The following is a 211,559-nucleotide window of genomic DNA, read 5'->3' on the forward strand; positions in this document are numbered from 1 at the left end:
AAGTAAAAAAGGGAAAAAAAGGTGTTCCAGCTAAAAAGAAAATTTCATTCTGCCCGGAGAGATGTGGGTAATTTCTAGTGTGGGTCAAAAGAATCAAAAAGGTAAGCTACATAGTAAAATACTCAGACCTGCACTGTTCATAGCAACAGCCACTTGGCTATTTATATTTAAGTTCACTAAAATTATGTAAAATTCCATTCTCCTGTCACCTGGATCCATTTCAAGTGCTTGGTAGCCATGTGTGGCTGGTGGCCATCACACTGGATGGCAGATACAGCAATTCCATCATTGCAGTAAGTTTCAGGGGCCAATGCTAGTGAAGACTTTGGTCATACCTTCTTTTACCTAGCATCGTGTGTTCCATAAATTGACCACTGCTCAGTAAGAAGCCAGAGTTAAATACAAACTGGAAAGTCATTCACTTTCGTATTGAATTCTGACAAGAATATTTGCTGAAAAGGAAGGAGAGAGCAGGACACAGGCTGTGCCCTGCATTCCGTGCCAAAGGCTGTCAGCAGGGAAGTGACTGGAAAAGGAAAGGTCTCCAGCGTGCAGTTGCCATAGTGGTCCTGCTGAGAAGATAAACACAAGTAATGAACCCGAGTGTCTTGTGAGAAAAGCTGTTGAGGTAGATGATACAAGATGTGTCTGTTGAGTGTGTGCGTTGACACACGTGTACGTAGGACAGAATGAGGGCATATAACCTACTTGGTCATCCATTTATTTCATGTGTTTATTGAGAGCTTACTATATGCTGAAGACCGATGAACAAGATAGTGGACTGAAAACTGTTAGGAATACTAGCACCTTATGTTTAGAGCCAATGTTTAGAAAAATTCTAAGGATGATAAAAGAGGCATTTTTTCCAATTAGCTCGGAGAAATTAGACCAAAGGAATGACTGGCCCAATATTAGGGAAGAAAGCCATGTCTTCCTGTTCACTTCTCTTCACCCAGAGACATCATCTAAACAGAAGGCTTAGAACAGATCTGGTTAGGAGGGAATTGAATCCCAAGATAGGCGAGGAGATAGTGGCAAGCACATCAATACTTTACTGACTGGTCTGCAGAGCCAGGGGCGGGAGATTGTCTGCCTCTTTCTGTTGGCAGAAGGTGGGTACTGCTCCTGCTGTACATCTTGGCAAGGTGGTGTTGGCGCTCCAGGTGACACCCCCCCCCCAAATGGATGGCAGCAGTCTGTGGCCAGGACTGTGGGTTAAGTACTGCACTAGGGCATAGCACAGGTGCCACGACCCATGTGCGTGCCTCGATTAGCCTCACAGAGCTTCAGCTCTTGGCCATCAGGGCTGAGGTGAAGGGAGGGACTAGGGCTGCCTAGTTGGCGAACGCGCCAGGCCAGTCTCTGATGAATCCTAGGCTCATTTGTACATATATATGGGTATGCATTGAGGGGTATGATTTTTTTCGTTTAAATCTTCATTTCCTAAATTAATCTCCCTTTTAAGAATAAGCCTTGCCACCGCTGAGGTGGCACAGAAAAGGCACAGACAGACCTGGACTAGAATCTCTTCTGCCTCCGACCTTAGGCCAGCACATTTTTCTTGCCAGTAAAATGGGGGCCTTGATACCTTGCCACAAGGTGCTGGGATGAGGATGACAGGAATATTTAAACATGAAGGTAGATTCAGTAAAAGTGCTTCTTTTGCATGAAGTATTTCCCATCTCTAGACCTACACAGAAAGTGGAATGGAGCACTTCTGGGCCCCACAGACGGTGCTGGCTGTGGCAATCTAGGCTGGAATCTTGGCTGAGGATTGGTGGAGCCCATGACACCGTCTGGAGAGGGAGGCCGAGGCCAAGGCCAGCTGAAGTCGCTGAGAAGTTTCTTGCTGAAGTTACACAGTACTGGAGAACTTACAAATTCGATCACAAAATCGTACGTATTTATTTTGTGGAGTCCTAGAGAACAAAAAAGGAGCCAGAGATGGGAGATATAAAAAAATAGATTTCAGAAACTACAAAGAGCTGTGGAAAATTGTAGCTAGGGTTAGTCAACAAGTGATGTGAATGTTTTATGAGGATAAAACTAGAAACCACTTGAATTCATTAAGTGATTTAAAAAGCCACATTGTTGAAGAGGCTTGTAGAGTAAATGATCTGTGTGAATGTCGAAGTTAGAGTATCTTAATCTCTTTGAAGAGTTAAAAAAAACTCTCCAGCATATGGTCTGGTGGGTAAAAGAGAGAAAAGGGACGGAAAACAATACAGCTGGAGAATGACAAGGGGTCAGACACGGAGCCAGAGCCCTGAATAATGGAGTCATGTCCAGGAAAAGTCTCGAGCGCCTCCTCGGTGCTCGACTCCTCAAGCTGTAAGCAGCGGAGGAGGATGAAACACGTCAGCGTGATCTGGAGCAAGAACTCAAACCCCTGAGAGGCTAGAAGGCTAGAAGCTGATACTGGGCTTCCCTGCGCGGGGTGCGCTGCGGCTCAGCGGGGGCCCAGACGCAGGCGGCAGCGTCTCCCACTGGCCGCCTACCACTGCCTGCAGGGGACATCTGGGTCTGGCCACAGGGAGGACGCACTTGCAGGCAGAGCCGGCGGGAAGTGGGCGCTGTCAGATACCGGCGGCGGCGTTGTGCGCTCCCGAGAAGCTGGGGGGCAAGGACGCCGAGACGCGCAGTGGGGTGGGAGGGGCGGGAAGTCCAGAAAAGCACCGGAAGGTTGGGAGCGCTCTTCCCCTCGACCACAGTCCTTCCATGACCTCTACTTGGTGCAAAATGGACCATGCTCTAGGGAGCTATCTCCACCCTGCATGTCCCCTCTGCACTGCCGGGGAAGCGGCTCCCGACGCGCGTCCGCGACCCTGGGGGCAGCCTGGCCTCGGCCACCAGCTCAGCAGCGCCCCAGGTACCGAGACACGCCCGCCGGACGCGCGGGCGTTGCCCGGCAACGGGCCGCGATGGGATTGGCCCCGCCCGCTACCGTGACCGCCCCGGAAGTGGCGTAGGCGCCGGGGCCCGCCCCCAGCCCTGCCCCGGCCGAGGCGGAAGTGGAGCTGCCCCGAGCCGCCCGCGTCCAGCCAGAGTCTCAGCCCAGCCGCGCCTCGGCCCATGGCCGCCTACCCGTACCGCCCGGGCCCCGGGGCCGGCCCTGCCGCGGGCGCCGCGCTGCCGGACCAGAGCTTCCTGTGGAACGTCTTCCAGAGGTGCGGCCGGCCGCGCGGGCGCGTGCGGGCCTCCGCTCGGCTCTCCTCGGCCCCAGCCGCGGGCCTCCTGTCCGGCCTCTTCCTGGACTCCGCCGGCCCTGTCCCGGCCCTCCACCCCCATCCTTGGGCCCCACCGCCTCCGCCTTCTCCTGCCGCCCCGGGGCCCCTCCCGAGCTGCAGAGCGGCCGCCTCCCGGGGATCGCAGTCCGCTGGCCCCTGGGCTGGGCCTCCACCGCGTCCCCTAACCGCGCTGCCCGCTGTTGCCCCCGGGGGGAGGGTCTCCCGGGGATGCTTGTTTAGGGGAGCAGAAATGCCAGCAGCCAGGAAGGAAGCTGGGCCGCGCGGCTGCTGGGCAGGTGACCGCCACCGTGGCGCCTTCTGTCCCTGGTCGTCCTTCCAGCAGATGAATGGCCGAAACTGGAGTAACTCATGGTCAAGGAATGGCTTAATTGTCAGAGAATCTTCTGTTTGTGAAAAAGAGAAAAGCTGATGCGGGTGGAATTCAGACAGGCCGTGGGAGAAAGGTTTGACAAAATGGAGAAGGAGCTCGGACTTTGGCAGGGAGATGGCCTAAGACAGTGAAGGAGGCCGGCTTCCGTGTTCCCCGGTGGGCCAACGTGGGAGTGAGCGGCCAGGGAAGGGACAGCCAGAAAGAGTGCGGGGTGGGTGGAAGAGTTAAACCTTGGTGCTTGCTCTGCTTTGCGTTTCCTGCGAGTTCAGTCTCCAGCTTAACTGCTCTTTAATTCTGTAGGGTTGACAAAGACAGGAGCGGCGTGATATCGGACAACGAGCTTCAACAAGCGCTGTCGAACGGTAGGTGGCACCTGGCTCTCAGGACGTGTAAGCTGCAGGCCTGACCACCCATAGTAAATAACTTCTTTCTCTAATTTATTTTCCAAGTCATTATGACTTAATTATTATTGCTGGCCTGTGGTGGAGGTGCTCCTGGTTGTCCCTGCTGCTCTGAGTGGGTCCTTGCCGAGCTAGTGGGGCAGCGGCGTGGACGAGCACAGGGAAAGCTTGAGAGGCGGCTGGGGTGTGGGTGTCAGGGAGCAGCAGGGAGCCTAGCTCTGTGCAGCAGACGTTCTTCACCTGTATGAAGACCATCGACGTTCTCAGGTAATTGCAACTTGGGCCTCCTCTGGAGAGGAGCATCAAGGTCTCAGAGGCACTGATTGAGAAACGGCTGGGGATACTGGAGGCGCTGGCGGCCAGAGTCCAGGGAGGTGGGCTTGTCAGAGGGGAGATGCTCGTCATTCCCTTGAGGGTGCTGGGGGCTCGCCGTGGAGTTACCTTGGTGCCGGTTTCACTGTGATTAATCTATGGAGGTGCTCACTTCATTAACTACCTGGCTGCGTTACCCTTTTTCAGTCCCTCACACACCACCATCTTTTCTGACTTGTGTCTGTGGTGCCTTTGCAGAGGTGTGCTATCCAAGCTGGAAGAGGGATTGATCTAAGAAGTAACGAAGTTGTTGAAAGGCTCATCTTTACTAAAGGGGAGCAAGCTGGTGGTGCAGGAGGCAGAGGCTGCCTCCCAGCCTGGGGTGTGGGTTAGAGGGGAAGCGTGCCCCCACTGTCACACACACCATGGATACTCTGTTGTTACTGCTGGTGGATTTGTATTTACAGGTTGCTACAGGGTCATGTGTTCACTAGAGGGTGTCAGTACTGCCCCGAGTTCAGCTGGTTGTTAAAACATACGGCTCTTCAGTCTTCACAAGCACATAGTCTTGAACCAGGAGCCTGCTGGAGAGAGATAATTTTAACAGAAGTGCCCACGGGATGTTTAGTCCACCATTCCTAAGATCTTTGAAATCAGTACCTGATTGAACCCAACCAATAAGCGTGAATCGGGACCATCTCACAGTGGCCCTTGTGAGTCACTTTTCTTGATTTGCCCTGTGGGATTCCCTCAGCGTCTGTTGAGGACAGGTGAGCACTTGCCCCCTGAAGCCGATAATCGCTTAGCCCCGAGGGTGGCTAACGTTTGGCCGCCACGCCTTCTGTGGGGCGGCCCCCTAGGGAAATGACGGTCTCACTCCTCCCTGGGGTTATGGTGCTGCTTGTGTGGAAGCAACGTTGGTAGCTGTTCTGTATTACTTCATTTGTATCTTACAAATCCTAAATCTTTTAACCAGTTGCATTTTCTTCACATTAACTGCTAAAATTTTAAAGTTAAATTTCTTACTTGTCGGTAGCGAGAATTTAAATTTTTAAGAGGTGAGTTTTACTGATAGTCTTAGACCTCTTTCTTTCTTATCCTTTTCTCCTCCAGTCCCACATAACTAGGATTTATTTTGCTCTGTGGTAAATATCTTCATAAATTCTGTTAGGTCCTTTCTGCGGTGAGGTGGGTTATTAATGAATACGGATCTCTGGTTCTGTCACAGCCTCATAGCACTTGGCCCAGCTGCCTGTCCTGCTCTGCAGGTGAGAGCCAGGACTGGAATCCAGCTGTGTGCCTCACAGTTAGGTGCTTACCTGAACCCTGTTCTGTCTCAGCTGCCTCTTCACGTTGGCACCCACTCAGTGCGCAGCTGCAGGGAGCTCTGCTCCTTCCGCCCAGAACACTGGCCTTTCCTGGGGGCGGTGCATGGGTCCTGCCTCCCAACCCTGCAGCACCTTCCTTCTCCTCGTTCCGCTGAAGTCGTTTTTGTAGCCACCTCTGGCTACTGGACGCCGGCTTCCTGGAGGGAGGTGAGGCTCTTGTTCATGGTGGTGTCGTTTGTCCTGGCTTCAGTCACCAGAAGGATGCGAGTCAGTTCTCTTCCATCTCCTCTTTGAATTCCCACAGCTGGTGACTTTCGGTTTTTCCCGCAAGAATGGACTTCTGTTTTCATATTAGGACTAGAAGATGAGGCTATTTCAGGACGTTAGTTTAATTAGTTTGTTACTGGTGAGAAAACTGACGCTACAGAATAGCATGGGTCCCTCCTCAGTTAGGTCTGTGCTCTGTGGCTGTTAGAACCCAAGCAGCCCTGCCCTGGAGAAACACTTGTGGGTCCTGGACACTGAGTCCTTTATGTGGCTTGCTTCCCTAGGAGAGCTTCTAAAGCAGCTGCTCTCAGGGAGGGTGCAGTTAAGAGGTATGAAGAAGGAGGACTGTGCTGTTCCTTTCTGTTTGAAATAACATGTCACAAACTATCTTCACTTAGGTCCTTTTTTAAAAAAAAAATTTATGCTTTCATATTGTTCCTTGGAACTATGGAAGTTAATTTTGCTTGAGCCCCTTTTTTGCATTTCTGTAGGTTTGGGTTAACGTAACATGTTGATATTGATGTATTTTGAGGAGGCATTTTTTAGCTGGACTTTAAACAATAAGTCATGTATTCTTTTTGAGGTTTTTTTTTCTTTATCAGAATAGACATCACCTTTTCTGGGGATCCCACATTGAGAAGAAGTGAGAGAAACCAGACCACACAAGCCAACAGTTCCATGCAGACTGTTTATCAGGTCCCCTCACTGCACCCCTCACAGGCCCAGCTTGGTGAGGCTGCAGAGGGCCTGATGTTTACCTTCCTGACCTTCCACCTGCCTGCTCAGAGCCCGCGTGTCCCCCAGGTGGGCCTGTGTGACAACAGGCTGCCCCAAGAACATTCGCCCCTTTGCCTGGATAGCTCACACTGACCATGAGACTGTGGCAACCCTGCTCCACCACCCCACTCTCCCCGGGCACCTGGAGCCTCCCTGGCTGACGACATGTGCGAGGTGTGGTCACAGCTCTTGATGGAAGGTGAGGGGTGCCCCCCTGCCACGCCCTGTGCCACACCTGGGAGGCAGCGCCTGGTCTCCCTGCTCCTTTTCCCTCTGCTGATTCAACTCTGTGCCTTTTGCCACAAACTGTACCAGTGAGTTTTGTGAGTCTTAGCGATTCATCACGCCAGGGGTGGTCTCAGGGTCCCCTGACATGGCCTGTTGTGTCTTCTCTTCCCAGAAACTTGCACAGTGGAGTTTCAGGTGGAAGCAGAGGAAGGTGGGGTTGCTTTACTCCATGACCATGACCGTGGCAGGTCCCACTCTGGGATGGCTGGAGGGTTAGCCCTCCCCTCCAGCCAAGCCTGTGACCACCAGGTCCGCATTGCCTGGTGCAGAACCGGAGACGCTACTGTATCTGTCAACTGAGTGCACAGTTTTACTATTAGACTCTTAGATTGTTTCTGATCTTCAGGAATGTGCTGTCATAGAACAAGTTTCTAGAAGTGGTGTTTATCAGACCAAAGAGATAGGTGTTGCTAAGGCGGTCGGTAAGTGTTCACGCTGCCTCTAGAAAGGCCGTGTTTCCAGTCATGACTCTTTGAGGCCGTGGTTGAAGGTGCCTGCTGGGTATGGAACTCGGGAACCTGAGAGGCACCAGTGTCCTGGCAGATTCCACATGGGCCTGCAGGACTGTTCACACACCTTCCTATGTGAACTCTCTGGCAGAAACGCCCAGAGGGCTGGGAGTCCCAGGTCTGATGCAGTAAAGTGGAAGGAGATCACCAGTGATGCTGCGAAAAGTCTGATTCTCCCCCCCCAGAGATTCCAGGTGGTCAGGTATTTCCATGTGGGTGTGCTGGGTGCTGTGACGACTCAGCCCTTTGTCTCTTCCTGAAGTCTGAGTTAGTGGTCAGGAGGATACAGTTTCAAGAAGGAAAACCCACTGGAGAATGGAAAGAAAGAATATATTCTCTCAGAGCAGGGTTTCCCCCGTTGAGGAGGGTCGGATGTAAAGTCCTCAGGTCACCTGTGTGCTGAGGGTTAAAGAGGAACATGCTGAGCATCCTGATGTGACTGCTTCCCCCCATGGAACTGTGGCCTATTCGTCCCCAAATTATGGGTGAAAATAGTTCTGTGTACTCCATTTACGTGGAAAATACTGTGTATGTGTCTGTTTTCCTTGGTTCTTGCAGGTGAAATTGAGGCAAGATTTACAGAAGTAACCATGTATTTCCAGGTGGAAGTCTGTCAGGAGATCTTTTGTGAGCTGTAGTTGTGACATTCCCAGGTGTGTTGGTTACTGGGAAAGGCGGGTGAGAATGTGTGACATTGGGGCTGGCCCAGAAAATCTGGGGCAAAGGTCATGGGTGGTGCAGGCTCGTGAAAGCAGTCTTCCTGCTGCCCATCCTGTGAGCCCATGGGCTCCAGCTTCTCTGCAGTGTGGTGCGTGTTCTCACAGACAACGGAAGATTTTCAGGCAGACACTCCAGTGTGTTTAACCCTTGGTATAACTGGACATTAAATGCCTGCCTCATTAGGGGCTGTTAAGCTTTGGTGTTCAGTCTGAGAACCAGGCAGCAGGACTTGGCACTCGATAAACAGTCAGCCAGCTGTTGGCTGTTGTTACTACCATGGTTTCTGTGCAGAGCTGGGCCCCGTTCGGGTGACAAGAAGGACCAGTGGGTGTACCAGGAGCCTGCCTCCACCTCCTGTAGTTTGCCAGCCTGCAGGTCACCTGCCAGACAGGCCACCTCCCTCTGTCCTTGACTCAGCCCAAGACAACCTGTTGGTCTCCTGAGCCTGGGACCCCTGCTGTCCCCAGGGCCACTGGTGCCTCCAGACCACACCTCTCAGCAGGCACCATCTCTACACTCCAGGGGGGCTTGGTGCTTACATGAAAAGTACCTGTGTTTGTGGCATCCTTTAACTGTTTCACTTGTATTGCTTCTATTTAAAACTCGTTTGGCCAAGTCGTTAGCTGATGCGGCCAGTGATGCCCCTGCTCACAGTTGGGAGGGACGGTGCGTGCAGCCTCTGCGTCCAGGGTCGCTGAAGTCGCTCCAGCTCTGCACAGGCAGCTCTGTTCTGTGAACATTCAGGATTCCTCTCCATGTGGCCCCAGCCTATATCAGAGGTGGAGGGAGATGGGAAAGAGTCTCGTGGCTGCATTTGGTTCCTCGGGCTTCTGCTCAGTGGTGGGTTATGTTCTGTGGAAACACCAGTCAGCGTGGGAGGAGCTGGAAAGTGAGAGGTGGGTGAAGAAGCCATTTTCTCCTTGCAGAATGCTCCTCTTCCTGCTGGGTTCTCTGCAGCACGGTTTTCTTTGTGCGCTGGCGTCAGTTATGCTGACCTGTGATGCTGCTGTGCACGACCTCCTGCCTGCTCTCCCCCAGCGTCTGTGAAAACTGTGTGGAGATGCTGGCCCACTGCCCGGGTGCCCTTGAAGGGAGGGCAGCCCCACTTACTAATCAGGGGTCCGCAGGGGAGGGGGAGGGCGCTGGCGGGGCAGATGGAGTGACTTGGGGGCCAGTGTTCGGGGCGCTCAGGAAGGCTCCCCTGAGGAAGCCTGTTACAAACTGAGGCTTAAGGAGAGGCAGAGGTTGGGGTGAAGGTGTGCATGGGTTTGGGGGCCACGCTGGGCGTGGAGAGGAGTGTGTGTAGGGGCCGTGTCTGGTGGGCATGTCGGTGGTACCTTTAGTAGCAGCTGCGGCCAGGTAGGAAGGGGTGTTGCTTTGTGTGGGGTCCGGGGATGGGTCTGTGTGTCACCGAGAGCTGAAACAATTTGTATAGAGAAGAAAAAAGGGGTGTTTTTGCACAAATAGGTGATGGGGTGAGGCACTGCTTTCCCTCCACATAAAAAATGTTTTTACATTCTTTTTCTCACTATTAAAATTGATAAAGGTGTAAGTCACTGTGAAAACAGGTTCCCGGGTATAAAGGTATCTGGTGAACACTCCATCATCACAGCTGATAAATGGTTCTAAATTATCAAGTCTGTCAGATTCAACAGTTCCTTTGTAACAAATATCTGGCAACGTCCCCATTACTATTCTGAAGGGAATCATGGAATAATCTATCCTAACCTTTCACAATTTCAGAGAAAATAGTATGATGCCCAGACTAAGTTTAGGAGAACTTGAAGCATGGTTTTATGGTGTGCTTTTCAGCGTGTTCTGGCAGGACTGCCCGCTCCATATGCAGAGCTGCTGTGAACGCAGTAGCTGCAGGGCGCAGGGTGGGGACTCTGGTTGTGGGAGCAGTAGTGCCCTGGGGGTGGGATTTTGTGAGACGGTAGTTGGCGACATTCCTAACAAAGCTAGGTGCCGCCTTCTGGGCTGCCTGGTGGCTGTATCCTGGAGAGTTTAGTGACTGTTAAAATGGTCGTCTCTGGGTTATACAGGGAAAAGGTGCACTTCCCGGTGCAGGTCTTCAGGAACAGCCCTGAGCTTCTGGCTTGACCTGAGGGACTTGACTGTCTGGGTGGACAGGACCCTGGCTGACCTGTGGCCCAGGGTCTTCATGCTGAAAGCCCGTCACTTACCGTTTCTGGCTCCTGGGTGACTGACTGGGGGCCGGTTCCTTGTCCTCCTTTAACTGCTGCTGTTTGTTTCTCAGGCACGTGGACTCCATTTAACCCAGTGACTGTCCGGTCGATCATATGTGAGTACGGGTACCACTGTCCTGCCTGTGCCCCACCCTGCCCCCAGGACTCTGGCTGCAGGGGCGTGGCCCTTTCATCCCGCCTCCCCGGCCCTCGCTGACCTTTCCTTTCAGTTTCTTGACTCTAAAGATGTCACGTACTTCCGGGACCAGTGCGTTCCACACATGGTCCGTGTCTTGCGTGGCTCATGTGACATTTCATTGACCTTTGATGTACCTCTGACCCAACCAGGAACACTCAGACTACCTAAAAAGAGGTCAAATGATTTATTATTTTCTCTGTAGCAGGGATTGAGACTGAGTTTTTATATATACATCTTAAGCCATTTTGTATGCAATTATTTATAAATGGAGTTACAAGTTCTTTCCTAGTTGAACTTGGAATTAGGCTGTTTTGTTTTTTGGTTTTTTTTAAAGAAAGGCAGGTCTTACTAAAAAAAAGTATAAAGCCAATAGCCTTTTTCTCAGTGGAGTGGCCTCCCTTGACAGCGGACTCCTCTGAGCCCCAACTTGGGGCCAGGGGTCCTCTGGGGAAGGGAGGGGGCGGCTCCAGGAATCAGGCGGTGTTCCAGGCCTAGAACCGGGAGTGGGAAGGGCCGTGGGAGGGTCGGGACCAGCCCTTCAACCCTTCTGGCCAGGTCTCTTCCTTAAAGTGGCTGTGCTGCAGAGAACCTGCTCGGGTACCGTGTTTTCCTCGTGGCTCTGCCGGGTGTTCGGCCTGCACCTTGCTTCCCTGGGACTGACTGTCTGGGCCTCAGGCCAGGGACGGAAACGGGGCTGCCAGGGAGGGACTGATGCCACCCTCTCTCTCAGCCATGTTTGACCGGGAGAACAAGGCCGGCGTGAACTTCAGCGAGTTCACAGGCGTCTGGAAGTACATCACGGACTGGCAGCACGTCTTCCGCACCTACGACAGGGACAACTCGGGCATGATCGACAGGAACGAGCTCAAGCAAGCCCTCTCAGGTTTTGGTAAAGCGCGGGTCTCCACTGCATAGCTGTTTCACTTTGGAACCTGGGGCCGTGAAGTGGGTCTCTTACTTTGTGCAACTTAATGATTTTTAACACAGTCTATGTGAAAATTTTGTTTGATTGCACAGATTTATATTTTGATATTGTTTATATCATGAAGGCTTATATTTGATTTAGTCTTTGATGCGGTTTTTCATCCAAAATGAGACAAGGGCTATGCAGTAGTTTGTCTTTTGTGAAGTGGAGTGATGTCACAAGCACACTGAGAATGTGACTTCTGAAACAATTCAAAGTGAAGAGGTGACTGTGAAGCGGCGGGGGCAGCTTATGTCTCCTGACAAGTGGAAACCCACAGTAAGAGTGCAAAATGCCCCCCAGAGACGGGCCTGTGAGCTGCTCGGAGGCTCCCATTCTCAAGTGCGCGTCGGCACGTGTGCACGTGCCACATGCGAGGCAGGCCTGCCTGTGTGCCCTGCTTGACGTGAGCAGTGTCCACGTGGTGCCTTCCAGAGCGGGTCAGCGGGCCTCCCGGTCCCAGTGCCCTCATGGGCCTGAGGGGCAGTTGGGGTTTCTTATTTGTGGAGGAAGGACTGAAATGGTCAAGACTTGCAGTCATCACCCCAGGATTCTGATTTGTTTGAGAGGATTTCTGTCAGCCGTCTGTTGGCTGGCCCTTCTATTAGATCACAGTGTAGTTTAGGTGTTTCAGATTTTAATAACATACGGGAATTACATTTTAGTTCCTGTGTGTGCCCCCTCCCCTGCTTTCTCTGGGCGTGTACTTTGTGGCTGTCTTCTGTTTCTCTCCTTTCTCGTCTTCGAGGCCCTGGGCCCCAGGAAGTCTGTGTTGTGAGCTCACCAGGTGTGGGTCAGGATTTGGGCAGGACGTTGACCTCAGGTCCTGGAATTAGACCTGGGAGTGCAGCTGGCCTTGCTGCATTGTTGAGGGTTGGGTCGGCCGAGTTGGGGTCCCAGCAGATCCGCAGCAGCCTCTCCCCTTTCTTGAGCCATTGGCTGCATGTAGACACGGGTGGTGCCCCAGTTCCTGACTGGCCTCCGCCTTTTCTCCCCGGCTTGGGTGATGGCGAAGCCATTGCGGCGCCTCGCTAGTTCTTAGGAATCTTTCCTAAGGGCTCACTCTGTCCACCAGGGACGTCTGTTCCCCGGGCTGGCAGGGTTTCCACCCGCCTCGCCCTGATCCTCACACTGCTGCTGAGGCGGGGCCCCGCCATCGGTGTTGAGGGGGCAGGCCTGGACCTAGAGCCTCAGTGTCCAGCAGAGCCTCGTCTGGTTCTGGACCTCAGCCTTCCCTGCTGTCATGTCTCGTCTGTCCTTTCCTAGTCTGGACAGGAATCTGTCGCATGGCGATGGCTGGACAGGCACTGCCCCAGTCCTCCTGTCCACATGCTGGATGGACACTGCCCTGTTCCTGTGCCCCAGCCTGGGCCACTGTCTTACTGCCCACAGGTGCAGGTGCTGGGTGTGAGGAGGGGTCCCGTCCAGCACCTGCTGTCTCTCTTTTCTAAGTCAGAGTCCTGTCTCCTACTCAGCTGCAGGGAAGGGGGGTCCTGGATTCAAGGCACAGGATGCATAGAGCACGCTGACCACTTTGGAAAGTACAGTCAGGTGTTTGCATGTTTGACTCTTTTTCAGTAAAGTGATGAAGTGCTCACACAGGTAATTAACTGTGGCATTCACTCAGACAATAGGTGTACATATCCTTGCAAAGATTCCAGCAAGACTGAAAACCAGTAGAAACATTTTGGCACCTGGATCTTGTCTCCTGGATAAGTGAGGATACGGCAGTCACACAGGTGGTGGGATTAGGAGGGAAGGGAGGGGGAGAGTGGTGTCCTCACTTAGAGTGGCCCTGGGCCTCCCGCGTTGCAGCCATCCCCTGCTGGAGGCCTTCTGAGACACTCTGTAAGTTGAATGTGGAGGTGGTGACTCTGCCTGACCTGGGTGACCCTCCAGGGGCTTTGATGTGTGTGAGGCGGCCTTGCTCCTTCCTCGTGCCTTCGATGTCCTGATGTCAGTGTGCTGATGGGTGGGGGTGTCCATCAGCTAAGCTCCTGTTTCCTTTAGTTGACATTGTGTTTAATTGGGAACCTTCGTGAGGGCTTATCTTGTGAGGCGTTCTCTAGTAATGAGTAACCCAGGGCAGCTAAGTTACTCAGAACTTCACATCTCGGTTAGTAACCTGGTAAAACTCATCAGTGAAGGCTTTTAAGAAGGTCAACTCTACTGCATCCCAGAAGACCCTGTAGGGTGACTTGTGGTTGGTGGTGTAGCCCTCAGAGCTGGAGTGAGCTTAGTGGGTTCACGTGGTCGCCCTCCAGCTCCCAGCACAGCCTTGGCCTCCGTTTACTCTCGTCCCTCCCAGAAGGGGCTGCTGGTCGCGGTGTGAGACAGATGTCACTGCACAATGACCGTGTGGTTCTCAGTGGAGGAAGAGGCTGGGGTCTGTGGGCAAGGGTGTGGGTGTTGACTCTGCTCTCCCCCTCAAGGGTACCGGCTCTCCGACCAGTTTCACGACATCCTCATTCGCAAGTTCGACAGACAAGGACGAGGTCAGATTGCCTTTGATGACTTCATCCAGGGCTGCATCGTCTTGCAGGTGCGTGACTGCCGGAAGCGGGGCGGGGGGGTCCCGCTCTGGACGTGCGACTTCGCAGAGTCAGATGGTGAGACTAGTTCCGGAGCTGGTAGGAGGGAGCGTGCTTTCTGGAGAAGTAACTGTTTCTTCTGTTAAATGGAGACGTAGACAGGGGTGCCCTTTTTCCCCGGAGACGCCCGAGGGACGTCCATTTGAGGGGGCTCCAGTGGGCTGACTGCATGAGCACCGTGGCATTTATTATTTTACCCTGGGAATTGGGTCAGTTTCTGTCGTGATCCTCACGGTGTGCTGCCTTCGAGTGTGAGGCCAGCCCCGAAGCTGGGGGCACTGGAGGCTCTGTCTCAGTGTTGGGAACAGCGTCTGGTGGGGCTGGTGGTCTCAGTGGCTGCTGCTTCACACTTTCTGCAGTGCTTCCGTGGTTTCCTTCTGTGGCCTCACGACTTTACCAGACGGGAACTAGTGCAGGGCTGGAATAGGCACCCAGAGGCGCCTCCAGGATGGAGGGCAGGGTACTCACACCCTCCCTGGCTGTTTCCACACGGACCCTGCTCCTGTTTGTAGGTAGGATCCAAGTTCAGCCCCTGGGTAGCAGGATCTGAGTCCTGTGAGGAGCTCGCTCGGCACCTTTGCAGGCCTGTGGGCTGCTCTCAGACTGGCGCCTGGTCCTGCCACCCCTGGAGAAGGAGCCTACAAGCTGGACAGAGCTGGGGAACTGGAGAGGAAAAGCAAAGCCTCAGACCACACGCAAAAATTCTCAAAAGCGTTTTCCTTCATTTGCCTCTTTCCAAAAAGAAGGCTTTTTGAAAACTATTTTTTACACAGCAGTGTGAAAACTTTTAGAAATCTTGGGAAAATACAATGAAGTATAAAGAAAGGAAGGCCACCCTTGTTCTCCCAGCGGGAGTCCACTGCTGCCGGTGGCTCTGTGGTTTGTTTCACACCCATGTTTCTCACACTAACACCTGCGTGGACCACCACCTGTGTCGGCCCCGTTTATCAACCTGCCCAGCACAGGAAGGGTGGGACCAGGGGCCTGGCGACACAGGGGTGCAGGTGGCACGGCTCCCAGGCCAGGCTCCAGCCTTGCCCTTGGCCCCTTGGCAGTCAGCTGGCCACCAAGGTCGCCATGAGCCTGAGGTGTTGTCTCCTCCTGTGTCGGGACTCTTCAGGGTCTGTTATGGTTGCCCCACATCTGCATTTCCGTGGCACTTACCTGACCGTCCCTGCTGGCAGGTGGCCAGGCTTGTGAACAGACTGAAGTGGAGCCCCTTGGGTGGAGGTGGGAGTCAGGCAGGAGGAGATGGGGCAGGCGGGTTTTGAGCTGTAGGGGGTCGGACGGGGAGGTGGGGCAGGCAGGTCCTGAGCTGGCTCAGAAAGACCCACCCTTCTGGCTCTGGGCTTCCCCTGCTGGGGGGGAAGAGGGGGCAAGTTCTTAAGGAGGAGCCCCAGAGGGGACTGGTTCCCCTTTGTCCTGAGCAGCATGTGTCCAGAGCAGAGTTGAGTGGTCAGGGAAGCCCTCCAGGAGATGGTCTTAGAGTGGGAAGGGAAGGCCCAGGCTCGCCACTGGGGAAACGGCCAGGACCCAGGGCTGGGGTGTGTAGCTGATCTGGGCCTGCAGCCCACACGTGGCCTCTGACCCCTGTCATCCTACCCGACCCCCACATCTTCCTGGTAGAGCGGCCTGGGTTGGGGGTGGTCAGGGGCACTCCCCCCACCCCCTCCAATGCCTTCCTGCGCTGGTCTCAGGATTAGGGGTTGTGAAGATGTGAATGCTTCTGAATTTGGGTTCCTAAATGTCTTTTTACCAAACACATTTTGTTCCTTCTGTTTAATAAGTATCAGGTCTAAATATCTGTTGTCTTTTCCTCAGAGGTTGACAGATGTATTCAGACGCTACGACACGGACCAGGATGGTTGGATTCAGGTGTCGTATGAACAGTACCTCTCCATGGTCTTCAGCATCGTATGACATGGGCCTTCTGCAAGTAACCAACATGGTTTACGGATAAAAGAGACTGAAAATGCCAAATCTCTTAGTTTAACAAAACGAACACGGATGCAGTTAGATACTGTTCCTGTTTTAGGTTTTGTATAATGAATATTTGGGGACCCAACTGTACATACGTGGATAAGCTGGTTAATGTTTCACAACTGTAACAATAGTCGTGTCAGATGTAGACATTTGATTTGAGACTTCACCTGTGCCATGAGGTGAGATGTAATGATGTTTCAGGTCTTCTGCATGCACAGAACTCATCATGTGCTTTTCTAGATAGCTCCCATTCTAGAGTGAAGATACCTTATTAACCAATAGGAATTTTAAATAATATGGAACTTGCACAGAAGGCTGGTCACGTGCCTTACTTTTTAAAGAGGTTTACTGTATTCACTTGCATTTGCAGCACAAGCAATAAAGCACACAGACCCTTGTCCCCAGCTGGCTCCTTCTGGTCGGCTGGGCTCCAAGGGTTCCGGCATCTTCCGGGGTAACCCCTGGCTCTGCTTCTGGAAATCCAGAGATTTGCCCGTCCTCCGTGATAGGAGTTGGTCTGTATTTGTACAGCGTTGGGCGCACAGATCCAGATTTGGGTTAGAAGGGGGTGGGATTTCTTTCACTTGCTAACAACGCCCCTGTGCGCCAGTGGCGGTCTGTGAGTTGCGAGCGAGAGGTGCAGCCAGTGCTGTGCCTGCCCCGTGGAATCGCTTCAGGCTCTCCTGTCTCCCTCCCTTCGTGTGCTTCCGCAAACCAGGATTCGGGGCAGAGGCTGTGAGGGACTTGGGGTTCTGGGTGGGTGCCAGGGATCTGTAAATGGGGCTGGGGCACCAAAAACTGGGTGTCTGTGGGGGTTCGTTTTGGGGACCTGTGCTGGGTGGGGAACTGGGGGCTGTGGCTTCCTGTCTGTGGTGTCTGTGATTGGAGGGAACGTCACTGACCACAGTATACTGGGTCGGGGTGAAGAGTCTGTGGCTCAGAGACCGGCCTTCTGAGCTAGGGGGTCGGGGGATTTCCACCCATTTCCATTTGGGGGCCTCTCTGGATTTCAACACACTCGTGAGGGCACCAGCACGTGATCCCAAGTTCTACTCCAGTGAGGTCAGTCACAAAGTTTTTAACTTTGAGAGTCCTTCAGAACCCCAGGCCCCAGACTCCCTGAGGCCTTCATGAATCCAGAACCCAAGTTCCTGACTCCCTGAGACCTGGGACGTCTGGGTGCTCAGGTGGACTCAACATCTTCCAGCTGGTACTCCACCACCTCCATCTCCTCACCCCCAAGGCACCGGTAGCCTGCCTCCCTGTCCCCTGTACACAGCGGTGTCCTTCCTCCCCTGGGGGGCCCTGTGCTTAGCTGTCCCTTGACCTGCGCTGCAAGGTCCCCAAGCTTAGAGTGAGGGCGGTGGGAATCCACCTCGCTGATCTCTGACCCCACAGGCTGCCCTCTCCCCCACCACCACTCCGCAGGCTGGCCCTGCCTTCGTCCTGGATTCCTGGGACCTGGAACCCCTCCAGCTGCTCTCAAGCAATGGTGATTCATGGCCTCGGAGCGGAACCTGCCCAGTGCACAGTCGGCGTTTGATCTCTGCAGGTCATTGGAGGCCAGCTCGCACCTGCGAGTGGCCATGCTCAGGCGCATCCCCTGATTCAGGGGCATGAAGGAAGAAGGGGAGACGATTTTGAGAGAAGGTCTGATTGTGGGTGGGTTTTGGTCTCTCAGGGAGTGGCCATGGCACCAGTGAAAATAGTGTGGGCCTGTCAGCACCTCACAGGTGGATGGTTCAGAAGTACTCAGGTGTGAGGGACAGACACAGGTGTGTGGTAGAGATACAGGTGTGCCATGCAGATTCGCTCAGGTGTGCGGTGCAGACGCTGCACACTGTCAGTGGAGTCCAGGGTTTTGGCCAGTGAAGGTACGTTGAGAGGCAGGTGGGGGTGTGGGGGGTGGGGACGTGGCTGCCCCCCTGGAAGGCACGAGAGGCAGGTGGCCTTAAGGGTTGGGGGTCCGTCCTGAGCCCCGTTGCTCAGCAGGCTGCAGGAAGGTAAGGACTCCCCTGGATGGGCCATGGCTGCTTGGTCTCGGAGGCCAGTCGGCCACATGGGGGCAGTGCAGTCCCACCCGGAGGGACGCACCTCCCCCAGAACTGGAGCCCTGACCTCAGTGACCAGCCGGCGGGGAATGTACGGAAGCAGCAGTGCCACCAGAGGGCCCCCGGGCTGAGCTGTGAGGACAGCAGCAACTGCCCTAGAAAGTGGCCGTGAAGCACGCAGGATGCTGTGTGGCCAAGATAGTCCCCACAGAATCCCCGCTGGGTCCTCCTCCTGTCGCCCGAATCCCTCTAACCGAGGCCCCCCCACCCACAGGACCAGCCTGCTGCCCTGGGAGGCGGGGACTGGACAGGGGGCTGGGCAGGGTGTGCCCCCCTCACCTCACGCCAGCTGGCAGAGTGGGGCACTGTACTGCTCCATGGCGTTTACGAGCACCTGTGAGTGTGAGTGTACATGATTATTTGATCACTGTCTAGAGGCTCCAGGAAGCCAGCCCACGACCACGTCTGCCTCTGAGAGTCGGCACATGTGCACCCCATGGAAAGATAGTTAAAGGTGGAGATTCTTACCTGCTGTGTGTGTCTTAAACTGTGCATAACATAAAATTGCCCATTTTAACCGGTTTTAAGTGTGCTGTTATGCAGTATTAAGTACACTCAGGTGTGCCACCACCATCGCCTCTGTGACTCTTCATCCTGTAAAACTGAGCCTCTGTCCCCCTGAAAAATGCTGCCCACCCCCTCCCCCAGCCCCTGGCCCCCGCCACCCTGCTTACTGTCTCTCTGCACCTGACTCCTCTGGGTCCCTTGCACGAGTGGAATCCTACAGGGTTTGTCCCTTGCGACTGGCTTATCTCACTGAGCGTAGCGTCCTCGAGGTTCACATGTTGCAGCAGGCGTCGCAGTGCCCTTCCTCGGTAAGGCTGGAGAGTCCATTGTGTGAATGGACCACACTGTTTATTCGCTCATCTGCTGATGGACACTTGAGTTGCTTCCACGTTTTGGCTACTGTGAATATGCTGCTGTGGATGTTGGTGTACAGATACCTCAAGACCCTGGTTTTATAGTAACTGTGTTTACTCTCGGGAGGAACTTGCATACTGTTTTCCACAGTGGTTGCACCCCTTTACATTCCTACCAATAGTGCGTAGCAATCCCAGTGTCCCCACATCCTCGCCACCTCTTGCTATGTTTTGGTAGTAGCCATCCCAACAGGTGTGAGGTGGCATCTCATTCGTGGTTTTGATCTGCATTTCCCTAATGATCGGTGATGTTGAGCATCTTTTCATGTGCTTGCTGGCCATTCATTAGTCTTTGGAGAAATGTCTGTTCAAGACCTTTGCCCATTTTAACATTGGTTGTCTCTGATTGTTGAGTTGTAGGGTTTCTTCATATACTCTGGATATGAATTCCTTGTCAGATGAATGATCTGCAACATTTTCTCCCATTCTGTAAGTCGCCTTTTCACTCTATTGATAATGAAAACTGATTCACGAAAGTTCTAAACTTTTAAACATGGTCCTACTGTATAGCACAAGAACTATATTCAGTAACTTGTAATAACCTCTAATGGAAAAGAATACAAAAGAGCGTATACATACGTATGTGTATAACTGAATCACGATGCTGCACACCAGAAACTAACACAACGTTGTATGTCAGTGGTACTTCATTTAAAGAAAGTTCCACATTTTGACCTAGTCTAACTTACCTTACTTTCTTTTGTTGCTTGTGCTTTCGGTGTCATATGCGTGAAATCATCACCAGACCCAGTCACGAAGCTTTCCCCCTGTGTTATCTTCTAAGGGCTGTATTTCTACATAGGTCTTCATCCACTTTGAGGTGATTGTTGCACGTGGTGGTAGGTGAGGGTCCAGCTTCAATCTTTTCCATGTGGATGTCCATCTCCCCACCACCATTTGTTGGAAAGAAAGTCCTTTCCCTCCTGAATGATCTCAGCACCCTTGTCAAACATCATTGACCATATGTGTGAGGGTATTTCTAAGCTCTCTTTTCTGTTCCATTGGTCTGTACTTACTTGTTTTATACACAAGAAAGTGAAGGCCCAGGGAGGGCCCATAGCTGGCAGAAGTCCCATGATGAGTGGTGGTTAGGCTGGGATGTGGATGTAAGGTGCCCTGGAACTTGCCCTCTTCACGCTGGGAGGTGGGGAGCACGGGGCACCTCTGGCCCGCCCATTCTTCCCACCAGACAGCACCCAGGACAGCTGCGCAGGGCCTCCTCTTGTTATGTAGGTTCAAACCAGCTGCCAGCAATTCAGAGAAGCTTTAAGATGGCAAAGTTCCCATTGAAATTGCCTTCAAACAATGCAAAGAGCCATAGAGGGAAACACCTGTCCGCAAGCCCCCAAAGGGCAAATTCCAGGGAGGCCGGGAAGATTCAGGACAGCAGTGGCAGCCAAAGGGGTTGAGGGAGGCCTGGGGGCTCCCTGTGGGGCGAGCCCTCCGCCCCTAGGCAGCTCACAGAAACCCACCACCAAGACTGTGCCTGAAGACACCCACTGCCCAAGCCCACCACTCCGTCCGTCCAGGGCAGTGCCTCCCTGTCGTGTGAAGCACAGGAAGGTCCACCCGACATTTGTACAAGGGGCGAGTCAGGGACTAGAAGAAACACCTTAGAGCCCCTGCAACCTGCAGCTGCTTATCTCAGAGACGGCTGAAGACGCTGCATGCATTAAAAAGGAATCAGTTCTAGGAGAGGGAAGTAGTACAGAATGAGAAATCACTCTTAGAAGTTAAAAATAGAGTATTTGGAAATATCTAGAAGGGAAAAAGTTAAGGACTAGAGAAAACTGTAGGGAGGAAAAATTCAAAACAACAAAGGGGCATTTTCCAGGGCTAAGGCTGGTGAGGTGAATTTGATGGACAGGCTGCAGGGAGGACCACAAAACCCCGGCACAAGGAGGGAGGACACAGGTGCAGGGCATGGGCAAGGGGCCGGAGCTCAGACACGTGGAGGGAAGCGGTTTCCAAGCTGAACGTCCTGGGTGAATCAGGAGATAGTTTCCGATAAATGTTCCTCCCACATTCCATTCCTTTAACTGGGCGGTTGCTGGAGGGTGTGCTCCAGCACAACGGAGTGAGTGGACCTCGAGGAGGCTGGCTGAGCGGGCAGTGGCCTGGAGGGACCTTCTGTGTGGGGTGTGGGGGCTGAGATGGGCTGACTCATGGAGCTGCCGAAGGATGTGGAGGGCAGGCAGTTTCAAAGAAAACCAGGCAAGTGAGTCATTGTTCACTGGGGGCTGGGGTTGTGCAAGAAAGGAAATAACTCTGGGGAGCTGGCCTCTCCCCACTCCTTCCGCCCCCCCCCCCCCACTGCCCCCACAGTGGCTGATTCTGGGCTGGGAGGCTGCAGCAGGTACAAGGTGGATGCAAGTTCCTGCACTGCCCTCTCCCCATAGACCCCAAAGTCAGGAAGTGACGGACGTCGGGTGGCTCTGCTTTAAGCTGAAGGAAATGGGAAATGACAGGCCAGATATTCCGGGAAGACTGTTCCAGTCAGAGGCAACAGCACCTGTGAAACCCCTGGGGAGGCCCGGCTGCTTCTGGAGCAGGCAGAAGAGAGGGCAGAGCCTGGAGGGTCTTTGCTGCCCACTCTTCGCAGGCATGGGCTCCCTGCAAACCCTGACCCCGCACATGAGTGCCCCGGACAAAGCCAGCCTCTGCCTTCCTGGCCACAGCCCCCAGGACCAGCCAGTTCCAGGGAAGGGGGCACCATCCCTCCCCTGCTCCATGCCCCAGGGGCAGTGAATATCCAGGCTCATGGTTTCCCACTGGACCCTCAAGTTGGGTGAGACCCCCAAGGGTCTGCTGAGGGTGGGGACGTGCCCACCACTCCCAGCTCCTGCTGACAGGAGCCTCAGAGGAGCAGATGCCTGCGCAGGGCCAGCCACCTGGTGGGCCTGGGGTCTGCAGGGGCCTCAGGGTGACTGGCGCAGGGCTGCTGGCAGCAGGGTGGGGGTGCTGAGAGGTGGAGGTGAGGGCTGCAGTTAGACCCGGACAGGACCGGCTCTGCCCACCCCCTGAGGGTCTCTTACCTTCTGACACCTCATCTACTCCCGTGCCCATCCACCACAGCCAACACCTCTGGTGTTCAGCAGCAACCCTGGAATCATGTTTTATTGACTCTAATGTCCCGCTGAGCCAGTGGAGTGCCTGGTTCATTTCTGCTTCACTGCCTTGCCAGATACCACGTGGCTTTAATGCAGTCCTGCACCCTCCGCCACACCAGGCCCTTCCCAGATGGACACCCACTAGGGGCCCCCCCCCTTCCTGGGGCCTCTGTCCCGGGGCCTCCTGGGGGTGGAGGGTTTGGGGAGGTGCCTGGGGCCCCCACTACTGGGCCCTTCTCCACCTGCAGATGGGGACCCTGAGCCCTGCAAGGAGGCTCCTGCAGATGCGAGGGTGCAGGTGCGTGTCGACCACCCTCCCCCGGGGCCTGTCCTGCCCCTTCCTGCCCCAACCCGGCCGCAGGCCAGGCTGCCCCAAGCTGACAAATCTTGCAGGATCCAAGCTTTCGCCAAGAGTGGGAAGCTCTGCCTGGCTGTCCACCTCCTGCACGGAGGTGACTTCTGATGCAATTGAGGCTGGACAGGGAGGGGGACTCGAGAGCTACCCACAGAGATAACAGCAGGGAGCCACCCAGCGGCTCTGGACAGAATGCTCCACGTCCTCCTCCGGCCTCCAGGGGAAGTGAGGTGGGAGAGAGAAAGCACAGACCTGCACAAGGGCTGCTCAAGTGACAGGCACTAGCTATCCCCGACCAGGAGTGCGGTCTGGCACCTGTGCTGGGCACTGCAGGGTGACAGCACACCTCTGTCTGCCTCTGAGGACGGCCGTGGCTGTCTGGGGAGGGAGGAGGACACTGAACCACTGGGAGAGGGCAGGCGGGCAGGGCCAGGCTGGCAGATCATGCTTATGTGGCTGTCACATCACTGAGCTCCCAGAACGGCCACATCTGGGACACAGACTTGGGGACACAGAAGTGGGCAGTGGGGGCTGGGTGGCACCTGGGGGATTTTCTCTTTTCCCAGCTCTTCCCTGATGGGTGTGGGTCACCCTCCCACCCTGGGAGGACAAATGATCCAGGAAAGAGGAATTGGTCCCCCGCTGGTTGAAATTGTGGGTGGAGCGGGAGGACTCAGCAACTTGGAGCCTGTTTAAAGTGGGGGGTCCTGAGCTGGGAGGGGTCTCTGAGGAGAAGGCTGCCTGAACTGTGGCCACAGAGGGGAGACACTGCGGGTTGGGGGGTGTGTCCAGCTGTATTTGGATCCATGTGATGGGAGTGGGGGCAGAGTGGTCACCACGGTGAAGACGAAGGGGCATCCAGACATTTGCTGCAGCCTGCTGTGTGTCTGCACGACCTGTATGAGCAGAAAGCCCTGAGTCACGACGCTCCAGTGGGAACGCTGCCCAGGGCTCCCACCAAGGGGGCTCGCCCTGGAATCCTGGGACATCACAGGTGACACCTCCCTGAGAAGGGTTATCCTGTTTGTGTCCAGTCCCGCCAACCCACAGGGTCTGCAGAGCCCACAGGCTTTGGGGACACAGCCGAGGTGGGTGGTTTGAGGGCAGGAAGGGGAAGTGGACACTTTGGTTTTCTCCTGCATGTTGGCTGCATAGCTTGACCTGCCCCCAGGAAGCGGCAGCAAGAAGCAATGAGGAATCTCACTCAGGCTGCTTCCCGATGGGACAGCGTGGGTAACTGGGACTGGTGCCTGGACAGCAACCTAGAAAGGGTGCTCTGAGATATGTAGGTGCTGTCTTTCCATGCAGGGGACATGCTGGCTCTTACAAATCCCCAGATCCTCAGGGTACCCACTCAGGTGTCCTCACCCACCTTCTTGGGTCCGAGGGTCCCCCACAGGCCTTGGATATGACAGGACAGACCCACCTTACCTCTGCCACGCCAAGATGTGGCCCCTGAATGTCACACACATGCTTACTTATTCTCATTAATAAAAAGACAACCTACAGTAAGATACAAAAGCACTCCATGCTCCTTGCAAAATGTTCAGGAGTTGTAGAAATTTTAAAAAGTAAAAAGAAATTAAAGTTCACTTGTAACCTAAGTTATTTGCCCAGAATTTTTCTGTGCATAACGCACTTTACAAAACTTGGATCAAGATTTAACTGTTGATTTTAACAACTTAAAAAATACAGCAAAACAAAAAGACAACCTATGGAACAGGAGAAAATATTTGTAAAAAATGAGACTGACAAGGGCTTAATTTCCAAAATATATTAACAGCTCATACAACTTATTAAAAAAAAAAACACCCAATCCAAAAATGGGCAGAAGACCTAAACAAGCAATTCTCCAATGAAGACATACAAATGGCCAATAGGCACATGGAAAAATGCTCAATATCACTAATTATCAGAGAAATGAAAATCAAAACTACAATGAGGTATCACCTCACACCAGTCAGAATGGCCATCATTCAAAAGTCCACAAACAATAAATGCTGGAGAAAAGGGAACCCTCCTACACTGCTGGTGGGAATGTAGTTTGGTGCAGCCATTATGGAAAACAGTATGGAGATACCTCAAAAGACTAAAAATTGATTTACCATATGATCCAGTGATCCCACTCCTGGGCATATATCCAGAGAGAACCTTAATTCAAAGAGAAATATGTACCCCAATGTTCATAGCAGAACTATTTACGATAGCCAAGACATGGAAACAACCTAAATGTCCACTGACAGATGACTGGATAAAGAAGATGTGTTATATTTATACAATGGAATACTACTCAGCCATGAAAAATAATAAAATAATGCTACTTGCAGCAACATGGATGAACCTGAAGATTGTCATTCTAAGTGAAGTAAGCCAGAAAGAAAAAGAAAATACCATATGATGTCACTCATATGTGGAATCTAAAAAAAAAAGACAGATGAATTTATTTACAAAACAGAAACAGACTCAGACATAGAAAGTGAACTTATGGTTACCAGGGAGGAAGTGGGTGGGAAGGGATAAATTGGGAGTTTGAAATTTGCAGATATTAATGACTATATATAAAATAGATAAACAACGAGTTTCTACTTTAGAGCACAGGAAACTATATTCAATATCTTGTAGTAACCTGTTATGAAAAGGAATATGAAAATGAATATATGTGTACATATGTATACCTGAAACATTATGCTATACACCAGAAATTGACACAACATTGTAAACTGACTATACTTCAATAAAAAATATATAAAAATTTTAAAAATAACAGCAATATAGCTGCATGCTGTTTCATATCAAAAAATAATATAAGACTATTTACTCAGCTGACACTTTGAGCCCCGGCTCTGCTGTGTCCTTCCTTGGATAAAGGTGAACAGAACAGACTTGGTGGGTTTACCTGTTAGCAGGAGCAAAGAAACACCTGCTGTCATTTCAGGCAGGAATATGCACTATGAAAGCAGAGCAGGGAAAGGAGATGGACAGCGTGGACTTGGATCTGGGGTGGACGTTCTCTCTGAGGACACAAGATCAGGGAGCTGGTCCCGCTGGTGTTTGGAGACGAGCTTTCCATGAGGGCAGCAAGGGGAAAGGTCCTGAGGCACACGTGCTGTCTGTGAGGGTCTGTGAGGTGTGGAGGGAAGCTGGGGCTTTGGGTGGAGGCAGGATTTTGCTCGTAGCCTGGTAGGTGCGGGAGTGACACCCTGGGCTGCTAGTGACTGAGGAGGGGTCGGGGGTGGGCGCTGGAGCGCGGTCGGTAGGGCTTGGATAAGGACAGCAGTTGGTGCTGAGGGAACGCAGGGAACCACGGAGGGGGTAACCGAAGCAGGACCCCGAGCGAGGACAGAGGCGGCAGATCGGTCTGAGATCTCCAGGGGCCCCACAGACATTGGGCGGAGACCCCGGGATGTGAGGCCAGGCTCACAGGGTGTCCCGGGGGCTCCGGTGTCGTCATGCGATGGGAGCCCAGTGAGGGAAGGGAGTGCTTTCAAAGTCAGGATGTGTCCGCCAGACGGTCAGCATGGAAGAGGGGGAAGGAGCAGCCCAGGGATGGGATGGGCCCCGCTGGAGGCCTCGGGAGAAGGGATGGGGGGTTCGGGAGCCCACAGCGCGGGAGGGTGTAGCAGGCGTCCACCGCCGCTCACCCGCCTGGTGCGAACCAGATACGCCGAGACTGAGATTTCGCACATACTGCCCTGTGGCTCCGGGGAAGTTCAGGGTCAAAAGTATTATATTAATGTTTTTAATTGTAAAAATCTTTAGTCCTTTTGATTCTAGTAACAACCCAGTTGGAGCAGGCGGGGCAGGACACGCTACATAATCGAATCCGGGCGCCGGGACCCCGAGGCTAGTGGAGCCTGAGCCTGGCACCTCCGCACTCAGAGGTGCGCGCTCCGCCTCGGCGGGTGCAGGTGGAAGGGGCGGGTGACTAGGGGCGAAGAACAGAGGGCCTGGGGCTCTCGCGGGGATCACGGGGACCTCGAGGGGCGCAGGGCACCCCAGAGCCGACAGACCCTTGGGGAGACCACGAGGACGCGAGAGACGCAGGGCGGGACCCCACCGTGGCGCCCACGGACCATGGACCACCGACCTGGGCGGGGATGCGCGCGCGCGCCCCCTACCGCCTCCCCGGCTCGGTTGGCTCCGGGGCGGGGCGGCTCGCGTGCCGGGGTGGGGCCGTCCTTCCGCGGCTGCAGCCGCCGCCTGGTCCCCGAGATGCGAGTGCCGGCAGTCGAGCCGCCACAGCGCCTGGTCTGGGCCGTCTCCTCCCGCGGGCGCGCCTGAGCCTCCGCGCCCCGCTGGCCGGGTAAGTGTCCTCCGCCGGCCCCGCTCCACGATGGAGACCCCTGCGCAGAGCCCTCTTCCCAAGAATCCCCCTCCCTCCGGCTCCCGTTCTCAAGTCGCCAGGCCAGGGGTCCAAGGGGCAGCAGTCACCTAAGAATAAAAACTGGACTTCTGAGGGAAGCCGGTCCGCTTCCACTGTTCGTGGTCCCCCAGTTTCCCTGCCCGGGAGCGTCAGATCCCACCCGTGTCGGGGGAGATGGGCTCCTGGCCCTTTGCTCTTGGCCCAGTTTCTTTCGGAAACGTTTTGGGCACTTCGAACTGGCCCGCAGAGCTGCCCCAGGGCAGCTGGTGGGGAAGGGCCCCTAGCTGGTGTCCCAGAAATGAGGGTGCGCAGCTCGGCCTCCTTCAGGGCAGGGAGCACCAGGCTTGGTTCTCACACTCGGAAAGGGCAGACGGAAGGCGCCTGTTCCAGGAATTCGCTGGGTTTCAGTTAGTGGTACCAATAAAGTTTTTTTCCCTAATGTCTTACTTTGAGTGGTGGAAAATCCCAAATCATGGATACTTTGTGAGAGGTACAGGCCCTCAGGGACCTGCCCTGAGGTTGTTGCTGCTCTGACTCCCACTGGGGAGGGGGCTGCCCAGAGGGCAGGTGACCAGCCCATCAGAGGTCAGAGGCCTTGGGCAATTTGCCCTTGGGTTTCTCCCTCTTTCCTGGTTGGTTTGAAGGACTGGGGCTGGAGGCATCTCCCCACCTTGGAAGGGTCCAGTGGGTCTCCAGCTGTGGCCGCCCCATGACTCATGCAGGGCCTCTGTCCTCCAGGGGCCAGGCGCAGAAGCGGGTGCGTGACTGCGTGCCCTGAGGCATCTGCCCCGAGCTCTGGGTACGAGACAGCTGTGAGCTGGCCCTCTCCCTGCCTGGTCCGCAGCCCAACCCCCCAGGGGCACTCTGCAGGCGGCCTCTGGCGGAGGCGGGCTCCTGAGCCTGGCCAGCCTCCGCCCAGTGTCCGCCATCAAGGCCTCAAGCCTGGCTTCTGGGCCGGAGCCCCATGGTGGTGGCGGAGGTCTCAGGACCCACTCAGTGCGGCCCTGACGGGTCTGTGCCGATGGCCTTAGCCATCCAGCAGCTGTGGCTGGCAGGCTCCCTGTTTCCGGATGAGGACTTCCAGGTGGGCACCGATGGAGTTTCCCTCTTGGTCCCTGTGGAACGGGGACTGGGGAGCACACACCGGGGCGGAACCCGGGCACCGCTGCGGGGCATGGGGCTTCTTTTATTTTTGGTTTTTGCTTATGTGTGTTTTCTAAAATGGAAAACCACAAAAGGTTCTTATAAAAGTTCAGATTTCTCAAGAAACACAGCCTGCTCAGAGCGTCTGTGGAGGCTGGCGCCCATCCTGCCTCAGGGGCACATTTCTGTGGGGAGTTTGGTCCAATCCAATAGGGGCTTCATCTTTTTGAGGGGCGTGCACAAGTATTTGTTAAATGGAGCCTACATTTAGGATTCCTAGGGCAGGACTCGGCCAGAATCGGACCCCAAGCTGTGGCTTTTCCAGGGGACTCTGCTGCCCCTTTGACTTCTCCCCGACCCCAGCAGGGCACCTGGAGAATGTGATCTGCCCAGCTGCTCTTTGCCACAACCAGTGTTGTAGGGCCATTCTGAATGCTGAGCTGGAGACATGAAGGGGACGTGGCTGTGTAGGCCCCTGGGCAGGCGGAGTGTGAGGCTGGGGAGGGGCTGTGCTCTGGAACCTGGGTCCCATCTCAGCTCCTGCCATGGGGAGGGGATTTTGGATGAAGGAAAGCGAGGAGTTGGCACTGCCTCCCCTTCAAGTGTCCCCCCACCCCTCCTCATCTTCTGCGTTGACCCCCACGGCACAGCACCCCTGCTCTGCACCTGGATGGTCTCCTGGGGCTGGTGAGGTCAGCTGCCACCTTTCCCTTTGACCGTGAGGGCTGCCCAGTGGGTTGCTGAGTGCCCAGCTCCTCTCAGGGTGCGGGGAGGCATCCCTGGCCTTCGGCCTGGCCTGGTGCGGCTATGGCCTCTCCTGTGTGAGTTGAGGAGCCCTGTGGTGCAGGCGGGACGGCCTTGCAGGCGGCTCCATCCACCGAGGGAAGTGCAGGCCGCTTCCGTGGTGGCTGCGGCTCAGGACGAGACCGAGAAAGCTGGACCCTCCCGAAGCATCGGTTCACTCCTTCCTGCTCCAGCCTGCGGCCACCGGGACCGGTCTGGCTTACTTGCCCCAACTCATCTCTCCAGACCTCTCCTGTTTCCTCTGCCACATCCTCCTCAGCAGCTTGAAAACCTGCTTTTGGTCCCCCGGCCCTGCCGCTGCCGCCTATCCCTGCCTGGTGTGCACAGCCCCCCGGAATGCGCACCCCGCCTGGCTGGATGCTCTCTCCTGCCAGCCCCTCCTCCTCACCCCCCAGAAACTTCATTTATATTCATACACACACTTGTGTTCTTTGTCTTTGTTGAGGTAAAATTCACCAAACGCGAAGCTCACCATTTAAGTTTACAGCTCAGTGGTGTTTATTTAGTTTATTGCTGCTGCCCACTTCATCTAATTCCCAAATGTGTTCTTCATCCTGGATGGAAACTCTGTACACATTAGGCAGGCACTCCCCACTCCCTTCTCCTCTGGCCTCAGGCAACCATTCATCCACTTTCTGTCTCCATGGATTTGCCTGTTCTGGACCTTTCACGTAAGTGGAATTAATCTGTGTCCCTTTGTGTCTGCCTTCTCTCATGTGCCATCATGATTTCAAGCTTTATCCGTGTTGTCAGGTGCATCAGAGCTTCATTCCTTTTTGTGGCTGAATAGTATTCCACTGGATGGATAGACCACATTTTGTTTCTCCATCAGCAGTTGACGGGCATTTGGGTTGTTTCTACTTTTGGACCCTTGTGGATAATGATGCTGTGAGCACCTGTGGGCCAGGCTTTATTTGAATACGTTTCAGTTCTTTTGGGCACACACCTGTGAGTTGAATTGCTGGGTCATATAGTGACTCTATGTTTGACTTTTTGAGGGAATACTGAATTGCTTTCCACAGCAGCTGCACCATTTTCCATCCCCACTAGCAAAGCATAGGGGTCCCATTTTCTCCACATCTTCACCAACACTTACTGTTTTCCATTTAAAAAATGTTTTCCATTTTAGCCATCCTCGTGGGTGTGCAGTGGTGTCTCACTGCAGGTTTCACTTGCATTTCCAGTGGCTAAGGATGTTGAGCACCTTTTCATTCACTCACAATCCATTTGTATACTTTTTTTGGGGAGAAATGTCTGTTCAAATATTTTGCCCGTTTTTGATCGGATTGTTTGTCTCTTGCTGAGTTTTGAGCATCCTTTACGCGGTGTGGACACTACAGCCTTCTTAGATGCACGATTTGCAAGTATCTTCTCTTCACTTTCTTGATGGTGTGCTTTGAAGCCCAAGTTTTAAATTCTGATGAAGTTCAACTTACCTAGTTTTTCTTTGCTTTGCTTTGCTTTTGGTGACATATGTAAGAATCCATCACCATCTTTAAGATCATGAAGATAGAGCCCTGTGTTTTGTCCAAGAGTTTTATAGCTTTGGCTCTTACACTTAGGTCTTTAGCTAGTTTTGGTTAATTTTTATAACCAGTGTGAGGTCGAAGTCCAACTTCACTCCTTCCAGGTGGACGTCCAGTTGTCTCGCACCTTTTGATGAAGAGCTCAATTCTCTTTCTGCATTGAATGATCTGTTGTTGAAAATGAATTGACCACTGCGTGTTTCTTCCTATACCACATTTCTCTTTTCAATACTTTAAAAAACTTTATTTTGGAAAATTTCAAATTTTTTACAAGAGTGGAGAGAATTCATACTGAGCGTATTCATCAAGCAGCAGGGATGGCCTGCTACCAACAGCGGCTGAGCCGGTGTCACTCACACCCCAGCTGCTCCCTGGATTAGGATCAAGCGAACCGCGGGCAAGTCATTCCCTCCCATGGGTGAGCCTGTGTCCCTAAAATGTGTGGACTTAAAAAAAAAAACAGCTTTTTATGGTTTTTACTTAATTTTTGGGTTGGACTGAGGGACTTTAATTAATGTAAAGAAGTATTAACTACAACAGTGAAAGGAGGATCTCGGGATTGAGGAAGCACCCCCAGGGGGCACCCCAGATATTGGGTGTTCAGGCCTCGTTGAGAAGGTGTGTTCAGCCCCTGGGATGTGAAGATGGTCACTGAGTTTCCCAGCCTCTGGCCGAGCTGAGCAGGAACAAAGGGACACATTGGAACCTAGGAACCAGAAGCCCTCACTCTGGCAGGTGCCCCGTGCTGGCTGGGAAGGAGAGGAGCTGGAAGGGTCCAGCCTGCCGAGTGGAGCAGGCCTGGACAAGCTGCCTAGACAAGCTGCCTAGACCCTGGCCCGGCCTCCAGTACCGAGCACCAAGTACCGAGCACCAAGTGGCGGGTAATGCTTCGGCCGGAGCTACCGCATCTCCCGCCGAGACTCCTGGACGTCTGGGTGTGTGATGAGCCCCAGACACGTTGTGATCACTGTTGTCTGAACAGTCAATTCTCTTTTAAAGCTATTTCAAGAGTAAGACGAGCCCTGCGTTTCTGCCTCGCAGTAGCCACTTCCTGTGCTTTCTGTTCCGTCGCGTGGACCCATGTGACCATCTGGTATCGTTTTCCTCTGGCCTGAAAGACACTTTTCCACATTTGTTACAGTGGGGTCAGCTGGCAATGAATTCCCTCAGCTTGTGTGTGTCTGCGAAAGTCTCTACTAACTTTCATTTCTAAAAGGTTGTTTCGCAGGATTTGGAATTTCACGTTGAGGTCTTCTCTGCCGGTGCTTTGAGGATGCGACCCGCCGTCCCCTCCTCCGTGTTCCTGGCGTGGCGTCTGCCCTCACACAGGCCTCTGCTCTTTGTGCCCAGTGCTCTTTTCTCTGCGGCTTTTAAGATGATTTTGCTTCTTGCCAGTTGTGGGCAATTTCATTATGATGTGTCTTAGGGTAATTTTCTTCCTGTTTCTGATGCTTGGGGTTCATTGACTTCTTTTTTTTTCTGGATGTAAGTCTATGTTGTTTTATTTTTATTTTTTTTTAATTGAAGTATAGTCAGTTTACAATGTTGTGTCAATTTCTGGCGCACAGCTTAATGTTTCAGTCATAGATGTACATGCATATATTTTCATATTGTTTTTCATTATAGGTTACTACAAGACAGTGAATACAGTTCCCTGTGCTATAGAGTAGGATCTTATTGTTTATCTATTTTATATGTATTAGTTAATATCTGCAAATCGCAAACTCCCAATTTATCCCTTCCCACCCCTTTCCCCTCAAGTAACCAAAAGTTTATTTTCTGTGTCTGCGAGTCTGTTTCTGTTTTGTAAATAACTTCACTGGTGTCTTTTTTTTTTTTTTTTTTAGATTCCACATATGAGTGATATTATATGGCATTTTTCTTTCTCTTTCTGGCTTCCTTCACTTAAAATGACAACCTCCAGGTCCATCCATGTTGCTGCAAATGACATTATTTTATTTTTTATGGCTGAGTAGTATTCTCTTATATAAATATAACACAACTTCTTTATCCAGTCATCTACTGATGGACATTTGGGTTGTTTCTATGTCTTGGCTATTGTAAACAGAGCTGCTGTGAACATTGTGGTGCATGTATCTTCATTGACTACTTGAATCTGTAGATTTACAGTTTTCATTAAGTTTGGACATATTTCTGCTATTATTTCTTACATTTTTTTTCTGTGTCACCTCCTTTACCCTCCTATTCTTTAAGTTCCCAGTTACACATGTTAAACCTCTTGAAATACCTAAATATTTAATTTTTATTTTGGTACTATTGTAAATGGTACTGGTTTTTAAAAATCTGTGTTCCAATTTTTCATTGCTAGTGTTTAGAAACACAGTTGACTTTTTCATGTTGTCCTTTTTCCTGTGACCTTGCTGAACTCAATTATTGTAAGTTATAAGAGATTTGTCTTAGCAAAAGTTTGGAATTTTCTGTGTGACCATCACGTTGTCTGTGAACACTAATGGGAAAGGGGACAGAGAACATCTTTGTCTTGTCTGTGATCTCAGGGTTATGTCCGGTCTTTGTCTGGATCACATTAAGTTCACACTAGGTGTGATGTCAGCTGTAGGTTAGGTGTAGATGCCCTTTATCAGGTTGAGTTCCCTTCTATTCTTAGTTTGATAAGATTTTTTTCATTATTATGCATGGATTTGGATTTTGTCAAATGCATTTTTATGTGTTGAGATGACCATATGTATTTTTCTTTAGTTTATTAATAAAGTGAATTATAATGATCGATTTCTGGCTGTTGGAGCAGCCTTGAATTCCTTGGGTAAACCCCGCTTGTGATGTATCGTCCTCTTCATGTGTTGCTGGGTTGCATTTCCTAGCATCTAATTGAGGATTTTTATGCCCATGTTCATGAGGGATTTTTGGCTATAGTTTTCTCAAAATGTCTTTGGTTTTGGTATCAGGGTAATGCTGAACCTATAAATGAGTTGGCAATTTTAATTTTTAATTTTAATTTTAATTTTTTCGGTAGAGAGTCGATATTATTATTTCTTCTTTGAGTCGGAAGAATTTACCAGCGAGGCCATCTGGGCCTGGGGCTGTTGTTGTCGTGGAGCAGATATAGGACTAAAGATGTCGTCTGTTTTTTCTTGAGTGAGTTTTGGTAGTTCATGTCATTCGAGGAATTGGTCCATTTCATCTAAATTGTTGACTTTGTGGGGATAGTATTTGTGTTACTTTGTTTGGGCTGCCATAACAAAATCCCATGGACCGGGTGGCTGAAACAATAGAAATTTATTTCTCACAGTCTGGAGGCTGGAAGTCCGAGGTCAAGGTGCCTGCTGGTGCGGCTTCTGGTGAGAGCTGTCCTCTTGGCTTGCACATGGCAGAGAGAGAGCTCTCCTGTCTCTTCCTCTTCTTGTCAGGACAACAGTTCCAGCAGGTCAGGGCCTCTCTGACCATAGCCAGCGCCTTAAAGGCCCTGTCTCCAGTACAGTCAAGTGGGGGATTGGCGCTTCATCGTATGACTTTTGTGGGGACACAGCTAAGTTCATGGCGGTGTCTCTCATTGTCCTTCTAACATCTGTGGGATCTGTAGTGATGTCCCTCCTTTTGCTCCTAATATTGGTCATTTGTGTTTCCTCACTCTTGATCAGTCTGGCTAGAGGCCTATTCATTTTGTTAGTCTTCTCAAAGAACCAACTTTCAGTTTCATCAGTTTTTCTTTTTCTATTCCAAGTTTCACTGATTTTTCCTCCTTATTGTTTTCATCTTTCTGGCTGATGTGGATTTATTTTCTCTTCTTCTAGTTACTTAAAGTGGAAGCTTAGATTACCCATTTGAAACCTTTATTTTTTTCTAATGTAAACATTTAATGCTGCCAGTGTCCATCAGACCACGCAGTTGTAGCCCATGAAGTTTGATATGTTATATTTTCATTCAGCTCAAAACATTTTTAAGTTTCTCTGAGACTTTCTCTTTGACCCATGGTTACTTAGAAGCAGATTGCTTACCAAATAGTTGGAAGTTTTCCATGTATCTTTCTAGTTTAATTCCATCTTATTAGAGAACATACTTTGTATGGTTATTATTGTCTCAACTTTGTTAAGGGTTGTTTTCGATCCTAGAATGCGGTCTACTTGATGGTTGGGCCATGCACAGAGACCGCGTGCTCTGCTGTTGCTGGACGCTGTGGTCTATACATTTCACTCAGTCTGTGTCTGCTGTTTGAAGAGTCTACATCCTTTGTGACTGGCTGTCTACAAAGTGTGTTTCTTATATTTCAGGTGGGTCCATAACATGTTTCTGACGTTTTCACTGCACTTTCTGAACAGAGTGGAAATTTCGTGTTTGAGTAATGTGCTTCCTTGTCCAGGCTGCACGTGCTTGAGACCAGGAGAGGGGTCCTAACCTCCTCTCCCTGTCTGTTGGCCCAGAGCCTGGCACTGAGTAGTTGCGACTGGTCTGCAGGACATTTGTGAGGGAGCAGACATCCTCACTGCACGGGAAAAACCAAGATTCTGATGGCCTCCTTGAGGTGATGGGTGCGCTGACCAGCTTGGGGCACAGACACTGGATTGCTCCTCGGGGTCAGCTGTCTGCGTCCAGCACTGCTGGTGGAGGCCAGCAGGGGTGGTCAGCAGGGCTCGTGCAGCTGGGAGTTAGTGGCATAAGTGGAAACATTGTGGAGTTAGGAGAGATTTTACGAAGAGAAGAGGAAGTACCGGGCCATAAAGGGGGGCCTCGGAAGGGGCGTGGATGGGGCACAAGCACTGAGAGGATGCACGCGGCCCCACACGCCTGCGCAGACCCTGCCCCAGCACTCAGTCCTCGCTCTGTGGCCGCGTGTCCTGCTCCGGATGCCTGTGGAGTTCCTCTGTCTTCTGGTGGCTCCGGGAGCTTATCTGCCATCAGCTCTGGGACCACAGGGCTGTTTCTCTATAGGAGGGGGTGGTGTGGGTCCTGGGGCCAGGCTGGGGGCCGTGCTGCTGCCCAGTGAAGGGCTGTGTCCTCGCCAGGCCCTTGGGCATCTTCCTGCCGAGTGGGGGAGGTGTGAGGCTCATGCTGGCCACGCCCTCGGTCATCGCTGCAGGGGACAGAGTCATGCCTTGCCTGGGGCTGGGGCACCTCCACTGACCTTGGCTGCCGTCTGGGTGGTTTGAGAGTGGTGTGGACACGGGGAGCTCTTCAATGGGACCAACTTGATGCTCCCTTCCTTTTTTAGGGCCCAAGACGATGATTCCGCCGGGGGAGTGCTTGTATGCGGGGAGGAAGAGGAGGAAGCCCGTTCAGAAACAGTAAAGTATCATGTCTTCTGTCTCTGCTGCTACTGATGAAAGGGAGGCATTTGTGTTTTCATTGAAGAAAAGTGAATTCTAGGGACAAAGCGAGTGAGGGTGAGCCTCCCTGCGGCAGGGAGGGACCCGGCGACAGCAGGAGTGGGCCTGGGCGGGTGTGCATGGCTCCCAACAGCTGGAGCCCGCCTGGCCTTTCTTCCTGGGTTGGTGGTGACGAGGGCTCCGGCAGGAAGGTGAGGTCCAGCCTCTTGTGGCCAGAAGCCAACACCGAGGGCTGAGCTGCCTGTTTGGGTGAGCACCGGCCCCTCCCTGCCCTGGGGCCGTCCCCAGCTGGACACACCCGCAGTGCCTCTGGGCTTTGCCCCAAGTGGAAGGAGATGGGGTGAGGGGCTCATCCTCCTGGTCATGGGCCTCCGGGAGGCTGAGTTAGAGAGTAGGGAGGGGACGCCCAGGCCCAGCCTCCACCAGCCCCAGGACACAGCACCACGGCCCGTGGCTGGCACGGGGAGCTGAGGGCCACAAGGGTGTGGTCCACAGCCGTGGCCGGAATAACCGGGGTGTTGGAACTGCCCTGCTGGGAGGTCAGCAGAGAGTGGCTCCCAGAGCCCACAGGCTGCCTCTGGCTCCTGGAACAGGGGTCCTGCATCACGTCCACTGGTGGCTGGGGCTATGGGTGTGTGTGTGTGTGTGTGTGTGTGTGTGTGTGTGTGTGTGTCTGCACGCGCGCAGTACTGTCTGTGTGTGGGTCAGGGTTTCTGTGACCCAGGCCACCCCCTGGCCTCTGGTGGCTGCAGGGTCCTTTGAGACTTCCGCAGCAATGTGGGCACCACCTGCCCCACAATGGTGACAAAGGCCAGGGAGGCGGGGCCTCAGAAGGTGGTTTGTCACCTGCGTTGGCTGTGTGTAAGGAAACTCAGTCACCCAGAGATGCGACCATGTGCACCAAGATCTTTGGGGCCACATACAGCGTGTTCTGGGGGGGCTTTGTGCCCCACGACCTGGGGGTGCTGTGTACATCAAATTCTAGGGGACTGTGTACACCACATTCTGGGGTGCCTGCCAGTCCAGGGGCAGAGGAAGGAGCTCCCTCCCTTATTATGTTTTTGTTCCAATGTCAGAGTCTGAGATGAGCTTTTGAGATGCTTTTATGAAACGATAAATTTTATTAACTGACGTTTTGAAGAGGTGAGACTCCGTGTGCTCAGACTCAGAGAGGACGGAGTCTTCCTCCTAGCCCAAGTGCCCCAGACTCTCTGCCTGGATCCCTGCTGAGATTGTTAGTGCATTAGGCCAGGGGTGCGGTGTGGGCGTGTGCGCTCCCACCTCTGCAGGATCGGCCGCGTCCACACACCCCGCCCAGCGCCCTAGACCTTCCACATCAGTCCCTTGTGCGCCTGTGCAGGGTGCCCCCTGACCCGTGGTTTCCAGCCCTCTGCCGGCGCCCCTCAGACCGTCCCGCAGACGTCGCGGCATGAGTGGCTTTGTGCCTGGTGTTGGCACGTGCTCGTTTTTGGAGAGGCCGCCGCCGTGGCCGCGCTGGTACCTTCCCTCTCAGGCCGAGCCGGCTCGTTTGGGGATCACTGTGGAAGTGGTGGATCCCTCTGCTTGGACACAGACCCTGCACCTGCAGCCCCGGCCCAGACCCTCTGCGTCCCGCTGGACTTGGGGACCTGGGTCGGTGAGGCAGACAGCGGAGCTCTTGCAGCCCGCCGAGCCGTGAGCAGTCAGCGTCTCCCAGGACCTGTGAACAGCAGCAGTTACCAGCTGGCGAGCAGTAGCGCAAGGCCAGACCCAGCAGGCACGCGCAGGCCCTCGTGATTCCATGGTGTCACCAAACCAGCCGAGTGTGTGCCTCAGACTTCGGTGCCTTTGCATGTTCTTCTCACACGGGAGGCTTGGCAGCCACTGTGCTCCCTTTTCTGTGTTGCTGACTTTTGCTCATTTCTCTGTCTCGTCCTTAAGTCTTTGTGCCTCTCGATTTGTTGGACACTGAGGAGACTAATCCTTGAATGTATTTCAGGTAACTTTCCCCAGTTTTGAGGTTACTTACGGTGTTCTCTGCCATGCAGCAAACATTTAATTTTTATGAAGTTGACTTTATTAATCATTTCCTTTGTGGCTAATTAATTTTATGTCACAATTAGAAAGATCTTCCCTGCTTCAATTTTATGAGAATTTTCCCAATATCTCTTCTAAAATTTTATGGATCCCTTAATATATATATATATTTAAACCTTTTGAACACTTGCAGTTTTCCTGGTATAGCTGTCGGGCCTGAATCTCTTTCCTTTCCCCTCCGGCCACGGGTTGCTCCCAGTTCTCCTACTGAAGAATCAGCGCTTTCCTCACTGAGCATTTGGACTTGTGATTTGAGGGACAGTGAGAGCCAGTGGAGTAACATGGACACAGGGCCCCAGCACATCCCCTCCCCTGGCGGTGCCTGCAGATGCCCCGAGGGACGTGGCCGGGCTGGCTTGTCCGAGCGCTGGCGTCTGTGGGTCATGAAGGCCGGGTGTGTGCATGTGTGCAGGTCACCAGGCCCACAGCCCTTCTGGGTTGTCCCTGCACCCACCGCTCCGTGCCCCATGGCCCAGCTGCAGTCCTGGCCTCCTCACCATACCCGCCTGCGGGCTGTGGTCTGGCCCCATTCTCCAGGTGGGTGATGGAAGTCCTGGAGCCCTCGATGACCTCGGAGGTGGAGGTCGTCCGTCCTCAGAGCACCTGACCCCTGGAACCTGCTCCCCGAGGCCCCTCAGGGCTGGACGCTGCGCTGGTGGGAGCCTCTCCCGTGGGGTGTGGGTGCAGCAGTGGGTCCGTGCTCTCCAGGGTCTGCAGCCTGAGCTCACGAGGTGTGAGTGGTGGGGCTGCCCTCTCTTCTTTGCGTTTCCCATCTTTCCTGGGCTGTGACAAAAGCACCCAGGACTGCATCCATTTAAAGTGCACAACTGGATGGGGTTTGGGATGTGTGATCACCTGAGTAACCACTGCTGAAGTCGAGATCAAGACGCTCCCGTACGCCCAGCGTCTCCTTGTGCCTTGTCGTCCTCGCTCTGGTGACCTCGCCTGTGCGCCTGCCCTGGAGACTGGTTTGCAGTTCCTGGGACTTTGTATAAACGGGATCCTGCAGCGTGCTGGGGCTTCTCCCCATGCCATGGGGCTGCTGACTCCTCCCCAGCTCGTGTACGGAGTGTGTCCTCCTTACGCCAAGTGGTGCTCCGTCGTGCGACGAACCGCATTTGTCTGTTTATCTGCAGGTGGACGTCTGGGTTGCTCCCAGCTTGGGGTGTTGTGAATGAAGCGGCGGCGTCTACGTGTGAGCCTCTGGTTGCGTGTTTTCATTTCTTTGGGGTAAACACCTAGGGGAGTGATTGCTGGGTCCTGCACAGAGTAGATGTGTGTTTGACTTTTTAAGAAAACACCAGACCTGTTTTCAGAGCAGTTGTACCATTTACAGTCCTGGAAGCCGTGGGTGAGGTTTCTAGCTCCTCCACATTCACCGAGGCCTGGGATGGCCAGTCTTGGCTCCAGCAGTCCTGCTGGGTTGTGGTGGTAGCTCACTGTGGTTTTGATTTGCGTTTCCCTGGTGACACCTGGTGTTGTGTCTTCTCATGGGCTTTCCTGATGTCCATATATCTTCTCTGGTGAAGTGTTCGTCTGTGTGCTGTGCCTGCCTTCTTGTTGGGTTCTTTGTCTGCTTGTGGAACTGTAGGATGTTCACATATTCTGGATACAGCCTCTTGTGAATATTTTTATCCAGTCTCTGGCTTCCCTTTTCATTTTCTTAATGGTGACTTTCAAAAGACGTTTTAAAAGGTTTGAAAAAGATTAATTTATCAATTTTTTCTTTTATGATTTTTTAACGTGTCCTTAGAGTCCCAGGACTACTCCAAGGTCTCAAAGATTTTCTCACATATTTTCTGGTAGAGTTCCACGGCATGTTGCAGATTTAGGTCCGTGATCTGTTCTGTAGATCAGTTTTGGGAGTAACGCCGTCTTCACCATGTTGGGTCTTACAGTCAACCAACATGGTGTATCTTTCCATTTGTGTCTTTGTACATTTTTCTCAGCAATGTTTCATGGCTTCAGTTTAGGTGTCTGGGATGTCTTTTGCTAGACTCCTCCGGGTATTTTATGTTTTTGGATCCTTTTGTCACTCTCCTTCCCCTGAGCTGGCCACGGCTCTTCCTGTGCTCCCATGCAGATGGGCCGGATCCTTGTCCCCTCACCTCCTGCTGAGTCTCCGCCTTGGAGAATTGGAAGTTCCCCCACCTGCCCCTCAACCCCACCCTGCTCACCGGCCTGGCCACGGCCCTGGAACTGGGGAGGGCGATGCCGGGGCTGGAGCTGCATTAAGGGGCAGCCAGGTGTTCTGAGAAGCTGGGAGGAGTACATTTCTCCCGACACCCATCTCTTCAGCCGTTTGCCTCTTCTCCCAGGTGCCCCACGGGGTTGGCGCGGAGGGCAGGTGCGGCTCAGCCGGGTCCTAGGCACAGCCTGTCAGGGGCGGGGGGTGGGCAAGTGGGCGACTGCTCCCTGCAGGTCCGCACAGAGGTGAGATTTGGGCCCAGCCGTCTCCCCTCTTCTCTGACCCCCGCCCCTGCCTGCCGTGCTGACTTGTTTTCTGGGGAAGCTGTGAGTGTCTTTCATTGCTTGGGTGGGCCTCTCCTCTGGCCAGCAAGTGCCAGTCCCCACGGGAGTCTGCTCAGTCCATCCCCAGGCCTCCTGCCTATTTAAATTTTGGCTAGCAGTGTGAGTAATGTTGGTGTAGGTGCCTCATTAAGGGAAAAAACGAAACAGCAGAAAGTGACAGGATAACCAGAGAATGGGAGAACATAATTGCAAATTGTATATCTGATAAGGATCTAATATCCCAAGTATATAAAGCTTGCCTACAACTCAACAACAGAAAGACAAACAACCCAATTTAAAAATGGGCAAAGGGCTTCAGTAGCTATTTCTCCACAGAAGTTACAGACGTGGCCACCAGCATATGAAAAGATGCTCAACTTCACTGTTTGTTAAGGAAATGGAAATCAAACCACAATGAGACACTGCTTCATGCCTATGAGAACAGCTATTATGAAAAATGAAGGAGAATAGCGAGTGTAGGTGAGGCTGTGAGGTGTGGCTGGTGGAGACATAACGTGGCGTAAAGTTGTGGCCTCAGAGTTCATGGGCCGTGGAATACTACTCAGCTGTGAAAAGGAGTGAAGCTCTGACAAAGGCTGCACCATGGTGAACCTTGAACACATGATCTTAAGTGAAGGAAGCCAGCATGAAAAGCCTTGTGTTGTGTGATTCCATTTACGTGGAATGTCTGAAACAGGAAAGCCCTAGAGATGTGAAGTAGGTTATGGTGGCTGGGGGCTGAGAGGAGGGTAAGATGGAGAGAAATGCTGGTGGGGGTGGGGTCTTACTTGGAGTGATGAAGATATTTTGGGACTTGACAGAGGTGGTGGTTACACAAAACTGTGAATGTTCTAAGTGACACTGAACCGTACACTTCAAAACAATTTTATGTGAATTAATCTCAATTAAAGAGAAAATTTTAAATCAGCCACAAATTTAATCAATCAATCAATCAATCAAATTTAAAAAGAGAAGTAGCTTCTGAGATTGGAGCTGCAGGCTCTTCTGTGGTTTTGTGTGGCCTCAGCCCCTGACAGTACAAAGCAGAGGTTGTCTGTCAGGGCCATTGTGTTGCTCCCACCCCAGAAAGAGTTGGCACAGAGAGGCCAGGAAGCATGCTGGGGTCACACAGCTCTCCTGCTGCCTGGCCCCTGTCTCTCTGTGCTTTCCCCCCAGTACTGCCTTCCAGTGGCTGGCGTGGCTGGTGTGGCTGGTGGTTTCTGAGTTTGTGCATCTTCAGGAATGGGTGCCCTTCCGTACTGCGTGGCACTTTCTTCCTGGCGGTGCTCCATCCTGAAGCTGATTGCTTCTCATAAGGTCACCGCCTGGGACAGGTTTCCACCTGAGGGCGGTGGCTCTGGGTGGGGAGTCCGTGCTTGACTGTGGTCTTTCCCCGCAGGAGGCCTGCCGTGGGGGCTGAGAAGTCAAACCCTTCCAAGCGGCACCGGGACCGCCTCAATGCTGAGCTGGACCACCTGGCCAGCCTGCTGCCACTCCCACCTGACATCATCTCTAAGCTGGACAAGCTCTCGGTCCTGCGTCTAAGTGTCAGTTACCTCAGGGTGAAGAGCTTCTTCCAAGGTAGGACTCAGCTGTGCCCACCTGCATCCAGCTGGCTCTCACCTGGGTCCCACCCAGCGTCGCTGGGTTGGGCCAGTTTGTGCCTCTCGTCCTGGGTAACTACTCGGAGGTGGAGTGCTGAGGCTGGGCAACAGGAGCAGACCTGGTGGGAGGCGTGGACCGGCCCTCACCCTGCTTGGCCTCACTTGCCCCTGGGGCCCTGGGGCCTCCTCCCAACCTTGCCTGTCCTGGGGATGCCGTGAGCTGAGCTCCAGCCGGGCACCAGCCCCTCTGCACAAGGTGGCCCGGTGTGTCAGAGCCTTGCAGTGGCTCTGGGTACCTGCCCTCCCCCAGTGCTCCAGGCCAAGCCTCACTCCCCGCGTGGCCGGGCTGAGTTCCTGAGGAGGAAGTGTGGTTGTCACCACCCATGATCGTGGCCATTACTGGGAATTAGGTCTGAACCTCTCACAAAATCATGATTATTGTGGGTCTTCGGGAGCAGGTAAGATAAAAGTTTAAGGAGGGCAGGTAGGGGCAGTAGGGCATGGTGGGGACTGCGGCAGACTGCTGAGTTCTTGCTCTGTCAAAAGGCAATAGGAGTCAACTGTTGCACGTCCTCACGCTGCCGGAAGACACCTTGGGCTGCAGTGAGGCTGGCCGGCTGGCAAGGCTGAGGCCCTGGAGCAATGTGGACCCGGTCCCGAACCCCTTCCCACCCCTGCTGCCAGGCCTGGGAATCCTGCGAACTCGATGTGTCTGAGGTGTGACTCAGCCACTGCACCTTCTTGGCTTCCTCAGCCCCGGGAGAGGGAGGGCAGCCTGCCTTCACCCCTGGCTCCCCCAGAGACCGCTGAGAGAGACCGGCGTCCCCAGGCGGTTCTGCCCGCTGTGTGCTCCAGCCAGGCCGTCACTTGCCAGCCCTTTCGAAGGGCCCCACCTTGGCCTTCATTTTCCTTCACGAAGCAGGAGCCCCAAACCCTTCTGCAACTGCGGGCCTCTGAGAGCCCCCCAGCCCCGTGTGGGAACTCTGATGCAGTTTAGGCTGCCTCTGGCCTCTGTCTGAATGTCCAGGGTCCTGGAGCCCCTCACCTGTGCCCCACTCTGCCCGGAGATGTGGACCCCTTGCTGGCAAAGTAGGTCTGCGTGTGCTGAGATGTCCCATGGAAAGGCCGTCTGTCCCTGAGGGGAGGCGGAGCACACAGGGCTCTGCGTCTGCTGAGTGGGGCTTGGCCCGGGGACATCCCTGCTCCCTGTGACACCTGCTGTGTCTGCCCCACACAGGCCCTGGGAGCACCGCAGGGTGGGGATGGGGGCTGAGCTTTGACGGCCCGGCCTGGCCTGTAGTTCACCCAGCACCCAGCCCAGGTCGGTGCCCCTCGTACGCTGTGCTCTTTCCCTTTGGACTGGGAGTGTGCCATCTGGGGGTCCATCACCCAGACCCCTGTGGCTGGAGGCACAAGCTTAGGAAACATTTCTGGAAAAGTAAGTTTGGAGGACAGCAGAGGACGGTGGGTGCCGTGGGGGAGGAACTCAGGTAGGTTACCAGGAGGGTTGTGCGGGCTGGTGGCCTTCTAGGAAGAGGCGGTAGGGAGGTGCAGCCTGCAGGCCTCACTGAGGCAGCCCCCTCATCGAGTCGTCTAAGGGCCCCTTGCTGCTGCGTTCCTGCATCTGAAGTGGGGCCTCGTCCGTGCCCCACCATGCTGGCACCAGGACTCTCGCCTGCCCCCTCTTCTCTGTGGGCAGTGACGAAGTCCCTGCGGGTCCTGCCTCTGAATCTCTGCAGCTGCCAAGGGTCCTGTGTTCCCCCATGTGTCCCACTGGCCCTATTCAGCCGGAATTTTGTTTGGGCCCTTCCAGTGCCCACAGTGTCCTGTCGCTCCCCAAAAGCACCTGGCATTTCCTGGATTTTGGGGATGGCTGCCCGGGGACTTGGACCTCTGACGCACCCAGGAAAACCAGGACATCTTTGGATTGTGGGGTACTCTGTGTGACGTGGGCTGGCTTGCTTCCCAGCCCCCACAGCGGCTTGAGCTGCTCAAGTTGAAAGTCAGTGCCAATGGCCAGTGGGGCCTCCGAGTGGGGTCATGGGCACGCAGGTCCAGGTCAGCGTGGGCTCAGTGCCGGAGGCTGGGTCCTCGGGGCTTCAGGGAGACCAGGGGCTGTGGCCAGCTTTCTGACTTGGGGTGGAGGCCCCGTGCAGGCCTCTCACAGCCCCTCTTGTGTCCCTTTAGGGAGAGGGCTTCTGTCCCATGGGGGCCCTGCTGTGGGGATGCTGGGGAGGCCCCTGCGCCTCACCAGAGGAAAGCCCTGTGAGCGCTCAGCATCTCCCCACAGCCCTCTGTGGACCCTGCCCAGCCCCCACCGGAGCTGACACACAAGCTTGTTAGCCTAAGAGGTTATCTCTGAGATGAGGTCGCAGGAGTTTTGTTTTACTTTCCAGGTTTCCAAAGTCAGACTGAAAATGCATTGATTTTTTTAGGTAGGGAAAACTCAAATGTGTAAAACAGCAAAGAAAATCATTTCAGCGCTGCTGTGGTCTTAGGTGGAATCCAGGCTCCTTGACCTAGAGACCCAAGTCCTGCTGGCTGCTGGGTAGACAGCGCGGGTTAATCAAACCACTGCCGAAAGCCCACTAGCTTCTCACGTGAGCGAACGACCACACAAACGCACACAGCCTGAAACGACCATGCCCACGTGCGCCTGGTGCGGCCCAGGGACCCGACTTTGGATAGGGCTGAAGGAGCAGCAGGAATTCTGTCTCATCAGAGACATGCACCTCTGGAAACAAATGAAGTAGGGCTCACAAAAGCCCGGCTGGGGGGCCCGAGGTGGGGAGAGCCCCTCGAAGGGGTGACTAGGAGGCCTCTCAGACGGCCCAGCCTTCAGAAACTCCGGACTCCAGCTCCTGGGGCTGTGTCTCCCCACACCCAGGCCCCATATCCATGCCCAGGGGCCTGCACAGTGACCTGTTTGGACAGCTCAGGCCAGGTTGGGGGCTGCCTAGCTGGGGCTGTCCATTCACCTTCCTCCCACAGACACTCCCACCTGCATCTGGGACTTTGGGAGGGGGGCGGGTCGTTTCCTCTCTGGTCACATCCTCAGGTCCAGCTCTGCCCAGCGAGGCCAGGGTTGGCGGTCTTGGAAAGGCTCTGGTTCTGCTGTTTCCAAGAGTTGGGGCAGCTGTGCGGGTGTCCACCTGAACACCTGGTTCTTCTTAACCAGAAGCAGAGTGACTTCCCCACTTCCCCACGGATCCCACCCCCACCCTGATGCAGACGCCCGGCAGGCCTGCTGAGCCCTGGGCTGCGGGAGGGCCGGCCCCGCCTGTCACGGCCCGGTGAGATAACGACCCTGGTTTCTCCATCACCCTCTCTTCCCGGGGATTCCCAACTCTGCGACCCCTTCAAACTGTACAATTTAGGGAAAAGTCTAAAACATTTTCCTGAGTTAATTTCCTCTGTGAAGTCAGAAAAAAATCAAGCTATAAAAATTGGATCTTAATCTGTGCTTCCTGACTCAGAAATGGATAAACTACTTTCATCAAAGCTTCCATAAAACGTCAGCCTTGAGAAGGACATGAGCTGGAAAGTTCCAACCTCCACGGGCAACAATGACCTGAAAATTTGCTTGTAATGTTTGTGTTAGTGTTGACTTTCATACATTTTTAAAAGGCAGTGGGCTTTTTAAATTAATTTGTTTGGTTTTTGCATCAAATGAGGGCTGGCACTTCTAAGCTGTAAAGAACTTCTGTTTGGTACAAGCAGAGGGATTTTCCACTCTTGCAAATCTCACTGTCCAGAGCCCCAGTGCCTCCTTTGCAGGCCCAGTGGTCAGTCAGCTGGGCTGGCCCTCCCAGAGCAGAAGCCGGGAGACTCACTAGGTCTGAGGGATAAGTGCCCAGAGTGGGGACCTGCATGCAGTGACCTGGTGCCCATGGTCCACCCAGGCCTGGCGTTAGTCAGTAAGCAAAACCAAGAAGGGAAGAGGAAGCTCCTGGGGGAACCTGGAGATGCCCCGTGGCAGCGGTGCTGCGCCCCGACCCCTTCACCGCGCTCGCCTGGGCTGGGGATCTGCTTCACCCCAGCTGGTGGGAAGGTCCAGAAGCCCTCGCTTCGTGAGCCATGTCCCAAGACCCCCTCCCAGGATGCTGTATTTGTTGCCATGTTAGAAGTGAAGGGCTCCTTGAGACTGTTAAAGATCTTGTGACCCGGCAGTGGAGTGTATGTGATTATTAAGCTAAATTGTACCAATTTTCAGCTTTCACTGAAGTTATCCTTCCCTGATGAGCCCTGTGATGGGCAGGTGTTGTCCCCACTGTGGCTAGACCGGAGACGGGGCCTCTAGGCTGTAATCAGGGTGGAAGGAGGTCCTGGAGGATCAGCGTCTGCATAAGAAGAGGCCCCAGGCTCTGACTCTCTCTGTCCTGTGCGCACTGTCCCGGAGGCAGAGTCAGGAGGCGACTGTCTGCAGCCCGGAGAAGAGCCCTGGCTGGGAGCTGAGCTTGGGCGTCTGGCCTCCAGGCTGTGAGAAAGTAAGCGGGGTTTTGTCAGAGCAGTCGAGGGCCTAAGAGGCCCTGTGGCGAGGAGGGAGGTTTGGGGCCTGAGTGCCCTCTCTGCATGTGGAGCGTTCGGGGGATCCCTCCCCACTGGGGCTGTGAGGTGGACTGGCGCAGCGTTCACCTTCCAGCTGTTCAGCTGCTGCGGGAGCCCCTTCCCTCATCACTCTCACTTCCTGGAAGACAGCCTCCCCTCCCTGGGCCATTTCCAGCACAGACACACTTGTCCTGGGTCTTGTCAGGGCATTCAGAGCAGGGAGCCGGCCCTGCTGTGTGGACACCTGCCTCCTACCCCGGGCCCCAGGCAGAAAGATCGCCCTGGGTCATTTCGTGCTTGTTTTGTTTCTCCCATCATCTCTTAATTGCTTCCGAGTCTGGCCGGGGAGGGGAAGGCGCTTGGTTCCCTCACTTATTTGTCCACTCTGCTGGTACCAGCGTCCATCAAGGGCACATCTGCTCAAGGCCAACAAAAAGCAGCTTTGGTTTTTCCTCTTGCTGCCCCTGGATGGACTGGAACAGCCCCAGGCTTTTCTGGTACTTTCTGGGTAATTTAGCGTCTTCCAGGCACTGATACCAGTGTGATCAGCCTGGCCAAACAGTTAAAACTCTAAAAGCATTTCAAGTGTGAGCCTTCTGCCCGCCCGCAATGGTGTTCCAGCCGGTGGGGCCGGGGGTGCACTAGGCTGCTCCTCCCTGGGGTCCAGCCTCACTGGCAGCCTTCCTTCCTTAGCCTGGGTGTCATATGGTGCCTCTAGCCTCTTCTGAGGTGCCCTGGCTCCCTCGAGGACCTGGGACACCCCAGGCCAGCGTTTAGACACTGTGGTCCATTTGCTCCACTGGAAATTAGCATATCTGACCCACCATGGTTGGCATGAGGTACTTCCCACGCTCAGCCCAACTTGGGTTTCTTGAGTGTAGAGACACACCAACCTCCAGTGCCCCAGCAGCCTCAGGAGGCACACGGCGGGCCCTTGAGGAGCCATCATGAAGCCCTTCTCACTGGGCACCAGGCAAGGAGGGACCCCCACCCCCTACCCTCCTCCTGATGCACAGCACAGCCCTCCAAGGAAGCCCTCCTCCTGGCCTCAAGCACCTCTCACCTCTGGTGCTTCCTTTGCAGCCTTGCTGAGGTCACTTGGGAGCTCACTTTGGGCCACAGGTGTAGTTGGCACCTGTCATCTTGGGTCCTTGGCTCAGATTCAGACGGAAAAGTTCCATATTAACAACCTGTTATAATGCAAGTAAACAGAAGAGCTGCATGGTTCCCACCTCCTGGAATTTAGAGTCAAGTGGGGAAGATCTGCCACCAAACACACAGTCTCTTCCACTTTCAGCAGGCACAGTGGAGCGCAACCAGTCAGCCTTCCTACCATAGCACCCAAAATACAGGGTAGAAGCTCTGAAACCTTTCAAACGTACCGACCAGCCATCAGGAAACTAAGGAATACTCATAGACCAAAACTAAGTGCAGCTGAGAACCCAAAGAGAACTTATTAAAGGAAATTGTCAAGGATGTACTTCATGCAGAGGAAAGAGAAGATTTAGCTTGCAAGAAGGAATGAGGGAGAAGGTGGTGACTATATGTGTCAATCAAGGTAAACATTGATTGTATAGATCAATAATAATGGCATATTGGAAGAACAAAAAAAAAAAAAAAGAAAGAAAGAAAAGAAGTTCCTAGCTCTGATAGCACATACATTTGAAGAGGCATGTTTGAGTTAAGATTCCAACAGTTCTTGTATTAATTAATTTTGGAAGTTGATGAGCTAATTCATAATAAAATTTCCGGGATAACCATCAAAACAAGAGAAAGGAGGTTTAACTTTGAAACTTGTGGAGAGAAAAAAGTGGAATGAGAAAATACAACCAGTCGAAAGAAAAACAGACAAGAAAAGAGAAAAAAGAAATGTGAAAGAGTGGATCAAATAAAAAGCACAAAATGCCATGTGTCACTAGTTACAGCAAATGTAAATGGACTAAAGATGCCAACTAAAAGATAAGGGTTATTAGAGTGGATTACTCTGTTACTCTTTTGTTGACAAAAGGCACAAAAAGGTACAATGGAAAAAAACTACTAACTGAAAGAAATCTGATGAAGCTATACTAACGTAAAAAACTGATTTGGGGTGAAAAACATTACTGGAGATCATGAAAGAGTATCATTTAATAATTAGTCATGATGAAAATTTTTATTTCATCAAGCAAATAAAAATCTTAAATTTGTGTGCTTCTAATAATATAACCTCAAAAATATAAAACATCAACAGGACTATAAGGAAAAACATATGAATTCATCATCAGAGAGAAAGATGTTAAACAGTTCTCTCAATATTTAATACATCAAATAAATAAAATTAGTAAATATTATAGAAGATTTGAAGAATACAAAAATGGTTAATCTGATGGACGTACAAAAACACTACACTCTGAAACTCAGAATTCACATCTTTTCAAGCCCATGTGGAACTTGTAAATATACTGGAAACCTATTAGTCAATAAGCAAGTCTCAGTAACTCTCAAAAGACAAAATCATGAAGAACGTCTGATGAGCCCTCAAGGCAGCTAAGCTGGAAATCCATAAAAAAAGATGAATTGAAAACCCTTATATTTAGAAATAAAAACTTTTATAAATAACGTAGATCAAAGAAGAAAACATGATAAAATTTAGAAAATATTTACAAATCAAAATACGTGGGATGCAGCTAATGCAATACTTAGAAATAAATAACCATTAGTGTTTATTTGTAAAAGAAAAAAGGCTGAAACTCAGTGAGCTAAGCATTATGTTTATTAATTTTGATAAAGAAAAGCAAAATAAATAAAAGGAGAGTCAAAGAAAGGAAATAGTAAAGGAGAAGATATTGGTGAAATAGAGGAGAAACATACAACAGAGTTCCTTTAAAATGATAAAACCGCAAAGGTCTGGTGAGACGAGCACAGGAAACAGCAAAAGGTATTAAGAATGTGACGGGAACACGATTGCAGAGGCTGCAGGTGTTTAACGATGAGCTTTTTGTGAACAAATTCACACCAATAAACTTGAAAGCATAAATGAATAAGTGCCTAGAAACATAGCTTATTAAAACTGACTGGAGAAGAAATAGAAACCCTCAATAGTCACATGACTGTTGGAGTCAGTGGTTAAAATCCTTCCACGGAGAAGATCCAGGCCAAGATCGTTTTAAAGCAATTTCTACCAAATGCGAAAGGGAAGACTCAGTCTGTCTGTGCTGGACCATGAGGTGTAGGATTGGAACTGGAGGCACTGGTGAACTCGCCACTGTGTGCTTCCTGGCGTTGTCCACTGACGGCTCCTCCCACCCCCACAGCAGGCAGCACAGCTCACACTCGGTTTCCAGACGAAAAGGAAGGGCGCTCTTTGGCCTCCTTCCAGAGTCAGAGCAGAGCAGAGACAAGAGCAGCTGCGATGGCGGTGCTGGAGAGCACTCCGTGCTCAGGCGAGATGGAGACGAGCCTGGGACACAGAGCTGGCCTGTGGGGACCCCCGGCCAGCTCTGGGGCAGTGTCAGCACTGAGGTGGGCAAGGGTGGTGATGGAGTACAAGCCAGCGAGTGAAACAGGATTCCATAAGTCCCCACTGATGTGAATGAATGAATGAACAAATCCAACCAGGAGAGGGGATTCCACACAGCTGACTGAAGAGAGAAGAGGCGGATTATAAAGTCACCAGTTGGTAACCACTGTACTAACAATTCAGGCAAGAAACGTCAGTGGACGCTAAAATTAGGGGTGGAAGCGGCATGAGAAAAGGAGTTTTTAAACTTGACCTGCCTCCCAACAAAATATGAATTAACTACAAAGGGAAAAACCATGGAGTAGGGAAACCCAGTGCACACCATCCTAGTGACCAAACGTGACCCCACCACTGTTCCTGGAAGAAACTGACCTCATGTGCCAGCCTGCAGGATGCGTGAGGAGGCGGCTCCCCTTTGTGATGGTCCCGCTGAACATCCTGGCACACCAACAAACCCAGGCTGAGGGGCAGCTGGCAAGATAGCTTGTCCTGTCATGAGTCGAGGAGAGACCAAGGAGCCTCTGGACAGAAGGAAGCAGAGCCTTGGGACTGACCTTGGCAGAGAGGAGGCTGTGGGACAGTCGGTGAGGCCCAGTGGAGTCTCTGGGCAGAGGGACCGGTTGTCGTTCTTGTAACTTTCCTGCAAGTTTGACAGTGTCTCAGAATAAAACACAAATGAACAGAGAAAACTGCAAAACTGAGAAGTTGCTAAGGGTGTGAATGGAGGGAGCTCTGGAAGAGCTGGTGGGGAGAGGTGTGGGCAGGGCAGTGGTGGGCGGGGCGGAGGGGACAGCAGGGGGCAGGGCGCGGGAGGGGTGGGCGTGGCCGCTGGGCGGAGCCGCTGTCGGGAGAGCTTGGAGATACTTGAACATCTACAGGCACCGGGCATTTTCAGGGTCACCTGGCACTTTCGGGCGCCAGCGCTTCTGCAAGAGGAGTGAGCACAGCGGTGTCTTCTCACAGCCACGTTTCCACCGACTGTTTCACAGACGGGGTGGCGTGGGGGTCAGGCGGGGAGCAGGCAGTGGGATGGAGAGCCGGGAGGGCTGGGAGGGGGCTCCTGGGGGCTGGTGACGACCCACTCACCTGCAGCCTTCTCATGTCCGGCCCTGCTGGTCACTGTTCTCCTGGCGTTTGCTCAAAGTCACCCCCTGAGGAGGCTCCTCTAGCCGCATGGGTACCCTCTACCCGCTGCTGTCCTCAGTGCTGGGCTGTGTCCCCCGCGGTCTCCATGTGCGTGGCCGGGGGCTGAGGAGATGCGTGGCTGCATGGGAGAGTGAATGACCCTGGCTGCAGGAGGCCCCTGGTGCCTGGGCAGCCTGGGGCACTGAGACCGTCCACCTCCTAGTGCTCAGCTCACTGCCTGTGGGCGGTGGGCCAGGCAGGACCTGATCAGAACAGATCACATGTGATTGATTTGTGAGTAAACTGGATGCTGGTGACTGACAGGCAGACAGGCTCCAAGTCCCTTGATGTGCAAACTCAAGGTTACATGCCTGGAGGCTTCTTTAAAGTCTACTTACAAATTCATAACTTACACGTGGATCAGACCCCATGACAGCCACACTGGGGGCTCCTCCCGAGCACAAGACCCCAGGCTTGCCCCCCCTGGAGCTGCCCCTACGACAGGCTGGGTGTGGCCCCTCGAGCTGCATCCACCTGGGGTCCCCAACTCGGTGTCACCGTGCTTATCGTGACACCTGCTGCTGTGAGGTTGCTAAGGGAGGAACTTTTTTTTTTTGGTTTTGTCTGGCTTTACAAAATGTTTCTGCCCCTCAGCCCGACACTGGTGCACTTTCCTTCTGATTGTGGACACTTAACAGGAAGCCCGAATGGTCTACCTTGTCTACAACGAAGAGCACATGGGTCCAGAATGCATGTAAATAAGATCCCTTTTCCTTTTCTCCCTAATGAGCGCTTTCTGGTTGCATCTTGCTCTGCAACCTGAGGATTGAAGGAGACAGCGGTTTCCTCTGCAGGACGCCTGGTGGCATCACCACGGAGCCCTGGGCTCCCAGCCCACCAGACCTTAGAGCAAGGTGAGAAGCACACTCCTGTGACCAGAGAACTGTGGGCGCAGCCGGTGCTGCCTCCCCACCGTCGGGGGCTGGGGAAACGCAGCTATCCTGGTGCTTTTTGAGCCACAGTGAAGTGTGAAACCTCTAAAGCTTGCCAGGTCATTTTGGAAAATAGGGAAGTTATTTCTGTAGAAAATCAACAAGTTGATGAACTACACATCTTGGGGTTGCCTCGTTTTCTAAATATCACCTCCGCACGAGGCGAGCATGCTGTGACGTTTCTTCTTGCCTGACTGAACCTGGGGCTTTGAAAGGCAGTTTTCATCCCTCTCCCCACGAGCCTGAAACGCAGGCTTTGGCAGGACGCACACCCTCACTCGCAGCCGCCTCCCTGGGAGGTTAGAGAAGAGCTTGCTGGTCTGGCTTCTGCAGTCTTATTCGCAAGTGCTTCCTCTCACCTTCCTGTGGGACACCCTAACCCTGGACCCATCAGTTCTCAGCAGCCCAAGTGCAGAGAACAACCTGTTTAGAAGGAGACTGAGAGCCCCGAGTTTCCTCTGCAAACACAGTTTGCAGCCGTCAGGAATCAGCAGGCAGAACTCTCTTCCAGCACGCAAGTCATGTCTGTCTTCCAAACGCAAAACAAGGAGTTTCTTTTTCAGTTCTTGAAAGTAAGGGGAGGAGAGCTTGAAAACTGTGGGGTGATCCATAAATTTGACGCCAAAATTGCAGAGGGGTTTGTAGGCACAGCTGGGGTGGGGAGCACAGGTCAGAGGCGAAGCACCAAGCCCTCCCCCTCCCTTCCCTGGAATGCCCTCCCACCACTCCCGCCCTCCTGCCAGGCTGGGTAGCTGAGTCCCCTCCACAGGCTGCCCTCCCTGCAAGGGACCCACAAATAGGCCCAGTCTTCGTGGAGAGAGTGGGTGTCGGGAGAGGTGAGCTGGGGCCCCGCAGGGCTCCTGTCAAGTCCAGGACAAATGTGGCTTCTGGGCCCCCAAGCATTGTCACCAAGGTCACCCGAAGGGGGCCTGGCAGTGGGAGCAGGGGTGAGTGGAGCCAGTTGACATCCTGGCCATTCCGGGTGGACAACCCTCCACGTGCTGGACCTCTCTGTCTCACAGGAGGGCAGGCCAGCCCCCGCTGGTGACAAGAGGGCCCACTAGAAGGTCATGCTCGCCTGGCCCCAGGCCCCGTCTGTGTGAAGGGGACGGCCGCCTGCAGCCCATGAGCGGCCAGTGCACAGCCGCCAGGGACCTGGCCCGCAGGTGACTCCCGTCTGTCGGCTCCTCTGCTCCAGGGTCAGGTTCTGGTGAGGACCTGCTTCTGGGCGGTCCTCGCACAGGGGAAGGGGCGAGGCAGCGCCCTGAGGTCTCTGATGACGGCACTAGTGCCATCCATGAGGCTCCTGCCCGCACGACCCAGAGGCCCCTCCTGGCACCATCACTGTGGGGATCAGGTTTCCACACAGGAATCTGGGGGACACGGGCGTGTGTCAACAGGCCACCTCTCGGGGTTGGTGCTGAGCTGGTGACAGTAAGATGCAGGGGTGGACCGTTAGGCCGTGTACCGGGCACCTGCCGCCCAGGCCCTACTCGGGGCTGGCAGGTGTGTGGCCCTCACAACAGCCCAGCCCCATCCTGCAGGGGCACTGATCCCTGCTCTGAGCTGTGCCCCTCTGCTAAGCAGACCTCTGAGGGGTCTGGGCTGGAAGTGGGCAGAAATGGGAGGCCTCCTGCTCCTTGGGGCCCCCGTAGAGCTCCAAGCTCATTTATGTCCCCTCCACCCTGACCTCTGGGCACAGTGCAGAGGGGAGTAGGTGGTCACGCCAGCCGTCTCCAGAGGACAAGTGTGCATGTCGGCTCTGAATTGAGGGCCTAGGGGCCAGTTTGCTGCTGGAGCAGGGCTGGAAGTGGGTGGCCTAGGTGGCGTTGCCCAGAGCACGGAGGTCAGGACATAGTGCAGAGCCTGGGGTTCTCCACTCGACACTGAAATAGTGCCAGGTTTTACCAGGCATGTGTTCATCCAAAGCAGGGGCTGGACTGTGGACACAGACCTGTCTGCTCCAGGAGCTGCAGCTGGTCAGAATCGGGTTTCACCCAGCCTCCTGTGGTGCTCCTGGCTTCTCTCTCAGTCACCTGGGTAGCAGAAGTCCTGCACCCCAACCCCTGGACATCCCACATTCAGTGCATCCCACAAACTGGGCTCACTTGTCCTGTCCCCTGAGGAGTTGGCTTCACCTGAGCTGGGAGCAAAGTGGCTGCCACCTCCTGGGCATCACAGCACCATCCAGAGGCAGAGACAGTGGCGTCTCCTGGTTCCTCTCCAGAACACTTGGCACCTCTCAATGGCTAGACCTCTGAGCAGCTGCTGGAGGGGCTGGGTCCCTGTGGCACATGGCTCGGCCCAGGTTGGCAACCTGCCCTGAGTCTCCTCTGTGTGAAGGACATGGAGGTCTCTTAGCAAGGAAGTCGGGTACCAGGTTGGGGCTGGCGGGGTGCGGTAGCTTCACTCTGAGCCCCGAAGGGAAGCGGCCTTTCCATTCTCACCCCACCCCTCATGGGTGTGTGAGTAGCGGATGCACGGGGACAGCCACTGTCTCTGTGACAGTGCCTCAGATTCTGTCTGTTCCGAGCGGACCTTTCAGGGGTGCAGGAGTCAGTGAAGTGGGAGAAGGGTTAATTCTGCAGCCAGCTGGTGGATAGTTTAGACTGTACAGGGAGACCCTGCAGTATGGCTGAAGTTCAGGGAGGCGCTGAGGGCTGGGCCCAGGCGGGTCTCAGGGATCAGGCAGGAGCCTGTTCATTTTGGGGCGTGGGCAGCCCTGGCCATGCCTCCTCTTCTGCCTTGTGACCTGAGCTCTGTCTGCAGAGCCAGTGCCCAAAGCCAGCCCCAAGCTCTGCCCAGGGCAAGGACAGCTGTGGTGGGGCCAGGGGTCTTGGCAGCCCCCCACCTCCCACTGCCACTCAGAAGCCAGCTGGGCGGGAAAAGGGCTGGCCGCCCGCAGGGTGTGGCTGGTGGGATATAGGTGCTGGCGGAAGCCCATCTCACCTGGCGTGGCCCCATTCTGGGGACAGCACAGGGTCAGCGGGTGGGGGCAGCAGCTCGCCGGGGCATGAGGCCCTTGGACACGGACGGGCATCTGCTTGCCTGGCTGGACCAGAGCTAATTCCTTGAGCTCTGGGCCTTCGGGGCCCTCTTACCCCTGGAATGCCCCTCCTCTCCAGGCCTTGGGGGCCCCTTTCTCTCTACACTTTTGCAAACTCCCTGATGGACACCCCTGCACCTGCTCCCTGCCAGCTTCTCTCCCTGGCCTGTTAACCATGGGCAACCAGGTGCAGATGGTGGGGGGCCGGGGGCTGAGACGGTGGGCTTGCCCCTTGTCGCAGTGGAGTCCAGGCGGAGAAGCGGTGGGGCTGGGCTCTCTCTCCAGAGGCCTCCTCCACACACAGCCCCCGCCTCCCCACCAGCTCCCCACTCAGGGGGGCTAGACCCTCTTCCAAGTCAGATCCTCAGGTGACACCCGTGGTCACAGGGAAAGGAGAGAAAGGGTGAGATGCGGTAACAGACCCTGGTGACTGGGCAGAGCTGAGGCCAGACGGCGCTGCGGGGAGCAGCAGGCTGCTTCCCCCATCCCTGGGGCTGTTCCCCTCCAGCTGCCTCCCCACTGGGTGTTTCCCACACCCTCCTGCTCCCCCAGCTGAGCTGCTCCCACCCCACTGCTCCCCCTCCACTGGGCTGCTCCCACCGCCCCTCCTCCCTTGCTGCTCCCACGCTGCCAGCGCTGCTCCCCCAACACTGGGCTGTCCCCATCCCCCCACTACTCTGCTCACCCTCCCTGCTGCTCCTCCCCCTTCTGCCTGGCTGTCTCCCCTACTCCAGGCTGCTCCCCCTCCCTCCCTCCATTCTGTGCCATTGCCACAGTCCACCTGTGAGAAGATTGACACCCCCCAAGCCCGCGAGCCCTGGCTGTGACCCCCACCCCCACTGGAGTTGTTGCCTTGTGTCAACTTCCTTGCACCCCTGAACTGGGCGACCTGGAAGGAGGTGGGGCAGGGCTGTCACTCAGATGGGTTTTCAGGAAGGCTGCCCCCCACCCTGGCTGGGCCTGCAGGACAGCCTCCGAATCACATTCGGTTTCTTCTTGTCTCACCACAGGCCTGGGGGTGGGGCGCGCTGGCGGCCCTGCTTGCACGCGAGGCCCTGGCCGGGGTCCAGGCTGCTGTCACTGCTGTGCTGACGCCCCATCGCGTGACAGGAGCCCGAGGAGGCCCTGCCGGGCGTGCCCTGCGGAATGTGGCTGCGGAGGAGGGAAGTGGGGGTGCCTGGCCGGGGCGCACGCGATGCTGGGGGGCTGGCTCCCCAGTGCAGAGAGCCATGCAGGGGTAGGGGGAGGGAGGTTAGAAGGGGACCCCCGTTCCTGCCTCCAGGGAGTGCCCACCATCCCCCACCCAGGCTGCCCCCATGTCCTGTGTGGGCATTGGCCCCTGTGAGTCTGGGAGCACTGTGGCTCTGTGCCTCTCCCAGTGGGGGGCAGAGTCCCAGCAGGGGTCAGTGAACCACATCTGGGATGACATCACCACCTGGGGATCCCCCCAGCTTTCCATCTGGGGGTGGCAGCATCCCCCAGGCAGGTCTGCAGGGGTGAGAGAGAGGAGGGCAGGGACAGCCCAACCCCAAACTCCCCTTCCCCTCAATTCGGGTAGAGGGCTGGCTTGAGCTGGGTCGGTGTGGCGGGGTGGTCCCTGCAATGAATTTGCTGTGAGGGAGGCCTTGGTGGTCTGGGCTGTAGGGGGCGACTGTGGGTGCACTGAGATGGGGGTCCGGGCCCCAGCTCCTCTCCAGGCTCCAGACTCTTCCAGACCTGCTCCAGGCTCTGCCCCACCCACCTGGAAGACGTGGTCTCTGGGTGGTCAGCAGGGCTGGATCCTCTGGGGAGCTGGGAGGCTGGCCCTGGCCTTGTGACGTCACAGGGGGAGGGGTGGGAGTCAGGGAGACCCCGGCCCTCGCTAGTCAGAGTTTTCCCTCCTTTATCTTTCTCGGCCTCTGAGAGCGTGGGGTCTGCGTGACCCTCTGGGACCAGAAGGTTCCCTCGGGGACGTGGCACCCCTCAGCGCCAGCTCCTCTTGGGTCTGCGTGAGGCCTCTGTGCTCCAGGAAGCAGAGCTGTGTGAGTTCGGTGTCTCAAGCCTTTCTGAGTGGAGTGGAGCACAAAATGGATTAAACGTTAAGGCCTCTGGCTTCTCGCTCAGAGCTGTTTCACTGCCTTGAAAACCAGTGCCCTCTCGGGGGACCTGGTGGCTGACAAGTTTCAGTTTGGAAGGGAGTCCTGGGCGTCTGCATCTCTGCCTGGACCCAGGAGTGACTGGACTATTTCCCAGGATACACCTGCTTTCTGGCGAGGAAATGCATTCTTTTCTTGTTGTCTTTCATGCAGTGAACAGAAGTCCTGCGGGAGAGGAGGGGATGGGGTAAGCTTCTGAGAGAGGTGAGGATGGAGAGGCTGGGGGAGACCAAAGGCCACAGCAGGGCCCCGAGGGCCACCGTCCAGGAGGCTCTGCATGGAGGCCATTGTTCCTGTGGACACCCTGCGCCTGGCAGCAGGGGCGTATATGAAGGGCCGGCTTGGCCTCTGCTGGGATGTGTGTGTACACATACATGTGTGTGCGCGTGTACGTGTATGCGCGCGCGTGTGTACACGTGTGCACGCGTGCATGCGTGTGCATCGGGGGCTCCATCTGCAGTGGTCCGGCCCACTTGAGGGTTGAGGAGGGTTAGACCAAGCATCTCAACCCGGAGAGCTCATCGGGGGCCTACTGGCCTGGGGCTTGGGGCCCTGCACCTCTGACCAGCTCTTGGGGGAGCTGGTGCTGCCCATCAGCCAAGGGCGCAGTCGTGGGGAGCTGGCCAGGGCAGCGGAGCCCCGAGGTCTCCCCGACAGTCGATGACGTGTGAGAGCCAGAACAGCCCAGCGCGCCCCCGAGGAAAAGCCCAGCACAACTTGGTGGTCTCAAAGGAGAAACACTGGAGAGTTTCACGCTTGTTTGTTTTATCCCAAGACCAGAAGGAGGCGAGTGACGGTCTGCAGGGCCCTTGGTGGCACTGACGCCCTTGGAGCTTCCATCTACAAATCCCCAAAATGAGGGGAAACAGAGGCATGTCCCACCTGGCCTCCGTGGAGCCACCAGCACCAGGCCCGCTGCTGGCTGGGACCCCCTTTACCTGCCTGTCCCCTCAGCAGCCTTGGGGACCCTGTAATTCCCAGTGTCCAGGAGGATGCTGAGCGTGGACTTGGGGGCCCCCTGCCAGGTGCCAGGGGCTGGGATGAGGACGATGTCCGCCTGTCTGACCTGCAGAGGGTGGCAGCAGAGAACTGTGGAGTGGAAGTTGGGGAAACAGGGGAAATGTGGCCAGGCCCGGGAAGGCTGTAAGTAACTGCTCTCTCCTCCCACAGCCCTGCAGGAGCGGCGCCCACAGCAGCCGGCTGCCAGTGCCCCCCCACCAGGAGACAGAGGTCCGTGCGGAGGGTCCGCCGTGCCGGAGGGAAGGCTGCTGCTGGAGGTGAGCCCCTTCCCCCTCAGATCACACCAGCGCCCGGTGTGCAGGCCTCTCTCCTGGGTCCCCAGATGTGACCTTTTACAACCACGCAGAAGTTAAGGCTCTGGGAAGGGTGGGATGGTGGCGCTCTGGGGGCAGTGCAAGCCGGTGAGCTGGCGGCCCAGGTCTTCAAATCTGAAAATCGTTTTCCAGCCTGCATTTTCTGGTTCTCCCACCTGTCAGTGGGGAAGGGCAGAGGTGGGGAGCCAGCAAGACACCTTTTCTTTTTTAATTTTGTGGGGGCAGTAATTAGGTTTATTTATTTATTTAACGAGGTACTGAGGATTGAACCCAGGACCGTGTGCATGCTAAGCAGGCACCCTCCCTGTAAGACACTTTTCCTGTCCCATCTCAGCCAAGCCCTGAGGTTGGCACCCTCTCCCCACGGCACTTCAACTTGTTAGAAGTTTCAGCTGTTTACAAGGAGGCGAGGGTGGAGTAACCCTAAAAACCTGATGAGCTTTTAGGATGGCTGGGGCCAGTGGCCAGGCTTTGGCCGACTGGTCCTCCTGGTCCCCATCCCTAGGTCTTTGTTCTGCCCATATCTTCTCGGATCCCGTTGCCCAGGATCAGGGCCCTGGTGTCCCCCTCACGCTGCCCCTGCTCATTGTGTGGGCACTGCCCTCTGCTCTCGCACGTGTCCAGCCCCGTCACCCACCGGCCCCACGGCCCCCCAGCTGGGGGGTCTGGATGTGCTCTGAGGGTCAGTGAGCTTGAGGCCACTTCCTTTCTGTGAGGAGGGCGTTCTCGCAGGCGGCTGGTTCGTGCTGAGTGCGAGCCCCCAGGGTAGTAGCTGCCTCGGAGCCGGTCTGCGCAGAGCTGGGTCTGAGCGAAGTGAGCGTGGGCTGTCCTGCTTTCAGTGGAGGAAACGTCTGACACCCATTACTCGTCGGGTTTTAGGAAGCCAATCTTAAATACTGTGAAGTTTCCTCTGAAACTGCTCTTTTCTGTCAGTGCTGGTAAACCTGGAGCTGAAACACGTCGTGCCAGTTTGAATTGTGTTCTTGGCAAAAGATAAAGATAACTGGCGTTGTTTGCTCTTTTTCATTCATGTTCAAAATTAAAATAACATCTTACCCATAATATCTTTTTGAAACTTTTGTTCTGAGCTATAAATACAGAAGCGTGTGCACGTAGCTGAGCTCGGGGTGCCGTGCTCACCTCTGCTCCGGGGCCACCGCCCAGGCCACCTCTTCCGGCCCCTCTGGTGGGTGCAGAACGGCAGCCCCGCACGGTGGTCCTGCCTCCCTGGAGAAGCCTTCAGGCATTTCTGCTCTCAACCAAGCCTTGAAGCCTGGACGATCAAGTATTCCCTGGGGCCTCTGGACGCAGACAGCCCTGCGGTCCGGCTGAGGCTGAAGCCAGGCCTGACTCTCTCGTCCCTGCCAGCTCCCTCAGGGCCCAGAAGGGAGGGGAACCAGTGCGTCCATCCTGGCATGTAGAGGTTCTGGGAGCTGCCCTCCGGGTGGACTTTCTGAGAACGAGGTCCTGAGGCTGAGGGGTCGGGGGCCACTGCCCCTCTGCTCTGGGCACTGTGGCTGCCCTGGTGCCCGGCTCCCCGGCCAGGCCAGAGTGGTGCACCCCCAGCTCCGTTTTGGAGAATGAGGTCCAGCAGTTCCAGTCGTGGTTGCCTCTGTGTCCAACAGGAAATTTCTGAAGATTCCCGTTGATTGGAATCGGGGTAGGTTACATGACAAGCGCTCTCCAGAGCATCGCCGGAGCGGAGATTCTCACATTTTGGGATTAGAGTCTATTTTTGAAGTTTAAAAGTATTCCCAAACAGAGCAAAATAAGCAAATCCAGCAACAATAAGAAGAAACTCTCAGCCCTTGTCTCCAAACGTCAGTCTCTTGAAGATAAACTGTCATCAATTCACAGGAGATTCAGGGCTGGTGCAGACTCTTAAAATCACACCTGTGATTTTAAGGTGGAGAAGCCGAGGTTTGAGGCCATTAGGGGCTTGTCGAGGGTCCCCGTTGGGGCTTGGGCTGGACCCCACGTTTCTGGGTCCATGTTAGAAGCTGCGGGCCTCAGGGAAGCCAGGACGCCCACAGAGCTGCCAGCCAGGGAGCATCTTGGTGCGGCACTGGGTACAGGACGGAGGAGGCGGGGAGGTGGGGGGAGGGGGAAGGGAGGCGTGGTCCTGGGCGCACTGACCTTGGCTGTGCAATCAGAGCAGGCCCTGGGCTTCAAACCCCGTCCAAGCTGGGCTGCAAGGCCGTCACGTTTACGCAGATGCAGCGACGTGCCTGCAGGAGCGCTGAGCTCGGACCTGTCCAGCCAGAAGACGCTCTGACCACGTGACCCTCGCTAGAGTTCAGGTGTCCCGTGCTGCTCCAGACGTTTTCTAACTTGTATTTTTAAATTTATGCACACTAAAACGCGTTCTTCTTGGCAGTGTGGTGGCCACCCCTGAGCAATCCCTCCGGCCCCACATCTCTGCCCTGCTGTCTGTTTGCTGACAGACGCCTGCCCACCCTGGCTCCGTACTCCATCCTCCACTCCTGAGGGTCTGGCGCCTGCCCACGCAGCCGCTGAGGACGTGGGGGTTGTTTCCAGGATGCGCTGTTTGTGAATCAAGCTGTGCTAAACACTCACACACAGGTTTTCTCTGAGCATAGGTTTTCCTTTTGTGTGGATAATACCTGCGTGTGTCTGACTTCGTAAGAAATCTGCCTTCCAAAGTGGCCGTGCGCTCGCGGCCCCGCCAGTGTTATGAAGCCTTTTCCATAGGGGCAGACCGGACCCTCACTACAGTTTCACCTGCGTTTCCCTCCTCACTAGTGACGCGGGGTGTCAGTGTGTGTTCGCTTGCTGCGACGGACCCTCCTTGTGAGCTGTCTGCTGGCTGGCTTTCTGTCTGTCTGTCTTCCCTCTTGCTGTTGTGTTCAGAGGCCCTGTGAGCGTCCTGGGAGTGCGTCCCTGCGCGCAGGGTCGGTGAGTCTGTGCCCCCAGCCTGGCCGGCCTGCTCATTCCCTTGACGGGGCCTTGCGGAGAGTGAAGGAATTTAACTTTGACGGAGTCCAGTCTATCGATTTTTTTCATAGATCATGATTTTGGTGTCATATCTAAGAACTCTTTATCTGACCTGAGGTGACAGAGGTTATTCTCTGATGCTTGTGCCCAACACTTCATACCTGTACAGTGAGTTTCACATTCAGGCCTGTAATCCTGGTTGGTTAACTGTGGTACGAGGTGGGGCGCAGGTCAAGACTGACTGTATCTGCACGTGAGTGTCCAGTTGTTTCAGAGCCGTTTATTCAAAAGGTGGTCCCTTCTCCACTGAATTGCCTTCACACCTTTGTGAAAAGTCAGTTGGCCGTCTTTCTGTGTCTGTCTCTGGACTCTGTCCTGTCCTGTTGGCTGTGTGTCTGGCCTCTCGCAAGTAAGCGCCGTGCTTGCCTGGTTACTACAGCTCCGTAGTAAGTCCTGAAGTCGGGCGCTGCGACTCTTCACTTCTTTATTATTGTCGTTCTTTTTCAGAATTGTTTTGGCTGTCAGAAATTGTTTAGTTTCTCTGTCTTTCCATATACATTTTAGAGTTAATTTGTTGATATCTGCAGAAATTTCGCTGGGATTTGACTGGGGAGAATCGACAGCCTGACACCACCACCCTCCCAATTTATGAACACAGTACCTCCCCGTTAATTTAGGTCTTTTATGACTGTCTTCAGCGCTTTGTGGTTTTCAGTATGGAGAACCTGTGTATTTGCTAGATTTACATGTGAGCATTTTATATTTGTGTTGCTATTATAAATGAGCCGTTGTTTAACCTCAGTTTTCATCAGTAGTGTATAGAAATACACTTTATTTTTCAAGGTTGACTTTGTGTCTGCGACCCTGTTGAATTCATTGGCAGTTCTTTGTTATTGTAGACTCTGGGAATTTTTACATCATCATGTTTTCTGAGAAGAGAGACCGTTTTTATCTTCTTTTTCAAACTACACGCTTTGTTTTTCCTGCCTTACTGCACTTCCAGGACTTCTGGGACCAGGTAGAGCAGAAGAGGTGAGGGGACAACCCTGCCTTTTCCTCAGAGTGGGGAGAAACCTTTGATCTTTGCTTTGGTTTTTATAGATGCCTTACATCAGATTAAGAAATTTCCCTCTATTCCTTGTTTTCTGAGAGTTCTTACTATGAGTGGACCCCTGCCCCCCCCCCGTTTTATCCGTTTCATCAGTTTTATCAGATGCTTTTTCTGCATCTGTTGAGATGTGATTTTTCTTCCTGAGTCTGTTAATATTGTGAATTGCATTGATTGACAGGCTCAGGACAGATCTTCTTTGTATATTGCTGGACTCAATTTGGTAATACTGTGTGGGGGCTTGTGTTTTTGTTGATGAGAAATATTTCTGTAGTTTTCTTGCAACGTCTCTGTTAGGTTGTGGTATCTCGCTGATGGAGGCTTCGTGGAATTGGTTGAGAGTGTTCCCATCTCTTGCGTTTTCTGAAGGAGATTGTGTAGAATTGCTGTTACCGCCTCCTGAAACGCTTGTTACGATTCCCAGGCAGAAACAGCTGGTCTGAGAGTTTTCTTTGTTAGAAGATTAAAGTATGAATTTAGTTTCTTTGATTGATAAAGGACTATTCAGGTTACCTATTCTAGTGTGAATTTTAGTAGTCTGTGTCTTTCGAGGAGTTGGTCCGTTTTATCTATGTCGTTGATTTTATGGGTACAGTTCAGGTTTTTCCTATGTTGCCCTTTTAATGACTGTGGGTTCTGTAGTCACGTCTCCTTTTTCATTTCATTGGTGATCTGTGTTTTCTCTTATTTTTTCTTAGTCCATTGGGCCAGAGTTTTATTCGTTTTATTGATTTTTCTCAGACACAGTTGCTGGTTTCATTGATTGTTACTATGGACTGAATGCTTGTATTCCAGCCCCCCAATTAATACAATACAGTCAACTTCATGCTAGACTGGGGACCCAACCCCCACTGGGATGGTGTCTGGTGGTGGGTCCATGGGAGGTGATGATGTCATGAGCCCCTCTGAGTGGGACCAGTGCTGTCGTGAAGGAGGTCCCGGAGAGCCCCCAGCCCCTTCTGCCTGTGGGCGCCGCGGGCGCGGTGGGCGCGGCCGGGAGGCGGCCCTTCCCGCAGTGCTGTCCGTGGGGGAGGTGTTCTTCCAAACGTCAGTTCTGTCAAGCTGGTTGATGATGGTGGCTTTTTTGTATCCTTGTTGCTTTTCTGTCTGGTCTCAACTTGAAACACAAGTGTTGATGTCGTCTAGTAAAATCGTGGATCTGGGATTTCTCCTTTCAGCTCTGTCAGTCTTCGCTCTGTGTACTTTGGGTTCTGCTGTAGGGGGCAGACGTGCCTGGAGTTACTACGTTTTCCTCGGGAACTGACCATTCTGTCCCGTCCGAGTGCAAGACGCCTCTTCATCCCCGGTTACTTTCCTTGCCTTGAAGTTTACTTTGTTTGACACTAACATGGTCACCCCAGCTCTTTTCAGTGAATGTTTGTTTGGCGTATCCTGCTTCATCTCATTGTTTTTAATCCATTTGTATAGTTATGTTTAAACTGTGTCTTCTGTTGGCAGTATGTATTTGGACCTTTTCTTTGTTGTTCATTTTTTAAGTCCAGTCTGACAGTACCACTTCTAAAGGCCATTTATATTAGGGAAATCATTGATATTGCTGGATTTAAGTCCACCATTGTATAATTTTCCTGCTTTTTGTTTCCCTCTCTCGTGTTTTCTGCCCCTTCTGGCTTTGGCAATATCCATCACTGCTCCAGCTCGGTGCACCCGCGGCTTTCGATGCTCGAGTCCGACGTGACTGGGTTTGTGTTTATTAGATCGTCCTGTTTAGGGCTCACGGGCTTTTTGAACCTGTGTGTTTGTGTCTTTCATCAAACTCAGAAAGTTTTCGGCCGTATTCGTCACACATTTTTTACCGCCCCGTGTCTTTCTCTTCCATTTCAGAAACTGTGCTGACACAGGTGTGAGACCTTGAGGCTGTGTTCACCTTCCCAGTGTTTTCTCTCTCAGGTTGGACGCCTTCCATTGCTCTGTCCTTACTGATTCTTTTTTCTGTCAGCGCCTTCTGCTCTTAAGCCCACCCAGTGGAGCTTCCACTTCCCACATTTCATTTCTCAGTTCTAAAATTCTCACGTGGTTCTTTTCTAATAGCATCTGCTTGTCTTCTGAGCCCTGTGACCTGCGTTGCTTTTCCCTCGGGAGGACAGTCGTGGCAGCTGTGTTAAATCCCTGACGTGGTCATTCCACCATTTTCAGTTCAGAAGTGGCGTCTGTCTCACGTCTTCTCCCTTGAGTGGTCCTCTCACATTCTGGCTCTCAGTATATGTGATGATTTGGGGTGATGTGGTAGGCAGAACACTGGCTCCCCAAAGTGTTCCTGTCCGAATTCCCGGAGCCTGTGAGTATGTTACTTTACTTGGAAAAAGGGCTTTGCAAGTGGGCCTGAAGGCTCTGACGTCAGGCTTCCCTGCAGAACTCAACAGCACAGAGGCCGGTGGTGGTGGGGCCTCCTGCCAGCCGACCTGCACCTGCTCCTCAAACCTCGTGCACACGGGCACCGTGGACCCTCCAGCAAAGAGGCTGCTGAGCAAAACACAGGGTCCAGGAGGAACATCAACCTGGAGGGACAGACGTGCGGAGGGGAGACGGCCAGACAGACAGGCTCCTCGGGACGAGGCGAGGGGACACTGGGGAAATGGGCTGCTATGGAAGGGACAACTCAGAGGTTGAAAAGAGCTCACAGAAGCGTGAAAGCAAATCTTGGAAATCCAAGAGTGGTCCAGAGTTAAAGTATCACCATGAGTAAGTGACAAACAGGCGGCAAATAACAGAGGAAAGTCAAGAAGGCTGCCAGACCCCAGAGGGCCTGCGTGATCAGAGCTCCAGGGAGGTCAGAGGGGAGGAAATCATTCAGGAAGCAGCCCGGAAGGTTTCCCAGAACCCAGGACTGAGTTTCCGGCCCAAGACCCCCACCAGGTGACCAGCACAAAGGATGAGAAGGACAAGGACCAGGTGTTTGCTTCTGAAATTCTACACCCTGAGGGCAGGCAAGACCACGGAGGCTGGACGGCCACCAGGAAGTGCCTGCACAACATTGAGGGGGTACCTCCATCCTGGGTAGACCCCTCGGCATGACCAGGTCCACTTCCCCACGTGGATTCAGGAGGGGCCTCTCCCCACCCAGAACCAGGGCCCTGACCGAGTGGCAGGTGGGGCCTGGGGCCCAAGGCCCTACGGGGAGCAAGTGGAAGGAGAAGTGGGTGGATGAGACGCTGCTGGACGAGGCACGTTCCCCAGGGACATTGGGGTCGGTCAGTGACTGTGTGGCTGAGTCCTGGGCCCACGGTCGCTGAGGGCAGCGAGGTGTTCGAAACACATCCATGCTCAGCTGAGAAGGGTCAGCGAGCCCAAAGGCGTGTGCAGAGCAGCAGGACCGCGCAGCTGGTGTGCAGGCAGAGTGGCGCCCTGGCCGAGGTCGAGATCAGAGCCGCTCCCAGTGCCGGGCTCCAGGCAGCGCGCACAGGGCAGGAAGCCACCGGGGACTCGAGGTCCGTGCGGCTCTCACATCCTGTGCACGGCTCTAACCCTGTCCGCTAAAGGCCGTCTCACCAGACGCGAAGCCCTGCTCTTTGGCGCTCCTCGCACTGGTGGGCTCTCCACCCCCTCGGGTACAGGCCCCTTTCTCGCTCCGCGTCCCCCTTGCAGACGTGCAAGTTTAGCCTGTCCATGTTTCCCGTGATCACGCTTATGGAGGCTATTTCTGCTCTCATGTTTTGTGCTTTCTATTCCTCCACTGTCCTTGGTTTCTTTCTCTTCTCTCTAGCTCCCCATTCGGCAGACCGAGCTTTATCCTGCGGGTTTAAAAGCCCCACATTCTGATTTTGTTCTCACGGGGAAGCCTTCAGAAAGGCCTTTCCAGGTGGGTTTCCCTTCCATCTCCTGGACGTAGCTGGGCTGGCGTCTCTCCAGCAGGGCTGGCATCGGCTCAGCCCTCTGGTCCCCTGCACAGATGCAGCAACTTTGTCCAGAAGTTGAATCCTGGACGATGCAGATCTTGCCTGTGTTCCTAACTTTTAGGGACCCCTCGGGAGCTGACCAGGATGTGGGGCCCCTCCTAGCAGTCCCTAGGTGTGTTTCTCGTTTTGAGGCCTCCCCGGGGCGTTTTCGTTGTGAGTCTCAGTGTGAAATCTCCCTGGGTCTCCCCACGTGCTTGAGAACGTTATGCCCTCACAGCTGGATGACAGTTTGGCTGAATGTAGAATTGTAAGTTCAAAGTTTTTTCTTCGACCTTCAAAAACGCTTCTCCATCGTCTGCAGTGCCTGTGCTGCTGGTGGGGCCCGACGCCCACTGCAGCGGCTGCTCTGACCCCCCTCTGAGCTGTATGAGTCCACCTTTGGCTTTGGTATTTTTGAATTTCAGCACAACGTGTCTTCCGTCTTGTTTTGCCTACTTGGTGCTCCCGAGTTCTTTCTATCTGAAGTGTTTCTTCTTTAATCTGGACATTTCTTTCCATTGTTGCATCAAACACTGTCCCTCTCCATTACCGGTGCTCCCTCTGGAGCTGCTGTTACCCAGCACTGCTGAGTGACCGCTTCCATCCACGGGCCTCTCTTCTGTCCCCTGGCCTCCCTTCCCTGCCGCCCTCAGGACTGACCCTCCAGCTCTGCAGCCGTCACACTCTTCTTCCCTCCTTGCTTATTAGGCTCACACCTCATAAACAGTTCCCCTTAATTGGTTTGTAATATTTCTTGTTTCTATTTCTTTTTGCTAATATATTTCTTATCTCCTTATATCTATTTAAATTCATGCTTATCTCATGTTTGGTCTCTGTTCTGTGCTGCCCCACATGCTGGGCATCCCCCAGACTATCTTCTGGCCCCTGTGTGCTCTGCCCCTGAGGAGCCAAGCTGTGTGCTGGGGACAGGTGGGATGGGGCTGGGGGAGGGGCCAGGCCGGATTTGGGTGGGGCTTGCCTCCTTGGGGAAGGTTCCCCTTTAGAAAGGGCCACCTTGGGAGTCCTGGCCTGGGGCTTGCATAGGACAGGAGGGGTGAGTGCTCGGAAGCACAGCTCAGCAGTACGGGCCTCTCCCTGGCTGGCCCTGCACCCTTGCCCCATCACTCCACCAGGCAGACTGTCCCCAGGCAGCTGGGGGAGGGGCCAGAGCAGAGCACAGAAAGAATTTCTTCCAGTGTTCTCTGCTCCCCCAAACCTCCCACCCTGGGCTGCACCCCCCAGCTCCTCCTCACCCTGACCCCAGTCAGCCCTGGGCTCCTTGGGGGTCCCTGAGGCCTTCTGGGGACCACTCCTCCCATTAGGGCACTAGGGGCTGACTTTGGGGAAGGACTGGAGCCTGTGCTGGCTCACCTGTGTGGACATAGACACCATGTGTCCATGTTTAATGGAATAAGCTTTGCCAGATGCCAAACGAAGTCAAAAGCGGCCAACGGGGAGGCACAGACTCGTTTGATTTGTTTGGTTTCTGAGTTCGAGGCTGGAGCAGGATCCGCAGGGGAGGAGGTTGCAGACGGACAGACGTGCTGACTGGCCCCTGAGGTGAGGGGGTTTTACCAGTTCCCACACCAGCCCTCGGCCTGGGACTCACAGAGCCTGGGCTGCCGCCTCGGCTCCAACTCTGGCTCCCTGGGTGCCCGGGCACCGTGGGCTTCGTGGAAGCAGCTGTGAGTGGCCTTGCCTGCCTGGGAGCCTTGAGAGCCAGCCGTCGGCCTGTGCCAGCACGCTGACTTGGTTTCTGGGAAAGCCAGCACAATTCCCGGGACATTCCCAGGAACCGCAAGGGACCCGCCAAGAACTGCAGGCGTGGAGACTTGCGCACCTTCAGGCTGTCACTCTTCTAAAGAAAGACCTAGAGACCCCCTTCCCCTGGTCAGACCCGAAGGCGCTCTGCTGACCGGCAGGGTTGCGGACAGGGCTTCTGCTGTGGTTTCCTCCCTGTGGTGCTGGACGCGTGGGTTCAGGGACCACGGTCCTCCAGAAAGGCAGACGTGAAGCCCCAGAGAGCTCACCACCAAAGCCTGGTGCAGGAAGAGGGGCACCGTGGGAATCGGCCCAGGAGGGCAGGGCAGAGCCGCCAGGGTGGGCAGGGCTGTGTGGCCCAGGAGCAGGGGTCTTGCGTTGGCCGCAGGGGACAGTGGGCTGCAGGAGGGGCCGTCGCACAACAACCCATCCCTGACTGTTGAAGGGTGGCATGGGAGCCCAGGACGGACACCTGGCAAGGCCGGCAGCTGTGTTTCTGGGGCCCACTGCGGCCGGCCCAGGCTCCCCGCTCCCGCTCGGCTCCCTGAGAGAGCTCCCTGGTGTCCCCGCACCTGGCCGCCCATCCTGGCCTTCCACTGAGCAGTGGCTGCACCTGCAGCTCCCTCTCCAGGGGCTGGGGTTCCCTGCTCGCCCTTCGTTCTTACTGCTCAGAGAAATCGCATTTTCTCACCTTCTGCTATGTCTGCTAGGCCTGTTGTTCCCAAACTCCTTTGACGTAAATAGAAGTGGGAGAAGTTCCATGGCTGCGGCTGGCCTGCGGGTGGACACAGCCCGGGAAGGGCAGCCGGTTCCCCACCCCCAGACAGTCCCCAGGCCCCACCCACCTCATTCCTGCTGTCTCACAGCCTCCGCCTGCCCGACCATGCGCCGGGCGTACCAAGGGCCCCGTCCCCCGGCTTGTGCCATGCCTCGGGCTGTGTCCAGCCACAGCTGCAACGTTGCACCTTCTGCCCACCCAGCGGCCTCCCTGTGGGTCAGAAGCCCACAGCTTCTAGCCCCACCCCAGAGGATAGTTCAGATGTCTGGGGCCTGGGTGGGCTTTTAGGCCCCCATAACTCCCCACTGTGAAACCTTTGACTGTGCACCATAGCCCCTGATCGTCCACCATGAACCCCCAATCGTCCACCATTAGCCCCCCCCACTGTCCACCATGCACCCCTGACTGCCTGTGGTCACTGAGCTAGGCTCACTGGGTTCCCCTCAGTGGCTAGCGATCACTGTGGTCACTCTGGCCCTGGTTGGCCCCGGGCTCTCCGGGGCTCAGACGCATGTGTCCCAGGCCCTGCCTGTGCTAAACTCACAGTCACGGGGAGGGTCCCCGGCAGGTGACTTCAGTACAAGGTGAGGGTCCCAGCTAGCCCCAAGGAGGAGGCGCTGTGGAAGGAGCAGGGTGGTGCTGGGCCATGCTTGGTATTCTGTGTGTTCTAAGTGTGAATCCTGTTCATTCAGCTGCAGCACACTGAGAACCAGCAGCCCTGGTCACCGTGCTGTGTTTTAGTTACTACGTTTGTGAGGAGCTTCAGGTTGGCTCTGGGTCATCCTGGGTTCATGGCAGAGCAGCTGAACCCGGGGGCCTGATGACCTGCCCGTTCCACTCCCTGGGGGATGCGGCCCTGGTGGGACCTCGCTTGGTCCATCCTGGAGCCTCCCGAGACTCCTCCTTCGGGGAGGGGCCAGCACCTGCGGCGCCGGCCAGGTGGCTGCCACTTCCCTGTGCGATGACAACTTTCTGTCAGGAGGGCTCTGCCCCAGCTCCCAGCACCATCCTTCCCTCCTGCAGGGCCTCCCTTGGGCTTTCTTGGGCACAGAGGGAAGGTCTGGAACTTGTCCAAGGGCAGATTCTGACCCAGAAGGTCTGGAGTGATCCAAGACTGTGAGGCCAAGGCTGGCGGTCCCAGACACACTCGGAGAGAGAGGTCAGAGATTTGGGGGATCAGGGGTGCAGCCCCCAAACACCAGCGCTCCGTCAGGGAGGGCCTGCTTCCTTCTCTGTCATAGTCTGCTTGTTGACTGTCCACAGCTGCTTCTCCTGAACGAAACTTCACACCAAGATGTTTGCAATCTGAAAGTCGGTCCCAGTGTTAAAAATAGGCTTTGTTCGCTCTAGAAAACAGTCAACACGCTCGGTGAATCAGAGCCCAGCACAAAACGCTGCGTTCTGATCAGCAGCAGCAATATTAATTCTGGGCTCACTCTGCGGGGCGTGCTTGTTTCACCTCAGAGGCAGTCATTTCTGTCATTCCCGTTTCTCAATGAGGAATCCGAGGCCCAGGGAGGTTAATTAGCTTGTCCAAGGTCACACAGCTGAAACGGCAGCCCTTGGTTGAGGTGGTTTTGAAATAGTCGCACTCCCCCAGGGAAGGAAGAGAGTTGTCTGCAGTGGCCATGTCTGTGCCCAGATCTGGGCTTCGCTCCCACCAGGATGTGGGGCCGCAGGCCCAACCTCACCATCCCGCACCTCTGCCGCCCAGGTGTCTGTGCCACAGCGAAGTCACTCACCTGAAAAAAAAGACCTAGAGGGCCCAGGGCGGTGGAAGAGCAGAGCGGGGACCGGGCTGGCTCCCAGGGCCTAGGGGTCCACACCTGCCTCCCCCCTTGTGGTCCTGCCCCCATCAGCCAGCTGCTTTCAAGTGCCATGGCTGCTTCGTGGCAGGAGCCCCAGGCCGAGTCTACTGTTTGTGGGATCTATAAACAGCCAGCGATCCGCTCCCCGAGCAGGAGCAGCTCGCACGCACGCGGGCCCCACGGCGAGGCCCAGCGAGTGATCTGGCTCCAGCAGGGCCCCGCGGCTGCCTGACACGCCCGGTGCCCCTCGCTCGCTCGCGTGACTGGCGGCCCTGGCCGTGTGTTGCTCTCGGTAACCGCAGCAACGGCTCTCGGGAGGCGCTGCTCCCAACTTCCTTTCATTCCAGGGAGGGGCGATGAGAGGGGCTGCTGGAATTGTTCCTTTTCCCTCTTCTCCTTCCTCCGCCGTGACCTTGACAAGCGATCTTTGAAGTACTTGCTGGCTCTTTTTTCTGCCACGGGCTGGAAGCGATCAGGATACTCAAGGGCTTCCCACACTTCGCCTCTATCCGGGCAGAGGGGCCGGGGGCGCCAGGGCCACTTCGCCTGCGTGGCCCCGCGTCCCCCCAGCGTGGCAGGTGCACGTGCCGTGACTTCTAGTAATTGAACCTACATGTGCTTGTCTCTCCCCTTAAGAAAGCGCGGCCTTCAGCTTGGGGCCAAATTCTTTTTTCCACTTGGAAAAGTGATCTCATTTTCCATGTACCATGTTTAAAAAAACACAAAACTCTTGTAGGATTAAAAAGAGAGGGGGAGAGAAGACAAACAAACGTTTGCGATGCATGTTTGAAAGGCGGCCCCACATGTGTAAAAGTATTTGGCGTGATGGTTCTGGACCAGAGCGTCCATCTGATATTGAATCCATATGACTCGGCAAACTTCATTTTATGGTCCTTTTTGCTTTTTAAAATTTTTGCCTTGTGAGTTAAAATTAAGGTTGCTTTTGGTTGTGACTAATCTCATAAAATCTTTTTTGAGACGGCATTTTATGTACTCAAAGCCTGAGCATTTCTTTGGTCCTTGGACTATGATTAGTGGGATGTCAGGAGTCTGCGCGGCCTCTGAGATGGGGACGCTGTGTGGATTCCCGGCGGCACAGCCGGGCGCCCACCTCACCCACTCTGGCTGCCCGGGGCCAGATGCTGAGCCTGCGGGAGGAACGAGGCCCTCGCAGTCATCACTGCCTGGCACCGTGGGGCGCCTGGGTTCAGTCACCTGGGCCACTGCCGCCATCAGCTCTCATGGTCAGGGGTGTGTCCGGACGACCACCCTCGTCCTGAGTCTGTAAGGAGAATGGACGCCTTGTTTCCTGACCTCCCCATGGTGGACCCAGTGCTGTCCCAGACCTCGGGGGTGGGGCTATAGGGTCCTCCTCCTGGGATGCGGCCGCTGCCTCCGGATAAGGCATGAGGCCGAGGATTCAGGGCAGGCTTTCCTGGCCTGAGTGTCCGGTCACTGCGCACAGCGGGTGGCCTGGAAGCCCGCCACCCTCCGGGGGCGCCAGACCCCACTGGGCCCGGGGTGGGGAGGGAGGAGATGGAATCCAGGCAGCTTCCCAGGTGAGGCACTTGAGGCCCCCCCGGGACTGCCAATGAGCTGCAGGCTGAGAGCCTGGGCTGAGCCTCCTCCTTAGAGACTCCGGGCTCTGAGGGCAGTGGGTTTGACTTCATCACACGCCTCCTTTCTCGCAGGAAGGCTGAAGGGACGCCTCCTTCCTCGCAGGAAGGCTGCAGGGAGAGGAGGCTGTGGAGGTGAGTGCCCATCCTCTCCTTGGGCACCTCCCTTCCTGAGGGTGCTCACTGGTGCCCCAGTGGCTGGGAGCTGGGAGCAGCCCAGACGCCCTGGGGGATGTGGGCCGGCAGTGCGGGCAGCTCATCAGAGGAGTGTTAGTCAGCCTTAAAGAAGAAGGGCTTCTGGCACAGTCTGCAAGGGGGTGACCCTGGGGGTGTTATTCTAGTGAAAAAGCCTGCCACAAAAAGACAGATCCCTGTGAGTCCACTTGTACGTGGCCCTGGGGGGGGGCAGACTCAGAGACAGAAGTAGGACGGGGGGCCGGGGCTGGGGGTCAGCACTCGATGGGGACAGCGCGTCACTTGGGGACGATGAGGAAGTTCTGGCAGTGGTGGGGCCGCACAGCGGTGTGGACGTGTTAATGCCACTGAACCATGTGCTACAGATGGTTAGAAGGTTACCCAGATTCTACCACAATGTGAGGAAACCTGGCACTGCCAAATGCACTGTCTCGGCTGGGTCAGCATCTGAGGGGCACAGCTACAGGGGCCAGCCTCGCCACAGGTCTGGGGACCCAAGTGCTTTAGGAAAACCTCCAGGCCAGTGGAGGTGGGGGGAAGGCTTCACAGCTTTGGGTAAAGTGCCTCTGAAGGACACAGAGACAGTGAGAGGTTTTCCACTACCCCATCCCCAGGCCAACGCACGACTCAGTCCGTGCAGGACGGACTCGCAGGACAAGGCTGTTCACACCGGTCCTCCGGGGTCAGCTCCACGTCCTGGTGAGGGATCCCCTACTGGGAGGAAAGGTGCCTCTTCCTTTCTGCCGGTCACCATACAGGAGAATTTGGTCTTTTGTTAAACAATACAGCAAGCAAATCCCAAAGGACTGTTTCGTAGATCCACCCCCCAACCCAGGGAACACTAGGTGCCCAACAGCAGAGGCATTTGGGGGTGGGGGTTGGGCGCATTCACAAACTCCTGACCAGCCCACTGGGACGAGGTCCAGGCAAACACTGGACTTTGCATCCGGTACTCAAAGATGTGAGGGCAGTGAGTCCAGACACTCCTCCCTGGAGCTGCACAGGAATTATGGACGAATGACAGCCTGTCTGGTTCCTGGAGACGTTCCAGGGGACAGGGGTGTCACACGGGGTCAATTTTCAGTTCACTGGGGCTCAGGGGCAGGTGGCCAGTGACGGGCCTTGTGATGCAATGGTCACTCTGGTGCTAGACCGTCTGAAGCAGAGGTGCAGCGGGGTGCTGTGTGAGGCCTGGGTTTCTTGCTCAGAAAAGTCAGCACAAAGTCTAAATCCTCTTGCAAAGCCACTGCCCTGGCGTTTGCACCTCTGTGTCAGAAAGTCACCCCGAACTTTGAAACAAGGCAGACAGTGGGGCGACACGCCCTTCCAGACCCTGCTCGTGTTACCCAGGGGGCTGCGGCTCCACTCCAAGCGGCAGCCTCATCCTAGCCGCCTGTGAGCGCCCAGCATCTCGGGTTCTCTGCAGACTGTTTACCTCCGGGTGCTTCCTCTTGAGTAAGAGCTCCGTCGAGTGTTGTACACTTTGTGAGTGCTGCGATCTTCTTCTCCAAACTGTGCTTTCGTGGCTGAAGCGTGGCTTTGCAGCAGAACAAGGTTCTGTCTGACAGTCTTACCAGCTTGCTTCTCATTCCCAGGAATATTTAGTGTCGTCGAGTCCTCCTGCCCATCGCCACCCTACTCCGTGTGAGACGGAGTCTCACAGTGGTTGTAGGCTGCGGGCTCCTGATGACTGATGACGCTGGGTGTGTTTCCATGTGCATTGTGGGTGTTCTTCTGTCTCCTTCTGTAAAGTGTCTCTTTGAGTTTTTTGCCCAGTTTTAAAGATTGAGTTGTTCTTCTTTTAATTGTTTTTGTAGAAGTTCTTTATGTATCCGGATAAAGTCCTTTGCCGGTGTACTGTATTTTTTCTCAGTCTGTGGCTTGTCTCGTCATTTATTAAAGTCCAGGTCATCACCTGTTCCCCTTAAGTGTTAGTGTTTTGTATCCTGTCCAGATCTGCCTGCCCCAGACTCACGAAGGTGTCTTCCTATACTTTCTTCTACAAGCTCTATGATTCTCAAAGTGTTTTATGTTTGGGTCTAAGGTATCTCTTGAATTAATTTTTGTGTGTGGAATGAGATAAGAGTCAGGGGTGCTTTTGCTTTGCTTTTTTTTTCCTACACAGATAACCAGCTGCCCCAGACACATTTCTTTAGAAGACTCTCCTCCCCCCATTGGCTCGGCCTAGCGCTCGCCTGTCCTCACGCCAACACCCACTGTCGTGATTGGCACAGCTCTGCAATGAGTCGTGAAGTCAGTCAGCATCCGTCCCACAGTTCTGCTCTTCTTTAACAACATTGCTTTGGCAATTCTGGGCCCTTTATTTCCACATAAATATTAGAATTACCTCATCAGTTTCTACAAGAAGAAAACACCCTGCTGTCCCTGTGACTGAGATGACTTTATAGATCGGTTCAAGGAGGCGGGACATCCTGACTCTGCCAAGGTTTTGACCCGGGAGCTTCGACACCTCCTGTTTGTCTGGGTCTTCTCTCTGCACTGCTTCAAGGCTTTCAGTACATAGGCCTTGCTTTTCTTTTCAGATTCAGTCCTGGGCATTGTATGTGTCTTTGATCTGGGCCAGGAGTTTTCTTAGTGGGAAGGCTCTGGCCACAGACTCAGTGTGTTTAATAGCTACTGGGCCACTTAGATTTTCTAGCTTTTCTTGTAACACTTCCGTTAATCTTTTTCAAAGCGTTTGTCCCTTTCATCTAAGGCACTTAATTTCCTCAGCAGCATTCTTAGTGTCTCCTCGCTGTGTTTAGTGCCTGCAGGGTCTGTCCTGGCGTCTTCTTCAGAGTTCCTGCTGTCGGTAATTTACACTTTTCTTGTTCAGTATTTCTAGGGGTTTATCAATTTTATTAATCTTTTTAAAAAGCCATTTTTTTCACCTTGTTGACAATCTTTATTATTTGACTAAACACTTTTCACTGATTTTTTTCTCTCATTTAAATTTTCCTTCTCCTGATGTTGTATGTGACTGTCTCTGCCGTCTCTAGTTTCTTGAGGAGGGTTATACACCAAATGCACCCAAACTGGAGGGTCTTAGGGGTGAGGCGAACCGAACTGCCAAGGAATACACATCCTCACTGTAAACAAGTGGGTCCAGAAGATGGAAGGAGAGGGCGGGGCTTGACACCGAAATGAGAAGAGTCTATGGGCTGGGCTTCATCAGCTGTGGATGGAGCTTCCTAGGTGAGATGAACCGATTTCAAGAGTGTTAAAAATTACGATCAGATGAGGTCTACCCCATACAGGCAAGAATGCTTCACCATCAAAACGTCTGTCAGTGTAACTCCCCACGTTAACAGACTGAAGAACATCCATGTGATGGTCTCAGTGGATGTGGAAACTCTGTGGAACTCATTTTTTCACGATAAAAATTCTTAGAAAAATCAGAACACAGAAGAGGGTGCACGAATGGGGAAGTCCACACGGGTGACACAAAGGTTCCTGTTTTGGTTTCTCATCTCATCATGATGCTGTTTACATTTTATAAAACACAAATTTGCTCATCACTAGAAAAAGGAGAACCCAAGTCCTGAGCCTTACAAACCGTGACCGAATCCCTATGTCTCCTGCTAGCCTGGGACCGTCTGCAGAACGGCCATAAATGAACGGAAAGCAGGCCTTCCTGGAGGCTACGAACGAGGACCACACAACTAGGGAGCAGTGGCTGGAAACGCAGGCGGAGTTAACACGTGACTTTTCCGGCTTCGGTGACTCCGCAGACGCTCCTAGGAGCCGACTCAGTTTCTGCTTTTCCTTCCAGTCCCTCCGCGGCTTCGCTCTGGTCGTGAGCGCCGAAGGCGTGATATTCTACGCGTCAGCGACGATCGCGGACTACCTGGGCTTCCACCAGGTAAGCACAGCCGTTCCGTCCGCTGCATGTTCTTTTCTGCTACCTCATAGGCGCCTGTTGTCCTCCAGGTTTGAATCATCTCCAAGATCAAGCTTTTTAAATCACAGAACTTTTGTCAGATGAGGATTTGCACACCCCAGCCTTGTGACGGCGAGAGGCCTGGCGGGTCCTGGGCGTCCCCGGCCTAAAGGGCAGGGACTTGTGCCAGCTGTGGCCCAGCATCCCGTGCTCCTCACTGGTGAGAGGCCGGTCAGGGCCGGCTGTGGACCCGTCCTTGCCAGCACGGCGGCTTTCCAGGCCCCAGATACAGGGTGGGCTCTGGAAAGCCGGCGTTGATGTGCAGATAGTTTGCTGGGAACGTTGCTTCAGGCCATCCCAGCTTGTGTGGTTCCAGACCTTGGGGCAGAGAGCCGGGTCAGTCCCACCAAACACTGGGGTCCTGGGAGGGCGGCTCGAAGAAAAGTCCCACCTCCGGCCCAGGAGAGGAGGAGGGGCCTGGTCTGGCCTCTGGGAAGGCAGAGAAGTCTCTCATGGGAAATCCAAGCTGTAGCTGGAAACCCGAACTCGCACCCAGTGAGGCGGTTGTTGAGGACTGAGGAGGAGCCGGCTAGGCTCAGGCACGGCCGCAGCCTGCGCCGCAGACACACCCCCAGAGGGAGTGGACCACACAGTGAATAGCACAGGGCCCTGGCGCTCGCTGAGGAATTCAAGATACAAACAGGCGGACGTAAGAGAGCAGAACAGAACCCGGGAAAAGGAAGAACACAGTGTCTGTCAGGGCCCCATTTGGAGTCAGAAACTGCAGTGCTTCGAGCAGTTTCATACAGAGTTACTGTGAGTTTACTGTAAAGGACTACTATCCAGTGACACAGGACTAGCGGGAAAGGGGCACAGAGAGGGTGGAGGGCAGCCGTGCCCGGGCTGGGGCTGGGCGCCCAGAGGAGCGGTTTGGAGACCCCTTCATCGGCGAGGGCGAGGGCGAGGGCGAGGGCGAGGGCGAGGTGGCGGCCTGGGCGACGGTGAGTCCACTGCGGGCCCCAGGCCAGCTGGCTGGCAGAAGCCCGCCTGCTGCGACATTGGCCTGACCCAGGGAGGGTGCTGGCCTGGAGGCTGCCAGGAGCTGCCCGCTGGGGGCCCCGACGGGCCCGCAGAGCCCAAGTACCTCTGCAGGCGAGGGGAGGTGTCTGCAGCATCTGGGATCAGAGCCAAGTGATGAGACGGGGGTTTGGAGCTGGGAGTTGGGACGTGGAGTTGATAACGAAAATCTCACTGGACGAGCAGAAAGCCAGGTGGTAGGCAGACGCCGAGGGCAGAGGAAGCATGGGGCCCTGACACGCTGAGAATTCTGCTTGGCCTAAGCCCTGGAGGCCACTGGAGCGTTTGATCTAGTTTCCATGACAACCATCATTTTGTGTCACTTCCAAAACCGAAGTGACTGTCGCTCTGCTGGTGATTCTGAGAAGTGATTCCTCAATCATTCGGTTGGCTCTCCTGCCACCTGAACCCACACAGAGCAACTGCCACACCCTGTCCTGTCCTGGCCCCGGGACAGTCCCTGTGGCAGGTGGAGGTGTGTCCCTCGTGGAGGACCTGGCTGGTGAGGTGTGGGGGCGGGACCTCCAAGGGCCTCCGGGTCAGACCACGGGGGTCAAGCCGGCTCTGCCCCCCTAGGGTTGGGTGACGACTTCCTGCTCCATCCAAGGAGCCACAGCGTGTCCACCCGCGGGGCTGCGGCTGAGCCCCTGGGGGCGCTGGGGGCAAGGGGGCCACTGCGGGAGGCGTCCCCATCACCAGCCCCGCCCCGGGGGGGCACCTGAGGCCTCTCCCTCCTTGGCTGCTCCTGACCTGTGAACTATGCCACCTGATCTGTCTCCCATGACGGTTCAGCACCCAGTTAGCCCTGCCGCCTCCCCCCAAGTCTGCCTCCCGCAAGTGCTTCGTCCATCACTCTAGGGAGGCTGTGTGTAGGAGGCGGTGAAGACGAGCCTGGTGGCATGCTGGGTGGCTGGCTCCCTGGCTCTGGGGTCCCCTCAAGCAGCTCCCACTCACAGTACCGCTGGCTGTGGGCATGGCAGATTCCAACCCCAAATAACGAAGGCTTCCACGTCCTACTGCTGATGTGTGCAGGACGGGGCTCTGCGAAATATGGTTTGGCCTGCCTTCTGCAGGCTCAGAATTTCTTTTAGTTCCAATCACTGTCTCCTGTGTTGCTCTGTGAATTCTCCAGATGCCCAGAGCCATCTGCCTTTGGACAAAATTCGGCCTTATCACTGGGTTTGGCTTCCTGAGAAAGGCAGGTGCCCTGCAGAGGAGACCTGATTCCAGGTCTGAACTTGCTAACTGGATCTTTTGTTTTCTTGGAGCTTGGTTATTTCCTCTAAAGCGTTAGAAGTTAAAAAAAAAAAAAAAAAGTTCTGCCTTATTCTAAAGAAATTGTTTCCAAATGTCATTAAATCATTAGCAGTGCCTCTAGTTTACGCAAAATATTTCATGAACATCTTAGAACAGCTTTGTACTATTGTGAGCTTCTTGGGCAAAATGCTTTACAGAAAGTCAGGAACCAGGTATTTCCTATCACAGCCTGAGTGGTTTCGGTGTCTTCCACTTCAGCACCCCTGAGATGAATAAATAGACTTAGGTGTATATTTTAGTTGCTGTTGACATTTGCTGCCTCAAGAAGCTGTCGGTCCTCTGGGAGGTCAGCAGGCGGGGGACCAGGTCCCGTGTGAACCGTGCGGATGTCAGGGGCTGCGGGAGGAAGCAGTTAAGCGTCCACAAGCACGGATAACGGATATACGCACTCTCTGCACAGAAGATGGTCACTGCTGGAACGAGCCGCATGTGGAAACGGTTGCACTTTTGTGCTCAGCTCCACAGAAAGGCCAAGATGAGGACACACTGATGGGACCAGAGTCGGGCTGGCTTTTAGCCATCTGAATAATCGTCATGTTCTCTTCCCTCCTTCCTTCGCACGTTCCCCACCATGTATTTTCCCTGACCTTGTTTGTAGGAATCAGACCCTAGGAGATGAGGAAAGACAGAAGGCGGCCACACTAATTAGCACCGAACTTGGTTTCTCACCCCAGAAGAATGTTCGCATTTAACATGTCTTCGAATTTGCCTCTGTCAGTAACACCCCTTCCAGCTCTGTTCGCCCTCCCTCAAGTTAACCTGCCTCCTGTGCTGGTTAAGCCGCAGGCTCACACTGTGTGTCCCTTTTGTTAATTGTCTGAGGGATGTGGAGGCGGTGACTGGGGCAGTGGGGAGCCCCTGGGGTTCTGCGAAGCTTGAGGTCACCCGCTAAAACCCATGAGAGTAACGTGGACAACAGTGCCCGCTCATTAGTTTACTGTGAGGCCCTTGGTGCCCAGAGCTCAGCGGTCAGCACAGCCTTCTCCTTTGTCAAAATCACGGGGGAAATGCTGTCCTTCAACAGCAGGTGGAAAACACTGAACTCCTAGTAACGGGTTAACCAGATGAGACGCAAGACCTCCACACGAAAAACAGAAACCGCCATTCAGAGAAATTAAAGAAGACCCAGGTAAACGGAGGGTGTGTCATATTCACGAATGGGAGGACTCAGCAACGTTCCAAGGATGTCAGAACAAATTGTAGGACTACTGACATCGCCACAAAACTGAGCAGGAAGTCTGGAGGGACATCGACAAGCCAACTGGAAGTGCAGAGGGCGGCGCACATCTAAGGCCACCTGGGGGTGGGGCGGGAGTGCTGATCACTGGTGACGGGCAGTCCGGAGACAAGACCCCGTAGGCTCAGGGGCTGGGATGGGTGGGATCAGTGCAGCCGTGGACAGACAGACCCGGGAGGTGGAACTGGAGGTTCAGAGCAGGTGTGGGCTTCCAACGGAGGTGGCACTGCCCGGAGGTGGGGAGGTGCTGCTCTTGTCAGCAAACGGGGCTGCGTGAGCTGGATCCAAACAGAAGATGACTACTACTCACACCATGCACAGTGGACGGTGGAAGTTTCTAGACGATAACAGGGCAGAGTGAGGTGGAAAGACTTCTTGGGACAAAACCCTGTCCATGAGGAGAGCCTGATGGATCGGCCGAGTCAGATCCATCCAGAGAGCAGAAGGGCAGGCCAGGGAGTGGAGGAGATCTTGCGAAGAAGATACCCTAAAAGGACGTGTGTTCACAGAGGTGAGGAACACTGACAGGTCCGCAGGCACTCAGTGGAAACTCATGAAAAAGACAGAAACAGGCAACACGCTCACCTGCATTTAAGTGAGAAGACGCTCAGTGTCATTAGCCTTGGCGATGTGCTAATTAAAGCCACAGAAAGAAACCATGACACATCCACCACCGAGCCCAAATGAAGAAGGCTGCAGATACCAAACACTGGCCAAAACGTCCAGCAACCGGACGTTCACGCTGCCTCAGCGGAGCCTGGATTCGCGTGTTCGCTTTGCACTACTGGGCATTTTCTACTACAGCTGGGCCCTGCCCACCCCGTGGCCCAGTAACTCCACTCCTGGGTGTGCACCCAACAGCAACGCCCTCAAAACACAGCAGCAGCCCCTGTGTTGGCTCAGATGGGAAACCACGCAGATGTCCCAGCAGTGAGTGGATGCATCAGCTGTGGCTCATCCACGCAGCGAAGGACCGGTCAATGATGAGGGTGAAACATGCCGCCACACACCACGTGGATGAGTCACGGCTGTGACGTGACGCAGAGGACACAGCGCTCCATTTACCCCCAGAAGCGGCCCGGGTGTGGCCGGCACCTTGACTGTCTCTGGGGAGGGTGGATGGAAGGGTTCAGAGCTGCTGTTGGGTCCCACTTCCTTACTGGGTGGTGGAGCTGCATATTTATGGTGTGGGCACTTTGCAGCCTATGTGTTATGCCTGAATCTCTGAAGTTCATTAAGAAAGCATCCTTACGGGAAGTGCACCTGTGACCATAGAGCCCAGGTGAGGGGAGACTCCAGGTAAGAGTAGGGGACTCGGGTGAGTGGGGAGACTCCAGGTGAGGGGGGGACTCCAGGTGGGGAGGGACTCCAGGTGAGAGGGAGACTCCAGGTGAGGGGGAGGGACTGGGTGAGAGGGAGACTCTGGGTGATGGGGAGACTCCAGGTGGCTGAGCACCAGAAGCTGTGGCCAGTGGTGCCAGGTCTCAGCAGGAGGGAAAGCCTGGTGGGTCCACATCACCACGAGTTGGTCCCTGTTCACATCCAGAGCCCCTGACTCTGGACAGCACTGACCAACAACAATAACCTCTTCTGACCTCAGTGTCCACTTCTTTCTTGGAAACAGTGGATGGAGGGGTGCGCAGGCGATTAGAGTCCAACCTTTGAATTAAGACCACACTCATTTTCCACCTTCCTGAGGTACTGGCTTGACGTCTGGGGGCCAAAGAGCCTCAGCCACGTGTCACAGGTGACTGGGAGGGGCATCTCATCCACTCTGGTGAGGTTACTGGCCACCTCCTAAGAAGGTGACTCGTCTGTGAGGTCTTGAATCTTCAGCACCTTTTCCTCCCTCTAGTTATTATAATGATCCAGTTGAGGAGTGACTGAAACAGAAGCGGGCCGGCCCTGCTGGGGTCCCAGGTGAGAGGGTAATGAGGAAGCATGCAGCGGCCTCGTCACTGCCAACACCCAGGGCGTTTCATCGACAATAGCGACAGTCGTGCCCACGGCGGCCAGTCTCTGTAGCCCACGGTAGTGGCCCTTGTGGCTCAGACCACAATTTCCCAGCATGGACCCAGAGCCCGTAGGGGTCAGCCACTGCATTCAGGGCCCGAGCAGGTGGGAGGACCGGGGGCCAGAGAGAGGGCTGGCGGCTGGCGGGGCCTTATGGCGTCCTGGATGAGGCAACGGTCAGGCCTGGAGGCGCTGGGAAGGGGGAAGTCTTGTCAGGAGGCACTGGCCAGGCCCCAGCTCACCTGGTGGCTCCCTCTCACCTCACAGGGGTGCCTCCCTAAGTAACTTTTGTGGTTCCAGTAATACAGGCTGGGAAGTGACCAAACATGAACGTACAGCTTGATGAGTTCTTCGAGCATGGAGGGTCGAGTCACTTAGAAAAGTGGGTGTCTGAGCCCCAGCTGCCCCCAGGGAGCCGCCCGGCTTGGGGGAGGGGCTGGCGGCCCTGGGGGCACCTCGTGAGCCGGGTGCCGGGCATCTGGGCCATGTGGGCGTGGCCTCCGGGGAGCGAGTCCTCGTGGCCAAGGCCCAGCCCTTTCCGAGAGGCTTTCTCTTCACAGGTGTGACTTGCTTGACAGGTGGACGAGATGTTTTCTCAGTGGTTAACACTGGTATGAAGTGTGGCAGCTCCCTCAGGTAAGCCTAAAGCGACTGTTGCACTGTTGCAGACAGACGTGATGCACCAGAACATCTACGACTACATCCACGTGGACGACCGCCAGGACTTCCGCCGGCAGCTCCACTGGGCCATGGACCCCCCACCGGCAGCGTGTGGGCAGCCCCTGCTCGCAGAGACAGGTGGGTCTTCCCGGGCCCAGTCCAGCCCAGGCTCAGACGTTAGTGGGAGCACGTGGGCGTCTCTGCAGGGACCCTTCCTCTTCCCGATGCCGCGTCCACTCCCCTCCTCGAAGACCTCCTCCCGCGTCCCTCTCCCCGCCTCCAGCCCCACGTGGCTCTCTGGCTGTCTCTGGCCACTTCTCTGTGCTCACCAAGAAGCCACAGTACTTGTCTCCCATCTTCCAGGAAAGTTGTTTGGCCGACATTAGATTTACCTGGAAAAAGCCCGCAAAGGTTGTTGTCTGTTCAGAGACGTTGTCCCTTGTGAGCAGGACCCCTGCGAAGTCCTGGATCTGTGGCCCTTGCCCACTCCACATGCTGGGCAGGCATCCAGGTCCTTGAGGGACAGGGCAGCGTCACCGGGGTCCAGTGCAGGGAAGACAGTCCTGGCCTTTCACACATCTCCCCTGAAGTGGTAACTAATTCGAGAGGGGTTTCCAGCACAACTTCACGCAGCAGCACGATTCACTTTATAACGCTGAGGGGAGCGCAAACTTCAGATGCCGACGCAGGTTTATTTGAAAGCTCAAGACAAAAACAAAAACAAAAACTCAACCACTGATCGCTCATCACACATGCAGTTTTTCTGAAACGCTGTTTTTAAGGGCAAAGGACGATGAAGGGAAAATATGTCAGGGCGGCTGTCTCTAGGGAACTGGGACGCACTGGGCGCTCATGGGAGGGCGACCTGGGGGGCCGCGTGTGCTCTGCGCCCTTACACGCACAACCTTGCTCATCAGAGCGTATTCACGGTTTCTCCCTTGGTCACGCTGCCTCTGCCAATGTGGGCAGGAGAGGACGCCATCCTGGGGAGGCTGCTGCGGGCCCAGGAGGAGGGCGCCAGCTCGCCCACGGAGTACTCGGCCTTCTTGACGCGCTGCTTCGTCTGCCGTGTGCGCTGCCTGCTGGACAGCACCTCGGGCTTCCTGGTGAGTGCACGGGGCTGCGGCCTGCAGGGTGGCGGGGCTGTGCCGCAGTGCGGACCAAGAAGCCAAGAAGCGAGGGGCAGTGCCCGAGGTGCTGACTGCCCGTGACTCAGCGGGGAGAGTGTGCAGGCGGTGAGATGAAAATGTGAGGTCAGCTGCCGGTAGAGGCACCACCTAGATGAACTGGAAATCTGCAGAGCGTTTGTGCTTATGTTCAATTTCCCTTTATTTAAAACTCATTAAAAGTGTTTTCCCAGAAAGGACTGAGAAGCACAGGAGAGCCGAATGGCAGCCCTGGCTTCTGGTTTTAATCTCTCCTCCTGCAGAAAGACACTGGGGTTTCCATTTCTCCTCCAGTGCCTCCTTGGAAGGGCTGAGGCGGATGGAGGTGTGTCCTCACGGGCAGCAGAGCAAAGCCCCTGCCCACCCCAAACCTCCATCCCCTGGACCGCATGTATGCTGCTCTCCAGGGGCTCTGCCGCCTCCCCTTGGCCCAGGGTCCCCACAGTCTCTCCCAGGAGCCCAGCGCACCTCATCCCTGTGCTGCCTTGCCCACCTCCACTTCTGACCCCAGGGCCAGTGGGCTTTCCCCATCAGTGACTGGTGCTGAACCCTGAGCCCCAGCTTCCTGCCTCGTCCTGGATGCATGCAGAGCGGCCCCTCCCACGACCCCTGCTCCTCCCCAGCCACACCTTGACTGTGGGGTCCTGGGGGCTCTGTCTCCCTATCCTGGGCTGGGGGGGGGTCCTGTGTAGAGTCTGTCTCCACACCTTGACTGTGGGATCCTGGGGGTCTGTCTCCTCTCCTGGGCTGTGGTCCCCAAGAGGGACAAACAGCAGGTGTTTGGTGTTTGGCAGGACCTCTGAGTGTTAGTCCCTGGGCTGGCCTGACGTGTTCCAGGAGGTGCTCAGTGGGTGTCTGTGGGAGGGAAGGAGGGGCAGGGGCAAGCAGGTATTTTTGGATCAGCTTCTAAATGGCTCTGAGGAGAGGGAGCCCTGAGGATGCCCTGCTGACCAGCCTGAGCCCAAGATTGGCTCTTGGCCGTGGATATCCCACCTGCCTGTCTCGGTTCTCAATTCTCGCTGGCTTTCCCTGCCTGGGCCCCGAGCAGTGCCGTGCCACGAGCCTCAGAGGTTTCTTACTGCTTTTGAGAAAATGTCAAACACTACAAATCAGGGCTTTTTTCTCTGGAGAGCTGGATGTTAAACATGTCCCAGCACCACTGCCTTGACTCCCCCACACCAAGCATGTGACCACCATGTGGTAGGTGCTTTGCAAGTATTTGTTCACTCAATCAGTCCATGGACAAATGGATGGATGGACAGATGGAAGGATGGATGGATAGATGGATGGAAGGGTGGATGGATGGATGGATGGATGGATAGATGGACAGACGGAAGGACGGATGGAAGGATGAATGGACATGGAAGAATGGATGGATGGAAGGATGGATAGAAAGCAGGATGGATGAACAGAAGATGGCTAGGGAGAGAGTGCAGCCACATTGTGGGGTCATTTTTCCATCAAGGACAGGAGCACCCTGAAGTCACTTTAAGTAACTCAATTATAGATCAGCTTTTCCATTATAGAGAGATCCTTAATTTTCTTTTATCGCAAACTCCAAAGTTACTTCCTGGATTTTTACTCACACCATGTGCTCCAGATAACCAAGTCAAGCTGTCGCTAAGTTTTATCATCACGAATGAAGCAATACTAATTTGGAAGTGGTGGGTTAATGTGGAAAGTCCTCAGAGATTATCTACCCAAGCAGATCCTACTGGGGGGCTGCCTGGTGGCCCTGCCCCAGTCAGTGCACATGTATGTCCCCGTGCGAGGACTCACACACCCACACACCCACGAGTGCACACACGAGAACATGCCTGAAGGTTGGAGGACATCACGGGGACTCCAGAGCAACCCCGAGCCATTCGAAGGTCATGGGGAACACATGCCCAAGGAGGCCGAGTGTGGAAGAAGTGCTGGTTCATGTCTGCTTAGTGACTCAGGAAAGATCCTCTCCGAGTTTTTTCTGTCCCTGGGAACGTGAATTCTTTGTCCTTTGGCCGTGTCACTAATTCACTCTGTGAACACGGCTTTGTTTCTGTCTTTGAAACACCAGACGATGCAGTTTCAAGGAAAACTAAAATTCCTGTTTGGGCAGAAGAGGAAGGCACCGTCGGGCGCAGCCCTGCCGCCTCGCCTCTCCCTGTTCTGTGTGGCAGAGCCGGTGCTCCTGCCTTCCGTGGCAGAGATGAAGGTGAAGAGCGTGCTTCTGAGGGTGAAGCACAGAGGGGACATCTCGGCCACGACGGACACCAAGTGAGTAAGGGTCCCCTTGGCGGCTGGTGGGTCAGTCTCCGCACTTCGTATTTTCTGTCTAGTCTTTCCTCCTTTCCAGCCAGCAGTAAAATGGGACGTTTGCTGTTTTTAAAGCTAGTACATTATGTAGGAAGCAACTATTAGAAAAAAAGCTTTCACTGATATTTGTGACTGTGGCACCAAACACTCCTGCGTGTCTGCCTTCCTGTGCCCTCCAGTTACAGCCTCCCAGTCAGCGCCTGGCCTGTGTCCACTGTGGGGATGGGAGGCCAGCGGAGCAGCCCTCCCTGCTGCCTCTGCCATCCCCTCCGTCAGCTCAGCGCTGGGACAAATGCTGGAGATGACGTCCCGGCAGCGGTGACACGGCACACATTCTGTCCACCCAGGGATTTCTCAGCTTTTTGGGAGTACAGAGCACCTTGAATTAGGTTTTCTGGGGGATCCCTGACTATAATCTCCTGGAATGGGCTAGGTCTGTGCTGCAGGGGTCACCTTTCGGAGCGATTAAAACGTTGTGCGTCTGCAACCTGTGCTTCCAGTTGTGCACCTGCGAGGGCGACCCCGGGGAGACGGCAGGGGCCGGCCGAGGTCTGCGTGCCGCCCCCTCCGTACCGCTTACGGGCAAAAGGCCTCCTAGTCCCCAGCCCACTTGTCGGCGCCCCCCCACCCCCGGCACCCGCGGTTCACCTTTGACCCCAGAGCCGTTTGGCCGAGGAGGAAAGCCGGCGACAGCCGCGCTGGAGGGCTCCTGCCGGCCCCTTCCCCGCTCGGGTCTGCGGGGCGGCCGCTGCCGTGACGCACGAGGGCGGCTCCGCGGGACAGGGCCGGCCTCTGGGGCCCCGCCGGCCCGCATGCTGGGCAGCAGTTTTCTGGAGCATTTAAAAATTAAATATGACACGCCCTTTTTAAAGGTAGAAGATGTCACAAAATAGGAGGGAGGAACACAGAACACCCGAGGGAGAAACGCCGTAAAAACAAGCAGCGAAGCGGCTAAAACGCAAGCTGCGCCGAAGCCCCGAAGCTACGCGCGGCCGCACCCACGCGGGTCCTCTGGGGCCAGAGCCTCCGAGCGGCCGCGGGACAGCCCGCCGCCCGCTCCCGCCCCGCCTGGACCGACGCACTCACGCCCCGAAGCACCCTCCGCCTGCGTCTGCTGTCTCAGAGCGCCGTGCGTGAGCTCCCTCGGGCCCACCCCGCAGCGGAGACGAGGAAAACCCGCGCTCCGCCCGCTTTCCCGGCGCCCTGCAGCCCTCTGGCGGCCGTGGCGGGAAGCGCAGGCGTGCGCGGCGGCGTCCCCAGCGCAGGGCCGCGCAGGAGCCGCGGGCTTCCGAGCAGGTGCGGCCCCCGAGTCGCCCACCGCTGCTCGGCCCTGGAGGGCTGGCGAGGGCGAGGGTGAGGGTGCAGTGAGGGTGAGGGGGCTGCACACGTGGTGACAGCGCGGGTACAAGACAAACATTGGACGAATGTCGTTGAGACTCGGAAGAGGAAGCCAGGCCCAGCCACAGGGTGTTACTCCCACCCAACATTTTAAGAAGAAGCGCATGACTTCCGTCGGCCTCCGACGTTTCCTGGAACTGATTTCTGCTCTGAACCGAACTCCTCACCAACTCCGACGCTGCATCACGTTCGTTTCCGTCTGAGCTCAGAGCATGTGAGGAGCAGACCCGGAGTCTGGGACCCTGGGAGGGTTGCGCTGGGTGGCACGGGGGGGCGGGGTGGCCCCTGAAGACCTTTCAAGCCCTTCACAGGCTTTCCTCAACGGGACTCTGTGACACAGCCTCACTCCTAAATGCGCACCGGTTCTGTGCGTGTGAATCAGCCTACTCGCTGATTGTCCTCCAAACAGCTCGGGGGATTCCCAGTCATCCACGGACGTGAGCCACCTGGGAGGCATTTGAATTGCTCGATGGTAGGATCCCCACCAAGGGCGACGCTCCAGCCTCACGTCTCTGACTGCGTCTCTCCTACAGGGGAGACCAGAAGACGGAGAGGCAGCGCCATGGCAGTGCAGGGAGCTCTGCCTGTGGTGCCGGTCAGAAGGGATTTGAATCCTGTTCCTGCACCTGAAGGACAGGCGACTTCAGACAAGTCACTTAATGCTTCTGAGCCTCATTTTTCCTTGAGCATATCTCCCAGAAGGAGCTGGCTTGGGGTTTGAGACCACACACCCTGTGTCAGTGCCATGGCTCAGTGTCACCGACTTAGTGCTCACGGTGACTTTGTAAACTACTGCAGATCACAGGACTCACCTGACATTCACTCTGACCGTCCGGAAGAAAACCAAAGCGCTGAGATCCAGGCGCATGTCTGCTTCCTGCAGTAGCTTCGCTGGTGCTTCTTTGGCCTGAAAAGTGATGTGAATTGGAATTTTCAGCAAATCTGTAGCTGAGAAAAGGTTTACAATCTTTAAGTTTTTGTTGCGTCCTCTCCTCTTAGGTGTGACAGGGACACCTGTCATGTTGCAATTTCTGCCATTGACACATATTTATTCTGCTTGTTATGTTGCTATTTTTGTCCTTCACAGAGCAAAAGCTACTGGGAGTCTGTGTGAATCAGAATTGTATGGAAAACCCAATCATTTAACAGGTACTTGTTAAAATTCATTGTCTCCTCTTCTTCAAGTGAGTGAAGTGTCTGTGTCCGTGGAGACATGGCGAGTCCCACAGGAATGCTGTCAGGAGGCGCAGGCGTCTGGCTGAGCGGCGGGGGGGGGGGTTGGAGGCTGCGGTCGCTGCTCACCCACCTTCTCTGACTCCCAACAGGAAGGGGCGATGGGGAAAACAGCATTTCCGTGTTCAGGGCACCAGTGGACGCCTGCTGCTGGGCCCGGGTTCCAGCCCGGGTCCCCTGCCTGTGCCTCAGGGGCCGCCCAGATCTCGTCTTTGACCCCGAGGGGGCTGCAGGGTAAGTGGCTCAGTCACAGCAGTCTGGTGGCCTTGACCACAGCAGCTAAACCTCTCTCTTGGTGGGACATGGTGACATGCAGAGCACACCCACACACGCTTCTTGCCTGGAAGTTGTCATCACACGTGTGGGGATTGGCCAGGGTCACTGGGGACTGTGGCTGTAGCTCTGCCCGTGGCCTGGACCTAGGGTGATTGCCCGCCCCCGCCCCATCCTTCGTCCTCACTTTTGTTCAGAACCCTCTCTTCTCCCTGCCCTCCCACAGCCCCCACCTGCCCCCAACCCTGGGCGCTAGGGAGGCCGTGGGAGGGTCACGTTCAAAAGGGAGGAGGCTGGCCTGGTGTCACAGGGCTGTGGACGGCACAGAGCAGCCCTTGCAGGGTGGCCAGCACCACCCTAATTTAGTGCCTCCCCTTAGGGACTGCACTGGTGGTCCATCACTGTCCTGCTTCGTCTGACGAGCTTCTCTTCCTGCAGGGACGGGGGAGGAGAGGCGCTCGGGGGGCTGCTGAGCGGCTCCTTGGGACTGAGGGAGCAGAGAGACACGTACATGTCCAGCTGCCGCCTCGAGACACTAGGACCCACGAAGCACCTGAACTGGAAATCCAGTCAGGACAGCGGCGCTAAGCTGAAGCTGGAGCCCAGCCAGAGCGACCCGTTCTCTGCACATACCCCGCCCCATGGCGCCTGCCTGCCTCACCCAGGTGTGCAGGGCACCATCCAGGCCAGCAGCGCTGTGGCCTTCAGGAACTGCCCCGGCTCTCACCCCCCAAAACATCCCCCAGGTGCCTGCGCCGGCCGGACCAGCAGAGCCTTGCAGGATGGCCATCAGGGCCAAATGCACCCTCCTGCCAGCTGCCCCTTCCCCCAGGGGAGCCTGGACAATGGGCACCCTCAGCCGGGAGCACAGTGTTTCCCACCAGGTGGCTATCCCACCGAGGACAAGTTGCGAGGTGTCCTGATGCCTATGGGAGCCCTGTGTAACCCCATGTCACTCGATGTGCCCATCAAGATGGAGAGTGACTCTGGGCCCGAGGACGCATCAGATGGCTACTCTGTGTCCCCAGGCCAGGTGTGGCTGGGGGCCGGCGATGTGGCCAAGAGACAGCTGGCCACTTTCCCGAGCAGGATGCACCTGAAAACAGAGCCGGACTCCAGGCACCACCTCTGCAGTCCGCACCTGGGGCCCGGCATGCTGGGGGCCCACCCTAGGCCCAGCAGGGAGCTGGCCCCGTTCCACCCCTCACGCTGCGCCTGCCTGGGGCCTCCAGCCCGCCTCTGTGTGCGGGGCCACCAGCCCCCTGCTCCGGGCTACGATGGCAGAGCTCCTGGGGCCACGCCTGTCGTCAAGCGCGAGCCCTTGGACTCGCCCCCGTGGGCTGCTCCCAGCCAGGGTGGAGCGCCCAGGATGTTCCCCGGCAGTGCCTTGGCGACGCGGAAGCCACCCAGAGACTCCATGTGCGCGTTCCTGCCGTAGAGCGGGCGTTTCTGAATGCTGACATCTGTCCAATACAGATTTACCCCCTGGCGGGGACAGCAGGTGCAGGGCAAGAGCCTGTCCTGAGGGAGGCGCTGCAAAGCTGCACTGCAGCAGCTGATTCTGTATCTTGTGAAAAGTCAGCGAAGTTCTGAGATGTGAAGTGGCCTTACGTCTGTGCGAGTCTGGCAGCACTGCACTCTGAGGGTTACAGGTCTTCATAAAGCATCCGAAGTGAGCCGTGCGGCCTGGCCGGCAGAGCTCCCCGTCCCAAGGGCGGCAGCGGGTGCCGGCCTAGCGGGAACCGTGCCCCCGGTGCAGCTCCCCGCCACCCACATCCACGTCCCAGCTTCCCCGCCTGCGCTGTGAAGGCAGGTTGATGCCCCCATGGTGCGGACCTCAGAGAGCACACACCCTGGGTGTCCCGTGGCCGAGACAGCAAATTAGAAAAAAAGCTCCCTGAGCTGTAGGTGACTGCGTGCCTGCTCCTGGGAGGAACCTAGGAGTTCCAGGCAGAAGAGCCTGTCAGCGCCAGCCCTGCGCTTCATCACAATGTGCAGCGTGTGTCCAGGACGCTGGGGTGAAGGCTGAGGCCGTGCCCAGGGTGAAAATTGGCCGGATAACATCCTGTTTCTGCGGAAGTCTCTCTGGTGTTCTCAGTGGACCCCTGAAATGGTTCACGCTGAGCTGTCGCTCACTACATCACATAACCTCGTTTACAAAGTCTGGATTTGGCGGAACAGAGAAGCACACAATGTAGAGAGAAGCGGCAGCAAGTCCAGCTGCCTTGCTGCCTTGCTGACTTGCTGACTGTCTACAGTTTTCAACTGAGATTTCCAGTCATCATCCCAGGAAGAATTATTAGAGAAAAGGCAGACAGGTAATGTTTTATTAAAAAAAAATGTAAAGCCTGACAGATTCTGAGTGTAGGAAATTTGGATTCAAAAGCACAAATCAGAAAGTAAAGGCCACCCACAGTCACCACCGAGAGATGGCTTGTGACTGAGGGCGAAGTTCACACACCTTCTGGGGTGACCCCGCCCCATGGGCGCAGTGAGTCCAGGACATGACAGCAGGGGACAAAACCACCGCCGAGCAGAAGGAGGCTGGTTCGGGGTCCCTCGTGGCTGGGCCCACCTGTGCTGGGGTGGGAGACCCCTCCCCCAACAGAAGGGGCATCTGTCCTCAGTCACCTCCACTGGGGTCTCGGGAGGCGGGAGCCCCAGGGAGGGGGACTTGCGGCTCCACGTGCTTGGCAGGGACTTGGTGTCATCTGTGGCGTTGGGGTGTCAGTGTTCTGCTCCTGGGTCAGTGCTGATGCTGTTTGGTGTGTGCGCGTCTGCCTCGTCAGACTCAGGACCGGGCTGGCGGGACTCGGTCTTCTAGACGCGTAGTTACAGCCCCCGTGCCCCACAGCTGCCTGCTCCGTGGGGGGCAGGCGGGGGCTGCAGGTTTCTCCCCCGGACTGACAGAGGAGCCCCGGGTGGAAGTGGTCCATTTGTCACCTCCTGGGACTCCCAGAGCGTGCTCTTCATGTCTTCCCAGCCCACGGGGGCCAGAGTGACACTGGTGCTGTGCTGTCCCCACCCCAGCCGCCAGTCTCCCCTCACCTGTGGTGACAGCAGCACAGCCTCCTGTCAGGGCCACCTGCTTCCCCCCCTCGCCCCGTGCTCCGCAGCCCTCTCAGTTCCCACACCGAGCACAGCACACTTTCTAGATTCAATCCCTAAGATGAGGGGTGGTGGGTGGAAACCACCTTCCTTCCTTCCTTCCTCCCTCCTTCCTTCTTCCTTCCTTCCTTCCTCCCTCCTTCCTTCTTCCTTCCTGCCCCCCTGCCGCCCTCCCTATTCAGACCAAGTGTCCAGCTCCTCCTGGGAAGACCCACACCGTCAGTACCCGTCAGCCTCTTTGGAGCTCCAGGGTAAAGACTCCCGCCTGTGTTTTCGCCCTCACCCTCAGCACCAGGCCCAGGCCAGCGCAGGGGCAGGTCGTGGGATGCACCGAGCGTGAGGCCTGCCCTGCCTCATCTCAGGGAGCAGCAGACAGGAGGCACCACGTGTGTGGAACACGTAACCAGGAGAACCCTGGACCGGAAAGACCGAATAGAGAGACACCGTTGCGTGTTTGCACACTGTAGCCAGATCCCAGCGTAACCAAGGAGAGCTGCAGGTGTGAGCCTCATGTGAGGAGAAGCCTTTCTAGGGGGCACACAGCCGTCCCCGCCCGCGGGGGCCACAGCGCCGCGCTGTGCTGCCTCCTCCCTCAGGTTCACATGCAGCCGTCTGTGCCCACTCTCCTGGGACCACCTGCACCAAACGAGTCACAGCTGGTGGGCGGCCGGGTCATGCGTTGCTGATGTAGCATCTGGCCACCAGCTCTGCAGGGTCTACATTCTGGAGAGGCCATCATGCTTGGGGCCCAGGTCCTGGCACGCCCTGGTCCCTTCTTCTGCTGGGTCGGTTGCAACAAAACTCACCCCAGTCAGCACTTTTGTTCTCTTACAGCCATACCCCTCCTGAAAAATTGTGTGGGGGAGGAATGCAGAGGGTCAGATGTGGTCATCTCTGTAGATGTGGCCATTTCACTTTAAAATGTCATTATTAGTACTAAGTACAGGCTTATGTTTTTCTGTTGTCTATAGCTTTTGCCTATATAGCTGAAAAAATATTAAATATTATGTAGGAATGGGATGGAAAGGAGATAAGTGCAAATTATATTTTATATTTTTGCAGTTTCTACTGGAAGAAAAAAGTTTTCAATACCCAGACTGACTTGTTGAATTTTTTAAAACGGATACACTATAATGTAACTTTTTGTACTATATTCTCAGTGCCTTTAGAAAGAGCTTTCAAATTTCTGATGCTAAGGTTTGTATTAAGTTTGCAATATTGATGTAAAATAAATGTTAGTACACGTAAGTGGAAACATCTACTTGATTCTCCAAATGAAATCACTTTATTTCCTTCAAAGTGTGTATGGGCCAGTTAACACTCTAAGAGCATCCTTCAGCACTAGATGGGGCATTGTGGTCACAAAGGAGGCTGACAGCCCCTGGCCACGCCCTCCCAGCAGCACTTTCTCAGGCGCTCTCCCTTTCCCTCCAGCCCCACTCCTGCCCATCACTGAGGGCAGGGGACCCTCCCAGGGGTCTTCAGGACACCACAGACCCCACTTATCCTGTGAGGAGCAGAGCCTGGCCCTATGTTGTGCGTGTTTTGGGGGGACCCTGTTGGGTCAGCCCCGCCCTGCCCAGGACCTGGTGACAGGTGCATGGGAAGGGGCAGGGGGTCATCAGAGACCCCCTCAAGGCCAAGGGAGTTGTGTTTTGTTTCCTCGGTTTGGTCAAAGAGCACTCCCAAAACTGAATACGTTTCTAGTGCCCTGAGCTCAGACCTGCCCTGCTGCTGCAGGTGGAGCCCTGGCCTCCTTCCTGCAGCCCTGCAGGCCACCACCCTGGTCCTTACTCTGAGACTCCCTTTTCCTTCCCAGGGGAGACCAGGCCAACCTGCCCCCATCTCCTGGGTCTAACCCAGCTGTTACACATCCCGAGTGGCCCCCACCCAGCCTGCCCTCCCCTGCGCCCTCCCTGTCATCTGTGGTCTTCAGATCCATCTGTGTGGAGACCTGTAGATGGATGTCACTCATTTTTGCTCCGTCACATGACTCTACCACCACCTATCCTGTTACTGCTGATGGCTTGTTCCCCACGCATGTGCACAGTGGATGGGGACAGACAAGTGAACAAAGAACCATGCAAGTTCTGTAAGGCATCAGAAGGGGATGGATGCTGCACAAATGGATTAGCTGGGGTCTTGTAGCCCAGGTGGTGGTTTTGTGGGCGAGGCAGCCTTTGAGCCTTGACAGGAACAGCAGACGGGGTAGGGGTGGAGATGGCCTGTGGGCTGGAGCCAGAGGGTGAGGAGAGGGTGGGGACGGGCAGGTCTGAGTGACAGGGGATCAGGGCAGGGCTTCCAGTGGAAGCAACCCTGGGCTGTGGTTCCAAGGTCGCATGGGCTACAGGGCAGGAGTGGTCCCCGGGGCCTCCCTAAGGACCATGCCAGTGCCGTGGTTCCTTCCTGAGTCTTGGCTGGTCCTCTACTGTCTGTCCTACACTTGTTTGCCCCTTTTTGGTTGAATTGTGGGTGTTATTTTAAAATTAAGGGAAGCAGCATTTCGTTAGTTACAGATTCTCTCTCAGTCTGTGGCTTGTGTTTTCATTTAGTGATTTCTTTAAAAAAGTACCAGTTTAAAATTTTAGCACAGCAAACTATCTTTTTCTTTATGGTTTATGTGTTTTGCATCTTAAAATAACTGACAGCTCCTCTGACTTAAAGCCCATTTTTTCCAGTATGAATATTGCCACGCCAGCTTTTTTGAGCCTGGACTAGCCAGTGTGCAAACCCCTTCCACATCTAATCATTCTGTCCATTTATGATTAGGGTGTTTTTCTCATAAATAACTGATTGTCTTAAAATCCATTTACTTGTGTTCTGAAAATTGGTATATTTGAACATATTTCTAGCTCTTATTTTGTAGTTACACATGATCCTTGGGCGTTTCTTTTCCTACTGTCCCTATGGGATGCTTGCATTTTTCTCTGCAGATCTAATGAAGTTGAAGCCAGGGCTAATCAATATTCCTGTTCTCCCAGAATAGACAGGATCTCAGGACGCTGTAGAAACACACCACCTCCCTCCTCTCTTTACTCCCACCGAGGCTGCGGGGGCCCTTTCTAGAAATGCTCCTGACTTGCTTCTGCTGAGGGGTTTCAGTGAGAGCTTCCAGGCTGAGGAGGCACTAAACCCAAGTGAAGTGCAGGCCCCCAGCTAGGAGTTCTTGGGGGGCCTTTCCTGACCCAAGGATCCCAGTACCTGGGATAAATTGCTTTTGGGGGATCTTTGTTTTCCCTGGCCCACTCTTGAACTGAGGATGCTTCCAAATGTTCTACAGTTATAATTTCAAACATAATTTTACCTTTTTGTTCACATCCTTCATTGCTCAGTTTGGTGCTATTTTCATAAATTACTAGGGACAGATGAGATAACACTGGGATCAGCACGCAGAGGGATTAGTAAGGAGCTGGGCCTTGGAAGGTGACCGCCGCTCAGCTGACTGGCAGGCTGTGGTGTGCGCGGAGACAGCAATGGGGGCTCCCACACCTCCACCTCCCCGCCCTGCCCTGTCTGCACGCGTGTGCTCACCCGCACGCGCTCCCAGGTGTGTGGCGTGGGGGTGTGTGTGTACGGGGTCTGTGTATGTTCACGTGGTGTGTGTGTCTGCGTGTCCACGTGTGTTTGTGTGTCCGCTGTGCGCGCTCGCGCCCCTGCCCCTCACCGCGCCGCCGCCCGGCTCTGCGCTCCTCGGGCTCCAGCCCCCCCGCGTCAGCCCCGGGCTCCCCGCTCCCGGGCCCCCCGGGCCCGCGATCTCGCCCACGCTCAGCGGGGACCCGCAGGTGCCGGTGCCCGCAGCCCAGGCCCCGCCCTTCCGGTCGCGAGGCCGGAAGCGGAAGTGCCCTCGGCCGCGAATTTCCGGGCGGCGGCGGCAGCGCGCAGGGTGAGGGGCTTGCCGCGGTCCGGCGGGCGGGTGGGCGGTGCTCGGTGGGGGTCGCTGTCCCCGCCGGCTGTCCCTTCCCCGGGCTCCGGCGGGTGCGGGCGCGGCCCGGAGGCGGCGCGGGCGGCTGTGGGGCTCCAAGGGGAGGCTGACGACGCGCCGAGGGACGGAGGGAAGGAGCAGGTGCAGAGCTGCCTGCGCGGCGACGGGCGAGGGGGCGCGCGGCCGCAGGGGGCCGTCCGGGCGCCGCCTCTGACGGCCGTGTGTCCCGCCCTGCGCGCTGGCGGCCGTGATCAGAGAAGGGAGCGAGGGCAGATGGCGGCCGCACCAGCCCCGTGAGCGCAGAAGGGCACTCGTGTACAGATGGGGGCCCTCTTTCTCGGGACCCTCGGGGTCTCCGACACGTGTGGAAATGGGGAGTGAGAAACGTCTCCGAGAAGCTCTGCGCAGGAAGCATGCGTGGAAGGGGACGTCTGACGGCTGAAGTCAGCCCTCCTCTGCCGGGCGCTCACCGCTCCCCTGTCGCCCTGGTGGGGGTGTCGGCGGAGCTGGCATGAAGGCAGGCTGGCTCGGTATCCGAGCACCTGTGCGCTGTATGCTGTACCTGAGCAGAGTGCCTTTTGCCCTCTCACCTGTGTTTACAATAGGAAATGGAATTTGGGGTAATGCAGACAGTGACGGTGCTGGAACTGAAGCTGGGCGTGGTGAGGTGTGAGCTGTCTCCGTGCTCCTGTGTCCTCACTGAGGCTCCCTGGCAGAGCCGCCCCGCCAGCATATTAAGTGAAGGCTCTGGAAATGAGAAAGTGGACCCATCTGGGGGAGAGAAGTGCCTTGGATACTGATATATTATATGATGAGGGGTCTGGGGTCCACATAGAGACGTCCTCCTTATGTTAATACCTATAGTTACCCTTTGTCCAGATAAAGGTAAAACTGAATTTGAACGTTTGTATTTCTCACCAAGGAGCTCATAATCCGAGTTAAGCTTTCTTTCAGGTTTATTGGATTAATGATCCCAAATGCTCTCCCTGTAGCTCCACGATGAACAGCTGATTGTTGGTGGAGGGGGTGAGTTTTGTACTTAACATTTCTACCTTCCTCATGCATCTTCCCCTCCTGTTCCCTGCCTAGTTGGCACACAGGGCACCTCTAGTATGAGAGGTGCAGGGATTCTGCCTGCTTTGCAACCATGAAGGAGACGGACCGGGAGGCTGTTGCAACAGCGGTCCAGAGGGTTGCTGGGATGCTTCAGCGCCCAGACCAGCTGGACAAAGTGGAGCAGTATCGCAGAAGAGAGGCCCGGAAGAAGGCCTCTGTGGAGGCCAGACTGAAGGTATAAGACCAGAGTGGCCACGGGCACCTGCTTCACTCCCAGGCGGGACAGGGCCTTTTATCTCGCCCTTCAGGTTCCTGCTTAACAGCATCATTGTGAAGATACGAAAAGAGACAGGCTTGAACGCTACCTTTACTTAGCACTTTCCTTCCAACAATGTACTGCCAATCAGTAGATTTACAGGGAAAGCGATGGGAGTATTGAGAGCACTGAAGGAACCTTTTTAAGCATGGAAGTATGCATTTCACTTTTTGAAAAGCACTAGAATAATAACAGCTTTTCATATTTATTAAAAGCTCTTCTACCAGCGGTCTCCAGAGGGCATTTTGTTTAGATCATTCAGCACACGCAGCAGTAGGCTGACTGTGCCAGGCGCTCTGCGGGCTCCAGGGTAGGAAGGAGGAGAGCTATTCACATTTATTAGAGTGTGTGAGAGTGAGGCAAGAAAGAAAACCAGTCTTTTATGATTTCGATTGGCTTTCAACAATTCATTTGGAGAGATGAGGTTTTATTAAAATAATGCACATCTGATATAGTTATTAAAACGTTAACATAGTAGTCTGCTATAGTGGACTGGCAACACAACAGTCTTGAGGATTTAAGAGATTGCCTTTGAGGAAGTTAATTCTCACACGGATATGGCGATGAGGTCACTTCTCTGAAAACATCACATCATTAGCATCCAGGTAATGGCAGGTGTGATGAGACAGGAGGAGGATCCTTCATTTGTGCCAGCGAAGCAATCAAAGACCTGTTCGACTAATTTGAAACAATTTCATATCAATTTAAAAAACAGTTTGGACTTGTTATATTTTTATTCAGAAATTTAATCTGTTTTAGAATCTTGTGGGGTTAACTAACAGTCATCAGTAGTGACTTAGAAACCTTGTGTGGTCTGTTGTTAATTACTTTTAAACACAAATTAACGCTCCTGGGTGAAAGGTGTTCTTGGCTTTGATTGTGCTGCCTGGTCTTTCCTTGCCTGTTCTGTCCACTTGCTGCTGCTCCTTCTTGCCCTCTCCCTTCTGACTCCCTCTCCCTTCTGACTGTGCAGCTCCCCGGGTGGCATTTCCTGGGCCCTCAGTGTGAGTCTGAGTCTCACACATACCAGTTCTGTGCAGTGGGGCCGGCCATCTTGGGGCTGAGCCTGGTTCTGGCTGAATGGCTGGACACCCCTCTCCCCTCAGGTTGATGAGCAAATCCTGACAGTTTCTCCCTCTAGACAAGACCTGTTAGGAAACCGAGGGTCGCCCGGGAGATCATATTTAGAGTCCTAAGGATGCCATTTCAGGGGCAGCCACCACCTGGGGTGTCCCTACGGTGGTGTCCCACATTTTCAGGCTGAAGGCTAGATGAGGAACTGTGAGATTTTCCCAGCAAAGCTGTGAAAGCCTAGTTCTGTGCTAAGACAGCAATGAAAAAAGAAAAAGTTCCTTGTGACTCAGATCCTTATTGGACTTTACTCTCTGCTCTGGGCATTGACTGTTCCCTGAACTGAAGCGTCTCTTCCCTGCATTTGTCCATGGCTGTCCCAGTTCCGCTTACCCCTGCCCCGCCCTTGTCTTCCCTAGGCTGCAATCCAGTCGCAGCTGGACGGGGTGCGCACAGGCCTGAGCCAGCTCCACAGCGCGCTGAGCGATGTCAAGGACATCCAGCGGTCCCTGGCCGACGTCAGCCAGGACTGGAGGCAGAGCATCAACACCATCGAGAGCCTCAAGGACGTGAAGGACGCCGTCGTGCGGCACAGCCAGCTCGCTGCGGCCGTGGAGAACCTCAAGAACATCTTCTCAGGTAGTGGACTGGGCGGGGCCACTGTGCTCCCCACGGCTCACATGTTTACTTGCTCTGTGGGAGATACGGGGGCGGTGTGTTTGTGGACCTGCTCGGAGTGGGTGAGAGGTGTGATTTTTGCCTGCACAGTCAGGTTCTTGTTTTGAACGGGGGTGGATGGTCAGTTGAGTAGGTAAAGACCAGAAGGCGGCTCGTGGTTCTGGTTTGTTAGGACAGAGGCACCGCCATGGGTAACGGACAGGCGCCGTGTAAGCGGCCTTCCTCAGCTGCAGGGCGGCTCCCCCGGGCCCTGCTGGTGCAGGGGAATAGAGGTGCAGCACACATCTGGGAAGAGCTCGCAGTCTGTGAGAGAAGCAGCGCCGTGTCCGGGCAGAGGGAGGGTGTGCACGGGACAGAGGCAGGAGAGAGAGGGGACATGGGGTGGGGCGTGCCCTGGAGTCTCTGTCATTATTGGAGCAGGCCTGGCGGGGTCCTCCGGCCTGGCCGAGGGGAGGGCCTAGGGGCAGGAGGGCGGGGGAGCGACCTTTGAGAATCAGCAGGAGGAGGAGTGTCCGTGGCCTGTTTGGGATCAGTGTTGGCAGGAATTCCCTTCTGGGGCTCCTTGTTGTGTTCAGCATGGCCCCCTCAGGCTCCACCCCCAGGGTCTGTCCCTCCCCTTGTTCCCTGGCCTCTGCCAGGGTCACCAGCATCCCAGTAAGAAGCCCTGGGATGGTCTAACCCTTGCCTTCCCTTATCTCTTGTCTGGTCTCGGCAGGTTCTCTCTGGCCTTCCCCAGACATGTCTGCACTTCCCCCAGCTCTGCTTGACCCTGAGTGTTCCCCTCCACTTACCACTGCACAGTGGCCTTGCTGCTGCCCCGTCACACTGTGGTAGTCTGCGTTCTGTTCCACCCCGTTCCTCTGGACCCTACGCCTGTGTCTGCCAGCAGCATCGTTGAGTGCATGGCCCCAGTCCCCTGTGCGTGCCCGTCTTCCTGTGGCTGTGTTCCGGGGCCCTTCTCAAGTCCCTCGGGAGTGACACCACTGCTGACTCCGCGGTGGGTGCTCGGGGGCAGCACCTCTCGGTGACTGTTAGCTGCCTGGACTGGGACCGTCTCCCTGCCAGAGTCTCCTTTGTGACGTCTCACAGCCTTCTTGGCCCACTTCTCTCCTCCTGTCATTCCTGTTGGCCGGCAGCACTTCCTGCAGTTTGTGAAACTGCACAGCACCTGTAATGTGTGCTAAGTGAGGCTGAATGAAGCGAGGTGTGCCTGAGCTTGCTCTGCCCCTTTCTTCCTTTTCTGGGGCTGCCACGGTCTGCACTGGGTCTGCACTGGGTCTGCCAGATGGTGTCCCCTGGGTCCCTCAGGCTCCGTCCACTCTTTTTCAGTCCTTTTTTCTTTCTGTTCTTCATACTTGGTCATTTCTCTTGTCCTGTCTTCAAGTTTGCTGATTTTTTTCTTCTGCTTGTTCAAATCTGCCTTTGAATCCCTAAAGTAAGATTTTCACTTGAGTTGTACTTTTTTACCACCAGAAGTTTTCGGTTTCTTTTAAGATTTCTTGTCTTCTCATGGGTATTTCCATTTTGTTCATGTATCCTTTTCTTGACTTCCTCCACATTTTCCTTTTGTTCTTTGAGCATCTTTGAGTTGTTCAGAGATCTTGTTTAGTCCACGGTCTAGTCTTTCTCAGGGATGGTTTCTGTGGGTTTATTTGCCCTTTGAATCTCTGTGCTTCCTTCTGTCTCGTGCGCCTTGTGACGCTCTTGTTAAACACCAGATGTTTGGGTCCAGTATCGTGGTGACTCTGGGAATCAGATTTTCCTCTTTCCCAGGGTATGCTGGCTTTTGATTTTTTGTTTTTGTTTTTGATTGTTGTAGGCTGTCTCTGTTGAGGAACAGGCTGAGATGTAAACTCAAGGTTTTCTTAGGTCTTTTCTGAAGCTGTGCCTTTGCTGGTCATTTGCAGTCACTTTCTGAGCTCCCCTGTAGATGAGGCTGCTTTTGAATGTCTTGGTCTTTAACATCTGGTTTCCAAAAGGGAAAAAGAGAAAAACGAAGGGGAAAAATGGCAGCAGCCCTTTAAACCCCCTGGAAGCCACTTCAGCCAGAGGTGGGTGCGCAGCAGTGGCCCCGCCTCTGTGTCAGCACCTCTGTCACCAGAGCAGCGGTCAGCAGCCGGAGCACAGATCCCCAGCGTTTGGAGGACAGCATCCTTCTTGCCAACCTTGGCCCCCTTATTGCCAACCTTGGCCCCCTTAAGCTGTCTGCAAGCTGCTCCGGGAACACGTGGCAGGGGTGGTGGGGATGAGGGATGGGGGGTGGGTAACTGCTACTGTGCTAAGAGCTGAAATACACCCAGATCGCCCACAATTCACTGTCCAGGCCTCCCCTGGAAGCCTCAAGGGCCCAGTAGACTCCGGAGTTCCGAGTTACTTAGATTCTGTCTGTGCAGGGGTCGTGCAGGTGAGGGCAGACTCCCGGGGCTCCCGTCCCCGCCGTCTGCCCAGAACCTGCATGGTCCCTTGTCTGGGCTTTCTCAGTGCTGTTGTGTCTCTACCCTAGTGCCTGAGATCGTGAGGGAGACGCGGGACCTCATAGAGCAAGGGGCACTCCTGCAGGCCCACCGGAAGCTGATGGACCTGGAGTGCTCCCGGGACGGGCTGCTGCACGAGCAGTACCGCATGGACAGCGGGAACACGCGCGACATGAGCCTCATCCACAGCTACTTCGGGAGCACGCAGGCGCTCTCGGACGAGCTAGCCAAGCAGCTGTGGATGGTGCTGCAGAGGTGCCTGGGCACTGTTCGCCGGGACCCCACCCTGCTGGTCTCAGTCGTCAGAATCATCGAAAGGGAAGAGAAAATCGACAGGCGCATACTTGACCGGAAGAAGCAGACTGGCTTTGTGCCTCCAGGGCGGCCCAAGAACTGGAAGGAGAAGATGTTCACCGTCCTGGACAGAACTGTGACCACGAGGATTGAGGGCACGCAGGCGGGCACCAGGGAGTCCGACAGGATGTGGCTTGTTCGCCACCTGGAGATCATACGGAAGTACGTCCTGGACGACCTCATTGTTGCCAAGAACCTGATGGCCCAGTGCTTCCCTCCCCATTACGAGATGTTCAGCAACCTCCTGCGCATGTACCGCCAGGCCCTGAGCACACGCATGCAGGAGCTCGCGTCGGAAGACCTGGAAGCCAACGAGATCGTGAGCCTGTTGACATGGGTCTTGAACACCTACACGAGGTAACTGCGCCCTCGCACCGTGTGCTTCTTGTCTCGTCCAGCTGTGAGACGTGCCGGGTCATCTCGCTCAAGGCGTCTGCTGGCTGATGGGTCTCTCTCCTGGCCTGTCTGCTCCCCAGGCCGAGCCCTGCCCTGCGGGCTCGCGCTTTGGTGTCGGTGGTGCCTAGGCCCTGGACTTCAGCTGTGCTGACGCCGGGTACTCACCGCGCTGACCCGCTTCCTCCTGTGGTAGCACCTGAGCGAGGGGTGGGGGGGTCACCCACTGGTCCCGTGACGCCCCATGACCTGCACAGAGTCAGCTGGCTCTGAGGAGACACCAGCTCGCTTCTCCTGGCTCTGACAGCCCTGCGTTTGCTTTTTTCCCGCCGCTGTGCTGGGAAGACCAGTGTCTTTTCTGCATTTCAGCCTTAAGGTTTTGTCGTAAAAGGGGCGTGAGCCACTTTGTGCGCGTCTCAGCTTGAGGGAGGGTCTGAAGGCCCTCCCAGTGGTGGCGGTGCTTGAGGAGGGGCCTGCAGAGAGGAGGACACAGTATCCCAGCCTGTCTTGTTGCTAGTTAGAACTTAAGTAAGCCTCTCATTCTAGCAGTAGCTTTTGGGATATTTCTGTTCGTGTTTTGTTTTTAGGTAACTATTTATAATAAAGGATATGTGCATTTTCCACAGAACATTGTAAAGAAAGGAACCGTGACCACCGTGGTGGTGCGGCTTTACCGTGTGGGGCCCGGGCCTCATTGCCTCCTGCGCTGCCCCCCGTGATATGGGGTTCCTGCACGCGGGTCCCGGTGGGCCACCCCTGAGGGGCACAGCAACCGTCCCGTGGACTTGAGGGATTTGAGGCACAGGGAGGACCACCCCCGAGGGCGTGCGGCTGGGGCTGGGGAGCAGGTTGGATTCTGGGCTCCGGGCGTGCCTGTGCTCTGGCCCAGCCGCTGGGTGAGTGCTGTGCGCCCGCGCGGTTCACGCGGCGCGTCCTAGGTGCTGGTCTGTCCTTGGAAACTTCTCTGACAGCTTCGTGTGGGTCACCACGTTCTGTCATGTGGGACTTCCTCACAAGGAAAGTTGAACTGCTTTCATGCTAGACACATTTTCAGGCTGAATTACAGTTCTTGGGCAAAAATAATCTAGATGGTCGATAGTTTTTTAGCATTTGCAGACGTTCATGCAGAATTTTCTCACTCAGGAGGACCTTAGATTTCTTATGGGTGGTGGACTAGCTGTTAGTACTTTCTTGTGGATAAGGCATGAGTTTTCTGAGCAGTCGGACCTTGGACTTACAGGAACCCAGCCACACCCCTAGGTATTATATGTTTTTTATAAAAGTGTTTTTCTGAGGCTCGGTCCACATCTCCATCTCCCTAGGCATGAGATGCTCTTCCTTGCTGCCTCGTGTGTTGGCACGAACATCACATGCTCTCTGCTCCGGTCCTTGGGTCCTTGTCACCTTGCAGGGATCAGCAGTGCCAACCTTAGTGCTTGTCTGTTGTTCGCTGCTGTCCTGTCAGCCCCTCCCGTCTGCCAGGCCCCCGTCTCCCTGGAGGCGCCCCTGGGGGAGCAGACGCCTCGCCCCTGGCCGCCAGGCCTGCCTCCCCTCCCACCGCCTCGGGGGTGGCTGGGCATGTGCACGTCTGAAGTGGCAGCAGAGCGCGCTGTTGGCCTGCAGCAGGTCTGTCTCACCCCTGGTCTTCCCCATAGTGCGGAGATGATGGGCAACGCGGAGCTGGTCCCGGAGGTGGATGCCAGCAACCTGGAGCCTTTGCTTTCTCCGAACGTGGTCTCTGCGCTGCTGGACACGTACATGTCGACGCTGACTGTGAGTGGGAGGCGAGCGTCCCAGGCAGGCGGTGTCTGGTGCACAGACAGCCAGGGGGCAAGGGCAGGCGCCGGACCCTGTCTTGGCATTGACTTCCCAAGCACGTGAGGGCTGTTTCTGGAAAGTGGGTGCGGAGATGTGTGTTTGCCAGTGAGGTGAGGAGAGGAGAGTGGCCCTTCTCTGGCCCTGGATTTAGAAGCTGTCTGGGGCGTCCATCCTGCAAGTGGGAACCTCCTCTGGCTGGAGGATGAGTCTGCCGGTCTCAGTGCTGAGCCTGGGAGTGGGAGGAGGGTAGGCAAGGGATGGAATGCCGCCCGGTGACCTCCAGGTGGCCCCAGAGTAAGATGCCATGGTTGGGGTCTGCTCCTGGGACATGGTGAGCCTGACACCAGCCAGTGCTGACCGGGGCTCTGATGCAGTGCTGGGAAGCAGGGCAGCCCTGTGCTCCTGAGGTGACAGTGGTGGGTCTGGTCTCCAGGGATGGGCCTGCCTCCAGCATGACCGTCGTCCAAAGGGTTAAGTCGACAGAGGCTGGGGGGCACCGCCCAGTGGAGGTGGCTCGAGGGGTGGTCCCAACTGGTGTCCCCTTGCTTGGGGACAGAGCTTCCCTCTGCAGCTGCTCCACTGAAGAGCGGCCTACTGACTCCGAGGCCTGTTGTCTTCTCCCTTCCTGGCCCAGTCGAACATCATTGCCTGGCTGCGGAAGGCCCTGGAAACAGACCGGAAGGACTGGGTGAAGGAGACTGAACCCGAAGCTGACCAGGACGGCTACTACCAGACCACACTCCCCGCCATCGTCTTCCAGGTGCGCCCGGCCTGGGCCACTCCTGCGCGGCCTGGGTTTGCGGGCTCACAACACACGAGCCTGCTTGTGCAGAGACGGCGAGAGCCTGCCGCTCTCCGGATTTGAGGACCCGGGGGCCGGGCTTGCCAGCGCTCCGCAGTCCCATGGTCGCTGTTGCTGTTTTTCTGATGTATTTGGTCTTAAACCAGAACCTAACTGTATGTTATGTGTGTGTGGTGCTCAGGTTTGAGTTTGCTTGTTTGTTTCTCGATGTAAATGCCCAGGATTTGTCTTCGTAAATGCTACCTAAGTGAGTAATCTGACGCATCTAGGGACGAGTCCTCTAGATTTCAGCCATCATTATGAGTGTGTTTTCGCAGCTGGCCTGCTTCTCGGTGCCCGGCACCTGCTGGTGTCCCCTGCTTTCCTTCCCCTCCTGGCCGCCCACCTTCCTCTGATAACAGTAGCTGGTGGTGGGTGGGCTGAGTCGACTTGGGATGGTCTCCTTCTGCTGACACGGCTTGGCTGCCCGCTGGGCTCTGGGTGATCCTGCTAGTCAGCGGCACACCGGGCTCCCCCTTCCCCTCATTCTGGGGTGAGCTCTGCCCTCTGGCCCTTCTCCATCTTACCACATCTGGCTCCCCTCAGCTCCTGTGAGTCCTAGTTCTTAGGAAACCCACGTCACAAATGACTGCCCGGCCCCTGGTTCCCACGTGACCCCAGCCACCCCAGCCACCCCGATCCCCAGGCCCCTCGTCTCCTGGTGAGAACGCACACTGCCCCCTTTGTAGGCTAGCCGTTTGCAAGTGATGAGGAAATGATTCACTAGGTTTTACCCAGTGGGAAAGTTTTGTTTGTTTAACTAGCTTTATTGTTTTTCAAGTGGTTTCGTTTTTTTCTCTGAATTTGGATAATCTTAACTACCAGGCAGCAGATGGGGGCTTACATAATGGGAAACTTGCACTCTTGTGAGTTTGTATCAGAATTCATAAGTTCTCCAACTTTTAGATGTTTGAACAGAACCTTCAAGTCGCTTCTCAGATAAGTGAAGATTTGAAAACGAAGGTACTAGTTTTGTGTCTTCAGCAAATGAACTCTTTCTTAAGTAGGTATGTATTCTTGCCAGTGTGCTCATTTAGAGTGTGTGTGTGTGTGTGTTTTAATGAAAAGCAAAAATTTGTATCAAAGAATTCAACCCTGGATTCCCTATAGATACCTCCTCTGTTACGTAGAATTTGAGCCTTTTCCTACTATCTTCCCTTTGAACTGATTCCACATCCCCTGAGGTCCCAGTCATGCTTTTGGCGTGGGGGGGCGCTGCCGCAGTGCGGCGTCAGAGCCCCCTTCAGGCAGCGTCCCCGTGTCCTGGTTCCACCGCCAGCAGAGCCCGCCCTCCACAGCAACACCTCCTCCCTCGGAATTGTTCCCAAGGAAGGTTTTCCAGTGTACACAAGCTTAGAAAGAAAGGCATAAAGAACTTACCCCATCATCTTGGTTCAAAAGCCATTCCCTTTGAAGCCACCTCGCCTCTCCTGGTTTCCCTCCCCTCACTCTGCGGAAGTACAGGTGACTTGAATGATGGGTGGGACGCTGACCACCTGGGGCAGCGGGAATGCACGCTCACGGCCCTGCAGCCCTGCCATCAGGGTTCTGCACCCACACTCCACCCGCCTCAGGTGGCGCGGTGCTGTCGTGGGAACTGGCTGTGTGTGAGCGGACCCGCGCAGTTCACACCCACGCTGTTCCAGGGTTGGCTGTCCTTTAGAGCAAATCCCAGACTTTGTGGCCTTTCATCTGCTGTGCCACTGGCCCGTGTGAAACGTGCACAAGCCTTCTGGGGGCCCATCCGGCTGGAGGCCCATCCATCCGGGGGACCCAGCCAAGTTTGTGTTGGGTTTTCCTGCTGATCTCGAGCCTGTCTGCTTATAGCTGTGTGCTCGGACCAGGCTGGCAGAGGCTCTGCCTCGTGGGGCACAGTACAGCAGCCCCCCAGGCCCCTGGTTTGTGGGGACGCACAGGTCATCCTGCACAGCATCTCCTGGCCTGGCCCTCGAGGGGCTGTTTGCCCCCAACCACAGGTTGGCTCTGAAGGCTGTGGGGCTCCTCTGTGCTTACTCACTGCTTTGCAAGGGCCTCACATTATGTCTGTCAGGGGACGCAAGTCCCTTGTCCCTCGTCCTGCTCTGGTGGCTCAGTGCTGACAGCAGGCCCCTCACCTAGAACCCTGTTGGCTGGCCATCCAGGGGGTCAGGGCCTGAACCCCCAAGCCTGTCCGTCTGTAATGGTCGTGGCCTGAGTTAGACACCTTGTTGGAAGAATGAGGTGGGATTTTTCCACAAAGGGGAAGTTTTCCTCATCAGCCTTAGTTGTTTGATTACCTGAGCCCCACTTCGGACAGAAAGGTGGAAAAATGCTTTATCATGTCCCTTCAGTTGCCCATTTTCAGTTTGCTCTTTTCTTAAGATCTACTGAAAATACACATGATGTGTTTTACTGTTCTTCTACCCCACGCATTTGAGAATCCCCATCATAAGTTCAAAACGAAATATGTGGGTATCTCAGTGGTTTGTGTTCTTGACTCCTTAAAGAATCTAAGTTATTTTTAATTTGATTTCTTCAGGGAAAGTTTCAGAAAAGGACATTTGTCTGACACTTGGTAGTGTTCCCAACACTGCTGTATGTGTTTCTAGATGAGTTATATGTCAGACAAAATAAAACTTTCCCAGTTACTTGCATGTATTTCAGAATGTTTCTATGATCAAAATATGAGCCACATTTCAAAGCCTGATGTGAAATTAAATTTTAATCCATGTAAGATGATTAACTTCTCTGTTCTTCTGTTAGTGTAGTTTGCCTCCGCCCTACAAATGTTTTGTTTTTAAAGACTCATCTGGTCAGACATTAGTGATGCAGAATTCATCTGTCAGGCGTAATGTCTGCGTGGTGCCGCAGACCCTCGGGGTTCTTCTGTGCTCTGACGCGGGCTGTGTGTGTCCCCAGGTACCGGGAGGAGGCGCAGGTGTACAAGGAGGAGCACCTGAGGAACCGGCAGCACCCACACTGCTACGTTCAGTACATGATCGCTGTCATTAACAACTGCCAGACCTTCAAGTGAGGGGCCTGGGGGCGCGCCAGGGCGGGGGCAGGGCCGGATCGAGGTCCCCTCACCCAGCCCTCACTGCTTCCTTGCAGAGAATCCGTAGTCAGTTTGAAGAGGAAGTATCTGAAAAGTGAGGGGGAAGCAAGTGTGTCCCTGAGCCAGCCGAGCATGGACGGGCTTCTGGACGCCATCGCCAAGGAGGGCTGTGGCAGCCTGCTGGAGGAGGTCTTCCTGGACCTGGAGGTGGGCGCTTTCTCCTCCCACCACAGGCGGCCTGAGCCGCGTGCACATTTGTCTGCGGCGGGGGTCAAGCCTGTGCTTCTCTGGGCCGTGGGTGCTGCGTGTGACGCAGGCCCGCATTGGGGGCCCGCTGGCGGGTAATTGGGTAGAGACATCTGGTAAAACTCAGAGACCGAGCTACTCGGTGGAATGCCAAGTAGAAACAAGGCTGATTGTGCTCATTAGCAAATCCTCGATAGAAGAGCCATACTGGGAGCACGTGCCGGCCGCACACACTTCACAAGGCTGGGCTGGGTTTTGAGCCAAGGTGCAGAACACTGTCTGACCAAGTGCGCTCAGATCATGTCAAAGGCACAACACAGGATGAACAAGTAAGTGTACTTCAGAAATACAGGAATGGCTCGGCATTGTCTAGAATTGGTGGAAACCAGAATATACTTTAAAAATAGAACCATGATCATCTTGGGTCCTGCTGGGTAGGAACTCTTGGGGTGACTGGTGGGATAATTCTGTCATGTCTGTAATTTTCTCGAAAGTGGTTTAGAAAACAGATGACATGTACGCATTTGAAATTACTTCACAGTATTAGAAAAGACAACATGAAAGGGAAATAGACAAAAGACACAGAGAACTATTTCACAAAGATTATAAACGTCCTAAAATGAAACAAAACAGTCTTACGTGTCCTCTTCAGAGAAATGCAGATCAAACTGAATATTCCTGTTGCTTAGCAAGACAGCAGGGATTAGGAACATTGCTACCATGTGGTGTTGAGGGCACGAGAAGAGAGACTCGTATTCGCTATAGAACTGTGAATCGGTACAGTGTTTGGAGACAGTTTGGAAACCATTATTGAGGTTTTAGCTGCATACTTTCTGACTGAGCAGTTCCACTTTTAGGAATTTCACCTAAAGGTAGATTCACTGCAGCATTTTTTGTAATTGCAGAATGTGAGAAATTTTAACTGTCTGTCAGAGTTGGTCAGTAACAGAGCATCCACATAATAAATGGATGTAGTCAGTTAAGATAAAATGTGTATGCACCAATACCTACACTGAGTGTAGCGTAAATCTCATGTAGTTAAAGTGTGTATTTGCAGAGTGTTACAGGAGTATTGCTGTCACAGTCGGAAGGAACGTCAGGCAGACGCAGGAAGGTGGGCCCTGTGTGCCTCCCTCCCGATGACTCAGTCACGTGGGGACAGTGTCCAGGGGTGTTTTCTGTGGTCTGTGCTTTCAGCAACATCTCAGTGAGCTGATGACGAAGAAGTGGCTGTTAGGCTCGAACGCCGTGGACATCATCTGTGTCACCGTGGAAGACTATTTCAATGATTTTGCCAAAATTAAAAAGCCTTATAAAAAGGTAAGAATGTGGGCACAGTCGTGTGGAGTCCAGCTGGCATCTTGTGTAGAGTTCAGTGTCACTAGTTCTTTGAAGTTCATGGGTGGTTTTATTAACCCAAGGCAGGTCAGAGAGGTCCGTGCCTGAAGATGAGAGAGAGGTGGAGGTGACAGGGCATCTAATAACCTCGCTGCCCCCGACACCCCACTAAAGCCCACACTGACCTGGCTGCAGCCCCAGGATCCTGTGGGTGGTAAGGACCCTCCAAAGGAGGGTGGGGGCAGCGGCCGTGGCTCGGATCAGAGGCCTCTCCATGACCCTGCTCAGCCTACAACGAGGCTGCCGGCCTTTCTCCACCCGGCAGAGGCCTGGGAGCTCCTACCAGGCACAGGGGACACCCGGGGACCATGTGTGGAAGCCGCCTTGGCTGCCTGTCTCCCAAGGTCCTGTTCCCGGCCCATGCTTAGATGGCTTTTCCTGGGGTGTTGGGGGTGTTCTCAGAGCCATGTGTAATTCTGCTGTCTTTGCTTTAAAGTCAGGCTTTCTGTCTGATGCTGGTTTATGGAAGTGAGTGGTTTTGGTATATGGAGAACTTTGTGAAACTTTCTCGCTGCCCCAGGACGTGTCTCCAGACCCCTTCAGTTCCCCCGTGGACAGTGGTTTCATCCTCTGGTTCTTACATGCCCGTGTGTGCTCTTCATCCTGCAGCCCTGGCTTTGTCTGACTTTGACTCGTAATCTTAAAGGAGATTCCTCCAGCCCATCCCCCGGTGGTCCCTGTACAACTGTCAGGGAACCTTTGGTGGTTTAGAGGTCGGTGGGGCCAGCTCTGGTCAGTTTTGAACTTCCTGTTGCTTGTACAGCTTTTGGTTCCACCTTTTATTTTTAGATACTGTGGACTGGGATTTAGTAGTTGGTGTCTGATGTGCCTCTGTGTGTCATCCTTGGGCTTGGGCTTGTGGGCTCAGCCAGCCCCCAGCCTGGGCGGCTGCCTTGGCACACACGGCCCTTCGCCTGGCTCAGCTACAGGTCCCTGTAGCTGCTGGGTGCCGTCTCCCCTTGTCTCGCGTAGAATGCCCCAACTCAGTGCGGGGAGCAGAACCTCTCAGCCTCCCCGCAGACCCGACTCCTGGGCTCTGGGCTCCAGTGCCTCATGTCACATCCTCATAGCTGTGCTGGCATGTTTGGGGTGACTGCCCAGGTCCATCTTCCATTAAGGGTGGGCTCCCCAGAGGAGCGTGGTCTTCTCTGAAGCTGACCTCCACACGTGGGCTCAGGATTCATCTTCCCTGAAGCTCCTGTCCCACCACATCCAGAGGCTGGCAGCTGGTCAGCCTTCCATGCACGAGGTGCAGTGTGTGCTTCCTGCGCATTAGGCCTGTGCGCCCTTCCACGTGTGAGGGGCAGAGCGGGGGCCTGGCCCAGGTCCCGACTTCTCCCACTGAACCCACACTCCGTCCTGGGGGTAGGAAGCTCAGAGACGCGTACAGGACGGCAGAGCGAGGAGGAGTAGACCCGAATTCCTCCGGGCGGCCCGTGAGCACCTGGACGGGTCTCTGCAAAGCAGGTGCCGTGCCAGCGCCCACTCCTCACATGTGGCGGGAAGCCGTCCCGCAGTGAGTCTGAGGGTGACGCGTTGGTGAGGCTGCCAGCCGGCGTCCTTCTGGGAGCGTGATCCTGCTGGCTTTCTGGAACGGACACACACATCTCCGCGTGAAGCAGGACCAGTGGGCACCACCCTGTGAGGCTCGTGGCCAGCCAGTGCGTTTGCCTGTGTTGCAGTCACAACCATTTCCACCTTCCTTTCAGCATTTACTTTACGGAAATACAGTGAATGCTGCTGGGATTTTCTAAAACGGCGATCATAATAAAATCACAGACGTGCTTGTTTTGCTTGATTTGTTCACTCTGTCCCGTGTGTCGATGACAAGCAGGAAGGACACGCTGCCTGGTCACGTTGGCTTCTGCCTGACTTAGTGCCCAAGTCTGACCGTGTGTTTGCCCCTCAGAGGATGATCGCCGAGGCGCACCGGCGTGTGGTGGTGGAGTACCTGCGGGCCGTCATGCAAAAGCGCATCTCATTCCGGAGCGCTGACGAGCGCAAGGAGGGTGCCGAGAGGATGGTCCGCGAGGCCGAGCAGCTGCGCTTCCTGTTCCGGAAGCTGGCGTCTGTGAGTGCCGCCCGCCCGCTGCCCATCTCAGGCCCTGGCCAAGTCAGGGCAGTCCCGCCGCCTGTCGGTTTCCATCCTTAGGACCTTTTGGGCCAGTCAGTCAGGATCAGTCACGTCAGGAACCAGCTCACCTGTTGGTTTCTTCTTCTGTAAACTGACCCTGTGTTTGAGGGCCAGGCACTGGGGACGGCGGCTCATGAGAGGTGCCTGGCACATCCTGAGCTGCGGGGCTGACTGCAGGGCCCAGTCACAGGCCAGGGTGCTCCCACCCATCTCCCCACCCCATCTCTGCTGGGTCCTCCTGCGAGTGCATCCTGAGGTGTTTCCCTGAAAGAGGTGGGTGCCAGGCTTGCCGGCTAGGTGGCCTCGGCCGGAGAGGGTGTGACAGAGACTTGGGCATGTGTTGTGCTGAGCATGTCCATGCCCTGTCTTGCAGGGGTCTGGGGAGGATGTGGATGGGTACTGTGACACCATCATCGCCGTTGCAGAAGTCATCAAGCTCACGGACCCTTCTCTGCTCTACTTGGAGGTCTCAACTCTGGTCAGCAAGTACCCAGATATCAGGTATGGTGGGGCCCTTTCCGAGATCATGGGGAGGAGGGAGAGCCTCAGGCAGTAGGTGTGAGCCTGGTGGGGTGAGTGTGGCATGTCTGGGCTCCTGCAGGGACCAGCGTGCAGATGCATTGTGGGTGGAGTGGGCCTGGGACACAGTAATGGTGCAGCTGAGCCGAGGTTCTCACACCTCCTGGTGTCGGACGGAGCCAGCGTCACCGGGCTAGTGCACTGGGGGGAAGCCAGCAGAGCAGAGTGGTTTCGGGAGGCTCACCTTGTGCTGCGCTTGAGGTGGATTCAGAGATGGAAGCCAGGGCCCCTCCGTGTCGGGGGTAAGGAGGGAAGGGCTGTAGGCTTGCTGGCTCCCCACTGCCTCAGCCGGCCCTCTCTCTCTGCCATTGCTCTGGGCTCGTGTTAGTGGAGAGAACTGGTGGCTGTGTGCCTTCCAGGTCCTCCCGCCCTAACTAGGCCATCCATTCAGCAAACATTCAGAGAAGCAACGCTAAAAACCTGTGCAGTTGTAGACTGAAAGAAAGACCAGGGTAAGATGGAAACTCAGTCTTTAGTGCCCCTGGTGTGACAGGGGAGACGCCTTTTCTGGAGCCCTCGGTGGGGGACTAGAGTCAGCTTGGGCTGAGAGGCTGCAGGTGCACCCCTGACGGCCCTTCCCCAGGGACGAACACATCGGTGCCCTGCTGGCCATGCGTGGGGACGCCAGCCGGGACATGAAGCAGACCATCATCGAGACGCTGGAGCAGGGCCCGGCCCAGGCGAGCACAGACTACGTGCCCATCTTCAAGGACATCGTGGTTCCCAGCCTGAATGTGGCCAAGCTCCTCAAGTAGCCAGTCCTGACCCACCTTGGGTGTCGTCCGGGGCAGCCCAGTGAGCAGGGCTCGGGGTGGAATGCCCTCCTCACCTCTGCACTGTGCACACACGTCCGAAACTGCTCAATAAAGAGTAAACTGCAGGGAAACAAGGATGTCTCATTTTAGGGCTTCTTCTTGGCCATGGTTCTGTGACACCCAGAAGCTGCTTTAGGTTGTCAAGACGCATGACCTCTGCCAGGGCCCCGCCTGGGGCCCCCACGTGCCCCTAGAGTTGCAGCCTCTCTTCTGCCCCCCTTGCCCTCTGGGGTCGGCTGGGGTCTGGCGGCCCCCCCGACTCCACGGGGCAGACCTGGCATGGGCGGTGTGGCGGGTGACCCTTGAGCGCCAGGCCTGTGAAAGCGGACATGGATGCAGACGTTTGGTGCGTGTTTCAGGTTCTGCGAGCTGCTGTTCCTGACAGTCCCTGAGCCTCCTTTTCTGTCCCTACACAGCCTCTGCCTCATTTTTCAAATCAGTCGTTACTTTTACACTAAGTTAATTGCAAGGCTGCTTCTGGAGTAAATGTGAGCCCTCCTGGCTCCGGCTGGACAGCTTTGCTCCGCCGGGCTGGGCCTGGGTTGGTGCACGTTGACGGCTCTGGCTGAGGGGTGGAGGAGCTCGCCCCGCTGCTCCTCCGGCAGGTGCCCTGCATCCTGGTTTCAGGAGGGAGAGGCGTCCGTGGTGGACGTGCCGTGTCCTGCCTTCCCCTGTGGGATGTGTGTGCGGTGTTGATGCTGGGTGAATGCTGTGCTCTTATTTCACCCTCAGTAGTTGTGAACATTTCCCAGGCAGGACTTCCTGCCTCCTCCACCGGCCTTGTCTTGAGCCTGCAGAGGTCCGTGCCTTTCCTCCCAGGCTCTAGACCCCGCTGTCTTGGCCCACTTTTTTTCAGCCCCGGGCCCACCTGCTTTGGGCCACTCGGGTGTGGCAGGAGCTTGATCCTCCCACTCTGGCTGGGTGGGGCCTGCCCCTGTGTGCAGTGAATGGTGTGTGTCCACTGCCTCTACTGGGGAGGGACCAGTTCCCTCTTTGTGCAGTCAAGGGGCTGTCACGCGTGCGTGCGCGCACATCCAAGGCAATCTCAGCGCCAGGATGCTGTCTGCATGCAGGAGATGGCTCCTTAAATCCTCCTTGATATGATTTCTCACTTAGAAACAAAGTTTTCACCCCAAAATGCCTTAAAACATTTTTAATAGGCTTTATCAAGCAGTCCTTGTAGGGTCTGTGGTGGCCCCCTGCCCGGACACTGCCAATAGCAAGTGGGGCAGCTCTTTAAGGCACGTTGATTGTGATTAGGGTTACACAGTCTGACTAGATTACATTCACAGAATTAGCATCCACAATTTTCACCCCTCCTAACTTGAAATACATTTCAGTGAAGTTCCTCAAGTCTCCTTTCACAATAGAAGACCAACAGCACAGTTATGTGAGCACTGTTACAAAATTATTTTCAAGAAAATACGGACGTGAGAAATGACTCCTAAATTTGTGTCTACCACAAAGTAGGCCAAAGTTCAGTATTAAATAAATAGGAATTCTTTCCTAATAAAAGAATTGATAATGGTTTTCCTAAGGAAATACATTCATAAGACTTTGTTTACATTGTTTTACAACGCCATGAAACGTATCCACAGCACTAGGGTTTATAACACTGTCACCAGACCAGTCTCAAGCCGAAATGGCCTGGAACCTCCGTTCAGGTATCTGTACTTCGCTGTACAGGTCAACAAACAGGAAACCTGCCCACCCACCACAGAGGACACCGGCCACAGAACTGGCCCAGGAGAGGTTTGTCACCTGGCGGTTTAGTATCTGCAGCGTCCAGGAACCGCCCCGAAGCCGCTTTCCCCAGCTCAGCCTCCGGCCCTGCAGCGGTGAATCAGCCAGCGGTCCAGGGAGTTGTTAAGGCAGCTGGAGGTGCTGGACCAGCCAGGCTGTGGACTCTGGACGACCCACTCCCGCCGAGTGTAGGCAGAGCTTGTACTTTCCTCCAGGTTTTGTTGGGCAGACAATGGCTGGATTTTGTGCTCACGGGGTTGCTCAAAGTGGATGTGAGTGTGGGGAACAAGCCCTGGAAAGCACATGTCCCTCCTGTAGTGTGACGACCGGGCCAGTGGTTCCAGGAGAGAGCAGATGCGCCATCAGCCTACAGAGCTGACTGGGTGAACACTGCGCCTTCCCTGCTGTCTAGTGTTTTTCTCAACAGCAAAGTGTAAACTTCCCATAAGAGATCGATGTGCAGCTCTGAAACCACAAACTGCTTGTAATCCTCGCCTGTGACGCAGTGAGAACGCACATCGTGGGAACGTGGTCTCAGCACAGCATGGACGGTTCCCTGAGCAGGACTGAGCCTGGCTTTAGAGATGCTTCTACGAGTCCACTGTCCCTTTACTGCCCCACAAGCCCTCGTCTGAGGAGGTGAGGGCCACCTCCCTGACTCACTGCACAGTGCCTTACCTCCCCCCTCCAGAGGACTGGGGGCTCTGTCCAAGTCCCCGTGGCCCCCCAGCAGTGGTGAGATGCCTGAGCAACCATCCGGCCCGGGTCCATTGAAAGACCTGCTGAGATTCTAAACAAGACTGCTGAGCAGAGGCCTCACCCACTCTGCTGGGGCTGTGTGGGCACACCCATGCAGCTGGCACAACCCCCTACCCATCCTGGGCCATCTGCCAGTGTCAGGTAGGACCACTCAGGCCAGATACCAGGTGTCTGGGGACAGGACAGCACCCAATGCCCAGAGGTCACCACACCAAGACTAGGGTGTGCAGGACAAGCCCTGGGGCTGGGCATCTCAGCACAAAAAGGATGCTCAAACAGGATGTTCCTGCAGTTGCACCTGTAGCCCATGTGACAGGTGGCTGAAAGACCTGGTGAGTGGACATGAAGATACCCCACACCCCGCCCTATGGGGGGGGCTGTTGCCCTCCCTGGGTGCTTGGAGAGAGGCCAGCCTTGGTCTGGAATCCTGGGTTGGTATCACACTAGGTAAATCTCATTTTGTTTGGATCTCAGTTTCCCCAGCACTGCTGATGAAAATGGACACGAGGTGGCAAGAACTCAAGCAGAGAATATCCCTGAGTCAGGATGACAATGGAAACAGTAACACACAAGTGCCAGCTCAGTTCAAATACAGGACAGGTGGACAGAGGGACCACAGTGGAGTCTCCTGGCAAGAATGCCCGCACTCAAAAGGTGGAGGAGGCACATGGCCCACTCCCTGGCCCAGAGGGGCCTCTCCATACGGACCCCAAGGAATTCGGAGATTCCAGGCCTTGCAGCACATTTGGTCCCCTGAGAGTCCGGCTCCTGTCCATCCGAGCACTCACCTGGATGGGTGAGTGCCCAGGGCTACTCCAGGCCACCGGAAGACTCCTGGGGAGTGAGGCCATGGAGGGGATGACTCCAGGCAATGACCCAGGGATGACCATGAAGGGATGACCCCAGGTGGGCCCACCCGTGGCGGGTGGAGACCCCTGAGGGCGAGGTCGTGGCGGGGCATTCTGGGGCAGAGAGAGGTCATGTGTGCAAACCCAGGGTGGGGGTATCCATGGTGGGGTGGAGACTCCTGGGAGGCGAGACACTCCCGGGGCGAGGTCGTGGGTGCAGAGCACGGATGGGCTGCCGTCACAGCGGCGTCTCCTCCTGCTCCAGCGCGTGCGGCGGCGCGTGGCACGACGGCTGCAGCGACGCGAGCTTGAGCAGTGCGGGGCGGCGGCGCGCGCGGGGCCGCTGGAACGAGCGCCGGCTGTGCACGCGCCGCGCTGCCGCCGACCGCGCGTGCGCGCCCATCAGCCCGCGGCGCTCTGGCCCCGCCGCCGGCTCGGGGTCGGACGGCGCGGCGGGGGCGGGGCTTCGGGCGGTGGGCGGCACCTGTGCGGTGCTGGGCGGGGCCGGTAAGGGGCTGGGCGGGGCTGGGCTTGGGGCACGCACGCGCGGGGGCTTCTCGGTGGCGGGTGGGGCCTCCCGTCCGGTCAGCGGGGCGTCCGAGCCAGTGTCACCTGCGGGAGAAGCGGGCGTGAGCGCGGGGCCGCAGGGCAGTGTCATGCCCCTCCGCCCCCAGAACAGGAGGGACCGAGGACCACATCCCAGTGCAGGGGCAGGTGTGAGCCCGGAGGCGAAGCAGCGGGAAGACGAGCCGAAGAGGCGCCGGACCTCGTGTCCCCGGCTCGTGCCCAGAGGGCGCCCTGCGCTGGGCGGAGGGCAGGCTCTCTGGAACCTGCCTAAGCCAGACTGAGCTGCCGCGGGCCGGCCCTCGGGGACCCCTCCCCGCACCCTCTCCCTGCACTTCTCTCTGTGAGGTCTCTCCTGGACTCATTTGTGTCACGTGGCCTTCCCAGGGCCCCGGGCCTTTAGGGAGAAAGTCGGATGTTCCCCTTCCCACGTAGTCCCCCGCCCAGCCTGTGCCCCGTCCCCTTGAGCTCACATTCTCCTAACCGACAACCTGAAACAGTCAGATCCTCAGACAGCTCTGACCTGCCCCCTTGCCCCCCACCCCCACTCCCATCTAGGTTGGAGAGGCAGGAACTTAGATGGGTCTTTTAAGAAACGTGCGGCTGGAACAAGAAGCTTGTGAGAACAGGCTTAGGAGGATGCAGGACAGCTGCTGGAGAGTCTGCAGAAGCTCAGGTCCAGGGCGTGACAGAGAGACAGGCGCTGGGGAGAGGAGCTGAAGAGAGAGCAGGTGTTAGGCGGCAGAGGGGTGGGAGCCAGTTACATGTGTGTGGACTCCGGCAGGGCCGCGTGGGACTGCTCCTCGGAGCCGTCCGCCAGCAGGAAGGAGTCCACAGACTTGCCGCTGACGCGGAAGGGTGCCAGGCGGTGGAAGTTGCCGGGAGAATGGGGAATCTGCACACGGGCCCTCTGGGAGGGCACCACCGTCTCCCCGGGGGACAGCCAGGGTGGTACCCTGGAAAGGATGCTCGGGTCCTCGTCCGGGCAAAACACGGGGTTGTCAATTCCTAGGAGAAAGGGCAGCAGCTCATCAGCTTTCCAGGAGAACTCAGAAGGGCAAAGAGGGAGGGACCTGCCCCAGGGATCAGACGTCAGCTTGTGCTGCGGCCACCACCTGGAAGGTCACCTGGAAGGTCAGGGTCACATGCCTTGGGGTTGCTGGCCCTCCACCCACTCTCCCTGCTTTCAGAGCAAAGACCTCGGCTGGCCACCCACAGCTGTGCAGCCTCCTGGACCCAATGCTCCACTGCTTGGTCCTCCCTCCAGTGATGGTTTCTGGGGCAGCAGAAGGCCATCCCACTCTCACCTGAAGGGGAGTCTGTCGCTGTGTCTTGCGTGATGTTTGCCAGAAACTCGATCCCCCCACTCATCTCCTCGGCATCATAGTTGGGGGGTTCCTCAGGGTCCGAAAGTTCCAAATCTGGTGGCAGGGGAGGGCCAGCATGAGGGGAACAGAGTGGCGGTGCTGGTGTCCTGTTCCAGTGCCCTTGACCAACACCCTGGATGGCCTGGCAGGGCCCCTGAGGGTTGTCATCACTGCCAACCCGACCCAGCAGCCCCTGGGCAATTCGGCGGACGGCAGTGCCTGGATGATCACACCAGGACAGGGCTGGGCAAAGAAAACCACACCAGGGATTCCCCTTTCTCCCCTTCCCTGGCTACACTTGGCCTTTTTGAGGAGAGGCCGGCTTTAGAAGAGGGGCTGGGACCACATGGCCACGGGGGAAGGGGGTACAGAGCCCAGATCGAGGGCGCTGCCGTCCAGAGTGGCGGCAGCCTGCACAGGCGAGTCCTGAGTGCCGAGGGGTAGGGTCTCCCCGGAAGGACAACCCTCTGCACCCACCTGCCCGCCTTCGCGTTTCTCCCGCGGCCGCCGTACCTTTTTCCTTAATGGTGAAATCCTGCAGGGGGCTCACCATCGGCAGTTTCCCGTTGGGAATGCTGCTGTTTCTCTGAGAAACGGAAGACCACTTAAAGCCACAGGTGGTGCGGCCCCGCCCGTCCGACTCCCTGGGAGAGCCCCGCCCCCGCCCCGCCTCCAGGACGCCGGCCCCCGGTGGGGCTCGCCCCGAGCGCTGCCCGCCCGCCCTCCCTCACCCGCTTCTGAGCACGCTCCCTCTTGTACAGCTTCGCGGCCTTCTTGTGCGGGTTCACCCCCAGCTTGGCCGACTTGAAGGACTCCAAGCGTTTCCGCATGGTCCTGTGGAAGATCTCCTTGTCCTGCTTCTCGTCCTCGTCCGCAGTTAACTCGTGTCGACTGTAGAGATGCTTGTACTGGCGGGGGCGGGGGGAACAGCACGGTCACAGCTCGTGCTGCCCGCACCGAATCTCACAGCGAGGCAGACCCCGGACGCGCGAGCCCGGGAACCGAGCCCCGCCGCGCCCTCCACCCCCGTCTCTGCCCCAGCGTTTCTGCGCTAAAGGAGACCCACTTTGTCCCAGGGCGGGGGCGGCGGCAGCGGGGGCCGGGGTCCAGGGAAGCCCCGCCCCAGGCTCTGGTGGGAGGGGCTCCAGGCGCGCCCACCTGCTGCCGGGGCTTGTACAGGTACTGCTGCAGCGTGTGATGAGTGACCATGTCCTCGGTGTCGCGGACGCTCTGCCGCCTCTGCTCCAGGGACTGCATGTCCAGGCGCACAGTGCTGACGTTCTCCCTCCTGCGCGGGGCCTCGGTGAGCTGGTGCCGCCGCCCCACCCTCCTGCCCAGCCCCACACCCCGGGGCACCTGGGAGGCTTCTGCCTCAGGCTCCAGGTGGGCTGACCCCCACGAGGCCCTCCCGGCCTCTATTTAGGGTTGACTTCCGCAGTGCGCCGGCCCTTCCAAAGCCCCAGCTGTGAGCCCCACCTGGGTGCCCATTGCTTCTCCCTAGCACCTGGACACTGACTGGCGAAGCCCAGAACAGCCCTCCGCTGGCCAGAAGCCCCAGCCAAGCAGCCCCGCCCACCCCACAGAGGCAGGAGTCCCGAAATGCAGGACCAGCACACAGGTCTGTCTTTGGGGGTGGTAAACTCAGATGAGGTCTGCAGCACCAATCTGCTGCCCGAGCCTGCCTCCCTCCATCAGTGCAAACACCAGTGAGCTGACATACTACAGGTGACTGGTGCAGGGGCCCAGGGCCTGGTTTCCACATCCCCTCCACTCTATTCTGGGAGCCCCAAGATGCCCACTGGCTGGTGCCTGCAGCTTAGTCAGGGGGCCCCGCCTGCAGCAGCCCAGGTCACGTACAGGAGGTAGGAGACAGAGGCCTCCACAGTTGAGGGGCGCGGGGTGCTGAAGTCCACGTTGACCATGTTGTCAGTGCTGGGGGAGCGGATGAAGGCCAGGGACCCGCGGCGCTCTCCCTGCGAGGAGGAGGCAGGCACATCAGGCACACGGGCACAAGAGGCACTCAGCTGCAGGGAGCTGGGGTGGAGCCAGGGACACCCCAGCTACGGGGTGCTGCTCGACGACCCTGTGCACCTTCCAGCCAAGACCCTAGGACCACAGAGGAGGCCGTACAGGAGTTGGATGGCTCACAGACAGTTGTGTGAAGGACACAGCACCTCACTGACACCTTGAGGAGCATCGGGGAGACACTACGAATCCCCACAGGATTGGGAAGGTGGCCCTGTCCCCACTAGAGACTCCAAACCAATTGCCATGTTTCCCCCAGAAGAGAACCCCCAGGCCACTGGTCTGGAATTGAATCAGATGAGTTTGTTCAGTTACAGACTGAGCAGAGCCTCACGGGAACCAAGTCACAATGCAGAGCTATGGGAGGGATGTGGGGCTATCTGCAGGGGGGCCCCTAGGGGAGAGAGAGGATGACCCTTTGGGAAGGGGTGGAGCTGGGAAGGGCAGCCCGGTGGGGGCCACCTGCTAAGGGAAGAGCTGATGCTGTGGGAGGCTCTGCTAGAGACTGTGGCTGACCAGCACAGCCAAAGTGGACACACCCCTCCCCCCCGAGCCCCTATTGTCCCCAGGAGCACCCCCTCCTCCCTGGAGCACCCCCTCCCCCTAGAATCTTTCCCCTTCTCCTGGACCCCTCTTCTTCTCCTGGGACCCCACTTCCCCCTTTAAATCCCCTCCTCCTGGAATCCTCCTCCTCCCCCTGGGCACCCCTGTCCTCCACCGTGTCCAGACACCCGGTCTGGTCTGAGCAGTGTGGAGCCCACAGGCACCAATGTGGTGGGCAGTGGGTGGAGGGGAGGCTGCCACCCTGCTAGGAGCCTATGTCACTGCCTGGGGGCTGGGGGCCGATGAGGGGGCCCAGGAGAGAGGTTGCAGCCCACAGAGGGGGACAACACCAGGAGAACATCCCCCACCTTCCCAACCCCATTCAGGCTCTGAGGCCCTGAAAGGCACCCGAGTCACAGAGGCTGGGATTCCTACACTGAACTTTCTCAGAGAGGTCAGAATTGCAGGCAACCATCCTTCCAGCAGCTCCCGTCCCATGGCCTCACCCCTGCTGGAGCCTGGAGCTTGTGTATTTTGGGGGCTGTGATCTCAGACCCACCATCACCAGAGTGGGAGCTGTGACAGGACCCTTTCTCGGGGTGCCTGAGGACCCAGGAGCTCAGCTGAACTTGGGGCCGAGGCATCACAACAGCCCCCACCATCCCTTCCCCTCCCCTCCCTCTCCCCTCCCCTCCCACCCCTCCCCCACCTTACCCCTCCCCTACCCACACCCCCACTGCCACCCCATGGCCTCGGCCCTCCCTGGCCCACTGCCCAGATCCCAGAGACTGTCCACATCCATGTCAGTCTTGTCAGCCACCTCTGAAGTCTGGTACCTCGGCCACGTAGCTGATGGCATCCTTCAAGTTGAGCTCGTGGAAAACATTCAGAATCCGATCCCGGGACTTTTGAGCTGACCTTCTCATGAGGATTTTGCTGAGGAATTTCCGATCAAAATTGGACCACCTGGGGGGTCAAACCAATAGTTGTCAGCACTCGGCGGGCCATGGACAGAGGGGCCCCGGCAGCATTTGGAGGGAGCAGGGGTCCCTCTCCCGCCATCCAAACTCATGATGGACAGTGTCTGGCAGCTGGGGCAGGACACAGAAGGCGCCCCTACTCCTGATTTTCACTTGCTGTAACAACCACACAGTCAGGCTTTAAAATAAATATGCCTCCGTGTCGCCACCTGACACCCAGCTCGCGGTTCTGGTCCTTGTTGCTGCCTTCCTGTCTGAGGGTGGTTGTCACTAGGCTGTGTGTACAGTGTGGATCACGCCTTCTCCTCCAATATGACGATGTCGACAGGCTTCATGTGACTGCCTAGCCCTCCAGAAAGATGGGCTGAGGCCAGGACAGGCCAGCAGGGACAGGGCTCTGGGGCTCAGCTATAGCACGTTTTAGCTGCACGAGGAGCGGGCCACGGGGAAACCCCCGGGCACTCACACTTTGAGAACCAGCCTGCCTGGAAGGAGGCTTTAAATCCAACACAAATAGAATATTGGGGTTATTCAGGTCAGAAGAGGAGGTGGCTGGGCCAGACCTGAAGAGGCCCAGTGGACACGGCGGGGACAGGGGTTCCCAGGGGGAGGAGGAGGGGATTTAAAGGTGGAAGGAGGGTCCCAGGAGAAGAAGAGAGGTCAAGGAGAAGGGGAAAGATTCTAGGGGGAGGGGGCGCTCCAGGGGAGAATGGGGGCTCCAGAGAGGAGGGGCAGGAGAGGGAGGAGAGGGGGCCCAGACAAGTTGGCAAGCAGCTTCTGGCTCCTTTGAAGGTGGTTTTTCTTTGGTCCCTAGGGCTCTGTGGCATATGGTTATGGTGTGGGAGAGTCTCTCTGTAGCCTGTGGGCCCTACAGTCATTGCTGAAAGGAGGAGGGGTACCAGCAGCTGAGACAAATATCCTCTGAATCTCCCTGCTCCAGTCCAGTCAGGCGTCACTCCAGCCACTTACTTATCTCTGAGGTAGTTGTGTCCAATTTGCCCTGATATGTCCTCGATGGCCGAGAGGATGTGGTCGAAGGCCTTTTGGAGGAAGACAAGTGGGTCAGGGTCACTTGGATGGCCCTTCTCTCCCTTCCCCTCCTTCCTCCCCTCCACTCCCTCCTCTCCCCTGCCCTTCCCTCCCGCCTCCCCTCCCCTTCCTCTCCCCTCCCCTTCCCTCCGACCCCTCCCCCACCCTCCCTCTCCCCTTCCCCCTACCCGGCCATGCAGCTTCTCATTGAGTTTGGGCTCTCGCTGCTCACTCCTCTTCACCTTCAGCCACTGCACCAGGGGCTTGATGGTCAGGCCCTGAAACAGGGTACCCTGAGCCTGATGGCTGGGCTCTGGCTCCCCCCACACCCCACTGTGGCCCACCCAGCCAGAACCTACCCACACCCACAGGGGGAGGAAGGGGCCACCCCTTGGCCATGACTTGGGTGGTCTATGCCCACCTCCCGGCAGGAAGGAGGCCCTGCCCCTGAGGGTCACTCAATGCCCTCCTTAGATTAGCCAGAAGCAAGGAGAAGTGGGGCCCTTCCCGGGTGTGTCTGGTCAATGAGACATTAACTGGGGCTTCGTTAACCAGCAACGGCCAAGAAAGGACATTTTTAGGCCAAATTGTGCTGCGTCCCCTGTGGGGCCACATGAAAACCTACAAAAGGCTCCTAGTTACTAAAATTACCAAACCCAACGAGGCCTGGAGCCTGGTGGGTGGGTCCGGCGGGCGGGGTGAGCCGGGCAGGCTCCAGGTACCTGGAAGATGACGGTGAAAAAGATGACGATGAGGGTGGTGCTGACGAACAGGTTCTTCTCCTTGACCTTGTTCTCATCCAGAAGGACCACCAGGGCGTAAGCCACAGCCCCGCGAAGGCCGCCGTAGGACATGACCACCTGGTCTATGATCTCCAGCTGCACCATCCGGTACCGGTTCAGAATCCAGGTCTGCAGTACGACACCTGTGGGGCCCAGCACGCGCTCAGTACTTCCGAGAGGGTTGGGACATGGCCCCTCCATGCCCTCCAGCGTCCCCTCTGCGGCCGCAGCACAGGAGGGGTCATACTAGAAACTCCCTCCTCACTGCTGCCTCCCGCACTTGGGACGGGGAAAGTCACCCCACATCCCTTTGTCCACTTTGGAATCAGGCCTGTGCCCTCTCTGGGCCACCGGCCAACCTGTGCACACTGTACAGCTCTGCTCCCAGCAGCTCAGGAAATACTCAGGTCTCACTGTGACCCCGGGTGTAAACACCTGGGCCTTACGTCTCAGTGCCCCGGCCAGCTCCAGGACTGGATGCCACCCACGTGCGTAGCATCTGCTCCCTGGAGCCCTTAGTCCAGCGACTTCGGGCAGAATGGGTAGTGATCACCCAGACAGCCTCTCGAGCCCCTGGCCCCGGGTCACAGCCCTGGAGGCACCACACACCAAGGACAGGTGACCACGGTGGAGTGGCGGCAGCAGGGGCTCCTGCCTCTCACGTGCCATGGTCCACTTCCTCAGTGACTGACCCTGTCCCTGAGTGACCACCTTCAGAGGGAGTCAGTGAGAAGCCATGTGGGTTCCCCTGGGTTCCAGAACATTCCACTTTGACCTCCAGGTTCTCATTCACAAGGCAACAAGGCTGTGAGAAGGCTTGTTCCTTCACTGAGGATGACTGATGGCCAGGCCAGTCTGAGGACCCCCAGAGCTCCTGAACCTGCTGTTCACTGGTCTCGGAAGCTGGGGTCAAAGTATGACCCTACCTCCCACAGACTCCCCACAGCCAATCCCTGCCGTCACCCCATCCCCCATCATCCCCCATCCCCCATCATCCTCCATCACTTCCCGTCCCCTATCCCCCCACCCCCATCCCCATCATCCCCCATCATCCCCCATCATCCCCCATCCGCCATCCTCATCTCATCCTTCATCCCCCTCCCATCCCCAATGGTCCCTATCTCCCTGGACCCCTGTCTTTCCCTTCATAGTCCCCCTCATGCCCCTCACACCCTCACCGATGGCCCGGTACACGGAGATGAAGACCAGTGTCAGGAGAATGAAGGCCGTGTTCCACTTCCAGATGAGGGGGTCCACGGCTGAGATGCCCAAAAACATGAAGATGATGGTCTCGGCCCCGCTGGCCAGCATTTTCATGGTGTACCGCACGGTGGTGGCCGACTGCTCTGAGATATTGGCCTTCACATACTTCTGACAGCAGATGCCGCAGAAGGTGATGCTAGGGGACGGGCACTACTGTGAGGTTTCGGGGCCGAGGCTCAGCCCCCACCAGACCCTGTGGGGCTCAGGGCCCATTTCCAAGGCCCTACACCTGCCTCCTAGGGGATTGGTGTGCTGCGCTGGGCACCCCGGCCCCCCAGCCCAACACTGTCCCTGAGCCACGAGGTTGGCTGCCTCAGTTTCTGTCCACACTGAGGGCTGGGCTCCCAGGCTCAGAGCACCTGGGAAGGGCTGGTGTGGGCCCCACCCCATCACTCAGAGCAGGCGCTGCAGCTCCCAGACAGTTCTGTGAAAACGCCAACTCCTTATTTAAAAGGCTAAATAGATCAAATTCTTCGCCCCCACAGGGAATTCCCACCCAGCCTGGGACATGGGCCATGCATGTGGGGCTGGGGACAGGCCAACCCCACGGGCAGGTCTGCAGCCGCCTCAGGGCCCCAGCCCCCAGGCTGTGGCCAGCAGGGGGGACTCACGCCAGGATGGCCGACAGGGACAGCATCTCGGAGGTGAGGTAGGACAGGTAGGAGAGCACGAAGACGAAGCCAGGCTCGATGATGCGCACGTGCTTGGTGAACCGCGTCACCAGCGAGAGCAGGAAGGCGAAGACGACCCCCACCAGCGTGCCCCCCAGGCTCACCACGAAGAAGGACACTGCAGGGCAAGGACACGACGCTGCCCTGAATGGCCCTTTGTGGCCGTGGCGTGGGCCTGCTGGCCTCAGAACCGCTCCTCCTCAAGGCCGCCGGGTGCCCCCCCACCCACCCACAGAGGCACTGGCAGCTCAGGAAACAAGAGGCCGAGTCTCAGGAGGTCGGAGGCAGGCCGGGTGTCAGCCCCAGCCTGGCAGGGGGAGGCTGGGGAGCAGGCTGTCCTGCACCCGCAGGAGGCCCGGCTGCCCCATCACGGAGGCAGCACCGAGACCAGCAGCCCTTGGGTGGGGGTTTGCAGCAAGGGCCGGGGCCCTGGGCTCCCAGCGACAGCCGGGCTCGACCCCCTGAACGCTAGGATCCACATCCTCCTTGCGAGGCTCATGGAGCAGCAACCCTCGCCTCCCAGGGCGACTGGGCCTGACAAAGTCATGTTAGTGAAACACGCAGGGAGAGGAGGGACCTGTGGCTGAGACGTTGAAGGGGAAATGCCTTTTGCTGCACAGGCTGTGGTCCCAGCTCTGCAGCCCCACGTCCTGGAGAAGGGACGGGCCCCACACTCCCCTGAGGCACGGACTCGCCAGCTACACACCTATTCCTTTCACACAATCCACGCTGGTCACCTTGTCACCACCCAGCGTCACAAAAGATTCAAACACGTTGTACAGGACCTGGGGGGACAGAGGACACCAGGTCAGCCCTAGGCCAGCACTGACCCCCTCCCTGTCTCAGGCCCCAGGCCTCATGGGACTTGGAGTTGAGAGAGGAGCTGGTGGCGGCTGTGTGTATGGGAACTGAAAACCGCCAGGAGGAAGTCACCCCAGGCAGTCGTGTCAGGAGGAGGCCTGCAGGTGGGATCCGGGAGGCAGGAGAACAATCTGGAAGGAACTAGAACATTTGGGAGGAAACCTGCCCCTTTTCCCGCCCTCGGCAAAGTGGGGTGACACAAAGCTAACCCACCACAGGAGTTCTCAATTTCGTTTCCCAGGACGAACCCAGAGTTTCGTTTCCAGTTACTTTGCAGTGATGTCGCCCCTGACTAGGATGGTGCCCCTGGCGTCGTGGTCTGTTGACACTGAAACCGCGTGTCCTGCCAAGATGTTGGCTGAGTACCCAACACCCTGTCCCAGGCCGCAGAGTGGGGCAGCTGCGTGCTGAGCCTCGCGCTCCTAAACGACGCACTGGCTCCACAGTGGGGGGCCGAGCCGCTGCCCTGGGTGAGCTGCAGGCCCCTTGGGCAGACACTTGTCTCTGTGCCCCTATGGGGGGAGGACCCCCAAGGGGCAGGTGTACCAAGCTGTATTTACAGAGGGAGACCCCACAGTGGGGGTGCACTGGGACGGGGGCATCCCAGCAACCTGGAAACTGACCACAGCTGCCCTCTTCTTGACGAAAACTTGGATGGGAGGGAGGAAGAAGCCTCCAGCAGCGATGAGGGAAGAGGTTGGCTGCACAGAAGCACGTGTTTCCACGGAGACAGGAAGGCCTTGGGGCTTTCAGAGCCAAGAGGGAACTGCGCTTACTAGGTCTGCAAAATCTATGGGTGGAGGTGCTGGGCGGGCTGGGGCCTGGCCCAGGACAGGTGCACTGACTCCCAGGAGGGAGGCAGCTCTGCGCGCCCTGCAGGAATTCACTTCCCCAGAGCCAGTGGCCCAGTTTAGGTGGGTTTGGAAGACTGCGTGGCCACCTCGCTGACACAGAGACAGTGTCCCCACGTTCTGTGAACCTCACGTTCACTCTACACAGAGCTGACGTGGCCTCGCAGCCTAACCGAGGGTCCCCCAGCCCCACCGGCCCACAGGGGTCCTGGGCACACTGTCCTTGAGGGCTGCTTCCCGCGTGCCTTAATTTCCGTGAGAATGAGATCATCTACCAGTTCTCAGGGGGTCAGGCTGGGGGCCCCAGCTGTGGCCCCAAAGCTGGGGACGGTGGTTGTGTGATTTCAGCAGTGAAGCCACCATCATGAAGGTGCGAAGTGGGTATGAGATTTGTGAAAATAAACAAAGAAATCTGCTGAAAGTAGCCAGTTAGCAGGCCCTGCAGCAGGAAGGACGGGAGCAGGGGTGCTGGCCTGGCGAGCGTGGTGGGGCCCCTTTCCCGCCCGCCCGCTGCCCATGGGCCCGCACCCCCAGGTGTCAGTGCTCACCACGGTGACAGCGTCATTGAGCAGCGACTCCCCGAAGACGATAATGAACAGCACCTCGTTGACGTGTACCTCCTCAAACACGGCCAGGACAGCCACCGGATCCACAGCCGCGATCAGGCTGCCAAACAGGAGGAAGTCCAGCAGCCCGATGTCCAGGTCTCCTGGAAGATGAGTAGGCCGTGGGGAGGAGCCCTCAGGCCAGCCACAACCCCAGGAGCGTCCTGGGGTTGGCAGCAGCCTGCCCTCCCCCAGGGTGGGACAGTCCACCTCCCACCAGCATGCCAGGAAGGCCTCAGGGACCAGACCATGGGTTCATGGCTGTCGCTGTGTGTTCCAGGATCCCCCTCCACGACGGCCTCACCCACCCGCGGGGCCTCCCGACTGCTCTGAGCTTCTGGGTGCCGGGCTACCCCACTTGACGCCCACCCACCCCAGGATACCTACTGTCTGGCCTACCTGCAGCTGGCCCAGGCTGACCCTTCCTCAGAGGTGGCGCCCTGGCCTTTGCCCGCACCTCAGAGTGCCCGGAGCCTGGCCACTGGCCTGCAGAGACTCATCCCCACCCTGCAGCTCCACAGGGCCCGGCTCTGGGTGCCCTTGGGCTCTGCTTTGTGACCTTGGCTGACCTCCAGTCTTGGCCAGCTGTGTGCTAAGGGCTGGGCACAGGCTTCAGATAGCTGTGGCCCCTCATGGCGCAGGAGTCCCTGCTCCAAACCCTGAGGTTTCCCCTGAGCCAGGGGCCGGTGGTGGCTAAGTCATCTCGAGCAGCCCAACTACCTAAGGCGTCGGTGATAAACGCAATCTGATCACACCTGCACGGCTCCTGCAGCTTGGGTATCTGGGAGGCCAGGCCAGACGTGTGTGGCCCCACGTCACCCTTGGTGGGTCTCCCGGGGCTGGGCCCAGTGGGTGGTGCCAGCCGGCACTGGGGGCTCGAGGAAGCCTGCATGCTCCCCATGGGGTCAGAACAAAGTCCTGAGGTGACTCCTCCAGACAGGGGAACTTTGGCCCCTGTTTCTCAATGTGTCTCCTTCATCACTGAGATTTCAAGGTAGGTCTTGACCCCCACGGTGGAGTGGGGGGGGCATGCTCTTCCTTCAGTCAGAGGGAGGAGCCGTCTGGGCCTGTCCCTGAGCCTGGTTCCCCAGGTGGAACTGTTGGAGGCCAAGGCTGAGCATGGACAGGTGCCCGTGGTGCCGACAGCCACCTGCTCACCTCCCCAGTCGCCTGGAATGCCAGGAACTCAACCAGCAGACCCATGAGGCAAACAGGTGCGGTGTTCAGGGTGCATGGAAGCTGGCACGTGCACGAGGCCTCAGGTGAGCCCTGCCCTCTCTACTTTTTTACCAGGTGGGTGGGGCGCGGCTTGGCGGTATGTCTGGGCTGAATTAAGTAATCACAAGGACAGGAAACTCCGGCAGGGAGAGGAGCTGCAGACACAGGTGGAGTGGTGACAGAGGAGACGCTGGTGTGGCTTTTCCTCGCCCATTTGACTGGAAACGATACCCAAACCTCCTGCCCAGGTGCAGGTCGACCTGGGCTCACAGTCGTGGGGCTCCAAGGCCAGCCTCTGCCAGAGGGGCTGCCCCTCTTCCCCTGGGGCCCTGGAGGTGGGGAGGGAGGCTGGAGCCCACCTCCCTGCCAAGGGGGAGGGACAGGTGCCATTCCCACTGCCTCACCCACTGGCCGACCTGGTCAGACCGGACTTCACTCGCAAGCAGGACACAGGCCTGAGGATGTGTGTGGACTGGCTGCTGACGGATTTAACAACCCCAAGTGCTGAGTGGCCCATGGACCTTTCCCAATGACCCTACACTTGTAGGTCTGTGTTCTGCGTCCTGAGCTTTCTTAAATGGGCTGCTGGCGCCCACCCCAAGGGGACCCCTCTCCACCTGGCCACGGGCGGTGGTGCCCACTCACCCATCAGGCCGCTGAGGAAGACGCCATAGAGCGACAGGCCGGTGGTGGCCGCGTTCCACACGGTGCCGATGACCGCGTATAGCAGGATGGTGCCCAGGTTCCCGAAGAAGAGCCGGTTGGGCATGAAGTAGCCAGCATCCAGCACGATGGGGGGCAGCAGGTAGAAGAAGAAGAGGGTGGGTGTGAGGGTGAAGGAGGCGATGTGGTCAGCCGCCCAGACGATGCCTCCCAGCACCAGGCCCAGCACGATGAGCAGTGCACTCTCAGGGACGACACTGGTGACCTTGTGGGACAGATGGAAGCCTGCAGGGGAGGGGCAGGGTCAGGGGGCTGGGACCCCACGGTGGGGAGGAGGGGTCCAGGGGCCAGGACCCCATGGAAGAGGGGAGGGATGGGGGGCCGGGACCCCACAGGCGAGGGGAAGGGTTGGGGGACTGGCTGGCACCACAGGACATAGGCCTGGGAAGTGAGGCCCCACGTCTGGGTCTGTGGCCACCTCCCTCTGACTCCTACTCATGTGGCCAAGAGGCCCTGCCAGTCCACCTGGCCCCAAGGATGTCTTCCTCAGACATCTCCGGCCTCCTGCTTAGAGAATGGCCCCCACTACCATGGGGAGGCCTCGTGATAAAGTCAGGCCAGAGGGAACTCATGCTTGAGGACGAAGGCCCAGGATGGGTGGCCAGGGCCCCAGGCCCCCAGGTCTCGGTGACCCACTCAGGCCTCGTCCCTTGTGTCACATCTGGTGACTGAGGCCATCACTCTGCTCAAAGCCCAGTTATGTTTCCATCTTCCTTGGAGGGACCCCATGCAGGCTGTCCTCTCTGCCTGGCTCTCCCAGGGTCAGAGCCCCTCGAGAAGACAGCCTTGTAAGGCCAGGGTCTCCAGGGCTCCCCGACAGCACGTAGCCCTGCAGCCTGCATTCACACTATCAGGGCAGCGGGTCCGTAGAGGTCTCCCCACCAACGCCGGCCCCTTGGCTCCCTCAGTCCGTCAACCCTGCCAAGACCTGGAGGGAGGCCCATGCACAGACCACTGGGGCCATTTCTCCTTTGTTCTGTTTTAAGACTCAGGGAGAAAAGTGGCAAGAATCCTGTGTTAAGCCTGATTTCAAAATAGTTGGAACGCTGACAGAGAGGTGGGCTTTCTAGCTGAAGCCACGTTTGAGGTAGTTCTCGTCTCCATTCACTGAAGTTCTTTTTATTGGGAGTCTTTGTGTTCTAAGGAGAGAGTCCTCGCGATGCCAGGACCCCAGAGCAGCAGGGAGGAAAGGGGCGCAGAGCACAGGGTGATACTGGGACCCGACAAGGTGTCTGACCAGCGCCAACCCTGCCCCCAGCATCCCAGGGGACGAATCCCGGCTGGGCCTGACATTCTGATCCTGTAGCCCCACACCTGCTCCCTGGCCTGTGTCCTCGTCAGTAACCATGGGACATTTTGGGGGTTAGATGCCAGCTCTCAAGGGGGCTCCCTGAGGAAGGAGGGCCCACGTCATCGCTGTTCTTCCTGGGGACAGTCCTCTCTGAGTCAAAGATACAGTGTGATGGCCCAGGAGCAGTCAGGGTTCAGGGTAGAGGCAGGACGGGTTGACGCTCCCAGGACCCGAGGACCCACTGCAGTGTCTGCCCCCCGAGCCCGCAGGCTCCCGGCCTGAGCTGCACACCTGCTTTCCAGTCAAGGTCCTGCTTCTTCCTCGGTAAGTTTTCACACAGTCAGATGCGGGCAGCATCTCTGCTTCCCCACATGCAGCTGCCCAGGAAGCCGGCACAGGGGACCCGCCTTCATGGAGAAACTCAGCGGCCAGGAGGCTAGTGCCTCAACATTGCCACGTGACTGACAGTTACCAAAGCGTGCTGCCCATGTGAAGCGTGGCCCCAGGAGGTGGTTCCGTGGAAGTCCTCAGGCCCTGCCCCGCTCATCAGCAGGAAGGCCTTTGGAGTGTGGCCCCACTGAGGTCCAGGGGCTCATGTGCCCTTGGAGGGGGGAGCCCAGCATGGCAGGGGCCCTGATGTGGGGAGAAAGGCAGGCCCCCAGCACACGACCCGAGAGCCCCGTCCTCAGCAGCACCTGCTTCCCCGGATCCGGGAGCCAGGGCCAGCTCCCAGAGAGGACATAGAGAGACACGTCTCTTCCCAGGACAGCAGCTCCTCTCCCCACCAAGGGCCACATGATGGGGGAGTCCGCCCAGGCTTTGGGAAGGGACCCAGAAGCCTGTGCCCCGCCCCAGTGTCCCAGTCCCAAGGATCGACGCCCCGATGGCCACGCACACAAGAAGCCCTGCAGGTCCCCGGCCCTGCTCCAGACACCAGACTCGGCAGGCCCTGAGCTGGCCCGGGAATGATCTGCACTGGACAGCTCTGCAGGCCCCTCGGGAGCTGTGCTGTGGGTGCTCCGTGGTGGACTTGGGCTCGGGACCCGCCCACTGTGTGGCACAGAGAGGCCTGGGGCACACGCCCCTCCATCCAAGCCCCCCTTGTTAACTAGTCAAGTCCGGAGACAGCGGGTTTGTCATTTTCTCTTCTTCCTGACGGGCTTGGTGTCCTGGAGCTCTTTTCTAAACAGAGCCAGTGCTCTCCGAAGGTGTCCCCTGTGTCCCTGTCCTTGCTGGGCCATGGGCAAGGGCGCACCTTTCTCTGGGGTGCAGGCAACGTCCTCTTCTGCCCACACAAACTCCCAGGCTGGCCTGAGCAAGCAGCTGGCCCTCGTCCCCATTCCCCAGTCGCTCTTTCCTGTGATCGGTGTGTCTTCTGCTGTTCTCCTGGTCCCCTTGGGCCCCAGCGGGGATCACATTCATGACCACCCGGCACCTGCTCCTCTTCCTACTCAGGGCCACGCGGCAGGTGCCTGTCCAGTGAGCTGAGGGAGGAGGCTGCTGCCTGCTGGTCTGGGGGCCTCCTTGGAGACGGAATCCGGTGACCAGGACAAGGCCGATACCTCAGGTCACTGGGCCCAGGGCCAGGTGTGGGGAGTACGAGTGGCTGCTGACCCCTGGCCAGCCCCCCACAGGGCGGCAGGGGGGACAGCCCAGGGGTGGCTTCTAGTCCTGGGGCTTGTGTTTGGTCTTTCGCCAGATTGCTTCTCAAATGAGAGGTTCACAGTGGGTCCTCTGGTCACTGTGGGTTAGCCTGTGAGCTGCAGGGCGGTGGGCAGGACGGCGCTGGGGAGCCAGGGGGCCCTTGGGAACAGCACTCTGCCCCTCAGGAAGCCGGAGTCCTCGCTGACCCCCTGCCTGATCCTCTACCGCATTCCTGTAAGGCAGCCGGTTACTGGAAAACCTTATTAATTTGGAAAACGGGAGAATAAGAAGCTGACTTCAGGCCAGATGCCCTCATTTGGAAATAAGCCCTGAAAACCCACAGAATAAAGTAACTTGAACTTTTTCCCCATTGAGAACTATATATACACAAACGCAGCGCGGCTGGGCAGACGGCATCACGCGATGCTGGACACACCTCTGTGTAGGTGGTGCCCGCAGGCGGGCGGGGGGCCGCTCGGGGCGCTCCCCTGTGTCCTGCGCGGGCGCGCCCATCACCCGGCCCCCAGCCCCCAGGGAGGGCAGCCATCCCAGGCCGGTGGGAGCAGCCTCCCCGTGGAGTTAGTCTGACTTTCACCTTGCCTGAGGTCGGAGCGTCTTTTCCCACTCGGAGGACGTTTCTCCCTCTTCTGTGGACCGCGTCTCGGTGGCCTTGGCTGCCTGCGTCGCCAGGTTATCTCGCCCTTTCCCGCCAACAGACTCTTCACGCGCTGGTGCAGGCGCAGCCCCACTGTCACTTTCTTCTTGCTTTGCTTATGAAGACACCTGTGTAGGTAACTTCGTTGCTCTTTTGTCCTGTGGCTTCTGAGTTTTGTGTTGTGCTTGAAACAGCCATTCTCACGCCCACATTTTCTGCTAAACTTTTGACGTTCAATTAACTTTACTTGAATTTAGCAAAGAAAATATTTAAAAATAGTCCTGAAGCGAAAGACCTGCCTGACTCTGGAGAGAGGCTCCCTGAACAGGTGCTGTTCCCGAAGCCCCAGAGTGAGTGCTGGGCCCCCCACCGCGTCCCCGCGGTGTCAGAGGTGCTGTGGCCCCCCCCCGCCCGCACAGCCCCTCCCGTGCGGTCCCCCCTCGGGCCGGTCGTCCTCCCACGTTGGCGGTGTCTGCCCGGCTGGTCCCTGGACCCCCCAGACCTGGAGGAAAGGTCAGACCAGCCTGGCTTTTTCTTAGTTTCTCCCATGCGGTCACTTGTTTGCTCGCTCCTCTGTCCGGTGGCCAGAAGACATTTTTCTGTCTCTGAGGACATCCGTGAAGCAAGGGTGTGTCTTCGCACTGAGTCTCCTCTGCTCTTACGCTGGGCTGCTGTCAGCTGGGCGACTGGTTACTGGCTTGTCTTTCTGGTTTGGGGGAGGGGTCCGTCGGTTCTCCGTCTTCCCCCAGAGTGCTGGGGTCACTGCTTGACGGGGATTTTTCCTGAGCCGCCCCGCCAGCCTGGGACTGGTCAGGCCTGCGGGCAGCGCTCCCCTGCTCCCTCCCGTGACCCCCATTCAGACGGCAGTCCGCATTGTAATGAGCTAATTAAATTGAAGACTCGATTGATTTTAAATGGCAATTTGCTACTGGTTCACCCATTAAGTGCGTAATGGGCATTTCAGGGGTCCGAGGGCCACAGGGGCTTGCGCCACTGCCTTGGGCCTTTCGCCTGTTGGAGCCAGTCAGGCCGAGTGCCTGCAGTCCAGACCCTTCCTTCCCCTGGCCTGCGCATTATTAGGATGGGATGGTCCCACGCAGCCACAGGTCATGTGAAACTCTGCCCAATGACAGGTGGGGACAGCAGGCAGCAGCCAAAGCATCCACTCTGGGCCCCGCATCCAAGCCCTCCGTCCGTGCCCACAACCCCAGGGACGAAAGGTGTCTGGGAGACCCTGGGAGGCTGCTCCTCTGGGGCAGCACACGGTGAGGGGGTGGGTGGTGGGAGTTGGGGTGTGAAAGGTGCTGAGGGGCAGCAGGCTGTCCACCCCACTCCTCACCACAGTCCCCCAGTGCCTCGGTCCACGCTGACGGTCCCACCCTCCCTCCCACTCTCCGCTTTCTTTACCTCCAAAGAGAGAAGGGCCCACAGAACAAGTTGGAGCCATAACTTCAGCACCTCGGGCCCCACAGCTCTGGGGCCTCTGCATCTGGCTTGACCCAGAGCCTGGGCCACGATCACAGAAGGGCCGTGTCCAAGGCCATGTGTAGGGGGAGCTCCCTACAGCCACAGGGTGGCTGTGACCTTGGGAAGTGTGTGGCGGCCTTTCCCATCAGGATTCTAAGCCCTTAGGCTGAAAGGGCAGAGGACGCCTGAGACCATGAGGGAGCCATGTGCGTGTGTGTGGAGGCCAGCGCCCAACCATGTGTGCACCCAGGTGCCCGTCCAGGTTGCCCGATCAGACCCAGATGCGCAGGGATACTCTCGGGCAGCAGCTTCCGGGAGACTCTGACTTGACAAATATTTGAGGTGTTGACGTGGGCAGGACATGTGACCCAGGCTCCCGGGACCCACCAGACGGGGCGATAGCAGCCGCAGGAGATGGGTGGGAGCCTTCGTGGAGGATGGAATCCCGGTGCCTTGATGGCACAGGCCCCGAGGAGCCAGGTGAGGCCGGCCCAGAGCTGCCCGCTCAGCTGGGCCTCCCAACGGGGAACATTGCTGCGGCTTCTAAGCCCGCAGGTCACTGATGACCGAGTCTGGAGAGTCACAGCTAATTAAGCACAGACGCACAGCTCAGGACGGTAACGGCAGGAAACACACGCTTTTACTTCTAATTACAAACCCTACGACCGGTGGTAAAGGTCGCGAGCGCCGTCTGGCCCGCCAGCCACTTCTAGAGTGGGTCCCAGCAGAGCGGGTGTGGGGGACCCGGGAAGGTCACCACTGATGGTCGTCACTCCCCCTCGGAACGCAGCCAGGGATCTGGGCTTGGCGTCAGGCCCTGCGTGGCCACTGCCACCCCCAGGACCTCTTGGCGAGATCCGGCTGAGTCCACGCGAGTGCAGCAGCACAGTAAATCCCCTGGTTTTACTTTAACAGGTTCGAGGCTTGGACACCAAAGCCTGCTGACAAAATAGACAGGCAAACAGTAAAAACCCTCCAGGTGGAAGAGTGGGAAGTGCAGGGACCCACCTTGCTCAGGAGGATAAGTGGGTCAGAGTTGGACCTGAAACGTCACACACTCAGGAGCAAAGACACCCAGACACATAGACATGCACACACAGACCCACAGACACAGACACACACGGAGACACACAACAGACACAGACATACAGACACACACCCACCCTGGTCCAGCCCTAACTCTCCAGCACTCTCTGCAGCTGCAGTGTCGGGTCCCCTCAGCCCCACCCCCACAAGGAGAGGGGCAGGCCCCTCACTCCGGGTTCCATGTCAGTGGCTGAGCTCACCCAGCACCCTGTGGGGACTTGCAGTAAACGTGTCAGCCTCTGAGCCTGGGGCGGAAGGTGAAGATATTTATAGTTTCTGAAAACACTGTCTACTGTCTACTGTCCCCACACCTCCTGCCTGCAACGGTGTTCTGGATCCATGCCCTGAGGTTCCTGTCAGATGGGCAAGGCCCTGGCCTCTCCCTGGGGAGGGCTGTGCTGGGAGCCCCGCTCCCTGGAAGTGGCTGCATCCTGCCCCACAGAGTGATGCAGCCTTTCAGGACCGGCCCGCCTGCTCCCAACCACAGAATGCTTTAAACATTGCATGTTTCTAAAACTCAAGCGAACTGTCAATTTTTAAATTAAGAAGTGAACGTTGTTAGTGGATTCCTAGGGAAGTGGCAGATTCTTCAACTCTGAACCATCATGAACAGCAGACATGACATGAGGACAGAGAACGGCTCAGCCCCTGCAGGACAGAGGCTCAGAGGAGCACTGTTACTTAAAGTACAGTCCTCATTCTGTGTTCAGAGGTGTCCGCCCAGATGCCAGCCCTTGTAGGGCAGGTCGCATACAATTATATACATTAATGATAATGACTACTAAATGCTGTCGAGTGAAGCCAGGAGTGAGTGGTGTGGCCCTGAGCACCAGCTGGGTCTACAGCTGCGGCCTCGCTCTGCATGAAGCGTCCTTCTCCGCAAGCGACTTTTCCTCCAACCTTCTGTGTCTGTCTGCTCCTAAGTGTGCCACATACAAAGGACTTCATGTTTTAACTTTTGCTTTCTTACCATTTCATGTTTGACTCTACCTCAAAGATTAGGGTACTGCTGGGTAGACCAGCCATCAACAGCTGTCCAGCCAACTGTCGCTTGGGTATAACAGCCATGAACTCTGGAAAAGCATGTGCAACAAGCACAACACTGAGGAAAGACCAAACGGAGGCAGAAGCCAGAGGGTAGGCCTCAGCCAGGGCCATGCCGAGTAGCCAAAACCAGATAGAAACCTGCAATCTTACTGGATTACAAAATCAGAGGCTGGGGGTCAGAGCGACCACAGTAGCCGAAAAGAGAGGGGGCAAATCCCAGAAAGGAAAGCGCCTGAGAGGCTGAACCCCAAATTCTGTGTACGGACTCCTCTAAATGTCTGGCTGATCCTTGAATTACACGTTAGAGAGGCAGGCCCCAAACTGTTAACAGAAGCTAAAAGTCCAGAGGTTTTGGCTGCTGTCACCACACGAGACAGATTTTTGGAGTTTCAGTCCAGTCCTGGCAAAACCACAATATAACAACAACTACAAAAATCATAGAACAGAATGCAGAGTCTCTACGATGTATACACCACAACATCCTGGAAACAACCTACAATGACCAGACCCACAAAGAAACAGGAAAATGGCATCCATAAACCAGTGGTGACCTCAAGATGACCCAGATGCTGGAATTAGCAGGTAAAGATTTAAAAACAGCTATTATAACTATGCTCAAGGATGTAAAGGAAAATATGATTGTAATGAATAAACAAATAGTAAACCTCAGCAGTGGAAGAGAACAGTAGTTAGCAATTTTTTTCCTCAAAGAGCCAGGCAATAAGTCATTTAGGCTTGTGGGCTATTCAGTCTGCTTTTCAATTGCTCAGCTCTGCCACTATAGCACAAAATCAGTCATAACCTATATAAACAGATGGATACCACTGTGTTCCAATAAAACTTTATGTACAAAAACAGGTAGCCAGCCCGTGGGCAGAGTCTGCTGACCCCTGAAATAGAAGACATCTAGAAGAACCAAACTGGAATTCTAGAATCAAAGGATTCAGTATCTGATAGGTAGCTGACAGCAGACGGAGATAGACCAGTAGAAGTTACCCAACCTGCAGAACAAAGGTAGAAAGTGAACAGAGCCCCAGTGGCTGCGGGACAATCACAAAACTCCAATAAGAGTGTAATGGGAGCCCCAGGGAGAGGAGAGGAAAGGCGGGGCAGGAAAATCTGGAGAAACAGTGACAAAAACCTCCCTAATTTGGTGAAAGATATATGCTCATGGACTTGGGAAGCACTTCAGAGTAGACGGTTTCTGTTGATCCATCTTGAAGTGAAGCCGTAACAGGTGTGAGAAAAGCTGAGGGTCCTGGGCTGGTGCGTGTGTGTGGGGGAGGGGCCTGAAAGCAGCAGGTCCGAGGTGAGGTGGGCACCCCAGCTTGGGGGTGAGGTGAGCTGGGCGCGGCTGGGGCTGGGGCTGGGCCAGGACCTCCGAAGGGGGAGGGCAGAGGGCCACCCCAGCCCAGCCCCAAGCAGGGCTCCGCGGCAGAGGCCAAGGCACAGGGGGTTCAAGCTGACTGTGTCGATTTAATGACATGCAGGGTGTGACTGCTGAAGGCGGCTGGGAATCGGGCCGCTGAGACCTTCTTTCACAGAATAATTCATTGACCTTGAGCTGTGATGGGGTCGCTGGCTCAAAGAGCAAAGGCAGTAGAAGTAAGGCGTCGGCATCAGAATCCCAGACCCCAGCGCCAGCACCACGCTGACGCCCTGTCTCTGCAGTGGACGTAAAAGGGCCACAGGATGGCATGTACTCAGTGACTCTGCTTTTACAGAATGAGGAAGCCGAGGGCCGGTGGCCCCAGGGGTTGGACAACCTGAAAAGGCATTCTTCGACGTTTAGTCTCAAGAACGGGGGAGGGCATAGCTCAAGTGGCAGAGCACGTGCTTAGCTTACACAGGGTCCTGGGTTCAATCCCAGCACCTCCTCTAAAATAAATAAATAAGTAAATCTCAAGAACAGAAAAAGTTAATCACATCATAGGGAGTGGTGGGAGGAGAAAAGCCTTGACCTCAGCGGGGTGGGTGGTCAGCTGGAGGTTTGGAGGCTGAGTGATCAAATGCACCATGGAATCCGCCGAGGCGAGGATACAGGACACTTCACTTTGGGGTGGGTTTGGGGAATGCCTGCAGGGAGCAAGGTTACAGCTTACTGACCTTCACACCTTCATGCGAAAAATTCCAGCAAGACCATTTTCTCTGAATTTTCATTTATCTTTTGTGCTGATAAAATGTGTGGGCAATGTCCCAAGGTGTCATAAACCACACCTGGCACTCACGTGGCTGCCGGGACACCACTTCACTGCTATCAGGGCACTCCCAGCACAGTCCCCTGAAACCAGGACTTTGTCACAGGCCACCACCCAGACACAGAGCAGCAGGGAGCATGGGGACCACTGATTTCTGATAGGAGGCGGCCCTGCAAGAGAACCACAGGCTCCTCAAGGGGGGCGGTCATCCGAGGAGCCCGCTCAGGCGCCAGGTCTCGAGGCCAGCTGGGCCGAGGTGTGTCAGCCGTGAGACTAGCCAGGCCGAGGTACGTCAGCCATGAGACTAGCCAGGCCGAGGTGTGTCAGCCACCCCTGGGCGCAAAGGCACAGACAACACCCCTCCGGGGACATCGTTCGTTTGCCCCCATCGCGGGAGGCTCAGGGCCGAGGGCAGGAGCTGCCCCCCAGGCCCCCTTGCTGGGCCCTGGGCCGGGGCGGCCCTCGGACCAGCACCTGTCAAAAGGCCAAGGGTGACGGTTCCTGCACATCTGAGGCCTCTGTTCTGAGGAAGCTGCTCCCTGGCCAGTTATTGTTTCACCCCTTTGAGATTTGGTTTCCTCATCGTGAGATGACAGCTTAGGCCCTGCTGGGCTGCTGCAAAGAGGAAATCAGATTCCTGCAGGGGAGGTGGGTCAAGTGCTTCCTCCAAGGCCCGATGCAAACAACAGGGGATTGGTGTCATTTATTTTCTTTATTTTTGGTTTTCTGGCGGGGCCAACAGGAAGTGGGGGTCTGGAGACACTGGCATCCTGGCCTCCCCACCCCGATAGCCCACACGCTCCCCGCCGGGCACCGTGCCGTCCAGCTCCCATGTGCGTGGCCCCAGCCCCTCCGGCCACTGGGGGCAGAGGCAGTCTTGGGCCTAAACACCTGTGACCGAAGCAACACCTAAAGCAAGTGACGGAACGCCGCACGCAGGGAGGGCAGGCTTCAACACCACCGTGACGCACACTCAGTACAGGAGCTGCGTCCTTGACTAGAAGGTGCATACAGAGATTTAGAGCCGCTCATTAAACGTGAGAAACTACGACAGTAGAAGCTTAAAACTCAATGGGGACACTGGAAGATGAAGTTAAAGATGCTCTCAGAAGATGGAAGAAAAAGACAGAGACACAAAAGGCAGGAGAGAAAACTCAAGAGGAGAGAGGGTGGCCTGGGGACTCTCGGATGAGCGAGCGAGAGAGACAGGGACAGAGCCACCACGAACGTCTCCCGATGATGGACTTGCGTTTCCAGGGACAGAGCGCAGTGGGAGCAATGACGTCTACCTCAGTGCACACCACTGCTGGGGGGAGGGCACCCCCAGCATGAATCCAGGGCTCACTGGGCTGCTCAGGACAGTCGATGTCACCCTCCACTGCGCAGCCAGTCCCTGAAGGAACAGGGGGAAGTCACGCTGGTGGAGAACGAGTCCACCAAGCAGAGGGCTCCGTGAGACAGAAGGCAAGGCCGGGCCACAGCGGCGGGCAGTGGGGCCGGGCAGCCAGTGCCGCGCTCGGCGGACGGGAGCTTTGGGGCCCAGCACCTCAGGACCAGGCGGGAAGGAGTGCGGGGACATGGAGCGTGGGGCCAGCATGGTGGCTGGCGGTGTTTGGGGCCAAGTTACTAGAGTGCGTCGAAAACAGCACCAACATCTGGTAAACCGAGAGGTGGCTGGGGAGACGGAAGAGAGGCTCTTGCTGCTCCCTGGCTACGTGTGGTGAGAGCTGAAATCTGAAATCTTGGTGGAAACCCCAGAACCTAGAGAGCAAGCGTGTGGGGCAGGGCAGGGCAGGTCTTCGTGTCTTCTCCCGCTTCCGGGAAGCTCACATCACACCTTGCCCAACACATGTCAGGGCAGGTCCCGGCCAAGAGGGCCTGAAATGCCCAGCACTTATCAGCGAAGCCAGGAGCCTCTGGGCCCACACACTGGCCTCGCTGGGCAGGGAGAGGCAGGAACCTTGGTCCCCAGGTGACATGATCATCTGAGTAGGAAATCCCAAAGAATCAACCCCAAACTCCTGGAACTAACGCGTGATGACAGCAGGGCCGTGGCACCGCCTGCTTTCCTGTAAACCAGCAGTGAGCACATAGAATTAGAAGTCTGACGCTGGCACCGAAAAACCACACTCAGCATAAACCTAACAAAATACGTGCAGGACGTATATGAGGAAAACTTCTAAACCTGGATGAAAGAAATCAAAGAAGATCGAAGTAAATGGAGAGGTATCTGCACTCATGAGCAGGAGGACTCAGTGGTCCAGACGTCAGGCCTTCCCAGCACAACCCCTGGATACAACCACTCCCAGTGAAAAACCCCAGCAAGTGATTTTAAGTGAATATCGAGAAACTGATTCTATTTATTATTATTACTGTTTTTTTTGAATGGAGGTACTGGGGATTGAACCCAAGGCCTCCTGCATGCTAAGCATGAGCTCTACCACTGAGCTGCACCCGCCACCACCAAGGAACCGATTCTAAAGTTCACACGGGGAGGAGACAAAAGACCCAGGGCACTGGACACAACACTGAGGGAGAGGAACAGACCTGGAGGACTGACACTGCCCGGCCTCAGGACTGACTGGAGCCACAGCAGTGGGGCCAGGGTGGTGCCGGTGAGAGAACAGACGGGCACAGCGGGACGGAACAGAGAGCCCAGAAGCAGCCCTCTAAGCGCGGACCACTGACCTCCGGCAGAGGAGCGAAGGCAACGCCGCGGGGCAGGGACGGTCCTCCCAGCATGCGGTGCTGGAGGAGCTCACGTCCACGTGCCGGAGACGAACGGAGACTCAGACCTCACCCCCGCCCCCCCAGACAACTCAAAGCGGATCACGGGCCTCAGTGTGAAACGTGGAACTATGAACCTCCCAGAAGACACGATGGGAGAAAGCCGTGGTGGCCCTGGGTCTGGTGGTGAGTTTTCAGACACGGCACCAAAAGCATGCTCTGTGAGAGACAGAACTGATAAGCCAGGGTTTGCTAAAATTACTGAAGTGTCTGTGGAAGCCACTGCTCAGCGAAGGAGCAGACAAGCCAGAAGGGGGAGTTATTTGCAAAACACACATCTGATAAAGGTTTGTATCCAAAATTTACAAAGAACTCTTAAAACTCAATAAGGAAACAACCCAATTAAAAAGGGGGCCAAAATCTAAACAGACATGTCGCCAGGGAGGATGAACAGACAGCACTCAGCACGGGAAGAGACGCTCACACCAGGTCTCAGTGAACGAGGACGGGCACAGCCAGGCGCCCTCCTCCACCGGGGTCGCCGAAGTCCAGGCACTGGCAGCACCAGTGGCTGGTGAGGAACCCTCGTCACTGCTGCAGGGAGCGCAGAGTTGGGCAGCCCTTCTGGGAGAGCCTGACAGCTTCTCCAAAACCAAATGCCCTCTCGCCATACGATCCCACGATCATGCCCCTTGGTATTTGCCCAAATGAGTCAAAAACTTACAACCACACAAAAACCTGCACACAGAGGACTCTAACGGCTTTGCTCATCCTTGCCAAAACTTGGAAGCAACCAAGATGTCCTTAAGTACCTGGATGGATATATAACCTGTGGTCCATCCAGACAGTGGGATGTTATTCAGCACTAAAAAGAAATGTTATCAAACACTTGAAAAAACATGGGGGAACCTTAAATGCACGTTACTAAGTGAAGGAAGCCCATCTGAAAAGACTCCATCCTGCAGGAGTCTAACTATGCAACACTCTGGGAAAAGCAAAGCTGTGGAGTCAGTAAAAGAACCGGCGGTTGCCAGGGGGTGAAGGGAAGGATGACGGGGGCCACAGGGGGTGTAGGGCAGTGAGACGACCCTGTATGACACCACGATGGGGGACACACGTCATCAGACAGCTGTCCAAACTCACAGACTGCGCTACAGCAAGAGGACTTCAGTGTTAACTACGGATTTCAGTTAATAATAATGTATCACTGCAGGTCCAGCAACTGAAGCAACGACCGGCACAGCGCAGGACGCTAGCAGGGAGCCTGCAGGGGTGGGGAGGGGGCGAGCACAGAGAACTCTCTGGACCGCCTGCTCAGTTACTCTGTAAATCTGCAATGTCACTAAAAATACTCAGCTTACTAACTTTTAAAAATAAAACAGCATCTCTGAGGCTGTAGTATGTGCTCACCTGGAAGGTGTGCCTTGCGCTGGGATGTGGCTTTAGGAGCCAGGCCAGGGACAGAAGTGACATATTTAAGGACAGAGGTGGGAGGCTGGTGGGTGGGCAACACCCGCTGTTCAAAGGGAGGGCCTGGCGCTGTCAGCCTGTAGCTTCATGCCAGCGTTAACTCTCTGTTCTGATTCTGCTGGGCTGACACTATGGGAAGGTTTTGCCGGATTTAAACAAACAAAAGTCCTACTTTTTACCACGAAGGGTGTTGTTGCCGCTCGCCCACAGGGAAGGGGTCCACTAAACAGAACCCTGAGGCTCAGGGTCCTGGACGCCAGCACGGGAGGGGCAAGGTGCCCATGCAGGAGGAGGAGGCGCAGAGGGCCAGATGCCAAGGGGAGCATGTGCGGGGGTGAGCAGGGAAGCGCCATCTCTAGAAACTGGCTCTGGCAGCTCCAGCAACGGTCCGCTAGGAAGAGGCCTGAGTGACCCTTCCCTCAGAGTTTCCAGCCTGTGACACACGCTGTGGGGGATCTGGGAGCTTGGTTCCCTTAAGACTTGGGCAGAGAAGACCTCCCTGGGGAGGAAGTCCTGCCTGCAGCACAGCAGCCTGGGCGCCCGTCCTCCCTGCTCTGACACAGCCTCCCCACAGCCGCCCCACCCAAGGCCCTCCAAGGACGGGAGCACGACGTGAGGAGGGAGCCCTAAGGTCTCCACCAACTCTGTGATGCCCCTCCCCGCCACGGCGCCCATGCACCCGTCGTGGGCCCCGTCGTGGGCTACAGGAGTGGCTCTGATCCGGGGAGGGTGGGCTCGGGCCCGGGCTGTGGGGGCAGGCACACGCCCCTGATCCCCTGGATGCGGTGGGGCACGGCTGTGAGGCAGAGGACTTTGCTCCTGGAGACCAGACGACTCCTCTCTTCCTCCCGTCTGGCTTTAACCTCCCACAGTCAGGCATAGGGCCGTAGTTCGGGCTCGTGCAGGTGGCGGGGCTGGAACACGATGGCCCCGAGCTCCCTGGGGGCTGCTGCCCTCAGATGTGGCCCCCGCAGGCGCAAGGCTGGGGCCAGGCTTCTGCCAGGACAGAGCACCGGCTGCGCGTCCTTCCTGCTCCTCTCCTGGGCTGCGCCAGGGCCCCTGAGAGTCTGCTCGGTTCTGTTGGCGCCAGCATGACTTGGGGGTAGCAAGCGGCCCGGGAAGGCACTCATCCGGCTTTTAGGCAATAGATTCAGCTCACTTACACTGAAAGGAGTCTTCAGATCTCAAGAAAATCAAGATTATAAACGGAAAGCCGGCTGGAGGTGCTGTTTGCATGCCGGCTTCCTGGGCCGGGCGCCCTCAAGGGCACGGTGGGGGTCAGGGTGGGGGTGGGGGTGCGGCACAGAGACAGATCCTCTGGTCTTCTCCCCTGCACCTGCTGGGGGACCAGGGGAGGTGGGTGTTGGGAAGAGGGTCCCAGAGCACTGGGCCGGGAGCAGCTTTCCTGACCCTGAGCTGGTGGTAGGGGTGGGACTGGCTCTCCTGGTCTGGTGAAAAGAGTAGGTCCGTGTCCCTGGGCAGCCAGTGTCTGCCCATCCTGCACCTGCCAGTGTCCTCCATGGGGGCGCGTGGGTAAGCCAGAGGGGGTGCTGGGCCCGGACACACTCCTCTTAGGCCTCAGGCCCAGAATCGCAGGGCCAGGGGCAGGGTCGGGGCTGAGGGCATGCCGGCCATCGGAACGTTCTTGGTTTTATCGAGTTAATGAGTAAAGGATTTTGACAACAGAGGCCGCGTTCTCAATACCAGGGCCTTCTCAGGAGCTGTAAACTTCCTGCCTTCTTTTCCAGTTTATTCCCAGGAAGACAGGCTGTTTGGGGGGTGGGCGTGGGGAGGGGAACATTGGACATGCCACACGCCTGCACGTGGTGACAGTGTCCACAGGCCACACCTCACACACTGATCCCAGACCTCTGCTCGGGTCACACATTATATTTTTAACTGGTTATCAGATGACCCCCCACCCCCGCCCCTGCAAATCCCAGCAACACAGTACTGGAGCCCCCAGCACGGAAGGGCTCACCCAGCAACTGGGGTTTGAGGCGCCTACGTGGGGCCAACACCAGGTCACAGAGAGGCGGCTCCTCACAGGTCTGGCCAGCTCTGTGCCACGCCCTCTCCAGCTGGGGGCGCAGCAGCAAGAGCCAGTGCCCACCATGATGAGGCTGCGGAACCATCCCACCCAAGGACGGGTGGGGACCAGGAGGAGCAGGTGGCAGGTGTGGGGGCGGGCAGGATGGCCACGTCCTCTCCTTACCAGGCCTTTAAGGACACTGGCCCTGCTCTTACTGGTGCCATGCGGCCCTGGCCCACTCAGTCCACCTCAGACGCAGCGTCTGTAGCGACTGTGTGACTGTCTTGGCATTTTTGTCTTTATCACCTATACTTTGTTGACCTCTTACTAAGGCTGGGCGCTGTGCAGGGTAGTTACCGTGTTCACAGAATGTCTACCAGGCACCTTCCAAGCATGTTCACACACCCCGAGGGAGACGCCGAAACTGGCCGTGTCCCTGCTGAGGAGGACAAGGCCATCGTGAGCCCTCTTAGCCGCAGTCACAGGCCAGGCCCGAGCCAGGGTGTGGGAGGCCCGGAGGGTCCCCAGACTCTGTGAAGCTGCGGGCAGATGGTGCAACGTGACCGGCCCCCAGGAGCCCGGCAGGGCAGTACCTGCTGGGGACGGTGACCACCTCCCCACCTTCTTCCCACCCGGGGACCCACCGGGCCTGGTCCCAGCCTCACCCCAGAAGCTGATTAGAGATGTTGGGGCCGACCATCCAGAGACTGACCTAGACTGAACCCCAGGGGTCTCGCCAGGTGTCTTAGAGGCTGAGGAGACTCAGAAGCCAGAGACGTGCCCAGCCCAGGCTACAGGGCTGTGGGTCCCTCATCCGGACTTCCAGCTGAAGGGGCAGAACAAAGGTTTCGCTGCCTCAGGGCGTGAGGGGGCAGCAGTCACATGCGGAGGCCCCCGGCGCACTCTGTCCGGTTACTGAGTTACCGCTGGGGCGCACGGGGTGACACCGCCATCCAGGGAGCCTGGGCCTGGGTGGACTAGCAGAAGGGAGGCTGTGCCCTCTGCAGGGGTGTTGAGTGAGCCTGTCCTCAGGCCTGCTCTGGGGCCCTGTCCTGGGGCTGCATGGTGGCTTCTTGGGCTGGAAAGGCCTCTGTGACCTCTGTGACCCCAGGACACAGCTCTCAGGGGGCTAGGCCTCCCCCACGTGCAGGCACTTCCCAGCCATCCCCCAGGACCCCAGCTCCTCCTGCTGGGACGGGGTGTGGGGGCCTCCTCAAAGCCCTGCATCGAGGAGGACGTGTGTGGGCATGACGGTAACATGATGGGTCACAAGCCCCCGGAGGCTGCACGTCTCACACACCCGCACCCACCCTGGCCATCAGCATCGGTGTCCCAGGGGCATGTGAGGGGACCTCAGGCCCCCAGGTCCCGGTGTCTGTGGCTACAGGAGGCGTAGTTCTCAGTGCCACAGGTGACAGCCTCGGCCCATGGGAAGCAGCACACAGGCCAGTGCACACACATGCACACATGGGCCTCCTTAGTGGCCCTGCCCCTTTTGGCCCACGTCTAGCCAGCAGGCGGGGGGTGAGCTGCACCAGGCACTCAGCACGTGAGGGCCAAGTTCTAAGGAAAGCAGGTCGGGGAGGATGCAGGCCCAAGCGCCCTGCACCCTGGCATCCAGGGCTTGCTAAATCCGAGAAGAAATAGAGCCCTGTATTTCTACCCTTCATATTGTTCCAAAACCTGTTAGAAACAGGCATTTCCAACTTTCACATTCTGCCTTTGCAAAAAATCCATTCCCGGGGAGAACTCAAAACCAGTTGGACTTTGGCATGATAGCTCCACAGGTGGTGAATTCAGCTGAGGCCTCTGGACCAGCCCAGGAAGAGATGGAGCCTGGCCTGCCCCCGCCAGCTGGCACTGTCACTCCGTGAGCCCTGGGTGGGCCCTAGAGGATCCTGGTCTGCCCCTGGGCTCAGAGGCTGGAGGTCCAGGCGCACAGGACGTCCTCTCAGAGCTGACATCCAACCAGGGCCACGCCTGTGCCTGGGGCAGAGGGGTCCACTGGGGGCCTCAACCACCTGGATCAACGCCCTCCTGGAGCCCACGCCCTCCAGCCTGTCCCCAGTCTCCACTGTCCAGCCTGAACCACCAAGGCTCCCACGGCCCTGACCCCCTGGGCCTCCACCTGAGCTCCTCCCCCAGCCCGACTCGCTCTGCCTAACCCACCTTGCCTTTCTTTGTGGTCCATCTTGACTGCCCCCCAGATAAGAAACCTGCCCCTGGCCGCCATCTGACCTCTCAACCTGGCCTCTCGCCCTGGTCCAGCAAACCCAGGGGCTCTCCACTCTTTCTGCAATCGATGTGTGAACCTGGGTACAGGTGTGGACCTGTGCAGCCAGCTCCAAGGAAAGAACCCGGGCGCCTCCTCACCCGGGTGCTGCCCGACCTCAGCCCTGGCCCTACAGGCAGCTCAGGCAGAGCCAGGTCCCCACAGAGGCGGCGAGGTGGCACCTCGTGCCTCCCCCTCTGGACTTGGCTGCCCCACCTCCCGGGTCTGGGCCCTCCTGGGACACTGGGGGCAGAAGCCAGAGCAGAGCTGCTGGTCTGGGCCCTCAGCACCCAGACACCTCGTCCTGCTGGGGACTTTGGAGTCTCCGGAGGGCACATCCTGGACCTCAGTTCAGATCTTGGGGCAGGTATGTGCTGTTTTTCTGTCTTGTTTGTTCTGAACATGTTTTTGGGAAGAAACTTATAAAATCAGAGGGATTTTGCCAACATTACAAATCACCTGTGGCGGCTCAGCTCAGGGGGTGACCAGTCTGAGCTGCCCCCTTCTCTCCCGTGGAGCCTTGTCCCTCCCAGTGTGCACTGGCCCCTGCTCTTACTGGTGCCATGCGGCCCTGGCCCACTCAGTCCACCTCAGACGCAGCGTCTGTAGCGACTGTGTGACTGTCTTGGCATTTTTGTCTTTATCACCTATACTTTGTTGACCTCTTACTAAGGCCGGGCACTGTGCAGGGTAGTTACCGTGTTCACAGAATGTCTACCAGGCACCTTCCAAGCATGTTCACACACCCCGAGGGAGACGCCGAAACTGGCCGTGTCCCTGCTGAGGAGGACAAGGCCATCATGAGCCCTCTTAGCCGCAGTCACAGGCCAGGCCCGAGCCAGGGTGTGGGAGGCCCTGAGGGTCCCCAAACTCTGTGAAGCTGCGGGCAGACGGTGCGATGTGACCGGCCCCCAGCAGCCCCACCTGTGTGTTCTAGAATCCGAAGCCTCTGCGGCCCCACTTCCCTGGGACCTGCGTGGCTGGTTGCCTCCTGGCCCCTCTGCTCTCACCTCCCGCCACCTCCATCCCCCCACCCCCGCTGGCTTCTTCAGCTGCTCCTCAAACACACCCAGGCACAGACACCTCAGGGCCTTTGCACAGGCTGTCTGGATTCGGAAAGTGTTCACCCCAATCCACAGGGCTCACTCCACCCCCATGCTGCTCCCTCCCGTCGCTGCTCAGTCCAGCACTTGATGCCTGTATCCCGAGGGACCATCTCATCTGCCCCCAGGGGAACACAACATTCCAGGGAAATTTGGGTCTACTTTGTGGGAAGTGTGTCCCCATGGCCTATGGCAGGCCCATGGCAGCACAAATGTTTGTATGGTGAACGTTAAACTAGTGCTCAGAGCTGTGGCTGCTAAAAATCAGGCATGTTGGCTGCATTAATAAAAGATTACTAAGATAACAAACATTCAAGCCCAGAGTGTTGTCACTGTGCCGTGGGCATGGAGCTGCCTGGGCCCCGAGTCCAAGCCCTGTCCAGGAGGGCACGTGTGCCAGGGCTGTGCCGGCGTCTGCCTGAGGCCTGCGTGTCGGGATGCACAGATTTGTTCTGTTCTGTCTTGCTCCAGAAGGCAGGACTGTGTGTGAACGGGCCGGATCTCAGGCCAGGCCTGGTGCAGGCGAGCGTTGCTTCTCTGGGTCCAGGCCCACCCAGGTGACCTCTGTGTGGGGTGATGCACTCCCCACCCTGCACCCTGACCTGCCCACCATGCTCTGAGCTGATGCTGGCCTTGCCCGCCTGCAGGGTGTGGTCAGCGGGTGTGCCGCTCACCGGAGGCTGTGTGGCAATTTGGGGAAAGAATTTGGCCAAGGAATTTAGGGAGCCTCTTCCCAGCCCAGCCCAGCCTATGGACGGTGTGGACGAAGCTCACACCGTCCGACGTGTTCACTCCTTCACCCGCTAATGTGCTCACCATCTGTGCACCTGAACACCCGCCTGCTCTCCATCTGCACGGGCCCTGCTGGGGACCCCGCAGGGACAAACGGACGCAGAGTTGACCTGGTTGAACCCAAAGAACTCAGTGTAGAGGGGTAACCTCAGGGCCCGGGGGAGTAGGGCTGGAGGGTTCTGAGCTCAGAAGAGGTGGGGGGTGGGGGATAGTGCTGGTGGGTGGGGTTTGAGGCAACTGTGTGACTGGGGGTGGGGTCTGGGCTTCGGCTGGAACCCAGGGAAGCCACAGCCCAGCAGGGCCACAGCCATACACCCAGGGGCATCCCTGCTCCCTGGGCCCAGCCACTCCTTGTTGGCCCTAATGGTGTACCTCCCCCAGCCCCGCCCAAGCCCACAGGCCCCAGGAGCTCAGACCCCCCCAGTCTGGTGGGCTCTGTAGGCAGGGCTTGATGGGGAGGGGCCTCTGCAGGCACCTGGGCTCCTCAAGCAGCCCTCCCTCCCCTGCCCTTTCCAGACAGAGGAGACAGAATTCCAAGGCATGAAGAAGGGATGGAAAAGTGGCAGGGGACAAGGTCAGAGGGCATGGGGCTGGGAGGTCAGAGGGTGGGGCCAGGTGGGAGCAATGGTGCAGGCAGGGGTAGGGGTGGAGAGGGCCCCAGTGAGGCACCCTCCCATCAGCAAAGCACCCAGGCCCCTGCAGGGCTTCCTGGCGCAAAGGACGGGGCCCACAGCTGTGGCCCCCCACCACGCCCAGGAAGGAGCCGCCTCTCTGGGCTCCAGGGTGGAGAGGGCTGGAGAGATGGGCTCTGCTCAGACTCTGCACCCAGGACCTGGCCCCTGAAAGCCGGGGGCTCCGCGCTCAGCGCTGGAGGAGTCCCTTCTCTGAGTGAAGGCGGGGTGAGTGGAGGAGCACCCGGAGCGCCGGCCGGGACCTTACTCACTGCACGCTGAGCCCCTCACCCCAGCCCTGCTGGTGAGACTTCCTGTCAAAAGGGACACGACTCGACTCGGAGAAGGAACAAAGCATGAGGCTGATCCGGCGCCGACTGGGAGAGCCGGAGGCAGGGCTCCGGGACCTCCTGCTGCAGGGGGCCTGCAGTCTTGGCAGCACCGTCCTGAGCTGCTCCCAGAGCAGGAAGTCGGCGGGGTGGCTGGGGGGAGCTCCCTGGGGAGTCCCTTCAGCCCAACAGGCAGGACTGGCGCTATCAGCACCTCCCCACCTTTGCCCGGCTCCCTCAGGACAGCCAGGGAGACACCTTAGCTCCCAATGCCCTGAGATTGTTTTATAGCTCAAGGCCAGTTCTCCCAGGGCATCTCCTGACAATGAGCCGACGCCTTCGGCACGAAGCGTCCCTCCCAGAGAGGCTCTGGGGAGAGGCTCTGGTTCCAGACCTCAGCTCCATCTGATCTTTGGGGTCTGCCAGGGCCCACTGACTCAGCTGCTCCTGGGAGAATGGGATCAGCTAAGGACTCAGCTGCTCACCTGGCCTTTCTAGGTCATCCTCGTCTTACAGATCCTCCCCTGCAATCTCTTCGAGGGGAGTAAGGGAACTTCGGGAGGAGAGCATGGTCGAGGGTGTGCCGGAGTCCAGAGGGAAGAGAGCAGCGGGGCTGGGTGCAGTGATGGGGGTCTGGGTCCTGGGACCAGAGCACATTACATGAAAACCGCAAGCTTCTGGTTTCACCCCAGGAGGTAAACGTCCCCATGGCTTCCCGCACAGCCCAGGAGCACAGCTCGGCAGACACCCAGCACCCGACGGCTGTGCTTCAGAGAACAGCGCCGATGCCTTGGGCTGTCCGACAGAAGTCATACAGCCTGTGGCCCAGGCTCCCCTGAACGCCCTGAGTGTCCCAGCACCCGGGGTCTGTGCCCTCTCCCCTGGTAAGGGCTAGGGCTGGACTGCAACTCTGCTGACCAGATGGGAAGCCACAGTGACAGCACTCTGCAAGTAACAGGAGTTGGGGTCCAGGAGCACAGGGCCTGGAGATCAGAGTCTGAGCCGATAAGGCAGCTGCTGACCTGTGAGGACAGAGCGTGCCTCCAAGGCCAAGCCCCAGCTGGAGCACAGCTGGGAAAAGGAACTGTGTCTCCCAGAGGCGCGGCGCAGGAGCATCCACAGGCCCAGACTCGGGTGGGGCCGGCGCAGATAAGGGCTAGGGCTCTTGCATGTCTTACACCTGACCGGAAAGCCCCTGCTGGTTACGAGAGGCACCTGGCAGACGGGGCAAAGAGGGAGGTGGTGAACAAACACCGAGCAGGACCACCTGCCAAACCCACAAGGGAGGGGGCTGAGGGTCTCAGAGGATCACCACACCTGGGCTGGGCAGGAACGCGCCACCTCACCACCTCACCACCCACTGAGCCTCCTCTTTTGAGTCTAAGTGGGGCCATCAGGCACTGGGTTCTTCCCTGGGGGTTTCCACCAGGGTGTGGGTAGCTCTCTCCCTCCTTGGGGGTGGGGTCTGAGCTTGGGGTTGACCTGTTAGAGAAAGAGCGGGGATGATGAATTCTGGCCTGCTGCCCTGGCACCCCAGCTCAGAAAGTGAAATCACCACTTCCCAGCAGCTCCAGCCTAAAGTCAGTGGTGCCCCCACCCACCGCCTCGGTGCCAGAGCTCAACCTCCAGAGCACGTCAGATAGCTGTCACCCTCGGGCCTCCCTCTGGCCTCCCACACTCCAGCTGCCCTCCTCCTCCAGGAGTACCTACCCTGGCCACTCTGCCACCTCCAGGTTCTGTCTCTGGAAGCTGCCTGGATCCCCACCCAATGCTGCCCCTGCCTCCCCAGCTCTACATGGCCCATGTGGACCCACTGAGCCCAGTGCTGGCCCAGCTTTTGGCCCCCAAGGGAGGCCGGAGGAGAGAACAGGATAAGGGAACAGGAGTCCAGCCTGGCCAAGGCCCAAAGGGACCCTGGTGTGGGTGGCTGCACTCTTGGGACCCCCACCCCCTGGGGAGCACATGTCCCACCCAGGTCCCCAGGCTGCTCCAGAGGACCCCCTGCACACATGCTCAGGGGCAGACACCGTCCCCCCCAGACAGTCCTCGACCTCTCAGGCCCTGCAGGCTCTACGGTTGCTGTGCGCAGATGCCCTGGCCTCAGCAGCCCCTTCATGCCCCGCGGAATCTCCTAAATATGCAAGAACAGGCAGGAGCCTCAGGAGGCCCAAATGCATCCCCAGATAGGGACCCGGGGTCTGGGGGCTCAGAAGCCACACCTGCTCCTCATCTTCATCTGAGGTGAGGTCCATGCAGGGACACCCGGTGGGCAGCCACGCTCTCAGAACCTTGGCTGGAGGCTGGGGACCTGGGGCACCAGGCAGGTACTTGGAGGTGCTGGGTGTGGGGCAGGGCAGGGAGAGCACCCAGGTGGATGGAGGAGCGGCAGACAAGGGGCAAGGGGGACAGGACAGGGCAGCAGAGGGTGGGGGGACCCTGGAGGGAAGGGCAAAGAGGTGGGGTCACACGAGGCCCAGGCTGAGCCACCTGGAGGGCCTTGGGGACCTGCTTTCCAGGGGACGGGGGCAAGGCTGGGGGGCGCTGAGCATAAGGAGGGGCCCAGACTACTTTCCAAGATGGGGCGTCTGAGCCTGCCTGCAGTGTTGCCCATTCATGGGCAAGACCCCAATGATCTCACAGCTGGAGCCTCCAAATGCAGAAGAACGTCTCAAGCGGTAGGGGCAAGACCTGGCCCAGGGCCAGAGGGCACTCTGAGGAGAGTGCAGTCAGCTCCACAGGCTTCCTCTCACAGCTCTTCATACTTTCTTAGCATTCCCAACCCTCCCAGAGCCACAGGTGGGGCCAGCAAGCCTGGGACTACGGCAGCCTGGGATGTGGTGCTGGCACGGTGGGGCTCTTTGAACGTTCTGCCCTGCCCATGAGACAGAGCTGACTGGAGCAGGCGACCACCCCACCCCAGAGAAGGTCGTCTCAGGAACAGTCCGAGTGCTCCAGAGACCTCTGGCCATGGCTTTTCCTGGGTGAAAACAGACACTGGACTTCCAGATGCAGGCGCCACGTCAGTGCCCAGGGCTAGGCTTGTGCAGAAAGTACACATTCGCTCTGCACAACAAGGGCACTCCACGTCCCTGGCACGGTCCACCCTGTACAGATCACCCTTTCGGGGTTCCCCAGAAGAGGAAAGGTGGCCGAGAAGGACACCCCTCACTCTGCCCCAGAAACCGGTCAGTTCCCAGGGGAGCATCAGGACGGTGCGCTCCCAGAGCTCCAGGGTGAGGCTGGACCTGCTCAGTCAGTGACTGGCAGCAAGCGGCCAGTGTCGGCCATACCTCCGCGGCAGAGGTGCCTGGGGAGACACAGCAGAGGAGACCCCATCTCGATGCTCAGATTTCACTCCTGACATCACAAAACCCCACGGGAAAGCTGGTGGTGGGGGAGACAGCTCTGAGATCAGGCAGGGACAAGGAGGTGAACAGACACCAGAGGGAAAAGGAGGAGGCCAAGGGGCTGGAGAGCTTTTCAGAAACAAAAAGAAGAGAGAGACTTAAAGAGAGATCATTGCCATAGCAGGACGCATGACAGGCAGTGCCATGGGAGAACAAGCTGTGACCGACTGCTGCCAGGTGCCCCCGGTGCCCCAGGTGCCCCAGTGCCCCCAAACCCCAGGTCCAAAGTCCTCTGACCATCTCTCCCCAGAGCCTGTCCCTCCTGGTCCTACTGAGGATGTCAGCCCCCCAAAGCCCTGGAGGAGCCCCCCCCTTCGCCTGGCTCCTCCCCATTCCCAAACCACTGCTGACCCGTCCCTGTCCCTGCTGTCCTGAGGCAGGCGGTGGAGGGGGTGTCCTCAGGACCCCCTCCTTCGACAGGCTCCCCCCACCCTCGACTCCACCTACTGAGTACACTTGCCATCACATCTCCGCCTCCCTGGTGTTGACCAGCAGTTGAAACTTTGGTCCTCACAAGCTCTTAAGAAAGCTGACCTTCCTGTCACCTTGCCCGCAAGTTACCTACAATTCTCACTTTGCTGGCTCACTGGAGCAAGTTAAGAGAAATCTTTGACAGACCAGGATTTTTACAAGAGAAACACTCAATGGAAAACTTGCTCCTATAAATAGGGTTTTACTGGGTTTAATCTTGAGTGGCACGGTTTTTCTTTCTGCATTGGGGACCTAGCACTCCAGGGCTCGAGGCAAGGACATTACCTCTCTCAGTGCATTAACAGCCAGACAAGCCCTACACACAGAAAACCTGGCTGCAGGAGCCCCAGAGCCAAGCAGCCCAACGGGGCAGACGGAGCCCCCAGAGCGCAGACCAGGGAGCCTGGAGCGCGCGGGGCCTCGGAGGCTGTGCCCGCTCCGCCAGAAGCCCAGAAGCCGTTTATCCTCGGCCACCCGCACAGCCGCTCCGGGCCCGGCCAGGCTCGCAGCCCCGAGCCTCGCCCTGCGCGACACAAGGACCCGAATCCCCGGGGCTGGCCGCGGCGATCCCGGACCAGACAGCTGGGCAACTTACGCCGATCGCGCGCCTTACACAGGGAAGACCGCGGAGCCTGCGGAGCCCTGGAAGAAGGCGGTGCGGGCGCCTGACTCTGTCGCCCGAGGGTGCAGGCGCGGGACCTGCAGACCCCGCGGGCGGAAGGGAAGTCGTGGCGGGGCCGGGACTCCGAGCGCGCCGAGCCAGGGGCCGCTTACCGATCTTGGCCAAGCTGGCCACGAGGATCCAGAGCGCGATGATGTACGGGTCCTGGACGTGGTGCCATTCGAAGGTGACCACCTGGAAGCCCTGGGTCTCTCCGTGCGCGCCGCCAGGCTCCTCCTCGACGCCGCGCGCCCGCGGCAGCACGCTCAGCGCTAGCAGCAGCCCCCAAGCGGGGCCCAGGGCCCCGCGCCCCAACATCGCCACCACCGTTCAGCGCCCTGTCCCGACGTTCATGTCGCGTGAGCCTTGCTGCGCTCGGCGGGACGCGCTGCGCCGGGGCCGCTGGACGCGCGGGGCCGACGAGACCAGCGTTGGGCGGCGCGGAGCCGAGCACGCTCTGGGTGCGGGCTGCTGTCCCGGTCCCCGCCCGCCTGGGTGGCCTTTAATCCGGCGGCCCCCTCCCGCCCCGGGGCGGGGCGGGGCCTTCCCACCCCCCACCCCCCCGCGCCGCGCACACGCGAGCACAGAGTCGCACGCTTTCTGCACGCCCGCCCGGCCTTCAGCGCACGCCCATCCGTGCTGGCCGGGCCCCTAGCCTCAACTCCCACCGCCGCGCCCCGCGAGACCCTTATCCTCTACCCCCACTGGCCTGCTCGCTCCCCGCCCTTCCCCCGCGCCCTCCCTCTGGCCAGGTCCTGGACCCTGGGCTGGAGGGCGCAGGCTGGCGACCGCCTCCCTTGGGGGCGGAGTACAGCGCCGGGGGCAGGAGTGCGGGTGGCGAGCAGGGCGGGGGTCCCTGCCGGCTCCGGTGCCTCGGGCGCCCCTCAGTGGCCTTCGCTCAGCTCCTGAGTTGCCTGGAGTAGCTGTGGGCACGCTCACCCGGCGGCGCTCCTTACCCCTAAACACAGGACTGGGGCTGTGCAGACCCAGCTAAGGGCGAGAGTCAGAAGGGGGCCTGGCCTTAAGCCTCCTGCTGCCTTCAGCCCGAATCTGCATTTCATGACAGGATTAACCACCTGTTGGAAACCAGGGCCTCCCCTCCTGAACCTTGGGTGGTACAGCATCTTGGTCCCTCTGCCCTCCCCAACCCAGGATTGCCCCCGTTGCTTCCTGAGGGACCCCTCTGCTCTGACCTGGGAGCCCCAAGTAGACCTCCAGCAGCACCCGTAGACCTCCAGCATGGGGACACCTGTGCCCTTCCTCCCGGAGGGCTTGGCCCCAAGTCATGCCCAGGCCTCAACCCTTCTTGCCAGTGCTGCTGACTGAGTGGACCACCCAGGCACCCTGGACTCTATAAGGCAAACACATCCTTCATCCCAGCCCCCAAACCCACCCTGCGTTCTGGGCAGCATCTCTGTCAGCTGTGCCTCCCCAAACCTAGGAGGCAGGCCCCTGAGTCCGGTCTCTCAGAGTACCTGTCTGCCCTCCCTTCAGGACAGATAAGCCTCGCCTCTGCCCAAAGCCTGCTGCCCACCCCCTTCACCTGCCCGGGCTGCCCCCACAGACCCTCCAAATTAGAGGGAAGCCAAGCCCTCCCAGGACGCAGGCCCCTCCCTGACCTCCGAGCCTCCTTTTGGGAACCTCTGCTTTCTACCCTCAGCTCCCGAGGAGTTCGCTCTCATGTACCCTCCCCTCCTCCATGCCTCCACTGGATTTATTTTCTGGTTGACTGCTGCCTCCATGGGAGCATCTGCTCCGTGAGTGAGGTGCTCCACAAAGCCCATGAGGCTCATGGCCGCATCCCCAGCTCCCGACACACTGCCCGGCACCCAGAGCACTCAGGAGATACTGGTTGGGGGGGTGGACAGACGGATGGACAGATGGGTGGGTGGGCAGGTGGTGAGTGAGTGGGTAGGTGGATGGGTGCATCTCCTAACAGCTGTCTGTGTTGGGGTCCCATGAGGCTGGAGCAGTATGACTGTTCCTCGGGTTTGCTCCCCAGTTTCTTGCTGATGGGAGTGACCATCTGGCATAGTGGAGGGCACGGGTTCAAGTCGGGTTCCGCTGGGCCTCCAGCCTCAAGCGTTGTTGCGAGCACCAGGGTCAGGGGTGGGGGAGGCCACCAGGGATGCGGCCTGGTGCCGTGGTCCATGCTGGGCTCAGCCGTGTCCAGGTTTCTGCCCCAGCCCCATTCTCAGCCTCCAGTCCTGGAGACAGAGTCAGCGCAACAAGAGCAGGGTTACCTCCAGCTCAGCACAGGGCTCCTGGGTGGAGCCTTTAGGAAGAGTGGCCTCTTTGAAGACTGTGCCCTTGCATTCCACAGGAAGGCCACGTTCCCACCAGAACGGCATGTACTGGGGCACCCAGTGACCCTCCGGTCACATCACCCTCGGGGATTCTCACCAAGAACCTGTCCTGAGAACTCCCAGCATTTCTCCCTAGAGGAGCTGCTTCCGGGACCCAAGAGGCAGTTCAGAGGGCAGAAGAGCAGAGCGTCATCGTGTGTGCTTACGGATTCAGAAGGAATGCTGACATCACCGTTGGCCACTGGGCGGTGTGCTGCAATGGTGAGCACGGGATGCCCAATGGACAGTCAAGGGCATGGTGAGGGCCTGGGGTGACCTCGCAGGGCAGGCATTGCTCCTTCAGCAGGACCTGTGGGCGTTTGTGGGCTGACTGCCTCTCCGGGCAGATGGTGTTGGAGAATGATGTGGTTGTGAGGGTACCTGCTGCCCCGACCAGCCTGGTCAGCTTAGGGGTGTGATGTGCACTGTCTCCTCCCCCCTGACACCCACGGCCCTCGACCCACTTCTCCACAGGGTCACCCCATGTGGATTGGGGCCATGGGCGGGGGCAGCCTCCACGACCTCCTTGTCTCTAACTGGAATGTGGTTTGGCAGGGCTGCAGCACCCTCTACTCCAGAGATACCAATGTGCACCTGCAAGACTTAAGAACAGCGCCCCCTGGAGTTGTGCTCCCTCCATGGCTGGGGACCAGATGTGCCCAGAGGGCTGACTGTGCTTGGGGGGGTGTGGGGGGCATCTTGGGTAGTGTCCTCTGGACTCTGCAGGAGTGTGATGGTCTGAAAACAGCCCCTCTCTTGCCACCACCTGGCCGCCCCGAGCCTCCCCAACCTGGTCCCGCCCCGTGGGTGGCCCGTGGGTTTGTGGGCACACACGCTGTCTCGGTCTGCTTGTGCGGCCAGGACAAAGTGGCAGACTTGGAGCTTAGATGGCAGACCTATTTCCTCACAGAGTTGGAGGCTGCAAGTCCGAGATCAAGGCTGGACAGGGTTGGTTCCGCTTCCGGCGAGAGCCTCTTCCTGGCTTCCAGTCGCTGCCGTCTCCTCAGGCAGCCTTTCCTCAGAGCACAGGCAGGAGGGGAGAGATCTCTCTCCTCCTCTTCTTACAAGGCCGCGGATCCTATTGACTAGGGCCCCACTCTCGTGCCCTCATTCAGCCCAACTGCCTCCTAACCCCACCACCTCCAAACCCTACCACAGGCCGGGGGGAGCCTCAGCACAGGAGTTCCGGGGGACACGGTTCAGTCCATGACACCCACGGGAAGGCCACAACCATGCAGCGTAATCCAGAAAGTTAAGATAATGCAAGTAATCAGTCCAAAAAGAGCTGCGACCTCCCTCGCTTGCTGGGAACCTCACGTCAAGCAGACAAAAGTGGAAAACCTCGCATCTGGTCCGTCATGCTGGCCTTGGCTATGCGTTTCATTCGCGTGGTTGGTTTGTGAGAAACAGCCTGTGAATAAAGAGGCAAAGGCTTTGGTCTGTCTGTCCTTTTGTTGACAACGCGCGAGGGACGACAGATGTTTTCGTGCGGCTTTAAGTCGGGGGACGCGCACACAGGCTCTCACCCCCCAGCCGAACGGTCGCCCACAAGTTCCTCTGAAGGGGGGAGCGGGGACCCCCAGCAGCCATTCCCACACTCCCTCTTCTGTCTGCTGAGCACCTGCTCTGTGCCTCAGGCGACAGCCTCTCTGGGGGCTGGCCAAAGCTACCATAACTGAACACCTACCACTTCTTGTCTGATTGCTGGAAAAAGTAACGCTTCTCAAACAGGTCATGAGTCCGGCTCCTCTGGTCTGCCGTCAGGCTTTGAGGTCTCGGGCAAGCCTGGAGATTTTGAGGTCCTAAGGCCGCGCTTGCAGGGAAGGGGCCTCTGGACATTCCGGCAGTGGCACCATCCTGTCCCCACCGTCTCCAGGACCACCCCCCAACCCCCCAGCTGTGGGGTCACGGTCACACCCCCCGCCATCCCACCACCAGGATGTCAGGCCAGCGGTCTGAGGCAGGGTTGAGGTACCTGGGGCTGTGGGCTGAGCCGTGGGGGTGGTGAGGCAGCAGGGCCCGGGCTGGGGTTGGGGGCCACCACAGGCAGGGTCTCAGCCCTCCTGTGATGCACAGTATGGGGCCAGATACCCACAGGCCCAGCGCCTAGCAGGTCGGGGACTATGCCTGCGCTCCCGGCCCTTGGGAACGCTGGGGACCCTCCCCGACTCCACTGGCTGGAAGGCCCCACTCCCACCCCTCCATCCACTGACGTCACTCTGACCCCCACCCATACTTGCAGCCTGGATACAGGGACCCTTGGCAGGACCCCCACTCTCTGGGCCCCGCCCCTTCCCCCAGGGTCCCAGCCCCCATCCCCTTCCTCCTGGGAGAGGCTTCTTCCACAGACACAGCCCCTGGCACCTGGTGCCATCCCCCTGCTGGGACTCCTCCGGGATCCAGCCCCTTCCCTGAAAATGGCCCTGGAACCCTTGGCCCGCAGCCCACGCTGCTGGTGCTGAGACACAGTAAAGACCCCTCGGGTGGGGTGTGTGTGGGCCCTGTGTCCAGGGACCTGCCCTCCTGGCCCCCAGGACACAGCTGGACCCTCCTAAGCCCCGTGGTGCATGGACCCAGGAGAGTTCCGGGCTGGCCCTGCGACCAACGACATCACCTGACAGATTCAGGGAAAGTGGGAGCCCATCACGGAGGCAGGAGGAATGTTTGGGAGAACTGAAAATCCACTTGGGACGAGACAGACCACCAGGAAACGCTCAGCAAACAGAACAGAAGCCGATCTGGTGAACTAACCCGACACACGGAGTCTGCACACACTCGACAATTAGCGAGGAAGCGCCGGGAGGCTGCGCCGAGGCCAGGACGCGCCAAGGCTGCCTCCACGACTCTGCACGAGGGCCGGCGTGCGGGGGCAGAGGGATGGAGGGCGTGGGAGTGGGGGACGGGGCGGAACTCGGCAGGTGACTTCGCTGTCTCGGGTGACGCCCAAAGCCTCAGACAGATTATTGGAGTTATTGCTACAGAACCAGTCCCAGGTCCGTACGCTGCAACACCCCCTCTAGAAAATGAAAGTTAACTTAAAAGTGCTGTTTACCCAGCGTCCAAAACACAGAACACCGAGGGGGAAGCATCTAACGGACGTGCAGGACACGCGGGGAGAATTCTCCAGTGAGGCGGCTCGGCCTGGACTTTTCTGGGTGGAAAAGCTTTGACTTAGGGATTTAATTCTTCAGTGGATGTAAGACTACTCAGACTTTTAATTTCTTTTTGTGTCCATTTTGGTAAATTGAATTTTCAGGGGTTTCGCCCGTTCCATCAGACACGTCGTGCTCATCGCTGCAAAGTCCACAGCAGCGATTCGCGGTGCTTCCTGTGTCTGGGAGGCTCTGCTTTCCGTCTTGTTCGTGGTCAGTGCTGCTGGAGGTCGACTGACGTCAGCGATGTTTTCACAGAACCAGACTTCGGTCCTGCTGACTTTCCCGGCTGTCTTTCTGTCTTCTGGTTCATAGGCTTGTTGTCTCTCTCCTTCCTTCCTGGAATTTCTTGGACATTCTTTTTCTAGTTTCTTGAACTGGAAGCTTAAGTTGTTGACTTTCAGTCTTTCTTCTTTTTTATGTATGACTTTTCCAGTTAGGACTGTAGAATTCCCTCTGATGACTACTTGGCTGCGTCCCAGTGATTTCAATGCGGTGCATTCTCCTCACTCAGCTCAAAATATTTTCTGATTTCTGTTGTAATTTCTTCTTTGACGTAAGTTACGCAGAACGGTGCTGCTTAGACGCACGATTTCCAAGCATCTGGAGCTCTTTCCTGGTCTCTTTCTGTCAGTGAGAGCTCATATCCCACCGTGACCAGAGAACACACGCTGTGTGAATTCAGTCCTTTTACATGAGTTTAAACTTGCTCTGTGGTTTAGAATCTGGGCTATTTTGGTAAATATTCTGTGTGTTCTTGACAAGAGTGTGTGTTCTGTAGGATGCTGGGCTCTGTCGCTTGTGCGCTGGGTCAGTCTGGTGGTCGTGCTCTTCCCGTCTGTGTTCTCACTGATTTCGGTAACCGAGAGTGAGTTAAAGTCTCCGCCCCGATGGTCCCTTGTCTGTCGCTTGGTTCCTTGGCTTGTGCTGTCTGGGATTTGAGCCATGTTTTGGGGCTGCTGTGGCTTCAGGTTGAACTGGCTCTTTATCACTGTGGAATGTCCTTCTTTATCTCTCATAAACTTCTTACCTCAAGTCTCTGACACTCAGGTAGCCCCTCCAGCTTTCCGCAGGTTAATGTGTGGAAGGAGAAGCATTGTCCATCCTTCGGTTTTCCATCTGTGTCTTTACATTTAAGGTGCGTTTTTTGTTTTCTCGTCAAGTCTGACAAGGTTTATGTCTCTGCAAATGGAGACCCAGAGCCGTCAAGATCTGGGCATGGCCGTTTCCGGGAGCAGCCGCCATCCGACATTCCTGTCACCTACAAGGCCCAGCTGGGGACGCGCTCCCCTCGGTTCTGCCGCTTGCTTGGACGCAGCTGAGATGCCTCCGTGAGCTCAGGCATTTCCTCTGCCTTTTGGGCTCCGTTCTTCTTCCCAGGAGCTCACATTCAGTTCCCTTCAGCAGAGATGTGCGTGGACCACGAGGCCCTGCATGTAGCACGGGTGCCCCAGCTGCCCAGTCCACACATGGGAAGCGGCCCCTCATCCACAAACATCAGAGAACAGCTCTCAGGAGCCCTGATCAGGGCGGAAGCCATCCGAGGGGCAGCGGCCACAAGGACCCCCGCACCTACCCTGGTCCAACCTTGTTCGTCTCTGCCCTGCTGTGTTCCACGTCATTGTTCACGCAGAATTCAGCTATCATGGAGTCCCTGAGGCGTTTCACAGGTGAGTGACCATGCAGACCTCCTCCTCCCTTCCTCCCAGGCCCAGGACCCCGCGGACTCTGGGGTGTGTCCCTGCCAGACAGCAGGCTTACTGGGCTGAGCCTTTGGATCTGCCTGTGTTCCAGGGACTCACTCACAGCCGCACTCCCGGTCCTGCTGGACCACCCTCCGGGAGGGCCCAAGCCCCCCAAAGACAACGCAGCAGCCCTTTAGCCAGACCCCAGGCTGCATGCTGGCCGCAGACCCCTAGAGTGTGAGCTGGGTGCCCATCCTGCCCGCCACCTGGGAGTGCGGGGCATTGCACAGCTCCAATCCCCTGGGTGGGATGCTGACTCCTGGGCTGCGGGGCTGTGCCCACTGTTGAGTGAACGGGAGTTTGGGATGGGCATGGAGGGTGGTGCCTGCTCTCCGACTCACTGCTCCTCCCCAGCCGGATCCTGCCAGTCACCGCGGGAGGCAGCGCTGGGCGCGGGTCACCACTCCGCCTACCCACCAAGGCCTCTTCGCTCTGGTTCCGCAGACGTTTCCGCTAGGCGCACCCTCTCCCCATGGGGACGGCCAGGTGAGCCTCACACGTCTACTCTTCATGCTTCCACTGGAACCAGGAGGGCCTGGGAGCCCAGGTATTTCTGGTCAGAAGCCTGAGATGGAAGGTGCCCCCCAGGCCCCCACCTGCCTCGAGCAAGATCTTGTTTATGTCGATGAGACTGAGTTTCCCCGAGTGGCCGGCCACCTGCTGCGGTGCTCGCCTGTGCGCGGCCCAGAGGCTTCGTCTGCAGCCAGTGCTGTGCACTGTGGTGGGTCCCTGCCCCTGAAACTGGCAATGGTCTGGGGCAGGCGGGCCAGCCGCCCTGCTCCTCCGACCTCCCGGGGGCAGTGTGTGCAGGAGCCCCCCCAGGGCTGCTGGAGATGGGCCAGGTCCCCTTGGGCCCGAAAGCCGTGCTCTCCCAGCCCCGCCCGCAGCCCCACCTCACCAGGAGATCGATAGTATCAGGCCGGGCCCAGAGCAAACAGTCCCCAGGAAGGCCCGGTGACAACAGCCGGACCAGGAGCGCGGGGCAGCAGGGCTTTGCGCAAGGGCTGGCGTGGGGTACGCGCAGGCTCGGGAGGCTCGGCGGCCTTGGGCTCGTGCCGCCAGTGTGCGCTGAGACCGCCATCCGCCAGCGGTGCTGGGGGCCGCGGGTGCGCCTGGGATGAGCCCCGTTTACCAGGGTGGACCACCTCTGTTAACACCCCTGAGAGCAGTTCCTCTGAAAAGGATCCAGAGCGGTTTCTCCGGGGATAACCTCAGCTCTCTCGCTTGCGCGCCCTGAAAATTGGCTGCGAGCGTTTCTGTGCCTCTGTCCTTGTATCCTCACTCTCAGGTGCAAGCTGGTCTGGCTGGGAGGCTGAGGTTCACCGCGAATCGGAGGCCTTGACTGAGGCCTGGGTTCACGCCCCCCACGGGTGCTGAGGGGGGCCGTCGTGAGGGACTCGTCCCTGCAGTGGGGATCCCATCCCGGCCCACCTGGCCCACCTCCAGCATCCGCAGAACCTGGAGGAGTGGGGGCTGTGGTGCTGGGGTGCAGATGGCTCTGGGGGCAGAGCTGGACCCGCGGCTGCCTCTGTCACAGCTCAGGTGGGCTGGGTGCTACAGATGGTTCTGGGGCCTGTCAGTGTCCCCTTTGGGACTGTCCCCACTTAGGAAGCCTGCCGCAAATGCCACAGGCCCCTATTTGCAGGAGTTCACACTGGCCCGAGCCAGGGCCCCAAGGCTCTGGTGAGGACTCACAGGCAGAATCAATGATCAGAGTTTGAGTCTCGAAACCCACTGGTGGTGAGGATGCAGCCCCTCCTCCGCTGCCCCCTGAGCCTCAGAGCAGCGAGCACGGCTGCTGCTGGGACCCCAGGCCCTGCGCTCAGGGTAGCTCTGCCCCCGACCTCCCCAACAAAGGCTCTGACCACCTCGTGTGTTGCCTGAACCCAAAGGCAGGGGCATGGAGCCAGGCCCCCAGGACAGCGTGTGGGCCCCCAGCGGGACCAGCACGCTCACCTGGTGATGGAAAGTTTTCACCTGGAGGAGTGTCTGCGGGCGTGTGTAGTGGGAAGGCACATTCCTCAGCGAGGAGGCCAGGTGAGCAGGGCTCTCATTTGCACAAATTAGCCTTTCAGATGGCAGCACTGCTCATGCAAGACCTGCTTGGCACAGAGCGGCTCCGGGGGGTGCTCGGCGTCCAGGCACAGCCAGGTCCTGCCTGCCCCCACACAGCCTCTTTCCCCGAGGCCCCGGGCAAGAGCTGACCTGCCTTCCTCAGAAGGGCCACGGGGAAGACAGAGGCTCTGTCTGTGCAGGCCGCCAGGACGGGGCGGCCAGCGGGCTCAGCCCTCTCTGGCCTGATGTTTCCGCTGGTGCTTTCGTAAAAGAGACGTTGATCCCCTGCTCAGCGAGGACACTGGGACGCACTGTGCCTGAGCTGTCTGGAGTGACCCCGAATAATCCTGAACCCCCTGTTGAGGGGGCTCAGCATGGGGCACTCATCTGTGTCTGGGCAGGAGGCGGACCCCAGCCCACTGTCCCACCCAGGCAGTTCCACCGTAACTCCCGGGGGCCTCCCTGGGGCCCTGTAGAGCCTCCTGTGGTGGCCGTGCGGGGAGGCAGTGAAGGGGAGGCCATTGTGGGGGGCCCGAGGGAGGGAGGCTTTCCATCTGGATGCCGCACGGGACAAGTGTTTCACATGTCCCAGGGGATCTCTGGAGCCCAGTCCTGCTGACGTGTGTGGCACACCTGCCAAGGGGGCCATCGTGTGCTGGTCCAGACTTATCTGAGAAACAGCCCGAAAACAGAAATAAGAGCTCTGGAGGAGCTGTCCCCACTGGAGGAAGAGGACCCAAGGAAGACCGCCTGGTTCCTGAAGACCCTGGTGTTCACTGTCGGCCACCAGCCAGGAGGGCGAAGAGGATGGCCGCTGGCCCCCAGGCAGAGGGCAGGGAGGTCCCTGCAGGTCCAAATGCATGTCTCCAGGCTCCCAGATGCCCCACAGGGACCCTGTCCTTCCACGTACCAGTCGGATCCCACGGGATGAGGAAGCCAAGGATGGGATCCGGCCAGGCCCCTCAGTGGCTCAGCACACCTGCCCACATCCTCAGTATGCGTCTCCCACAGGATCTCCTGAGTGAGGCCACTGGGTGGTGAGGGTGTGCAGATGGCTGGGGCCAGGGGGCCCAGCCGGGCACCACATGCAGGGATGCTCCCACCTGCCATTGCTCCCCTGGCCCAGCCTCTGGGGCCAAAGAAGTCCCGAGATCCTCTCTGCACCTGCACCATTGCCAGGGCCTCTCCAGGGATGCCCCTGCCCCAGCACCCCAGCCAGGGGACACCAGGACTGGGCCTCAGAGCCACACTTTGCCAGGACCAGCATTTGTCCCAGGGACGTCAACGCAGGCCCCTTGGACGCCCTCTGCAGGTCCCGGGCGTCTGGCCTGTCTGCTAGTGGCACTATGTCTGCCCAGCACCATGCCTGCCACGACACAGGCGCTTTCGGGGGAGGGGGACGTGGCCTTTCTGTGACTCAGTTTCCCATCTGTAAAATGAGTGTGAAATAGAAGAAGGGAGAATGGGGGGCTGCACCTCCCTCTTTGGTGGGGAAACGGGCACAGAGGGACAGCATTTTGCCCCAGGCTATGTGACTGAGGGCGCCCTGCCCCGTGCATCATGGGCCTGTCTGTGGGGACTCTGTGGGCAGAAGCCAGCACCACTGGGCTGAGACTCTCACTGGCCAAGGTCTTGTCGGGCAAGGGAGGGCACTGAGCCGTCACCCCGAGAAGCAGCCTGAGAAGGCCTCCCCCCTCCTCAGCTCCAGGCCGGGGTTGCGGGGTCGTGGCGTCGTGGGGCTCCTGGCCCCACCAGCTCCAGGCAGCTCAGACTAGAGCCCCGGGGCTGCCTCCAGGGTCCAGCTGTGCTCCCTCCGGCTTCCATTCCCCCTGCTGGAGAGGACGTGCTCCATCCTGGATGAGCCCTCAGCCCCATACTCACCCATCCTGAGACCTCGCAGCGACCTTGCAGGACGGAACCTGCCCAGGGCCATGTGGCGAGGGCACCAGCTGGGACAGGCTGCCCTGGGCTGGCCCTGGCTGGGCCGAGGTCAATTGGGAGCTGTAAAGGAGACACAGCCATGCCAGACATAAACTGGCCTTCTTTCCAGAAATAGGAGTCTCCAGGTTTATTGAGCATAATTCTGAGGAAGAACTGGGAAAGTAGTCTGAGTCACCGTTTAGTGGCCCGAAGCGGGTGTGGAGGCACGTGCCACTCCCCCGGGCTCCGGCAGCCCCCGGCCAGGCCGCAACAGTGGCGACCACAGAGGCTGGGGAGACAGCGTCCAAGTTCAAGTTTTCCCAGTTCAGAGGTGCCTCAATGGGCTCCAGCCAAGCCCCGGATGGACACTGGCACCCAACCTCTGGACGACCCCGTGGCTGGGCTGCCAGGAAACACCGGCCACAAGACCAGATTTCAGGAATACGTTTTCAGTGTTAATCTCTCCTGTTCTTGCACTTCAGCCTGTGGAAACAAGGGTGTTGTTCTTGGAGATGCGTGTGTCCCAGCAGGATAGCACATCAGGCCCCCTCCTACACTCACCTCCGCAGAGGCTCGCCTGGCCACTGTCAGCCAGAACCAGCCTCAGAAACAGAGGCGAGTGGACGCCTGCTTGCCGCTTCTCGCACGTGGAAATGTCATCCCAGTGACTGCGATCACATAATGTTGGCCCATGGCCGGCCCCCTGCTTGCCTGCCCGCAGTCCTCGGTGTCTGCTGAGTTACCCTTTGGGTTGGGACCAAGGTCTCCTGTATTTAACCCAACTTTGCGTTTATGAAAACATACAGACAGAACACGCTCCAGGCTCACGTGTGTATGTCCACAATGTGGCCAGCCCAGCCTCACCATTCCCAGCCGCGCTGGCTGCCCCACTGGCTCCAGCTGAGGACGTGGACTGGCTGGCGTGCTCACCTGCAAATGAATGCACTCCTTGTTCTGTCTCGAACTTCCCTGTTTAAAGACCAGGAGTTGTATACACAGGAACACAAGAACCCCTGAGTACACCCCTGGACCTCATTCAATACCCATGGGAATCCCGCACAGCCCAGCCCCACATGCCCATCCACACCGCCTAACCCTGTTTGAAAGCAAAGAAGCTGAAGGCTTTGATCAATCACTACAAATCGTAGGGCCCAGAACCCCCAGCTGCCCTGGCTGCGGACATCCTCCCTGAGGGGCAGCGGTGTGGTGGGTGGGCCGGTGGGGGAATCCTGCCCTCAGGCTGGCTGGCTGTGTTGCCTTTGGGGAGTTACTTAACCTCTCTGTGTAGGATTTCTTCATCTGTCAGATGAGGCGATGGCAACGGCACGCAGTCCGTGGACTCCACGTGGGGGTCCAGCGTCCAGGCCTAGTGATGAGGTGCAGGTAACTGCCCACCTGGTGCAGGAGAAGGGGGCTGTCTGCAGGTGCCCAAGGCCACTTGTGATGGTCCCAGAGACACCACAGCCTGGGCATGGGGTGGACACAGAGGCTGCCAGAGTGAACTACCCCTCTGAGCTGAGCTGGCCGGGGGCTGGTGGGTGGCTGTCTCACCGGAGGGAGAACGTGGTGCTCACAGTGGCTTGGCTGATGAATTTGCCCAGATGGCCCTGGTAATGGGTGTTCTGCCAGTGGGCCGCGTGCTGCTGCCCACGGCGTTGCTCCTTCCCTGGCACAGACCTGCTCAGCTCAGCCTAGAGCCCCCCCTCCGCTCAGTTCACGGCATCGTCACACCAGAGCCTGGAGTCCCCAGCGAGAGAAGCAAGGGGGCTGAGAGGGAGGGCCTGGTAGTGATGCAGGTGGCGGGCTGGGGTGACCGGGAACCCTGATGAGTCCTTGACCAGCCGGCAGAGCCCGGCACCCAGCAGTTTTCAAGGCACATGCCAAGAACTTAGCTGGGACCCCACTCAGCCTCATCCATCCTGCAGACAAGGTCACCTCTGGATGCCTCAGGCCTCCTGCACAGGTGTGCTGGGACGTGGGAATGGCTTCTTTGGGGAGAAGGCCTCTCTATTCCCGGTGGGCTGGCCAGGACGCAACTCAATTTTTTGCTGGAGGGCCTGGCAGCTTTTCCATTAATGCCCCAGGGCCCCAGGTCTGCCATGTCCGCATGTGCCGCAGCCACGGCGTGGGTGGCTGGGCGGCGTGTGCGTGCTCGGAGGCCTTCTCCAGGTTGTTCCCAGAGCCCGGCCGTGGAGCTTGTGGAGACGAGGCGGCCAGCACCAGAGTCCTTATCAGGTGGGCACAGCCCCCAGCGTGTCTCCCAAGCAGACACCATCCGCCTGCCCACAGGACAGGAGACAAAGGCAGGGCAGGGTGGGAGACTGACTCACCAAGCACGTTTGTGTGGAAGGCTGTCCTGGAGACCAGGACCAGACGTTTGCAAGAAAGCTGTGTGAGTGCACGTGTGTCCTGACAGCCAGGACAGTGATCTGAATACACATGTTTGAGCAGCTCTCAGAATAGTCCACGGAGTATCCTCGGACAGAGTGTGTGCTCCCTTCCCTGACATGTCAGCTCGACGGAGAGGAGCTGTGCCTGGAGCGTCGCCTGGGGGATGCCTGCCTGTTGATACACAGGCGAGGCACAGGGAGGGGAGGGGATGGCGTGTCAGGAGGTGCCCTGACTCGCTCCCCAGAAGTGCCCCTCTGGGTCCCTGGGAGGCCGGCGCCCCACCCCCGGCCCTGCCCTGCCTGGGGAAGGATCATTTTGGGGACCAGCATGTGTGAGCACTTAGTCACCAGCCCCACGTCCCGCCGGCAGCTGGGCCCATAAACAGGCAGGACACGGGCACTGGACTCGGGCCGGGCCGGGCCGGGAGGGGAGCCCAGTTTATGACGCACCACATTACTGCCTTAACCCCCGAAACGCGTGTGTTCTGCCCTGCCCTGCCCGCCACCTGAGCCAGCAGGAAAGGAACTGCCCAACCCCGGATGGTGACTTTTCAGCCACTGGCTCCCTGACCTTGCGTACAGGGCTGCTGTCCATGAGCCACGGAGGGAGAGCACACGGACACGGGAATGCCTGGGCTCCCCTGGGTGGCCTAGGTGACCTGAGCAACCAGCCCCTGGTTAGCACTGCAGCCTGTGGCAGTGAGAACAGAAAACCTGGAACTTTCAGTGGAGACGGGCACTGAGGCATCACCCCAGAGCCTCCCAAGAGCGGTGCAAACATCTGTCAAGCACCAGGGGTCCCGGACGGTGCCGGGGATTCCCCGTGGTCTGCGCCCTCTCCTCAGGCCCCCTCCTGACCTTGGGGCTGCTCACAATGAGAGAAGGTTCTTATCAAGTGTTTTCCTTCCTTCTCATTACATCCTTATCAAACAATAGCGCTGGTGCTGGCGAGATACCCATGGAGGTGCAGAATTACATATTAACTCGTGCTAACTAATGTTTATGGCAGAGGGTGCCTTGGACCACCGTCCATAACAGGACAGCAGCTCCAAGCAGAGGTGGCCGCCAGGCACTCCAGCCTCAGGCCGCAGGGCTGGGTCGGCTAGGGCAGCTGCGTGCCCACAGCAACCCCCGTCTGGCTGGCACGGCCCGGCCCGGCCCTCTGCTCCCCCACATGGGGAGCGGCCCTGGACACCCTTGGCCCCCCTCTGAGCGCAGCAGGGGTGGCGGAGCAGGGCGTGCCCTCTCTGAGCCTGTCTGCGGGCTCACCCCAAAGGCTCATCTCCCCTGAGTGCAGCGGGAGAAGCAGCCCCAGCCCAGGCCTGGGCTCCGGGTCATGTCCCCGTGTCCCTGAGGCGCCCCTCCTGCGTGGTCCCCTCCCCTCCAGCCCTAGCAGCCTGCTCTTCCCTCATGCGGGAGTCTCCAGAGATCAGCTTGACCTCTGCACCTTCCCTTTTCTCCTTGTCCTGCTGCCCCTGCCCCTGAATGGGCTCCTCCAGAGTCCCCTCCCCCCCTTCCCACCACCTGCTTGGAGCCAATTCAGATGGCGTTTCATCCACAGTGACAACAACAGCGTCCGTGCGCACGGGGCGCGGCGCGTGTGGGCCTCACCTCCAGCAACAGGCCCCGCGCTTGGAGCTTCTTTTGGGAGGAGTTTGCCTAGGGGGCCCTGTCCCCGCAGGGCTGCCTGACCTGTGCCCGGCCAAGCACCCGAGCTCAGGGAGCGCACCCGCTGGGCGGCAGACAATGTGCACAAGTTCCCGCTCAGGACTGTCTTGTGGCCCCCAGACCCCAGGCCAGGTGTGAAGGCGAGGGCGCCCAGCGGTGACCAGAACCCGGATGGCCTCCTGCGTCCCCAGGGGCCTGTGTGCGGTGGGGTCAGATGAGGAGACCGGCTCCAGCTGGGGGCCGTAAAGGGAGGGCCCGCTGAGGGTGGGTGTAGGGGGTGCAGTGGTCAGGGTGAGGTTGGAGGAGGCTCAGGCTGGGGCATCCCTGCCTGAGAATCAGCTGGTCAGTGAGACCCCAGGGTCTGGGCTGCCCTGGGTGGAGGGTGGTGCACAGGGGCCCTCAAACCACCCCTGCGCCAGGCGCATGGCCAGATCCAGTAGGACTCACTGCCTCTGGGCCCTCTGTCTTTCTGTCTGTCTGTCTAGCTGCTCTCAGCTCCCCGCTTCCACGGCCCTCACCCCTGTCCCTCTCTAGTGGAGCTACAAGAGAAGGTGGGGCCTGGGAGGGCCTCGGGGGTGGGGCAGGGGGGCCTGGCGCATTGGTGGTCCTCACTTGAGGCCCCAGTTCAGCTTCAGGCTGATTGAACTTGGGGTGAGTTGTAGGAGATCATGGTGCATTGGTGGAGTTGCAGCCATGCCTCATTTGGGGTTCAAGTGGAAGAGCAGGGTGCCAGGCCCCCCACAAGGGCCTGGGTCCCAGGTCCCAGGAGAGGACCAGGGCCAGCCCGGCTCCCCACTTCTGGGCTGCAGGACAGGCCACTGGCTGAGCTCTGCCCCATGCTTCTAGGATGAGATGGTTGTTAGTACAAGTGACACCCAGCAGCCCCCAGTCTGCCCACCTCTTTAGCCAGGCCGGGTGCACAGGCCAGGTTTCCAAGGCAGGTGCCATCTGGCTGTGGGCAGGCAAGGCCGACACCTTAAACCTGTGGCTTTCCCACCGTGACCACAGACACCTCTCTTGAAAAGCCCAGCTTGAGTTTCACCAAGCACGGTCTGGGCTCCAAGGTGCCCCTTCCCCCCATCCCCCAGGACCCCTCCAGGATCCTGCTGGAGTTTGAGCAGCACCAGATTCACCCAGGTCTTCTTCTCTGCGGAGGGTAATCTGCATTTCAACAAGGAAGCGAGACACCTTGGTGGATGCACAGCCCTAAGGTTGGAGTGTCCCCCAGGCCCTTGAAGCCACATTTAGTCCCTCCCTGAAGCTCCAGGACCCAGAGCAGGAGGAGGCAGCAGCTGCGCCCAAAAGCACGGCCGGCAGTGCTGCATGGAGAGGGCTCTCGTTCCCGACAGAGACCCCCTCGGATCATGACCCTGCCTGGCGGCCCCGGGCTCTGGCCCCAGTGACTTCTGCAGCAGCCACTCACCCAGTGACCTTACTCAGGAAGGGGGCCTGGGGCAGGGGACAGTCTGACAGTCAGATTTGGCTTCAAAGCAAAATTTGTATTCATTCCCCAGGAAATCCCTGCCAATCACTGACTTGCTCAAGGAAATGCTCAGATGGTTCAGTTTTTCCAGCCCACACTCTGAAGGAGAGTGGTCATGTGCTGTGGCTGGGGAGGTGGTGGCCAAGCGGTGTTGGCTGGGCGTTACAGCAACCAGGTACAAGCTACATAAGGACTGGGACAAAACGATTCTAAATTTCACACAGGGAGGAGACAAAAGACCCAGGCCACTGGACACAACACTGGGGGAGAGGAACAGACCTGGAGGACTGACACTGCCCGGCCTCAGGATTGACTGGAGCCACAGCAGTGGGGCCAGGGCGGTGCCGGTGAGAGAACAGACGGGCACAGCGGGACGGAACAGAGAGCCCAGAAGCAGCCCTCTAAGCGCGGACCACTGACCTCCGGCAGAGGAGCGAAGGCGACGCCGCGGGGCAGGGACGGTCCTCCCAGCATGCGGTGCTGGAGGAGCTCACGTCCACGTGCCGGAGACGAACGGAGACTCAGACCTCACCCCCGTCCCCCCAGACAACTCAAAGCGGATCACGGGCCTCAGTGTGAAACGTGGAACTATGAACCTCCCAGAAGACACGATGGGAGAAAGCCGTGGTGGCCCTGGGTCTGGTGGTGAGTTTTCAGGCACGACACGCAGACAGGATCCCTGTCGTGATAAGAGTTAATCGGCCAGACTTCATTAAAATTAAAAACATCTACTGTGCAAAATACGGTTCCAAGAAATGAGAAAACAAGCCGCAGACTGGGAGAACGTTCGCAGAAGACACATCTGGAGAAGGACAGGCATCCAGAATACACAAAGAGCTCTTAAAACTCAGCGTTTAGGTAGCAACCCAGTTTAAACAACGGACCTAAGATCATAACAGGCCTCTCACTAAAGAAGACAAACAGACTCCAACAAGCATGGAAACACGCTCCACTTCACGTGTCCTCAGGGAAACGCAAACGGGAACAACCATGTGATGCCAGAGCGCACCGTCCGCGCGGCTGCAGCCGGGGTGACGAGCAGTCGGAGCCCCGCTTGTGGTCGCAGGGGGTGCCCTGGCACAGCTGCCTTGGAAGACAGTCTGGTGGTGTCCCACAAAGCTAAACGTCCTCTTTGCATCCGATCCAGCAGTCACATCACGGCACTTGGGACTTACCCAGAGGAGCAGAAAACAGGTCCACACAAAGACCTGCTCACAGGCATCTACGGCAGCTTCATTTTACAACTGCCAAAACCTGGAAGCTCCCGAGGTGCTCCTCAGCAGGTGAACGCATAAACTGTGGTCCATCCAGACAATGGAATATTATTTGGCTCTTAAAAGAAATGCGCTTCCAAGCCCCAAGAAGACATGGAGGAACCTTAAACGCATGACGCTAAGTGAAGGAAGCCCATCTGAAAAGGCTGCATCCTGTGTGATTCCACCCTCTCGACCTTCTGGAAAAGGGAGACTGCCGAGAGGTAAACAGCAGTGGTTGCTAAAGGCTGGGTGGGAGGGGGCAAGCAGGGGGAGCACAGGGGAATTTGCGGGCAGTGACACTACCCTGAGCGACACTACAATGGTGGATACACGTTCCTGCACTTTTGTCCAGACCCACAGAATGTACAACACCGAGTGAACCTGATGTGGACTGGGCTCTGGGTGGTGATGGTGAGTCCATGCAGGCTCCTCCGTCGTAACCAAGTCCCTTCTGGTGGGGAGGCTGATGGCTGGGGGGCTGGGCAGGTGGGGTCACAGGATGTGGGTACCTCTGCACCTTCCTTTCAATTTTTCTCTGAACCTACAACTGCTCTAGAAAAATAAAATCTTGTAAAAATAGGAAGAGAAAACAAAAAGCATGTTGGGTGGAACAATGGAATTTAGTCAGTCCACAAGGATGAGCAGGACTTGGCGATGGTTCAGGTGGCCTGAGAGCATGCCACTGGAGGGTCGTGACCTTGGCTGGTGACCCCTTCCTGGTCCAGTCCAGGCCCTTGGCCTGCGGGAGGCCAAGCCAGCCCTTTAGAAGGTGGGCAGGTCATCAGCCCCCTGCTGCCCCTGGAGAAATGGAAGCCCCCTGAGACCTGGCCCTGCACCCACCTCTCCCCCCACTTCCAGCCTCTGTGGGAGCCGCCCTCCCTCCAAAGCCTGTCCTCACTGTCGCTGAGCTGTTCCCACCCGCAGCCTTGAAGACAGCCCCCTCCCTGCACCACTTACGTTTTGTAGCATCTGTCTCCCCGCACTCGGACCCGAGTCAGTGCTGGTCCCCTGGTGCCTACAAGGGGCCTTGCCTGTGGAGGGACACACCAGCACACGAGGCACAAGGCAGGGATGGTGAGGAGTGGATGATGGAGGGCACGGCGCCTGCCCACTGCTGCAGTCCCGAGGGAGTCCTGGTCTGCGCCAGCTGCGTGGACGGTGTGGACATGGTATCAGAAGCCAGCTCTGCTTGGTTTCGCAAGATCATTCAGGGATGAGGATGCTTCGAGTTTTCTTTATTAGGAAGACCCTGTGCCGATTGCTCAGATGGCCCAGGTGGGTGATGCCTTTGCGCCTTCTGCAAACACAGTCACGATGGGGGGCTGGAAGGCAGCCAGGAGGCAGGGGCGGAGAAGCGGTGAAGGGCCCTCTCAACAGGACATCCAGCAGCTCTGGGTCCTGGGGGGCTTTGCTCCCTGGGCCTCACGCCCTTCTCTGGGGACAGTCACCAGGGCCTTGTCACCATCAGACATCAGAGTGAGTGTGGTCAGGAGCTTGGTGGACCGAGGACCTCAGCAGGGCCACACTTGTTGGGCTCACTGGGCTTCTGGGGCAGGCAGGGAGTGTGGGTCGGAGGGTCTGGGGTAGCGGCTGGTGATGACTGCCCCCGAGAACACCACCGGCCTGGACACACGTCACATGCCTGCTCGGAGGAGCCCCAGAGTGTCCGCCCTGTGCACGCCCAGCTGTTAGCCTTGTGTGGTTTTACGACACCCTAATCAGCAAAGGAGAAATGATTAACTGTCAGGAGCAATTAATGGGACTGGACGTCCTGCCATTTGAACACAGGGAGCTGCTGGACAGGAATGTGTCAAAGAACAGGACTGTCCCACTGGGCGGCTTCTGATGGCCAGGCAGGGCTCCTGCCTGGATATCGAGGGCCGGAAATCATTTTATGATCAAGTTACCTTTAGCCAACCTCACTCTTGAGAAGGCGAAGGGTCAGTGCCGGAAGCAAACACACTTCTGGCCAAGCACAGGCCCAAGGCGCTGGCCGAGAGCCGTGGGAGAGGCTGGCGCCTGGGATTCCTCACCCTGTGTGATTTTTACGCTTCACAATTGTCTGAGCAGAGTGGGGAGGGCGGTGGGGTTTGCGGCTGCTCTGATCAGACACTGGGGTCTCCGGAACGCAGAGCCTGGCTCAGCCATGTGCCGGTCCTCTCCCCGGGAGGTGCCTCCCCGTCTTAGCTGCTGAGGGGCCTCTGAGCAGAGCCAGAGCTGTTCCTCAGGAAGGCTTGAGGCAGCCCACGGCCACCCAAGGGTGCCTTCTGCCTGCCCTCTGGGCCCGTCCAACCCCCTCACCTTGTCAAGGGCACAGGGACAGGGGATCCTCGGGGCTGCTGCCTCCCCACCCCTCTCAAGGCTTCAAGCCCCCACCCCCAGCACAGAAGAGTCCACAGAATCAGCCCTGGACACCGAGGGGCACAGGGTCAGGACTTCGGTTCCTCTCATTCCTGCAGGCTCAGCCTGTGCACCTTTGGCAGCGCTGGGAGGGTTCTGGGAAGGTGGTGAAGGAAAGTGACTTTGTCTGTCCTGCGAAGGCCAGAGCAGCTGCCAGGCGCTTATCCGGGAAAGCCAGCCCCGTGGTCATGACTGCCATTTTGTGACCCCGCCCTCGACCTTGGGGAGTCCACACTGGGCTTTTCCATGGTAAGTTGCTGCGGGACCTTGAGGCAGGGGCTGGCCTGTGGGGTCTGCCCTGTACCTCGGTGAGGCCTTGCTCTGGGCTGGGACAGCACATACTCAGGGCTTTGAGACAATGGGTGAGTGGGCCCGGGACATGGCCCCTCCTGCCAACAAAGTCCCCGGAGTTAAAGGTGTGGACTCTGTGACACCTCATTACGCCTGCGCTAGGTAGGCCTGCCCATCTGACTCCCTGCTTCAGAGGCAGGGGAGCTGTCTCCATAGCCCAACGCGAGGCCCTGATGCTCAGGAACTGGGTTCCCACCCGCCGCTGCCTCCTGCCCACTCTCGTTAAACTTATGGACCCATCCTGGAGAATCCCCCAGGCAGGACAGAGGGCCTAGCATGGGCCCCAGGAGCAGAGCGGGTGCTCCAGAGGCTCTGAGGAGCAGGAGGGGCCCGCCAGACCGGGGGTCTCCCGCCTGCCGCCCTGAGCCTGGCTGAGTGAGTACTGTTCCATGGCCACCCTGGCCCAGCCCCCAGGACCCGCTGAGCTGGGGAGGGGGAGCTTTGCCTTCAAGCGGACCAGACATCAGAGGCACTGAAATGGGGGCCCAGCCACCTAGAAGAACTGTTCTCAGCACCCTGGTCGGCCTTGGCATCCCCAGCTCAGCTGCAACACACTGGGCACAGGGGGCTCCCAGTCAAGCCATCACACAGCCCAGGGGTGCAGTCAGGGGCCCAGGGTCAAGGCTGTTCACATCTGGCACCAGCAAAGGGGGTGAGTCTGAGTCTGGCCCACAGGGGTCTGGACTCAGAAGCAGGTGCCATCAGGCAAGCCGCTGGGAGAAGGGCTGGCTAGGCCGTTGTGGGGTCAGTGGGTTGGGGAGCTGCTTCCCCAGGCTGGCCCCGTCCCCAGACCACAGGGGCAGGCTGGCCTTCTGGGAGGGACCCCGTGGGTGCAGCTTGTCAGGGAGGCTGCACATGTTGGGGGCAGTCCCCATCCGCAGGTGGCTGGCCAGGGTCAGCAGACAGAGAGATCCGGTCAGGACAAGGCTCCTGCAATGCTCGTGCCAAAGGGCTCTTTGCTCTGCTCCCCTGAGGCTCAGGCCAGATGGAGAAGGCCCCAGCCCTGCCCAGATCTGCACTGGAGCCAAGTGCTGGCCCCTCAGCCATTGTGCTGGGGCTGGCGTCCTGCCCCTTGGGAGACCTGAGCCCAGGGAACACCCTCCCCAAATACCACGCTGGGCAGCTGTGAAGGACAAATGACCCAGTACCTCTGGGCTGTGGTGTGTGGGTAGCGCCGGGTTGGCCAAGGCCGGCAGATGAGCCCAGCTTTTGCCCGAACAGGCCGGATCTCGCCAGGCAGCGGACCTCATGGCCTCGCCGTTTCCGCAGGTGCCACACCGCTCCAGGGTCCTTTCACAGAAAGTGCACAGTGAATCATTTCCCACTCATGTCAGTGAATAAATATCCCTTCTGTGCCAAGTTTACTCCTGCCATAGTAGTAAGCCTGGTGTTTGGACTGGGCACACTGTATGGAGATACTTCCTCACCAGAAAGGGGAGGGAGCTTTTGATCCGTGCTGGGGGCAGTGGTGGGGGGGCACAGCGTGGGCAGCTCTTCCCGGGGGACAGGCAGGGGTGGGCCTGAAGGGCCAGTGTGCACATGGACACACACTCAGGTCCGTGCCACACGTCTCACGGGCGGCCTAAGCTGGGCCGATGAAACACATGACCGTTTGTCCACATGGTGGGTGTTACGCTGCCTTCACAATTTCAGAGAATTTTAGTGACGTGGGAAACAGTTCCCTATGTGGTGTTAGGAGAGAAGGACATCGAGCCCCTCGCAGGTGCCGTGTGACGGTGACTACAGAGGCCAGGGAGCGTCACACCTGGACGCTGACTGCGCGGAAACGCAGCGAGGTCCCCACGGTGCTCTAGGCAGCAGGGCTTGGGCGGTTTGACTTCATTAACCTTTACTTTTCCACAGCTGCCAATCTTTTTACAGTGAACACACGGGGCTTACAAACAAGTAGAAAAGTTATTGTTAAAAGTGGCTGTGGCCTCCCTTCCAGCTAAGATGGAGTAACGGGCACCAGAGCACAAACAACACAGAAATAATATATGAAACGAAGGTTTTCAAGACATTGGACATCCGGCAGCAGAGAAAAGGGATTTCTGAGCTGTGGGAAACAAGTCACGATGCATCTGGGACTTGTGAGTTGTGTAGGGCGGGTGCGTGTGAGGGCGGCGTGGGGCCACGCACCTGTGCGGGCCGTCGTTGGTGTCGTATCAGCGGGAGGCAGAGGGTGGTAAACAAAGGTGTCGATCGCAAGCCCCAAAGCAACCAGGAAAACACAGCAAACACAGCGACTCTCAGCCAAGAACCAACAAAGAGGATTATTATTATTTCCTACAGAATGATTTAACAAATGCAATCTGGAAGGAAAAGGGAAGAGAGGAAAAGAGAACAGATGGGGCAAGTAGGAAGCGAATGGGGAGGTGGTGGGTTTGTCATTGTTTAGCCATCGTGCCAAATGTAAGTGGTCCAAATGCCCCGATTAGGCACGCCAAGACACAAATACACAATTCCCACAGGAAACCCACCTGCAATTAAAGCCATGACTACACTAAAAATGCCTGGAGAAAATGAAGCATGCCAAGCCCAAACGAAGGCAGCTGGAGAGACGAAGTCAACGTCCAGACAGAAGCAACGCAGACGGCACGTGCAGCTGGGCACGTGCAGCAGGGGCATCCAGACGGTGCACACACTGCCAGCGGTGAGAGGGGTGAGCCCTTAACACATGCAAAAATGTCCACGAGTCTCAAGATAACCATTCTGAGTGAAATAAGTCAGACCAAAGGTAAGAAAAGTAAGTGCTGTTTTATTACGTTTTTAAAAGTTGCAGAAAATGCCTCCTAGTCAATCTTGGTGGCAGAGAGCTGGTCAGAACTTGCCCGGAGACTCGGGGGATGTGGACTGGGAGGGGTGGAGGGAGCGATCGCAGGGGGCCCGGGAGTCTTTGGGGTGAGGGAGATGCTCCTTATCTTGTTTGTGGTGGTGGTTTCTTGAGTGTAGACTCTTGTCAAAATGGATCGAAGTGATGTTGGTCTGAGTGGCTCCATCCTGTTGCCTCAGCAGAATCGGTGATTGTTCTGCTCTGGAGCAAGGCCCAGACTTGGTGAGAAGCAGAACCGGGGACCCAGGCATGAGCAGATGGAGGAGGGTCTGCCCCAGGGCGGGGGAGGGACGCTTGCACTGGACTCTGCAGGGGCATGTGGGGCCACACCTCGGAAGCAGGGACTTGTCGGGGTGCAGGGGGACCTCTGTAGTCGTTGGTGGCAAGGAGCATCAGAGAGAAGCAAGAGCCGCCCTTCTAGGCGTCTTTCTTGGTGGATCCTTCAGGCAGTCTCTGCCCAGGATCCATCTCACAGACTGAACTCCGGTATCTGTCACACACACCCACGGGAGACGCCAGGAATCAGGCAACCTGAGAGCGGTCAACCCCAGTCCTGTTGCTGCCAGTGTCTCCTCCCCAGTTTGGAGTTTCGAATGCCAGTCGCCCAACACTTCCTTCTAAGAAAGCCTTAAGACCACGAGGGCCACGAGGACCACGAGGGCCACGAGGGCCACGAGGGCCGCGAGGGGCGCTCCCGCAGCCGCGTTCGCTGCTGGTCAGGTTTCCCTGCTGGTTGCCATAGCCTGTTTATGACGAGGGAAATAAACGCACCATCACCTTTCACCAAACCACCCGGCTACTTGTTTAGGGTGCACACCCCATCAGCTTCCCAGAGGAACTTCGGGCCAGCTGTAAAATTATGCTCAATGCAGAGCAAGACTGCTATAAATAGAAAACACGCAGAGGTCTCCGGCGCCGGGAGGGGTCCCACGAGAGGCGCCCAGGCGAGCACAGAGGCTGCCGGCGTCCTCCCTGGCGACCTTCCCAGGGTTGCTTAACTTTATGATTCCTTATCCACAGCCCTCCTCACGTTGCTGTCCTGTGAACGATCCGGGTGAGCACCTGGCAGCCAGCTCGCCAGGGCCCTCCCGGGGCCCTTCCCAGAGGAGCCACGGCCCCACTCCCCAGCTGGGGAAGCTCGGGGCCCCGCCTTAAGCTAGGTGGCAGTCCTCATCCAGCGATGGTCACTAAGAACTTGCAGCCATGGGCCCACAAGCTCCCTATGTACCTCTGCCCCTGGGCCTGACCAGGGGCCCTGCCACACAGTAAGTCCTGTCCCTCCCCTCTCTGGAGGCCCACACCCAGCTCCTTTCTGAGAAGAAACCAGCCTGGCCACCAGGCCTAAGTCCTGAGCACAACAAAATGCAGACGTACGTCCACGCTGGACCGAATGAAGGGTGACCCAGCTGTTCTGTTCTGCGGGCATTTCCTAGATAAAACATCTGGTATAGAGATAAGAACACAGCCACCAATGTTTGTAGGGAAAAAATAGGCAGAAAATGGACATGAACAGCAGGGCGCTCACTGCCTGCTGGGCAGTCGTGATGCCGGGCCTCGGGCTGTCCCTGGGAGGTATCTTTTCTCTCCAAGGTTCCTGGGCCAGCGGGGGTGTGGGCAAGATGTGGGGTCAGGCAGAGGGAGGCGTGGACCCTCAGGGGCCTGACAGGAAGGACTCGGAGGTGGGACCAGCACAGGTTTTGAGTTCCAGGCCACATGGGCCCACGTCCTGCAGCGCCAGGATGGCTGTGCGCCGAGGACACTTTACTTCTGTCACCTCCACCCCAGCTGTCACCTCCACCCCAGCTGTCACCTGTTACCGAGGCTTGGGGGCCAGGCCCACAGGACAGATGATGAGGACTGCTGCAGGAAGTTCTCGCCCGGGGGCTGCCTGTGTCCGTGTTTGCTGGCCCCCCGGCGGGTGAAGAGACCAGCAGACCTTCCTCCTCCTGTTTGTTATGGAGGCGCACCTGTTAGTGAGGGCGTAAAGCTGTTGGAAGTGGAGTGTGGAGGGCGTCCCGTTCTGGAAGGTAAGGTGCAGCCTCTTGACTGCCTTGCCGTGGACCTCGGGAGTCTCTCTTCTCTGTGACTGAATTGGAGAAGGGTGGGAAGATTTGGGATTCTGGAGACTAGTGCTGCCCTGGGAAGCCTGGCTTTTGTGTTCCTGGAACTGTTTCCATGGGAGAGGCCAACAGAGGGAGGGCAGAGCGTCAGCTGGGGCCGAGACTCTCAGCAGCAACACCCGGGCCTCCTCCTCCTGTGGGGAGGGGGAGTCTGCCCCCTCCCCACAGGGATGGTGCTGTATTGTCACAGACCTCCTGCTGCCCCACTGAGGAGGGGATGGTGGCCCCCGTGGCAGCTTCCAGGGCCCTGCCGTCTCCAGGAACTTCTCCTGGCGGGGGAGGTTCTCAGGTGTGCTCACTGGATTCTGACCTCCCACCCTTAATTCTGATTAAGTATAAAAACCTTGTGAGAATAAACAAAATGAGCACGTCCACTCCCAAGATACAGGAAAGTGATCAGGATGGCAACGTGCCTGCTGTGCAGTGGGTTGAAAAGGAGAGGAGGAACGAGCAAGGGAGGGGACCTGGGCGGCGGGCGGCCCCAGCAGCCACCTGCTGGACAGCCCTGCTTCCCTGGGCAGAGGCAGAGGCCGAGGGCAAGGCTGGCCAGGAGGAGCAGCAGGATTCTGGACAACGCCCAGTGGCTATGGCCTGGCTGGGATGCCAGACCAGCACCAAAGCTGTTGAAGCCCCTCTTGACAAACAGCTCTGCTGGAGGAAAGGGGCAGGACTTGATGAATCCATGATCATTTCCTCCCCTGTCCAAACTCACCCTGCACGGACCATCCCCACACACAGACCATCCCCACACACAGACCACCCACACACACAGACCACTCACCCTGCACAGACCACCCACACACACAGACCACCCACACACACAGACCACCCCCACACACAGACCACCCACCCTGCACAGACCACACACACAGACCACCCCCACACACAGACCACACACACACACACAGACCACCCCCACACACAGACCACCCCCACACACAGACCACCCACCCTGCACAGACCACACACACAGACCACCCCCACACACAGACCACACACACACACACAGACCACCCACACACACAGACCACCCACACACACAGACCACCCACCCTGCACAGACCACCCACACACACACAGAACATCCACTCTGCACAAGGTCTCAGTGTATCTGCTCCTTAAGAAAACTAGGAAGCTGACACAGTGGGACGACACCTGAAGCATGTGCTATTACCTCATCTTAGCAGCTGGGGAGGCAGGAGTATTACTGTGCTACTTCCTGGGCAAAGAAATGCAGCTCAATGCCACCTTTCTGACTGAGCAGTCCTTTCCAAAGGCATGGATGTGGGTGACGCTGCTGCGGGCTCTCGGGAGTGAAGCTAGCAGACTTCTGGGGGCGGGGTTAATCTGGGGTTTCCCAGCCTTCGTATTGTTGGCATTTTACCCCCAAGTCTCTCGTGGTAAAAAACACATAACGTGAAGTTACCATCTTCACCATGCCTAAGCACGTTCACATGGTTGTGCAGCCATCACCACCATCGTCTCCAGAACTTTCTCATCTTCCCAAACCGAAACTCTGTCCCCATTAAACGCTAACTCCCCATCCCCTCCCTACTTTCTGTTTCTATGAAGGCGACTTCTCTAGGGACCCCATGTAAGTGAAATCAGAGTATTTGGTTGTTTCTTTTTTATTTGTTTGCTTGTTTGTTTGTTTTGTGACTGCTTATTTTACTTAGCCCAAAGTCCTCAAGATTTTACCCATATTGTAGCATGTGTCAGAAATTCCCTCTTTTTTAAGGCTGAGTAATAATATTCCACTGTGTGGCCACATCACATTTTGCTATCCTCCCTTCATCAGCAAACGCTTAGGTTGCTTCCACATCTCAGCTATTGTGAACAGTGCTGCTGTGAACGTGAGCGAGCAGATCTCTCTTGCAGAGACTGCTTCCCATTCTCATGAGTGTACACCCGGAAGCGAGACTGCGGGATCACATGGTAACTTTACTTTTGACTTTCTGAATGACCTCCCTGCTGTTGTCCATGGAGGCCACACCGATTTATCTCCCCACCAATTGTGTGCAAGGGCTCTGATTTCTCCACATCCTCGCCAATACTATATTCTGGGGTTTTTGATAGAAGCCACTCTAAAGAGTGTGGAGTGGTGCCTTGCTGTAGTCTTGATTTGTATTTCCCTGATGATGAGTGGTGTTGAGTATCTTTTCATGTGCTTTTTGGCTGTTTGTACATTTTCTTTGAAGAAATGTGTATTCAAGTCCTTTACCCATTTTTAATTGTTGTTTTGTTGTTATTAAGTTTGGGGAGTTCTCTATGTATTCTGAATACCAAATCCTTATCAGATACATAATCTGCAAACATTTTCTCCCATTCTGTAGATTGCCATTTTATTCTGTTGATAGTATCTTCTGAAGCACAAAATTTTAAAATTTCCACCAAGTCCAATTTGTCTATTTTTTCTTATATTGTCTGTGCCTTTGGTGTCACATCCTAGCCACTGCTGACCTTCTACAGGGCTGCCTTTGGTGGGTGGAGGTGATGCCCATGCGGCCCTCCAGCCACCATCTCAGGGCCCCGGGCACAGATCACCACTGAGCGGTGCTAGGAAAGAGGCGCCCTGGGGAGACGCAACAGCTCAGGTGGAGGTGTGTCTGTGCGGAGCTGACAGCCTACTGGTGCTCAGACACACAATACTTCCATCCTGGGAAGCCTGAAATCCTTGCAGGCGTGCCCACGAACTTGGAGATTCCTGGACTGTCCCCACTCCTCTGCCCCTCACCAGGCCCAGAGGGGACTGGCCCGTGCTAACCCTCACCCCACCGCCATCTCCCTTCCCACACCCAGAGCCTCACCTCCCTCTGCCCTCAGTCCTCCAAACCAGCCCCATTCTGTCCTGCACCTCCATCTGCTTTGCCTCCTGGACCACTCGTGATTCCATGCACTGTGCATCCACGAGGCTCTGCTCACCCCTGGAAGTCTTCCACGGACTCGGGACCACTGTCCCCGCTTCACTAAATACCCAGGTCATCACATGTGACCATCCTTGGCCAGGCCGTCCCCTTCATCTCCCTGGACTTTGGCTCCTGCATCAATGTTAGCCTCTCTGTTTAATCCCTGCCTGCATTTGTCAAGGTTCAAATGCTCTGTGGACAAGAATGGACTCAAACCGGCCAGGCGCTTACACAGGAGGGTCCACAAGGTGAGGAGGAAGGGGGCTCCCACGGAGGGCCACCACAGGCTGGCCCCAGGACCCCGCTGCTGTTTCTGGGGGCTGTGGGCGCTGACTCTGGGTTCCTGCACAGTGCCCACTGGCCAGGCCAGCAGTGCCAGGCGCACAGGCCAGAGCCCCACGCCCATGTGCTGGGCTCACAGTGTACACTGCCCATCTCCACGCTCAAGGTGACCTTGTCTACACAGGGAGCCACCCCCTCCTTCCGGAAAACTCGTCCACCACCGCCTTCCCTCTGCTGACCTCAAGCCCAGTCCTGTCCTGGGCAGCCTGTGACCTGCTGGTTGTCTCCGGATAAGCTCCCGGCTCCTTCCTCGTCCTTGGGTCTGGCCAGCGGGCCTTCCGTGGGGCTGGCTCTCTCCCCACAGGAGTTCAAAGCCTTGGCAGGGACTGTGGCCCACTTCCCTGAGTGGGGAGATAAGGGGCCGGCCCCTCCCCTCATGAGATTAGTTCTGCCGTCACATATAATAGAAACAGGTGGAGAAATGGGGTTTAATCAGCTCTTTATCAGCTGTTCCCGTCTTGGTTGGAACACCGCCCCCGATGGGGACACCATGGAAGGGGCCACACCCGGCAATGTTTCCCGCAGGTCCGGCGCCAGCAGCGTGGTTCCCACCGTGGGGTCTGCTGCCAGGTGTACTAGTCACACAGCCCCCTCACCTTCTTGGGGCTCCTTGGGCTTCAGGGCAGACCCGGGGCCTTTGCTGTTGCCAAGCCCCCTTCCTTCAAGTCAGGCTTAGTCTCATCCAGCCCTCACCTCAGCTGGCTCCCTGCACATCCTCCCACTTACCTGTGTCCAGGTGACCTTGCTTACTGCAGAAGAGGCCCCCGCCCAGAGGCCATGGGTGGGTAGGGCGTCCTGCAAGGTCAGGCCTGAGCACACCAGGCAGATGGCGGTGTGGACGGAGGCCTGGCCTGGCATGTGGGGTTGGAATCCAAGCAGGTGAGGGGCACCTACTTAGGTGACCCTGTGTGGGGCTGTCAGAGCCCAGGTAAGAAGGGTAACTGTGCAGGTAGATACAGCCTCAGCCACGACTGTGACAGTGCAGGTGGACACAAATGTGACCCCGATGGTGGCGGTACAGGTGGACACGAACTCGACCACAACTGAACAACTGACCCTGTGTGACAACACGCTGTGGGTCAGGCAGTGTCAGTGACAGCAGGAGCCAGTGGTGACAGGCAGAGGGATGTACGTGGTTCCAAAGCTCGTGGTTTGTCTGGATGCCACTTGTAACAGTAACACAGAGGAGCCGATCTCCAGCAGTAGCCTTAAGGAGCCAAATCTACATGAAGAAAATTTTAAAAGGTCACTGGGGGCCCCATAGAGTGTGGGACCCAATGAAAAGGCATGATATTTGTGGATTGAGAGATCTGGTTTCACAAAGATGAAAGTTGTAGCTAAGTAAATACCAAAAGGATATTTTTAGCTATACTGACTCTTTAAAGTTTAAATAAATAAAAATAAGGATTTTCTGGCTGAAAAGGTACCAGCCAGGAAAACTCTGGGGAGAAAACAGCCGTGAGGTACGACCAGCTCCTTCATATTAAGACAGACTGAAAAGCTTGGATAACCTGTTTCCTGAGGCAGAAACAGACCAGTCCGTAGAGGAGTGAAAGTCTGGCAGAAGACACCCAAACGTGAGGAGAAGGAACACTGTCACGGAGAAAGCTCTGGAAGCACAGGGCACCCAGTAACTGACTGTGTGTCCGAGGGACCTCACAGGAAACCCCCTCTGAATTTTCTACCACATACCTGTGTTTTCTGTTTAAAAAAGTAAAAAAAACATAATTTCAAGCAGCAATATGGTGCCAGTTGCCTGTCTCCCTGCGCAAGAGCTAGGCCCGGCTCCTGGGGGTCCCTTGCCCCGCAGAGCCAGCTAGCCACCCCTCCCGGCCTGTGCTGAGGGGCTTTGCTCGCCCTGGGCCCCGGCTCCTCACAGAAGGCGTCCGGGAGGGAGGCCGGGTTTGCAGGGGATGGGGGCCTCCGCACCCCTCAGACCGCACGGGCCTCCCAGCTGAGCACGCAGCCCCAGCGGACTGGAGGAGACGTGACGCATTACATACATCCTTTGTCTGCTTTTTGTTTGTTTTTAAAGAACAGCCTTGCTGAGATATAATTCACAGCACGTAATTAAGCTATCCGAAGCGTCTGTTTTGACGGCGTTTAGTATACTCCTGACGTTAGAATCTTTTTATCCCCAAAGAAACACTATCATCTTGCTGCCACCTCGCAAACCCCCTGCCAGACCCTGGCAGCCACCCACCCACTTCCTGTCTCTGTGGACTTGCCACCTGGGGCGTTTCGTGTGAAAAGTCACGGGCACATGCCCTTTGTGACGGGGTTTTGCCTCCGCGCACCGTGTGCGGCGTGTCAGGGCGCCGCTTCTTTCTGCAGCCAGCGGCGCCCCACGGAGTGGGCGGACGCGCTCCCGCGCCCACGGCCCGGCCTGCAGCCCTCTGGCCGCCTCCGCGTCTCGGCGTTTGTAACATCGGCGTGAAGGTCCACCTACAAGCTTTCGTGTGGATGCGCATTCTCCCTTCTCGGGGGCTTGTACTTAGCGATGGGTACGACGCACACCGGTCACTTCCGTTCCTCCAAGTTGGGTTTATTCTTCTCAACCACTTTTCCCTTCAATGTTAAAGGTTCTTGTAAATACACAGAGCATAAAATTGCCCATTTTAACCGGTTTTAAGTGTGCTGTTCTGCGGTATTAAGTACACTCAGGTGTGCCACCACCATCGCCTCTGTGACTCTTCATCCTGTAAAACTGAGCCTCTGTCCCCCTGAAAAATGCTGCCCACCCCCTCCCCCAGCCCCTGGCCCCCGCCACCCTGCTTACTGTCTCTCTGCACCTGACTCCTCTGGGTCCCTTGCACGAGTGGTATCCTACAGGGTTTGTCCCTTGCGACTGGCTTATCTCACTGAGCGTAGCGTCCTCGAGGTTCACATGTTGCAGGAGGCGTCGCAGTGCCCTTCCTCGGTAAGGCTGAAGAGAAGTCCATGATGCGTTGCTTTGGTCTCAGCCCGCCGACAGTGACGTGCACTCTAGGAAAGCCTGCAGCCCTCCCCCGGGCTGTCCACCATCGGGCCCCAGAGACACTCCCTGCAGGAGCCCATGCTGGGGCTGGACCAGCCCCTGCGGTTCCTGTTATGACTGAAGGACGCCCTCAGCAACCTCCAGGGGACCTTGTAAACCTGGTTGGTTACTCACAGGTCCTGGAGGGTACACGGCAGTGAGGTCACAGCTGGGTGGTGTGGGGAGTATGGGCCTGGGGCTCCGCCTTTACGGGGGGCGAGGGTGTGGTGGGTTCACTCTTTATCGGTGAATTTAAGGTGTAAGTGTGGGAACTATGGGGCAGGAAGGGGGAAGAGGGGTCACTGAACGGGTCAGTTGTCTGGGCCACCCAGGGGTCCTTAATGGGGGACCCTGTGGGGGGCGGCCTGGCTCCTTACCTGGCGGTTTTGGGGGTGACCGAGTTCATGACTGCAGGGTGTTCGTCTGCAGGTGGACGACTCGCAACCAAAAGCTGAACGTCAGGTTGTTGGCAAAAAATTGATCAATCACTTTAAGAAAAAAATTGAAAATTTTATTCAAGCCAAATTGAAGGTTATAACCCAGAACAGCCTCTCAGAAAGCTCCAGGAACTGTTCCCCCAGTTAGAGGTCAAAGCACAGCCATCTAGGTTTTGAGACAAAGGGCTGGACTTTCGATGACGTGGACAGTCTGCACGATGCAGGTCTGTAAGTGCAAAGCGGGGGTCGTCGCGGCCCCTCCCAACATCAGGGCGGGGTTACCTTTTAGGGGGTCGGCCTGCTGGTGCTGGGAGGGAGCTGATCTTCGTGGCCGACAGGCGTCTCTGCCGACGGAGAGGTCTGGTTGGTAATAACGCAGACACGCGACGTGTAGCGTGGGGAGAGGAGGCCCAGGGCAGAGGAAGTTTTTATGTTTAAACTTTTCTTCTCTTGCCATAAAATATGAGTTTTATTTTTCAGGCATTACATTATGGTCAAAAAGCATGCTGCCAGGCACTTACGTTACGCTGACTGGAAAAACGCACAACCATGAAGCTGAGAGCTCTGTCTGATTTGGGGATATTACTCAAGCCCGGGGACAGCCTCTCGGGCGGCTCTGAGGAACTGTCCCCAGGAGGTGAGGGAGCAGTCAGGATACGCAGGAGTTTTTGCTAAACAAATAAACAAAAAAGCAAACCATGTAGTCAAACATCAAAAGATGACTGCCAATCACAGGCCAGACGTGTCAAGTTGAGGAATTCAGTGCTTGTGTGCGCACGGGAAGATGCAGGCATCGGGCTCGTTGGGATCACCGCTGTGAGGTGCCTGAGCTGCCCAGGCCGGCGTCCTGAGCTCCCCCGGCCTGAGTCTCCTCCGGGCACCGTTGCGGGGCTGCCAGGTCGAGCGCTTGGTGGCGGGAACAGCCTTTGTTACTGTTTTTTTTTCTGTCAACAGTCACAACGTGCAGATCCATTCCTCTGTTTTTTGTGTGTGTATATATATATATTTTATTGAGGTATGGTCAGTTTACAGTGCTCTGGTGTCAGTCTCTGGTGCACAGCACAACGCTTCAGTCACACATGAATGTACATAGATTCGTTTCCATCTTGATGGACATTTTTAACATGTGCTGAATTCATTTCACTGGTGCTTTGTCGAGGATTTTTGCATCAGTGTTCATCAGGGACGTTGGTCTGTAGGCTTCTTGTCTTCCGGTGTCTTTGGTTTTGGCATCAAGGCAGCGATGGCCTTACAGAACAGCAGGGAAGTGTTTCCTTCTCTTCAGTTTTTTGGAAAAGTTGGAGAAGTATTGGTCTTTGTGCTTGAAGTACTTGGTAGAACCCGCGAGGGCCGGGCACGGGGCCCAGGACGTGTCTGACTTTCTGGTCCAGTCTCCCTCTTAGTGTTCTCTTTCTTCGTGCTTTAGTCTTGGTAGGTTTGTGTCTATAGGAATTTGCGCTTCACCTGGGCCACCCAGTCATGGGGTCAGTTGTTCATGACACTTTTCTGTCTGTGGATGGTGGTCACGTCCCTGTTTGCACTTCTGACTCTAGGGTCTGAGTCCTCCCTCCTCCTCGGTCTGTCCAGCTAAGACTTGTCAGCTGTAGATCTTTCCAACAACCGCCCTTAGGCCTGGTTGGTGTTCTCTCTTGTTTTTTTGTTCTCTGTCTGTTTCCCTCTGCTCTGCTCTTCACTATTTCCTTCCTTCTAGCAGCTTGGGGTTTAGCTTCGTCCTTTCCTGGTCCCTCAAGTGTGGAGTTCAGTTGTCGACGTGAGTCTTCTCCTTCCGGGCGTGCGTCTGCAGCCGCTCTCCTCCCTAGAGCTGCTGTGCAGCCTGGCGTGGTGTTTTCATTCTCATTTGTCTCTAAGTGTCTCCTGATTCCCCACGCACTTTCTTCTCTGACCCGTTGACCAGGAACGCGTGGTTTAATTCCCACGAGTCTGTGAGTGTTTATCAGTCTCAGGCTCCCAGCTGTATCCGTTGTGTCAGAGAGGGTCCTCTGCATGATGTTTACCTTTTAGTATCTTTTAAATTAATTTGCGTCCTAACACGTGGCCTCTCCTGGAGGATGTCCCGCCTGCCCTTGAGAGGACTGTGCTGTCGCTTTGGGCAGAGGGCTCTGTGCGTGTCCGTAGACCCCGTTGGTCCGTCGTGTGCAGGCCGTGATGAGAAAGGGCTTGCTCTGCCATCATGCTCGTCTCTTCTCTGTCCTCCATTTCCTGCATCGCTCTCCTCTTCCGTGTTTGCCTGGTTTTCGCAGAGTAACTCCTACATTCCTTTCTCAGTTCCTGTGTGTATATTCTGTGGCTGTGACAGGGGGAAGGCACTGGCCCTTTAAATCCCCTGAAGTGCCTTCAGCCAGAGGGGAGGGGCTGCCACACCGGCCCCGCTGTGTGCACCCCTGTGATCAGGAGCAGGGGCTGTGGATGCGCAGACCCCCGGTGCCTGGGGTCAGGGTCCCTTTCCTGCCCTGCTGCACGTGCTGTCTGCAGGCTGCTCCAGGGGGCTGGGGATGGGCCAGAGCAGGTGTTGTCCAGGTGGGGGGCAGAGTCCCCGTGCCCCCTCCTCCGCCGTCTCCCGGAGCCCTCCCTCAGCCACTTTTAAGAGAAATGTTTCTCCTGCCACGACGTTTCCTTCATTCTGAAGGGCTGCGCGGTTAACGCTCCTTAACTGCCCCTGTCTCCTCCTCACAAGTGTGCAGCTGTCTCCATTCAGCTGGAGAACAGTGACCAGAAATACTAGGTCGGCTGCGTCTTAGATCTGGTGTGTTAGGTACGTGTGCCCCTAACAGACCCAACTCCCGTGCATGTGGCGTCGGACAGGGAAGGCCAAACCCTGGGCCTGCGGGGTCTGTGCGACTGTGCGCAGGGGCTCCGCATGGCTTAGCCTCCTGGGTCCAGGGAGGCACCTCTCTCCTTGGCTGTGAGGTTCCTCCCAGTGCCCCCTCACCACACGCATCTCGAAGGGAAACAAGAAGAGACCAGCTTCAGGTGTCCCTAAGGAGGAAAGAGTGCTCTGTGACAGACTCCCAGAGGAAAATGCTGAGAGTGACCAGAACTCCTCCTCCTTCTGGGACGGATGCCCAGTTGTCCCCTCCAAGCTTGGCCCCAGGCTGTAGGGCACTCCTCTGTGCCTGCCCGTCACCCCTAGCACCCCTTGCCCAGCCCCTCAGACCCCTCACCTTGGCGGGGCAGGACGAGGGCCTCGGCTCTGTCGCGCGTAGGGGACGACAGGGTGGTGAAACCTTGCTGCCTCTCTTGGTGTCTCGTCTCACTGGAAGGACACAGAATAGACCTCCTGTCCGCTGGGATGTCATCTGAAATTGTGCCATGTCCTAATATGCACAGTCTGTCTGACTTTTTCTCCCAGCTACTTGGGAAGTTTGACTTTCTTGACTGACAAGAGCGTATACTTCAGGAAGTCTTTCCAGGAAGTGTGATATGGCTGCATCTCGGACACTTAGCTATCCGAGGGTGGCAAATGCTGAGGGCAGCAGGTCGGCAGGTGAGGGTGAGAGAACCTGTGCATGCGCGTGGTCTCGGCCACAGAGACGGCAGTGGGGCTGACGGCAGATTTCTCACCCAGCCATGAACGCCCAGGTGCAGCTGAGCACAGCTTCGCCGTGTGAGGGACGCTGCCATCACCACCGAGCTGCCAGGTGTCATGTTGGAGTGAGAACAAAGCAAAGGCATTTCTGGACATCTAGCACCAAGAGCAGAGTGCAGAACTCATGGACTCTCCCTAAAATGAGCACAAGCATACAGCTCCTCAACAATCAAAGGGAAGAAATGGGCAAATCCTCTTGGTAAACGTGAGCAGTGTCAGTCATTCTAGGAAGAAACCTTTGGGGTGAATAAAAGCAATATGGAGAGCTAAGCTTTGTGAATGGCGGTGTCACTGGTGTCAGAGAAACTCTCCCACAAATAATAACTGTGCACCCTGGGAAAAATGTGAAACACTAGTTGAAGATACTGGAGGGCAACTTAGACCCAGACGACCCTTGAAAGAACGGCACGGCAGCAGGTGGGAGTCACACGGGTACAGCTTCTCACCCGAGGACACGCGGAGCTAGGAGGTGTGGGACTGCTGCGACCCAAGCAGAAGGCTGCAGCCTTGCTGGCTTGAAGAGTCAGGTGCTAGAAAATGAAGGCTAAAATCATAGAAAGACAGGGCTCAAGTCTGTGGGTAAACTCCACCCAAATCTTCTGCTGACCCCTGGCTGCTGTGCGGGGAAGACGCCACAGGTCCCAGTGAAGACAGGCAGCAGCTTGAAGGACCCAGCAGAGGCCGAGGCTGCCATCTGTGGCGGGAGGACAGAGATGGTGGGAGGACAGAGCAGGGGCCTGAGCGCACCAGGCAAGTGACCCACGAGGACAAAAACGAGCACTCTTTAGACGAATATCACATAATTCAGTCCCTACAACATACTGAAACGATGTCAGGTGAACATTTACACAGTTTGTAATAAAGTAAATATAATGTATCAATTAAATATAATGTATAAGTAAAATAAATAAAAATATAAATAAAATAATGAGGAGTTTAATGAACTGAATACTATTACTGACAGTAACTTATTTATTAAAGAAATTGAATTTATTATCGAAAACCTTTCCACAAAGAAAACTCCTGAGCTGGATGGCTTCAAAATGGACCCTATGGAATAGGTAGCAAAGAAATAATGCCAGTATTCCGTACGCTATTCCTAAACCCAGGGGGACGAGGGCACCTCCCAAGTCGTTGCATCAGGCTAGCTGAACTCTGATGTGAAGACCTGGCAAAGACAATGTAGATGTAACAGTTACGACGAACGGCTTCACGAACAAGATGCAAAGATGTGAACAAAACACTAGCAAATTAATCCAGCAAGATAAGGAAAAAGTTATACAGCATGACAAAGTAGGGTTTTTCCAGGAACAGATGCAAGATTAGGGTAGTATTTGAAAATCAAGTCAATAAAATTCACCATGTTGACAAAATAAAGGAGAAAACTGTGTAAATGTCACATCGGAGCAGAAAGAGCCTGGGCCAAATTAAAACCCTGTACATGACGAGAGCTCTCAGCCGTCAAAGGCGTCAGTGTAAAACCTACAGCTAACGTCACACAGAGCGGCAGATTATTTAGTGTTTCTCTGAGACCAGGGGCAAGGGAAGAGGGCCTGCTCTAACCACTTCTGCTTCACACTTTACTAGGGGTCCTAGGGGAGTAAAGCAGGATGGAGACAGAAGGAATAACCATCAGGGAGGAAAAAGCAGAACCACCCGGCTCTGTTCACTGACGATGCAGCTGTGAGCATGGGAAACGCTGAGGACCTTCAGATCAAGCGTGAGAAGTGGTGAGAGCGTGGCTGCGTCTCAGGACACAAACCAGCCATACACCCACACGCTAGCAGCAAGCAGCTTGAAAACAAAAGTGTCGAATTACTCAGTTCAATAGCATCGCAACTGTAAAACACGCAGGACTAAATTAACAAAAGGTGTGAGGGATAACTACAAGGCGTGCCGGGAGGAGATAAAGAAGACCAAGCGTGTGCAGAAATGGACGTCGCAGACGGGAGCAGTCGTTACTGACACGCAGTCAGCTCTACGCGCGTTCCCAAGGACACCTCAGCTGTGATCGCAGCCCCGGGGGCGGGGTGCCGAGCAGGCAGAGACCCTGACTTAAGGAGCAGTCCTCCGGGGCCGCCCGGGGCAGGCTCTGTTCCCCACCTCACAGCCCAGCCCGGGGCCCCAGGAGCTGCTGCTGTCCTCACCCTTACGAAGGGAAACGGAAGCACAGAGAGGCTGCTTGACCATCTGGAGCCACACAGCCACACAGAGGCTGCGCAGGGACTCGGGCTCTGCCTGCCGTGCTCGCGTTGTCCACTGTCATGTTTTTATTTCCTCATTGCCAACTTGTTCCTCAAAGGACTCAGAGAGGCTTGAAATATTATTTGCAGACAACTGCTTGGGGCTCTCTCTGCGAATTCTCAGGGCCGAGGAAGACTGAGTGATCCTGGCCTGAGCCTTCGCCCTAAAGCACTGGGGTCGGGTGGTGTCTGGGGTGGTGTCTGAGATGGCAGGGCTCCAGTGCCAGGGCCGAGGGCTGGGCTCTGTGCTGGCTGTGGCCCAGTGCCCTCGCAGCCTCGGCTGACGACGCGGGTTTGGCCCCAGCCTCCGTGAGCTCGGGAACATCACGAGGCCGGCTGTGACGAGGACGTCTGATAGATGGCCTCTGAGCTGGTCCTGCCTCAGGCTCCTCAGTGTGGCTGAGCCGTGCCCTGCCCATCGCCGGACAGCGGGTGGACCCACCTCAGCACCGAGAGCCCCGTGTCTGCACGCTGCCTCCCTCTGCGGGATGAGGCCCTTGGACAAAGCTCAGGACCGTGAAAGGGCCGGCGGGGCTTTGTCTGCGTGAGAGCAACACAGAGCCAGCCGAGTGCGTGAGCAAACACCACAGTCTTCTGCCGTAACCCTTACCTTGGTGGGTTATCCTCCTCTGATAAGCTCTGCCTCGTTTTGAATTTCTTCCACTGTTTGTGTGTTTTAAGGCTTGATTCACACCTTTCTGCCCCACGCGGGCGGCCATGTGACACCAAGCATAAGGCATTCCCTTCTCTGCTTTTAATCCTTCAACTTCTGCTGATACTTAATATTTCCAAGTCCTGAGCCTTCACACGAGTATCATGCTCTCATTTGCTACAGAATTAAATGCAGGGAGAACCTAAACAAAGCAATGCCTTGAGCACAGAAAGCTCCAGTGGGCCTCACCCTCCGTGCTCCTGCTGGGGCAGCCAGCCGTCTTGTGCCCCAGCCACCTGCGCAGGTGTGGAAGGGGTCACACCTCCAGGCATTTCGAAACAACGCTGAAGGAGCTGGGTGGAGGGTTGGGTCTGAGGAAGCCAAACATGCATCATTTTATAATTGCGATTTTTTAGCAGATTTACAACCCGAAATCACTGTGTGAATTAGTGATATGAGCTTCCTGTTGAGATGACAGGCTGGTTTTTAAGGTAATTTTTCAAGGCATGGACAGAACTCATTTTGACTTTTTGTTGTTGAAGTCACAGATGGAAACGTAGGATGGAAGTCTGCTGTTTTCAGGTTGTGCGGAAAGCAAGCTGCACCACTAGTCAGCACCTCTCTGGCAGACTCTCTAGAGAAGCCACGATGACCTCCTGCCCCAGCTGGGGGGCAGCCCCAGCTCCTTCAGGCACGGCTGCATCCAGGCGCTTAAGTGATAAGTTCACGAGTCTGCCCCAGTCCATCTCTGGGCCGATTTCCTCTCTGTAGCCGTTGTTCTCAGGTGGGCTCTCCCAAGAGAAAGCAGACTGATCCCAGTTCCACAGTCCTAGTATAAACACTGCCTCTTTCCTAAGAGTCAGCAAGTCTTGATTCAGACTGGCACTCAACCACCTTGAGTTGGGCCCTAACCCTGGTGCCCTAGGAAACGTGGATCGGCGAGCAGGAGAGGCAGCCCCAGAGGAAAACCCAAGTTTGGAAGTCAGAACAGGGAGGCTGCACGTGTCCAGCAATGGGTGAGACTGCCCCAGTGTGAGGGGGGACAGAAGAGCCTCTGAAGGGCCAGGAGGGGCGAGGCGGGCGGGGTCCCAGCTGGGAAGGAGGGACGCCTGGCTGGCAGGCGGTGGGCACTAGCTCAGTTTCAACAGGGCATGGCCGTCTTACATGTTGGGGAGGTCGTGCCGGCTGCCCCGGATTCACAGCATCAGAGTTGGTCCAGGGCACGGCTGCATTAACCATGTATGGGTGGGTAGGTGGTGGACGGATGAGGGAGGGGACGAGAGACAAGCGAAAGGGCTGGGCTCTGGGGATAAACAGATCTGGGCTTGAATCCTGGCTCTGCCACCTCATCGTTGTGACCCCCAGGCAGGGCTGCACCCCTCAATCTCAATGAGGCAGGACCCCACACTGGGGCCCCACTTGGGGGTGAAGGCAGGTGCTCTGTCATTACCTGGCAGAGAGGTACCCACTGGGACTGGCACACCTGGATGCACTGGAACAGTGTGGAACAACCAAAGCTCACTGTGCACCGTCAGCAGAAGAAACGCGTGTTACGCGCAGCCTTTTGCGTGAGGTGGGGGATGGGATAGAAATGTGCGCGAGCGTTTGTTTACATTTGCATAAATAAATTCTGGACAGATGCACAGGGAAGTGACACACAGACTGTCCTGTGGGGGTGGAGCAGGGCTTATGAGCAACCCTGAGCCTTCTGGGGCCAGAGCAGTTGCCAGGCAGGGCATCGGTGTAGACTGGTGGCTCAGGACCCCAGGAGATGCCTCACTGCATTAGAGCCACTTCTCTCCAGGACTTGCAGCCCGAGGTGCTCTGCCCCATGTCCTCCTGATTTCCACCCCGGGCGCCCTTTCTGCCCCAGGGGCCTGGCTGCTGCCTGCTCCCTCTTGCAGATCTCGGGCCAGCCCAGGGCCTCCCTGTGCCCTGCCCCGCATCCCGTCCTCTCACCAGGTGGAGAGCCCCGCCGGCCCACACAACAGGTAGCTCGTGGCCAACACAGGCAGACCTCGCTTTACTGCACTTCAAGGACAGCTGAAGGTTTGTGGCAACCCTGTGTTGAGCAAGTCTCTCGGTGTCACCTTCCCAACAGCATTTGCTCACTTCCTGTCTCTGTGTCACATTTTGTTAATTCTCACAATATTTCAAAACCTCCACCAGCAAAAAGATTATGACTCACGGAAGGCTCAGAAGGTGGATAGCAATATTTTAGCGATAAAGCACCTTTGATTAAGGCATGTACATTTTTAAAGACAGAATGCTATCACACACTTAGCAGACGACAGTGCGGAGTAACCCTAGCTTTCACGTGCACCGAGTTCCAGAAACTTCAGACTCTTCATTGTGATGCTCGCTTGGTTGCACTGGTCTGGAACCAAATCTGCAGGACTTCCAAGGTTGCCCGTCTTGTGAAAGAAGAGGAAGTGTGATCTCACAGCTAACCGACCAGCACTGACCTCACTCAGCCCCAGGTCTGTGGAGAGTGGGGTTGAATGTTACGTGAACACTGTATGCTCAGGTGATTGGCCCAAGGTCAGGTCGTGGTGCAGCCAGTGTAAACCTCGGTGTTAGGTCTTTGCCGCTGCCTTCTGACGCCTCCTAATGGCAAGAGTTGTTTCTGTACACTTTGAAAAATTATTAGTTTTTTAGCAGAAACAGTAACTCAAATATCCTTAAGACATACCATCAAATAGAAAATCTGCCACAGATACCACACTGTTTTCCAGGATGTGAAGATAAAGAGGTGACAAAGACAGTCTTTTCTGCGCCTGCTTAGTCATTGAGATGGTGCATGCGTCTAAACCCCATGTGCGTGCCCAGACGCAGGGCGTTCTGCATCTGTCGAGGGCGCCAGGTTACAGATTCAAGGGCTTCTGGTCACGAAAAAGCAGAGTGACTGCATGTGGCCCCGGGGACATGAGTTTGCTCCAAGAAGTGGCTGAGCGGTTGAGAGCAAAGTGCTGCGGGCAGGCTCTTAGCGCAGTGGTGGCATGGGGATAAAACACCCGGTACCGAGGCATTTTATATTTTACGGATATTTTCTGTTTTCTTAAATTTGCTGAGACTTGCTTCACGGCCCCGTGTGTGAGCTACCCTGGAGAACGTTCTACGTGCCTTTGAAACGGACGTGTCGCCTGCTGCTTGCGGGTGGAACGCTCTGTACATGCCAGCGAGTGCCTCTGATCAGCTGTGCCACTGAACGCCCACGTTCCCTGACTGACACTCTGTTCGGGCGACCTGTCCATTGATGCAGGTCGGGTGTTGACGTTCTAAAGTCCGTTTTGTCTGAGGTAAGTATTGGCACTCTGGCTTTCTTTTTATTTCCGTTTTCTTGGGGTACCTACCTTTTTTCATCTCCTCGCTTTCAATCTGTATGTGTCCCTAGATCTGAGCGGAGTCTCTTGTGGGCAGCATATATGCAGGTCTCGTTTTCGTATTGTATCCATTCGGCCACTCTGTGTCTTTTGATTGGATTATTTAGTCCATTTACATTTAAAGGAATCATTGATAAGTATGCAGCTATCGCCATTTTGTTAATCATTTTGAGGGCTATTTTTGTAGGTCTTTTTTCCCTTTCTTCTTCTTTCGTTCTCTTCCCTCGTGATTTGATGACTAGTTTTAGTGTTAGGTTGGGATTCCTCTCTCTATTTTGTGTATCTATTATAGGTTTTTCATTTGTGGTTACCATGAGGTTTTAATATAACAACCTGTATGTATGGAGTATTTTAGGTTACTGACCCCATAAGTTCAAATGCGTTTTCACAACCCTACGTTTTTACCCGCCCCCCCCCCCCCAGTTACTGATTGTGCTGTGTGTCCTCACCTGCTTACTGTGGATCTGGACGGTTTCACTGCTGCTGTTTTCACCCTTCCTCCTGGCTGCGCTCACAGCTGTGCGCCGCCTCCACTGCGTGCCCGCCTCGCTGGTGAGACTTAGCAGCTGTGCCGTGTCCTTTTCTCTTAGGGAAGTCCTTGCAGCAATTTTTGTAAAGCTGGTTTGGTGGTGCTGAACTCTCAGCCTTTGCTTTTCTGCCAAACGTTCACTCTCTGCACCAAACCCGAATGAAAGCCTCGTCAGGCGAGTGCTGCTAGCCATGGGTCTGTCCCCGACATCACTGTGAGCCTGCCATGCCGCTTCCTTCTGCCCTGCAGAGTTCCTGCTGGAAAGTCAGCTGACGGCCTCCTGGGTCCTCTTGTGTGTAACCGGCTGCTTTCCCCTTGCTGCTTTTAACACTCTCTTTTTGTCTCTGATTTTTGCCACTGTAATTTCTGTGTGTCTCGGTGTGCTTCTGTTCGGGTTAATCCTGTGTGGGACTCCCTTTGCTTCCTGGACTGGGTGTCTGTTTCCATCCCTGGGCTGGGGACACCTTCTGTCGTCCGCTATGTTCTCAGGCCGTCTCCCCCTCCCTTCCCCCTCTGGGGCCCCTCTAATGTGAATGTTAGCACACCTGCTGTTGTCCCAGAGGCCTCTTAAACCGTCCTCATTTCTCTTCGCTCTTTCCTTCTTCCTGCTCAGCGGCAGTGACTTCCACTACTCCGCCTCCCAGCTCACTGACCCGTTCTTGCGAACCGTCTGGTCCACTGCCGACCCCACACAGGGCGCTTTTCACTTCAGTATTATATTCTATGCCTGTGAGGCTGTACTTCATATTTTCTAAATCTTTGTTAAAACTTCGAACTTCTCACTCGGCATCCGTGCTTCTCCCGAGTTCTTTGATCATCTTTACGACCACTGCCTTGAGCTCCTTCCCAGGTGGACTGCCTAGCCCCACTTCACTTAGCTCTTCTTCTAGGGTTTTACCTTATTCCTTCATTTGGAACGTGTTACTCTGTCCCCTCATTTTGCCTAATTTGCTGTTTTCATTTCCATGTATTTGGTAGGTTGCTTACATTTTCTGACCTTGGAGAAGTGGCCTTTTGTAGGAGATGTCCTGTGCTTCCCAGCTGCAGATTCCCCTCTGGTCACCAAAGCTGTATGCTCCAGGGGTGCCCCTAAGTGGGCTGTGCAGGTCCTTTTGCTGTGGTGGGCTGACCGCTATGGGTAGTCTTGTAGGCTTGGTTGGCCCCTAGTCCAGTTTGTTGCCAGGCCCTGACTTGTGCAGAGGCTGCTGGCCAGGCCAGGTCATGGGGCAGCTGACTAAGGAGCCCTGAGGGGTCCCCTGGAGCTAGTGCTGCCCACTGGTGGGCAGAGCCGGATGCTGGGGTGGATGTCTGGGAACCTGGGGATTTTAGATCTAGCATCGGCCTGCTGGTGGGTGAGTTCTGTTCCTGACATGGATGGCTGCAGGGTCCAGGGTGTCCCAAAGCTGGTCCTGGCCCTGGACCTGATGGGTGGGGCTGGATCCCAGAGTGGCTGTCTGAGGGGTCCAAGGGGCCTCAGAGCTGGTGTTGGCCAGCTGGTGGGCAGAGTGGTCCTGGGCTCTCTGGCTGCTGGGCCCTGGGAGTCCTGGGGTTGGTGTGTTGGCCCACTGGTGGTAGGGCTGGGGTTCAGGGGGTCCCAGGGCTGGTGCCTGACCACTGGTGGATGAGGCTGGTCCTGGGGCTAGCAAGAGTCCACTGGTGGGCAGGTTGGGTCTCAGAGCCTCTGGCTGCAGGGTCCAGGGCTCCCGAAGCTGGTGCTGGCCTGCTGGCTTCGGGGCTGGGGTCCACCAGCTGGCCCTAGTGCTGCTGCTGGCCTGCTGGTGGGTGGGGCTGTGTCCTGCCATCGTGGGTTGCAGGGCTGCAGTTGTCCTGGGGCTGGGGTCAGCCCACTGGTGGGTGGAGCTGGGCCCAGGGGTCTCTGGCTGGTGGGCCCTGAGGGTCCCAGGTCTAGTGCCTGCACACTAGTGTGTGGGACTGGGTCCTGGGCCCTCTGTCTGCAGGGCTGTGTCCAGAAGTGGCTGTGGGCCCTGAGGCTCAAGGCAGTCTGTCTGCTGGTTGGTGGGGCTGTGCCCCCACCAAGTTATTTGCTTGGCCTGCAGCGTCCCAGTCCAGGTGCCAACAGGCTGGTGGGCAGGGATGGGGCTGGGTCCTGAGGGAGGGCTCTGGAACGACACTTGTCGGCTCCAGCATCCACTTGGCAGAACGACCTCCCAGAAATGGCTGCCTCCAGTGTCTGTGTCCCCAGGGGGAGTCCCCGTGGCCTCTGTGTCTCTGGGAGGCACTCCAAGACCAGCAGGTGGGTCTGACCCAGGCTCCTGCCCTGGGCCCCGGAGCGTGTGAGATTTTGCATGAGCCCATTAAGAGTGGAGTCTATCTCCCTGAGCCCTCTGGGTCCCCAGAAAATTCTGAGGGTTCACCTTCCTGGCATAGGGGAGCCTCATGTGGGGCTCAGACCCCTCACCCCTTTAGGGGAACCTCTGCAGTCGTAATTATCCTCCCGTGTGCGGGTCGCCTGCCTGGGGTGTGGGCCCGACCTTCCCGCACTCTGCCCCTCCCAGACATCTCGCTGTGGCTCCGTCTTTATCTCTCTGGCGGTAGAAGGTCTTTTCTGCTAGATTCTCATCTTCCTCATCAACAGTTGCTCTGTCAGAGGCCGTAACTCTGGTGTGCCCGTGGGAGGAGGTGAGCTCAGGCTCCTTCTCCGCCATCTTGGGCCCGCCTAGCACACTTGCACAGGCACGCATACATGTGAGTGCAGACACGCTCTCGTCCTGCCTGCGGTTCTGCTCCATCCGGGACACACTTGCTCTGACGCCTTTCTTTGTGTCCCTCCGCCTGCTTCCTGGGGGCGACCTCAGGTGATTGGTGCTGTGCACGGTGATAGCCACCTGCCAGGACAGTGCAGGGAACAGGTGAAAAGGGAGTGACTCCTTGGACACCACCCCACGGGCACTGACCAGAGGCAGCTGAGGAGAAAGCCACTCGCTGCCTGGCGTGGGGCTCGCTCACTTCTGCATGACCCTGATTTCAGCTTGTGTGCTTAACTGTCACTTTTGGAAAGAAGACGCAATTGGAGCAAAGTGTGACAAAACACCCTTAACAGCCACCGCTGGCGTCACGTGGGGCGCGGTTTCCAGTGCTGTGTGCGCGTTTGCCCAGGGCCTCCCATGGGGCTCTGCCAGCACGGAGGACACACGACACAGCGATGCGGAGCCACCGGGTCCTCCCTGCTGGTGCCACCTGCTCTGACCGCCTCACCTACCCCGGCCCCAAAGCCTTGGACCCTGCAACTTGCCCTGGACAGTAACTGGGCGTTGAAACCCTCCTGGGATAAGCTGAGGTTCCAAGAGGAAAAGCTGAAGGAAGAGGACAGAGTTAAGACGCCCCGTCGCCGTCTGCTCAGAGCAGGCTCTCTTCATCCCATCGGGGCCTTTCCATCTTCCTCTGTCTTTATTTCTTCCCACCCAGGATAAGACTTCACCAGATTAACCAGACGTCGGGGAAAACGGACACAGACTCGTTTCTACAGCAACCAGCCCATGCAGCCACCTATCTCATTGTCCCCCTGGGACCAATGCCCTTGGGCGTTTGGAGCAAGGACCCCATGTCGGCGAGGCTTGCGTGGAACAGGGCTGTCATTTCTTTGCTGCAGGGCTTGTCGGACGTGCCCCGGGTGACCGGGAAGGAGCCCTGTGTGCAGCTCCTGGACCTCAATGACCTCGGAACCCACCCCGGCTGCCCTGTTGTTTTGAAGTTTCCTTGACGCCGTCCCTGCCGTTTTTGTAGACAGAGTGGAAAAACATCACCACTGTTCTGTGACCCATTTACATTAGAAATGCTGTGAAGTGTTTGTGGGTATTAGATTCTTAAATAATGGTGATGTTTTCGGTCTATAACCCTGAAATAAAAATGAGTGAGACATCACTCCCACCCCCATCCATGAACGTCCCAGCCGTTTGCAGGGCAGGTGTGGGGGCTCATCTCTGGACACCTGACACCAGGGAGGAATGCGGCATGCAGAGGCCTGCGCTGTTCTTGGCACCACCTGGCACCCACAAGTCCCCTCACGAGGGGCCACCTCACAGGTCACGGCTCAGAAGATTCCTGCCAGCAGGAAGAGGGGGTAATTTGGCACGGCAGGCCTAAGCCTTCAGGAAGAGTGCCCAGAAGCAGAGGGCGGGCCCACACTTCTCAGCTACTCCTCAGGACACCAGGATACAGGCCCTGTTTTGAAGTCATGCCACCGCTTTGCAAGTCATCAGTAATGCGCTGGGAACATGCTGTTTTTCCTCTGAAGGAAGACAACTCATAATGAGAGAGGGAAATGGCGCCGTCCAGAGTTCAATCCCCGGCGCTCCATGGTCCACCCAAGCCATCTGTGGAGGAGTGTCAGTTCTGTGTTTCACCCTAAAAAGTAGCAGCTGTAAACAACGAGCCCTGTGAACTGGCTCCTGGGTGAAGATGCAGGGGTTTAGCTGGCTGGTCGGCCTCGAGGGCTCTCAGCTGGGGCTCGCCTGAGGCTGGAGGGTCTGCCTCCAAGTCCACACTCATGGCCGGCAAGAGGCACCAGCTCCTCTCCAGACCAGAGATCCACGAAGACACTCGGTGAGAGAACACTGTCCTCACCAGCCAGCTCGGAACCACATCCCTCTAAGGGAGGGTCCTCCTGCCTCTTGCGGGTTCTGGTGGTGCCGGAGCCCTTGGGCCTGTGGCAGCATCACCCTGACCGCTGCCTCTGCCTTCACTTGCTTGTGTTCCTCTGTGCATGTCTGGTCCAAGCTTCCCTCTTCCTTCCAGGACACCGCTCACTGGCTTAGGGCCACCTGATTCAGTAGGACTTCTTCTTGACTGAGTTGTACCTGCAAGGGCCCTACTTCCCAATAAAGTCACCTTCATGGGCCTGGGCTCAGCATCTGGACACATCTTTGGGGGACACACTTCGGCCCACGGCAGCGTGTGTTGTCTTCTGCTTAAACTGTGACGGTTCTCTTGCACCTGCACCTGGTGTGGCCTCTCCCAAAGTTCCAGAGGACAAACTGATGGCTCATGCTGATCAGAGAGGGCAACTTCCATCCTCCATCACGCATCTGCTGGACCTCTAGACCGATGGTCTGCTTCCCACCGTGCCCAGCAAGAGGCCGGTGGCAGGGGCTCCACAGAGCATTTGCTGAGAAGGGAGCGTTTCTGTGAATTAGTCACTTTCATGACAGGAAGCAGTCAGAGAGGAGTGCCATGGTCCCCACAGGGGTGCATCAACTCAGGAGACTGGGGTTGCTCATCAGACTCCATGGAGACCAGAGATGTGGAGGGACATGTTGGAAATACCAGGCCCAAAGGGCCATTGAGCCGAGTTGTCTGTCCCACAAAATCACTCTTCAGAAATGAAGGAAATAGAGACATTTGCCAGTGAAGAAGCACTAAGAGAGCTTGTGGCCAGCTTGTGCCTGCTTTAACGGGGATGCCACGGAGCCCTTCAGGCAGAGGACACGTCCCGGGAACTCGTGCTGCAGGAAGGAAGGAGGGAGGGCGGGAGGGCGGGGTAAGCTCAGTGCATGGTCCCTTCTCCGCACTCCGGCTTTTCTGTTTGTCCAGCATTGACAGGGCTGTGGGACGGGTTTTATTTACTTGATGTTTGTCTGGGGTACCTTTTCCCATTCCTTTATTTATGACTTCCTACATCATTATATTTTAAATTGTAGACAGCTTGTGTCTGTAAACTAAGGATGGCGGTTGGAAGCAGTAATTCTGATGCTGTGCGGTGGGATTTCAGTGCATACGGCTGTGATACGTGTGAGGCCAGAACAGAAAAGGGGAAGTGGGAGGGAGCTGTGTGGTGACAGACTCTCTCCATCCCACTCAAAATGGTAAAATATTAATTCTAGAAGATTGAACATCAGAAGGAAGTTAGTATGTGTATCGTAATCCCTAGAGCGACCACTAAAGAAACTCTGTAAATGGATTTAGTTTAAAAACTAGAAAAACAACAACAACAGGTAAACCTAAATTACGAAGTACTAGAAAATATTCCAATAATCCAAAAGAAGGCAGGGAAGGGGGAGAAGAGAAAAAACAGAGGCGACAGAGAACATGGAATAAAATGATGGCTCTAAATTCAAATGTTTCAATAGTTAAAATAAATGCAGATGATCTAAGAACGCAATGAAGACAGAAACTGTCAGACTGGATCTAACTGAAATTTGTAGAACGCTACACCAAGCGACATCAAAATACACACTCTTTTTAAGCACCAATGGAACACTCACCAAGATAGACAACAACATGCCTGACTAAACTTAAAATTAAAAAAAAACCCACAGTAAAATTAAACTGGAAATCAATAACAAAATAATATCTGGAAGATTCCCCAAATACATGGAAATTAAACAAACACTTCTAGACCATCCACATGTCAGGGAGGATGTCTCAGGAAAATTGGAAGTTATTTGAACTGAGTGAAAATAAAGACATAACATATTAAAACTAAACAGTGTTTGGAGGGAAATGCATAGACCTAACTGCATTAATATTAGTAAATGTAAATGGTATCAATCACTTAACTGATCTTTAAATAGAAAGAATAAAGAAAACATTAAAATGGAAGAAATTAGAAACTAACAGTGTAAGCGCCACCTGAGGAGTTAGAAGACGAAGCCCAAGTTAAACTGAAGGCAAGCAGAAGGTAGGACACAGCAAACGCAGGAGAGATCGACGCAACTAGAACAGAGACGGTAAGGGAAAAATCAGTGAGACAAAGCTGGCGCCTGGGGAAGACCAATTAAACTGACAGACAGCTAACCAGACTGCTGAGGGGCAGAGGGGTAGAGGAGACACGCACTGCAGAGAGAGGAGGGAGCCCACGGACACCAAGGCACGGAGAGGATGCGAGGACCAGCATGGCGTGCTTGGGCACACGCACTCGACAGCTTAGATGAAATGGCCGATTATCTGAAAGTCACAAACTACCAAAACTCATCCAAGAAGAAACAAACAACCCAGACAACCCTTCTTGTATGAAAGTAATTGACTACATGGTGGAAAACCTGAAAATGGAAATTCCAGATGCAGACAGTTTCGTTGGTGGTTTTATGAATATTTAAAGAAGAAATATGATCAGATCTACACACTCTCTTCCAGGAGACAGAAGAGGAAAAACTTCCCATCTGATTTCAGAGGCCAGCATCACCTTGGTGGCAAAACCAGGTAAGTGACAGCACAAGAATAAAACTTCATAGAAATATACCTCATAAACCTAGATGCAAAAACACTCAATAGTATATGAGCAAATTGAACTAAACCCATGTAACAATGATGATGTGTTGTGACCAGGCGGGGTGTAAGGCTGGCGAAACATTTGAAATTCAACCAGTTCAATCCACCACATTAACAGAGGAAGAAGAAAAACTATGTGATCATTTCAAATGATGCATAAAAAAAAAAGACAAAATCCAAGACCTGTTCATGACAAGAACCCTCAGCAAACTAGGAACAGAAGGGCGCTTCCTTACCCTGATAGAGGGCATCTATTTAAACATGTACATCTAACGTCTTCCTCAATGGCAAACACTCAACACTTTCCAAGATCTGGATAGAGGAGATGTTCGCTCTCACCACTCATTTTAACGGCATACTGGAAGTCCTGGTGCAACAAAGCTAGATGAAGGCATAGCACGCAGATTGGAAAGGAAGGAATAAAGCCACCTCTGTTTGTAGATGGTATAGTTGTTAATGTGAAAAATCAATTGACAAAACAAAACAAAACACCTAGAGTTAACAAGTGAGTTAGACAAGGTCACAGAACACAAGCTCAACACAGGAAAATCAACTGCAGTTTTAAATCCTAACAACAAACATGTGGAGACCAAAATTTACAACGCGGTGCCATCGACAGTAGCTCCAAAGAAAAGAAAATACGTATACACTTAACAAAACATGAACAGGGTCTATAGGCTAAAAATTACAATACGCTGATGAAAGAAATCAAAGAAGATATAACGTGTTCACGGATTGGGAGACTCAACATAGTAAAAAAGTCAGTTCTCCCGAAATTGATCTATAGGTTTAATGCAATTCCAATTCAAAAATTTCAGCAAGATTTTTCTAGATAAAGAGAAGCATGTTCTGAAATTTATATGGAAGGGCAAAGGATGAGATTAGCCAGATCAGTTTTGAAAAGGAGCAAGGTTGGAGGACTGATGTTACCTGATTTAAGAATGACTGTAAAGGTACTATGACAAAGACAGTGTGGTACTGGCAAAAGATAGACACAAATCAATGGGAAAAAAAGGGGAGAAACAGAGAGAAACAGACCCACACAAATATGGCCAATTGATTTTTATCGTGGATGCAAAGGCAATTCAGTGGAGAAAGGATTATCTTTTAAACAAATGATGTTGAAACAGCTGGACATCCACACACACAAAAAATGATCTACATTGGTCTATAAAAATTAAATCAAAATAGATAATTAATAAATACAAAGTATAAAACTTTTAGAAGAAAACATAGGAGAAAATGTTTTTGACTTTGGGTTAGAAATGAATTCATAGGTGTAACACCAAAAGCACAAATCATAAAAGAAAAAAATGGATAAATTAGACATCACGAAAATCAAAACCTTTGATTGAGAGACTGAAAATCAAGTTACAGACTAAGAGAATATGTTCGTGAGTCCCTTATTTGACAAAGAACTTGTGTCTAGAATGTATAAAGAGATTTCAAACAAACAACCCAATACGTAAAGAGAGACAGACAATTTGAACAGACAGTTCACTGAAGGAGTGCAGACGACAAAGGAGCTCATACAGGGCATTCAGTACCGTTAGTGTCGAGGGAGATGCAAGCTGAACCACAAAGTGACACTCCTCTGTACTTACCAGAACAGCACGGAAGGAGAAAGAGGAGAAAGGAAGGAAAGGAAAACACGTACATGATCAGATGCTGGTGAGGATGCAGAGCAACGGGACTCCCCTCTGTTGCTGGCGGGAGAGTGAGTGATACAGCGGCTCTGGATCACTCGTAAAGCTCAGCGTCCATTTACCGTGTGATTCAGCAGTCCATCCCTAGACATTCGCCTTGGGAAACGACAGCTTGTTTCACAGAAGAATCTATCCCTGACTATTTATAGTAGATTTATCCACAATCACCAAGAACTAGAAACAACTTAATATCTCTCAACAGGTAAATGGACAAAGCTGTACATCCACACGGTGGAATACCACTCAGTAATAACACGGAACAAAGTATTGATACATACAACAACTTGGATGACTCCAAAGACATCCTGCTGAGCGAAAGATGCCAGCCTCAGTGGTAAATGTATGGGACATTCTGCAAAAGACAAAACTTTAGAGATGGAGAAACAAACGTGTGTCTTCCAGGAGTTCGATGTGAAGGAGGGGTAAGACTTCAAAAAAAAAGGGAAGCCCAGACAAGTGTTTGGGGTGATGGAGCTTTTTCATCTCTTCATCAAGGTGCCATGATAAAAAAAAAGTAACGTTTACAATGTGCGGGTAAGGTAATTAACTAAATTAAACTGAGAAGGCAGCAGTATATGTCTCAAGAGTTTAAGAAATACTGTTGATGTCAGCACGCACTGCTGACACTGCACTTCCAAATCCTCACTCTGGGTCTGCTTTCAATTTATTGGTCTAAGTTCTCGGTTCAGAGTTTGGACTACAAGTTCTGTGCTTAGAATCTTGAATCCAAAACTAGATTCCAAATTCTAATCTTAATTCTGATTGCGATCACCAGCCTAATATTGGTGCCTGCCTGGCCCTATTGGTGGTCCGAGCAGAGGCCAGCGAACCCACCGCTCACCGTGGCATCAGGCCCACCAGCTGCTTCTATGAGACCCCAGTAAGAATGGTTTTCATATTTAAAGGGTTACGTAAGAACCTGCCTCTGGCTCAGGGAGCCTAGGAGAGTTACCAGCCATCCCTGTGGGAGAGAGGCTGCTGACTGCCGCTGCTGCGGCCCTCGGGATGGGCTCCCGACACAAATGGCCCCCCCGGAGTCCTGTGGGCACAGTGCCACTGTTGCCCTTCCAGTCACATGTGAGGTCAGTCTGGCTGGGTTTAGGGCCCCGGCCTATACTCTCTTTCCTTGATCATCTTAAATGTGTCACCTCGTTATCTTCTGGCGAGACGAGGACTCTGATTTTCTTTCCTTTACCAGCGACTCGGTCTTTTTGTCTTGATCACCGAATAAATCCTCTTCTTCTGCAACGTTCACCAGCTTTGCTAATGAAAGCCTCCGTGCTGGTCACTCTGGGCTGTTTTCCCAGAACCCGATGAACTCTTCCAAAACATGTTTTCGGGTGACTGTTCCTCTTCCAGGAAGCTTTCCAGGATCACTTTTTGTCCTCAGAGATGTGTGTCTACGCCCTTTGTCCATCTTCTCTGTCGCCTCGGCTAGAATCCTTGCCTCCCCCTCCTGCAACTTTTAAAGAATATTCTGCATTTCTTTTGTTTCTCTTCAGGCAATATCCACTGTGATTTTTAATAGCTGTGTTGCTTCTTGCTTAATCTTCTTTAAATTTTAAAAATATTTTAAATTCTTTCCTGAGTTTAGTCATCTGTCTTTTCAAATATTCACTTCCTCCAATCACTTCTAAGATTTTCGGTCTCTAGATTGTGCTGTTCTTTCAGTTTCTATCATTTTGTTTCTTTTTAGCTCCCTTTGAATATTATGGTATGGCTTTCATCTGTTTTCTAGTATTTCCTTCTCACATGTTAACTGAATTCAATGACACACAGCCTTTAGCGTGGGTTAGAAATTATCCCATAAACCAGTTCCACATTCACTTCCGCAATTAGAAAATAGAAAATGAACCACTTAAATGAATCCATGAATATTCACCAAAAATAATAAATCAACTTATGAATGTGTAAACAACAAAATTGAGAACTACTAAAAACTGAAAGCTGTTTATGTATTTCCATTATTTGTTTATTCTGCTCCTTTGAATTTCTGCTCCAAATCTTTAATTATTTATTCTTCCAATACCTATGCTATTTCCTTTTTTTTTTAAATTGAGTTATAGTCGATTTACAATGTTGTGTTAATTTCTGGTGTACAGCATGGTGATTCCATTACACACATACACATACATACTTCTTTTCATATTCTTTTTCATTATAGGTTATTACAAGGTATTGAATATTGTTCCCTGTGCTGTACATTGGACCTTGTTGTTTATCCATTTTATATACAATAGTGTGTATCTGCTAATCCCAAACTCCCTATTTATCCCTTCCCCTTTTTTCTCCCCAGTAGCCATAAGTTTTTTCTATGTCTGTGATTCTGTCTCTGTTTTGTAAATAACTTCATTTGTGTCCTTTTTTAGATTCCACATATAAAAAGTGTCATATGATGCTTTTCCTTCTCTGTTTGGCTTACTTTGCTTAGAACGATGATCTCCAGGCCCATCCATGTCGCTGCAAAGGGTCTTATTTTGTTCTTTATTTATGGCTGAGTAGCTTATGACTATTTCCATTCAAGTGCATTAAACTAACTATTTAGTTTAATGAATGGTTAAATATTAAATCACTTAAATATCTGATATGACACTTATTTTAAAAAAACTACGTGAAATACACTTTTGTGTAAACCTGCCGTTTGGTTTTGAATCCTGCAGTTCTGGACAAAAATAGAGAAAGACCAAACGCCCCCGAAGGTTAAGCGGGGAAGTGGGTTTACGGGGTCAGCAGAAAAGTGATTCCAGACAAGAAGTAAGTGGCCGAAAGGGGAGCAAACACTCATTTGGCTTTTGGCTTCAGAGGTGCTGGTGCTGGGGGTGCGGGCCGGCCCGGGAGTGGCCGCCAGCCAGCTCCTCCTCTGCAGCTGCTTCCCTGGTGTGACTGCCACCCTCAGCCCGCGGCTCTTTGCTCAGACAGGCGCCCCCAGTGGAAGCAGTGAGAGCCGCAGCCTCCCTGCAGGTGCCTCCTGCCCACTCGCCTGTCTCCTTAGCACTTTTAGTCCTTTGGCATCTTTCTCTTCCAGGCAAGTCATGCTGTGCCCCAACCTCAGAGTTCCAGGAAGACGGCACATCACAAGTTACAAGCCCACCACCACGATGAGGATTCAGGTGTGTGTCGTGGGATACGGCCGGTCCCCACCCGAGGCTAGGCGTCGCCGCCCCTGGGGACCTCAACGGTCCCGGGAGGAAAGGGTGTTGGAGTTGCAAACAGGTGAGTCAGCCTCACTGTTTACTATCTGAAAAATCAGTTGGGTCCAAAGTAAAAATATTTATTTAATGAGCAAAAATATGTGGCTAATTGGTTTTTGAAAGGATATTGCTTCCTGTTCCTTGAGACTGAAAAGAAACCTTTGAAGAAAATCATTCACAGGGGTTGAGCTCTGAAAAAGGTCATTCGAGGTTAAATCAGTACAGAAAACAGCTCATATAACCCACAGGAGACAACCTGGTCTTTCCCTTGGGAAAAGTTTCCTCCTGGGGGAGGTGGACACCTTGAGTAACATGGTTCCAGTGTGGAGCCCCCACCAGAACGCGGGCCTTTGGGCCCCACTGCGGCAGGCTGCTGATGGCAGGGCCTCCCCTCCAGGCCAGCATCCCAGGGTCTTTTTGGGAGCGGTCTCCCTCAGTGGTGAGGAGCTGAGGTGAGGAGTCAGGTCTGGGTGTGGACACTGGGAAGCTGGTGCTCCCTTCCAGCCCCAGATCCCTGCCTGGTAAAACGGGCGTGAACGAGGGTCACCCTCTCCCCAGCGGGATCCTCATGGCCATTGGTCTAGAAAACACCTTTGTGGCTGACGAGGCCAGATCTCTACCTGCCCCTCGGTTCCTCTCGAGATGCCTGGGGTGAGAGGTGGCCGACAGCAGAGTGGGAACAGGGCCTGGCTGGGCCTCCCTGTCCCACCAGGCGCCCAGAGATGTGAGGGACACAGGACTATCCATGGAGCCTCTTCCCAGCTCTCACGTGCTGGTTCACTGTGACCACGTGTACCTGGGATGTCCTGCAGAGCAGGGGTCCCCCAGATAAAAGCAGCTGGCATCCTTGGGACTTGGTGAGCATGTGACCCCTGTGAGCCCCAGTCTTCTGTACATAA

The 211,559-nt window shown here is 56.3% G+C and overlaps 5 protein-coding genes across 9 annotated transcripts; 4 read left to right on the forward strand and 1 right to left on the reverse strand.

Annotated features, from left to right (window-relative positions):
* The first annotated feature begins 3,006 nt into the window (after nt 1–3,006).
* PDCD6 (programmed cell death 6) lies at nt 3,007–16,550 on the forward strand. Of its 2 annotated transcripts, none has more exons than XM_064479058.1 (6): nt 3,007–3,167; nt 3,919–3,980; nt 10,481–10,525; nt 11,339–11,491; nt 14,005–14,114; nt 15,985–16,550. In XM_064479058.1, exons 1-6 carry the CDS (start codon nt 3,073–3,075, stop codon nt 16,081–16,083), a joined length of 564 nt encoding a protein of 187 aa, XP_064335128.1. In that variant the 5' UTR covers nt 3,007–3,072; the 3' UTR covers nt 16,084–16,550. The 2 variants fall into 2 exon arrangements, with proteins under 2 accessions (XP_064335128.1, XP_031298404.2); XM_031442544.2 differs by having other exon boundaries at nt 3,010–3,167; nt 11,339–11,497.
* Nucleotides 16,551–26,864: 10,314 nt separating this feature from the next.
* On the forward strand, nt 26,865–93,652 carry AHRR (aryl hydrocarbon receptor repressor). Its single transcript, XM_031442372.2, has 11 exons — nt 26,865–26,945; nt 35,664–35,736; nt 41,765–41,946; nt 58,485–58,591; nt 76,535–76,624; nt 82,955–83,084; nt 83,916–84,052; nt 86,169–86,368; nt 88,893–88,954; nt 89,131–89,272; nt 89,750–93,652. The coding sequence occupies exons 2-11, from the start codon at nt 35,675–35,677 to the stop codon at nt 90,747–90,749; spliced, it is 2,112 nt and encodes a 703-aa protein (XP_031298232.2). The 5' UTR covers nt 26,865–26,945; nt 35,664–35,674; the 3' UTR covers nt 90,750–93,652.
* A 2,589-nt stretch (nt 93,653–96,241) lies between these two features.
* On the forward strand, nt 96,242–113,622 carry EXOC3 (exocyst complex component 3). Of its 3 annotated transcripts, none has more exons than XM_064479066.1 (13): nt 96,242–96,302; nt 97,431–97,632; nt 99,204–99,423; nt 101,966–102,647; nt 104,339–104,456; nt 105,136–105,261; nt 106,249–106,349; nt 108,241–108,351; nt 108,433–108,583; nt 109,820–109,942; nt 111,930–112,091; nt 112,528–112,655; nt 113,317–113,622. In XM_064479066.1, exons 2-13 carry the CDS (start codon nt 97,489–97,491, stop codon nt 113,486–113,488), a joined length of 2,238 nt encoding a protein of 745 aa, XP_064335136.1. In that variant the 5' UTR covers nt 96,242–96,302; nt 97,431–97,488; the 3' UTR covers nt 113,489–113,622. The 3 variants fall into 3 exon arrangements, with proteins under 3 accessions (XP_064335136.1, XP_064335137.1, XP_031298215.1); XM_064479067.1 differs by lacking the exon at nt 113,317–113,622 and adding an exon at nt 113,093–113,307; XM_031442355.2 differs by lacking the exon at nt 96,242–96,302 and adding an exon at nt 96,352–96,482.
* A 1,064-nt stretch (nt 113,623–114,686) lies between these two features.
* Nucleotides 114,687–156,216, reverse strand: SLC9A3 (solute carrier family 9 member A3). The gene is made up of 17 exons (XM_064479070.1): nt 155,817–156,216; nt 130,303–130,605; nt 128,383–128,543; nt 126,829–126,907; nt 126,063–126,240; nt 125,367–125,587; nt 124,129–124,331; nt 123,595–123,684; nt 123,347–123,417; nt 122,234–122,363; nt 120,687–120,802; nt 119,988–120,117; nt 119,561–119,737; nt 119,343–119,415; nt 118,770–118,883; nt 118,227–118,470; nt 114,687–117,510 (listed from the first exon to the last, which is right to left on the reverse strand). Exons 1-17 carry the CDS (start codon nt 156,019–156,021, stop codon nt 117,507–117,509), a joined length of 2,499 nt encoding a protein of 832 aa, XP_064335140.1. The 5' UTR covers nt 156,022–156,216; the 3' UTR covers nt 114,687–117,506.
* LOC116149992 (uncharacterized) lies at nt 155,830–159,484 on the forward strand. 2 transcript variants are annotated; one of them, XR_004133601.2, is made up of 3 exons: nt 155,830–155,890; nt 158,027–158,270; nt 158,604–159,484. XR_004133601.2 is itself a non-coding variant. In XM_064479073.1 (2 exons), exons 1-2 carry the CDS (start codon nt 157,623–157,625, stop codon nt 159,135–159,137), a joined length of 1,182 nt encoding a protein of 393 aa, XP_064335143.1. In that variant the 5' UTR covers nt 156,695–157,622; the 3' UTR covers nt 159,138–159,484. The 2 variants fall into 2 exon arrangements, 1 of the variants encoding a protein (XP_064335143.1); XM_064479073.1 differs by lacking the exon at nt 155,830–155,890 and having other exon boundaries at nt 156,695–158,270.
* Nucleotides 159,485–211,559: the final 52,075 nt, after the last annotated feature.

This window comes from Camelus dromedarius, chromosome 3 (genome assembly GCF_036321535.1).
Source record: "Camelus dromedarius isolate mCamDro1 chromosome 3, mCamDro1.pat, whole genome shotgun sequence".
NCBI lineage: Eukaryota > Metazoa > Chordata > Mammalia > Artiodactyla > Camelidae > Camelus > Camelus dromedarius.

What these genes read in the sequence shown, in the direction of transcription:
- PDCD6 (XM_031442544.2), top strand. Translation starts at nt 3,073, where the DNA reads ATGGCCGCCTACCCGTACCGCCCGGGCCCCGGGGCCGGCCCTGCCGCG. An exon ending in TCAACAAGCGCTGTCGAACG is followed by an intron (nt 3,981 to 10,480) that starts GTAGGTGGCACC and finishes TTTGTTTCTCAG; the next exon opens with GCACGTGGACTCCATTTAAC. An exon ending in GCAAGCCCTCTCAGGTTTTG is followed by an intron (nt 11,498 to 14,004) that starts GTAAAGCGCGGG and finishes CTCCCCCTCAAG; the next exon opens with GGTACCGGCTCTCCGACCAG.
- AHRR (XM_031442372.2), top strand. Translation starts at nt 35,675, where the DNA reads ATGATTCCGCCGGGGGAGTGCTTGTATGCGGGGAGGAAGAGGAGGAAG. An exon ending in GCCCCTGCTCGCAGAGACAG is followed by an intron (nt 83,085 to 83,915) that starts GTGGGTCTTCCC and finishes CAATGTGGGCAG; the next exon opens with GAGAGGACGCCATCCTGGGG. An exon ending in ACAGCACCTCGGGCTTCCTG is followed by an intron (nt 84,053 to 86,168) that starts GTGAGTGCACGG and finishes TTGAAACACCAG; the next exon opens with ACGATGCAGTTTCAAGGAAA.
- EXOC3 (XM_064479066.1), top strand. Translation starts at nt 97,489, where the DNA reads ATGAAGGAGACGGACCGGGAGGCTGTTGCAACAGCGGTCCAGAGGGTT. An exon ending in CCTCAAGAACATCTTCTCAG is followed by an intron (nt 99,424 to 101,965) that starts GTAGTGGACTGG and finishes TCTCTACCCTAG; the next exon opens with TGCCTGAGATCGTGAGGGAG. An exon ending in CGTACATGTCGACGCTGACT is followed by an intron (nt 104,457 to 105,135) that starts GTGAGTGGGAGG and finishes TTCCTGGCCCAG; the next exon opens with TCGAACATCATTGCCTGGCT.
- SLC9A3 (XM_064479070.1), bottom strand. Translation starts at nt 156,021, where the DNA reads ATGTTGGGGCGCGGGGCCCTGGGCCCCGCTTGGGGGCTGCTGCTAGCG. An exon ending in CTCCGTGTACCGGGCCATCG is followed by an intron (nt 124,332 to 125,366) that starts GTGAGGGTGTGA and finishes TGGGCCCCACAG; the next exon opens with GTGTCGTACTGCAGACCTGG. An exon ending in TTTTCACCGTCATCTTCCAG is followed by an intron (nt 123,685 to 124,128) that starts GTACCTGGAGCC and finishes ACCCTGTTTCAG; the next exon opens with GGCCTGACCATCAAGCCCCT.
- LOC116149992 (XM_064479073.1), top strand. Translation starts at nt 157,623, where the DNA reads ATGGGTGCATCTCCTAACAGCTGTCTGTGTTGGGGTCCCATGAGGCTG. An exon ending in CTGGGCGGTGTGCTGCAATG is followed by an intron (nt 158,271 to 158,603) that starts GTGAGCACGGGA and finishes GTGGTTTGGCAG; the next exon opens with GGCTGCAGCACCCTCTACTC.